Source organism: Dysidea avara, chromosome 2 (assembly GCF_963678975.1).
Source record: "Dysidea avara chromosome 2, odDysAvar1.4, whole genome shotgun sequence".
Lineage (NCBI taxonomy): Eukaryota > Metazoa > Porifera > Demospongiae > Dictyoceratida > Dysideidae > Dysidea > Dysidea avara.
This window is the reverse complement of record NC_089273.1, coordinates 12,709,120-12,997,477: the sequence shown is the minus strand read 5'-3', so window position 1 is coordinate 12,997,477 and position 288,358 is coordinate 12,709,120. Positions and strand designations below refer to the sequence as shown.

At 37.3% G+C, this 288,358-nt stretch overlaps 10 protein-coding genes and 8 long non-coding RNA genes across 29 annotated transcripts in view; 9 read left to right on the top strand and 9 right to left on the bottom strand.

Moving 5' to 3' along the window:
• The window catches only part of LOC136243293 (uncharacterized), a 5,772-nt gene extending 5,431 nt beyond the window's left edge, over positions 1-341 (bottom strand). The window contains exon 1 of the long non-coding RNA XR_010694829.1: positions 232-341. This is a non-coding gene — a long non-coding RNA (uncharacterized lncRNA). The remainder of the gene's footprint in view (positions 1-231) is intronic.
• A 29,182-nt stretch (positions 342-29,523) lies between these two features.
• On the bottom strand, positions 29,524-35,418 carry LOC136246641 (uncharacterized). The gene is made up of 4 exons (XR_010696706.1): positions 34,960-35,418; positions 33,636-34,056; positions 30,437-30,547; positions 29,524-29,709 (listed from the first exon to the last, which is right to left on the bottom strand). It is a non-coding gene; the product is annotated as an uncharacterized lncRNA (long non-coding RNA).
• A 12,639-nt stretch (positions 35,419-48,057) lies between these two features.
• Positions 48,058-57,262, bottom strand: LOC136246638 (uncharacterized). The gene is made up of 5 exons (XR_010696701.1): positions 57,156-57,262; positions 53,210-53,276; positions 49,782-49,829; positions 48,672-48,776; positions 48,058-48,076 (listed from the first exon to the last, which is right to left on the bottom strand). It is a non-coding gene; the product is annotated as an uncharacterized lncRNA (long non-coding RNA).
• A 10,959-nt stretch (positions 57,263-68,221) lies between these two features.
• LOC136246633 (fibrinogen C domain-containing protein 1-B-like) lies at positions 68,222-69,204 on the bottom strand. The gene has a single exon (XM_066038167.1). It carries the CDS (start codon positions 69,187-69,189, stop codon positions 68,413-68,415), a length of 777 nt encoding a protein of 258 aa, XP_065894239.1. The 5' UTR covers positions 69,190-69,204; the 3' UTR covers positions 68,222-68,412.
• Positions 69,205-70,111: 907 nt separating this feature from the next.
• LOC136246629 (spectrin beta chain, non-erythrocytic 1-like) lies at positions 70,112-175,333 on the top strand. Of its 4 annotated transcripts, none has more exons than XM_066038162.1 (89): positions 88,242-88,277; positions 108,062-108,161; positions 108,583-108,656; positions 109,208-109,321; positions 110,015-110,163; positions 110,370-110,485; positions 110,610-110,722; positions 112,394-112,581; positions 113,008-113,125; positions 113,213-113,277; positions 116,766-116,940; positions 117,153-117,235; positions 117,288-117,426; positions 117,790-117,937; positions 120,210-120,429; positions 121,167-121,386; positions 121,553-121,648; positions 122,176-122,292; positions 122,553-122,738; positions 123,078-123,124; positions 124,230-124,399; positions 125,075-125,178; positions 125,686-125,844; positions 125,907-126,037; positions 126,332-126,391; positions 126,443-126,569; positions 127,037-127,261; positions 127,389-127,516; positions 127,642-127,801; positions 131,385-131,462; positions 143,837-143,976; positions 144,173-144,296; positions 145,051-145,197; positions 145,328-145,722; positions 145,811-145,997; positions 146,263-146,463; positions 148,000-148,116; positions 148,208-148,321; positions 148,487-148,669; positions 148,723-148,868; positions 149,255-149,369; positions 149,430-149,543; positions 149,642-149,821; positions 150,019-150,132; positions 150,777-150,866; positions 150,992-151,141; positions 151,323-151,522; positions 151,658-151,748; positions 151,964-152,110; positions 152,368-152,559; positions 153,304-153,387; positions 153,638-153,756; positions 153,974-154,088; positions 154,140-154,253; positions 154,308-154,490; positions 154,719-154,820; positions 155,898-155,951; positions 156,103-156,237; positions 156,422-156,499; positions 160,238-160,410; positions 160,513-160,603; positions 160,716-160,862; positions 160,927-161,024; positions 161,540-161,705; positions 162,158-162,288; positions 162,686-162,872; positions 163,436-163,636; positions 163,819-163,957; positions 164,766-164,952; positions 165,112-165,199; positions 165,250-165,510; positions 165,590-165,676; positions 166,604-166,815; positions 166,900-167,095; positions 168,741-168,917; positions 169,834-169,938; positions 170,021-170,182; positions 170,251-170,331; positions 170,391-170,483; positions 170,528-170,566; positions 170,937-171,050; positions 171,402-171,488; positions 173,113-173,199; positions 173,282-173,373; positions 173,486-173,577; positions 173,763-173,801; positions 173,851-173,966; positions 174,934-174,978; positions 175,031-175,333. In XM_066038162.1, exons 1-89 carry the CDS (start codon positions 88,257-88,259, stop codon positions 175,196-175,198), a joined length of 11,823 nt encoding a protein of 3,940 aa, XP_065894234.1. In that variant the 5' UTR covers positions 88,242-88,256; the 3' UTR covers positions 175,199-175,333. The 4 variants fall into 4 exon arrangements, with proteins under 4 accessions (XP_065894235.1, XP_065894234.1, XP_065894233.1 ...); XM_066038161.1 differs by lacking the exon at positions 88,242-88,277 and adding an exon at positions 105,365-105,975 and having other exon boundaries at positions 174,937-174,978; XM_066038160.1 differs by lacking the exon at positions 88,242-88,277 and adding an exon at positions 105,366-105,975.
• On the bottom strand, positions 77,233-78,098 carry LOC136246632 (fibrinogen C domain-containing protein 1-B-like). Its single transcript, XM_066038165.1, has one exon. The coding sequence runs from the start codon at positions 78,081-78,083 to the stop codon at positions 77,307-77,309; it is 777 nt and encodes a 258-aa protein (XP_065894237.1). The 5' UTR covers positions 78,084-78,098; the 3' UTR covers positions 77,233-77,306.
• On the bottom strand, positions 81,643-83,937 carry LOC136246634 (uncharacterized). Its single transcript, XM_066038168.1, has 2 exons — positions 82,244-83,937; positions 81,643-82,132 (listed from the first exon to the last, which is right to left on the bottom strand). The coding sequence occupies exons 1-2, from the start codon at positions 82,871-82,873 to the stop codon at positions 82,028-82,030; spliced, it is 735 nt and encodes a 244-aa protein (XP_065894240.1). The 5' UTR covers positions 82,874-83,937; the 3' UTR covers positions 81,643-82,027.
• LOC136246636 (uncharacterized) lies at positions 87,480-87,955 on the bottom strand. Its single transcript, XR_010696699.1, has 2 exons — positions 87,684-87,955; positions 87,480-87,620 (listed from the first exon to the last, which is right to left on the bottom strand). It is a non-coding gene; the product is annotated as an uncharacterized lncRNA (long non-coding RNA).
• LOC136246631 (uncharacterized) lies at positions 136,408-137,802 on the top strand. The gene is made up of 2 exons (XM_066038164.1): positions 136,408-137,167; positions 137,219-137,802. The coding sequence occupies exons 1-2, from the start codon at positions 136,441-136,443 to the stop codon at positions 137,542-137,544; spliced, it is 1,053 nt and encodes a 350-aa protein (XP_065894236.1). The 5' UTR covers positions 136,408-136,440; the 3' UTR covers positions 137,545-137,802.
• On the top strand, positions 146,553-147,875 carry LOC136246637 (uncharacterized). Its single transcript, XR_010696700.1, has 2 exons — positions 146,553-146,988; positions 147,292-147,875. It is a non-coding gene; the product is annotated as an uncharacterized lncRNA (long non-coding RNA).
• A 433-nt stretch (positions 175,334-175,766) lies between the features above and the next one.
• Positions 175,767-185,354, top strand: LOC136246635 (uncharacterized). 3 transcript variants are annotated; one of them, XM_066038170.1, is made up of 10 exons: positions 175,771-176,798; positions 176,875-176,957; positions 177,630-177,713; positions 177,828-177,922; positions 178,145-178,183; positions 178,233-178,348; positions 179,434-179,526; positions 180,725-180,810; positions 184,909-184,956; positions 185,027-185,354. In XM_066038170.1, exons 4-7 carry the CDS (start codon positions 177,835-177,837, stop codon positions 179,518-179,520), a joined length of 330 nt encoding a protein of 109 aa, XP_065894242.1. In that variant the 5' UTR covers positions 175,771-176,798; positions 176,875-176,957; positions 177,630-177,713; positions 177,828-177,834; the 3' UTR covers positions 179,521-179,526; positions 180,725-180,810; positions 184,909-184,956; positions 185,027-185,354. The 3 variants fall into 3 exon arrangements, with proteins under 3 accessions (XP_065894243.1, XP_065894242.1, XP_065894241.1); XM_066038169.1 differs by having other exon boundaries at positions 175,771-176,957; XM_066038171.1 differs by lacking the exon at positions 180,725-180,810 and having other exon boundaries at positions 175,767-176,957.
• A 6,190-nt stretch (positions 185,355-191,544) lies between these two features.
• LOC136247828 (ATP-binding cassette sub-family C member 4-like) lies at positions 191,545-200,706 on the top strand. Its single transcript, XM_066039650.1, has 17 exons — positions 191,545-191,739; positions 192,052-192,141; positions 192,439-192,602; positions 192,651-192,776; positions 192,831-193,080; positions 193,187-193,390; positions 193,443-193,490; positions 193,543-193,637; positions 196,940-197,042; positions 197,185-197,267; positions 197,318-197,404; positions 197,458-197,554; positions 197,617-197,953; positions 199,864-199,943; positions 200,003-200,153; positions 200,222-200,452; positions 200,639-200,706. Exons 1-17 carry the CDS (start codon positions 191,545-191,547, stop codon positions 200,704-200,706), a joined length of 2,409 nt encoding a protein of 802 aa, XP_065895722.1.
• Positions 200,707-201,005: 299 nt separating this feature from the next.
• On the bottom strand, positions 201,006-202,933 carry LOC136246628 (uncharacterized). Its single transcript, XR_010696698.1, has 3 exons — positions 202,679-202,933; positions 201,440-201,578; positions 201,006-201,074 (listed from the first exon to the last, which is right to left on the bottom strand). It is a non-coding gene; the product is annotated as an uncharacterized lncRNA (long non-coding RNA).
• Positions 202,934-203,279: 346 nt separating this feature from the next.
• Positions 203,280-204,464, top strand: LOC136247827 (ATP-binding cassette sub-family C member 4-like). The gene is made up of 7 exons (XM_066039649.1): positions 203,280-203,291; positions 203,346-203,546; positions 203,607-203,762; positions 203,817-203,906; positions 203,953-204,125; positions 204,176-204,281; positions 204,331-204,464. Exons 1-6 carry the CDS (start codon positions 203,280-203,282, stop codon positions 204,246-204,248), a joined length of 705 nt encoding a protein of 234 aa, XP_065895721.1. The 3' UTR covers positions 204,249-204,281; positions 204,331-204,464.
• An 808-nt stretch (positions 204,465-205,272) lies between these two features.
• LOC136246626 (uncharacterized) lies at positions 205,273-211,371 on the bottom strand. The gene is made up of 2 exons (XM_066038159.1): positions 210,187-211,371; positions 205,273-206,554 (listed from the first exon to the last, which is right to left on the bottom strand). Exons 1-2 carry the CDS (start codon positions 211,240-211,242, stop codon positions 205,556-205,558), a joined length of 2,055 nt encoding a protein of 684 aa, XP_065894231.1. The 5' UTR covers positions 211,243-211,371; the 3' UTR covers positions 205,273-205,555.
• A 6,570-nt stretch (positions 211,372-217,941) lies between these two features.
• On the top strand, positions 217,942-276,451 carry LOC136246625 (uncharacterized). 2 transcript variants are annotated; one of them, XM_066038157.1, is made up of 14 exons: positions 217,942-218,233; positions 232,269-232,344; positions 236,650-236,945; positions 251,538-251,858; positions 253,669-254,264; positions 256,542-258,181; positions 263,462-263,618; positions 263,678-263,815; positions 266,938-267,265; positions 267,325-267,524; positions 268,049-268,177; positions 268,269-268,337; positions 271,371-271,439; positions 276,235-276,451. In XM_066038157.1, exons 3-14 carry the CDS (start codon positions 236,672-236,674, stop codon positions 276,298-276,300), a joined length of 3,987 nt encoding a protein of 1,328 aa, XP_065894229.1. In that variant the 5' UTR covers positions 217,942-218,233; positions 232,269-232,344; positions 236,650-236,671; the 3' UTR covers positions 276,301-276,451. The 2 variants fall into 2 exon arrangements, with proteins under 2 accessions (XP_065894229.1, XP_065894230.1); XM_066038158.1 differs by lacking the exon at positions 232,269-232,344.
• Positions 237,333-239,188, top strand: LOC136243285 (uncharacterized). The gene is made up of 2 exons (XR_010694823.1): positions 237,333-238,500; positions 238,553-239,188. It is a non-coding gene; the product is annotated as an uncharacterized lncRNA (long non-coding RNA).
• LOC136246622 (uncharacterized) lies at positions 241,640-243,218 on the top strand. Of its 6 annotated transcripts, XR_010696692.1 has the most exons (7): positions 241,644-241,832; positions 241,885-241,998; positions 242,056-242,110; positions 242,159-242,259; positions 242,309-242,548; positions 242,603-242,776; positions 242,833-243,218. It is a non-coding gene; the product is annotated as an uncharacterized lncRNA (long non-coding RNA). The 6 variants fall into 6 exon arrangements; XR_010696687.1 differs by having other exon boundaries at positions 241,640-241,832; positions 241,885-242,110; XR_010696688.1 differs by having other exon boundaries at positions 241,657-241,998.
• Positions 276,452-288,358: the final 11,907 nt, after the last annotated feature.

Below are 288,358 nucleotides of genomic sequence, written 5' to 3'. Positions count from 1 at the left end.
TATTACAGTGAAATGTACTGTATAAAAAACTAGTAAATATGAAGTGAGTATGTAAGTGTAAAATCTTCCATACAATGGAGTTGATTTGATATACTAAATATATATAATTAAAGAGACGTATATGCTATAAATGACACTTTCAAACTCTTCATTATAGTGTGTCAGTACATTTAATCATAACATTTGCACACTCACACACATACACACACATTAAACTAGAGAATAACTTACATCCTGTGTATCCATCAGTTGTGATAGTATTGCACATGAAAAGTAATTAAAACACAATCAATAATAATTAATAAACACATTCAGTCTTTTAATATAGCTACATTCTTCTTAATACATGCTCAGATTGCACACATGAACATTATTTATGTGATGTGTTCACCCAACACAATATATGTACATAAGGTGATTTTGTAGCAGGACCATGCAGACATATAACTAAACTTTAACTATCATTTGCTCATTACATTTTGATGGTAATCTTAATACTCATGTTGTTCACAAATGCAGTAAAAATTGTCAGGTTTCCTTCATGATTCACCAATAACCAGATCATTAAAAATTTAGACAGTAAGTTATTTTTAATCAGTTATGTTTTAAATATTCTGTGTACCACCACACACTTACCTCAGTAGCAGTTTTAACTGGCTTATTAGGTTTGTTATAATTGCTGCGTTGACAATTTATCTCTGCAACCTCCTTTTACTGTATACCACTACACTATAAAATTGGCATTATCTAACATTGGCATTAACTAACATCACATTCAATTAAACCTATTAAACTCAGCTGCACTTTACCTTATTCTTTTCATTTTGAAATCACAAACCATGGCAGTGGTTCATAATAGAGATTACATAATTATGTTTTTAAAATCCTACTAGAACACACACCTAAACACCACCTTAGGAAGCTCCCCAACCACACAAATAAGTTAATTTAAAGAAGTATAGGTCCACCGGAAAATATGTGGAGTCGAAATGAACCAATAAATTGGCATTCTGGCTTCAAAATTACTGAAATATGCCATTGTGTTCATCTTCTCATTATTTTATTCCACACGTATAGAGCAAAATGTGAGTACTTTTTGGGGATAAAGTCTTTCTTCAAACTACAGTCTATAGTGTAAAGATATAATTAAAACCTGGGAATAGATATCACTGAAAAAGTAAAGAAACAAGAGTCAAACAAGCCAGCATGTTAGCAAACAGAGATCTCTATTTGGACTCAAATAAACAATTATACATTCTCAGTACTTATCTACCAGCTGTTTTCGTAAAAGTTTGTGTGTGTACCTATCTATCTACTTATCTATGTTTGTCCATACGCACTGACCCACGTGAGAAAAATCGTTAAATAGCAAAAGCAGCTTTTACATAAGAAATAAAAGCAAAATGATGGCTGTACTAACTTCCGCACAGGTAAACTTTGCTCTGAAATGGTTTCTTTTCAGTGGTCTGAAATACAGGTGTAAAATTTGAAAAGTAGGCATTTTTTATGTGCCCACATGCCTTCTTTTTGCAGGTCCGGTCACAATTAGTATTGAACACAAAATTTGTTTAGCATCAACATCAGACTTCTACTAAATTGAAGCACTGACTGAATTTATATTAACAAAACTACATACTAAGCCTAAGTTATAATTTTTATATCCTACATCAAAAAACATCAATTGTTATTGCATCACTGGATATGTACGTATGTATGCAAATCACATACATACAAATGTGGGGGAGAAATTTGGTGAACAGTAATAATTATGTTGGCTAATCATAACAACTGCACATGATAGGTAATTACAATTACAAACAACTGAGCTGTAAATAAAAATGGTGGCTAAGATTTGATACCAACATGCACATTTGGTAACCATTTACCAAGGAATGGTTGCAGTGATTTAAAGGTACAATAAATTATAGTTAAAGCACCGCCACACATGTGTATGAAAAATACAGCATGAGGGGGAGAGTTGTGAGCATGAGGTGAAGCCGAGTGCTGTATTTGCCTCAAGAGCTGTATTTTTCATACACACAAGCATAGGCAGTGCTTTAACTGTTATATTGTACTACCTGGTGATCTAGCTTGGAGCAATTTTCTCTATTACTCAAACCACTGCAATTTTCGGTGATCAGGATATCAGTAAGTGTTTAACAAATCTATTTCTAGTTGTAGAACGAACTAATAGGATTATTTTGGCTGGTTTTAGCGATTTACAGTGTCATGCACATGATCAATCATGCTGTCTTAGTGGAGTTGTGTTTTAAAAGCTTCATGATCAGACGATCAGGAAGTGTTTATACAATCTATTCCTAGCCTTAGAACGAACTCGTAGGATTAGTTTGGCTGGTTTTAGTGATTTACAATGTGTTGTTTACATAACATTCTTTAAATAAATTCTCTGCATAACTGTACTGTATTTGCCCAATTAGCTGCTAGTGCATAACTGACTCATACAGTACACTTATGCACTGTATGGACAATATGATATGTGGCATTACTTTGATCCTCCCACACAAAGTGCAATATAGCTACATAAGCATAATAGCATATTATGAAAGTGTTTATATACAGTATTAATAATTGAACAAAAATGGTCACCAATTATATGTACTTCTACCCAATAATTATAAATTGAATGTACATTTGATACTACTAATAATCTATTTTGTTTTCTGCAGGTGGGACAATTAAGTGTCACTTAACTACCTCAGCTCAATAAACAAGTGAAATTTACAAAAAAAAGGTTTTCCACAATATTAGAAAGAGTATCCTAGGAATTACAAAAGCACAAATTACTGTATATCATACATATACAGGGGTACAGTATATTCACCTCATCATTGACTGTTATATCAGCACCAAGTTCTTCTACAAGTAGCTTGACAATATGTAAATGGTTTTCCATAACTGCCATATGAAGTGCAGGGCAGTGCTGTAGACAGTTTACAGTATACGCATTGTAACATTTGAGTTGTCTTGTTTGCTAATGCAACAACACATCTATCAAACAGTGTTTAAGTAGGGATTACCTCTAAAATTACGTATGCTTCCTAAAATTTCACCTTTAAAAATCATCCTAGAGACATCTTACTTGATGAATCCCACCTTCATGGAGTAATATTAGTCTATCTAACATCAAATATACTAGTATATTAAAAATTATAAATTTAAAAATGAAGTAGGAATCCAAGCAATAAAAAGTAGCGAAACAAGAGATGAACAATGGTAGCTATTACAGTATAGCTCAGTAGGAAGTCCCTACTTTGGCATGGTATAACAATTACTTTGTGTTCAATGCCAAAGTAGGATTTCCCAATGAACTATACTGTAATAGCTACCATTGTTCATCTCTTGTTTCACTACTTTTTATTGCTTGGATTCCTACTTCATTTTTAAATTTATAATTCTTAATATTATGATACTAGTTTGTTTAGTTTTTTGATAAAGTATACAGCTAGCTATAAACATGTGACTGTTCTATTAGGGTGACTGCTGTATTAGAGTATCTCGAGTCAGCCTGCAAAGATGTGTGCTTGCCCAAAAAAGAGGTGTGGTCATCTTGGTTTCGATCGAATTATATAAGAGAATCTTGAATCCGAGCTCGAATCAGCCTACCAAAATGCAATTTGAAGGTGTGTGGTCATAAATATAGCTAGTGTAAAGGGGGCGTGGTCATCGTGGTCTCGATCGATCGATAATACGTAGAATAAAGAATGGGCGTGATGTTGTGACCTATCGTGGAGTACCAGTACCTCCGTACAGTAGCGTAGTCTAAGCGCCTTAAATAATTTAGTGTGGCATCTATTATGCTGCTTATAGAAAGCGTTGATATGGAAAATTAACGCCTTGATATGGTTTCGTTGGATGAAGAAGACAAGCAGCCTGACTGAAGAGACAAGGCGCACAGGGCGTACACTCGTTGGAACCCAAAAAGGCACATCCCACCAGTGAGTTTGTTGTGGTGTAAAATGGTGACCGTGCGCTACCTCGTTTGGGCTCTAGACTTGCGACTGTGGTCGGTGAGTGAGTGAGTGAGGCAGTGAGACGAAATTTCAAGTTTTGACGATTTAAAAAAAAATCTATATCCGGCTGCCAGTAAGCATTTTCTTGTTTTTAATGCTACATTGGAAGTTTAGATGGACTAATATTATTCCATAAAGGTGATTTTCGTCACGTAAGAAGTTTCTAAGCTAGTATTAAAGATAATATTTTTGGCGGCACACGTCATTTCTGGGGATTCCTACTTAAACAGTACTACTGTACTGTTTGATATGCGACTGGATTTGTGAAAAGGGGTCTAGATCTTCCATACACATCCAATTTACTAACTGATGACTCATAACTTCAGATTACAAATGGCTATTGATTTGAAATTTGGTCAGTGGTGAGCACCAATATGGCTTACTGGACAGAGAAAATGTCAGGATAATAATATGTTTTTTAATCACTAAGTTATGGTCCTCCAAGTCCATAGAATTGGGTTGTGTGGAAGACCGCTTTTGCAAATTCAGTCACATATAGCAGTAAAACAAGGAAACAGTCATAGACAGCCGGATATAAGTTTTTTAAATTGCCGAAATTAAAATTTTCATCTGCCTGCCTGCCTGACCACATTTGCACGGCTTGAGGTTGAACAAAGCAGTAACGAACAAACTCATCTCTTGTTTCACCACTTTTTATTGCTTGGATCCCTACTTCAGTTTTAATTAACTTAATAAATTTATATTTATTTAGAATAGTAAAATGTCATTTAAGATAATGCTTATAATTGCACTGTTTGAATAATTGTCTGTGTTTATGAAAGTGGATTATATTATGTAGCATTAACAGTGCAAAGTGTAATGGAAAAATACTGACACTTTAGATGATTCACATGTAATTCATAAAATTTCTTTTAGAATTATACATTTTTTTGTAACTAAATATAACAAAATTAATATTGAAGAATTTTGTCAAAGATTTGTTTTTCAAAACACTAAATCTTCTGATTTTTCAAACCTTCCCACATGAAATGTTTGTGATATGAATGCAGTAATCCAAGTACTGCATTGGTGGCAGAGGGTTGTTATTATAGGTGTTATAAGGTTTTTCCATATTGAAACATGTAAACCCAAGCCAACCACTATTTCAACTACTCTGTTTTGTGCAGAAATGTATATTAGAAAATATATGTTAGCTGTTTTTGGAGATTTTGGAGGCTAATTATGGCACTGCAGCAGCTTCTGCTGCTGTTTTTGCAACTAATGTTTCTGTTGTTAGTCCAGTTACACATATAATCTGCTGCTATTTCTTGTTGTATTCTCTATGCAAATTCAATACTTATTTTGTGTGTTACTATGAAAAAGACATCTCAGAAAGTTACAAAAACTACATTGGCTACATATAATAGCTTAACTCACAGGTGATGTGTTATGAATGTTAGAGTTGACATCAATATTGTTATCCACCATGATACTTCTAACAATAGCTGCATTTCCCTTCTCTATGGCATCTCTAAGTCTATCCTTCTCCTCCTACATGCAACAGATATGTAGAGTTGTATGCATGGATGGATGTGTAATTGACAATGTGAATGTGGATATTTATCTCCTGAGTTTTAAGAACAAATTGAACAGTCTTCCTCTAAGTAGAGATTCAGGGAGAATGAAAATGTGCTTGCATATTTAAATAACTGCATGTATTATTTTTAAATGACATAATAAATATTATACACATGCAGTCTTACTTTTAATTTGCTTACTATTAATTAGTTATTTCAAATGCAGTATTTCAACTAAAGTTTCTAATAATACTTTAGAAATTTTATTTAGGACCTGAGAAAATGTTTTGACCACAAATATGAGGGAACTTGTTTAAGCTATACAAATTTTAACATAAATATTCTGTGAATGCTTTAGGGACCTGTGAGAAGGCTTAAGCCCATGATTACAGGTAGTCAGAAACATGTAACTAAAACGTGAAGAACACAGAAAAAATCCCAGACCTAGTAAATTCAAACCATTTTAACTTGCTAAGGATATAACAGTGAGCATGCATATAAATTTACACCAGTGATGCATCAATTTATTACTTCTCACAGCATTCCCAGAACATACCTACTTGTACTTGTCCCACCAAATAAGATTATAAAACTGATGATTTTGATAGGTGTTTTGCATAAATGGAGTGGACTTCAAAGACAGGAGCCCCAAATAAGGTCCATACATAAAATTGCAGGGCTGTGCTGGCTCCTTAGTGGCTGATACGCAGCAGGATCAACACAGAATGTGTTTAGCCAACTGTAACAGGCCATCCTCCAGTGCACCACTGATTCTCATAAACCAAGGTCCTACAAAGGCTCACGCTTGCCACACCACCTAGCTCTGAAACTCTGCTCAAACAATTTGCATTGAGGCTTGAAACCAATAGCAAGGTAGTGTAGCTGCCCACTAGTAGTGTTAGTTTGGTTTTGCCTCATGTGTAATTTGGACCAGCCTGGTCACATTTGCAATGTAAAGATTAACACACACACTTATTGTAACTAATATGCTGTTGTAATTATGAAAGCATGCCAACATAATTTTTGCCTTCAGTTCTTATATATCTATGTAGGGACTGTATAAATAAGCAAACACTGGAATTATAATAAAATTAAGTTGCAAAGTTGTAGAACACATTTTACAGGTTAACTCACTTCTGTTGGTTTCCTTCTACCATGATGCTGAGCCATAATCCATTCAAGTACGTGCCTAAAAGATAACAAGTGAAATTTTGCAAAACTATGTGTTGGGTGCACTTCAGTAGAGAAGAACAGATGACTACAGTAGCTGTTTTATATATAGTAGTTGTATATTATATTGCAAAATACCTACTGATGTATTATAATACAATAGTCTAGAAAATTATATGTGCCATTTTGGTCTTTATTCTATAAAGTACATTCATGTTGGTTGATATCTCAAAAGATATTTAATATGAATAAAAAATTACATGAAATTTGGCTCATTTGTAGTAGTACTACTTGATCCTCTGTAATATTTCAAAACCTTTTAATTTGAATATCTGACATATTTATTTATGGTTCATCAAAGTTTTCACTACTAAACTGTTGGGAATATGTGCAAAGTATGAAAAATGTGAATTTGAGTGCTTGACTCACAAACAAATTCTGCTGGCAGACAGAGATTCATTTTCGATATACTACTGTACATGTGATTATGTAATCAAACATGGTGTTTGAAATTGGTATCATTATTTTTGCCACATTCACAAGAAGTATGCATCATGAAGCCTTTGTGTTTCTTAGCTAGAAAAGCTACACAGAGTGTTGGGTGGCTGAAAGAAGGGCACTGGGAATCATAATTTATCAATGTGCATTAGAATAATTAAAATTCATACTATGTTGTTGGGGTTGAATTTTGTCACATCGCCCGAACAATGAACCCGTACTCACTGCTTGAAGGTTCTTAGTTTACTAATTTGTTAAGCTGCTTTACTGTGGTTGTACCCATAGTAAAGTATCAGTAACTTTAACTATATGGAACATAATTGTTTTACTAAGTTTTAAACTCTCAGAAAAACATCAGTGAATGCAGGTTTACTGAAAAACTACTAAAATACCAAACAATTAACTGTTCCATATACTGGGGATATACCACTCTAGTAAACAAAGAAACTTCAAGCAGTGACTATACCACTTTATATAGTTGTAATATTGCATGCATGATCATGTGTCATTAGAGATTCGATCGTGGGTTCTATGTGTGTGCATGGCTGATTCTTATCCCTCTCCCGCTCACTGATCCTGAGAGGAACCTGGTATTACTATGCAAATTTACGCATCATTTTTGGTGCTGTGACCACAGGTATGCCATTCTTCACTATATCGTCACAATTGCCACTACAAATTTGTTGAACTTTTCTTTCAAAACACATAATATTTGATGATGTGTAACTAATCCTTGTGTTGGATAAGTTTGCCAAAGCAATTTGTATTCTGTAGTTTTCATACATTATGTCCACAATCCACTTTTATAAATCAATTCCACTACCATTGTGGAATGTTCATCATAGTATCCCATTGCTAGATCCGCCATTAACTTCTTGGAAGCACAATTGTTGTCTTCACAGAAATATTACTTCCAGTATCTTAATATTTTTTTTGTAGATTTTGTACTCTACACAGAGGACCGGACAGGTGGTTGAAACTTGCTACTAGCCAGACCTTATTAGAGTTATGTAGTTAAAAAGTATGCATAGCAATAAGCAAATGATTCATCAGACTCCCTGCACAGGGCTGCTTTCTTCTTCACAAATTTCAAATTCAAGCCGCCCTACCATACAGGACAAGAGGACCAACTGTTCCTTGTAGTGTTGTGATACAGTTTGATGCATATACAGTCAAAGATTTCTCATCACCTGGGTGATGAGCCTCAAAATTCTGTGCTTTCTAGCCATTTCCAGTGCTTCTGCAGCCACAGTAGCCATCAATCGTTAAACTAGAATGATGACAAATATTTTACACCAATCATTGTCAATTATTACTTCATAGTTCATACATAACCTCCTCAAAGCTCTGAAGCATCTAAATGTTTGAAACTTGACTTCACATCACATACTCCACAGCAGGAAATCTTTACTGGATCACCCTATAGCACCATCAAGTTGCAAAATATCACACTGTCAACATTAATTGAACCATCATTAATTTATCATCATTCTAAACAAACTTAGGTGATCAGTGTTACATCAGGTTTGCTGGAAAGAACTTTGGAGTCATTTGAAGAAGTTCATAGAATGTAGCACAAAACTTTTGATGCTCTTTACCCAGCCGCAGATGGTAAGAAGTTTCAAATCCTTTCCAGACTAACAGCATAGACCAGAGGAGGGTGGAAGCACCATTATGCAAAACCCTATGGTTTGGGATGAACTAAAATGTATGGATTATGTAACAAAGTTTGGCATCATGAATATACATACTTGTCTAGTGTGAGAAACACTACAATATGCGCAAAACTGTTTCATCAGTTTTTACATAGAAAACTAAGCACTTTTGTAAAACAGATACATTATCCGAATTTAGAACTAATGATCCCCACCATTTGCTGGTTATGTATTGCGACTATTGGTGCTCGCATGATATTCCAAACATAACTATGCAATTAATGTAATCAAGAGTACATCAAGCAGCATCTAAATGCATCCACTCTCTTCTGAGCATAGATTGTCTATTCATCCAACCTCATCACATCACTGTGAGGAGGAGTAGGGCAGCTGACTTTTAAATTCATTCTTTTGATTCCTAAATTTTTAAAAAGAAAGCAGCCCTGCAAATCAATCATTTTTTAATTGCTGCACGTACTTTTAACTATGATAAGGTCTGGCTAAGTAGCAAGTTTCACCTGTCTTGAGCACGAAAATTAAAAAAAAATTGTTTGCATCCCATGCGATATACATTACTAAAAGTGATTAATTCTGTGAAGACAACAATCGTGCCTCCAGTTAACTTCATGGTTGATCTAGCAATGGGATACTATGATAAACATCTCACAATGGTATAGAGAATGATTTAGAATTTTCAGATTATGGACTCTACCATAGTAGCTACAAGAGGTGCATAGAATTATAGAGAAACTTTGCACCTTGCAGATCAGACAATTGCAGAGTGAATTCAGCATAAATTTCTGTGATTAGCTACTAAAGAGTTGCTTCACAAAAAAATTGACATCACAATAACCCACTGTATGGTATACATTTCCTATGGAAACCATAAAATCAAGACACACGGTAGTGTGTCGTGCGGCCCAAGAAGCCGGCGCGTAACACCCATGAGTATATTGACAGGAAGAAAGAAAACACAATTTTCGCACCTCCGTGCTTCCTTGATGAAACAAGACGATTTTTGCTGTGGACATTCCCCCCAACTGCAGCACTCTACATTCCAAATTTGAGCGAAATCGCTTCGCGCGTTCCCGAGATATGCGACTTCAAAAATTGGCTCAGTTTCTTCGTTTTTTTTCTTCTTATTTTTCTTTTTCTTGTCGCACACTTACAAAAACTGCTATAAAACTCGAACGCCATATCCGATTGCCTTGAAATTTGGCACACAGAAGGGGGATATAAAGGCGCATCTCGGTACCAACTTTGGCTGGAATACGATACACAGGCAAAGAGTTATGAGCGATTATTCATGAAAAATAACACCAATATGTTGTCACGCCTACAGGGTAAACCGCGTATGGGAAGAAGCTGAAAATCGGTGGGTGAATAGTTTAACTATTGAACCTCAAACCTTTTGTGGTTTGAAAGAAATCGAGTTAAAAAACAGGAAGATACAACGAAAAAACCAACAGTGTGTAACAATTACGCAATCGAGATCAGCTAATAAAAAAACGACTGCTTGCTACGCCTACCAGATAAACCGCTTGGGGTAATGCTTTGAAAATCGTTATACAGATGGAATAATCATCTTAGAAAGGCTCATCAATGGTGTAGAAGAATCAGACTTAAAGCAACGGAGTTATAACACGAAATCCAACTTGGTGCAGCAAGTGCGAGATCGAGATACTCTAATAGAGCAGTCATCCTAATAGAGCAGTCACCCTGAAGAGAATTCAAGAGATCAGCTAGAAATAAGAAACCTGTATAGAGATCAGCTACACACAAGTCACCCTGTAGAGAGATCAGCTAGAAGAAGTTACCTTGTAGGGAGTTCATGCAACTATGGAAAGAAATAGTTCAGCTAGAAAAAAAATCACCTTGTAGAGTTCAGCTACAAAGAAACCACCATGTAGAGAGTTCAGCTACAAACAAATCGCCCTGTGGAGAGATCAATAGAAGAAGTTACCTTGCAGAGAGTTCAGCTACAAAGAAATCATCATGTAGAGAGTTCAGCTACAAACAAATCTCCCTGTAGAGAGATTAGCTAGAAGAAGTTACCTTGTAGAGAGTTCAGCTACAAAGAAACCATCATGTAGAGAGTTCAGCTGCAAACAAATCTCCCTGTAGAGAGATCAGCTAGAAGAAGTTACCTTGTAGAGAGTTCAGCTTCAAACAAATCACCCTGTAGAAAGATCAACTAGAAGAGGTCACCTTGTAGAGAGCTCAGTTACAAAGAAACCACCATGTAGAGAGCTCAGCTACAATTATGGAACCAACTAGATTATCATATTATCCAAGCTCCATCTCTTGATTTATTTAACAATTATATAAATTTGTAAATAAGTAGCTAACTACATATGTACGAATATACTCATGATTGAGTTTGTACATTAACAAATATATATATATATATATAAACTAGTGACCTTGTAGAGACATCAGCTAGAAGAAGTTACCTTGTAGAGAGTTCAGCTACAAAGAAACCATTCTTTAAAGAGCTCAGCTGCAAACAAATCACCTATACAGAATTCAGATACAAATAAATCACCCTGTAGAAAGATGAGCTAGAAAAAGTTACCTTGTAGAGAGTTAAGTTACAAAGAAACCACCATGTAGAGAATTCAGCTACAAACTAGTGTCCCTGTAAAGACATCAGCTACAAACAGCCAAATCTCCCTGTAGAGAGATCAGCTAGAATGAACAGTTTATAATGGCACACATTGGAGAAGCAAAGAAATAATTTGAGAGCCTCACTAATGTATAAAATAATTAATGACATGGTAGATATTAATGTGCACCAACAGTTTAGACCAAGCAACACCTAAACTAGAGGTCACCATCAAAGATTTCTGCAGTTGCCAACAAGGGTAGATGCTTATATGAACTCCTTCTTTCCTTTTACAATAAAATTATGGAACCAACTAGATGATCATATTATCCAAGCTCCATCTCTTGATTTATTTAACAATTATATAAATTTGTAAATAAGTAGCTAACTACATATGTATGAATATACTCATGATTGAGTTTGTACATTAACAAATATATAAGAAGTTACCTTGTAGAGAGTTCAGCTACAAACAAATCACCCTGTAGAAAGATCAGCTAGAAGAAGTCACCTTGTAGAAAGTTCAGTTACAAAGAAACCACCATGTAGAGAGTTCAGCTACAAACTAGTCACCTTGTAGAGACATCAGCTAGAAAAATTACCTTTTAGAGAATTCAGCTACAAAGAAACCATTCTGTTTAGAGCTCAGCTGCAAACAAATCACCTGTACAGAATTCAGTTACAAACAAATCACCCTGTAGAGAGGTCAGCTAGAAGAAATTACCTTGTACATAGTTCAGCTACAAAGAAACCACCAAGTAGAGAGTTCAGCTGCAAAGAAATCACCCTGTAGAAAATTCAGCCACAAACAAATTGCCCTGTAGAAAGATCAGTTAGAAGAAGTTACCTTTTAGAGAGTTCAGCTACAAAGAAACCATTCTTTAAAGAGCTCAACTGCAAACAAATCATCTGTACAGAATTCAGCTACAAACAAATCACCCTGTAGAGAGATCAGCTAGAAGAAGTTAACTTGTAGAGAGTTCAGCTACAAAGAAACCATCATTTAGAAAGTTCAGCTTCAAACAAATCACCTGTAGAGAGTTCAGCTACAAACAAATCTCCCTGTAGAGAGATCAGTTAGAAGAAGTCACCTTGTAGAAAGTTCAGTTACAAAGAAACCACCGTGTAGAGAGTTCAGCTACAAAGTAGTCACCTTGTAGAGACATCAGCTAGAAAAGTTATCTTGTAGAGAGTTCAGCTACAAAGAAACCATTCTGTTTAGAGCTCAGCTGCAAACAAATCACCTGTACAGAATTCAGCTACAAACAAATCACCCTGTAGAGAGATCAGCTAGAAGAAATTACCTTGTAGATAGTTCAGCTACAAACAAATCACCCTGTAGAAAGATCAGTTAGAAGAAGTTACTTTGTAGAGAGTTCAGCTACAAAGAAACCATTTTGTAAAGGGCTCAGCTGCAAACAAATCACCTGTACAGAATTTAGCTACGAACAAATCACCCTGTAGAGAGATCAGCTAGAAGAAGTTACCTTGTAGATAGTTCAGCTACAAACAAATCTCCCTGTAGAGAGATCAGCTAGAAGAAATTACCTTGTAGAGAGTTCAGCTGCAAAGAAATCACCACTGCCCAAATTTCAAAGCAATAGCTCTTTCCAATCTGAAGTTATCAATTGTCAAAGTTGGCAAATTGGATATGTGGAAGGCCCCTTTTCGCAAATCCGGTCACATAGGTATTACATGTGACCGGATTTACGAAAAAGGGTCTTCCACACACATCCAATTCTATGAACTTGAATGACCATACCTTTATGCTCAAAGAAGATACTAACCTGAAATTTTGTTCATGTATTAACCTATGTTGTTACTCATCACTGTCCAAATTTCAAGGCAATACTATTTTCCTATCTGACATTATGAACTGCCAAAGTTCGCAAATTGGATGTGTGTGGAAGACCCCTTTTCGCAAATCCGGTCACATATATATAATTTGTACATTTCCTGATAAAATATTTAAAGTACATCTACTTCATCTTTTCTTCTTCCTGTAGTAAAGAAAAAAAACATAGGTTAAAAAAGTCCCAAAGCTGGCCATAGGCCGGCTTTGGGTTATACAAATACAAAAAGAAATGAAATCTAATCCAAAACAGCCAAGCTGTAAAAAAAATGCCATTTCTTGGCCGCCACCTTGGATTTCACATCTTTTTTCACCATAGCCTTTCTGAGGGCCGCACACTTTTTTTACAGCTTGGCTGTTTTGGATTAGATTATATAATGCTAGACTACAATAAACTTTCCTTAATGTGGCCACATAAACATGCAGACAACTGCAGCTCGGTGACGAAACTCATATTATGTGAAATGGTAATACAATAGCTACACACTACTACAACTTTGTCAACTAACGAGTGTTGTACGGACTACATTTCATTGTTAATACTGCTGATTGCACGAATCTTTAACAATTGCTTGACGCTTGCGTGTATGCACACACAAGAATTAAAATGTATTGTTTTATGGAACAAGTTCCTTATGTCGGGTTTCTTAGTCCCCGACATCAGCAACCTGTTCCGTGAAACTTTAAAATTTGTGTGCACACACACGCATACGCCACGCAATTTTTAAAGATTCATGCAATCAGCAGTACAGCGGATTTCACTTGCGTTCAAATCCTCATATTCCGTATTGTGCATTTGCCTTCACTTTCAAAGCCTGGTACGTGCACAATACGGACTACGCAAATTTGAATGCAAGAGAAATCCACTGTAGCCTTTTTCAGTGTGTGAACCGTGATTAGGCATACTGTGACACATTTTGTACTCTTCGATTGAGGTTTGCAAATTTTCAACCTTGGCTTGTACTGTTGACTTCACTTAGCATGATTTGGGTGGCGCCTGTTAGCTTCTCAGTTTATATTAAGGTGTTGCTATTGTTCCAGCAGTCACGTGAATAAAAATAATACTTAGACAAAAAAGTCTCCTCAAATGAAAAAAAACACAAAATTCTTGACCGGGAATCGAACCCGGGACCTCTAGTGTGTTAGCCCAGAGTCTTAGCCATTGTGCTACATGGCTACCAGTGGGGCAACCTACTAGACGTGTGCCCTAAAGTTGAATACTCGGGGCATAGCATACAACTAGTATGCTTGATAGTGAGAGAAATGTAGTGGACTGCCGGAACAATAGCCCTGACAAAATATTTCTGGCTGCCGGAACAATAGCAACCGGCTTCTTTTCTTAAATTTATTTATTTCTTTTTTTAACAGGGGATCCACTCAGTAACTAAATACTGATTTTCAGTGGAGCCCTGAAAAGATTACAAGTAAAATACAATATAGCTAAATACAAAACACAAACACACATACACTAAACAATTGCAATAATAAAATTAATACAACAGGCATACACACACATACAAAACAAGTTAATGAAAATTCAACTTTTTAAACAAAGACAAAGAAGCAGCCTCTACAACAGCAGACCTTAAATTGTTCCACAGAACAGACCTACGAAAATAAAAACCTCTCTTTCCATGATTGTTTAAAACTCTAGTAACGAAAAAACGAATGACATTGCGACCAACATGACCTGTAACATCTTTAGAATATTCAAAAATATCTTGCAGATATGATGGGGAATATTTACATATTGACTTAAAACTGGAATAGCTGTGTGGTATCATAGTCGCTCAGTTAAAGTAAAAACAATCTATTAGATGGTGGTAACCTCTTAACAAACTTGGAATGTACTCTTTCAATCATTGCAGTCAGCTTGGCAGTAGTAGGACACCAAACAACATCACAGTAATCAAGTAACAGCAACACAAAAGTAGTATACAAAAGACAAAGTACCGATGGTGTCAGTGACCCATAACGAATAATAGAGGCAACACAAGACCTGACTTTGGAGACCACATTGGAGATGTGCAAAGTCCAGGACAACGTATTGTCAATTAAAATTCCTAAATATCGAACAGAATTTACCTGAGCCAGTAAGGTACCTCCAATTGACACATTAAGTGATTTATTAGCAATTCTTTGCCGACTTCCTACAGGTAGACACCTCCATACTGCCAGTTGCGGCACAATACACTTGCGACCGGGATCAAGAATTTTGATCATCGAAGTTTCGCCTTGATCGCTTGATTATACTTATAAAAGTGCCTTGATTCTTGAAAGTCTACCGTAAAATTCTAGTACATTATCGTGTTGCTAAAGTTAGCTTTGAAAAGTGCTTGATCGTCACTTTTTCGGACGTCTTGATTGCTTGATTCACTGTACAAAAGCCCCTAGATCGCTTGATTAAATCTTGGATCCCGATCGTGTTTCAACAGACGGTACTGAAGTGACTACCCCCTTGTCCTATGAGCATTGAGGATTTGAGCTAGATTTAACAACTTTAAACTGAGCTTCGTTAAATTTGACTGTGGTTGCAGTTTTCTTACGGTGAGTGCATTCCTGTCAGTGTGTCACTTGACTCCACAGGTCGAGCCACACTGGTGATTAGTCTCGCGTGGCCAGACCCTTTCTTATCGATTGGAAATAAGCGCCACGTTTGTCCACGCGAACTCACTGGCGGCTAACAGTTCGCAGCTACCTTAGTACCGTGACAACACATACAATCATACAAACACCTGTAACTGGCGAAGAATATTCCAAGTGTAGACCTATGACTACAACTCTCTACTGATTAGGGCGTGACACCTGCAACGTGTTCGATTGTGGGTTACATTACACTAGCAATTAATAGGACTGTCAATTATGGTCAATCAAGGGCGGTGGAGCAGGCCAAAGAGTGAGGGGGCCAGGCCAGCTCTAAGTTGAAGACCAAAAAAAAAAAAAAAAGAAAAAGTCACAGCCTGCTGACAATAGGTTCTCTCCACCAATCATATCTCCTTATACATATGTAGCTAAGTAATTTGCTACACTGCTTCTCTGAATGCTGTGACTACTCTATCCAGATCCTGACTGTTCTATTAGAGTATCTCGATTTTTTCTTGCAAACAGTGTCCCAAAAAAAGTGGGGGGGGGGGCTTGGCTCCCCTGGCCCCCCCCCGTCTCCACCGTCTATGTGGTCAATACCCGGTAGCTATACCATCACTTATGACAAAGGATTTCTAAATTAATGGGAGTAGCTAATGGGAATTGATCAATGTATATCTGTAGGTAAATCTTAAGGATTTTGGGTTAGCGAGGATTAGTGATAGATCCTGTACAATGACCTTTGAAGAGATGATGGGTTGTACAAAGAGGACCTGAGTTGCATTCAAGTTACATTGCAACTCAGGCACTCTATAACATAATATGCATTGCATTCATATTAAGGTGTTTATTTTGTCCTGTTGTTTTGTCCTAGTAGCTAGTTTGTAATGTATTGTGTTACTGTATGTATATGTTAGTGGGAAGTGCATTTGCAGGCTAGCTTGTCCTTTTGTACAACCCATGCAGTCATTTCACAAAATTGATAATGAATAAATAAAATAAATCGTAAATTGCACCATTGGGCATTGGCGCAACTAATTATTTGCATGTTAAAAGCATTATACGGTTTAGTTGTGTGTATACTGACTTATCCTCAGCAACACTTTGTTTTAAGAAAAGGTAAATGGAGTAATTAATGTTTTTGCTGAAGTAGCTATTCCATTTACACACTCTCCCAAATATTACCTGAACTCTTACTAGCTAATAGTGTGTAGGGTTGATAGTGAATAAATTGCAACTAAGGATGGAACCTACCAAATGTGACCAAATTTGACAAAACAAGGCTTCCACACACATCCACCTTTGTGACTTGGAAGTACCATAATGCAATGTAGCAGTATGCCATTAGTCTCAAGTTTTCAACTGGTGTGGTACTATGCTATGGAAGGACTTTGTGAAAATTTTAGGTCAATAGCTTACTGAGTAGTCAAGTTACAGCTGGTTAAAGTCAGAAAATTGGATGTGTGTGGAAGCCTTGTTTTGTCAAAACGGTTTGGTAGTGAGCATATGCCTTATAGCCTTAGGTGCTCTACAAAATACACTTGCTTTAAAGGTGAATGGGTCTGCAATAAAAATCAACACACTGAAATTCACTTAACGAAGTGCAAAGTTGATTTACTAACTATCAGGCACCTTTTTGGACCTTACTAAGGAGAGCTTTATAGTGTTTAACACAAGCTGATGCTCTCCAGTTCACACACTATTATGGTTTAGAAACTCACAGCATCCGTTATACCTCAAGAATACACATCTGCTTTTAAAATATAATAGATCCAGTGGGGTTTTTGAGGTTTCCAGAAACTGATTAAGTATATTGAGGTAACATTTTGCATTTATTTTCAAAGGTTCAGATTGAAATACTCTAATAGAACAGTCACATATTGTACTATTTGAAAGTTATTTAGTTTACCTATACCAAATAGCATATCTCAGAGTGTTTAAGACTTGAGATTTCCCTGGAAGCATGCCCCCAGCCCCCCAGAATGGAATCCATGTCTGTTGTATGTTTCAAACTTTACTTAACTATATTGGCTCCATGTAGCCTGCTCCTGATACTATGCCAACTGAAGCAAACATAAGCAGCCAATATCAATCAATTTCTATATCTAACACATATTTATTTTTTGGTTTTTGGTGAAAATTGTTGCAAAATTCAATCTCAGAATTCATAATTTCAAAAATTTCCTGCATGGTGGGACATTCCCAGAGTCCTCTTAAGTGTGTATGCAACACGATAACTTGGAAATCTGTTACCAAAACTTCTAAAGCTGCACTTGATGATAGGGACCCACCAATTGCGCTGGCATAATAATGAGCATAATAGGTGCCTGAAATCATTGAGCATAATGCTAGCATAAAAGGCAGAATACTTGTGTATTACATAAATTCTTGCTTATCAAAATACACATCACAGAAAAAGATCGATATACTCTAATAGAACAGTCAAAGAACAATCAGACAGCTGATTGTTCTATTAGATTATATCTATCTTGGCTTTTCTGTGATATGCATTTTGACAAGCAAGGATTTAGAGTCTGTGCCTCAACAACTTACTGTTTTCCGATAAGTGCACAATTTACTAGGAAATATGGGAACTGAGGTATAAAATATTGAACGTAATTGAGCATAATAGGTAAATATTTGAGCATAATAGGCAAAATTGTGAGCAGTGCAGCATATATAGCATGACAGGTAAAATAATAAGCATAATTGGCGGGTCCCTACTTGATGACCACCATGTAATGTAGCTACCATTCATGGTAACATTGAAGTGTGTTAAATAACATTGCTAATGGTGTTGTCTACTTTTATTCAAAATCCTGAAAAATGCTTCATGTTAATATCATGAAGTATATGCTTCATAAATTGTGACCGGGCCTGCAAAAACAGGGCATGTGGGCACAGACTACAACCCATCACTCTACAGGTCATATTGCAGTGCTGGAAACTTATATTTCCATTCTGTCACTTGCATCTTGATGCCAGTTAAATGATTACTAAGAGCTGAAAATCACAGTGCCATAGCATAATGATACAAAAAGTTGTGAGTGATGAAAAGTAGGCTAAAGTCATGTGCCCACATGCCCTATTTTCGCAGGCCCAGTCACAATTATACTTCATGCAAACTAGTGTTTGCCACAGACTGTGGCCCTTAATGCGATATTATGCTTATTACTTTTCTGTATAGAGAGACCTGGGGTGGTTAGCTGAATGCATTAGGGATATAATATTATAATATAGAAAGGGGGATCAATTATTTCAGCTGAATATCTGGACCCCTTTTGAATGCGTGCAAATGGTGTTAATAATAAACTTATAGAGGGATAAATATTTCAGAGGGGACAACTAGATGTGTACAGAGCTTGACTGTGTCACTGACAATGTGCACAGTACATTACATAGGTACATGTGTTAAGTTTTATGTGTATCACACACATGTGTCTGTAGTGGGTGCAAATTTGGTATATGTATATCACATGTTACACCCACATAGTGTATTAATTTATTCAAACAGACCATTATGGAAAATTTTTGAGAATGTGGCAAATTTTATACATTTATTTTGGGAGGCAATATAATCCTGTTGTGGTTCCTTTGTGTGCATAGCTGAATACCAAAGAAACATGGATAACTTGGGCTCTCAAAATTGTGTGTGTGTGTGGTGGGTGGATGGGTGGGTAATGTTGTACCGATTTCCACTTTTAATAAAAAGCCAATATGCGATATTTTTTACCCTATTATACTGATAGTTAACCAATACCCAATCGTAGGTCTCTACAAGTTACACTTGTGCATACTCCACTAAAAGTACAGCTAGTACCACAATGCTTTGAGGTACACTTACCTCAACTCAAAGTTGCTAGACCAACAAGTGGGCTAGGGCTCCAACCATCACTGTTTATAACTGTGGTTACCACAAAACATAAGTAAATTACCTAAGTACATGCCGGAGCCTTTGACACCAGCTCCCCAGTGGTACTGCAGCTGCTGAAGCTGAATAGACTAATAATCTGCTGGCCACAGTCCATACAACTGATTTCCGATGATGGTAAAAACAGCTAATTATCGGCTTCTACCGATTACCAATCTGATTATCGGTATAACTCTAGTGGGTGGGTGGGTTGGGGATTTGGGTGGATGGTTGGTTGGGTGGGTGGGTGGTTGGATGGGTGGGTTGGGGATTTGGGTGGATGGGTGGGTGGGTGGTTGGATGGGTGGGTGGGTGGGTGGGTGGATGGGTGGTTGGATGGGTGGGTGGGTGGGTGGGTGGGTGGTTGGATGAATGGTTGGATGGGTGGGTGGGTGGTTGGATGTGTGGGTAGGTGGGTGGTTGGACAAGATACATCAAAGCCAAGTGTTTGGAAATTGCAACATCTCCAGTTCAATATTCACTGATGCCCAGTTTAGGCTCGAGCATTTGAAAATAGCATATTATACTTTTATACACTATAAACACTATGGCCGTATAGAAGAGTTTTATCACAGTGATGGTAGGACTCTATATGCACTTATTCCAGTATTTTCTGAGGCATAATGGTTAGGAACCCTGAAGTATGTTGCCAGAATTATTGGGATATTCTGACTCTCTGCATTTGCTGGTTTTCTTGTGTGTCCCTATATGCATACTTACTGTTGGAGATGAGATAAAAGATTGAGTACTGGACCATGAATTCGTATCAAAGATGGCAAAGCAATTGATTGTTAATTTAACATTTACGTACTGTACAGACAGGAGCATGCAAATGTACCCAAGTACAGTTAGATATGTGCAGAACTACAACAAAATTATATAGATACATACATGACTACAATCACCATCATCACAAACCAAGGGATTATAGTGATTAATTATTGGGCAATTCCACCACTGTGGGGCAACATACTTTGGTGGACAAAACTCACAAAAGTATGTGTGGAATACATTTCTGTATTATTTTCTGTAGTATTACTGTGGGTTTGCAATGTACTTCATGAACACAGCAAAAATTGTCACTGCTTGAAGTTTCTTAGTTTACTAGAGTGGTATATCCCCAGTATATGAAACAGTTAATTGTTTGTTATTTTAGTAGTTTTTCAGTAAACCCGCATTCACTGATGTTTTACTGAGAGTTTAAAACTTAGTAAAACAATTATGTTCCATATACTTAAAGTTACCGACATTTTACTATCAGCATAACTGGGTATAACTACAGTAAAGCATCTTAACAAATTAGTAAAGTAAGAACTTCCAAGCAGTGTGTGTTCCAAACTTCCAATTCTACTTATACTACTCCAATTTTTAAGATACTCTAACAGAACAGTTGAATAAAGCAATTTAGTCAAAGTTATTATGAAATTCAATATCAGAAGGTTAATTTTCAAAAAATAGTTTCTATGGGGACATGCCCCCAGATAGGCCTGAGTCAAATATGCTCAAAATTTAGCCCAAAATGCTTTAAGGAATTTATAATGTTCTGTTAGAGTATTTGATTGCAAAGTGATTGCTCTATTAGAAAGTATTGATTTAAGGAGCTACTGTATGTACAAAGTATTTGAGTACTCTATTGCAGTTTCCACTAACTGCTCTAAGGGAGTATTGATCTATTTTAGCTTGGCAATCCAACCTAGTATGCTTTCTATTATGCTGGCATTATTGATGCAGGCTTATCATCAGACCCCTTTAGAAAGTGCATACACATTCCACATATACTGAATCAGCTTTACACATTGTACAATATTAATTGTATCAATCAGTCACCACCTTTCTTAGCTCCTCTCATGTCGAATTTTGTTGCCACACCTCTGATGACACCTAAGTGTTACTACAACCCTTTTGATTCAACTGTATATCATTCCCACTGATACTGTGCATGTACAATAATTAATAATTATACCATTGTTACACTATGAACAGTCTGATTTATTGTTTAACAGACTGATTTAGACTTTTCTAAGGCTTTTGACACAGTCCCTCACAAAAGACTATTAAACAAATTAAAATTCTATGGTATACGAGGGCCTCTTCTTCAATGGATCCCTTCCTTGCTAACCAAACGATATCAAAGGGTAATTGTTGATGGAGAATCTCAACAACTGTTACGTCTGGGGTACCACAGGGTACTATACTAGGCCCCCTCATGTTTCTTGTATATCAAGACACACGGTAGTGTGTCGTGCGGCCCAAGAAGCCGGCGCGCCACACAGTGAGTATATTTACAGGAAGAAAGTAAATGCGATTTTCACACCTTTCTAGCTCTGTGATTCCTTATCCGATTGAAACCAAAGTTGCTACAGAAGTGCCGGCTAGGTAGGGGAGTACACATTCCAAATTTGAAGAAAATCACTCCAGCCATTTCCGAGATACGAGCGGCCAAAGTTTGGGGTTTTTTCTTCGTTTTTTTTCTTCTTCTACTTCTTCTTTTCGCACACTTTGCAAAATCCGCCATAAAACACGAATGCGTGCTTCAATCGGGTTGAAATTTGGCACACGTAAAGGGCTCATTAAGGCGAATCTCAGTACCAAGTTTGGAAGGCATCCAATGAACATTCACGGAGTTATGACCGATTATTTGCGTAAAATTAGGTTGTAGGTCTGTCACGCCCACAGGGTAAACCGCTTGAAGGAATGAGCTGAAAATTGCTATGTAGATGTAGTAACTATCGTAGGAGTGCCTTTTTGTGGTTTGAAAGGAATCCAATTTAAGGCCATCGAGATATGACACAAAACTCAACCTGTGTCAAAATTGCGCGATCGATTTTTATGAATATAAAAACAATTAGTTTTCACGCCTACCAGGCAAACCGCTTAGAGCAGTGAGCTGAAAATCGGTGTGTAGCTGGAATAATTATCATAGAAAGTCCTTGCAGTAGTACAGAAGAATCGGATGGAGTTATGATTTCAAAGCCAACTACGTGTAGCATATGCGAGATCGACATACTGTAATAGAACAGTCACCCTAATAGAGCATTCAGCTACGTTTATAATTTACTCCATTATAGAATTATATTACATTGCAAGTTATTCTGTAGGGACTTCAGCTACAAACAAGTCACCCTGTAGTCAGATCAGCTAGAAGAAGGTACCTAATAGAGAGTTCAGCTACAAAGAAACCATCATGTAGGGAGTTCAGCTGCAAACAAATCACCCTGTAGGGAATTCAGCTACAAACAAATTGCCCTGCAGAGAGATCAGCTAGAAGAAGTTACCTTGTAGAGAGTTCAGTTGCAAAGAAACCATCGTGTAGAGAGTTCAGCTGCAAACAAATCTCCCACTAGACGTTCCACTATGAACAGATCACCCTGTAGAGAGTTCAGTTAGAAACAAGTCATCCTGTAGAGAGATCATCTAGAAGAAGTCACCTTGTAGAGAGTTCAGCTACAAAGAAACCACCTGTAAAGAGTTCAGCTAGAAACAAGTCACCCTGTAGAGAGTTCAGCTAGAAGAATTACATTGTAGAGAGTTCAGCTACAAAGAAACTACCATGTAGAGAGTTCAGCTGCAAACAAATCACCTTGTAGAGAGATCAGCTACAAACAAATCACCCTGTAGAGAGATCAGCTAGAAACTAGACACATTGTCAATGTAAGGAGTTCAGCTACAAGCAAATCATCCTGTAGAGAGTTCAGCTAAAACAAATCAACCTGCAGAGAGATCAGCTACAAACAAATCACCTTATAGAGAGTTCAGCTACAAACAAATTACCCTGTAGAGAGATCAGCTAGAAACTAGACACATTGTCAATGTAAGGAGTTCAGCTACAAGCAAATCACCCTGTAGAGAGTTCAGCTAAAACAAACCAACCTGCAGAGAGATCAGCTACAAACAAATCACCTTATAGAGAGTTCAGCTACAAACAAATTACCCTGTAGAGAGATCAGCTAGAAACTAGACACATTGTCAATGTAAGGAGTTCAGCTACAAGCAAATCACCCTGTAGAGAGTTCAGCTAAAACAAATCAACCTGCAGAGAGATCAGCTACAAACAAATCACCTTATAGAGAGTTCAGCTACAAACAAATTACCCTGTAGAGAGATCAGCTAGAAACTAGACACAATGTAAGGAGTTCAGCTACAAGCAAATCATCCTGTACAGAGTTCAGCTACAAACAAATCAACCTGTAGAGTGATCAGCTAGAAACAAATCACCCTGAAGAGAGATCAGCTACAAAAAATCACCCTGTAGAGAGATCGGCTAGAAACAAATCACCCTGAAGAGAGGTCAGCTACAAAAAACCACATTGTAGAGAGACCAACTACAGACAATACACTTTGCAGAGAGTTCAGCTACAAACAAATCAACCTTTAGAGCGATCAACAATAAACAAATCAACTTATAGAGAGATCAGCTAGAAACAATTCAACCTGCAGAGAGATCAGCTACAAACAAATCAGCTTGTAGAGAGATCAGTTACACACAAATCAACCTGTAGAGAGATAAGCTAGAAACAAATCACACTGTAGAGAGTTCAGCTACAAAAAATCACCCTGTAGAGACATCAACTAGAAACTAGACACAATGCAAGGAGTTCAGCTATAAGCAATCACTTTTCAGCTAAAACAAATCAACCTGCAGAGAGATCACCTACAAACAAATCACATTATAGAGAGTTCAGCTAAAAACAAATTACCCTGTAGAGAGATCAGCTACAAATAAATCAACCTGCAGATCAGCTACACACAAATCAACCTGTAGAGAGATCAGCTACAAACAAATCACTATGTAGAGAGATCAGCTAGAAACTAGACACAATGCAAGGAGTTCAGCTACAAGCAAATCACCCTTTAGTGAGTTCAGCTACAAACAAATCAACCTGCAGTGAGATCACCTACAAAAACGCACCTTGTACAGAGTTCAGTTACAAACAAATTACCCTTGTAGAGAGTTCAGCAACAAAGAAACCACCATGTAGAGAGTTCAGCTGCAAACAAATCACCCTGTAGAAACTTCAGTTACAAACAAATCACCCAGTAGAAAGATCAGCTAGAAGAAGTTACCTTGTAGAGAGTTCAGCTACAAAGAAATTACCCCGTACAGAGTTCAGCTAGAAGAAGTCACCTTGTAAAGAGTTCAGCTACAAAGAAACCATCATGTAGAGAGTTTAGCTGCAAAAAATCACCTGTAGAGAGTTCAGCTGCAAACAAATCACCCTGTAGAAACTTCAGTTACAAACAAATCACCCAGTAGAAAGATCAGCTAGAAGAAGTTACCTTGTAGAGAGTTCAGCTACAAAGAAACCATCATGTAGAGAGTTCAGCTACAAAGAAATTACCCCGTACAGAGTTCAGCTAGAAGAAGTCACCTTGTAAAGAGTTCAGCTACAAAGAAACCATCATGTAGAGAGTTTAGCTGCAAAAAATGACCTGTAGAGAGTTCAGCTGCAAACAAATCACCCTGTAGAAACTTCAGTTACAAACAAATCACCCAGTAGAAAGATCAGCTAGAAGAAGTTACCTTGTAGAGAGTTCAGCTACAAAGAAACCATCATGTAGAGAGTTCAGCTACAAAGAAATTACCCCGTAGAGAGTTCAGCTAGAAGAAGTCACCTTGTAAAGAGTTCAGCTACCAAGAAACCATCATGTAGAGAGTTTAGCTGCAAAAAATCACCTGTAGAGAGTTCAGCTAGAAACAGATCACCCTGTAGAGAGATCAGCTAGAAGAGGTCACCTTGTAGAGAGTTCAGCTACAAAGAAACCACTACATAAAGAGTTCAGCTGCAAATAAATCACTTGTACAGAGTTCAGCTACAAACAAATCCCCTGTAGAGAGATCAGCTGGAAGAAGTAACCTTGTAGAGAGTTCAGCTACAATAACACCATCATAGAGAGAGTTCAGCTGCAAACAAATCACCCTGTAGAGAGTTCAACTGCAAAAAAATCACCCTGTAAAGAGTTCAGCTAGATGAAGTCATCTTATAGAGAGTTCAGCTACAAAGAAACCACCATTTAGAGAGTTTAGCTGTAAACAAATCACCTGTAGAGAGTTCAGCTAGAAACAAATCATCCTGTAGAGAGACCAGCTAGAAGAGGTCACCTTGTAGAGAGTTCAGCTACAAAGAAACCATCCTGTAGATAGTTCAGCTACATTTCAAGTCACCCAGTAGAGAGATCAGCTGCAAAAAATATATCCTGTGGGGAATAATGGGCATGTAATAAATATATGTATATAATTTGTATAATTACTAATAAAATCAAAAATAATTGAAGTATGAAAAATCTTCTTTAAGTTCTTTTCTTCTTCCTGTGATAAAGAAAAAAACACATGGGTTACAAGAGCTCCAAAGCCAGCTATAGGCCGGCTTTGCAGTATACAAATACAAAAAGAAGTGATATCTAATCAAAAACAGCCAAGCTGTAAAAAAAGGTGCGGCCCCATAAAGGCCATGGTGAAAAAAGATGTGAAATCCAAGGTGGCGGCCAAGAAATGGCTGTGATGGTAGGTTAATGGTTAAATTTTAATAACGACAATTCAGGTGAATTTGGTGCCAAGACCAAGCGGCACAAAATTCACCAGAAATATTGTTATTAAAATTTAACCATTAACCTACCATCACAGCCATTCCTTGGCCGCCACCTTGGATTTCACATCTTTTTTCACCATGGCCTTTATGGGGGCTGCACCTTTTTTTACAGCTTGGCTGTTTTTGATTAGATATTAATGACATAAATGAAAACATTACATCTTCAGTTCGATTGTTTGCTGATGACTGTGTTATTTACAAGACTGTTACAACACTGCAAGATTCAAAGCAGTTACAGGAAGACTTATATAAAATATGTAAATGGACTCACAAATGGCAAATGAAATAAATGTTGAGAAATGTGCTGTGCTGAGGTGTACTCGTTCCCTGAACCCCATACAATATACGTATACCTTATCAGGTCACAGGAGCAGGCAAAAAGTGAGGGGGCCAGGCCAGCTGTAAGTTGAAGACCAAAACAAAACAAAACAAAAAAAAAAAAGGTCACAGCCTGCTGACAATAGCTACTCTCCACCAATTACATCTCCTTATTTATAACTACATATACGTAGCTAAGGAATTTGCTACACTGCTTCTCTGAATACTGTGACTACTCTATTAGAATATCCTGATCCTGACTGTTCTATTAGAGTATCTCGATCTTTTCTTGCAACAGTGTCCCAATAAGTGGGGGGGCCATGGCCCCCCCCGTCTCCACCGCCTATGTCAGGTCATAATCTCGATATAAAGAATTGTCATACACATACTTAGGTGTAGCGATTGATAACACTATGTCATGGTCATCACATATACAAACAGTAGGTAACAGAGCAACCAAAGTGCTAAATTTTATTAAACGAAACCTAAACAACTGCCACATTATCAAAGAACTCAATTTTTTACCAGACAACATCACCCCAATCATTTCATTCTGCCACAAGCAACCTCAACACCTATAAATATAGTTTTTATCCTAGAACTGTTAAAGACTGGAATGAGTTGCCAATTAATATAATAGAATCAAGAAACTTGGATGAATTTATTTACGTACCTAACCTTCACTACTGTAATTAATTATCAAATTGTATGTATGTATGTATGTATTTGATTGTACCATTTGGGGCTTTCACCCCCTAGGCAAACTAGCTGAGCTGACTGCCCAATATCTAATCTTAAATCTTAAAGGAAGTATTTTTTAAAACAACAGCCAAGCTGAAGGGTGCGGCCTTCAAGAAATTCCTGCAATGTATTAAATGTATTAGCATATCTATTGTTGTAGTCATTTCTTGGCTGCTACCTTTGATTTCACAACATTTTTCACCCAGGCTATTGAAGGTTTTTCACAGCTTGACAGTTTTTGTGTAATTTCATTTATTTTGTGAGTACTACTACTTTTGTACTCTACACGACACAGTGATGATTATCGTTGTACTCTACATGACACAGTGATGATTATTGTTGTACTCTACATGACACAGTGATGATTATTGTTGTACTCTACATGACACAGTGATGATTATTGTTGTACACTACGTGACACAGTGATGATTATGGTTGTACTCTACTTGACACAGTGATGATTATGGTTGTACTCTACATGACACAGTGATGATTATCGTTGTACTCTACATGACACAGTGATGATTATCGTTGTACTCTACATGACACAGTGATGATTATCGTTGTACTCTACATGACACAGTGATGATTATCGTTGTACTCTACATGACACAGTGATGATTATCGTTGTACTCTACATGACACAGTGATGATTATTGTTGTACACTACGTGACACAGTGATGATTATTGTTGTACACTACGTGACGCAGTGATGATTACTGTTGTACTCTACGAATAGTTGAATAAGTGTTAACACTATATTATAGTGGTGATAGTAAAGAGAAGTTAGAAATCATGAAAGAGAATTGTATACGTAACTGTATAATTATATAATGTGTGTTTGGTTTTCTCATCCCTAGTAACATCAAAGCACTAGGACACATTATTTAACTGGAAAAGTGTTTGGTGTAAAGAGTGCATTTATTGTGAAGAGGAACATACATAAACCTTGCACAAAAGATTGAGATATTTTAATAGAACAGTCACTCACGATTATCAACAATACATTTGCTTTGGGAAGAGCAAGTGGTAATGGAGATACTTTAATAGAACAGTCACACACAATGAAACAATTAACAGTACATTCACTAAAATATTGTTGTGAGAATAGCAAGTGGCAATCAAGATAATCTAATAGAATGATCACGCATGCTAAAGCTGAATTCTTGCTTGGTAGTGGTAAGAGTAAGTAAAGATTAAGATTTCCTAATACTGCTATTCTTTCCATATTGCACTCGCGGCAGTACTTTAACTGCTTTCTGGTCGAACGTTGTTTAGAGCATCCATTTTGTAGACTCAAACTATGTTGGTTTTCAGCCTTCAGACAATCGGTAATCTATATAGTACAAGTTTGGTCATAAAATAAACAGGTAGCATTATTTTGGCTACTTACTTCTGGCAATTTAAAAATATGTTACAAATGCGATCATGATCAACAGTACTGTATTTTACATAATTATGCATTATCACTCATATGTTTGATCAAGTGCTTTAAGGTGAAATTGTAGCTCTGCACTTAGAAGTGGTGAATTAACCGAAAAAACATATATATTATAACACTGAGAAAAATAGATAATTTTTGAGCAAATCATGGAGTGCAATATGTGAACAATAAATGATTTGCTGGAAAGAAAATATGCAGAAAAGGCAAAATAGACTTGTCCTTAGCAACGTACAACATTTATGAGTTGCAGACATGTTATAGACCATACATGTGTACACCCTGTATATACCTTTATCATCTTAACAGTAATGAATATAACAATTATCAACTATAGTCTGTTCACGTTCACCCTAGCCCTTATTTCTTGATAATAGCTCTTATTACAAGGGCCAGCTTCCCAAACATTTAATAGTGCTGTGAAGCCCTTTAAATGCTGGAACTGTAAATCAAAATAGCTCTTTGATACAGGCAAGAACAAGTGAGTTATGAGGAGTATGGACAATTCAGACTCGCAAATATGTTTACAACATAAAATCATGCTCGTTCCAGTACAAAATCATTGGGAGTGAAAACATGTTTGCCTCTTTGGTATTGCTATATTTGGCGGGGGGGGGGGGGGGGGCTCAGGTGAACGCATACCAACTATAACAATATAATTATAGCAAGAGTAAATAATATTTATACTCTTGATTATAGCATATAACGTTAATTTTAAAGCACAAGTTTCAGAGTTGTTATTGTTCAGGATGAGTGCTCTCATATTCATCTACCATATCATTGATCATTCTTTGCTCAACCTGAAGGAATACATATAAGACTTACATACATGGATGTAGGTGTGTATATATGTGTGTGTGTGTGTGTGTGTGTATTGAAATGAATAGCAATTTTTATTATTCGAATAGTAGATAATTATGAACAAAACGACTGAATATTCGATTATTCTTTAAGCTTATACTTCTATTGAATAAGTACTGAAATCTTTTGTTATGGAGCAAGGTAAAGCCTAAGAGCTATTTCTATCTTTTCTAAAATAGAATTTTTACAGCATAGATACATCACTTCATTCGCAATCTTAAGTTTCAAGGCTGGCTTTCCCATCTGAATACAGTGTACAAAGTGTTTAACAATTATTTGAATAGTGTGTTAATGAATCGAATAGTATCATACCGACTGAATAGTCAAATAACCAAAATAATTGTTTGTATGTATGTATGTATACATGCACATGCATACATACTTACCTACGTACATGTACGTAACTGTACATAGTAACAAATGATTACAATGTGTCATTTTTTTGTTATCTGCTAGTAAATGGGCTACCCGATCCAACATTAATATTAATGTAACAACATGTAGCCCTTCAAATGTCACACAGAAAACAGTTTTGAAAGTGCCACAGTGGAATACGTATACTAATCTATCAAATGTAATATAATTAAGAATCAGGTGAACTTGCATTAGGCTAGAAATGAAATAATTGTGTTCCTTATATGTACATACTTATGAATTTATACATACTTGTGCAAACTGAGAAATGTCTTGATTACATATTTTCTTCAAATAATAAACTATTTCGATGTTCTTATTATCAAGAGCTCTGTGCAATGGCATTCTATCAGTCCAGCCAATCTAAACAAATAAAAGAACTTGTTTATTTATCTGTACAGTACAATTATAACCATAATTCACAGATTAATCTAGATGTGCTATAATGAACAAAACCTACATATACCAGCTGGCATCATTATAGCTGTACATGTGTCATACCCTTATAGTATAATACAGAATAGCTAGCCTGCAAAGTTTGCAAATCTGTCACAAGCATTCATGGTGCCTTCTTGAAAGGGGTCGAATAATCCTATGTGTTTGTCCTCTGGTGTAGATAAAATTCCACTTCATCCTTTTTATACTGTAAGGGATTTATTGAGAAATAAGTTGTTTTTTGTTTTGCTTTTATAGTTAATTTTTTCTGTTAATGATGTCGAGAATTATAAGGAAGCTGATCCCTTAGTTACTCCTATTAATCTGTAATTGTGAAGGTGAGACAAGTTTACATGGTTATAGTAACTTTTGTAGGGCTGCTTTCATAAACTTAGAGCTACAGTTGCTCTTACCAGTGATGTAGTGTAGTGTGTAGCTAAGAAGTTTAAGATGAATTACAGACAAAAATAATAGAATACATGAGTTAAATACCATTATAGTGCAGAGACAATTACAATTTTTTTTCAAATCCCAGTGAAAATGTCAGGCAACCTAAAGCATTACCTGACATTGATATGCTACTGTTTTACACAATTCATCATAATAGGGAAATCCTTACAATACATTGACAGAATAGAGTGACTCAACCTAGAATAACAATACAATAATTGTTGTCAAATTGTGTTTGCTATTATTGACAATGCTTCACTATTATAACTCTACAACTTCCTTCTATTTTGATCTGACATTTTGTCAGGCAGGTTCCATTATGGTCGACCATGCATGATATTTGCCTGGCAAATGGCCTATTTCAGGCAGTAATAATTGACTCTGTTATAGTGAAAAATATTTGATGAGGTAAAATTTTTGAAAGGACAAATTTGATAAAAGTCATTGTAAAGTGAATTGTCAAGTTTGCCAAAATTTTCACTCCGTTACATTTTTATGCTATATGGTAAACAGACAATATATCTGCAATCTGATCGCCCTAGCATGCCCATAACACATTAAAAGTACGTTCTAAATGTCCCTATGTTAATTTATGGCAGTACTAAAAAGCTGCAAGCATAAAATTAGCTCAAATAAAATTGTGCATAACATTGGTCATGCCATCAACACTAATGATTCAGAAGGCATTGGTCTATACCAATGCCTTCACATTGGTCTATACCAATGTCTTCAACACATTGTGAAGAACACAAAAAGCTACTGTAACAGTATTCATTTACATTAATACAGCAACACTGCCAGATTATTTGCATTTGCTGACTGTCCAACGTCCAACTGTCCAACATCTATACATTTGCTGACTAACTATGAGTTAAAAATTAATAGGGGTGTATACAAAAAAGGTAAAGGTAGAATGAAAAAATCTTAAAGTAATTTACCTCACAACTTTACGTACAACTAGTCAGGTACGTTGAACAGTTGGTCTTGTGGTTATCAATACAATGGAGCTCAAGTTTTTCTATGTTTTATGACCAACAAGTTGCAGAGAAGTAGCTGGTATCTTGCGAAAAAAAAAATCTTACGTATCTGAATGATGAGGGCCTCAGTTTAAGCATTAATCATGTCTATGCATGCAGAGACTGACAAATTTGCAGTGTGACGGACAGACCAAAAAGATGGCTTTTCAACTTTGTGTAGAGTACCATACTGTGACATGCTCAACTGGATGGCAAGTATATTACCTAACACATCTCTTTAAGTAATTGATAACAATATACTGTAATTATGGAGCCATATATGCACAAACAGCTTTTGCAAAGCCAGTTATTTTTTGTGTTGCAGATCAGGAGGAAAGTTATCCTAAAACAATGTGGGTGGGTGGTTCATTATTCATTACAATACTTCATGCACCTGACTATTTTAGCTGATAGAGTATTTAGATCTTTTATTAATCCCTATTCTGCTGATCTTGACTTATTGAGAAGTGAAATACCCTTCCCCTGATTGGCATTGGTCTTCAGCTCTATGCATATACCTATGTACATAAGTTAATTATACAATCATTAATGTTGAGATGATAATAATAACGGTAAAAGTTTGCATGATACTCAGAATAATTACCAAATATAGACATAGCAATTTGGATAGGGATCTAAACAGAAAATTAACACCAAGTGGCCTAATGTCTGACCACTACAGTACAGTCCATTAGTTTATAACTTCATACACGCGTGGCTTTTTCAGCGTGGCACTACACAGCACTAAGGCACTTGCCACGAAACATTGTTGCGTTGCCCACACCAAGTTTGCTGCATGGCACACGCCAGTGGTGTGCCTCGTATAGCCCTCACTGGCTGCCACACGTCGTCCTTACGCCACACATGACTGTCAACCACGTGTGTGTGTAAACTACAAACTCTACAGTAGTTACATGAACAGTGCTGTACTATAGGGCTGGAACGAAGCTTCGAATGTTTTGTGGGTTTGAAGGTTAAGGTAACTTCGAATTATAAAAGTATCAATGTTCGTCTCTTTGCAATCGATCTTTGTGTGCCATGCCCAGTTTTGAACCATCGAAGATTAGCTTGCTACCATAGTTGTAGCCTTAGAACACCTTATAAAGTGATAGATACTGCATGAAAAACGTCCTTTTAGCCATTAGTTGGTGTTTTCCTATGCATGATTGCAGTATAGCAGACACGCCCATTTGCAATAGATCGATCGTGTCATTCAGTACTGCTGCTATGAACTTTCCAAATGCTTACAAACTTATTAAATAGTATTAGAAAGACAAAACTTAAGAAGGGAATTGGCTAATATTCGCCATGCGTGGCAATGGTTCCAAGCGTGGTAATCAGAGGACTCCACACATTGCACTGTCATGGCGTGGCAATGACCAGTCCCATGCGTAATGTTTGCTCTTGCCACGGGAAAAGTTGCGTGGTGCCACGCATAAAATGTCATGCGTGTGTGAATTTATAAATGGACTGTACTGTATATTACATGAACAAATAGTCAGTTGCAAGAGCAAGTACTGTATGTAGGCATATAAATAAATTTAACTTACTGGCTGTATATCCATCAGATGTGGGTACGCATGAAAATAATTATATGCAAGAAGAAACATTAAATAATTATCCATGATGTATATGTATGCATACTGTATGTAATCATACATAGCATGGAGTACAATCCAACATTATGATAAAAATTATACATTCTCTCATGAACATAAACAGACATACACCCTGTATGAACTGCTACAATGGTGGACCCAGGATGGGGCAAGTGCCAACCACCCTACCCCCTACCCACACACACACTTGACTACAAATCACAATCCTTGGGTATAATGGGCTATGGCTGTGTATATTTATTAAGAATGGAATGCTTTTAAACAAGAATACTTGACAATAAAATTGTTTGCAACCGTATCCATTAATTTTATGTTATAATTTAATGACAATTGACATACAGTAACTTACTCTCTATGTATCCATCAGATGAGACAGTTGAGTATGTTTATGAAAGTACAAATAATAACAATAATAACAACGTTGGATATTGGACACAAGTAGTGCGTAATAGTACATGCACATATTTAAAGGCCTGGGCATGTGGGCACACAAAATTTGCCTACTTTTTCAAACTTTCACTAGTCATAACATTAAGCCATGACCATACAATTTTCAGCCTTGCTTCAACATTTAATTGGCCTAGTTACAGAACCCAACTATCGTATTCCAATACTGCATGAGAATTGACCCATTGTGTGACAGGGTATAGTTTGTGCCCACGTGCCCTGTTTTCGCTGGCCCGGTCACTAATCATGTAAAACACAAAGCTTGTCATGACAGCCTCTGTTGTAGTCTCCTAATCCTAATAAACAGCTCTCTATACCAGATGAAAATTTGACACTTAAATACTGCTGACCGAATGCAAAATCACCAACCCTGCAGTGACTCGGTTCTCCAGCAACATGCAATGTGTAGTAGGTAGATATGTGCTAAAGGTGTCTGTACTTTTAAGTTATGTGTGTGCTTGTTTGTACTGTACCGCATAACTTTTTTGTTGCCATTTCTAACACAAGGTGCAAGCATGTGTAGTTGTAGGCCAAACACTAAACCATGACAAGTTACCCAGATCATCGTGATCACAATGAGACAAGTCCTAATTTCACAGAGTTATAAACCACACTTAATACGTACTACGTATATGCAATAATGACATTATTGCGCATACTGATAGTAAAAGACTGTTATAGTTAGTCACAGTATACGTATATAGGAACAACAGTTCTGCATTCATATACATTCCAAACAGTTGTGTACACAATTTGACATTATACTGTATTATGTACAATTCATTGGGCCACTGTACACCCTATTCACCTTAGCCCAGACTTTTATGTCTGCACCAAGTTCAACAAGTAGTTGGACAATGTGCAGCTTGTTCTGCTCTACTGCTCCGTGTAATGCTGTGTAGTGCTGTGCACAAGAACAATTGAATACATCACTGATCCAATATAATAGTATATGTACAAACAAATAAATACAAACTGAAAGCATTACATAATACTGTACTATATCCATACACATTATGTATATGTTATGCTATTGTCGCACCTCAAATCAACATAATTGCGGAGTATACATTTGCCATGTATTCCTCTTTACAGGGATAGCTACAACTAAATCTATACTAGTGTGCATTAATTGTGATGTATCCTGAGAAAGTTGTCGCACTTCAAAAGAGATAATCATTTTCGTCAAAGCAAACCATTATTGTGATGTGGTAGTAGTACCACTGGTTTGTTTTATAAAACCTTAGGTTAAAATTAACTTTTAAAATTGTTAATTTAAAAATGAAGAAGGGATCTATGCAATGAAATGTAGTGAAACAAGAGATGAATGATGGTGTTACAGCATAGCTCAGTGGAAAGTCCCTACTTTGTTACTGAACAAAATAATAATAGCTAATGTGCCAAAGTAGGGACTTTCCCACTGAGCTATGCTGTAACACCATCATTCATCTCTTGTTTCACTACTATAATAGTAGCTAATGTGCAAAAGTAGGGATTTTCCCACTGAGCTATGCTGTAACACCATCATTCATCTCTTGTTTCACTACTTTTTATTGCATAGATCCCAACTTCATTTTAAATTAACAATTTTTCACTAGTTTGTTTAGTTTTATTGTGGCACAGCTACAAGCTACAATGTAACTTGTATTAGTCCACTTGTATTTTCCACATCTGTAGGTATGGGGAAGGCAGATATCATCACTTATAAACATCTTGCCCATTTGCTCAGTGAGAATTTGAGTTCCCCATATTATGTGGTTATGAAGCTTCCTGTAGTTCGGGGTTCTCCTTTTGCTGCGCTCTTCAATAATGTGTGTCAGGGGACTGCATTCTAGATCCAAGCATCCCTGACTCTCTATGTGCCTCCAGCTGTCACCCTTGCTGTTGCTGAGGGGCACCTGTCTCCTTTAGAACAATAATGTAGCTAATATACTGATGTGCTTACTTCTTTTTCTTATAAAAATAGCTATGTCTACCAGAACAATTTAACCTGTAAATGTTCTATCATACATGACTGTTATATTAGAATGACTGTTGTATTAGAGTATATCTCGAGTCAGCCAAGGGGTGTGTAGCTAGCTAGACCAACAAGGAGTAAGGTGATCTTGTTTACTGTTATGGAAATAACTAGATTGTTAAGAGGTGGGGTCTTCATACTCTACCACTATTAGTCCACCTATAGGTCTTTATTTCTTGGGCGTGGTCACAAACCTATTGCGAATGGGATCCCAATCGTGAAGTTTCAGATATCTAGCTAGTACGCAGATATCTTGTAGTAGACATCTGGAGATAAGTTGCAGATATCTTGTAGTAACGCTGGGGCCGAAGCGCTTCTGAAATCCAGCTCTGAAATAATTCTGTGGTGTCTATATAATTATGCTGCAGAAGGAAAGTGTTGATACGGAAAATTAACACCCGATATGATGAAGAAAAAGACAAGTAACCTGATTGAAGATAAAAGACAAGGCGCAGAGGGCCTACACTCGTCAGAACCCCAAAAGGCACATCCCACTGGTGAGTTTGTTATTGTGGCATAAAATGGTGATAGTGTGCCGCTTTGTTTGGCCTTTAGCCTTACAACTTTGATCAGGCAGTGAGGCAGTGAGACTAAAATTTAAGTTTTGGCAATTTTTAAAAATTCTATATCTGGCAACCTGTAATGTTTTGTTATATTTGATGTTGTGTTATGTATTATATGGACTAGTACTATTCCATAAAGGTGATTTACGTGGAATAAAATGTCTCTAGGATGATTTTTGAAGGTGGGATTATGGATGGCATGTGAAAATTCTGGCCCTATCCCTACTTAAACGGTACAATATTATTTATTATGGAAATTGATTAATTCTTGTACAATTATAAGCAGCTGCAGTTGACACAAGTGTTGCAAAATCATACAAAACTAGCTAGCTACATGTACCAATGTATATCCACCAAGACAGTAGAAATACCCTCATAGTACAATCATATAAGATACTCATTCGGTTTGTATCTGATTTGTAAACACTCTGTCCTTAGTCCTGAGCATCATGTTTACAAGTCAGATACAAATCTCTTACAACTGTTTCACAATAATAACGTACCATCTGTGCAATCATCATATGCAACATGAAAAGTAAAAGACAACAAAATTAATGTAAAATCTACTAATGGATGCATACATACTATTATCAATGCAAAACCATAGAAGTAGGTTTGTTTGCTATGTCACGTACACAATTGATTAATTAAAAGCCTGTAATTTATTTGCATGTTGTTGCTGTACAAATCAATATTGATTGCTGTCCCAACTGTCTCAAACTATAGCTCTAGTACTGTAGCTCTTTAGTACTATAGTCTAGTACTGTACTATAGCAAAAGGCTGAACATTGCATGGGCATAGCTTATTTACATGAAACGTTTTGCATCTTATAATGTAAATCATAATTTTGTATTTGTAACTCATTGATGTAACAATGTGACAATATTCTACTTGTACAAATCTACTCACCCCCTATGTGTCCATAAATTAATTGATAGTAGAATACATGAAAAGCAAGAATATAGTAAATGAAAACAATACTTATGTATTACCTGCATGTACTATACATGTGCTATTTGTGTATTAGTCAGTAAAACAACTTGTATAATTAAATCATATCTGTGACTGGTTAAGCAAAACGCCTTCGTGTTTTATTTTTGCAAAAATTCTATTGTGTTCTAATGAAGTGAACTGGGTAAACTATGTATGCCACATATAAAATTTATGCACTTTCTAATCGCCTTGGTATGCAGTATAACAAAGCTAAAGATTTGCCTGTTCATGAAGAGAAAGAAACTCTTCATAATGTTGTGTTTGTACACCAAATGACTTGTGAATTATGGCACTTGATTACAATGCAGTAGAAATAAATTTTACTATCAATTATCTCTTTGCTGCAAAGACCTTCTCTTCTTTGTGCATATGGAGCAAAACGTATAAGGACAGCATTATATCTTGCTGCACAATATATTTGCCATTCTGTTGCTGTATAGATCAATTATGATTGCTGTTCCAACTGTTCAGTTCAAGACTATTCATCAATAAAAGGCTAAAACTTTATATCAATCCACCTCTTTGTTACAATAGATAACTGGGAAGCAATAAAACGGAATTTGAGGAATGCACAATAACAACGACAGGTTTTTGCTCAGCTGATCACATTAACTTTATGTTTGAAATTATTCTGCAATGAAAGCTCTTCAGTGGGAGAGTCAAGAGCATTGTCAAGATGCCGTGATCTAACATTGATAATGTCCATAATTATCAATTGTCCGATTAATTATGCACAGAACAACTTCTTGAATAGCATACTATTAGCTAACACATGTGTACTGTTGTTCATTTTTAAAGAAATATTTTTTACATGCAAAGGTTATACAAAAATTTCTTACGCATTTAATTTGAAAAACTACATTCTGACTCATCGCCACCTTCTCACTGACTAGTTAATGCAAGCTTCCCATTCAGGAACACGTCCTTTCATAACAATAATATCACACACAATACAGTGCCCTAACACATAACCTTGAAGGTCTGTTGTCTTGACTTATTATTGTAACAGACCTTCATTTGACTTTGGATTACCTTCATATTCCTAAGAGTTGATTCACAGGAATTGGTAAGCGACTGACACAGGTCTGATACCAGGTTTTAATTAACAAATTGGTGGGGCATTTGGTGGTAAATCATTTCTCCTTTAGCAGCTTCAAAGGTCCTCTCACATTGAAGCTCACATGGGCTGAACCCAAAGGAATTAGTTAATTCCCAGACAAGTATGTGAATACCTTAGCCCACTCAGTCTGGTACTCAGAACAATAGGCTTTTTTATGTCTGATGGAAATGCTATTTTTTGAGCCTTGGGACTCGGGATGATACGCGAATGATTTAAAGTGTTGCACATCTTGTGTATAACTTGTTGCATCAAACCAGTCATAAAATTTGGTCCCTGGTTAGACTGCATAGAGACAAATAATCCCAAAAATGTGAATGTTTGCTTAACAAATCTACAATTTTGAGAGCCTTAAATTTTGGGTAAATAAAATCAGTAGACCCAGGGACCAGGGGACTCGCAGGGATACAATTCTTCTTGGAATTTTATATACTTCACAATATTCTATCCTTGTACTAGTTACTTATGCGACTAGTCTTACATGGCCAATCCACTTTTCCCCATCAAGGTGTCTCACGCAATGTTTAGAAATTATAAGCACCTATGAAAAGTGTCTGAACTAATTGCATTTATAGGTCATTAGCCTTCTGCACAATGAGCATACTAGTCTATTATGTCACCTAGCTACTAAAGTTTAGAAACATTGTGTAAATGCACCATGATGTATGAAGTTTGGTTGGCAAGCTGCCGGACTAAAACTTGCTTAGTTATTATTACTATAATAGTCTATTCCCCTTGAATAATTATTTGTTTGCACAATGTTTCTAAACTTTAGTACCAGGCAACATAATTGACTAGAATGCTCATTGTGCAGCAGGTGAGTAGCCTGTAAGTTCAGTCAGCTTCAAACACCTTTTCAGAGGCACTTATAATTTTAAACATTGTGTGAGACACCATGATGGGGAAAAGTAGATTGGTCGTGCAAGACTACTTGCAGAGGTAAGTGAACTATGGTTTTATATTATAACACGTGTGCATATGTTACATTCGTATTTATGTATATACTTACTGTACATGTAAACTATGTATGTGTCTAAGTACAAGCATGTATACATCAATTTCAATTATGACATCATGAGAATAAAATTAATCAGTGTACATAAGCCTACACATATAACCAAAACAAAGCTTCACAAAGTCCACCTTTAACTACAGAGCGAAAATACATGCACCTCATTGGCAGGGAATTAAGGGATACCAATTCTCTGCAATCAAACTATACTGTAACTCAACTTTCACAATATAGATGGAAAATATTTTCAACTAGCTAGCACTGAAAATAATTTATTTTACCCTTACAAAGTTTTTACAGGGGCGGATCCAGAGTTTGGAAAGAGGGGGGGCACCTTTCTGAAAAACAGTTGAAGACCAAAAAAAACTTACTGAAAACCAGTTGAAGACCAAAAAAAAAAAAAAAAAAAGGTCTCGACAATAATAGCTAGTTATCCTTACCAACTATCACGTCTGTTATGTAAAATAAAATCCTATTTATAGCTTCATAGGTAAGCTACACTGCCTCATGAACATTGTGACTGCTTTATTAGAGTAATTGACTGCTCTATTAGAGTATCTCGATCTTGTATGCAATTTCTTGAAGGGGGGGGGGGGGGGGGGGGGCATTTGCCCCAAATGCCCCATCCTGGATCCGCCACTGTTTTACACATGCCTTTTACTTTAATATCAGCATTTTGTGACAACAGGTGATAGCACATGTCTACACGTTGTGAGTAAAGTTGAGGTATAGCTTCATGGGAGTAGTCAGACAAAGCAAGTACAGTAACTAGTATTAGAGTTACCATGTGACTGCTCTATTAGAGTATTTGCAGTAGTGGCTACATCCAGTGGTAGAAAACTTAATATTATTTGCATACATTGTTGAAACATGCAATAGCTACAATATCATGGAGGTGAGTCACACAAAACAACTTTAAACCTCTAAGTAAACCAATGCATGGCTATATGCATACTGTAATAGAATGAAACAAAAAAAATTGTGCAAACAAACTCATAACAAGCTTTGCACATAAACAATTGGAAAAAAGCGAATGGTGGTATCAAGACATATGGTAGAGTGTCATGCGGCCCAAGAAGCCGGCACACCACATCATGAGCATATTGACAGGAAGAAGGAAACTGTGATTTTCACACATACATAGCTCTGTGATCCCTTCTCCAATTGGAACCAAATCTGATATAAAAGTGCCGGCCAGGTAAAGGAGCCTACATGCCAAATTTGAAGAAAATTGCTCCAGCTATTTCTGAGATACAAGCGGCCAAAATTTTGTTCCAATTTATTTGCTTCTTCTTCTTTTTGCACCCTTTACAAAATCTGCCATAAAACATCAATGCATGTTCTAATCGGGCTGAAATTTGGCACACGTAAAGGGATCATTACAGTGGATCTCAGTACCACGTTTGGTAGGAATCTGATGAAATTCACAAAGTTATGACTGTTTATTCGTGTAAAATAAGGTTGAACTTCTGTCATGCCCACAGGGTAAACTCCTTGAAGGAATGAGCTGAAAATTGCTATGTAGATGGAGTAACCATCGTAGGAGTGCATTTGCGTGGTTTGAAAGGAATCCAGATAAAGGCCATCGAGATATGACACGAAACCCAACCTGTTCCCAATTACGCGATCAAATTTTATGAATAAAAAAACTATTAGTATTCACGCCTACGGGACAGGCAACCGCTTAGAGCAATGAGCTGAAAATCGGTATGTAGCTGGAATAATTATCATAGAAAGTCCTTGCAGTAATACAGAAGAATTGGATTACAAACCACTTAGTTATGATTCAAAAATGAACTACGTGTAGCAAAAGCGAGATCGAGATACTCTAATACAAATGAAGCATTTAGCTGCCGAGATACTCTAATAATAGCAATTTAAGACCATTTTTAATAATTGTATACTTTGAATATTTTAGATTTCAGATTTGTAAAGGAACATCCACTAAGCAAAATGTGAAGAAATTTTCTTAATCTCTTTTCGTTATCGTTTTATGACTCAAAATGACTGACTGTAAAGAATTTTCTGTATGGACTTGCCCATTGAAAATATGGCACCACTACAGTAATTGACTATAACTTGAGTATACAACAACATATGTGCATGAAATGAACAAGTGTATACATTGAAAATCCAACTACAAACTATGTTTGCTCACTATAGCACTGTAATGATTGCTAATTTGTATACTGCTTTGATGCATATTGAATCCCTAGTAAGGCACCAATGTAAATTACAACAATAAAAATGCCTTTATTCATTGCTTTTGATTTCATATCAACTATTAGGTATGCCATGAATCTCATCTGTATTAAATATTGCACTTTGACCCTTGCATCTTCAGCATACCGCCAAATCACCAAATCACTATTATATCACTTTATGCACATATTGAGAACTTATTTCAGTGATCTTAGCCACCATAATCACTCCAATGCTACTTCATATAGTGTGTAAAGCACATATTGAATGGTATCACCCTTAAGCTATGGCACATAGGTCTACTAATACAGCAAAATCTGTCATTAAGTAGGCAGTGAAAAACAACCATAATTAAGCATTCCTACATGAATATATCTACCAGACACTATTTATGTAACAAAATAGAAGAGTGTATTGGTAGCAGCAATACCATAATTAGTAGCCCTAGGCTTATCACAGATACAAAACCATGTCTATAAAACTTAATACCTGTAGCAAATAACTATCAAAGTACGTCGACAGAAGGTTACACTACAACATAAAATTCATGTTACAAGAGCGTACCTCCGGATTCCAGTACAGTTTGTGTCGGAAGTCGACAAAATTGTGCTCAAATATAAAAATCACTATCATAATTATTTGGATTCAGTGCCCCAGATTACCCTATAGGGCTACTGAAACTGGCAGTAAAAGTGCTGGTATGGCCATGATTCACATAATAATAGCGGTGCCACTTCTCCCATTCAATAACCTGTATGAAATGATTCCCATTAGAAATGTATGGGGAAAATAATTATGTAAACTTTAATTTACGATATCTTTATGATGACTTCACGTAATTTTACGGGGTAAAGATTAAAACGTGCGTAAGTGACTGCAGATTGAAACCACAGGTATGGATAACAATTTCAGTAAGTTTATAATTGTTACTTGGACAGTGTAATTGACAGTATAAAATTTGGGAGGTCTGAAATCACTACTAATAGAACAATCACCACACAGCTATAAATAAACCCTGTAGAAAGCGCAGCTAGAAATAAGTCACCCCATAGAGAGATCAGCTAAAAACAAACCATCCTGTAGACAGTTCAGCTAGAAAAAAAAGTCACCTTGTAGAGAGATCAGCTACAAACAAGTCACCCTGTAAAGAGTTCAGCTACATACAAATTACCCTGTAGAGAGCTCAGCTTTAAACAAGTCATCCTGTAGAAAATCATCTAGAAATAAGTCACCATGTAGAGAGTTCAGCTACAAACATAATCATCCCGTAGTGAGTTAACTACATTTTATGTGACCACATAGAGAGTTCAGCTACATTTCAAGTCACCCAGTGGAGATCAGCTACAAACAAGTTATCCTGTAGAAAAGAAATGGCATGTAATAATTCAAAATTTGTATAATTACTGAAATAGGTACTATTAAAAAGTCTGCTTTGAATGTCTTTCTTCTTTCTCCATAGTAAAGAAAAATAACACAGGTTAAAATAACCCCAAAGCCAGCCATAAGATGGTTTTGGTGTATACAAATATAAAAAGAAGTGATATCTAATCCAAAACAGCCAAGCTGTAAAAAAGGATGTGGCCCTTAAAAAGGCTATGGTGAAAAAGATGTGAAATCTAAGGTGGTGGCCAATAAATGGCTATGATGGTAGGTTAATGGTAAATATTTTAATAACGACAATTCGGGTGAATTTGGTGCCAAAATTTAGCAGCACCAAATTCACCTGAAGTGTCTTTATTAAAATTTTTACCATTAACCTACCATCACAGCCATTTCTTGGCCGCCACTTTGAATTTCACTTTTTTTTTCACCATAGCCTTTTTGGGGGCCGCACTCTTTTTTACAGCTTAACTGTTTTGGATTAGATATCATTAAATCTGGAGCTAGTAATTTAATATAACTGAAGTAGTTGGTTTTGTTGTATATACAGTATACTCAATACAAGTACATATGTATACAGATATATGCAACAATAATATCTACACATTGCTGTAAGCAACAAATATGTAATTATACAAAAAATATCTACTTACTGCCTGTGTGTCCATAAGATATGTGTTGTAGCGCAGGTGTGTACATGAACACATAAAAATAAAAACAATAGTTGTTAACAGTTGCACAATAAAATTATTTCTCACAGTAGTTAAGTATATTGCAGCATGCACCAACCATCCCATGGGCACATTTGGCTGCTGATAACCAACTAGGAATTTTGCATATAAAATGCACATGGTTCTTTGTAGCTATAAACATATGCCACTCATGACAACTGACCTATACTTATGACAGTCACTGATCCCTATTCACAACTCTTGATCAATGCAGAACATTTACACATCATAATTTATTGCTATTATTTACATAGTTGTGCATAAAACTGCTGTAAGTACATTAAAAATTCAGTCCTGAAACATATACAGGTAAAGTACCTTTAGCTTCTGGGGGGCTGCACCCCTCCAGACCCCCCTTCATATGCCCACTAGCTTGGTGCACCTACCCTGGATCTGCCCATGCTACATACATACATGCTTTCACCAATTTTTAGTTCATCAAAGTTGATTAATTGTAAATGTGTCAAATTTTCCTTTCATCAATATTTCCTGCTGTATAATACAGTGTATCTTGGATACTATGAACACATTGGATACAATAACAGAACTGTTAATGTCCTAATTGTCTTGATTCTCCATATTGTGGCTACTAAACGGTATCTACCCTCCAAAAATATATTATCACACATTCATACATCAATGCATGTAATTGAGCAAAGCTAAGATAATCATTGCCTTTAACTTAGCTAGGTATAACGACCAAAAACATGTCACAAAACTTTAAACATCCCATAATATTATTATACACAAGTTTGACTGTTTCACATGTTCTAGTTGATATAGTTGTGGTGCACACTCCTAAAGTACTGAAGTAAAGATAATGCCAACCTTACCAGGCCCGTAGCCAGGAATTTTGAAAGGGGGGTTCTTTTTGACCAAAAGTGGACCTTTACTTGCACGATGATTAATAAAGGTACTGAGACTGGGTGTGCAAAGCACACCCAATCTATGGGGGTCTGGGGGCATGCCCCCCCCAGAAAAGTTTTTGAAAACAGATACTAAAAGGTTGAATTTAGTGGCATTTCAGTCAATAAAAATAACAATTTTTTTAGGTAAGCTGAAGACCAGCTGTATGAATGATATCTGGAAAAATATCTCTACTGCTACTGTAATTATACCATCTGCACATGTATGTGTCTAAATATAATATATTGGAATGTCACAATGAATAAGAATGGGAAAGATTGAGCACCCTGCCATGATCAACAGGGGCAGTGTAGCAGAACAAAGGGTGTCTTAAACAATGAAATTTACACATTGCATGGAGTTGAAGCATGGATGCTATTCGTGAACTCTGCATGGAGGGGCTTGTCCACCAAAATCTTATATTTTAATGAAAGCTCGGTTTAGACAATCTACATGTAAATTAAGTAGCTTTTAAAAGAAAATGTAATTGTGACTGTTCTATTAGAGTGATTGTTCTATTAGAGTGGTTGACTGCTCTATTAGAGTATCTCGATCTTGCATTGCATTTAATGCAAGCACTGAATGAGTTACTCGGAGCACTTATTTTATTTAGCCTCTTATTATAGTGGTATCTAGTAAACTGTAGCTAATGGACTTTTGCTCCTGAAAATTTGGACTTGTATACTAAAATTGTGGACCTTTTTGCTAAAATTGTGGACCTTTTACTGAAATTGTGGACCTTTTTTCCAAGAGGGCGGTTCTTCAGAACCCCCCGAACCCCCCCTGGCTACGGGCCTGCTTACACACTTTTTCAATGCTTTATTATATAACATTTTCCATTAAGTGTTATTACTGAATTCGTGGCTGTGTTGTAATACTCAGACTTGCCTGTATACACGAGGCTCCCAAATGAGAGTGGCTCCAATATATACAATAAAATGAAACTTTATTTCATCATACACAGGTAATTGAGTGGTACTTATATTTTAAGAAGTATAAGGTAAAATCAGGATTTTTAAGTTTCATTAGGGATAATAGAAATAAACACCAGGGATGTCGCCTACACCTGCAGATATACTAGGGGACATTTTAAATCCCTAATGCAATCTATATTATACCCATGACTGAATTGGGGATTGAAAGTCCTCCAGTATATCTGCAGGTGTAGGTGACCTCCCTTGTTTCCCTACTGTTTATTTCTATGATCCCTAATAGAACTTAAAATTCCTAACTATTCCTTACACTTTTGTGTTTACCTTTTTGGTGACTGGTAACCCACACATACCACATTACAAGAAAGGATGGTGCCAGAGTTAATATTTTTCTCTGAACGTACACCCCAGCTATCAATTGTTGACTCGAAGGTGAAGTGGCCATTACACTTTGCTTCACCTATTTCAGCCCATTACACAGTATTACAAATTAAGAACAGTACGAGAAGTGTCTCTGCAATCATTCCAGTTGATAAGGAAAATACGGGCAATAAGCATAATAACCAACACAGCCACAGGAAAGCTGCATCATGCTATCAAGAATCAACACCTTGTGATATTGTCAGAAAAAGAACTGGAACACAAAGGAGGACAAAGGTGATGAGTGTATTGTACGTATTGCGGTTGGCGAAAAGGCTCATCTCAGGACAAAACAACATCAAAAAGTGAAGACATCAAGCCCATGGCCTTATCCAGTTATGCTTGGTTGTAGGTAACAGTCACTTGGCATAAAATTCTGTAAAATGGAACATTTTGAAAATTCTATAGTAGGGTTGACATCTTTGGGCTTAGCTGTGTCGAACCAATGCAGCCATGCTGTGATGAAGGAAAATTGAGGCTGGTTTTAGGGTGACATTTGTAGCTGGAAATGCAGTTCTTCATTATCCCTAATATACAGTACATACTGCACTGTATGATATTCATTAAATTAATAGAGACTAAATATTAAGTACTATACAGTGTATATGGTCCATGCAAAGTTATGTCAATGTATACAAAGAGCTAGTAACTTACAATCTGTGCCATCATCAAAGGAGATGGAAGTATACATACAAAATTGAAACACAAAAACAATAACAATCAGTAGCTATCCATCTTTACAATATAAATTTCATTGAAAATACGCAACATTGAAGCAAAGACTAAATACAGGGTAGCTACACATTATGTGTATGAAATAAATTTTGCTGACGTGTATATACACAGACATTTGTGTGCAACAATCTAAATACATAACTAACTAGTTCTCTAGATGAAGAGTGCATTGTATTCAAATTAACTTTACATACATATACATGTATGTGATATGAATGCATTCCGATATCACGGGCACATTCAGACTTTTTAAATGGGGGTTCCACTCTGGAATTGCAACTTCAGCCTAGCTGTAAGTCAAAGACCAAAAAAAAAAAAAAAAGAAGAAGTCATCGCCTGCTGACAATAACTGCCCCTCACCATAGATACCCTCACCAACATTTCCTTATTTATAACTCCACATGCAGTTTGCTACACTTCTCCTCTTAAGAATACTGTGACTGCTCTATTAGGGTATCTCGAGTAAGAGAGGCTCTTTCAAAATGGGGTTCCATGGAACTCTATGAACTCCCCCCCTGGATCTGCCCCTGGATATGACATACAGGGAATCATAGCTGTTTTGTTTTATTTAATACCCATTCACATCTGCAAACACTATATGGCCAGTCAATCTAGTAAAAACATTTGCTGAATACAATTTTGAGTTGTTTATGCAAGAATATGACATGATGTGCAATTGTGAAAGCACAAGAAAGTTGATGTTCTAAGACTTGATAAATTCGGCTAGAGAGAACTGCAACCTCAAAGTATTTTACAAACATTAGTTGTATGTAGCATTGTAATTCCTAGCTACAGTCTCATTGTTACAGCATACATAGGTTCACTTATAAGTATCATGCCAAAGATTTTAAAGTTTAACTAATTTAGATGCATAACAGTTTTTATATACATATCTCCATAATATGCAACTTACAATCTGTGTATCCATTAGGTGTGATGGCAGTGATGTTCATAATTTGAAAGCAAAACAGCACATCAATATTAATGACACATATATACTAGTTAAAGTACTGCCACGAGTGCAATATGGAAAAAATAGCACAAGGGTTTAGGCGAGAGACTAATACAACACAAGGCAAAGTCAGGTACTGTACAAGAATTTTAAAAATAATAAGCACCTACTTTGCAATGAAGGAAGTGCTAACAGCAAAATCCATGGTATGTATACACATTATCATGTTCACCAAAGCAGGAGAAAGCCATTAAATTACCTTTTTTCTAAAACTGGCACTTATTGCTTTATACAATATACGTACATAATTACATAAATAATCCTACTATCTGTAATTCAAGAGCTACACTATGCATCAAGGAAATAAAAACAATGAATATGTCATTGCACTTATGCTATTGAATTTGGTTTAAAGTATGTACATTAGCTATCGACTTTACCAATAACTGTAACGGTATTAAGTAAGACAATACTAAGCACTATTACAATAGACCTACTAGCCATACACTGTATATGAAATTTCTGTTAATCACGCCCATATAATTAACTACTAACTTACTGGTGCTATGTTAGAGTTGACATCAACATTGTTGTCCACTATGATACTTCTGATAGTATTGACATCTCCCTTTTCTATAGCTTGATCTAGTAACCTCTTCTCCTCCTACAATAACCACACATACACACAAATGTATATTGCATGATTCCAATCACATGAACATTTTAAATAAAAAATCAGTATAATCACCTATATCTCTATAGACTGTAACAGTATTATCATTGTATGTGCATTATATGTAAATATAGTTATGTACTTTGTTGAGACAATACTATTAGTAATATTTGGAGAACTGTTCTACAGTAAATTAAATAAATCAATTAAAAACACACTCTTACTTGAATCCCTTATGGAGTTTAAACACACTATGAAAGTACAATTAGCACTTCTGCTATCAAGGACTAGCCATGTTTGAAATCAGAGCCTAAATTCTGTCACATGCATTTCTAGTTAAACCCATCAATGCTCACGCATCATAATATCCGTTATAATACATGTCACATTTTTGTCGGTAAAAAAATATTGGTCTATTGGATAGAACAAATTTTGTGCTTGTTGTGCTTGCACTACTGAGATATTGTATTCAGTGTGTACAAGTTGAGCTGGATCCTAAAAATATCTAAAAATGTAAAGTGGATTTTCAAGAGAACTAACATTTAGCCAACCAGATGATTGGTGGTGACAGTATAAGTGTCAGCAACAGACACATGTGGCTTGGCTCCATTACAAGTTCAGGAAAGGGTTGTAATGGATACTGCACCTTTGTGGCTTCCCCATAGGAAGTGTATGGTGAAAATGTAGATAATATTGTGTCAGGAATTTGAATGAAAAGATGTTGAAATATTTTTAGCGGGTCAAGCAGTGCTACAAATTCAAGATCATGTGTAGTTGCATTTAATAGATGTGTATGAACAGGAACAAGTACGTTGTAAGCCATTCGGCTCTAAATATATCCCATACATACATTTAGTATGTAGTGTAAACCAAATCCATTTGTTCACCACTTTGTTATTACTGTCATTGGCAGGTTCCCAAGTGAATGTGAACCAACTACAGCACTATGTTACATCTATTTCAAGAAGAGTTAAAACACAATTTGTGCCTACTAACTTCAGTTGGTTTCCTTCCCTTTGTATGTTCAGCCATCACTTACAATCACTACAGAAATAAACATAAAGGTACACCATAATAATACTACTGCAGTATCATTGTACCATTGTGGCTATGTGTGTGTGACTCTGCAGTTAGTATACTACATATTATAGTAATTATATTGCATGTTACCGAATATGACAAAACATTTAATAATTAGTTTAATACTTATTGCAGTTATTAAGATGTCACAGGTGCAACCACACAAATCTTCTGAAGATATACTCATTCAGGACTTTGACCTTATAAAGTTGGTTATAAGCATCTCGGATCAATCAGAAAATCAAATCTGGATGACACACTGGCAAAGCTATACTGGCATATGTACATAATCAACTTTGCTTCATTGTAAATGTAAGGCTAGCACACAATCAGCAATAGTTGAACAGGAAACATTGGTGGGTAAAGCCACTAAAGCAGCTACCTCAGTACTACAGACACCTTCACTTGCTACAAAACCAGTGTTTCCAGTGATGTTTGTATGTGAATTGTTGATACTCCATCATATATTGTGTTTATATATCTCATGGATGTATTAGCTAAAGTCAGTACAAGCTGTATGCACATAAGGAATAATAATATGACACTCATTCAATTATACAGCTTTGTCAGACTAAACTCTTTTAAATACATATTATAGCTATGCATATGTTACTCAGAAAACCATAACAGGTATATAAGAAATACTTAAGTACTCTGGCAGGTTGGTATACGAACAGATACTAATAACACAGGATCAGAAGCTTTGTTTGGTGTACCTGTTGTTCCAGAAGTAATTAGTTTGGTGGTTGCATTATAATAATACATTGACTGCATTGCTATCACTGTTTCCATGCTCTAATGTCTTTAACATAAGTATACAGCAGTCATCAGGAGGACACCTATAGAAATGGCTGAATCAGCACCACAAACTATTAGTGTTGCACCGATATGGAATTTTAGCCAATATTCCGATAACCGATTTATAAGAATGCATTGATGCCGATATCACTAGCCGATCCGATATGATACATAAATAATAAAAAAACACTTCAATAACTTTTGATAAACTCACAAACAATATGTGTTGTTACAGTTACTGAAAGGTATTAGACTGAATCACTGATAGTTCTTTACACAATGTAAACTACAGGGTATGTTGCTTGTAAGTAGTACCAACTAGAACAAAATTGTTTTGTATGAACAATAGCTCCTCTGATAATTCTGGCATAATCCTGTTTCGTTTTTCATCATGTAGGTCTCCTGCAGCAGAGAACAGTCGCTCAGACGGCACTGAAGTCGCAGGTGCAGACAGGAATTGTCGGGCTAGTTTTGAAAGAATTGGAAATTCTTGACAATGCTGTGACCACCACATAAAAGGGTCACCTGTTTTGAAATCTATTAAAGGCACACTTAAGTACCTATCCACTTCACTAATAGATGTGGGCAGGCCTTCACTGCTATCAGCAACAATTTCAGAAAATACATCTAACAGAATGCTACTTTTTAGTGGGCAAACTCTCTTAGGCCTTGTTGGTCCCTCCATTTCAGTGTTACCTAGCAAACCAGTGTCAAGCTTGGACATTTCTTCCAATAAAATTTCTTTAATTGTTGCTTTAACAATATTACTTGAAAAGAATTTGTCCTTAAACCTAGGGTCAAGGAAAGTAGCAAGAGATAACTGCTTGTTTTCTTCAATTCTGTTAAAACGTAGTTTAAGCGAATGAAACAGTTCTCTTTTCATAGTGCAAATGCCACTGTCATCAGTGTTTTTTTCAAGTGCTCTGGTAAGTATACGTATGTACAGTATGACGATGGAAATAGCTGCAAGGTCTGCAGATATAGACCTAGTGATCTCTTCCACAGGAGATAAAATTTCAATAACTCTTTTCATGACATCCAACTGGTGAGATGAAAGCTGTTGAACACTGCTATTTTCAGCAGCATATGCTGCTAACGCCATCTTTTGCTCTTGGACTGATGTCAACATGTAAAATGTGGAATTCCATCTTGTTTGGACATCCTGCTTCAATTTATGTTGTGGAATATTGAGGCTTTCTTGAATTCTTTTCAAATTATGAGAAGCAACAGACGAGCGGTGAAAATGCCCAACTATACTCTTGCATATTGCAATGATATCTTTCACTAATTTCTGAGATAGTAAGCCATCATTGATTGCTAACTGAAGAGAATGTGCAAAACACCCAAAATGTGGTAGAGAAGCATCACGCATGGCCTTAGCCATATTACTGGCGTTGTCAGTGATCACTAAATGCACCCTCTGCAATGTTATTTGCCATTTTTCCAGCATGCTGAGTACCTGAGCAGCGATGTACTCTCCAGTGTGGGCTTCAGTAAGGCATTGGGCATTCAAAACAGCAGAAACTCGCTTGAACTGGCTATCAATCCAATGGGCTGTAAGGCTAAGCAATGCCATATCATTCACACTTGAACTCCACGCATCCATTGTAAAGCTCAAGTAACTTTCATCACAACTGTTGATCAGCCTCACAACTTCCTCTTTCATTCCAGAGTATATTTTTGGAATAATCGTTTCAGTAAAATATTTCCTACTGGGGCACTGGTAGCGTGGTTCTAGCAACTTCAAGACTTGCCCGAATCCCACATCCTCTACCATTGAAATTGGCTGGCAGTCAATCGCTACCATCTCACCTATTTTTCGGTGTACTCGTTGTGCCCTCTGGTCGTTGATGTCCCAGCCCTTACTTCGGTCTTGCACTTCACTTAAAGAAAGTTGTCGTTGTAGTTCCCGTTTTCTTGTTTCCATTGGCTGCTTTGGCTCCTTTTCCGTTTTCCTTTCCAGGTATTTTGAGTAGATTTCCGGGTGTCTTTTTACTAAATGGTTTACAAGGTTAGTAGTAGTATAAGACTTCGTCGTAGAGCCACCTCTGGGAACTTTCGCTTCACACTCATCACAAATAGCAAACTTGCTGTCCTCATCAACAGTAAAGAATTCCCAAATAACTGATGTTTTTCTTCCCAAATCACGGCTAGAGTTTACTGCATTGCTAGGGTTGCTTGCGCTCGACCTCATGCTTTCCGCCATTTTAGGGCATTAACAATAGACAATTAATCGGTTGCGGCGCTTGCATAAATCACGTGTACTTATATCGTATCGGCTAGTGTTGAGTCTTTTGATCTGATACCGATACCGATAAGTATAATTTAAGCTGATATATGGTTTAACCGATAGCCGATCCGATTATCGGTGCAACACCACAAATTATGTGAACTTTGCACCTGGACAGGCTTTAGAGAATTTTATTTTATTTTTTTAAGAAATGGAAAGATTAACGCACTACAGTTTTATTGTGTTGTCAAATTAACATTGTACTACAAAACAACTTGGTAGAGATACTCACTCATATTTCATCCCATCTACTTACCTTGGTTCTTCACAATCCTTAGTAAAAGTTGGTATGAAACTTTAAAACTTTTGTATCCCTTCACAAACTGAAAGGTAAATTAGCAAAACTATGAGGAATATGTAACAAAGCACATATATAATATTATTATTGAGTCCATGAATACAACTCCCAATCACATAGTATAGTATCTATGGTATATGTAACTTTGTACAACATATTAACAGTATTTACTACAAGTGTAAGGAAAAATAGATTTCTTACATTTCAGTACGGATCATACAAATACAATTTATAATGGCTCTGGTGCCATTCTTTCCTTTAACATGATTCTACAGCATTGAATTATGTTATTACACAAAAAGTAAGCAAACAAGTGTAAGGAAAAACTAGAAATTCTACTTTACAGGGATCATGGAAATAACATGCAATGAATCAAGGGAGGCTACACCTGCAGCTACCACACACACTAGTGGGAATTTAATCCCTACTTTAATCATTGCTTTACAGCTAACAGGTGCATGCATGTGACCGCAAATGTCCACTAGTATAGCTAAAGGTGTAGATATCCCTCCTTGTTTCTTTGCCTTTAAGGAATTCCTGTGTTCCCAAACAATATGTAAGATTTCTAGTTTCCCTAATGCTTGTAGTAAAGCTGTTGATGTTTACTACATGGCTACACCTTAGATACAGTGCTATGAGATCGGAAGCTCTATTCATGGACTCAACTCAATAACTGATAGTTGGGATGCTTGTTTATTATTGGTCTAGTGCCATTCTTCCTTATATTATAGTATCTATAGGCATAGCAACTGGGTGGGGGGAAGGGGGATCAAGGGTGGCAGAGCGCCCCTTGCAATTTTCTGAATGTAAACTGTAAAAAGATACTCTAATAGAGCAGTCTATTACTCTAACAGAGCAGGCACAATATTCACAGAAGCTGTGTAGCAAACCACAAAGTTGTAGATATGGATGTTTTCTACTCTATAATGTATATTTGGTGGAGGGCAGTCATTCTTAGCAAGCGTCAACCTTCTTTTTTTTTTGGGGGGGGTGGGTCTTCACTGTTGTATGTATCAAACTGAGTCTAGAGCCCCCATATTTAAAAATATTTTGCTATGCCTATGTATCTTATATTCTATTGTCTTATATTATAATTATTTAGAGGTGCACCGATATGGAAATTTACCGATATCAAGACACAATAGTGTGGTGTGCGGCAAGAAAGCCGGCGACCACACCATGAGTATATTTACAGGAAAGAAAACAGCTTTTTCATGCGTGCATAGCTCCATGGCCCCTTCTCCAAAGCACACCATTTTTGCATTATACCTGTCCCCCAAGTAGGGTACACCATACAGCAAATTTGATTAAATTTGCAAAAGCCATTTGCGAGATATGGGCATTCAAAAGTTTAATTTCTTAATTTTTTTCTTCTTATGCCATACAGGGTCTTCAATTTCTTTTCGCATACTTTGCAAAAATTGCTATAAAATGCAAATGCGTAACTCGACTGCCTCGATCTTTAACAAAAATGAAGAACATGTAATGGTGGATTCAAGTACCAAGTTTGTTGTGAATCTGAGTAAAATTCAAGGAGTTATGAGCATTTATTCATGTTAAAAAAAATCAAACTTCTGTCACAGCTACAGGGTAAACCAAGCATAGAAATAAATTGAAAATTGGTGTGTAGATAGGCTGATCATCGTAGCAGTGCCTTGTGATAGTCTGAATAGCAATAGAGCGACAGTGACAAAGTTATACCAACCAAGTATAAAATCGCAGAATCGAGATACTCTAAGAGAGCAGCCACCACGGGGTAAAAAATGTGTGCGAAAAAATTGAAAAAAAACTTACCAGAGTCCGAACCAGGGACCTCCATACCTAACACCTGCATCCTTTACCACTGAACCACTGCTACCACAGTTGATCACCTCACTTAATTTCTGCTTTATAAATGAAATTTCTAGTTGAAATCTGCTTATAATCAAATGTTTGTAATTTCATAGATTTACCAATAGAAGTACTAGATTGTTCTAGAACATTCTATGTATGTTGTATTAGAAGTCCTCAAAAAAATGCGCATTCTATTACAGTATTACATAATATTATCAAATATCATGCAATGAAATACATTTATAAGTCTGTCTTCAATAACCATCAAATACATGGAAAAGAAGAAATGTGAGTAAAAACAAACCTCAAAGTCAGCCATAGGCTGGTTTTGGGGCCTTCTAAAGTACAAAAAGGAGTGAAATCTACACAAAAACAGCCAAGCTGTGAAAACATGGTATGGCCTTAAAATGCCTGGGTGAAAAAAAGTTGTGAAATCAAAGGTGGCGGCCAAGAAATGGCTGCACCCTTTGATTTCACAACTTCTTTCACCCAGGCTTTTTAAAGCCGCACCATTTTTTCCCAGCTTGGCTAGCTGTTTTTGTGTGGATACTGATAACCGATATATTGGCTACTAAGTTACCAATTCCGATACCGATATGTAGTGGTAGTGAGCTGTATCAGGTTTCCAGTGTGAAAAATATGGCAAAAAACCTTAAAAGCTGTTTGCTGAAACCTTTTTGTAAAAGAAATGAAAAAAGTGGTTGTAAAAATGTAGAAAAACTTACATAATCGGGATTTAAATCCCATGCTTTGAACGTCGGCTTGTAGCTTCAGACCGATGCTTTAACCATTGTATAACAATGCTTCAATTATATACTTCAGTGAAATATCTGCTAAAAGTCAACTTTTTACCAATTTCCAATATCAGTGATATCACGATATCGGTACGAATACCAAACCCGATATTGGTGCACCTCTAATTATATTATCTTATCTTCTATTAGCTATATTTCTGAAAAGCGAAGTAATTATTTCAAGAACATTACGAGAAGCACTTCTGCACTCAATCCAGTCACACAACAGAAATTAAAACCATGGCAAATCAACATCTATATGGTAGTGGAGAAAGAAATGGGAGGACGTAGTTAAGTCCATGCATGCATTGTATCTGCTGCATTTGGCAAAGAAACATGTCTCGGGCTGAGGTAGGGAAGAAATCAAGCCTACGTATGTAGCTATAGCCTTATTATCAAGTTATGCTTGGCTGAACACATCAGTTGGTCAGATATAGGTAGCCAGTTTTGTCAAACTGAAAAAATACATAAAGAATTGTTGGAATGGTTGAAGCCGCTTTGAAGAGATTTACATATAAATATTAAATAGTTAATGCAGCCTTAGCTGGGGCAGAACAAGGGTTTTTAGTTTAAATGATGGCTAACCATCGTCAACCAAGTTGGTGTGATTGGAGCAGATAAAAACAATAATATTAATATTGTGGCGCTATACCAGTAGCTATCAGCAGCGGATGGACTACAGATCAAGTAACAGTTAGGTTGGACTTTCTACCCCTTCTAGATGAACGTCTCATTGGGGCGATGATTACTCTGTTGTCATGGGGTGGTTAAGGTGCTGTCTATCTTTTTCTCTCTTGCGGTCCTCCATACAATGCATCCGCGGAGCCCGCTCATCCATCGGTCACTATGTTAAGACTCCCCCAATTGTGGAGCTGATTCGGGCAGAGTCTCAGTTTGCCGTGGACTAAGAAAGTCCCGGTTTGTCCAGCACAGGCCATTTATGTGCTGGGGGTGGTAGGCAAGGGCAGTCCATCAAGCCCGGGTTAAAAAAAAAGTTTTGGGCCTGGGCTAGCTATTCTTTTTCAACAGCAAAATTAATATGGAAAGATTTTTGCCAGCCCTAGTCGCAACCACCTTAGCACAGGCTCTGCCCCAGTACTTAACCTTCCAAAACCTATTGATAAACTAAGCAAACCAGCCTCAGGGCCGTAGCCTATGCATGCCGTATTGTCGAGCTATTACTGCTGAGTCATTTTCGATCGTCAGCCCGCTTTTTTCGTACATAATTGTGACACCAAATTCACTTTACAACTACAGCATTACGAGCAGTATTATACCTACAACAGAAGTTGACGCGGAAGGTGATCCACACAGAGATTCTCCCACGAAGTCTAGCTGTTGAGCTGTTGAGTAAAAATGGGTGTGACACTTTATAATTATTTCTTGATGCTCTTATATTTTCCAATCATTTTGGCGAGTCTTTAAAAATGAACATAATATTCATGGCGTCGGCCTATTTTAAATGCTAAAGCAAATTACTGATGCTGGGTGACACTTCGACAGTTATTTTAACTGTGGTTTTAGGTGAGTTTGTAATAAATTCGGGTAATATAGCTACAACTCTAATTTCATGAATTACTGATATAAATTTTGGTCTGACAAAATGTATAGTATTTCTATCAAAAGAAGTAGTGCTCTTCCACAGAGGGAGGGGAGATATTTGCCCCAAATGCTCCATCCTGGATCCTCCATTGAGTACCTGAGTATTTGCAGCACCGTTTGTTTTAGCCCTAATGATGATGTGTAGTAATAGTAACCACAATTATATCTTCGGAATGTACTGAGAAAAATCATTTATTGCACATCTTTTGGACATAAATTCTTTAATGGAACACTAAATGCTCCATTTGAATAGTTACCTTATTAATCATGTTGGTATCATCTAACACCATGATGCAGTGAGTGGTGATACAAGCTACTGTGCACGTATTATGAAGAAAGTCACAATCAATTCCTCAGTTCAGCAAAATTAACCTGTATGAACAGGTCACGGCATGGTAGGTCGACTCTCTAAACTGTTGACTGTAATAATTCCCCATTGTGTCATTACTACACATACAAAGTGACTATAATGTAGCCAGCTTCTTAATAATTATGGAAGTTTCAGCCTAAAGGTGACTGTAAGAGACAGGTTAATGTTTAAACTAAGGGGTGGAATGTTATAATGTTCAAGGATGATAGGATGTTAATGTTTAAGGCACCACCACTAGACAAAGTGAATCGACTTTGCTCATGTTTTTTCGGGTACTTTTCTTCGCAATACGGTAAATTTACTGAGTAGATTTCCAGAAGTTTAGTACAAAGGTTACTCCTTATGAAGTGGAAGTATAAAGTTTACGCCTCAGTCAGAGTTTATAACCTTGGTATAAAAGGCCTTAGTGTAAAGATTAAACTTTGAAAGTATAAAGTGTATACTTGCAAGAAGAAAGGTTGAGATATACTATAGGATTAAGCCACAACTAACCCTTTATTAACTACTGAACACTACACAAAAAATGCTGTAGTACGGTTTGAGCTTAAAGTTGAATTTCAAGGGGCCGGCCAGAGTCTGGGAAGTGTGAACACCAGAAACTGTATCATATTAAATTTGTTAGCTTAAATAATAATGTATATAAACCATTCCAACTGAATATATATTGCGACTGCTTAAAAGAGTTATGATTTCATTTTCACCAGGGAAGGTCAATTCCTCCTTTAGAATCACTTATGGTAAACACTGCATCATAGGCCATTTTAAGAGGTCTACATTGGCATATGGAAAGTTTAAAGAGATTCAGAAGAGCCTTGGGTTGCCTGAACATCAACTGAAGCAAGATAAGCAGTTATTGTAGAGCATTTCCTTTGGAGGATGCACTTTCAATTCATTGTGTAAAGGGATAAGTGGTCACATGGTGTTTGTGCTACATCAATATAGAGGTTTAGATAAACATAGCATGCAAGTAAGGGTACAGCTCTCAGATGTAGCCTACAACAGAATACCCTAGTATACACAAGTTTCTTTCATAGATTTTCAGGAATTATTGAAACAAATGTTTTATATGATTCAGCTATAAATAATTAACTTTAAGCAATTAGTATTATAGTAGGATGGTGTCGTAATAACTTTAATAGTCTATAAAGACAGCAGCAGCATACAACAACTGAACAAGTACAACTAGCACACAGTATTTATGTACACACACTTAAAACCATAAAACCACAACTACAGAACAAAGAGTAATTAAACAGTACAAAACATGCATGAGAAAATAAGTGCAATTAATTACAAAACAAAGGGAGGGAAAAACAGGTTGCACAAAAACATATGAATACAGTTAACTAAGTACAAATAAGATGAAAAGAGCCTGTACAAACAATGCATCTAATCACTAACTAAGGAATATCACTGATTACTACAGTCTGTCACATATGATTGATTGGTGAGATAGTAGTGCATAAAGGTAAGTAAGAAGAAGCTTAATTTCAGCTTATATACTGGTCTTATAGAATAGTTTTAATGATGGATGTTCTATTAGAGTAGTTGACAGCTCTATTAGAGTATTTTGATATTTAACAGCTTTAAGTTAATAAGTATTACACTTCTAAAGTGAACTTTTGAATCCCTATTTAGAAGAGATTAGTTGTTCTTCTTGCTCTTTTCATTGCCCATAAATGAGTGAAATGCAATCATCTATACTGTAACTTCTAGTAGCTTCCTAACTTGCACTCTTGTAAAAATTTCAGAGGGGGTGCTTCAGCACTCTACATGTATCCCCCCTAAATCCACCTTTGAATCTTATGCAAATCATTTGAAAATGTGGCAAAACATCATCAACTGTCTAGTTATTTTGCAAAAGCAATACCTATGACATGTCAAATCTTGGAGTATAGTGTAGCCTCTTGGTATTACGATACTGCATATAATAATAGTGTTGCAAGGCTGTACTTCCAGAATGCTTATGACTATACAGGTATTAGAGCATGACATGCCTTGATGTTACCGCTAAATATTTTTAATAAAAAGCTTGTTAATTTGACAGGCATGCAAGATATACTTTCCAACAAACCAAAGCTTATTATTATGTATATATATATATATTATGTCTAACTCAAATGTTGTATTGTACATAACTTTTGGTTACCATATTTTGTTAATCACAAGGAGGCTATCATTTTTGACACAATCTTTGTGACAAGTAATGTGATAAGATTCCAGGCAACTCAAAGCCACAATCAATTCTAGAATACAGGACTATAAACTCACAAGGGTATCATAAAAAGCTGACCAAACAAAACCTACGCTGCCAGACCTCTCAACTCTCACCGTGAGACTCAAGGTTTTGGGCCTCTTCTCAAGGTCTCATGGTTATATTAGGTGCTAATTTCTCAAGGTCACGTTCCAGATCTCAAGAATTCTCAAGGTTTTCGCCTATAAATAAAACTCAAAACCACAATCGAAAACTTTTCGTCAACTCAATATAAGAAATGGTACTCACGTGATAAATATTTAAAATTTATGGCGCTCAAATCTATAAAAGACTGGAGCCCGGCATAGATATTATCTATGCTGGAGCCAACCTGTAACCCAAGGCTGTATTACAGCATGGTAAGTTGGCTTCTCGTTTTTGTTTAGTAGTAAATAAGGTTTTCTAGTATTAATCAACTGCAATACCTACACCACGTTACCTTTTGCTTCTTAAGATGAACAGCAAATTCTTATTGCAAGGTGGGTGCAGAGGCGGATCTAGGATTTATAAAAGGGGGGGCTAACTCAAGGTACTTATCTCTTGGGTAGAGGTGTGCTTTGCATGCTGGAACTAGGGGGGTCTGGGGGCATGTGCCCCCAGGAAAATTTTGAAAAATATATGCTAAAATACTGCATTTGGGGACATTTCCACATAAAATTCATAATATTTTCTACCTGTAGATATTTTATATACTGCATTAGATTATAGGTATGGCTCTCTGAAGCATTTTGTTAATGGAAAAGTTTGGGTAGGTACAGACAATCAAGTACATGATGCATCCCTCTCACAATTGCACAGCAGTGAATAGGTGCATGTTAGAATAATAATGTTGAAAGTGGAAAATTTTGAAATTTGAACAGTACAAGATTGAATCTGAGAGCATTTTCAATGGAAATTGTGTACCTGAATTGAGTATTGCCATACATATTAACTACACAAGTAGATGAATGAAGCCTTTAAACAGACCAATACACTTTATTGTATGTATAGGTACAGACAGATTTGGAAAAATTCCATAACAGAATCAACACTATGATGTTTCCAGTGGATGTTCTATTAGAGTAGTTAGCTGACTGCTCTATTAGAGTATCTCGATCTTGTACACCTCCAGTGCTGATCCGGGTCCTTGTTGCATAAACTTTAGCATAAATCCACTGATAATACCTTGGAAAGATGTTGATAAGGTGGTTTTATGACTATTTGTATTATTAGTGATCATATAATTATGCTAAGACAAAATTTCATTATAATACTCAGCATATTGATCAAGTAAAGCCTAAATATGAAGGGGTGGGGGCTTCAGCCCCCAAAGCCCCCCTGGATCCGCCCCTGTGGTGTGCGAGTTTCTAATTCTCTTTTCTATTCTCTGTGAGGCCAAGCTAGCGGCGTCCGCTCTTCTTTTTCATACCCTGAGAGGCTTTTTTAGCATGCACATTGCTTTCTTCGACAATTATTGTACGTACACAAGGCATCCCTATAGTATTACACATGGATTCCACCCAGCAAACGCTTACACACGTGATCCCCGTAGGTTTCAAAAGCGATTTACGTGCCTGGAGTAGTGGGGTTAAATGGGGGTAGACTGGCTGAATAGACTAAATTTGAAGTGCACTGTCGAATGGTATTTTGTGAAAACTTTCGTGAACGCTTGGTTTAACTTTCAATACAAAATATATTCGCTCACGTGTGGGTGTCCAACCTCCTCTGCCTCTTGTATTCTTGACTTGTTGGTAACAAAAGCCTGTAATGAAAGACTTTTTCCAAAAATTGTTCTACCTACTAGAGAGGTAAGAGATGGTCAACTAAACTATCCAATGGTATACCCTACATCTTACCCTTAAGTTTATATACACTTGTATTGAGGAATCGATTGTGGTTTTGAGTTTCTGTATCACAAAATTATCAATGTGACACTGAAGACACATCTGGATAGGTCCCTCATCATGACATTGATCTGTGTTGAGTATCTTGAATTTTTATATACTAGCACAAAAGAAGAATTGCTGATGTGTTTGAATACAGTAGAATCACTGTAAATTCAGAAGTGTGAAGTTCATACTGGTGGTATGACTCCTGCGATTGCTTAGTGTGATCATCATACTTCAGAAGTATAAGCATCATACTAAGTGACTGCAGGACTCATACAGTCCTGCCAAGTTATGTATATGGTATCTGATGTTGATAGCAGGTAACTGGCCAGAGTGTTATGGACCATATCATGTAGTTGTTGATAGGATAGGATGGTCACAGAAAGTCCTGAGCTGTATGACTGTACAAGAGGGACTGATTAAAGCCTCATTCAGGCATCAGGGATCATCTACCATATTTACTTGGTTAAACTGATCATTCTCTTCAACATACAAATAGTTGCTGTAGAACTAGAAAGTAATTTCAACTTTAAAATGATGCACTTAAATTTCTTCTGATTTATTTCTAGCTACTCATTTAAATTACTATTCACTGCTCTTTCCAAATCTCATCTACAATCTAAGGTATCTCACGGGTTATTATGCCATTCACCAAAATGCCTGCCATTTATTTGCTACACAGTTTTAATTTGGGCCATTTTGATGCACCGCAATTTCTGTGACATAGGCTTCTAGCATCACTGTGCTCTAATAGAGACAAGTCTGTTCCATTGCTAGGGACGAAGTATAGCAAATGTTTGCAAAATTCCAATTACGTAGTACAAACATGTAATACACTTACAATAATGCATGGTTCATGCAGTACTAGTTATGTTATTATGTACTTCATTTTAATGGACCAGTGCCTTCACGTACATGATTTAGTCCATTTGATAGTTGTTACACATCATGTTTATATGCCATACCATGTTTACTTGGTTAAACACTGTGACATTTACCTTAGTTCAAAAAAGCAGGTCAGTCCCAAAAGCAGATGTTACTGTGACAAATGTACATGTGGCTAGTATGGAAAGACTATCCCAGCTAATAGCTGTAAAAAAAAGTGCACATACAAGTACTAGTGAGTTTGTTATTGTGGCTTAGCTAAAATGGTGGCCGTGTGCTGCCTTGTTTGGCTTCCAGCCTTGCAACTGTGGTCAGGAAGGAAGACGAAAATTCTTTTAAAGTAGAGTTAACTGTGACAAAAAGTAGTGACATGCCATAGTGCAGCCATGGAAAGATTAAAAATTAAATTAGCTTAGGTTCCCTGGGCTAGTGGTGAAGCACCTCGTACAGGCTCTGCCTTCTGTGTAAACCCTCCAGTGCCCAACTGGTAGACTCGATAAGAATAAATTAGTTTAAATTTATGTCAAGTTTTTTACTGTGTTTATAAATCTGGTCACAATACTTGACATTAGTCTCGTGCTTTCTGAGGGATGCGCTTATAATTTCCTATCGATAAGCGCCACCCCCGAGGAAAAGGTCTGGGCACAAGACTGTCAAAGTGCTGTGACTGCAGATTTATAAATACAGTAAAAAGCGGGGCAAGATTGAAGGACCGACGTACAATCTTCACTGGTCACAGTCGTGATGGATTTACTTCATTCTCCGCCTTTCGTCTTGTTGAATACGCGGAAGGAGTCATGGAATCCAAAGAATGACGAAGCAAAACTCAAACGGCATTACTCCAATCGCCCTACCAAACTACAATGATACCTTCCTTTGTGTCACACGTGAAAGGTTGGCAGATATTTGTTTACATTAATTATCTCGTGACATGTCCCGCCTCTTTGTTTAGTATTGTGCACGCCCTCTACAAATTACGACTTCATTTGTGGCTGGGCCTGCAAACAGGGCATGTGGGCACATGATTTTTGCCTACCTTTTTAAAAGGCGCGCGCCCACAGCCGGCCGAAGGCGAGCACCTGTTTTGCTTTTGTGAAAGTGTGTGTACCTATCTACGTGAAATGAAGTCTATTAAACTTCTGCACAGGTGAAGAGGTGGTTTCTTTTCGGCAGACTGAAATACGGGTGTGGCGACTTCTCAGGCTTTGTAAACTACCTTCCCTTTGAGGTTTTCAGGCGTTTAACAACTGAAAACAGGCCTTGTACACTACCAAGAATAGCCTATCACTTCGAGTTAAAAGAGGCGTATCCCTTACGTACGTGAACAAAGATTAAGAGCAGCTATGAGATTTTGTCGAGATGATTTGTGGGAAAAAAACTATAAAACAGTTTAGAAGATACTTCTGTGCGTAATATGTTGGTTAAAGCGGTCCTTAGCAGTGTATAGCAATGTAATTGGACGAATTACAAAAATTTCATTAATTACAAAATACAAGAATTAGCTAGTAATATTATTGTGCAACCAAAACTACCCTATTGTAAAATAGTAATACATAGTTGGTTAATTCATAGTAGCATATACTATCTATGATTAATTCCAGATGAATTAGATAGCTGCATGGCACCTGGTTTTTAGAGGTAACACAACATCAACTTGTTTCAAATTTTCTTGACTCATAAGTTGTTATACAAATATGCTATGGAGAATGAATTTTTAACACTTGGTAAGCATTTAATTGGCTTTATGATGCAAGTTACAAAATGCAAATATTCTGTTCAACTACTGAGATATGACCTTTACTGTGACGGGGTGTAGTTTGTGCCCACAAACCCTGTTTTTGCAGGCCCGGTCACATTTTAATCGTTTGACATTGTTGAGTGAAGCCAATATAGTTTTGTAGGTGATGTGTCTTTTCTAAGGCTTCACTCCCAGGAGGGGCTCATGGCAAGTTTCGAGGATGAGGAGGCATCCACCCCTCCTCCAGTAGCCACTCATACTAGCACTGCCTGGCGAAAGGCGATAGGATTTGAGAAGGGACATATTCAGCAGTTGAAGGATGAATGAGAATTGATTGAAAAGAAGACTTTTACAAAATGGATGAATTTTTTCTTAAGCAAGGTGAGGTAATTACACATTAGTGCAGGGTGATGAAGCCACACTGACTAGTGCTATGGTTGCATGTCAGGCAATACAGCAATATGTACACTGAGTAGGTCAGTGGCAGGAATAGAGCCCTGCGTATCAGGTAATTACCTGTCCACATTAAGTTCCAACTGATCTGTCACTTAGCCCAAAGAGCAGTTAGCCTAACCCTGGTATTTGTAAAAGACTGGCTGTGCCCTCAATGTAATTTATTTTCAAATTCTGTTCAATCTACATGGATATTAATAGCTTGCATCAAGACCAACCTACACGTATTTAGCTTTAGGAGACCTTCATGATGATAAGTAGCTCAGCAAATGGAATTCAACGTGTCTTTTTATAGCTCTTTCTAATTATATAACATGGAGTAAATATGAAAATTATTGTCTTTCTCGCAAGTCCAGTTTTGATCAGTTTCACTGTACAGCAGCTTGTAAATCAATAATTATGCACCTGTGTCACCATTTTTCTGTTGTTATCACTTTGTAGCACTGTAACTTCAAAAGTTGTCAGATTCTAGGACTGAAACTTTTAATTGATCGTTTAGATGTAATAAAATGGAATGTGAAAAATGCACTAACATGTGGGGATCCAGTCACAAACACTTCTGCTGACTTTTTATGAACAACTGTTAATATAAACTGTAATACTGCAAGTTGTGTATTTTGTTATGTGTCACATTACAAGTAAGCCACAGTATTAAAGTTCAAAACCACAAATATATATTTCCTGTGAGAGAATGTCCTTACAAATAACGATGTTAAGTGTTACTGGTAAATTTATTAAATAAAGAAATTTTAGAAGTTGACATGTTAGCCGTTGTACTATTTAACTTATAGAGATGTCTTAAAGTAGATGATTTGTTTATTGATCTGTGTGATGGTCGTCTACTGATCCATCTACTGGAGATCATATCAGGAGAAGAGATTGGACCAATAGGTTAGTATTTGTGTGGTATATTGTACTGGAACTATAGTTGATTTTTACTGCTCAAGTGTAAGGTCATCTTGTGAGAGTACGAGTGGTTAAAAAATAAGCTCTCTGTTATGGGTGTCACTCTCTTTAATTAGCCTGTTTTTTAGTGGTTTGTACTCTCGCGACACGACATTAAATTTGAGCGATACCGTGTACAGTACACAATATATTAGTCTCACATAGCCAGACCACTTGTTTTCTTTGTGTGGGGAAAATGCAATCAACAATGATCAACATTCACCCTGACTGTAGTGGAACGGTACACAGAATTCTTAACGTAGATGTACCAGATCATTTTTTCCTTACCCTTACACAATAAAAAAGTGATCTGGCTATGCTAGACTACGTACATACGTGTGTATGTATGCATTTACTTGGGTATGAATTGCAATTATCATGTTAAATTGTTCTATTATTATGTAAATTTAGTTCAGCTGACCTGGTATCATGTTACATGATAGTTTAAGATCCACACTGATGTGGACGCCAGGGTGAGTAGTGTTGTTTAAAGCGACTGTTCTATTAAGAGTGTTTTGTCAACTTTGTACGTATGTTCAATTAGAGTAAAATTGGACAGAACTCGGTACTATGTATGTAGTCAATTGACTTGATTATCTCTTGGCTATATAGACGCATCAGAGTCTAATGTTAAAATGATTACTATAATATATTATTAACATTGATTCTATACTTTATTATGTAGTCCACACGTATTCAAGACATCAGGGAGCTGGGTAGAGAACTATCACAAGAAAGTTATCATGATAGTCAGAGTATACAGTCTAGGTGTGTGGAACATGTAGTGTTGTAACCATCAGTGTGTGTATTATATACACAGGGTCCAGTCAATACAGAACATGTGGGATACACTGCTAGCTAAGTTGGACTCTCGTAAAATTACACTGACCAGTCAAAGAGATCTGATGACTGTTTAATGAAATGGATGAGTGTCTTACTGATATGGGAATAATACAGGTATGTGTGTATGCGTGAGCACACATGTGTGTGCGTGTGGTGGTCTGTTATCAAGGTGCATGTGTGTGTGCGTGCGTGCATGCTTGTGTGTGTGTGTTTGCATGTGTGTGTGGTGGTCTATTATCAAGGTGTGTTTGTGTGTGTGTGTGTGTGTGTGTGTGTGTGTGTGTGTGTGTGTGTGTGTGTGTGTGTGTGTGTGTGTGTGTGTGTGTGTGTGTGTGTGTGTGTGTGTGTGTGTGTGTGTGTGTGTGTGTGTGTGTGTGCATCACTGGCTTTTAAAGTCTCTTGTTTTTTAATGTACGTACATGCTGAACGTGCTTTAAATGTACGTGTATATCTTAAACATGTACACATACACACACTTACCAATACATTCCTATCACTACTACTAGATGTTACTACAGTCAGAGGACTATGGTAAACACTTATTAAGTGTACAAGACCTACTACAGAAACACAGCTTGTTGGAGGCTGATATTGTTACCATCACTGAGAGGGTGAAGGTGGTTAATGGACAATCTAGCAAGTTCATTGATCGAGGTTGGTTGAGACGTGTGCACAAAATGCAAAACCCTAAATCCCAAATTTGTACTTTCAGCATTTTCCCATAAAATTGTACACAATTCTGTGTGAAATATGCAACTGTCTCAGAAAAAACCCAACTTGTTTGCTTGCACAGCAAGCATTGAGAAATTCGAAATTAAAAAAAAAATTGTAAAGTTATGCATGTTTATTTACGATGCAGTAAACATAAGAAAGATCGTTGTCATTTCTTTGGCTAAACTGCCATCGTTCGCATATACGTAAGTAATTACAGGTTTAACACCATACCTTGACTGATTTGCTACTCCATGGTGAACAGTTTAAGCCCAATTGCAACATTGTAGACTAATGCAAATGAAAGTTATGGCTGTGAATTTCAGTGCCTGTAGTTTATTTTCAGTATAGTCACTATACAAGTTGATTATCTTGCTCTTCCTACTTTTTGGTGCTAAAATTCCACCACAGAAGGCTGAAACCTTCCTTGGATACTGCAGATAGTGCTAAGAAATTGAAAAAAAGATTTGGAAGTTGTGCAGACAAAACAGGTTTTTTCTGAGACTGCCACATATAAATGTTTGATATTTGTTTTTGAAAATGAGTTCTAATGAAACTTTAATACACAAGCTTTTGTTGCACATATGTTTCCCAATCTGTGTACTGGCCATATTAGATCATCTAGATACTTGGATTTCAGTTTCCATATTATGCTTAGTTTACCATTTAGTAGTATTATCAGATTTCAATGTTAGAGGGTGGTAATGAAATGTACACACACTACTAATAATATATAATGATACACACTGATACATCTGCATACACATTATATAATGATAATAACAAAAAAGGTTGTAATGTTATTACACTACTAATAACTACATGATAATATCAGTCAAATCACACACATCATCACTTGATGAAGTTAAATGTTGTTACAGTTCTTGGGTCTGATCTTGATTTCTATAAATGGTAGAGAATGCCACCGATAATTGAGGAGTATTGTATACTTGTTCTTGTACCCATGATTGGGACGTATATAAGAGCAGGCACTGTGCCACCATCCACCCTTGAACCCATTATCCTCATACTTAGCAGCACAATTCCTGCTCCATTGATCATTATCATTATCTCTTGTTGTAAACTTCATGTTGTTCAGTGAGTGTGTACTAAATGGATCATCAGTGACTCCATCATATCCTGATATGGTTAATGGATACTGTTCAGTGGCTGGTCCTACTCTAAAGTTACTATATGACAGATAACCATTTGTTCCATTAGGTAAGATATAGTCAATGCGTAGCTCCCATTGTCCTTGACTGGTAAGACAATGGATGGCATGTAGTCCATACCAAAATTCTCCAGTCAGGCTACCAAATCCCATCTCATATTCCCACCAAAATCTATTGAAATCTTCAGAGCCATCTTTCCTCCTCTGAATAACCAGCCATCCTCCACCATCAGTGAGAGTGTCACAATATCCTTGTACTGTAGTTCCTTGTCCACACAAGTCAATGATGGTGTATACTCCTGAGGAGTTCTTGTTGATAGTGAAGTAGTGATCTTTAACAGCAACATTACAACAGTTCTTTATAGCAGTAGATCCTTCAGTGATGATTGTATCAGTGACCAACACCAGTAGAATTGTTATAGCAACACTAGTCATGTTGTACCTCTTGTCTTTATCACTTGTGTCGATCATCTACAGGCTACACCAGTGTATTTATAGTGCTTGATGTTACCTTGTATGGACATAGTTGCAGATAAGTGAGCTTATACTGATGACCATATTTGGTGAGCCTTGCCACAGTGCAAGTGTTGTAAATCCCAGATGTATAATGCCAAGATGATAGCATACACACCACAGATATTAATGTGCAGCTGTGTACCATACTGTAAGCCTTATACTGATTTAAAGAAACCTTAAAAATGCTGGAACAGCACACCTATTCATGTGTAGCAGCTGGCTAGAAGCCATCAGCTAATACATCATGATGAAGTCATGCTACATCATGAAGTGACAATAGACTATTGATTGCACACACCTTTTCATGCCATAGGTAAACAACATATGTTCATTGTCTTCGCTCTTGTAGAAATGTTTTACATGTTCACATTATCATCAGTGGTTGTCCGAGTCATCATAAGAACACGCTACCTTCACCTTTAGCCGATCCTTCAAGGCCACGACACTCATTACCTGCACATGTACATATATATTTGCAGAAGGGTTATGGTAATGGACAAGTACTTGACAACTTCCTTACAATTTAATAGCCCATTTTCTAACCATGGCAGGACACTATGTCCTTTCAAAGTCTAAGGGGAAGCCTACTATTTGAGCTGTTTATTCTACTATCAGTTGGTTGCTGGGAAATGCCACATTCATGCAAACAAAGGGAGGGACCAGAAATAATACCAATGCCAACCCTCTGGTGTATTGAAAACTTCATAAAAAGGAGCTACACAGCAATTTTGTGGTACAATGTATTGGTGTGTCCATCCAACTACGTGATTGTCGGACCAACTGCTAGTTTGTCAGGGACTTTGTCCTGACAATTAATTCTTATCATAAGCCCTGTATGTGCATATGTGCATACTCATCACTTGCATACATTACCCAGGTCATCCGGACACTTATCAAACAAAAATAGTCTCAGGTTTGTGCTGACCTCAGCAATATGGCCACCACTTGTCACCAATGACTATAAGAATCACTAAAAGTGCTGGAAATTTATCGCCAGGCTGAGGTGGAGGAGGTATGGATGAAGGAGAAAGAACAACTTTTCTACAAGCTGATACTGGTAAAGATGTCAGAACTGTATTGAAGTGAGTGTGTGCAGTGTACAGTGTATGGGTGCCTATGTACATGGCATACTTTGAGAACATATTAAATTTATGACCAGATCTGCAAGAGTCCCGGCGATTCTAGACCTGACCTACAAGGGAGGCCATGTAGGGAACAACATGACTATTGTTGTTTGGCTGTAATATAAAAACCAATCTCAAATACATCTAAATAAAATCAAACCGGCGGCCATATAAAATACATCTAATTTAGTCTTAAAGATCAGTACATTAGGTGCAGATACAATTTCGTGGGGTAAGGTGTTCCAATCATTGACGATTCTCTGTGAAAAACTATGACCTCTAATAGCAGTGTTGAAGCGATTTTTGTAAAGTTTGAGTCCATTTGATCAGGTGGGGTTGGTATTAACAGTAAAAAAATAGTCTTTATCCGCAGATACTAAATTTTTCAGGATTTGTAAGTCATAATCAGATCCATTCTGGTTTGACGGTAAAGTAAGCTGGGTAGATTAAGTTCTTGGAGTCATAGGCCGCGGAAAGGGGTTACATATACCACCACTCGTAGGATGTGGTGGCGTTTAACTATAACACATACGCTCCTGTGATCATTTATGGGTAGTCTCATCCCCAGTTGCCCATGTGCTTGATCATGCGAAGATTTTCTGATGACTTTGGTCCACTTTAGTGCTACAAATGTGTTTCTTGCATGTTTACATTCAAATGAATAAACTTTCCAGCCAGTGTTACTTTATACAACTCGCTGGTGTGACTAATATTAATCCTTGTTGCACGAAAATCTTTTTAAATTTTCACTAATAACAATATGTGACCTGCTGAGTGAAAACCCAACTAGTTTACATTTTTATCAAACTTCTTTTTATAATTTCTTTGTTATGCAGAAGGAAAAACCAATAGGCTGTCAAAGTTTCAGCTTTATCTGGTGAATAGTTGTGGAGTTATAGTGATAGACAGCAGGAAGTGTAAAACAGTCGATTTGTAAGGTGACTATACGGAAAAAAATTGCATGCGCTCGTTTAATTGATCATAACTCACAAAGGAAACAAGCTATAGAGATGGGACTTGGCTCATTGTCTTCACAATGAATTGGGACTTTCAGAAGGGTATGGTTTTTTCCCTACATATACCCATGCATTTAGGCTTTGTAAACTTAGAAATGGCCACATTTACGTAAACAAATGCCCATAACTCATGTTTGCTTCATGACACTGAAATGAAACAAAGATATTCTTACTCACCAGCAACAGACGGATCCGATGGTTACTTAGTTATATCGATTCGAGCCTTGTTTCACTGTTTGCTGAAGTGATTAAAACGTGCATAAAATTATTTTTGTAGTACGTGTTTTTTACCTAATGTATTTCAATGCGGTTTTTCTCAAAAACAGAATTAAGTTGAGTTTTCACCCTGCAGGTCACATATAATCAAATGTTTAGAGAACTACTAAGCTAGTTTTTCAGGTATCTACTTTATTATTGCTCACTTCCAGAAGTTCAACCAAAGTCACCAGACAACCTTTGGGTGATCAAGCATGTGGGCAGCTGGGGATGAGACTAATATATGGGACCAAAAGAATGTTTTTAATAGGTAGGTATAATTTTATGGTCCAGTTATATCAGTATGGCCTTGTGTGGCCAGACCCTACTTACCACACGACACTCATTGATTAAGTACTTGCAGCAGCATTTAGAATTGTAGATAAATGTTGTGAGATAAATTATGTGACCCACTGAGCGAAAATTGGCCGTTTTTGCAAAATTCTTTTTGTTATAGAAACATATTAAAATACAAATACATGTACTGCCAAAAAAATTTACACACATTTTAATCACTTTGGTACGCACTGAAACAGCTCAAATTAATATCACCTATATACCACTTGATTCACCTGTCCACAGAGAGCAAGAAAAGCTTTGTTTTGTGTTTGTAGAGCAATACATACATGAGTTTAGGTTGCTTATTTACGATGCAGTAGAAATAACGTTTACCGTCATCATTTCTTTGTAGGAATAGCCTACTACTATGGTGGAGTACTGGGAAAGCACTATACCTTGATAATTTGCCAGTTCATGGTGCATAGATTGTCACATATTATACACATTGGGTCCATCACAGTGATCATATCAAGTACACCAGTTCATTATAGGAACTTGTGTACTTGATGTGGTCATTGTGATGTGTGTTACACGTACCCTTGTATTAAACCAATGATAATAAACATGTAGTTAATATACACTACCCTACTCCTTCAGGTGGTGGGTATGATGGTAGAGATAGAACACATGAAGGATGACTATGATGATATGATTATTAACTTGTTGGGGTGGATAGATGAGAACATAGTTCACTTGTCTGATAGGAACTTCCCCAACACATTGACTGGTATACAACAACTAATGAGTGGCTTTAAGAAATACTGGACTGTTGAGAAACCACCAAAGTTAGTATCAATGGTGTGTTTGTTTGTGTTTTCACTGTGTTGGTAGCACACAGTAAATCTTTTCTTGGCATTTTTTGTGACGTATTACACAGTGTAAGAAGCTCTGTGAAGTCAGCGTCCTAGTGAAACTGGGCCAACTCTAGCTTTCCTCGAACTCACCAAAATCTTATCTTTATGAAAGACATCATTATTTTCAGTAGACAAACCAGCATTAATGTGTTCAGCTTCGGTTACTTCTTCACCTGAATGTATAGATACTTAAGTTCTTATTGGTTAGGTACAAGTTGTTACTTTAGTAGTGGTGTAGTGTAGTGGTAGAATGGTAGCCTGACATGTAGGATGTACTGGGTTCAATCCTCCAAAGTGTTGCATTGTTTTTATTTGTTTTTTTGTTTGTTTGGCACTTAAGTTTTATTTTATCTCATGACTGCTATACGAATAACAGTAGCCTATAATGTATCAACCTCCTCACAGGTACAGTGAGAGAGGTAACCTGGAGATACAGTTGTTCAACATACAGATGAAACTACAAGCTGCTAAATAAAAGATCTGGTATCCTCCTGAAGGTAAATTGATTGCTGATATTAACAAGGTGAACTACTGATAGTGTTGCTTGACAATTTGAACATACACATATTATTGTTTTGGTACTCTATATACTGGCTACTAAATTTCTGTAATAGGCCTGGGTGAAACTTGAAGGAGCTGAACATGAACGAGAGGTAGAGAGAACTTCAAAGGTACCTAGCACTGACTACATGCTATTGTACTACTTGATTGGGAGATATGTTATGCTTAAGAATTAGATGTACAAATATTCATCATGACATCTCTATAATAACGGTCACTTTGAATTGACAGGTTTTATAATATTGTATTGAGAGTAAGTACTTAAAGTATTACTTGCATGTAGACAAGAGAAACTGGAACTCTTAGCAGAGAAGTTTGCCCGCAAGTCATCACTTAGAGAGAGCTGGTTGGCAGACATGACACAAATACTAGATGATCTGGATAATGGACGTGACATGCATTCTGTTGATGCTGTACTAAAGAGACACAAGGCTATCCATACTGATGTGGATGCCAGAGTGAGTAGCATAGTTAAATTATTCTGTTTAAAGTGACTGTTCTATTAGAGTGTTTTGTCAACTTTGTTCTGTTAGAGTAATTGAACAGAACCATCTTATCAAATTTGCTTACATGAAATTGAACCAGCACACAGTTGCTATTGTCCCTTGTATTAAAGCAACTTAATGAAGCACTATGTAGTCAATTGACTTGATAATCTCTTGGCTTTACAAAGGGAAAAGAAATGTGTATTACAGTAACATTAATACTTTATTATGTAGTCCACACGTATTCAAGACATCAGGGAGCTGGGTAGAGAACTATCACAAGAAAGTTATTATGATAGTCAGAGTATACAGTCCAGGTGTGTGGAACATGTAGTGTTGTAACCGTCAGTGTGTGTATTGTACCAGGGTCCATTCAATACAGAACATGTGGGATACACTACTAGCGTAAGATCACACTGACCAGTCAGAGAGATCTGATGGCTGTGTAATGAGATGGATGAGTGTCTCACTGATATGGGAATAATACAGGTGTGGGTGTTTGTGTAGTGTGCGCATGTTTGTAGTGCAGTGTAGTGTAGATGCTGCACCAATCAATTCCATTGACACACAACGTTGTGAGTAGGGGTCTGCGGCATTGCCAGAATATCACTGGGATACCTGTGCACCACTCAGGCACTTGAACCTTATGCAGGCAAATCCTCCTGGGGTAGAGCACATGTGATTGTCTCAGCAAAAACCCGCCTAGTTCGCACAAGAATGAGTACTGAGAAAAACAAAATTTTATAATATTGGTGAACATTACACATGTTGCAAAGAACAATATGCAAGTTTTAATTGAGCCATTACTCAGAGAAGCCAGTCTCAAATCAATTAAACCTATACACCATCTTATTCACTTGCTGATGGATATTGGATAGTTTGAATTTTTTTGTTTTGTTTCTGTAGCCTTAATGGTATGCGTGCCATGTGCTTTTACCTGCGGTGCAGTAGAGTTATTTCTTCACAAAAACCACTTTCATGCATGTATGCCTGGGGCAGATACAAGAGGGGGTCTCTGAGCTGTTTGAAGGTTAATCCCCCCAAAGTTCACACATACGACTCATGAGCACATCCCAGCCTGCAGCTGCAGTATTCATACACCTTTAGGCAAACTTAGCAAGTATGACATGTGTATCTGGCTAACTAGCTGAAAACCTTACACTGTCATGCAGCTTATTGCTGTACTATTGTAGATCTAGCTTACTGTATACACAGTTCCTGTAGCTATTATGGACAGTGAGTGGAGCTCACACTCCTTCCTGAAGAACTACTATAGTAGTAACTCCTGTATCACTCCGTAATTCATACTGCTGAGTTCTAGGACTGGAGATCAATTGAAGGGGCCAGCGGCAAAATGGGACAAGTGCCATTTGAAAATTCAGGTGACCACATAGTGGGCATTAAACAGAATTTTGGGACATAATTGAATTATTGTGATACTTGCTAAAATTAATTTGAGACTGCCATGAACTTTTAAATTATGTTGTTTGCTTAGTGACAACATTATTCATGTGGCTAAAACAAGCCATTCTAATTTTTAGAAAATGGAAAATCTGAAATGGCACGTGTATGTCCCCTTTTTCCACTGATCCCTTCAATTGGCGTCTGGGCAAGGTTTTAAGAACAGCTGAGTAATATCATGTGCCCATATAGATCAAATGTTGGGCGCATTACCACAATAGAAAAGTACTGGCAGTAGAAGAGTACCTTATGTTAAAAGATTATACAGATCAGACGCACCTACAGGGTGTGTATACAAAAATACCTGTGACTACAAATGCCATTGCTTCCTTTCATTGCCAGCTCTTCCACTCACAGCATTAAGCACATGTTTTCCACCACTTGCTGAACTTTTAACAATCCTTATCACATGCACTATCGTCATGTGATGCTATATTTATAGTCTGATTGCTATAATTATTAGAATAGTTCATGACTGCTCTATTAGAGTATATTGATCTTTTGTGTTACTGTATAGTAAAATACTTTGGCAGTAAAAAAGTTTGGCGAAAACCCACTATTGCAAAATTGCCAAAAAAAACTTTGGCGAATGGGGCTTCACCTGAAATTCTTTAAGTTACCACGTACTGTACCGCTCGAATGCAACTTGCTAATTAATGGGGTGTGGCAGCCGTTTCGATCGCGAGTCTTTATCCTTCGCATTGAGTGATGACAACTCACGATGGAAATGGCTACCACACCCCTTAATTAGCAAGTCTTTAAATCGCTTGCACTTGCACGTAGCGACGTTACATTTGAGTGGTGGCTACCCTACAAGTGTAAGCATCATTCACTGGTTCTTGTAATGTCATCGGATTTTCGTGAACCCTTGTGGGACAATGAACCTCACGACAATTGAAGGGGACGCTTGGAAATACCCACAATACCTGTCACGATACTTCAATACCCATCCTTACATTATGGATAATTTGTTCATGTGATTGCTAAAAATAATTGGCAGATAAAACTTTGGCGATTGTAATGCTATTTGCCAAAGTTTTTTTCTATACGGTATGAGGTTCAACCCAAAGGGAGGGTCTCAAGACCCCCCTGGATCCGTCCCTATATGCGCCAATGGCTGCTTTCCTACTGTCTAGCACTATAATTCCATAAAACTGCTCACCACAATAGGCTGAAACTTTGGTGATCTATTCCTTGGACACTAGAGATAATGCTGAGAGAAAAGTTGTGTGAACTAAGTTGGTTTTTGCTGAGATGGTCACATATTAAACATGTACACATTCACTCACATACAAACATGTTATTCCTATCACTACTACTAGATGTCACTACAGTCAGAGGACTATGGTAAACACTTACTAAGTGTACAAAACCTACTACAGAAACACAGCTTGTTGGAGGCTGATATTGTTACCATCACTGAGAGGGTGAAGGTGGTTAATGGACAAGCTAGCAAGTTCATTGATCAAGGTTGGTTGAGATGTGTGTGTAAATAATAATAATAATTGTCCTGTGTATGTATATGTTGCAAAGAAACTTGTGGCTGTAGTAAGGTTTATCAGTTTTGTGACATTTATGCACGAAATTACTGTAGTCCCAACTAAACCATAAACCCCAAATTTGTACTTTCAGCTAAACCCCACATTCTTCCATAACATCGTATGCAATTCTGCATAACATATAGAACATTTGAAGTTTGTTTTTCAACATGATATCTAATGAAATTTCAATGCACAAGCTGTTGTTGCACAGATGTTTTCCAATCTACACTACCAGCCATGTCAGATCATCTAGATACTTAGATTTCAGTTTCCATATTATTACCATTTAGTAGTATATCAGATTTCAATGTTAGAGGTGATAATGAAACACACACTATAATTATAATGATTATTACAAAAATATTGTAATGTTATTACACTACTAATAACTACATGATAATATCAGTCAAATCACACACATCATCACTTGATGAAGTTAAATGTTGTTACAGTTCTTGGGTCTGATCTTGATTTCTATAAATGTTAGAGAATGCCACCGATAATTGAGGAGTATTGTATACTTGTTGTTGTACCCATGGTTCAGACGTATGTGGGAGCAAGAATTGTACCACCATCCACCCCTGAACCCAGTATCCTCATAGTTAACAGCACAATTTCTGCTCCATCGGTCATTATCGTTATCTCTAGTTGTAAATTTCATACTGCTCAGTGGGAATGTGTTAAATGGATCAGTAGTAACTCCATCATATCCTGATATGGTTAATGTATACTGTTCAGTGGCTGGTCCTACACTAAAGTTACTATATGACAGATAACCATTTGTTCCATTAGGTAAGATATAGTCAATACGTAGCTCCCATTGTCCTTGACTGGTAAGACAATGGATGGCATGTAGTCCATACCAAAATTCTCCAGTCAGGCTACCAAATCCCATCTCATATTCCCACCAAAATCTATTGAAATCTTCAGAGCCATCTTTCCTCCTCTGAATAACCAGCCATCCTCCACCATCAGTGAGAGTGTCACAATATCCTTGTACTGTAGTTCCTTGTCCACACAAGTCAATGATGGTGTATACTCCTGAGGAGTTCTTGTTGATAGTGAAGTAGTGATCTTTAACAGCAACATTACAACAGTTCTTTATAGCAGTAGATCCTTCAGTGATGATTGTATCAGTGACCAACACCAGTAGAATTGTTATAACAACACTAGTCATGTTGTACCTCTTGTCTTTATCACTTGTGTCGATCATCTACAGGCTACACCAGTGTATTTATAGTGCTTGATGTTACCTTATATGGAATAGTTACAGATAAGTAAGCTTATACTGATGACCATATTTGGTGAGCCTTGCCACAGTGCAAGTGTTGTAAATCCCAGATGTATAATGCCAAGATGATAGCATACACACCACAGATATTAATGTGCAGCTGTGTACCATACTGTAAGCCTTATACTGATTTAAAGAAACCTTAAAAATGCTGGAACAGCACACCTATTCATGTGTAGCAGCTGGCTAGAAGCCATCAGCCAATACATCATAATGAAGTCATGCTACATCATGAAGTGACAATAGACTATTGATTGCACACACCTTTTCATGCCATAGGTAAACAACATATGTTCATTGTCTTCGCTTTTGTAGAAATGTTTTACATGTTCACATTATCATCAGTGGTTGTCCGAGTCATCATAAGAACACGCTACCTTCACCTTTAGCCGATCCTTCAAGGCCACGACACTCATTACCTGCACATGTACATATATATTTGCAGAAGGGTTATGGTAACGGACAACTACTTGACAACTTCCTTACAATTTAATAGCCCATTTTCTAACCATGGCAGGACACTATGTCCCTTCAAAGTCTAATGGGAAGCCTACTATTTGAGCTGTTTATTCTACTATCAGTTGGTTGCTGGGAAATGCCACATTCATGCAAACAAAGGGAGGGACCAGAAATAATACCAATGCCAACCCTCTGGTGTATTGAAAACCTCATAAAAAGGAGCTACACAGCAATTTTGTGGTACAATGTATTGGTGTGTCCATCCAACTACGTGATTGTCGGACCAACTGCTAGTTTGTCAGGGACTTTGTCCTGACAATTAATTCTTATCATAAGCCCTGTATGTGCATATGTGCATACTCATCACTTGCATACATTACCCAGGTCATCCAGACACTTATCAAACAAAAATAGTCTCAGGTTTGTGCTGACCTCAGCAATATGGCCACCACTTGTCACCAATGACTATAAGAATCACTAAAAGTGCTGGAAATTTATCGTCAGGCTGAGGAGGAGGAGGTGTGGGTGAAGGAGAAAGAACAACTTTTCTACAAGCTGATACTGGTAAAGATGTCAGAACTGTATTGAAGTGAGTGTGTGCAGTGTACAGTGTATGGGTGCCTATGTACATGGCATACTTTGAGAACATATTAAATTTATGACCAGATCTGCAAGAGTCCCGGCGATTCTAGACCTGACCTACAAGGGAGGCCATGTAGGGAACAACATGACTATTGTTGTTTGGCTGTAATATAAAGTAAGGGGTCTGGGTGTTGATGCAGCATTTTTGCAATTTGAAGGCTTGAAAACAGATGCTAAAAACATGAAAAGAAAAAAAAAAGAAAAACAATGCCAATTTTATGTTGTGACAGGAGAACCATGAGACATTTCAGCCATGTAATTATTGTCTAGTTTATTATATTCATGTGAGAGTAATTAGCTTGTGGACTGGTCTACTTTTAGCACTGTAGAGAGAAACAAAAACAAAAACAATGCCAATTTTACAAACATTGCTGTTTGATCCTCAAAGTCCGTAAAGGCACCAAAGCATTCATTACATATTGCACAACAAGAGTGAACGCCTCAGCGCAAACATTCATATCAGCCACATCAAATATCCCAGACCAAGATTCATCCAAAAGCACTTTGTCAAGCATGTCAGTATCAATTTTGTGATACTGTCTCACAGAAATAACATTATGCTTCAAACACTGACTGATTCCTCGAGCACAAAAATGAGTTATCACAACATGATGGTCACTTGCATTACATGGTATGGCAGCAGTGGTATGGAAATATGATGGACAGTTCGTAAGGATAAGGTCAAGTTGAGAACTGGTTGTAGCTGTAACTCTAGTAGGAGACTGTACCAACTCATGTAAGTCAAATTGCCGTATAAAAGAATTCAAAAACTTGGTCTGCTGGGAAGTAGATAGTGTAGGGTCTGCATTGAAGTCACCAAGAATAAGTAGCTTTTGATTACAATTCAGTAACACATTCTCACACTCCACTGTCATGTTATTAAAAAAGTGATAATCAGATGGTGACCTGTATACACAACACAGCAACACTCCGCTTGCTACCAGGAAATAGGTTGACCCACAGAGATTCAACCCTTCCTTCAGATAATTCAGGGCACAAGCAGAAAGGCACTACCTTTGAAATTAAAATGGCAACACCACCACCTCGTCTATTTCTATCTCTTCTAACAATAGCATAATAATCATCTAAATATATTTCCAAATCTGAAACTGTTTCATCTAGCCATGTTTCAGACAATGTCATAATGTCCACACTATAAGTTCTCATAAACAAGTACACCTCCTCCAAACTTGACAAAAGACTTCTACAATTAAGATGAGCAACCTTAAGAAAAGAATGCTTTGAAAATGGTGGTGCAGGCAAATCGTAAGTAAACTGAAAATCATCATAACTACTATCAGAGGAACAGTTCAAATCAGAGCAACTTAAAAATGAACAGTCATTAAAAGGTAGAGCCTTACCCAAACAAAATGGACAAATCCAGGAGAAATCGACTTGTAATTGAAAGTAATTATATTGAGCCACATCCACACCACAACATCTGCAATGGCACCACAGGCCACAATCATCACACAAAAGGGCACGTTGATTTGACCTCACGGAAACTCCCCAAACAGAACACGGATACCGAAATGATGGACCAGGATTAGGATGCACATCACCAGATACAAGCAATAAAATACAGCACAAAGTCTTCTGCGAACCTTGGTTGAAACTCCACGCCAAAGAAGGGTGAACAAATCTCACTCCGCTGGCACGGTCAAAGTGACAAATTTTCCACCAAAGCGCCCGTCCACACATTTCTCACCAGAAACACTGTACACTTCCATTACATGTTCTAGCAGAGTCACCAGCAGTGTGAAACTCCAAATGGACAAGCAACAAAGTCAACCAAAGAAAGACACCATCTTTTTTTTTTTCTGTGTTGAGTAGGGTCTGGTGAATTAGCAGCTAATGACTTCAGATAGAAACCTTCATTGAGTAAAGGTGTTAACAGTGGTGATTATGTATTATTAATAGGTGCTAAGTACTTAGCAATCATTGTTTATTTGTATGGATACCATACAGGGTTAAAAAGGAAAACTGCCAAGGAAAGCTGGATGAGTACTGAGCTTGCAACAGTACTCTTCAAAATGGATAAAGAAGCAGACGAAAGATGGGAAGAAAGGGAAAGAAGGCATTTAATGATTGAAAAAGAAGAGGAAAGAAAACGGCTACAACTAGAAGCAGAGCTAGAAGAAAAGAGAAGGGAGCAGGAGAGAAGACATGAATTGCAAATGCAGTCCATGATGCTAAGCTTTTTTCAGCAGATGCATTATGGAAGCAATCCTACTTCACATAACCCATCGCTATATGGGTCATCTACTCACCCAGTTCCTTACTACCCTGAGTACAATTACATTCCGCCTTCCAGTGTACATAACAGTGATGACGATCAGTAAATTTTTTATAATTTGTTATTAACACATGTACACATTATTCAACATAACGTTTCAAATCCATATTAAAATATAATTGTTTGATAAACACTGTAATTTTTATATTAGCAGAATACACAATTCCAAAAAACATTTTTCAAATCAATGTTGAAATATTAATTGTTTGATAAATACTGTGTAAGCGCATTATGAATTGTGTTTGCTGCCGGACTTCGATTCACTTGTGACATGTGAGTTTGTGTATCATCTTGTTGTTCGGGTACTTCCCATACAGACTCAAAGTGGTCCCCATATATTTCACATATGTTGTGCAGGGTCACACAGGTGGTCATAACATTTGGCACATTCTCTACTTGAAAGTCCATCCGTTTAAGCATACACCTCCACCATCCTTTCAGCCTACCAAAGGCATTTTCAACAACCATCCTAGCCCTGCTCTGACGGTAATTGAATCGTCTTTGCAAGGGGGGTGTCTGTGAAGTTACAGCATATGGCTTCATTAACCATGGCAACAGTGGGTATGCTGGGTCCCTAAGAATCAAACAGAGGTACCTAATAATACATGTTTCTTACATACATTATTACTAACAAATGTTTCTTACATATGTACATGAACACGCACTATTTATGTACAAGCTTTACCTGCACTCCATTAATCAGTTTGTTCCAGCTTGGTAACAAAGTTCCCTCCATCCCCTTGCGATAAATAGAAGAGTTGGAAAATACCCTGGCATCATGTACTTTACCCGGCCACCCAACATAAACATCCATGAACAATCCTCGAAAGTCCACAAGGCCTTGCATTATAATAGAGTAAAAACCTTTTCTGTTGTAATAATCTGAAGGGTTTTCTACAGGACAAATAATAGGGATATGTGTTCCATCAATGGCACCAGCTACTTGTGGAAAGCCCCACCGAACTTCAAAACCATCAACCACTTCACGAAGCCTACTGTTCTGCGGAATACTAACATACCGTGATAATAGCTGTTTAGTGACTACTTCACAAGTTTCCAGCACAATTTCCCCAATTGTAGATCTTCCTAATCCAAAAAGTGATGCAAGTGTACGATATTCCACATTAGTTGCTAGTTTCCATACGGTAACAGCCACCCTCTCTTCTACACTCACTGGAGACCTCATATTTGTGGTTTGTTTTTGTAGGTGAGGTCGAAGTTCATTGCATAGAATAGTGAAAGTGTCCCTAGTCATTCTTAAATTTTCCTTCCACCAATGACGTCCGAGTCTGCCAGACAGAGCATCATGAAACATATCTCTGCCTCTTGGTAAACACCAGAAACTTTGCTGGACTCGTCCATACTGACTTGAAAGGAACTGTAAAATTATTTTCCTACAGTACGTAAAAGGCCGGCTAACTACATGCCCATCTAAAAACGTATGTGCTTACCGTCTTCTTCTTTGATAACAACGCTTTGCCAGTTCCCTTTCTCTCCTGCTAACAACAAGTGTTCTCGCAACGGCCACCAACTTCCTCTCACGCTCTTTCTGGTGCCTTCGACGCTCCCTCCGAAATCTGCGCATCTTAACATAACTTGTCCACACAAGAATAAATGCTATTAGTAAGAACCACTCCATCATCAAGTCGCTATCACTAAGGTTATTACCCTCAGTTTATTGGCACAAATGACTACTAATAGCCGTTTAATTATCTGTACACTATGTCCGGAAATTCTTTTGATCTGATACAAAGCGCATTACGTGTTGATGCGTGTGGACGTGTTTAATTCAAATAGAATGCAAATCTCCTCAATGCGCTTTGAATGCAGTTTTTAATCCGATCATTTTTTCTTTACCACAGGAAGAACAAGATGAAGCAGATTTTAAATACTTTAACTAATTCAGATTTTATCAGTAAATGTACAAATTATATATATAATACAAATACATACATTTATTACTTGTCAGTTATTTCCTATGGATAACTTGTTTGCAGCTTATCTCTGAACTGGGTGACTTGAAATGTAGCTGAACTCTGTACAGGGTGATTTTGTTTGTAGCTGAACTCTCTACAAGGTGATTTGTTTCTTACTGATATCTCTACAGGGTTACTTTTGTCTGGCTTATCTCTCTAAAGGGTGATTTGTTTTTGTAGCTGAACTCTCTAAAGGGTGATCCTTCTAGCTGATCTCTCTACAGGATGACTTGTTTCAGTTGAACTCTTTACAGGGTGATTTGTTTGTAGCTGAACTCTCTACAAGGTGACTTCTTCTAGCTGATCTTTCTACAGGGCGATTTGTTTGTAGCTGAATTCTCTAAAAGGGTGATTTGTTTGTAGCTGAACTCTCTACATGGTAGTTTCTTTGTAGCTGAACTCTCTACAATGTAACTTCTTCTAGCTACACTCTCTACAGCACTGTTATAAATAAAGAGTAACCAACACTCTGAGAGTTCCCAGTGTAGGGAGAATTTAACGCCCCATGGAGAGTAACCAACACTCTGAAGAGAATAACCATTACTCTGAAGAGTAAGTGACACCACCTTCAGAGCATGGGTTACTCCCCAGTTACTCCTTTGGAGTAATGGTTACTCTCCAGGGGTGTTAAATCCTCCCTACACTGGGAACTCCTTGAGAGTTGTGGTTACTCTTCATTTTAACAGTGAGGGTGACTTGTTTCTAGCTGAGCTCTCTACAGGTGATTTGTTTGCAGCTGAACTCTTGTACATGGTGATTCTTTGTAGCTGAACTCTCTACAAGGTGACTTCTTCTAGCTGATCTCCTTACAGGATGACTTGTTTCTAACTGAACTCTCTACAGGGTGATCTGTTTATAGCTGAACTTTCTACTGGGCGATTTGTTTGCAGCTGAACTCTCTACATGATGGCTTGTTTGTAACTGAACTATCTACAAGGTAACTTGATCTCTCTACAGGGCAATTTGTTTGTAGCTGAATTCTCTACAGGGTGATCTGTTTGCAGCTGAACTCTCTACATGGTGGTTTCTTAGTAGCTGAACTCTCTACAACGTGACTTCTTTTAGATGAGCTCTCTACAGACGACCTTTTCGTAGCTGAACTCTCTACAGGATGATTTGTTTGCAGCTGAACTCTCTACATGATGCTTTCTTTGTAGCTGAACTCTCTATTAGGTACCTTCTTCTAGCTGATCTGACTACAGGGTGACTTGATTGCAGCTGAATTCCCTACAGAATAACTCGCAATGTAATATAATTGAGTAAATTATAATCGCAGCTGAATGCTCTATCAGGGTGACTGTTCTGTTAGAGTATCTCGATCTCGCATTTGCTACACGTAGTTGCTTTTCGAATCATAACTCAGTGTTTTGTAAACCGATTCTTCTGCACTACTGCAAGGACTTTCTATGATGATTATTCCAGCCACATACTGATTTTCAGCTCATTGCTCTAAGCGGTTTGCCTGGTACACACGAAAACTTATAGTTTTTTTATTCATAAAAACCGATCGCGTAATTTTGACACAGGTTGGGTTTAGTTTCATACCTCCATGGTCTTTATCCCGATTCCTTTCAAACTACAAAAAGGTACTCCTATGATGCTCACTCCTATGATGCTTACTCCTATGGCGTGACAGATCTTCGACCTTATTTTACGCAAATAATCGGTCATACCTCCGTGAATGTTCATCGGATTCCTACCAACGTTGGTGCTGAGATCCGCTTTAATGAGCCCTTTACGTGTGCCAAATTTCTGCCCGATCCGAACACGCATTCGTGTTTTATGGCGGATTTTGCGAAATGTGCGAAATGAAGATGAAGGAAAAAACGAAGAAATTGAAACGAAATTTTGTTCGCTCGTATCTCGGAAATGGTTGGAGCGATTTTTTTTCAAATTTTGGTACGTAGACCCCCCTAACTGGCCGGCACTTCTCTAGCAAATTTGGTTCTAATCGGATTAGGGATCACAGCGCTACGTAGGTGTGAAAAATGCGTTTTCTTTCTTCCTGTTAAAACACTCACGGTGTGGCGCGCCGGCTTCTTGGGCCGCACGACACTACCGTGTGTCGTGATAAGCCTCTTAACCATCAGCGTATTCTTAACTTGTTGGTAACAAAAGCCTGTTGTGGAAGACTTTTGCCAAAAATTGCTCTACCTACTAGAGAGGTAAGAGATGGTCAACTCAATTATCCAATGGTATAAAATAAATCCACCTATCCTTTGGTTTATATATACTAGTATGGAGGAACTGATTGTGGGTTTGAGTTTCTGTGTCACAAAATCAGTTATCAGTGTAACATTACTAATTACTGTGGGTGGATCCCTCATCATGATATTGATCAGCAATATTTGTTGAGTGTCTTAAAATTGTACTACTGAGTACAAGAATTGGCTTGTGTGTTTGAGTACAGCACAACCTATAATATGTGTGTAATAGCTACTGGTTTTTGTGCAGTCCTGTACATGTGACTGCACCAGTTATGTGTTAATAGCAGGTAACCTTAGTCAGAGTATTATGGATCATGTAACACTTGTTAATAACTCGGCAGCAGTGGATCCATCCCCCCCTCCCCAAACAAAAAACTGTTAAGCAAGATTGAGGTACTTTAATACAGCATAGGAAGTCACACAATTGCTGACTACATATGAGAGCTGGAATCTGCATCACCACCCCATGGACACTAATACCCAACTAGATAAAACACATGATCCTTTGTATGTCACTCTATATTATGACAATTGGCTAGAACTGAACTACTTATGACTGTCACTGATCCCTACAACTTTTAACCACTTAGCATTTATTACTTGAATAATATGGTTCAGCGGCATCAACTCTACCTGATTAAATGATTACAGACTGAAGATATTTTCAGTATCCTTGGAGAATGACCATTGAGATTTCAGTTTAGATGGTGTCTATGTGATCACGTCAGTAAACTCATCCAGGAGACTGGAGGCATACAAGTCCTCATAGTTTCTATTTATGGAAATAAAATATCAAAAGTAATTCAAGATGTGTAAAGACACTTAGAATTCCGGTAGATTCTGACAATGGCATTGCCAATAGTTAGGTAACCAAAAACTCTATTAGCGCCACTAATATAAGAGGGGAACTAGAAAGTTTGGTCGACAAATGTCGTGATTCAAGGCAGGTCTACTTACTTAAAATAGGGTCTTGATCATCTCAACAACTGCAAAACACATCTTAAGCTACATGGTAACCCCGCAGCAAGTATTTTCACAGATCCATACTTAATAACCATTATAAAAGGGGACTCCTCAATAGACAAATGGTTTTCCATCTAACAACACCAGACTTAACTAATCCAATGGGAATTAGACCCATAGTTAGGTGTTGTGACAGTCCTATAGAAAACCTATCATAATTAATTTTATGGGCAGGTACCCATGCGGCCATAAAGTACATAACAACTCTTAACCACTTAGCATTTGTTACTTGATATACTTAGTTCCTGACAAAAATTCCAGCATGCATATTCAACACAATTTCTTTTGAATAATTAAACCATTTAAAATGAAATTATGGTGTACTGCTTAGCTGATGTCTGTTTGGTAAATTTCTGGGTGTGATACGTGTAGAGCCACTCTCTGTGAGCAGTGATATAGAAGCCCAATTCACAGAAATTGTGGTGTATCAAAATAGCCTAAGCTAAAACTATGTAATCATACATACATTAATTTTTGTATTGGGAATTTTGGTGCTGGCATGATAACCTGTAACAGAAACCTTTAGATTCCAGGAAAGAACAGTGAATGGAAAATTAACTGAGCTAGCTATAGCAAAAGGAAATCACAAGTACATCATTTTAAGGTTGAAAATCACTTTCAATTCTATGGAAAGTTGTATATGAATATTTTGATTGACACCCAATAACCCTCACTACATTTAGTGTTAGCTACACCGAAGTGTTGTAACTAGATCTGCAGTTTACTTTGATATTAATAGGTACACGTGATTAAGTACATAGTAACATTCTTCATGACACCTAAACTGATGGTTTAGTAAAGGAAAAAGTTTCCCCTTTGTGTGTTGGTGGGGGTAGCCAGCTAGATTCATAGTCACCTACGAGTGTAAATTAAATTAGTTTCAAAATATTTGTGTAGTGTAACACGGCAGTAGACTAACCAGATTTATAAATACAAGTAAAAAAGTGGGACAAAGATGGAAGGACTAACGATCTTCATTGGTCACAGCGTGATGGATTTACTTCATTCGCCACCTTTTATCTTGTTCAGTATGCGCAGAAGGAGAAGGTAGATGACATCAGAGTTGTCCTAGAATCCAAAGAAGGATAAAGTAAAACTCAATCGGCATCAATCCAATCACCCTATGGCACTTTCTTTGTTTCTCACGTGTAAAAGGTCGGCAACTATTTTGTTTACATTATTGCGTGACTTGTCCCGCCCCTATGTTTAGTGTTGTGCACGCCCTCTACAAATTGCGAGTTCCTGTAAAGCCAATTAACATAGTTAATCGATTTGTGTAAAGTGAGAAGTCTTTTCTAAGGCTTCACTTCCAAGGAGGGGCTCGTGGCAAGCTTCGAGGACGAGGAAGCGTCCACACCGCCTCCTCCAGTAGCCACTGACACTAGTGCTGCCCGTAAAGGATGGCGGAAGGCAATGCAAGCAACTCGCGTTGTGCAAGGATTTGAGAGGGGACGTATTCAGCAGTCGAAGGAAGAAGACTTTTACAAAATGGATGAATTCTTTCTTAAGCAAGGTGAGGTCTTATGCAATTGTGCAAGGTGTTTGCCAGTGCCACCCCCCTTAACAACTACCAGGGCTAACCACAATCAAAAGTTTATGCAACGGTATGCCAGAACGAATCAATATCTTTATTCATTTCTGTCATGGACAATCCCTGACTGAAATAACTTGAATATTGAGAATTTATGTAATTGTAATCTAGATTTTTTTAAAGATTATTTATCTAGTTATAGCTAGTTAATCACTTACATGACCGTTTTTTTTACATTAGCGTTATACCCTTGATGGGTTGTGCTAATCAATAATAAAAATTTAAAAACACACACCGGTGCTGCTGAAATATTACATTATGCTCCATCAGTATGTCAGTAGTCAATGGCAGGATTAGAGCCCTAGTAATTACAGTACCTATCCACAGAAGTTCTGATGATCTTTCAGCCCAAAGAACAGGTAGGCCACATAAACTTAATTAGTTCTCATCCTCCTGCACTCAAAATAGCAGTGTGGGAGGGCAGGTTTTTATTTTATTTTTCTCTAAGGGTGCATCCCCAAACTGATTTTGGTACGCTTAACGTCATAATGACGTTAAAGGAGGAGGGGGTTCAGCCCATGACGTTATTAATTTTTATTAAAGCAGTTATAGTGTAAACAGCTATAGAACAGAGAAAGTGACGTGATTAAACAGCTATACTGTTTGTAGACTATGTTTTCAGGTAAAGAATATAACGTTTTGTGTTTCTATTGCCAATGCATTGTTTTCATAGTGTGACGTCAAGGAGGGGGGGGGGGGGGTCTGAAGTTAGCGTCATTGTGACAGCGTCATTGTGACGATAAGCGTACCAAATCCGTTTGGAGATGCCTCCTGACTAGATAGCTGGATTAGCTAGTTAAAATGACTCCGAATGCAGTTTTCTTAAACTGCTCTAGCAAGGTACCAACTTTAAAAGGTGCTGGATGGCTGCACTAAGCAACCAGTGGTGCAAAAAATCCTTGATGAGGTAAGAAGAACAGCAATGTAGGTGGGGATGAGAAACTAATAATTAAGTATATGTGGCCTTAACCCTGGTTTTTTATGAAAGGCTGGCTATGCTTTTAAAATAAGCAATGCATTTTTTTTTCAAATTCTGTCATAATCTGCTTGGATATTACTATCTAATCCAAAACAGCCAAGCTGTAAAAAAAGAGTGCGGCCCCAAAAAGACCAAGGTAAAAAAAGATGTGAAATCCAAAGTGGCAGCCAAGAAATGGCTGTGATGGTAGGTTAATGGCAAAATTTTTAATTACGACAATTCAGGTGAATTTGTGTTGCCTCCTCCACTAGGATTCGGCACCAAATTTACCAGAATTGTCGTAATTAAAATTTTTGCCATTAACCTATCATCACAGGCATTTCTTGACCGCCACTTTGGATTTCACATCTTTTTTCACCTTGGCCTTTTTGGGGTCCCATTCTTTTTTTACAGCTTAGCTGTTTTGGTTTAGATATCACTTCTTTTTGTATTGCAAGCTACAAAGCTGGCCATATGGTTTTGATGCTTCCTTTTACCTTGGTTTTTTTTTTCTTTACTGCAGGAATTGTGGAACAAAGGAAGTAATCGTGTGTATAGCTTTTGTCTGATGAAATATTTGTATATTTAACATTGAATGATGATTATTGTATACTGTTGTTAATAAGGTGACTTCTTACATAACTGAACTGTAGCTGAAACTCTCATTGTTTGTAGCTGAACCCTAGCTGTATACAGGGTGACTTGTTTCTAGCTGATCTCTGGATGATTTGTTTCTAGCTGATCTCTCTATAGGGTTATCTGCTTGTAATTGAACTCTCTACAGGATGGTTTCTTTGTAGCTGATCTCTCTACAGGGTGACTTATTTCTAGCTCATCTCTCTACAGGGTGAACGTGTTTCTGGCTGAATTCTCTACAGATGATTTGTTTGCAGCTGAACTCTCTACATGGTGGTTTCTTTGTAGCTGAACTCTCTACAAGGTGATTTCTTCTTGCTGATCTCTGTACAGGGTGATCTGTTTGTAGCTGAACTCTCTACTAGGTGACTTGTTCATAGCTGATCTCTCTACATGGTGAAGCTGAACTCTCTATAGGGTTTTCTGTTTGCAATTGAACTCTCCACAGGATGTTTCTTTGTAGCTGATCTCTCTACAGGGTGACTTGTTTCTAGCTGATCTCTCTACAGGGTTACTTGTTTCTAGCTGATCTCTCTACAGGGCGACTTGTTTCTAGCTGATCTCTGGATGACTTGTTTCTAGCTGATCTCTCTACACGTTGACTTGTTTCTAGCTGAACTCTCTATAGGGTTATCTGTTTGTAATTGAACTCTCTACAGGATGGTTTCTTTGTAGCTGATCTCTCTACAGGGTGACTTATTTCTAGCTGATCTCTCTACAGGGCGAACTTGTTTCTGGCTGAATTCTCTACAGACGATTTGTTTGCAGCTGAACTCACTACATGGTGGTTTCTTTGTAGCTGAACTCTCTACAAGGTGATTTCTTCTAGCTGATCTCTGTACAGGGTGATCTGTTTTTAGTTGAACTCTCTACAGGTGACTTGCTTGTAGCTGAATTGTCTATAAGATTAACTGTTTGTAGCTGAACTCCCTACAGAATAACTTGCAATGTAATATAATTCTATAATGGAGTATGTTATAAACGTAGCTGAATGCTCTATTAGGGTGACTGTTCTATTAGAGTATCTCAATCTCGCATATGCTACACGTATTATATTATTGTTATATTTTATAATTGTAAGACTCATATGCATGAGCATAGTACAATGATTAGTTACAAATTAAATTAGAATGTAAGTAAATAAGTAAGTAAATTAATTAAGTATAAGTAATTAAGTAAGTAAATTAATTAAGGATAAGTAATTAAGTAATTGAAGAGATCACTAGTGTACAAGTGTAGAGAATCGTAGTTGGCTTTGAAATCATAACTGAGTGGTTTGTAATCCGATTCTACAGTTTATATACAGGCAGATAGCTTACTCTTTGCCAATTAATAAAATCTGTTTTTCGAAGCGACCAGATGAATGCTTCATGAGATATGCTTGTTTGTAACCGCCTATGTAGATTGGCAAAAATATTGTGCATTTTCAATTTATTTTTTATCAAATCCAGTTTTCTGGATTATGCGGGTTTAAGGATTAAAGATATAGAACTCCAGTAATTTATCACTCGGACATGTAAATGAATCCATACTATGCATATTTGTAGTTATATTGTTTTGATTGTAATTCATGACATTTGTATCGGTGGATTCATGGTTCTTATACCAGTGAAATACGTAACTATCACTAACAGATGTCAATATGTGTCTCTATGTGTTATGCTGTCTGTTTCCACTATGCATAATGTAGTACTAGCTTCATCCCAGGGACACTTATATGCATTATAGAAATTAATATGCTATTTTTATAAAATATAGCAATTTGCTGAGTTTTATTCATTAAAAATATTGAAATTCTCTCAGCATCTGATGACTGTGCCCACAGACCCCTGCTTCTGGTAACTCAATACTGCTGTTGAAACTCCCCTATTAAAAAATCCTGGTTATGCCCCTTCACAAAACTACAGTACCAAATTTCATTATCAAAACCAGCAGGTTTGAGTGGTCTGCTTTTCCCAAGCCCATACGAGCTTTCTGGGCTCTTGATGGGAACTCTGGGGATAACTATATGTGGCTGTACAACTCCATGGTGTACACATAGCTTCAACACACTGAGGGCTTAAAGCCTGCAATTCTCTACTTTAAATAGGCAAAAAAATGTTTTCCCAGAGATAGTCACATATTGTACTTATGTTGTCACAGACTCATTGCTTGTTAGTTGTATAGTGTTCAAGACTTCTGGAGGACTTGTGATGTTGTGATGAGACCAAAGTATGGATTAATGAGAAGGATATTGTTTCTTTTGTAAGGATTGTGGTGAAGGCCTCGCCAGTGTCCAGCTACTGCAGAGAAACTGCATGCAGATATAATAGTTTCTTCCAAGTTGCTACTTTTTTTACTTAGACTACCCTAATTATTTCTTTTCTCTACTATGTACTGATTGATGTGGCATTCGTCATTGCAATAAGCATTGAGAAAGTTGCAGTGAAGAAGCCATGTTACATTGTCGTTTATATTGTTTGGTTACTTGGTACTTATACCAGAGCCATATAACAGAGCTGAAAGAAAGGATTGAAAGCTAAGGTCACAAAGGCATCACCTTACAGTATTACAAATGCTGGATGCCATTGTGGTTTTGGTTATCAAACCACTGTACTTGGTGATGGGAAGTGGCATATTCTATGACATTCTCATTTTCTGTTACAAGATACACACTTTAGGCAAAGTCTGCACAATAAGCTTTGGCCTATTCTCTCATGGTTCAGTAGAAAAAGGTCATGCCACTTCTACAAAAAATTGTAAACATGCATATGTAACAGTAAACTAGGAAGTGTTACATAACAGTTGCTAACATGGTTGTACTTGAGATTTGCTCAATATGTGCGACAGTTGGTCAAATTGCAAATTATTTTAGGAGTGAGGTTTAATATGGTTGAAAATCAAAATACTTTTTAGAACATCCAAACAGAACTCCTCTAAACATTATGTATTATAGAACAATGACCACTGTGTGCTTCATCTTGACCTGTATACTGCTTAACATCATATAGAAAATGTCAAACATCCTGCTGCATTCCTGCCATACCAATAGCTCAAATTCTATAACATTTTAATTACACTGAACCATAAAAATCTGATGTTTCAAATTTTTAATTACTATTCCAAAGAATACGATAATACCTTCTTGCTTTCAGCTATGTATCTTCAGGTTTTTAGTTGCAAATATGCTGCTTTAGTTTAAAATACTGTAGTACTTCTTAATATTAAGTAAATATTTAGCTTTTCTAAAATTAACAAGGCTTTAACACCTATGTTAGAACAAAATACCTGGTATTATGACACTAAGTGGTATATCAAACTACTCCAAGCTTTGATGTTCTTGTTGGCATGAATCATGCAATTACAAAAGAGATAGCATTTGTCAGGTCATACTTTTGATTATTTGAAAGAAACTTGTTGCAGAGGATTTAATACTGTATAATTTGCACCTTCATTCATAAAAAGGACAAAATTAATAATATTATGCACATTTAGCATTATACACAAACATGAGGTGATAATGTTCACAGCTCTAAACTGTGTCTCCCAGATCCTCCACTATCAGACACACTCCATATACAATCAAGCTCTACACATTATTCTTACTTCAAACTTTATTATGTAGTCCACACAATATGTGACCACTACAAATATCACTTCTACTATTACATTGGAAGTACTACAGTAAAGAATTTAACATTATAAAGCAGGAGAGGGTAGGGCTAATGTCCTTTCACTTTTAGTTTAGAGGTAGTAATTTATTATTATTATTATTGTGATTTTGCTGCTGAAAGACATGGATACAAACTGGGGGGTTGGTATAAAACTAAACTAGACTATAAAATACAGCAGCTGGTGTGCTGATAAGAGCTATCAGCACCCAATTATAAGTTAAGATTACAAGGGAGCAACTAAAAATTACAAGTAAACTAATTTATCCCCTACTCTTTTAATATCTATTAGAGCAGTCAACTAACAGACATATACTGTAAATAAACAGTCAGTTTTATCTGAGGGTGTGTATATACATAGCAGTATTGGAACTTGTGAGAAGGCAAATGGTAAATGCACAGACTATGTGAAGTTATTTGTCAACATACAACTAAACTGCAACATATTTCAAACTTACAAAGGAAATACTTTAACAGACACAATAGAAATGAGTAGATTGGAAAGGTGGGTGACTTGTCCCCCCAGCTAGGATAATAAGAATCTTTCACAGCATTTTGTAGATCAACATTATTGATGGCTGTTGGTGAAACATAAGTAAAGCTTTCTTTTACTACATAGCTAGCACACAAAACCTAGTTAGTTATCACCTTGACTTAAGTGTGTAACAAACAACACTGGTACCACTCATTCCTTGACCATATCAGGTAGAGTCTAGTGCTCATGCATGTAAGAGTCATGTAGAGGATTGAATGCTAAGGTAACAAAGGCATCACTTTACAACACCTGATGCCATTGTGGTTTTGGTTATCAAACCACTGTAGCTACTTGGTAAAAAGATGACTAAAATGGAATGTGTAGAGTGACGGGAAAAAGAATGCTGTTAAAAACTTGTATATATGTACATAATATTGTACATATACATGTACAGCTCATTATAGTTAGACTTGCCAATTATGCTAGCATAATTTCATGTACGCTATAGGCTACAAAATGCATCAAGCATTTCATATTTTAAAAATCATCCAAACAGGGTTATTAAATGTGTATGCCCAAAGAAAGCAAATAATGGACACTGTAGACATTATTATTGCAAGTGATAATTCCTGTCTGAATACTAATTTTTATACTTTGAAGAAAAAATATAGATATATTCTCTAATAGAGCAGTCACTCTAATACAGCAATCAGGAAATGTTGTTAATAAACAGTCAGCTATCAGGAAGAAGTGCATAATAGGCTTTTGCTCAAAAATATAATACAGTGTGTTTAAAGCATAATTGGTTCAAGTCTAATGATAGTTTTACAACACAACTATTACACATACAAAAACTTTAAATATTAGCTGAACACCTTGATAACAAGCTGGTATGGTATACTCCATGCCACTGTGGTATAGTCAAGAATACTATAATGTGTACATGAAGTATACAGCTGTGTATAGTAGTGCTGAAACAATTATTTGGTTATTTGACTATTCGGTCGGTACAATACTATTCAATTCGTTAACACTATTCAAATATTCGTTAGCACATTGTACACTGTATTCAGATGGAAAAGCCAACCTCGAAACTTACGTAAGATTGTGAATGAAGTGATGTATCTAAAAATTCTATTTTAGAAAAGATAGAAATAGCTCTCAGGCTTTACCTTGCTCCCTAACAAAAGGTTTCAGTACTTACTCAATAGAAGTATAAGCTTAAAGAATAATCGAATATTCAGTCATTTTGTTCACAATTATTCGAATAGTAAAAATTGCTATTTGTTTCAGCACTAGTATATAGTGCACATAATGTAGTGTACATACTTCGTCCCATCACTCTCTCATCAGTAGCATCCCATGAAACAGACTTTAAACCGAACAACTGCAGCTTTAGTGTTTTTATTATCAATAACATGCATATCAGTTTTTGTTACTATTGTTATTGGAGTTATTTTACTAAGACAATGAATAATAAAGAAACTACGTCTAGCTATTTATCTCCACAACTTTGTGGTTGATTGACACATGTGAGCCATCATTAATTAATCAACAAGACCCTCCAGGGGCAGCTAAAATGCAGATGTGCCAGTACAACTTACAATCAATCAAAAACAGATAACAATTACATTGGTTCATAATAGTGATCTAAACTGTACAATAATTATAACCTTAACACCACCTATAACTATAGAAAAAACACCATAAGCCATTTCTAAGTAGTTAGTTGGTAAGAGGTCAAAAATAAATAATAATATTTAAACAACTAAACAATGACGCTTTAATTATCACTAGTGTATGAATAGTTGTTTATTACGTGTAATAGAGATTGCTAGGAAAAAAAAGAAACAAGAGTCAAACAAGTCAGCATGTCAAACTATTTAATAGAACTAAAATAGAGCAAATCAAATCCTTCAATGCCTAGCATTTGAAATTGCGCATGCATATTTGTCACACAGATCTCTATTCAGACTTTATGGCCTTATCCTCTCTGATAGTGAGTAGCTGTCTTTGCCATGTCTAAAAGTTGTAAAAGTGCCATACACTTGTACAGAAACATTTTAATTTATTTATTAAGGTTTTATAGCACAAGTGCTGAAGGCCTGTAGGACACCTGGTCCTATAGCCTGTCTAAAGTTGTTAGAAAGGTATGTATTGAAAAGGTGGAGAAAGGAGAAAAAAATGGAGAAAAAAGTCCATGACTGGATCTGGGAAGCCTCGAACCTGCAGCCATCCGAATAACACTCGAATGCTTACAGGAGTTTGCCAGGCAGTCAGGATGTTTTCTCCTTGTCAATTTCACGTATATGTATCCATAGGAACTCTAGAGAGTGACTTATTATCTCAAAGTACCCCATGTGGAACCAATGGATATTAGTTCATTTATTAAGGCTTTACAGCACATGTGCTGAAAATCTGTAGGACACCTGGTCCTACAGCCTGTTTAAAGTTGTTACAGAAGGTGTGTTTGAAAAGGTGGAGAAGCATTAATTCAGTACTACCTGCTTCTGATTTATGGAACCTTAATTTGTTTTTTGTTTCTCCAACTTAGTTCACAGAGATTTTGTTGTGACAATTTCAAGCACTACGTTTTACTATATACGTATTGATGTCAAATGTACAGAGTCTCATGTAAGACTGTGAGTGCCAGTGGCACAACACAAGTAAAGTTGTGTACCTGCTTACACATTTAAATCTGTTTACCAATGATCCTATAATTACATGCAATTGTATAAAGCTAGTTAATAGCTCCATATTAGGTGGTAGAGGTGTATGTGTAGGGTAGGGTGGTTTGTGATGTCGTATGGTTGTACATCTGTTGTCAATTGACTCCATACCAATTATAATCAGTTTTGGTATAAATTCATGGACACTACCAGATCAACCTTACAAACAAATATTACATTCATTATTGGCTTGTATGCTATTAATAGTGCAATGTTCACCAAATGTGACTGGGCCTGCGAAAACAGGGCATGTGGGCACATAAAAATTCCTTACTTTTTCAAAGTTTGATGTGTCACAACTTTGTATTCCATTACTGATTGGCCATGAAATTTTCAGCACTTATTAAAAAATTATAATTAGTTGGCTTTATAGTAATAGTTGCAGAATAAACATATTCCATCTCAAAACTGAGATATGAGATGTTGTGTGTCAGGGTGTAGTTTGTTCCCACATGCCATATTTTTGCAGGCCAGGTCACAAATATGGAAATGTTTACAATGATTTCCAGGGTCCTATAAAAGACCTGACCTGATGAACACTTCAATTATAATTCAGTTAAGATATCAAAGAAGACTTGATCAAGACTACAATGACTCCTGCTATGGTGATTATAACAATTACTCTACTATCGATGATGATGGTTGATGGTTTTCCTGTTGTGACATCTGTTAATGGAAGTTGTCGGGAAACGGTTTCAGGTTCTCTCATTTCTCATTACTCAGATCTCGTGTGTGTATACGTATATACAACATTACAAATTTCTTTGGAGATTGTGAACTGGTAGCTGAAGGATATTGTGATGCTGTCACTAATGGAGGAGGATGGTTATTTGTTCAAAAAACACAAGATGGAAGTGTTGACTTTAACAGAGACTGGGTAGATTATGAAGATGGATTTGGTAGCCTGACTGGAGAATTTTGGTATGGCTTACGTGCCATCCATTGTCTTACCAGTCAAAGACAGTGGGAGCTACGTATTGACTTTACGTTGACTAATGGAACAAAAGGTTACCTGTCATACAGGGAATTTAGAGTAGGGTCAGCTACAGAAGACTACAAGTTAACCACATCAGGATTTAGTTGTGTAATCACAACTGTAACGGGATGAAATTGACAATGAAGGATAATGATGATGATCTGAAGAGTGATGGAAATTGTGCAGTGGATCAAGTGGGTAATGCTGGAAGGTGGTACAGAAGTTGCTCTCATACATATATGACTCAACCAACAACACAAAGGCCGTGGTGCATTGAAGGACTGTTCCCTGAGCTTTGTAGAAATGAAAATTAGACCAATTAAATGTAACTGACAAACATTTTAACTGGTAATTAAGCACATAGCATAATAAGAGATTAGAAGTTTTGTAGTGATACTCACATACAACTTTTGTGTGATATATATTTAGTTCATACAAACACTTTAGTATAGCTACTTACAGCTGTACTGGTATTTTACATTTGCATATGTTTGAGAATAATATTAACATGTGAATACGCACGTCATATAATTATGGTCATCATGATCAGATATCCTAAAAGCTAAAAGAGTATAATAGGGTAGTCCATTTGAAGTTATAACACTGCAACCATTGCAAAATGATCACTAATAGAGGACATGTGCATGACCTACATAAGTATGTACTTATAAATTATAGTAGTAAGGCCTATATCTACAAGTACTTTAAATATATTATAAGAATAATTTATTTGATAAGGATCATAGAGTTAAAAGTAGTGAAACAAGGGAGGTCGCCTACACCTAAAGATATATACTAGTGGGAATTAGATCACTATACCCATGACTGAATTAGGGATTAAATGTCCAATATTGTTAATATTATAAGCAGTGTCAACGAGTTTTCAAAGTGCAATAATTTTTACAAGAACCCGTGACACACATGTGTGACACAAATTCAATTTTAAATTTTAGTGTTTACTATAATTGCATAGAGCTTGAGATTTAGTAGATATGCTCATAATCTGAAGTAATGGTAACATTTTGTATTTATACTGTACATAGCTCTTAAGGTAAATCATCATAAGGATTTCCAGCAGGCCAATAACATTCCTATTTTTCTTCACAAATAACATTCTACTTATCTGAGTAAACTAGCTGTATTCTGTGGTGGCACATATTTATTATAATTACTATATTATTCAGTGAAATGTACTGATTGTTGATTGAGTGTATATGTTGTTTGTTTTGAGCGATGAGGTCATATCGAAAAAATTCCATTTTTCCTCCACAAAGTGTCTGACATAGAGATGGATGACAACAGTTTACTGGATCACCAAGAGGTTACACTGGTACCAAACAACCTGGAACCTCCCAATGCCTTTGGCTGTAACCTTATTAGGAGATTGGGAATAGGTCCTAGCAATGATGGGGCTGAAGCTGCCAGCTCTTCATCCACTATTAATAAAGTTACAGCTAACTAGTTCTTAACCATTTATATATAGGTATATAAACCGGACAGGCAAATGTAAGATGCATGAAATGTCTTTTTCAACAAACCTAGCCGGTAAGCTTCTATCATTGAATACATGGCTCACACATATTGTAAATAGTCTACATTGTATAGATGTTGATGGGGAATTCTTTAATTATTTGACACACTCTTTGTGACAAGTGATGTGATAAGACTAAGGTATTCTAAGAAACTCAAACCCACAGTCGATTCTACAATACAGGATTATGTAAGTCACAAGGGCATCATAGAAAGATGACCAAACAATAATACCTGTACTGTTTGTTGTTCTCTTCTAGTGGATATTAATTTTTAGCAAAAAAAAATCTTTCTTGTAACTTCCTTAATCATCTCAGTGAATAATTCACAACTTTTCAACTGCAGTAATAATACTATATTCAGTATAAGCGTTTGCCTGAGCCCCCACCAATATAGCAATATCAAAGAGGTGAGCATGTGTTCACTCTCAATGGTTTGTGTACTGGAACAAGCATGTCTTCATGTATGGGATATTTTATAGCCTCATAACTCACTTGTTCTTGCCCATATCAAAGTGCTTTTTTAACTATTAGTTTCAGTATTTAAAAGGCATCACAGCACTACTAAATGTTTGGGCAGCTGGCCCATGTAACAAGAGTTATTGAGAGCTCAGGTGAATGCTATACCATAGTGATAGCAGTACAAGAATGGCTAATGACACAATGAATGTACTTATTATGGTATTAGGTTAGGCAGTCCAAAGGCTGCCGTACAAGTTGCTGACAGACTTTCAGTGCTGGCTAATGTTAAGTACTAATAATACTACAGTAGCTCTCACATAATGACTTACATGACTCAGTAAGGAGGCCATCATTATTTTATTGACATGTAATAGTCTAGGCAGCTTACTCAGCAGCTTACTCAGCAGCTGTCATGCATTCTCAATCAGTGGCAGAGGAAGTAGTTGATATAAGGGGGTGGGCGGATGCAGACTTATAGAAAGGGGGGGGGGGGGGGTCAAAATGAACTCAGGCACTACATTGTGTCTGGTTTGGTAAGGTGAGTCAAAAAAAAAAAAAAGTTACAGCCAGTTGACAATAGGTGCCCACCTTGCCAGTTACGCATTTGTAGCTGATAAACTACATAAAAATCCTTACATAGCTCACTACACACTGCTCTAATACTGTGACTGCTTTATTAGAGAATAAAGTGACTGTTCTATTAGAGTATCCCAATCCTTATCACGGTTTTCAGCCCCACTAGGATAATTTTGGCGTGATATCATTATAAGGTGAGGGGGAAGGGGGGGTGGCGCCCCCCCTCAGCAGACCAAGGGGGGACCTCAGCCACCCCCCCTCCGCCGCTTATGTTCTCAATGTATCAAAAATTACATGGATTTTATTTATTTATTATTTGCTTTACAGCATACATACAACAAGATACGTACAGTATAAACACTAGTCCTTAAAATCTAGTGTATGCTGAAGGTCCACTGGCATCCAGTGCCAGTGGCCAGGAGTAAGTAGTTATTAAGATTAGTTATAGTTACTTATATTATCTAAAACTCATTTAAAGCAAGGGTTACAGGTGATCAAAGTTGGGAGGTTTGGGGGACTTATTACAATTACAACAGGTACAAGCAAAAGAAAAAGTGCATGCATTGTCAGGATCAAAATTTAGTTCAAAATGATTCCATAGAAAGTGTGTAAGTTTGTACTAGTAATAGGCTAAGAGGTAGGTTAAGATTGTGATCTATTATTGGTAAAACATTCCATATACGAGGGAGTCTGTTGAAATAGAAGTTGCTGCTGGAAACATTAGTATTTCTTATGTGTTGCAGTTTATAGCTAGATCCTGATTGTGTGGTTTCTGAAGTGAATTTAATATAGTCAGTGATATTAAATGCATTTGTAGGGGCTTTAAGGCTTTTGATAAAAAACATTATGTCACAGATGTCCAAAACATACATTAAAGGTAAAATTTGGAGCTCAAGTAATCGAAATTTATAGTTGCTGGTACAGTCATTCAATATGTACTTTGTTGTGCAACGCTGAAGCTGTTCTAGTTGTCTGATATCTTTTAATAAATATGGTTTCCAACTTTCCATAGTGTTGAACAAAACATTAATTGGGATCTGAATAGCAATATATATAGATGTTTATGTTTGTTGAAAAGGAACGTCGTAATAAGCCTAACATCCGATAAGCATTTGATTTTGTGTTGGTGGTGGGGTCCCCAGTCTAAATCTGATGAGATAATGATACCTAGCTATAGATCTCTATGAGTAGTGACTTCGGATATAACATTGCTGCCTATAGAGTAGGATGTTTGCAGGTGAGGTTTAAAAGAAAAGAATAAAATTTTGGATAGACTGAACAGTATAGATCAGAGTTGATACTCCGTCCATCTAGATTATCTACATCCTTTTGCAGATCTAGACTGTCATTTGTATCAGTTATAGTCTTAAAGCACTTTGTGTCGTCTACAAATAGTAACAATACATGGTCTGGTAGATCGTTAATGTAGACAGGAAACATGCAGTAGAGGGCCCAAGATGCTGTCCTGGGGAATGCCTGATAAGACTGGTAGGGAATCAGAAAATTGATTATTTAGCTTTACGCACTGTTGACGGTGTAGGAGATAGGATTTAAACCATAGCCATAGGTTGCCAGATATACCATGTCTATTTAGTTCTAGCAATAGTTGATTATGAAGCACACTGTCAAATGCTTTACGAAAGTCCAAATAGATAACGTCAGTTTGATGGTTACTATTTATTATTTGGTTGAAGAGGATAAGCAATTGTTGAATTACAGGTCTATTTTTGAGGAATCCAAATTGTGCAGGTGAAATAAATTTGTTGAGATAGTCAATAATTTTATCATATATCATTTTGAGGTGTTACATAACAATGATATAGGACAGTAATTTGTAACTGATCCTCTGTCACCAGACTTAATATGGGAATTACGGTGTGAGTGCACCATTCTAGTGGAATAACATGTTTGCGAAATGAAAGGATGAACAAATAGTGTAGTGGTCTATAGAGAAATGAAGCACAACTGTTCAGAAATTTTGGCCCAATTCCATCAATACCAACTGCCTTATGTGGGTCCAACGAGTTAAGAGCGTTAAAAGTATCTTCTTCAGAAATATCAATTGAAACTAAATGTTGTTGGGTGCTAGAGTCTAGAGGTTCACTAGGAGGGGGTTGGTTAATATTAGTAGTAGAGAACACAGAGTAAAAGTAATTATTAAACAATGATGCCTTTTGTTTATCATTGGTTGTGTTGTTATCATTATAATACACAGTGTGTGGGATAGGATCAGATTTAGTCAAACTTCTGATGTAGCTAAATATCTTGGGTTGATTGGTAATAACGAAGTCATTAATAAGCTTAGATTCATATGCAGATCGAGCAGCTGAGGCTTCCTCTGCAGCTTCAAACTCAGCAGCCTCCAATCGATCTTTGATATGAGGTGTGGGAGATTTTGAGTACCGCTTTCTAAGTGAACGAAGACATTTGATTTTATGCTTTAAGCTTGGGGTAAACCAGTTTGGAAAATCATAGAGTTTTATCTTGATTTGTGGAACAAACTGGTGAATTGCATCAAGTAGAATTTCTTTAATTAAAGTCCATACAAATTCTATGTCAGACAAATTAAAGCAGGGAGAAAAGTCAACATGTGAAAGATATTCATTTATTGAATCAAATTAGAGTAATCATATAAATTAATAGAATCACTTACTGTTGTGGCATTACAATTATGAAGATTAAATGTAACAGGGCAGTGGTCTGATTTAAGCAATGGGTTATCTGGATGATCAATATAAGCCTCTTAACTGTCAGTGTATTGACTTGTTGGTAACAAAAGTCTGTTATGGAAGACTTTTGCCAAAAATTGTTCTACCTACTAGAGAGGTAATGGCCAACTGAGTGTATCCAGTGGTAATCAGTACCCTACATTCTACCATTTGGTTTATATATATATACTAGTATTGAGGAATTAATTGTGGGTTTGAGTTTCTGTATCACAAAATCATCAATGTGACATTACATTATTACTGAAGGCACATCTGGATGGGTCCCTGATCATGACATTGATCAGTAATATACTCTGTTGAGTATCTTGAAATTGTACTAGCACAAGAAATGACTACTGTGTTTGAATACAGTATAACCAAGAGTTCATAATATAAAGACAGGAGAGTGTCCTACTACAGTATAGCCTGTATAAATACACATCTCGAAATTATGATGCAATACCTATAGTCACTTTTAATGTGTTAGTTGGTCAGGAATGCACTCAGCATTAAGTTTCAATAACGGTCATAGTTATGGCTTCAATAAGCAGTTCACTGATGGCATTGTCAACACTATTTAACACTTCACGTGTTGACATGATATCCTAAAGAAATCAAAGTTCTACTGTATTACTTCGAGATTCGCGTTTATACAGGCTATACTGTAGTAGGACACTCTCCTCTCTTTTTATATTATGAACTCTTGGTATAACCTATGGTCTGTACAGTCCTGTACATGTGACTGCACCATCCAGTTATGTATGGGGAATCTGGTGTTGATAGCAGGTAACCGTAATATGGATCATGTAACAGTTGTTAGAAAACTTTTAGCAAGATTGAGGTACTTTAATACAGCATAGGAAGTTACACAATTGCTGAGTACATATGAGAACTGGAATCTGCATCACCACCCCATGGACACTAATACCCAACTAGATAAAACACATGATCCTTTGTATGTCACTCTATATTATGACAATTGGCTAGAACTGAACTACTTATGACTGTCACTGATCCCTAGAACTTTTAACCACTTAGCATTTATTACTTGAATAATATGGTTCAGCGGCATCAACTCTACCTGATTAAATGGTTACAGACTGAAGATATTTTCAGTATCCTTGGAGAATGACCGTCAAGATTTCAGTTTAGATGGTGTCTATGTGATCACGTCAGTAAACTCATTCAGGAGACTGGAAGCATACAAGTCCTCGTAGTTTCTACTCATGGAAATAAAATAATAATTTTGTTTATGCAGACAAAAAAAGAACTCTAGATCTGTAAAGACACTTCGAATTCCAGTAGACTCTGACAGTAATAAAAAAAAAAAAAGTATTGTTTATAGTTAGGTAACCAAGAACTTTATTAGCGCCACTAATATAATAGGGGAACTGAAAATTTGGTCGACAAATGTCATGATTCAAGACAGGTCTACTTACTTAAAAGAGGGACTTGATCATCTCAATGACTGCGAAACATATTTTAAGCTACATAGTAACCCCACGGCAAGTGCTTGCATAGAGATAAACTCCATACTTAATAACTATTGCAAAAGAGGACTCCTCACTAGACAAATGGTCTAGGCTTGTTCCCAAACTAACAACGCCAGATTAACCAGACTTTATTTATTACTTGATATACTTAGTTCCTGGCAAAAACGCCAGCATGCATGTTTTTTTTGAATAATGAAACCATTTAAAATGAAATTATGGTGTACTGCCTAGCTTGTGTCTGTTTGGTAACTTTCTGGGTGCAATACGTGTAGAGCCACTCTCTGTTAGCAGTGATGCTAGAAGCCCAATTCACAGAAATTGTGGTGTATCAAAATAGCCCAAACTAAAACAATGTAGCCATACATACATTTTGCATTGGGAACTTTGGTGCTGGCATAATAGCTAACCTTTATCAGAAACCTTTAGATTCCAGGAAAGAACAGTGAATGGCGACTTAACTGAACTATAGCAAAAGGAAATCACAAGAAATTTACGTACGACATTTTAAGGTTGAAAATCACTTTCATTTCTATGGAAAGGTATGTGGATATTTTGAAGAGAACAATCTAATGGCTCTTGACCTCACTACATTTCAGTAGTGTTAGCTACACAGAAGTGTTGTAACTAGCTCTGTAGTTTATATGCGCTATTTTCAGATATACGTGATTAAGCACAACAACGTCCATAGCGAAATTCTTCATAACACCTTTTCCCCTGGGGGTAGCCAGCTAGACTCATAGTCACTACGAGTGTAAATTAAATTAGTCTAAATATTTGTGTAGTATAACAGTAGACTAACCAGATTTATAAATACAAGTAAAAAAGCGGGACAAAGATGGAAGGACGAACGATTTTTACTGGTCGCAGTCGTGATGGATTTACTTCATTCGCCACATTTATCTTGTTCAGTACGCGGCAGGAGAAGGTAGATGACATCATGCAGAGTTCTCTCAGTCAAGGTCCTGGAATCCAAAGAAGGATGAAGTAAAACTCAATCGGCATCCGTGAATCCAACCGCCTTATGGCACTTTCTTTGTTTGTCACGTGGTAAAACTATTTGTTTACATTATCGCGTGACTTGTCCCGCCCCTTTGTTTAATGTTGTGCACGCCCTATACAAATTGCGAATTCTTTTTCATCGCCATTGTGAAGCCAATATAGTTAATCGATTTGAAAGTGAGAGGTCTTTTCTAAGGCTTCACTTCCAAGGAGGGGCTCATGGCAAGTTTCGAGGACGAGGAGGCTTCCACCCCGCCTCCTCCAGTAGCCACTGACACTAGTACTGCCCGTAAAGGATGGCGGAAGGCAATACAAGCAACTCGTGTGGTGCAAGGATTTGAGAAGGGACGTATTCAGCAGTTAAAGGATGAACGAGAATCAATTCAAAAGAAGACTTTTACAAAATGGATGAATTCTTTCTTGAGCAAGGTGAGGTCATATGGATTTGTGCAGGGTGATAGAAAGCACACCAGTGCTGCTGAAATATTACATTGCGTCTGACAATACAGCAATGTATACTATCAGTGTATCATGAGTCAGTGGCAGGACTAGAGCCCTAGTAATTACAGTACCTGTCCACAGAAGTTCTGATGATCTTTCAGCCCAAAGGACAGTTAGGCCACACTATTAGTTTCTCATCCTCCTACACTCAAAATAGCAGTGCAAAAGGATGGATTTTTATTTTATTTTTTACCAACTAGATAGCTGGATTAGCTAGTTAAAATGACTCGGAATACAGTTTTCTTAGACTGCTCTAGCAAGTTACCAACTTTAAAAGGTGCTGGATGGCTACACTAAGTCACCAGTGCTGGATGGCTGCACTAAGTCACCAGTGGTGCAAAAATGTCCTTGATGAGGTAAGAAAAATGGCGATGCAGGTGGGGATGAGAAACTAATAATTAAGTATATGTGGCTTTAACCCTGGGTTTTTTTGAACGAAGTTGTTATTGTTCCGGCAGCCAGAAAAAATATTTGTCAGGGCTATTGTTCCGGCAGTCCACTAGATTTCTCACCATCAAGCACACTAGTTGTATGCTATGCCCCGAGTGTTCAACTTTAGGGCACGCGTCTAGTAGGTTACCCCAAGTATTTGACTTTAGGGAACGCGTCTAGTAGGTTGTCCCAAGCATTCAGCTTTAGAGGACGCGAAAAGTAGCTTTAGTGTTAGGGTAGGGTCGGGTTCAGCTTTGGTTTAGCTTTGGTTTCTTCTTCACCTTCAATATTATATCACTCGGAGAAATATAATGTAGAAACTAAAGGAGTTAGGTAGTTGGGAGCCATGTAGCGCAATGGTTAAGATGCAGGGCTCAAGCGCTGGAGGTCCTGGGTTCAATTCCACCTGAAGGCATATTTTGTGTTTTTATTTTCATTTGAGGACCTTTTTGTCTAAGGTTTATTTTTATTCATGTGACTGCTGGAACAATTGCAACAGCCTTTTTTGAAAGGCTGGCTATGCTCTTTAAATAAGTATTTTTGTTTTCAAATTCTGTTATAATCTCATATTACTATCCTGCATGTAATTTTAGACCAACCTACACGTATTTAGCATTAAGAGACCTTAAGTAGCTAACAAATGGAATTCAACGTGTCTTTTACAGCCCTTTTTTATTGTAAGTGTATGCAACATGGAGTGAAAGTGAATTGTCTTTCTTGCAAGTCCAGTTTTTGATCAGTTTCACTAAGAAGCTTTGTTGTTTGTGGTTTGCAAATCTCTATGTGACCAGATCTACAAGAATCCCACATGTTTGCACAAGCCTGATTTTCAGTAGAATACAATAAATGTAATGGGTGAAATATTTACACAAATTATAGCATTTGTTACGTGATGAAGGAAGGTGCCAACAGCATAAACCTTAGTAGCATCATTATGTCCCAAAGTAGGAGGAGTACAAAAATTTTAGCTCCATCTTATTATTGTCGCGGAGACGCTATTGGACAAACAATTCACCCTCACTTTTCCTCAAGTTTTCCTGGTTGTAGGAGTTTTAGGTAGGACCTGGAAGACTTGGCTTACCTAGCAATGGATTCATCTGTTCATGGAAAATATTATGGTGTAAGCTGGTAGAGAACTGCGTTTTGTAAGTTATGACCGCTTAATTAAGTGCCTGTAGTTTATTTTCCGTAATGTCACTGTAGAATCGATTATTTTGTTGCTACCACTTTGTACTGGTGTAACTTCGAAAGTTTATGACTTCTAGAGCTGAAACTTCAGTTGACCACATGTGGATTCTTGCAGATCCAGTCACGTGTTCCTGTAACCCTGGCATAGAGAGTTATGTTAGCACTCAATGATCCACTGGCTTGTCTAAAATAATGATCAATTCCTATAAGTTGCCTGTTTGGTTGTGCAATCACGTCACCCTCAAAGGTTTACAATATTAAAGCTCAACACCATAAGTAATATCCTGTGAGAGAGAGTGTCTCACAATGAGTGACTTATGTAACATTATGTGTCACTAATAGTATTTTACATCAGGAAATGTCATGCTAATCATTATTTATTATTAACTTGTAGAGAGGTCTTAAAGTAGATGATTTGTTTATTGATTTGTGTGACGGTCGTCTACTGATCCATTTACTGGAGATCATATCAGGAGAAAAGATTGGAACAATAGGTTAGTATTTGTGTGGTGTATAGTAGTGGAACTATACTGTATTTACCACTCAAATGCAACATCATCTTCTTGCGTGTGAGTGATTTAAAACTTACTAATTGTAGAGCAGGGCACACATTTTGCTCACAAATATTCATCCCGTTTCATGGATGAATACTCACATGCCATGGCCTTAAATTAGCAAATTTTTAATCTCTCGCACTTGTGTGAAACAATGTTGCATTTGAGTTGATTTTTTAAAATTAAAGTATGTATATATACAGTATGAACATAATGTGTGTATGTATGCATTTGTTAGTATGAATAACAATTGAATTGTTAACAAGTCATTCTATTCTTAAATTTAGTTAAGCTGACCTGGTATTATGTTATGTGATAGTTGAACACATTATTAATAGTGATGTATTATATTCTACTACAGGACGTGGTCGTCTAAGGATAAACAAGATTGAGAATGTTGGAAAGGCACTGAACTTTTTAACACATCAGAAGAAGGTTGGTGTTAATATTGTGAAGATTTAGAAAATCTGTACATTGACCTGTAAGGTGTGTCACAGGCGTACACAATAATGTGGTTAATTGGGAATGTTTAATTGGCCTACTTCATTCCCCAATCTGAGAAGGATACTGGTAAGTCCATGAAGAATGCATTGTACGTACTGCGGTATGCCAAAAGGCACCTCTCAGGCCAATGTGACGTTGAACAATGAAATAATCAAGCTTGTAGCATTAGCCATTATCAAGTTACGCTTGTCTGAAGGCGTCAGTCAGCTACTCAGTCAGTCACTAGAAAATTCTGTTAAATAACTTTATTTTATAATTCCGTAGCAACTTGTTGAAGGCATTTCGGGTCAATCTGAAGGCTTGTTTGGGCTTAGTTTTGCCTAACCAATACTGCCTCATCGTCATCTGGGAAAAGTGAGGCTGTGATGTTTTTTCATGGGCCACGCCTACACCTTTGTGGTTCCTACTTTACAGTACTATCGTACTGTATGATAAAGTAGTTCCTTTAACCTGATATCATTAACATATTCACACTTGTACAGGTTCATGTGGAGAGTATAGGTGCTGAGGATATTGTTGATGGTATACCAAGACTGATAATGGGACTGATGTGGACCATCATCCTGAGATTTGAGATTGAGGACATACAAGAAGAGGTGATGTCTGTGTAATACTGTGTGTATCTTCATTTATGAAGTTACAATTGCAGTGTGTTATTGACATAACTCATAGTTTTATCATATGTTATACTGATCTCTCTACCAGATGCGATTCAAAGTAGGAAAGGTCCATTAGAAAAAATGAAATTTCATGCTATACTCAGTACTAAATACAGCTGCTTACTCATATATTTTCGGCTTTTCTGTGTTGGCTGACCCCACACAAAATTAATATTTGTGGACATTTCACATTCTTGTAGCTAGCTAAGATCACTCCAAATAAATTCTCTGTTTTCTGTTCACTGCCCACATCTGGTTACTGTCAGCTCTAAACATTCCATTATTCCATATTCTTCCATTATTTTTTATTATTCTTGCATTCTGTACAGGATCAGTAAAACAGAGTTATAGCTCAGGTGCCAGCAGTGTTATTAAGTCGGCATAAATTCATGTTTGTGTTATTTTTGCAACTTAAAAACAAAGGTACGTACAAGCTTAAGCATGATTTTATGCAGCATTTTATGGTTGTACCAAGCAAATAATGGCTTGAAAAGTTGCCAATCTTATAATGGAATAATAAAAATGGACCGCCTGCCTGCATGAAATATACCTGAGTCTAGGACAGGAAACGGAGAATTTATTTGGAGTGGTCTAACCTTACATCTAGTTGGCTATTTAAAATTGAATTAGGATGAGTCTATGGAGAAGAGGTCAGCCAAAGAGGCACTGTTGTTATGGTGTCAGAGGAAGACAGCTGGATACCCCGGTGTACGTGTGGAGAACTTCAGTACTAGTTGGAGAGATGGACTAGCCTTTAATGCTCTCATACACAAACACAGGTGTGTAGTATGTGTGTGTTCTGTATATGTTATGTAAAGAAACATTGTTTACAAGAATGTAAAAAGAAAACAAAAAAACGTCCTATTATTGAATAATACTGTGTGTGCACATCAGTTATATACAATGTAAACACTTTCACTAGGATTGTTATTGTGATTGTATCAACACATGTATTGTTTTATTAAAATGTCATTGACGAATACAGGCCTGACCTGATCAATTATGATGAACTGAAGGCAACACAACCACTGGCTAATCTCAACAATGCTTTTGATGTAGCAGAAAAAGAACTGGGAATAGCTCGTCTGTTAGATGCTGAAGGTGTGTTTGTGTGCGTGCGTGTTTGTGTGTGTGTGTGTATAGATGCTTGCAGGTGTCAGTTAGTGCGTGCATATGAGTAAGATGTTAATATGGACACAATTATAATGCATCATGTTCTTGTTAGATGTCAGTGTTCCCAGACCAGATGACAAGTCCATCATGACCTACCTGGTAGCTTATTATCACTACTTCACTAAACTAAAACATGAAGTGACTGGTGGAAAGAGATTAAACAAGGTACAATGTTTTCTGTTATGATAGTTAAGGTCATTGTTTGTTTATCTCAATTAGTATGCTTGGATAGTTAAAATATTTTTTATCTAGTGATAAACAATCCTCCCCCACTAATCACTCCACCCAGGGTCATGGGTTATCACACAAACCTTAGTGTAGACAAGATGACTGTGTGGTTGTTGTGATGGTTAATTTGTTACTGAACTGTAAACCACATTGGTATACACCCACACTATGGCTAAGTCTGTGATGCAATATATACAAGCTAATAGAACTTCTATCCCACTAAAGCATCAAAGTAAAAAAAACAACAACTGGTAGTTAACTCCAGTAGGTATAAGTATCAATAATATCAAAGACAAGTTGATATACATATTCAGCTAGATCAAAGGCAACATGAATCATCCTAAAACATCCTAAAACTAAAAGCACAGTAAAAGTTATTATCACTGTAATTAACACCTCTATTTCAGCAATTGTCACATTGTTTGATAATAATGTGTTTCATAGTGTGGGATAGAAGCCAGTTAACCCACACCTGCACTCGTAGGATGTGGTGGTGTTTAACTATAACACATACACTCCAGGACCTTGTCTGATCATCTATGGGTAGTCTTGTCCCCAGTTGCTCACGTGCTTGATTACGCGAAGGTCATCTGGTGACTTTGGTCAACTTTCTTGGCTCTAGTGTTACAAATGTGTTTCTCGCATGTTTAAATTCAAATGAATAACCTATCCAGCCACCTCAAGGGGTGTTACAATACTTTATAAAACTCACTGGTGTGACTAATAAAACAATGATTAACCCTTGTTGCATGAAACCTTTCCTAAATTTCATTTATATATCAATAATCAATGGCTATGAAAATGTTTAGAGAACCACTTAGTTAGTTTTTCAGGTACAGTATCTACTATATTATTGTTCACTTCCAAAAGTTCAACCGAAGTCCTCAAACGACCTTCACGTGATCAAGCATGTGGGTGGCTGGGGATAATATATGGGACCAAAAGAATGTTTTTAATGTGTACATATAATTTTATAGTCCAGTTATATCAGTATGGACTACTAGCCTTGTGTGGCCAGACCCTACTTACCACATGACACTGATTGATTAAATGTTTGCAGCAGCACTTAGAGTTGTTGATAAATGCTGTGTGATAAATTATATGACAAAAACTGGTCGTTTTCACAAAATTTTGCTTTACTATGAACATATTGAAATACAAATACACATACTACTAAATAAATTTACGCACGTTTTAATCGTTATGGTACGCAATGAAACAAAGCTTAAATCCCCAAAACCTATATATCACTTGATTGACCTGTCCACATAGAGCAAGACAAGCTTTGTTTTGTGTTCGTGTAGCAGTGCATACATGAGTTATGACCGCTTATTTACGATGCAGTAGAAATAGTGTTTACCGTCATCATTTGTTTTGTAGGAATAGCCTCTTACTATGGTGGAGTGCAGGGAAAGCACTATACTTAGATCATTTGCCAGTTCATGGTGCACAGATTGTCACATATTATACACATTGGGTCCATCACGGTGGCCATATTAAGTACACCAGTTCATTATAGGAACTTGTGTACTTGATATGATGTGTATTACGCATACCCTTGTAGTAACCGATGATATGTAGTTAATATACACTACCCTACTCCTTCAGGTGGTAGGTATGATGGTAGAGATAGAACACATGAAGGATGACTATGATGATATGATTACTAACTTGTTGGGGTGGATAGAGGAGAAGATAGTTCACTTGTCTGATAGGAACTTCCCCAACACATTGACTGGTATGCAACAGCTGATGAGTGGCTTTAAGAAATACCGGACTGTTGAGAAACCACCAAAGTTAGTATCAGTGGTGTGTTTACTTGTGTTTTCACTGTGTTGGTAGTACAAGTTAAATCTCTTCTGTGACGTACGTATTATACAATGTAAGATGCTCTGATATGTAAGTGTCCTGATAAAGCTTGGCCACCTCTTAGCTTCATACAGACAGTGAAAGACATCATTATAATGTGTCCAACTTTGGTTACAAATGCATAGATACATAGGTTCTTACAGGTTATGGTACAAATTAAGGGAGATGGGTAGCTAATAGTGGTGTAGCGTAGTAGGCTGACATGTGGATAAATGTGGTTCAATTCCCCAAAGTTACTGTTTTTTTTTTTGTTTTTTTTGGGACCATTACTTATTTTTTGTCTTAGTTTAAGTTTTGATCTCATGACTGCCATACTTGTAACAACGGTCTGTGTTGTATCAACATCCTCACAGGTACAACGAGAGAGGTAACCTGGAGATACAGTTGTTCAACATACAGATGAAACTACAAGCTGCTAAACAAAGGATCTGGTATCCTCCTGAAGGTAAACTGATTGCTGATATTAACAAGGTAATCTACTGCTAGTGTTTCTTGGCAACTGTTCTAGAATTGTGTGCTGTATATACGTGTATTACCAACTATCTTTTTCTGTTGTAGGCCTGGGTGAAACTTGAAGGAGCTGAACATGAACGAGAGGTAGCGTTAAGGAGAGAGCTCCAAAGGTACATAGCATTGACTACAATTATGGTATTAAGTAGTATGATAGTATTGTTTATTAGGGGTTATGATGGGTACCACCCAAATTGATGTGGTTAAAAACCCATCTCAGAATCATCATACATGACATAATCTTAGTACATTTATCTTCAAATCTAGCGTTAAACACTCAAAAGATGGCCATATATCATACAGTACTACCCTGTATATCAGAGAACTGGGCTTTTCCAGCCAAACGTATCACCCTCAATTTCCCTTCATGACAACTTGGCAGTATTAGTTAGGCACAGCCAAGCCCAAAATTGTCTTCAGACCAACCCCAAACCCTTCCAAAAAATTTCTATGGAATTTTTATCAATTTTTGTTCTAACTAACTGATATCTTCAGTCAAGCATAACTCAACAATGGATATAGCTACAGGCTTGATATCTTCACTAATCAACATTGCTTTGTCCCGAGATGTGTCTTTTTACCAACCACAATATGTACAATACATGCATCATGGACTTACCTTTGTCCTCCTTTGTGTCCCAGTTCTTTTCGCTGGCAATGTAAGGTGTCAATTTGCGATGATGCGATGTGGCTTCCCTGTGGCTTTGTTCCCATGTTTTTTGTAGCAACCGGATTAATTGCAGAGACACTTCTCGTACATACTGTTCTTAGTTTGTAATGCTGTGTAATGGACTAAAATAGATGAAAGCGAAGCATAATGGCCACTGTTCAATCTCGAGTAGTTGGGGCTCGTGAATCGTCTGTATTTTTCGTGGTGACTGGATTGACTACAAAGGTGCTTTCCCTACTGTTCTTCATTTATAGCGCCTGCTTGCCTTACACAGTCTCAAGGATAGGGACCAAATGAAGAAGTGTGTAGCCACCATTTTGTGCTGCAGTAAAAAATATAACCTTACTGGAGACAATCAGGGAGATATAGATACTTAAATAAAGCAGTCACAACTATACATAATTATGCACTGTCACTGAAAAGAAATAGGACACAAAGGAGAGCAAACATAAGTTAATGATGCATGCATTCTACGTACTGTGGTATGCCAAAAGACAGCTGTCAGGCTGATGAAACATCTGATTGTGAAAAAATCAAGCCAGTGGCCAATATTGAGTTATGCTTGTCTGAAGACATCAGTCAGTCAATCAAGGGAAAGTACGTAGATTTAGCTGAATAGCAGCAGAATTGGCGGAAACAACAGAATCGTCATTTACAGATTATGGACAGCCTTAAACCACCCACTACCAGTTAGCTGCTCACTGTTACATATATAAATACAGCTACATAGATCTCACCACAATTGAAGCACATGGTCTTTGTAGTGCCAATTTTCTGTCTTCTTGCAGCTTACCATCATCTGTGGCAATCAATTCTTAGTCTGTAGTCTTGTCTCAAGCCTCATTGATCATCAACACACTGTATTTTAAAGTGCATGTTACTAGAAGTGCTTTATAGCTAGGTACCAAACATGTGATAGAAGTATTCTAGAATGTTCTTAAACTTATGTGACTGATTACTATGTTTTGAATTGCAAAACAATTGATGTTGAATGGTTGAGCTTACAGCCTGTTTACACTATCCATCTAGTTTGAACTAACTTGAATCAGAGCAATTTCCAAGTTAGTGTAAGCGCGTACCGTATCGAACCGAACAGTGTTGAACTGCTCTGAAATGGACCTGCTAGGGATGTGGGTTTGGTTCGAACTAGTTCGCTCTGCTCACCTAGTATAAACAGTCGCGAACCTGTGGTTTGATTTGGCTCTAATAAGCAGGATAAAGATATGGAGAACTACAGCTAAAATTGCGACTGTAAAGACAAAATAAAGCAACAGCAAAATATTTAGAGGATGATACAGAAGGACAGCCTCAAGAACAACAAAAGGACTCAAAAACAAACAGGTACACGTGCGAATGAGCAGTTAACCAACTCCATAGAATTGAGAGGTTGTCTCCAACACTGAAAACTTCATCATGCCTACTGACCTTACGAAAACAGAGCACACAAATCCTTTAACTCCATCAACAATCTCTACTTCGATGAAAATTATGATTGTGGGTTTAAGGTTTTTTTGGTTATTGGAGCGGGTTTGGCCTTCCTAGTATAAACAGTGCTAAAAAATCGTTCTTGAGCGAACTGAAGCGATCTCATCCAGAGCGACCTGTAGTGTAAACAGACTGTTAGTCTCATTTGGCCGGACTCTATTTTCTCGGGTTGACATTTACAGATTTTCAAATATAAAAGGCTCCCCTTGAGGCACTTCTAGTAACATGTGCTTCAAAATACAGTGTGTTGATATTTTTGGTGATCGATGAGGCTCAAGACAAGACTACACTCTAAGAATTAATTGCCATGCTGCAAGAAAACAGAAAATTGGTACTACAAAGACCATGTGCTTCAATCATGGTGAGTTCTATCATGGTTCTATGTAGCTGTGTAACAGTGAGTAGCTAACTGGTAGTGGGCATTCTAAGGCTGTCCATAATCTATAAATGATGATTCTGCTGTTTCTGCCATTCCGCTAAATCTCCTATCCCGTCATTCAATCAGTCAGCAGAAAACTCCTATAAAATTATTATATAATTTAAGGATTCACAGTAACTAATCGAAAGCACTTGTGGTCACACGGAAAGCAATTGTGACCGGCAGAGCAAAAACTGGCTGTTTTCGCATACTCTTCAAATTCCATTTCATTGCATCTTTGTTATCTATAGTAACAAAAGAGTGCACCGCCAAAGTTTCAACCTATTAAAACATTAAATGGTGTTGGGAGTTATAGTGCTTGACAGTTGGAACAGTGATAGACTCTCGATTGGTACAGCAACAATACGGGAAATAAATTACAGGATCAGTCGTAACGTATGATTGAAACAAGCTATGAAGATGGGACTTGGCTCAACCTGTGCACCATGAACTGGCAAATCAATCAAGGCATAGTGCTTTCTCTGTACTCTTCTGTGTTGACAAGGAAGAAGGCCATTCCAACTAAGAAATGATGACGGTAACATTGTTTTTGCCGCATCATAAATAAATACCCATAACTCACGTTACCTTTGCTGTGCAAACATGAAGCAAAGATTTTCTTACTCTCCATAAACAGGCAAATCCAGTGGTATAATAGAGTTTATTGATTTGAGCTTAAGTTCAGTGTGTACGAATGCGATTAAAGTCTGTGGAAATTTTTTCATGTAGCATACATTTTACCCAGTGTATTTCAATGTGGTTTTAACTTTTTGCAAAAACGGCTGGTTTTTGCTCAGCAGGTCACTTCATTGTACCTAACCAATACTGTCAATATGCCATGAGACTGGTTTTTGTTCAATACTGAAACAATACTCTGATATGTAAAATTTTTTTGTGGTTTAGAGGTAGTTTCATAAAAATGGACCAAGTATTTATAGAATCCCTAATTCTGCTAACTGAGGTTTATAGTCATGATAATTTGTATTGAGAGTAACTACTTAAAATATTCCTGATGTACTTGCATGTAGACAAGAGAAATTGAAACACCTAGCAGAGAAGTTTGCCCGCAAGTCATCACTTAGAGAGAGCTGGTTGGCAGACATGACACAAATACTTGATGAACTGGATAATGGACGTGACATGCATTCTGTTGATGCTGCACTAAAGAGACATGAGGCTATTCACACTGATGTGGATGCTAGAGTGAGTAGTGTTGTTTAAAGTGACTGTTCTATTAAGAGTGTTTTGTCAACTTTGTACGTATGTTCAATTAGAGTAAAATTGGACAGAACTCGGTACTACGTATGTAGTCAATTGACTTGATTATCTCTTGGCTATATAGACGCATCAGGGTCTAATGTTAAAATGATTACTATAGTATATTATTAACATTAATTCTGTACTTTATTATCTAGTCCACACGTATTCATGACATCAGGGAGCTTGGTAGAGAACTATCACAAGAAAGTTATTATGATAGTCAGAGTATACAGTCCAGGTGTGTGGAACATGTAGTGTTGTAACCATCAGTGTGTGTATTATATACACAGGGTCCAGTCAATACAGAACATGTGGGATACACTACTAGCTAAGTTGGACTCTCGTAAAATTACACTGACCAGTCAAAGAGATCTGATGACTGTGTTTAATGAAATGGATGAGTGTCTTACTGATATGGGAATAATACAGGTATGTGTGTATGCGTGAGCACACGTGTGTGTGCGTGTGGTGGTCTGTTATCAAGGTGTGCGTGCGTACATGCGTGTGTGTGTTTGCATGTGTGTGTGGTGGTCTATTATCAAGGTGTGTGTGTGTGTGTGTGTGTATGTGTGTGTGTGTGTATGTGTGTGTGATCGTCTACTATCAGGGTTGTGTGTGTAGTATAGTGTGTGGTGGTCTGCTATCAAAGTGTGTGTGTGTGTGCATCACTGGCTTTTAAAATCTCTTGTTTTTTAATGTATGTACATGCTGAACGTGCTTTAAATGTATGTGTATATCTTAAACATGTACACATACACACACTTACCAACACATTCCTATCACTACTACTAGATGTCACTACAGTCAGAGGACTATGGTAAACACTTATTAAGTGTACAAGACCTACTACAGAAGCACAGCTTGTTGGAGGCTGATATTGTTACCATCACTGAGAGGGTGAAGGTGGTTAATGGACAAGCTAGCAAGTTCATTGATCAAGGTTGGTTGAGACGTGTGCACAAAATGCAAAATCCTAAATCCCAAATTTGTACTTTCAGCATTTTCCCATACAATTGTACACAATTTTGTGTGAAATATGCAACTGTCTCAGAAAAAACCCAACTTGTTTGCGCAAGCAATGTGTATTGAGAAATTCGAAATTTTAAAAAAAATTGTAAAGTTATGCATGTTTATTTACGATGCAGTAAATATAAGAAAGATCGTTGTCATTTCTTTGGCTAACCTGCCTTCGTTCGCATATACGTAAGTAATTACAGGTTTAACACCATACCTTGACTGATTTGCTACTCCATGGTGAACAGTTTAAGCCAAACTGCAACATTGTAGACTAATGCAAATGAAAGTTATGGCTGTGAATGTGAGTGCCTGTAGTTTATTTTCAGTATAGTCACTATACAAGTTGATTATCTTGCTCTTCCTACTTTTTGGTGCTAAAATTCCACCACAGAAGGCTGAAACCTTCCTTGGATACTGCAGATAGTGCTAAGAAATCGAAAAAAAAATTTGGAAGTTGTGCAGACAAGACAGGTTTTTTCTGAGACTGCCACATATAAATGTTTTATATTTGTTTTTGAAAATGAGTTCTAATGAAACTTTAATACACAAGCTTTTGTTGCACATATGTTTCCCAATCTGTGTACTGGCCATATTAGATCATCTAGATACGTACTTAGATTTCAGTTTCCATATTATGCTTAGTTTACCATTTAGTAGTATTATCAGATTTCAATGTTAGAGGGTGATAATGAAGCAAACACTAGCTATGCAATGATGTTAACAAAAAAATTGTAATGTTATTACACTACTAATAACTACATGATAATATCAGTCAAATCACACACATCATCACTTGATGAAGTTAAATGTTGTTACAGTTCTTGGGTCTGATCTTGATTTCTATAAATGGTAGAGAATGCAACTGATAATTGAGGAATATTGTATTCTTGTTGTTGTACCCATGGTTGGGATATATGTCGGAGCAAGCATTGTGCCACCATCCACCAATGAACCCATTATCCTGATAATGAGCAGCACAATTACCACTGCTCCATTTATCGTTATCTCTATCTCGTGATGAAAACTTTGCATCATTCAGTGGGACTGTACTAAGTGGATCAATAGTAACTCCATCATATCCTGATATGGTTAATGGATACTGTTCAGTGGCTGGTCCTACTCTAAAGTTACTATATGACAGATAACCATTTGTTCCATTAGGAAAGATATAGTCAATACGTAGCTCCCATTGTCCTTGACTGGTAAGACAATGGATGGCATGTAGTCCATACCAAAATTCTCCAGTCAGGCTACCAAATCCCATCTCATATTCCCACCAAAATCTATTGAAATCTTCAGAGCCATCTTTCCTCCTCTGAATAACCATCCATCCTCCACCATCAGTGACAGTGTCACAATATCCTTGTACTGTAGTTCCTTGTCCACACAAGTCAATGATGGTGTATACTCCTGAGGAGTTCTTGTTGATAGTGAAGTAGTGATCTTTAACAGCAACATTACAACAGTTCTTTATAGCAGTAGATCCTTCAGTGATGATTGTAACAGTGACCAACACCAGTAGAATTGTTATAAGAACAGTAGTCATGTTGTATCTCTTGTCTTTGTCACTTAATTGTGTTATCTACATGTTACACCAGTGTATTTATAGTACTCGGTGTTGCCTTGTATGGATGTATTTTCAAATAGCTGATCTTGTACTTATGACAATATTTGGTAATCTTAATTTAATGTTTCTTTCACAATTACTAAACACTGTTGTAATTTGATAAATTACTGGACAGGCTGATTTGTTTATTCACCATATAAGGTCGTGTTGCAAATTTGTGCTGTCTCTATAATCGCATTATAAATTATCGATAGACTGCTGCTGCTGCTTTCCATATTAGACCTTTGCCTTGCTACAGTGCAAGTGTTGTAAACAAATTTTGTTTATACCAAACTGATGGCATTATACCACAGATTTTGATCTGTAGCTTTATACCATATTGTATTTCTCACACCGGGGCAACAAGACCTTAAAACTATGCAATCTTAAATGATCGTAATGGAACAGTACACTTGTTTAACATACATACGTACATACATACATACATACATACATACATACATACATACGTACGTACGTACATACATACATACATACATACATACATATGTAGTGTACTCATCAGTTGAAATATTTATTTTAAAATATTTACATGAAAAATGTACGTACATACTTATACATTCCCCAGGTCATCCAGATAGTTCACTTATCAAACAAAGACAGTCTCAGATGGACAAGGCTTGTGCTGACCTCAGTAATATGGCCACCACTCGTCACCAACGACTACAAGAATCACTCAAAGTGCAGGAGTTTTATCGTAAAGCTGAGGATGAGGAGGTGTGGATGAAGGAGAAAGAACAACTGTGTTTACAAGCTGATACTGGCAAAGATGTCAGAACTGTTTTGAAGTAAGTTTATATGCGTGTGTGTGCACGTGGGTAAGTGTGTGGGTGTGAGTGTGTTTGTGTGTGTGTGTGTATGGGTGCCTACATACATGACATATTTTGAGAGCAAGCTAAACGTGTGACCAGATATGCAAGGATCCCACATGTTTGTGCAACCCTAATTTTGCAGTAGGATACATAATGGGCTGCAATAATAAAAAAAGACTTCTAAAAATTTTTTGAGCACTTGTTTTGTACTGAAAGAAGGTGATAATAGTGAAAATCTTCATATCACCGTATTCCCCAAAGCAGAAAGAATTAAAAAATCATTGTTTTGTCTCAGGAGACGGAAGATATGAGTGTCAGATTTTAGACATGTGGTTTACTCTCATCATTTTCTCACAGTTTTCGTCTCTGCCCTAGTTGTAGGAAGGACCTGTAAAAAATACGTAACTTACCCAGCAATGGATTTTCTTGTTGTGATGATGAAAGTTACATCTCCAGCATTTGTAAGTTCAGCCAATTCGTTAAGCACCTGTAGTTTTATTTTCTGTATTATCACGGCATGGATTGATCTTTATGTTGTTACCACTCTGTAGTGCTGTAGCTTCTAAAGCTCTTGGCTTCTAGGACTGAAACTTTGGTTGGCTAAGTAGATAAAGGAAATTTTACTAAAGTGGAATTCCAAAAATGTGCAAACATGTGGGGTTTCTTCATGTATAACAATGTACGTACCATGAATTATATCAATAACTGATTAGCTTACAACAAAAACATCAAGTTGTTGAGAGAGAGATAGAAGGACGTCGACAACATTTTCAGACTGTCTGTCAGAATGGAGAGAAGGTCAAGTCAGAGGCAGTCCATGCCAGTAAGGCTATTGGTCTGAGGATAATCACTCTACAAGAGAGGTGGAAGAAATTGAATGAATTGTGTGCTAATAGGAAGCAAAGACTAGAAGAAGGTATCCAACAACAACAGGTATGTGTGTATGTACATCATTTATGCACTCGTGACATGAATATGTGTGTGCGTGCGTGTGTGCATGCATGGGTGTGTGTGGGTGTATCAGTCTGTGTTTTGGATGTTGACATACATATTACATTGCATATTAATAAGTACCACTATTATTGTATTACTAACACAGTACTATGCTGATGCTAATGAGGCAGAGTCATGGATGAAGGAGAAAGATCCATTAGTGTCCAGTGTGGACTATGGCCGGGATGGAACTACTGCTAAAGTGAGACCTTCCATCATTGTTTCTGTTGTTTGTATAAGGGTGGTAGATTTATGCAAATAGTATATAACCATTATGTACACATAACCATTATGTACACACATACGAACATGTAGTAACTATGTATACTGTACCACCCAAATGCAATGTTGCAAGCACTAATTGTGAGTGATTAAAAAAAAAACTTGCTTGAAAAAGGGACATGGCAGCCATTTCGTTCGTTAGTCTTTATCCTTCCAGTCAAGGAATGAAAAGTTGCAAATAAAATGGCTCTTTTCGATCAAGTTTTTTAATCACACGCAATTGTTGCTTGCGACGTTGCATCTGGGTGGTACTGTACCTTGTGTGGATACATACAGGGTAGATATGTGATATGTGTTTCTGTGTTTTCTGTGATTTCGTGTATGGAAATTGTGTAAATTAAAGTGTCCCTTCACTATTTTTAAACACAGTAGTAAAGTACTTACACACATGGTTGTATTGATGTACTAAAATGATATAACATCATGTACATCACATGTTTCATACAGACTCTACTGGACAATCATGAGAAGTTAGAAAATGAGATCAAAGTGTATAGTTCTGAGATTGATCGACTGAAAGAACTTAGCAGACAAATATTTGAGTTCCTCATGTCTGGATCAGTGGTACGTACAGACATGCTTGTTTATGGTATCTACTGCATGTTTAAGAAAATTTTAAAATATATGCATGTTTATTCAAATAAACTTATGATCTGTTTACACCATACGTGTAATATGCATAACTAAAGTGACACCATTTGAGATACATACTCTAATAGAACAGCCATAGAAAATAATCTGGTTGGCTTTAATGTTAGGATAGCTAAAGTTCCCCACTATATAGAATGGAGTGGTACATCTTGTATCTTTACTATTACTCATAGGATCGTCAAGACTGGTCAGCTGATGATCAGGTGATAGAGGAAGAGGTCCCAGTTGAGGTGGAGTATGAGGAGGAGGTTACTGAAGATCGTGAGGTCGAGGAAGATGTGGTACAAGAGATCAGAGTACCACAAGTGAAGGCTTTGTACAGGTTTAAGGGACAAGGACTAGGTATTGAGAAGGGAGAGGTAAGGAACAAGTGTGTACTGTATGTATATCAGCCCACAAGCTTGCTGTACATACTGCATGGGCTGCTAGTACAGTACTGCCTGTAGCGTTATTTCACGAGCATGCGAGTGATTAAAAAACTCACTAATTAAAGGGGCGTGACACCCATTTTGTTTGTGAGTATTAATCCCGTTTCATTTAGGATAAATACTCGGGGATGAAACGGGTGCCACACCTTTTAATTAGTGAGATTTTCATCGCTTGTACACTTGCAAATAACGTTACATCTAAGCGGTACTGTATGTGCATATGTCCATATTGTGAGCATTAAAATATTATGTTACAATTTGTTCCATTAGGTGTTCTATTTAGTGAAGAAGGCTAATCCAGAATGGTGGTGTGTGAGGTATGTAGATTATGTATAAGTGTAACATAGTACTGCTGTAGTGCATAGTATATCATATCATTTGTACTTTTAGTTTATACACATGAGTGACCATTTACGTATCATACAGTATAGTATTACTGTATATTAGGGATCATGAGTTTGGGCTTTTCTGGCCAAATTATCGTCCTAAACCAGCCTCAATACCTTCATGATGTCTTGGTGGCAGTATTGGTAAGGTATACTGAGCCCAAAAGTGCCTTCAGTATAGGTTGCTATGAAGTTGTTTTTGTTCAGTGGAATTTTCTACTGACAGATTGACTTTTGCCTTCAGACATGCGTAACTCAATAGTGGCTAAGACTACTGGCTTGATCTTTTCACTGTTTGGTGTTGTTTCAACTTGACAGGTGCCTGTTGGCATACCGCAGTACATACAATGCATTCTTCATGGACTTACCAGTGTCCTCCTTTGTGTCCCATTTATCTTTGCTGACAGCGCAAAGTGTTACTTGTGCATGATGGCTTCCTGGCTAAGGTTTGTAATGTTCATATTTTCCATGGAGGCTACTTTGAATGCAGAGGAGCTTTCTTGAACAGCTCTTCATTTGTAATGGGCCGAGCACACAGTGGCTGACAACAATGCATAATGGCTACTTCACTTTTCAGTCCGTATTGAAAGTTGGTGCATACATTTGCACAACATTAAGTATGGTTCTGTCTTTCTTTTGATGCAGTGTGTGTGGGTTCACCAGTCATAATGATATCAAAACAACATGAATTTTAAGTTCGATTATGGATCATAGAAATAAAGTAATGAAACAAAGAACCTGCACATATACTGGTGGACAATTAATCCCTAATATACCTCGCATGACTGAATTAGGGATTAAATGTCCACTGTATATCTGCAGGTGTAGGTGACCTGTTTTTCCCTACTTTTTATCAAACTTAAAATTCCTTGTATAGGATACACATTATAGTATTTATTTATTTTGATGCACATTTTCATCTTATATTTGTACGTACAAATGTATGCAGTATTATGAACACACACAATATGTGCAGTGCGCGTACTGTAACAATGTGTTACATAGATTACATTGTGTGGACAATTCCTCTACACAGGAGACCTAATGGACAGGAAGGGTTTGTACCAGTCAACTATGTCAAGGAGGTGGAGCCAGCAGTGATCAGGAACATCACCAAGAAGAAGGTGACCAGACCAGTCAAGGTGAAGTTGAGGAAGAAGAAAACAGAACAGAGGAAAGTGTCTAAGAGGAGATCAGCAGCACTAAGTACGTATATAAGATATGTATATAAATTATAGTACGTAACTGATTTCCAGATCTGTGAAATCAGACATATGTACGTAATAGTGCATTTTCTATTTATTTATCATTGTACATAGTCAAATGTTCAGTAAAGTTTCACTGAGAACGTTTAGAGTTACAGCTCTACAATGTAGTAACAACAAAAAGATCAATTTGTACAGCAAGTGTAGAAATCATATATAAGTGTTTACTAAAGTGGTAAATCTTACTAATGCAATAATATACTTACACCATCGTGTTCCTCGTGAATCCATTGCTTGGTAAGTTTTTTTTGGTATTTGTTTAATTAAAAAGAAAGATTAACCGCATGCTATCTCTTTGGCATAGCATAATCATGACTTACATTTCCATTGACCTACTGCTACATAACAGATTTTTGAACTCCGCTTGAGTACGTGGGTGAAAAAGATGATATCCAGTTTTTAACAAAATTAGAACTTTCTCCAACAACAAGAAAGCATTTCTACAATTTTTTTAATACCTTACCTATCATAAAATTTAAGCTTGCACATATCATGCTGGGTTTTTACAGATCTTATCACGTATTTCCCTGCTTCTTCAAATATGTACATAGTAATATGCTTTGAATACGTGATGTGTATACACATTACATGTTGTATGATCTCACTCTCTCCCCAGTCCCATCCAGGATATTCCCCAGTCGTGGTGATACCTCAGGTGCTGTGGTCAGTAGACAACAAGTTATTAATAATAGTTATGACAAGTTGGTGAAGGCAGCTGAGGTGAGTGCTTAAAGTACAGAGTACCATGTAATACTGGCTACGGACTTACTACAGTAAGTCAAAATTATGCTTATGGTACCGCCCAAATACAATGTTGCACTAGCCCATGGCTCAAGAGTGTGAGGCACCTGTTTCACGTACGAGTCTTTCTCCCTCGAATTAAAAGATAAAAACTCATATGCGAAACGGGTGTCACGCTCTTGAATTAGTGAGTTTTTTTATCCCTTGCACTCCAGAAGCGTGGGCGAGTGTGACGTTGTGGTACTGTATATTTATAAACTATTGGGTTTGTATAATGGCAGTATTGATTGAGAGAATATGTAGCTATTGGGAGTTGTGAATAGGAGCACAACCCATTTGAGGAATTCTCAAAATGAAGGAAGCTTTTGTGTGCCATATTCAATGAAGAAAAGCTTGAACCATCTGTGAAACTACATATTTAGTAGCAAACTGTATGCTTTCTAAGTGATTACTTTTTGCTATATTATATGCATATTTCAATTACAGCAACGTCACAGAAATCTTGAAGAGACAATCAGATTGTTCAATCTGATGAGAGATTGTGATGAGATGGAGTCATGGATAGTTCAGAAGGAAGCCATTGTAAGGACGGAAGAGAAAGGTGCTAACAAGGACAGAGTGGAGTCCATGCAAAAGAAATTTGATGTGAGCAAAATTGCATGAACAAACTTGTACACTATGGTAATGTTATTGTGCTCTGTCCGTAGAACTTTGTCACTGATCTGGTAGCTAACAGTAAGAGGATGTCTGAGATCAACAGCCAATGTGATCAACTGATCAAATCCAACCACATGCAGTCAATGGTGATCAAGAGACGTCAAAACCAATTAAATGAACTGTAAGTATTACCAGTACAAAGTGTGTAACATCTTTCTGTGACAATAAGACAATGAAAGATTGAACATCTTCGAAGTACACACTTATAAACCACCTAAGTGTTACAGTGATGCAGTATAAACCCCTACTCTGCTTCAGCTTCTATTGCGTCATTCTGACATCTCCTTTGGAGTTGTTTATACTCTGTACTTCAAAGATGCTAAGTTCTATTGCTGCTGTTACTAAGTATGTATGCACACAGTATACAGTTCAACTCGTATTACAGTTGGGTTATTGGTCCTATTTTATTGTTTAGGTGGACTAGACTACAGAGCTTAAAGTTGTCACGTGAGAAGTCTCTTGGAATTCTCCAAAGGTTAGTCCCATTTAATAACTATCAACCCCTCATTATTTGTTGATTGTGTAGTGTTCAAGACTTTTGGAGGACTTGTGATGAGACCAAAGCATGGATTAATGAGAAAGATATTGTATTCTCTAGTGAGGATTGTGGTAAAGACCTTGCCAGTGTCCAGCTACTGCAGAGAAAGCAGCAGGTAACTTGTGATAACCTTCTTATAGATTACTAAGTACACATACCATACATAGGTATGTATGTATGTTTGGGACAACACTGAAATGGCAAGGTTATGATGTACCTCACGTATCTATGTGCTTGTATGTTGGGAACTTACTTGGTGTTGTCGCAATAATGTGATGGTCTTAGTGAGGTGGTCTTAATTAAGAAGTGACCACTAATGGAGTTTTTGTTGTATTATATATGTACAAACATAATATGCACCTTAGTACAGTAGCCCCACCATTGATTATCTGAATGTTATGGTATCTTAACTTTGGAAGTGACTGTTCTATTAGGGTATTTTAATTTGAGCTGTAAAAATAAATGTTTGAGCTCCGTTTATCCCATTATCTGAACATACTTTCAACCCAATCATATTGGATAATGGAAGGACCATTGTAATTTAAATTTTTGTGAGTGTTATGTATGTGAATTTATTGTTAGGCTTTAGAACGGGAGCTAGCTCCAGTAGAAGAGAAGTTAGCTCGTCTCAATGTAATGGCTCAACAAGTGATAGAGGCACACCCACAAGACTCCAGTAATGTCCAGTCTCAGCTAACAGACATCTCAGCAACATGGCAGCAGTTGAAACAGAAAGCTGCTAACAGGAGGTACCAGCTAGAAGAGGCCTATATGTTACAGTCCTTCATGAGTGACTCCAGAGATCTGGTAAGAATGGAATGTGTGTGTGTGTGTGTGTGTGTGTGTGTGTGTGTGCGTGCGTGCGTGTGTGTGTGTGTGTTGTGTAGCATTTACATAATCTGTATGGATCTTGTGTTCTTCTAAAACACCACAGTTGTCATGGGCTGGGGAGACAAAGGCTCTGCTGTCATCAGATGAGCTTGGTAAAGATGTCAGGTCTGCTGAAGAAATGAGTGAGAGACACCAAGAACTGAAAATAGAAATTGACAATAACGAAGAGAAGTATGTCGATCACTCTATTGTAGACTAAAATCCACCATGCTTTATTATTTATGTTAAAAATGAACATGCTCAAACAATTTCATGCATGTAGCCATTGCTTATTTGGTATTGTTTCATCCCTGCAGGTTTGAGTCCCTGCTATCACTGGGTAAGAGGCTAGTCCCCAGTTCTCCTTCATCACCAGAGGTCAAGGAGAGGATGAAGCAGTTATCTCAAGAGAGAGCTGCAGTGAAGGAGGCCTGGGAGAACAGGAATGAGATATTGAAACAGTGTACTAACCTGCAGGTGATATACTTTATAAGTTGCTTTTTGAACAGAAGTAAAGAATGTACATATCTACATTATATGTTATGCTTTTGTATTGAGCATATCTGCAAAAAAAATAAAAAAATAAATAAATAAAAAACAACTGCCAAACAGTGTAGAAAGGGTGCAGCCTTCAAGACATAGCTGCAATGGTATTAATGCCAATAAATGTATTAGCATTTACATTGTTGAAGCCATTTCTTGGCTGCCAGCTTTGATTTCATAACTTTTTCACCCATGCTATTGAAGACCACATCTTTTTTCACAACTTGGCTGTTTTTGTATGCATTTCATTTCTTTTGGTAATTACTACTTTCTGTACTCTGTATGGTCCCAAAACCAACCTATAGCTGCCTTTGAGGTTTACATTTCTTCTTATTTGCAGACATAGTGCTGATTATTGAAGACAGAAGTTATTTGGTAATACTTGCATATTTTTGAGGAATTGTAATAGAACTCACATTGAATTTTATTGTAGGCGTGGCCCACGAAATAGTATCATCCAAAAAACAGCCTCAATTTTTCCAGACGACGATGAGGCAGTATTGGTTAGGTAAAACTAAGCCCAAACAAACTTTCAGATTGGCCTGAAATGCTTTTAACAAGTTGCTACAGAATCTTTTAAATAATTTATTTACGGAATTTTCTACTGACAGACTGACTGAGTAACTGACTGATGCCTTCAGGCAAGCGTAACTCGATAATGGCTAAGGCTACGGGCTTGATTTTTTCACTGTTCATACCGCAGTACATACAATGCATTCTTCACGGACTTACCAGTGTCCTCCTTTGTGTCCCATTCATCTTTGCTGACAGCTAAAAGTGTTGATTTGGTGATAGCACGTGGTGGCTTCCCTTCATAACAGAAATCGTCCATATATGTCACAATGGCTATTTTGATAGCAGAGGTGCTTTTCAAACAGTTCTTGATTCGTACTGCTGTGTAACGGGTTGAACATAGCCAACAAAGAAGCGTAATGGATACTTCACATTTCAGACAATAATATAACTGGGGCGTGCGGCACCATTTCTGTATGCGTGGATTGAAGAGGTGCGCATGCGATTCGAAATGCTGCATAACGGGTTGAACATAGCTGACAACGAAGCGTAATAGATACTTCACTTTTCAGACAATAATTGGGGCGTGCGGTGCCATTTCAGATGTGGTATGCATGGGTTCACCAGTCATAATAATTTATTTGCAAAAAAAGTTAGCAAACAAGTATACAGAAAAATTTAGAATTTTCAACTAGAGTAGGGACCATAACACATCGATAAAAAGTACTGAAACAAACTGGAGTAGTGCACGATATTAAATTACAGTAAAACAATAAAAAGTGTTATATCCCTACTGTGCTCAAGATACCATAATGGAAATGCACAATAGGGATATAACACTTCTTATTGTTTTACTGTGATTTAATATCGTGCACTACTCCAGCTTGTTTCAGTACTTTTTATCGATATGTTATGGTCCCTACTCTAGTTGAAAATTCCAAATTTTTCTTTGTACTTGTTTATTAAGGCTTTAGACTACAACAAGTTTGATGCTGAAATTTGATTGGCTGAAAACATGGTCTCTAAATCTCGTAGAGCCACGGTCATGTCCAATAGAGACCACGCTCTGAGGCGATACGAAACACGATAATTACGCGCCTGTAACATTGGCAACGCACGGGCGTTTAAATGGCTAGTAACAGCCGTACTGAATTAGAGGGAGGTATAATGGGCTTGTTTGTACTAATCAACACTACATTACTTGCTTACAAGCAGCTGTCGAGGCACAACAACAGCAACAATGAGTTGTAGTCCAGTCGCTGAGTCCAGTACTTCGATGCATAGCACGCGCCTGTAACATTGGCAACGCATGGGCGTTTAAACAGGTAGCAACAGCCACGCTGAGGTCCCGCCATGTCGGGAGGTGTAGAGGGCTTGTTTCTAGTAATTAGCCATACATTTCCCATTTTACAAGCAGCTGTCAACTCAAGGTACAATAACGAGTTGTAGTCTAAATAATTTAGACGTCAAGAACCACTGGGTTCTACGGGATTTAGAAAACCCTCAGGCCCTTAGTAGCGCCCTCGCTGCGCTTGGGCGCTACAGCCCAGGGCCTTCAAGTTTTCTAAATCCCGTAAAACCCTGGTTCTTGACGTCTAACTATTATTTATAGCACAAGTGCTGAAGGTCTGTAGGACACCTGGTCTGAATGTTCTAGAATAATCTACGTAGGATTTCCATTGGTATAGATCTATGAAATTATGATTTTTCACTATTAAGCTATTAGGCCACATAGACTTAATTATTAGTTTCTCATCACCGCTCGCATTGCCATTTTTCTTACCTCATCAAGGATTTTTTGCATTACTGGTGGCTTAGTGCAGCCATCCAGCACCTTTTAAAGTTGGTACCTTGCTAGAGCAGTCTAAGATAACTACATTCTGAGTCATTTTAGCTACCTAATTCAGCTGTCTAGTTAGTAAAAAATTAAATAAAATCTGCCCTCCTGCACTGGTATTTTGAAAGCAGGGGGATGAGAAACTAATAATTAAGTTTATGTGGCCTTAAGTAGATTTTAGCTAGAATTTTCGTGATTAACTGAGGTGATCAGCTGTCCAGTGGTTATGGATTTATGGTGTACTGATTCAAGCTGAACTCTGGTAATGTTTTTATGCAATTTTACCCCATGGTGACTTTTCTCATAGCCCGCAATTTTTACTGCTATTTGGTTTTTGCTTTGTAACTCCATACTAGTCCATATCTGTTACTTCTTTCATCTTCAAACCACCAAAAGGCACTGCTACGATGGTTAGCCTATGTACACACCAAATTATACGCAAGTTATTCCCATTAGCAGTTTACCCTGTAGCCATGACAAAACTTTTTTTTTTTTTGTCATAAATAAACGTTCATAGTACCGTGGACGCTTATCAGATTCCTTGCAAACTTAGTACATGAATTTACTACCTGCACTAGATTTCGAGGTATTCAAATATTATATGTTTGTGTTTTATGACAAGTTTTGCAAAGTGTGCAGAAAGAAGAAAAATACAAAACTTTGGGTGCTAATATCTCATGAATGGTTTAAAAAAATTTGCTATGTAGCCTACCCTACAGCTATAAAGCAAAAGTGGTGTACTTTGGAGAAGGGACCACGGAGCTATGTAGGCAACAAAATGATCTTTTTTTTCTTCCTGTCAATGTACTCATAGTGTGATGTGCCAGCTTTCTTGGCCACATGACACACTTCTGTGTGTCTTGATTATAATTATGTGACCGGATTTGCAAAAAGGTACCTTTTCACACACAAAATTTGACTTATTTTTTTCAACTTTACAACTTCATAACTTTTTGATCATTACATATGATCATCTGAAATTTTCTATGTATAAAACTGCAGTATCTGGCTACAAATCAGTATAAGAAGTTTACGTGCTGGTATGTAAATGTGCTTTTCACAAATCTGGTCACATACATAATACTCTCCAACATGTTTACATACTTGCAAAAATATGTCCAAAATAACTATGAAATGTGTATAGCGTATTATATTTTGTTGTTTTAGTTGTTTCAACGAGATGCAGAACAGGTTGATGTAGTGACTAGATCACAAGAGACGTTCTTGTCAAATGATGACCTTGGGGTGAGCTGTGTACACACACGTACAATTTTCACTTGTGATGATAGTGGTAACCAGGATCCCATAAGCGCTGCATGCACCTTTCGGTGCTTATGGGCTCCTGGTAGTACATGAGTCAACTCTAAAGTTAGCCAATCAACTATGGTAATCAAGCTATGCTCATAAGTAGGCATCTAAAACCAGATTAACTGGCCATACTGGTACACTGCAAGTATACAAGGTCCCAGAGTTTTCTGTGTTAACTTTTAACTTGATCATATCAATGCTTATAATTATGCATGCACTAAAATTAATGGTAAAGCTTTAAAGAGTCCTACAGTAAACAAGTTGGAAGGTTCACTTTACAAATTTTCCTTAACTGATTGAAAGGAAAAAAAACATATGCAATTCAAATATACATTATTTCCTACACACCCATACTGAACTTATTGGTGGGGCTTGTGCACATAAAAAGATATAAGAAAACTAAGAAATGACATTCAACAAGTGACCGGATCTGTAAGAACCCCACGTTAGTGTATTTTTCGAATTCAAGAACTTTCAAAGCTACAATGCTACAAAGTGGCAAAAACAGAAAACTCAATTTGTACAATGACAATACAGAAAATATACTACACATGCTTACTTAAATGGTCATAACTTACAAATGCAGTCCTCTACCAAGATGCAACTTACACTATCAGATTCTCCATCAACAAATGAATCCATTGCTGGGTACATTTTGTCTTCCAGGTCCTTCCTATGATCAGGGCGAAGGCAAAAACATGAGAAAGAAAAAGTGATAGTGAACTCCTTGTCCAAAGCAAGGCAGACTAACCCTCATATCTTCCGTCTCCTTGGGAGTACTGACATGAAACAAAGATTTTGAAGTCCCTCTTGCTTTGGAGATCATGAAGCTATCAAGATTTTTGCTGTTACCACCTTCCTTCACTGTGAAACAAGTGCTTAAGGGTGCTCACGGATATTTGAAGCCATACAATGCATGATTTTATACTGTCTCTTATAACCAGATAACGTGTAAAATGAATCCATATGGTACTAATATTGGTAGTGGTTCCCTTTCTCTTCAACACAAAACCAAACAGAGCCTCTACCATTCTATAGCTACGTGAGATTCTTTCAATAGCGTTTAATAGTCCTTCATCTTTACCACTAGCGTGCTGGAAATCGTGCTAAATATACTTAAGGTTATAGCTCACATATCTATGAAAAGTAGTAATCCATAGCTTACATGGATAATAAATAAATGCTGAAAGTGTGTTTCACTAACCAAACCCTCGCGTTTCCATCGCCATTACTTGCAAAGCCATAATGCTATGGACAAAATCTTTTCATAGTCCTGTAGAGCATTTATCTGCCTATCTCCATGCAAAATTTGAAGCTTTTACGGCTATCACTCAAAAATTAGTTGTTTTTTTAGTAAACATGTGCAAAGATTACATGCGCCCAACATTATTGATATAAACCACACAAATTCCTAAATGCCGATTATGATGCAACAGCCGCATGTGGTTTCTGGGTTGGCACTTAAATGGCTTCAAATATCAGTGAGCACCCTTAAAAATTTACAGAATTTTTTAGCTTTTAAAAATATTTTGCTCATTGCGTTTATTGAATTCTACTGTAAAATTAGGCTTATGTGAACATATGGGATTTATGCAGATCTGGTCACATAAAGTTTGTTCTGTAACTTGAATCTAAGGTCACTGCAGTTGAAAAATTATTTTCTCTGTTGCTCTCTTGGGATGCTGTGATGACAACATGCTGGCGCTGGTAGAGTGGATGCTACTTCTAAACACGACTGTGGTGTTGAGATGAAAATTGTTACTGTTATTATTGTTATGTATTTACTTCTTCTATGCAAGACCTTTCTTTTACTCAAGTCCTTGTAGCACAACCATGTCATGCCTCATGTTACATGGTCAGTTTACTAACTAACATCCAGAATTTCAATTATGTGACGGCCGTTTAAGTTAACCAGGACTATCACATACAGCTCAGTCTCTTCCGTGGTACAGCACACCTGAAGGTAATCTAGCAGATATATTGCAAATATCTCCTTTAATAAGCTGTAGCTAATAATGTATCTGTAAAACACAATAAGAACAGTCTAAATGTCATAAAAGACCTTTTATAATCGTGGAGAAGATGATCCCAGACCCCAGAATGGCATCCAAATCTGCTGTATTATTCACACTTCACTGTGTAATGTCATTTCCAAAGTTACCCATCCCCCACACTGCATGATAAGAGTATAGGGATAAGGTAAGCAACACTTTCTTTGGTTTCTCTTAAGTTGTTTATTCAGTGGATTGAATTGTCCATGTGGTTATTTCAGAGCTTATGATCCCCTATTCAAACTAGTTTCTACTAAGCATTGTATCACAATGATCTATTCTAAAGTGGTGGTGGCTCTGTGGCACTTAATATGCCACATAGTAGTAATACAGCATGCAGACAGGAAAGGTCTGCAGACCAATGCAAAGCAAATGCTTGAAAAGTCATATTGTAGTATAGTGCATCTAATTACAAAGCTTTTATAGCCATTTGTGACTCAAAAATTGATATAAATTATAGGTGCTGGTGCTGAACACATTCTCTAAAATATTAAGGCAATTTTGAAAAAGCCTATATGTGACTGTCTCAGCAAAAAACCCGACTTGTTTGCACAAGCATGCATATTGAGAAAAACGAAATTTAAAAAATATTTCGTAAAATTATGCATGCTACAAAGAAAAATATGCAAGTTTTTATCGGGCCAGTATTCGAAGAAGGAAGACTCAAATCAAATCAATTAAAACTATATACCACCTTATTCACCTGCTCATGGAGAGTTCGAAAATCGTTGTTTCGTTTCTGTAGCTTCAATGGTATGCGTGTCACGTACGTTTGTTTACGATGCAGTAGACGTAAACAAGATGGTCATTGTTTCTTTTACCAAACTGCTTTCATATCCATATGCGCAAATGTCTACAGAGCTAACACTATACCTTGGCTGATGTGCTGATCCATTGATATACTGTGAATGTACTATATTGGGGCTACTTGATGGCCATTTATTTTTTGTTTCCAGCCCACACATAATTAGGTTGGTGGGCACCCCTTCTAATATTTATAAGTACACCATAAATAACTTGTATACCAAAAATGATGCTTTTATCCACTCTCTAACAAAACTTTTGCTAAGCTAACCTAATATGGTGTTCAGCACATACATGGTAGTATTCCCAGCCATGCATGATAGTATTCCTTGCCATGTGTGGCAGAGCCACGTTGATGCATGGCAACTCTCATGGTAATGTGAAGTTGTAAGTGGACTGTGCTGTATTTGTAGACAGCTAGTGAAAGTTGTGCAGCAGCCAGAGGAGGTATTGGAGCCCAATATGACTTAAAATATTCTCATTATATTATTTGTAGCGCACGAAATAAAAAACAAATTAAGTTTTATTTTCTCAATATGCATGCTTGTGTGAACAAGTAAGGTTTTTGCTGAGAAAGTCACATATATGAGCAATCAGGGGGTCATTTATCTTTCACCTTGCGATTGTCTCCATTATGTAAGAGCCAAAAATACAGGTTGCCAATAAAAATTTCCTTGATATCAACTTATCGACTTTAAAACACACTTCTACATGTAAAAGGTATTAATAATTACCTGCTTCTGTGCTTACCCACCAGTACATTTGCTACAAAAGCATATACTCTACTGGTGAGCACGAGTAAATTAAAAACAGAATGCATCCGAAAATACCATAGTAAATTCTGAGGTTTGTTCTCCATCTCTGCTGAAGATAATGATATCATTTTGATACACTCATTGATAGCTAATGATCGTACAAGCTTTGAAGAGATGCTGTTATGTACTTGGATTTGTGTTCAGGTTAATTGCAGCAATTCTTTTCGTGGCTGCATCTTAATCAATAGGTGATGGGCTGTAATGAGTGTCAAACCATGTTATATTTCATCGGCTGGCAAAGGCCTGGCTGTTACGGTACAGCTCAAATGTAACGTATAGTCCAAGTGATTTAATAACTTGCTAATTAAAGGGTGTGGCACCTGTTTCGCTTGTGAGTATTCGTCCAATTTTGTTTGGGATAAAATACTTGCAAGCAAAATGGATGCCATGCACTTTAGTTAACAAGTTTTTTTAACCCTCGCGAGACGACGTCACATTTAAGCAGTACTGTACAATAGAAATTATGTTATGTTGTTTATATTATATAGGATGATTTTAACCTTTTATATAACTCTATTATGCTGATTGTGTATTCTTTAATGAAGGTTCAGTGTGCAGTGTAGCATCACCACAAAGAACTTTGGGTTAAATATTTTATTTTCTGACGTATTTATGGATAAGGCTCATTATAAATGTTTATAAGATACTCCATTATAGAGTGCAAGTACTTTTACAATGCATACAGCATGTAGTCAACGATGTAGCTAACTTATCGGTGAGTCTTAGTGTTCGCAATATTAGTTTTCGCAATATTAGTTTGTGCATGCTCATAACTTTTTTAGTTCATATCTTTAAAATACATTACATTGGTAAACTATATCAAGTGTATGGTGAGGTGAAGTATGCTAAAAGAGCTGACTTCAAAAGAAATGCTACTTATTTATTTACTTAAGGGGAGAGTATTATTTATTTGGATGTATGTAACTTTTAAACATTCATTCCATCATTCCAGTGGTCCATTCCACTGTTTATGCACTCTCACTTCATTACACAAATGTAACTTCACACCTAAGTGACAAATGATCAGGTGACATTCTTTTCTACCCATTTGTTTAAATATGCCTGTGTTTGTTTATGTATGTGTCTGGGAATGCATGGAATGCATGTGTTCACTCGGCAATATGTACACATAGCATTATTTGTTAGTAGGTGGTGTTATTATATATATTACGTAGGCACGCAGTATTTGAAACATTCATGCAATAGCAATCAACAACGAGGGCTATCGTGGTGTACTGACTCTTTATGGCATCAATAAAATTGCTTTGTTGGAACAGGGGTACTAAAAAGTTGGAAATTTCACAGGCAGCATGGGATAAATATTGGGGGAGGATTGATTCAAAGCCTACAATTATCTTCCTTCAAGAAGAAGTATGTACAAACTATGGATTGCTTTACAATAAACGTGGATTTGTATCATGTTTCAGTGGACGGGAAGCAGGTGTTGTAGTGAACCATGGACAAGCAATAACACGTGGAGAATTCAATTTCTCTCGCTTTGTTTCTTATTCATATGTTAATAGAAACCAAACTAAAACAAAGGATGATATTAGAATTATAATGCAGGACTTATTTTATTTCTTTCCAATGCGTGATAAAACCATAACAGATGGACTAAGTGTAGAGAGATACAATAATGAGTTTATAGTTAATAAGACCAGTATTAACACTGATGTCATTAATGATTTATCAAATCGAATGAGCGTAGTACCCTTGAATATTAGTGTAGGACACCAACAATGCCATATTATAGCTGTTTCAGTGCATGCTAGAAGCAAAAAGATTAATAAGAAAATAAATGCAGCTAATTTATTTAAGTTGCTAGACAAGGTAGGACAATTAACTACTGGCTGCAATGCAGTTGTTGTGGGGGGAGATTTCAACGTCGACATTATTGAAATACTGACTGTTGATGAGCTGTGCGGTTTTACTGTACCATCATATGACCCAACAATACATCGAGCAATTCATGGTAAAGACTATATGTGCATTGACTTCTTTGCTTACAAGAGCTATCCTACAGATTCAGACTTGCATATACAAATGGAAGATGTTCATTCAGACATGATTATTGAGTGTCCTGATTTGGTCACGAAAAGGACAACAGACACTGGTCAATTTCATCTTAACTTGTCACATTTCAATGACTCTTTTCAACGATTGCGACTAGTATCAAATCACGATCCACTTCGAGCTACATTGCAGCTGAATATTGGTCCTCCACCAACCCCACCTAGTATTTCACCGCTACAGAATTATGGTGGTAGCTCTAAAGAACAGAAATCACCTAGGCCAATAAACCATGTCAGTGCTTCTGAGACTCAAGCACAAGGCGTGATTTATAGATAAATGGTGGATTGCAAGAAATCCGAGAGTGACTACACAAGAAAAACAAGTAGCAAAACACATTGTAGAACAGTTGCTAAACAATGTACTTAAAAGTCTGAACTTTAGTGATGTATATGAATAAAAGCCTATATATAAATTACTCAGTGTAGTAGCATACGACTGTACCCTGTAACTGGATGTGGCATAAATACTACTACATATGAAATGAACTGGAAATGCAAATTTAAAGTTTTATTGTGAGCTAAACATATTTATGCAATTTTAATGAATTAAGTCATGTCTGGTCTAGAAAATTAAGTAGTCTTTAATAATACTAAGTGCCACATGCTCATGTTAATGCTGCAACCGTTCATTAAAATGTCAGTACACAGACTAATACCCACAGAATAGAACCAGTTCATTACTTGTGCTGCATCACTAATAATGTTACTAGAATTAGCAATTTTACTACAAAGATGCTCTTGTAAAATACTGTAGATTCTTGAACTTGTAAGTAAGTTAAGGTTTTTATTTTTAAAGCACACTATTTTTTTGGCAGCTGGAACTCACATGATCTCCCTGGATCTCTTTAGTAACCGCAGTCCAAACTTCCTTATAAATGTGATACTGACATTGTCCGCTGTTGGGTTGTGCAATACTCCAGTGCGTGAGTCCTGCTAGCACAGCATTCTATCATGTGCAGTTGTACAATTTCATTTGTGGATATCGATTATTTCTCAATGCTTGTACAGAACAGACATACACAATAGCCTATTGGCTGTGGTGTAAGGTGTATGTCCTGGGTAATGACTTCTTGTAGTAGTGATGTGCTTGATTCCAACTGATGAGTGGCAGGTGCATCAGCGTTCCTGTGTGCTGTGCTTGCAGCAAGAAATTCTGCAAGTAAGCAATAGTTGACACCGAACTAACTGTAATAATAGCAACCAACATAGCAATGAAGCATGCAAGTTACATCAAGGATACATCCCTAAAAATTTGATTAGGCACCAGTTGTACATATTTCCTCCTAATCATTCAGCTAGACACAAATCAAATTACTTTTTCTGCCAATTTGTTTAGAGAATCTATGGCATCAGCAATTGTGTTGCCATGAAGCAAATTAATACTTTATTTTCACGGTTTAACCCTTAGTATTGACATATGTAGGTCAGTCAGCAGCATACAAGTGACTTGAGTTGGTTGAATGCAGTGATCAGTTGCCAAATATTTTTGTTTTGTTGTAGCAGATCAACAGATGCATAAGTTATGGGTATTTGTTTACGTCATGTCATAATAATAGTATGTGATCAGTCTTTCTTCACTGATTTCATCATTGTACGTAGTAAACAAAGGTGATACAAAGAAAAATTTATCAAGCAATGGACTTCCCTATTTAGGGTGAACACCATCCGTTCACATTTTGTGATGGCTTCGATGACAATCCTTAAGCCTGTGCTGGATAAATCGAAGCCTGTAAACATAACCTTGAACCTGCACTTATCCTTGTTCTAGTGATATGTTCCAGTCCTGGAGCAGTAGAATGATTAGTAATGTTATTGTCCTACGTTACTATGTTGCCTACTATTCTTCTATATCCTTCAAGAGCTTCTGCCATGTGGTGATTGTAATGCTCAACAATGGATGACAGACTATAGGGTGCATGGAGGTATCTGAATTGGTCAAAAGTGTGATGAAGTTTGTCGAAGACTGGTAGCCAACTCAAGATGGCACTGCTGATATCCCTACATGACATCTAGCTCAGAAAATATTTCTGTTTCTGCTACAATGTCTGCTACAGTTTCAGCCAGTGTTGGTGACTGATTTCACTCGAGATCTGCAAACATACCAGTTTAGTTGCGACAAATCCACACACATACTGTAAAACATATATTTTTATGTCAGTTCCCTTCCCATTGGTGCACACCATTCAGTTACAGTACCACTCAAATGTAACATGGTATTGCAAGAGTTCGAGCGATTAAAAAACAAGCTAAGAAAAGGGGTGGTACCTGTTTCACTTGTGAGTATTCATCCCGTTTTGTTTCGGATGAATACTCGTGAGTGACCTCATTGCTGGATACTGTAAAGTACTAATAGGAATAAGAGTGAAATGAGTGCCACACCCTATAATATAACTAGCTTGTTTTTTAATCACTCGTACTTGCATGAGGCATCGTTACATTTGAGCGTACTATACTTCTGTGACTGGTGCTATGATACCCTGTTGTTGATTTAAGTCCAGATATTCATTTAGTTTATTGCAGTATGAAAATGGCACAGGTTGTGGTGTTTTAACACAATAATTTTGCTCCTTCTTACTAGCACCAGAAAATCTACACTGTTCATACAGGGTGTCACTCATACAGACGTATGTATGGTGTTTATCTCAACATCTTACAAATTCTAAGCAAAGATTATGTATTCCCTATAATTATATGCTTAAACCAAGGATCATATGTTGCCCTATAACCAAAGCCAGTATTTTGGCTGCAACTAACAGTCTTACTTCTAGCTCTTGGATACTGGAGTTTGGTGGATAGTAATAGACAACAGGCTACATCTATAACAGCAGAGTATCCATGCACTTTACTTGACTGTTTTATTGGAATTTATGTATGACTGTTCTATTAGAGTCAATCGATCTGGGACCAGGTCATGTATTCTTATTACATTCACTGTTGGGAAAGTTTGAGATAGCTCTCACCTTTTGATATGTGATATTAGCTGCAGAAAATACTTTTAAACTGCAGCAACTTGTGAAGCACTAGCTAACAAGGTATCAAGACACACGGTAGTGTGTCGTGCGACCCAAGAAGCCGGCACGCCACACCGTGAGTATATTTACAGAAAGAAAGAAAACGTCATTTTCACACTTTTGTATCTCAGTGATAGCTTATCCAATTGAAACCAAATTTGCTGCAGAGTTGCCCGCCAGCTAGGGGAGTCTACATTCCAAATTTGAAGGAAATCACTCAAGCCATTTCTGAGATATGAGCGGCCAAATTTTCATTATTTTCTTCATTTTTTTTTTCTTCTTCGTCTTTTCGCACACTTGCAAAAATTGCTATAAAACGCAAACACGTACTCCGATCGCCTTGAAATTTGGCACACAGAAAGGGAGTCCAAAGGCGAATCCTAGCATCACATTTGGTGCAAATCCGATGAATGGTTCATGAGTTATGACCGATTATTCGCATAAAACAAGATCGAATTGTTGTCACGCCTACAGGGTAAACCGCTTCATGGAATGAGTTGAAAATTGCTATGTAGATGGAGTAACCGTCGTAGGAGTGCCTTTTGGTGGTTTGAAAGGAATCGAGATTAAGACCACGGAGATATGACACAAAACCCAACCTGTGTCACAATTACGCGTTCGATTTTTAGTAATAAAAAAGTATTAGTTTTTACACCTACTAGGCAAACCGCTTAGAGCAATGAGCTAAAAATCGGTGTATAGCTGGAATAATCTTCATAGAAAGTCCTTGCAGTAGTACAGAAGAATCGGATTACAAACCACTGAGTTATGATTCGAAAGCCAACTCCGTGTAGCAAATGCGAGATCGAGATACTCTAATAGAACAGTCACCCTAATAGAGCATTCAGCTAATTTATTTACTCCATTATAGAATTCTATTACATTACAAGTTATTCTGTAGGGACTTCAGCTGCAAACAGTTAGTCTTATAGACAGTTCAGCAAGAAGCAAGTCACCCTGTGGAGAGTTAAGCTACAATTATATCACTGTAGAGATTCAGAACATTACAAGTCACACTGAAGAGAGTTCAGCTATAAACAAGTCATGCACCCTGTAGAGAATTCACCTACAATTAAATCACTCTCTAGAGAATTCAGCTACACACAAGTCACTGTGCAGAGAGTTCAGCTACAAACAAATTACCCTGTAGAGAGATCAGCTACAAACAAAACACTTTGCAGAGAGTTCAGCTACGAACAAATCAATCTTTAGAGTGATCACCAACAAACAAATCAACTTGTAGAGAGATCAGCTAGAAACAAATCATCCTGCAGAGAGATCAGCTACAAACAAATCAGCTTGTAGAGAGATCAGTTACACACAAATCAACCTGTAGAGAGATAAGCTAGAAACAAATCACCCTGTAGAGAGTTCAGCTAAAACAAATCAACCTGCAGAGAGATCAGCTACAAACAAATCACCTTATAGACCGTTCAGCTACAAACAAATTACCCTGTAGAGAGATCGACTACAAACAAATCAACTTGCAGAGAGATCAGCTACACACAAATCAACTTGTAGAGAGATCAGCTAGAAACAAATCATCCTGTAGAGAGTTCAGCTACAAACATATCACCCTGTAGAGAGATCATCTAGAAACTAGACACAATGTAAGAAGTTCAGCTACAAGCAATCACCCTGTTGAGATTTCAGCTACAAACAAATCAACCTGTAGAGAGGTTAGCTACAAAAAATCACCCTGTAGAGAGATCAGCTAGAAACAAATCACTCTGCAGAGAGATCAGCTACAAACAAATCACCCTATAGAGAGTTCAGCTACAAACAAATCAACCTGCAGAGAGATCAGCTACAAACAAATCACCCTGTAGAGAATTCAGCTACAAAGAAACCATCATGTAGAGAGTTCAGCTGCAAACAAATCACTCTGTATAGAGTTCAGTTAGAAAAAGTCACCTTGTAGAGAGTTCAGCTACAAAGAAACCACCATGTAGAGAGTTCAGCCTGAAACAAATTACCTGTAGAGAGTTCAGCTAGAAACAAATCACCCTGTAGAGAGATCAGCTAGAAGAGGTCACCTTGTAGAGAGTTCAGCTACAAAGAAACCATCCTGTATATAGTTCAGCTGCAAACAAATCACTCTGTATAGAGTTCAGTTAGAAAAAGTCACCTTGTAGAGAGTTCAGCTACAAAGAAACCACCATGTAGAGAGTTCAGCCTGAAACAAATTACCGTGTAGAGAATTTAACAACAAACAAATCGCTCTGTAGAGGGACCAGCTAGAAGAAGTTACCTTGTAGAGAGTTCAGCTACAAAGAAAGCACCATGTAGAGAGTTTAGCTGCAAACAAATCACCTGTAGAGAGTTCAGCTAGAAACAAATCACCCTGTAGAGAGATCAGCTAGAAGAGGTCACCTTGGAGAGAGTTCAGCTACAAAGACATCACCACCTAAAGAGTTCAGCTGCAAACAAATCACCCTGTAGAGGGATCAGCTAAAAGAAGTCACCTTGTAGAGAGTTCAGCTACAAAGAAACCATCATGTAGAGAGTTCAGCTACAAAGAAATCACCCTGTAGAGAGTTCAGCTAGAAGAAGTCACCTTGTAGAGAGTTCAGCTACAAAGAAACCACGTAGAGAGTTTAGCTGCAAATAAATAACCTGTAGAGAGTTCAGCTAGAAACAAATCACCCTGTTGAGAAATCAGCTAGAAGATGTCACCTTGTAGAGAGTTCAGCTACAAAGAAACCATCCTGTATATAGTTCAGCTATATTTCAAGTCACCTAGTAGAGAGATCAGTTGCTAAAAAATATCCTGTGGGGAATAATTGGCATGTAATAAATATATGTATATAATTTGTATAATTACTAATAAAATCAAAAATAATTGAAGTATTAACAATCTTCTACAAGTTCTTTTCTTCTTCCTGTGGTAAATAAAAAAACACATGGGTTAAAAAAGCCCCAAAGCCAGCCATAGGCCGGCTTTGCAGTATACAAATACAAAAAGAAGTGATATCTAATCAAAAACAGCCAAGCTGTAAAAAATGGTGCGGCCCCCAAAAAGGCCATGGTGAAAAAAGATGTGAAATCCAAGGTGGCGGCCAAGAAATGGCTGTGATGGTAGGTTAATGGTAAAAATTTTAACAACGAAAATTCAGGTGAATTTGGTGCCACTTGGTCTTGGCACAGAATTCACCTGAATTGTCGTTATTAAAATTTTTACCATTAACCTACCATCACAGCCATTTCTTGGCCACGACCTTGGATTTCACACCTTTTTTCACCATAGCCTTTTTGGGGTCACACCTTTTTTTACAGCTTGGCTGTTTTTGATTAGATACTAATTACTGGAAAAAATTTAACAAGAAGTATACCCTAAATTCGAGCTTAAGAGTGCATGTACATTTTCATCCCTTTAATCAAAGCAAATTACCAATGGGATACTTAATGATGGTCCTAAAGTGTCTAGAGTATAACATGTATGATGTAGCAATATGCATGGCAACCATGTTGCTGTTTTTTTTTGTGTTAATCTGTATGACTACGAGCATATGTACATATATACTTGTAACATACCACACACTTGTTCATGAAATACAGACTTCAGTTGATGGAGTTGAAGAGCTGTTGAAGAAACATGAAGAGTTTGAGAAGACAGCAATGGCCCATGATGAGAAGATCAGAGCTCTACAGGAACAAGCTAACAGGTTGATGCAGGCTGGACATTATGACTCTGAGGGGTAAGGAATATGATAGGAAAGTTGTAGCTTACCAGCTCCATCAATTCTTAATGCAAGGTGTCACAAATTTATTGTGTATGTAACTGTTGGCTATTTCAATGTGCGGTTGCTACTATTTCATATGGTTATACTTTGTGTGTTTCACTTATTATGCATGTAACCACATTAATTTTCCCACTTCTGTTGCTTATTCTAGGATTGCTAGTTCTAGAGATGCAGTAGTGTCAAGGAGACAGAAAGTTAAACAAATGTCAGCAGAGAGGAAGGCACAAATACAAGCATCAGTAGCCTGGCAACAGTTCTGTAGAGATGCTGATGAGGTAAGTTAAGATAGAGAAACAATGTGTGCGTGTGTGTGTGTATGAGTATGTGTGGTAGACATGCATGTGTGTATGTGAGCACTACTCATTTACACTGTATGTATACTACTTGCCATATGTGACCAGATTTTACAAAACCGTTCCAAATCGCACATCAGGCAAAATCAAACTAACACCACCAGTGGATAGCTACACTATCGTACTAGTAGTTTTGACCCTCAGTGCTACTCAAACTACACGAGGCTGGTTTTAATAGACGTCTTTTCTGGTTGGTGTAGGGAGTTCTAATGGCGGTTTCAGGCCTTGTGAAGGGTCTAGCTTGGCAAGAATCAGTGGTTTACTGGTGGATGGACTGATGATGTTGGCCAAACAATACTTCTGTTGATTTTGCTGCACACTAAGATGCTAGCACAGCCCTGTAATCTCATGTCTGGACTTCAGTCGTGGTCTGCCTCCATTTTTAAGTCTATTTCTTACCCACCCTATCCTCCACCCTCCTCTCCTTTGTGAACACTCGTGATACTACTTTGCTTATCCAACTGCTCAGGTTTTCTATTTGGTGGGAAACTCCACGTACAGCTACAAGTGGTCAGAAAGATGATAGGTACACCTCTTGTGTAAATTTCATACGCATGCTAGTTATTCTTGGCAAGTTATGCTGACTTGAATTCTTTAAAACCGTTTATCTCAAAACTTCTAATGTGCAATTTAGAACTTAAATTCTGTCATATATACTATGTGTATTCATCAACAGGTAACAGCGTGGATAGCAGAGAAAATGACGGTGGCATCAGACGAATCCTACAGAGACCCAACTAACTTACAAGGTAAATTACAGAAACATCAAGCTTTTGAGGCTGAATTGACTGCTAACACTGAAAGAGTGGATGCAGTAGAAAAGGTCAGTAGTGTTAAGTTTTCCTGTACACAAATGTTATGAAATGCATATATAGGTATGTTAACAGTGTCCATACTTTAGCATAACGTTGTTCATGCACACAATATCTTACTTATTATGTGGTGTATTACAGTTTGGTAAAGAGTTGGTTACTGGGGGTCACTACAAGTCATCAGAGATAGCTGACAAGGTAGCCAGCCTGTCTAAACAATGGGAGACACTTACAGCTAACAGTACTGATAAAGGCTTCAAACTCAATGAGGCAAATGAACTACAACTCTTCCTCAGAGCAGTGGAAGACGTTACAATGTGGCTGAGCTTGGCAGAAGCTTTGCTAGCTGCCGAAGACTTTGGTAAAGACTTACAAAGTGTCAAATTCCTGTTGAAGAAACATCAAGAATTAGAAGCTGATAAAACTGTATATGAGGAGAAGGTGAAGTCCATCGAGGACCAATCTAGTAAAATGATTGATAGTGGACATTTTGAGTCTGCCAAGATCATGAAAACTGTGAAATCATTTTCAACAAGGTTGGCTAAACTAATGCAGTAATATGAATGCTTGGTACTTTATATGCATCATTCAACCCAAAACTATTATCTCCTGTGATGTATTCAGGTTTAGTGACTTGGAGGAACCGATGGCTACACGACGTACTCAGTTGGAGGACTCACTGAAGCTATACCAGTTCTTACGAGATGCTGAGGTGGAGGCTGCATGGATTAAGGAACATAAACCACAAGCTGCCTCCAGTGACTACGGCAACAGTTTTGAAGCAGTTCAGAACCTTCAAAAGAAACATAATGTAAGTTCACAACTTTCTGGTACACATTAGATCTCACTTAGCGACAACAATGATACAGTATTAGTGCTCACTGCATGTAGCTATGATCACCGTTTGTTAACCTTGTTATAATGACAGTGTCATATTGTTTCTGGCTCAAGTATACTTCATGACCTCCATGATATAACACTGTATTAATGTTTAGTCCTTTCTCGCAGTACTAAATAACTTGATTTTTGTAAATTATTATTGTTATATATATGTATACTGTATTTCCATATTACAGGCTCTAGAGAATGATCTGGTAGCACATGAAGCTACAGTGTTAGCAGTCAGTAAGGATGCTAAGGAGCTGATATCAATGGGACATTTTGCCAGTCACAAGATTCATGATAGGAACACTGCTCTACAGTCAGCATGGAGGGAACTCAAGAACCTAGCCAGTAACAGGAAACAAAAACTAGTTGATGCTTTAGAAGCTCAAAAAGTAAGTGTAGCCTTATCCATACACACTATATGGTGTATATGTGTGTATGTGAAATTCCGCAATGCATATTAAGTTATTTAGGGGTCATCCATAATTTTCAGCATTTTCGCAAGCGTACAGAGCGTACGCTGGGGGGGAGGGGGTAAATCCAATGCGTACGCTTTTTAATAATGTTGATATTAGTAGCACTATATAAAAATAATTCTAAATAATTTAGCATGCGCATACAATTTCAGTATTAAGATGGCGAAATGTGAGTTGCAGCTCGAGGCAAGGCAGTTTCTTCTTGAACTCGCTAGGCATCCAGATAGTGTACACAAGTCACCAACTAATCATTACCAGCATTTCGTGAACGCCTTTGTTGTGACGAACGATACGAAATAAAGAGGGCAGATGCTGTGAAGCGCGCAAGTAGAGTGGAAGGAGGGAGTTGTTTACAGCAAAGAGCACTATATGGCAGCACTGAAAAAAGCTGCGCAACACTTGAAGTGGAGCGGGACAAGGCGTATTGATTCATTTTTCAAGGTACAATATATAAACAGGCTATAAAACCACGTAGCTAGCTGTACATTAGGTATGCAGGTAGCCATGACTAGGCCATGTTAGGTAATAGCCAGGATCACTTTCAGTAAAAAACTGTTTTCACTGTACTAAAAGCACGTAGCTGTACAGTACTAAATGGCTAGATTGATAGGTTTAGCACTATTTCATACATGCAGGATTGTAGCTTGCCAGATAGCTGGTTTAATTTATAGAAGTAGTGTTTACAAATAGGTGACTTGCACAATGTATTGAACGACAGCTACCTATAACTTGTTTTCTTTGCAGACAAGCACAGTGAATGAAGAAACTGTAGCAGTAGAAGACAACGTCAGTAGTGGTGCTGAAGCTCATGATAATGTACAAAGTGTTGTAACTCAGCAAGTTAGTACAGGTGTTTCAAGCTGTAGTACTGATGATAATTTGATGCATTATATTGAAGACAGCCAATAGATAGCCATTTCTGTGATGTGCACATTTCCGTTATGTTTTTACCAGTGAAGCTGACAAGGAGCGCCACACATGCCTGATACACAGTGGAACTAGGTCACGAGAGGAATCAGAATCTACTTCACAGTCAAAGAAGTCCAAAGTTGAGATAAAATGTCTTGTTTATGGTGAAATTTATCCCACCAAATACCAGCTTCAGAAACACCAGACTGAGCAAAATTACAAAATGGGAAGGGGAAGACCTAAAAAGAAATAAGTATAATGACTGTCACACAAATTCACACATGTAAATAACTTCTTGTGTGATTGATCTGTCTGCATTTCCTACAGTGTAAAAACAGCAACATTAACTCTTAAAAACAATTTCATATGTGACATACACACATACATACATACAACAATTCATGATCGATATCAACATTTTTAATAGTACGCTTTTAGGTGGGGGGGAGGGGGTTATGGAAAAGAGTACTCTCTGTACTCTTGTGAAAATGCTGAAAATTATGGATGACCCCTTATATACATACGTGTTACATTTTGTTGTAGTATTATGCTGAGGCTAATGAGGCTGATGCATGGATGAATGAGAAGGCTGGGATAGCATCCAGTCAGGATTATGGTAAAGATGAAGATGCTGCCACAAAGGCTTTAACAAAGCACAAAGTAAGTTGGATGTGTATAGTGCATAGTGATCTTGGCAAGCACACATATTGCACATTACAAAGTATTGTCTTTGTATTGTACACACTTACAGGCATTTGAACATGATGTTGAGGCATTTGTCAGCGAGGTACAAAGACTTGAGAAGATAGCTCATCAGTTAGTGTCGCAAAGTCACTTTGATTTAGCTAACATCAATGCCAGACAGGTACGTGATTTTTAAATTTACTTTTGGTCATGCTTGGAAACAATTTCACGTGCTTATGCACAGTTGTACAAATGTACATTAACATCTTGCTATTCATCTGTGCACATGTCTTCACACCCATACGTATTACATGCATATAGTGGTCCCATGTTCCTACACATACAGGCTCAACTTGATGAGCAGCTAGTTGGTCTACAAACACTGACTGCTGCGCGACGATCAAAACTTCAGGAGAGCATAAAACTGCACCAATATATAAGGGATGTTGATGAAGTTCTATCATGGTTATCAGAAAAACAAACCATTGCTGCTTCAGATGATTATGGGAAGGACTTTGAACATTTACTGGTGAGAATTCTACTTGCTTGTATCACTTTTAAACTTATTGTATTTGATCACAGGTGTTGCAGAAGAAATTTGAAGATTTCAAGAGTGATACAGCTGCCAGTTCTGAGCTCTATTCTGCTGCTAATAATTTAGCAAGGAAGTTGGTAGCAGAGGGTCACTCTGATACTGTCTTTATCAAAGAGAAGCAAGATACAATGAGGTCAGTCAAGTGTTATTTGAATAGTACACACACACACACACACACACACACACACACACACACACACACACACACACACACACACACACACACACACACACACACACACACACACAGACACAGACAGACACACACACAGACACACACACAGACACACACACAGACACAGACACACACACACACACACACACACAGACACACACACACACACACACACACACACACACACACACACACACACACACACACACACACACACACACACACACACACACACACACACACACAGACACACAGACACACACACACTGATGTTACATTGTACAGGAGCCTAAATAGTCACCATACATCACACTTACACATTCCAAACACCATCTCCCTCACAGACAATCATGGGGTACTCTACAAGAACTTATTGCACTGAGGAGCAAAAATTTAGAAGGAGCGTATGAAATTCACAAGTTCAACAATGATGCCAGGGAACTGCTTGCCCGTATACAGGTGAGTAGTAGCAAGGGTTAACCTTTTGTACATTACCTTCAAATGTGTACATATTATTAGGAAAAAGAGAATTCTATAAGACATGAAGATCTTGGAAGGGACATCACAACCGTTCAAACTCTACAGAGAAAACATGAAGCATTTGAGCATGAATTGGAGGCACTTGGTAATCAGGTATGTAGCAAATATGTGTTGTGTGTGCATGTTTGCATGCATGCGTGTGAGTTCACAGGCATTAAATGTATATGTAATAATGAGTTCTAACTATACAGGTCAGAGATCTTGGTACAGAAGCAATCAGACTGGCAGCATCATATCCCGGTAATAATGCTCAAGCCATCACAGCCCAGCAGGATGAGGTCAACGCAGCATGGGAGAGTATGCAGAACTCTACTTTGATGAGGAAGAAGAAACTAAGAGCTGCTCTTGAACTGCAGAAATTTCTTAGTACTGTAAGATTTCTGATTCATACTGTATATACACATTTCTGTGTACCACAAAAAAGTTAGCTGTTTTTCAGTCAATTTTTACATGCAAATTATAGGCACAACCCCCTGACAGATAAATATGGCTATCCTTCTTGGCTGTGCACACTTTTCAACACCACTGCACATCTTATCACAGTCTCATCATGCACTTCATGTTACAGGTCAGGGACCTGGTGTCCTGGATGCATGACATGGTCATGTTGTTCACAGTGGATGAACAAGCTAAGAGTGTGTCCCAGGCTGAGGGGATGATTGGTAAACACAATGAACACAAAGTGAGTAGTAGTAGTATGTTTCAATTGATACCTGTGTTGAAATAAATACATAAAATTTACTCTTGTTAAATGTTCTATGTACATGTAAAAAATATTAATATTAATTTTTAACTTGACTGCACTATTAGAGTATTGGCCTCCATTACTTGTTCATAGATATTATTATGATAAAAAAATCTGTTGTCCTGCACAATTCCCTGACAAATCAGAATCTGTGGACAGTTTCCTACTGCAGATTTACCTCTTTCTAAAAATTGTGTGACTCATGCATGTATTCACACACAACATTTAAAAACATTCCATTTCACAGAGCAAGTTGCTTACGTAAGAGATCAATATTACTGATGTTAGCAACTTGCTCCATGAAAACATTTTAAGCCTCGTGTACATGTGCCATACAAGTGCAATTAGCAGTATTGGACTGGACATTGTGTGCAGCTGTTAGGGAATGGTCACAATACACCAGTACACCAGTACACCAGAGGGATGGTAATGGTACATTTGTGGTCACTCCCTTGGGTTGTAAGAATGTAAATTATCTCCTAGCAACCAAGTGACAGCTCAGCCCTTAGGCTGTCTCATTGCTCCTTGATATGACACTTTGTCTGGTTTCTGTACTTTATGTTAAATGGTTTTAAATTTAGGCAGAAATTGATGCCAGAGAGGGCAGTATTACCAGTGTAACTAAAAGTGGAAAGAAGCTCATTCAACAGCTTCACTATGCTTCAGTAGAAGTGAGTAGTTACATGTAATGATTTCCTCTTTCTGTGTATGTGAATTAGACTGTCGTCTTCCATGTACACACACGCATATACGTATGTATGTACACAAAATTAATTGTATTCTACTTTTTTTACAGATCAAGGATTCCTTGGCTGGTCTCAAGTCAGAGCAGACTAAACTAGTTGATGCCTGGGACAGTCAACAGACCCACTTGTCCAATATGTTACAATACCAGATATTCCTCAGGGATACTGAGGCCATTGATGCCATGAGCAGTGCTCACGAGGTATGTAAGTAATATCAACTGAAACCTCATTAGTAACACTAAAAGAATGTATCCTTATGAGGTCATCGTGCTGTACATTTTGTATGGGACCTATTGGGAATGTTGTAAAGAATATTGATTTTTGTATGTGTGGTATTCATGCGTACTTGCATAAAAACAGTTGTAATTTGGATGCTTGTAGGTTTACTTGTCTGGTGATGAACTGGGTAATTCAGTGGATGAAGTTGATGGTCTACTGAAGAAACATGAGACGTTTGAGAAGTTACTGGTTACTCAGGAGGAGAAAGTGTTGGCAATGAATGAACTAGCCAACCAGTTGATAACCTCTGAACACTTTGCTGTTGAGGATATCAAGCAGAAACAACAAGCTGTCATTAACAGGTACAGCTGTATGTAATGTATGATTTTTGAAATGGAATGCACACACCCGTTCTTACATTTGTCTATCCATACGTACAGTCATGCACTTATCACTTACATTAATGCTTGCAAATTCAATGAGATGTATTGTTACAGGCGAAGAAGAGTGAAATCAGGTTCTGTTAGTAGAAGAAAGAGATTAGAGGATTGTCGTTTGTTGATGCAGTTTATTCAAGACATTGTTGATGTACGTATTTTGAGTGTCCATGTGTATACAGCTCCTGTGACACCATGTGAGCTTAGATCACTTGGTTGAGCTTTACGATTTCCTTATGTAGTTTCACATGCATGCACTGTATGTATTGTACTACTGTATAATGTGTAGTTTTGCTATGTTTTAGTTGTACTGTGCTGTGGTTTGTTTTTAGCTAGTATTTGTTGTATTTTTTATCCATCACCCAGGCTGAGGCGTGGATAGCAGAGAAGGTCACAGTAGCTACTGATGAGAGCTACAAGGACCCAACCAATTTGAAGGCAAAGCTACAGAAACATCAAGCCTTTGATGCTGAGATTATTGCCAATGAAGAGAGAATACAAACAATTGCCAAAGTAAGTGGATCATAATATGACTGTAAAGCTAATGGTATTTGTGTTTTCATAAACTTATACTACACACACTGTTTTCATACACTTAAACTACACACGCACAGTGTACATGTTTGTGCTCACGCACAAGTGTGCTCACGCACAAGTGTGCTCACATACACTGTAGGTACGCATGCACACCCACAACAAATGCATACAAGGTTGTTGTAAACTTTTTAAGATACGTAGCCACTGCAGTTAAATTGTTGTTACATCCACAGAATGGAGAGGAGCTAATTGAAAATGGCCACTACGCTCAAGATGACATAGAGGCCAGAGTGGAGTCATTGTTCACATTATGGGACCAACTCACTGAGGCCACTAAGGCTAAGGGTAGAGGACTGGCTGAGGCATTGTCCTTGATGAGCTTCAACAGACAAGTGGACACTGTACATGCCATGATCACCGACAGGGTGTGTTGTATGTGGTGTACTGTATAGAATTTTTCAAGGTTTCGTTAATGAGTGTAGGTTTAAAATTTTGTACTCTTGATTTCAAGCATGACCTTTTTGCTCAAAAACTGCCCTATTGTATAATGTACATATATAACTGTACAGTTACATCCTGGTGATCATAAAATTCAAAGATGAAAGAAACTACATAGTCTATTGAAATTTGAGCACTGTGTACAGTGGGGCCTCCATTATCCCAACAACTGTGTGCCAGTACAATCATAATAGTGTTCGAGTGAGTGAATCAGTTTGGATAAATGAAGCCCATTCATTTATATGCAGAGTTGTGTTCAACTACTCTAATAGAACATACAGCTGGTGACAAAATACTCTAATAGAACAGTCACCACTGTTCAGATAATTGAGGTCCTACTGTATCACATTGAAATTAGTATTAAATTATGGACAATGTACAATCATTACAGGTAACTTGATAATAGGCCAAGGGCCTTTTAGTCTGTCCATAGTGAAACTCAATGCTCAATTTGGTGTTTATGTATGTACTATTAGAGTATTTGTACAGGGACTCTTAAATAAGCTTTATGGTAATAGATGATGGCTTTAGACTGATAGTTGAGAACGTATTGGTTAAGCATGTATGTGTACAGAACACTAACCAATGGAGATTTACATCTTTGTACAAGACCAGCACAGTTAAACATGATCTACATATATTCGTATACTGTATTGTTATCATACGCACAGGAAGCAGTTGCTAGTTCTAAGGAAACTGGTCGTGATCTGGAACATTGTAAAACCTTGATGAGGAGGTTCAGTGATTTTGAAAAGGTACACTCTCAACAATGTGTGTAATGTTCTTATACGCAATTAATATCTGAGATGTTTTGTCACTATGAAATTAAATACAGCATTCTGTCTACATTGTTCACTTTTATGGAAGTTTGTAAAGGATTCTGTCCACTATTTTAAAATTTATTCATTTAGTTTTATATTAATATCAGTACTAGCACCGATGTATTGAAATATTCAAATACAATATTATTAGGTGTAGTTGAAATGTGGTTACAATACGTTACAGGAATTATCAGTGGACAAGATTAAACTAGATGGGGTAAACATGTTAGCTCAGAAATTGATCAGTCAGGATCACTCTGGATCTACTAACATACAACAATCCTTGTCTAAACTGAACCAAAGGTATGTATTTACATGTGATTGCACGCATGCATATACTCCACACACACGTTGTTGGGTACATGTAACACATTGTAACACGCCACTGGGTGGTAGAATCTTTTTGTTCTCCTATGTATAATATTCGTGGTAGATACACTTATGTGTGCTCTGTAAACTTCACTGCATACTATGGTGTCCTTATATGCACCATTACTTTATTGGTATGTTCACTCACCAGATGGGAGGGGTTACTGACAGTCACAGAGGAGAGGAAGGTTCTACTAGAAGGAGCTGAACATGTTCACCAGTTTGTGAGGGATGTAGATGAAACTAGTGACAGGATGAATGATAAGGTGTGTATGGAGATGTGTTTTAGTTTATGAGTTTAATATCTCTTTTAACAGGAGAAGGCTTTGCAGTCTGATGATTATGGTAAAGATTTAGCTGGTGTTGAGGCTCTACAGAGAAAACACAAAGAATTAGAACATGACTTGACAGCGCTTGAAAAGAAACTTGAGGTACGTAATATTATTATTTGTGTGAATGTATTCACCTTGTTAATCACACTACAGCTGTTATCGATGGAGGCAGATAGTTTGATAGAGGAACAACCAGCCAGTGCCTCACTAATAGCTGATAAACAGAATGAGATCATTGACCACTGGGAACAATTGATGGAGAAGGCAGACCAGAGGAAACAAAAACTAGAGGATTCTCGACAATTCCAACGATTTCTTAGCGACCATCGTGATCTGGTATATGTGTGTGTATTGTTTTAGTAGAAGTGTTCATACTTAAAATAATATATAGCTACGCTGTATGTGCATGCGTACATGATGCTTATGACTTGGTTATAATCAACGAATATGTGATCTCAGAAAAATGATAGCCTTTGGCTGTTCCCATTATTTTGCTCTAGTAAATATTACAATCTTATATCCATTTCCTATGAAAGTTTTTGTTTACTTGTAATCATTTCCCAGCTGCTATGGATGGACAGCATGTCAAACAGTATCAGTACTGTAGAACTAGCTAAGGATGTTGATGGAGCTGACCAGATGATTGAGGAACATAATGAGAGGAAGGTGGGTTGTGAACTCTATGTAATATGGGTCCTTGAAGATGTATTGTATTGTATGTACATCTATAATCTGCTCCTAATTCCTCCAATATCACAAAACATGGTACGTAGTACTGTATAGTCAAGGTTTGGGCATTTCTTCATGATGACTTGGCAGTATCAAACCCAGTGCTAGCTTTTAAGAGTGACCCAGCCAAAATTCATCTCGTGAACCTGTCTACTTATCCATTTTCTAAATAACTGCCCTGATGCCTTCAGTCAAGCGTAAGTAAGGCTAAACATTTCCCTTTTTATCTACCAACTGGTGTTTGTCCTCCTACTAGTGTATAGCTGTTGATTTGTGTTAAGGCTGGCTATGTGGTTATCTCATGGTGAGACACAATAGATGTTGTGTCTGTTACTGTCCTTGATTTCATTAAATGTGGTATAAACAGGTGCTGACTGTTAGAATGATGATATCATAACTTGTTTGTATTACATCATTCAGGTACAGTTGGCTGATGCAATACAGTGGTTGACTGGTTGAATAACAAAGCCCTCTAATAAAGAATAACATCTGCTTATAATAATAAACATCACTGCATGTACATAGTACGATCCTAAAGGGTTTTATCAGTTGTGTACTTACTTATGGAGAACTGCAGTTACACTTCACAACTTCACACCCAGTGTATTGGTTTATGATGGAACATGTTAATTTTCCATCTTGGGAACAAATGTACATAGTATAAGCCGGACTTCATTGAAGCCTCAAATATAAGCATTATGACACACACACACACACACACACACACACACACACACACACACACACACACACACACACACACACACACACACACACACACACACACACACACACACACACACACACACACACACACACACACACACACACACACACACACACACACACACACACACACACACACACACACACACACACACACACACACACACACACACACACACACACACACACACACACACACACACACACACACACACACACACACACACACAGGCCAAGCCTCAATTTGTTCAGAGCAGTTACATAAAAGTCTCTTCTTGGATTTTGTAGGATGAAATTCAAGCATGGAATGGAAAATTCACTGCAATAAAAGAGTTTGGAGAGGTATGGATATAATTACGTTGCATAGGATTACGTATATTGAAAGATACATAATATTATGTGATATTAATCTGTCGGAATATAATAATATAGAATTTTGGCCTACATTTCTATACTAAGAGACACCATTATTATCACCACATTCACCACACAGTCACTGATAACTAATAGTCATTATGCTGAGGAGGAGATCAAGTCTAAACTAGACAGCTTATCACTAGAACATCAAAAACTAATAGAATTGTGGGAAGAACGTCATAACATCTTCAACCAGTGTTATCAACTACAGGTGAGTATGTGTTGTACTATTAACATAACAGTGGCTTGTAACTATGGTAGAACTGTATGTAAGTAAGTGTGTCCATTCTGTTTATAATACTTAATCTATTATATGGACAAGAGTTAATAACAGAGAGGCTATTCTATTGCGGACTTGTGATATGGATTAAGCAGGTATTTCTATTCTCTTACAGCTGTTTTTGAGAGATGCGGAACAGTGTGAGGTGTGGATTGGAGCACAAGAGGCATTCCTTATGAATGAAGATCTTGGGGTATGAGCGTACAGTGTTAATTGTATAGTTTTAGTATCTACGTATGCAGAGATGGGGAAGTTACCTTTTCAAAGTAATATATTACATATTACATAATGCTTTCTACACAATGAAATATATTACAGTTACATATTACTTAAAATGAAATGTAACTTAATAATATTACATATTAAGTTACTTGTGAAATGTAACTTAACATTATTAGCTGTAAATATTAAAGTTACTGAATGCTAGTAACTTCACAATGTTATGAATTTGGTCTAAGTTGCTTTAATATTATGAATTTAATTAACACTATGCATGCAAACCACATGTTTTCACACAGACAGTGGGCATTAATAGCAATAGTCTACGTATGTAGTCATGTGGTACGCATCAGTCTAATGGACCAGGCTGTGTCTTTTAATAGGTGAAAGGTTAATGGATTGAGGTAATGTAGTCATGTGGTACGCATCAGTCTAATGGACTGGGTTGTGTCTTTTGATAGGTGAAAGGTTAATGGATTGAGGTAATGGATTACTGAGTAGTTTAATGGATAGTAAATAGCAGTATAAAAGCCATTTATAATGCATTACTGGCTCATTGTTATATAGTACTAGCATTGGTACCTGCCTATGTGCAGGACCATCTCCACATTAAACATTTTAATGCCACGAAGAGGGACTAAGCATTAAACACCAGCACTGCTAATGTAGCTATGTAGGGTACATGGTGATGTCACATTTTTTAAAGAGCATGAGGTTTTCTTATGTCATTAATGATGCAAAACACTAAAGTTTATTGTTTGTGGTTTTGACAGGAATGTAGTTTAATTATTCAGTGCATCTTCCCTACCAGTGACTTCAACGTGCTGTATAGAACAAACGAAATCTTTGCTGCTTTACATGAGAACTAATGCAACAATAATTAATATATTGGGAACCAAGCATAAATATTAGTGTCCTATATTTGCTGTGTAGCATGCATGTCGATAGTGCTTTAAAGTACGTGATCCTTATGCAGTACATAATAATTTATAGTGAAACATGCATGCAAGGCTAGCTAATTAGTTAAACTGCATGCGAGCTAAGGCAATTGTATACAGTATACCCTACATTACATACAGGTTGTGTACACATGGTACAGTTTCAGTTTCTACATTTTGATGTTTACCTTACCGGCTGTCACAAAGAGAAATGAACTTGAGCATAATTTAAAGTCAACACAATTTGCAGTTATAGTTACTGCATGGCAAGCAAAAGTTCAGAACTTGTCCTATGCACTTTCAGTTCTGATGTTGCAGTGACACATATACCTCTTGCCATACAAAAACCCAGTTTTGAAACACCTGCAGTGTAATTGACCAATAAGGTAATGTATGAATCTTTAGTGAAAGCATGTAAGCAGGATAGTGAAACAGTTGTGCCAGGTCAGATGCAGTTCCTCGGTGTAAACTATGGATCTGCATGGTTCCAGTATTATCATTTTTCAGATGCACAGTAGTATTTGTTCAATCATGCAAGCTACCTATTACTACAGCAGTATTCAGGTAAGTCTGAACAAACAGTTTTTCATGTCAGTGCACACCTATGTGCTTAAAACAAAGATGTAGATATTCTGGATACTGGTGAAAGAAGCTTTTACCTACTCTAATACAACACACTGGACCAACACACAGATGGACAAATATGTTGGCAATTTGTCTGCCCTGTCCCAAAAGTGCTATAAGAGTCCCTATTATGTGAGGTAATTCAGCGCCAGTGCTGAAAAACTGGGCATAACAGGCCCGTAGCCAGGGATTTTGAAAGGGGGGTTCTTTTTGACCAAAAGTGGACCTTTACTTACATGATGATTAATAAAGGTACTGAGACTGGGTGTGCGAAGCACACCCAATCTAGGGGGGTCTGGGGGCATGCCCCCCCAGGAAATTTCTTGAAAATATACACTAAAAGGTTGAATTTAGTGGCATTTCAGTCAATAAAAATAACAATTTTTAGGTAGGCTCAAGACCAGCTATTTGGATGACATCTGGGAAATATCTCTACTACTACTGTAATTATACCATCTGTGATTATACCATCTGTGTCTATAATATATTGGAATGTCACAGTGAATAAGAATGGGAAAGACTGAGCGCTTTGAAGCATGGATGCTATTTATGGGCTCTGCATGGGAGGAGCATGCCCACCAAACTTTTTATATTATGAAAGTTCTAGTTTAGACAACAAACATGGTTTTGTAAATAAATTAAGTAATTACATACAGATTTTATAAGAAAACGTAATTGTGACTGTTCTATTAGAGTGATTGTTTTATTAGAGTGATTGTTCTATTAGGGTGGTTGACTGCTCTATTAGAGTATCTCGATCTTGCATTGCATTACAAGTACTGAATGAGCCAGCTACTGGGAGCACTTAATTTAGCTTCTTATCAGTGGTGTTTATTAAACTGGAGCTAATGGACTTTTGCTACTGAAAATTTGGACTTGTATACTAAAATTGTGGACCTTTTTGCTAAAATTGTGGACCTTTTTACTGAAATTGTGGACCTTTTTCCCAAGAGGGCGGTTCTTCCGAACCCCCCGAACCCCCCCTGGCTACGGGCCTGCATAAGAGTTTGTAGATGAAGACTTGCATGGAACAGATACAGCAAAAAGGTGCATCAAAAAGGTCCCAAAAGTGAAAAAAAAAGTTATGACCTAGGCGGGGATTGAACCCTGGCTGGTTATAATAACTTGGGGTTAAGGGAGGTGCACAAATCGCCACAGTTGTTTATCAGTGGTTTTGACAGGAATGTAGCTCAACTTTTCAGTGATCCTTCCCTACACCAGTGCCTTCATCGCCCTATAAAGAGCGAACAAAAGCACGTATTGATTTGCTACAACAACACTCGAGTTGCCAGATGATGGGCGTTTAATTTCGCTAAAGTCCCGCCTCGATACGTACTTGGCATGCCAAGATATGATGAGCTAAAAGTCGTGTTTTAAAAAGGTGTTCACAAAAAGGTACTGAGTAGAAAGAAAAAAATCTGTCAACACGTGGATTTGAACCCACTACCTCTTACACGCTAGTCAGGCGTTCTACCACTTGAACAGCATGTGCTGTGGTTTTCAAAGGAATGTTGCTCAAGTTTTCTCTACACCTTGGCCTTCTACGCGCTGTAGAGACCGAACGGAAGCACGTGTGAACTCGTGATAACAATCTTAGAGTAGGCGGATGATGAGCGCTTCATTATCAGTACAGATTATGTCGATTCGCGCCAAGTCTGGTGAGTAAGCAGCGTGACCGTCAGACAGACAGACAGCTTTTCAGCTTTATATATATAGATTACTCGTTACATCTCGCTGCTCGTTACGTAATATTATTACTTTGTTCGTTACTAGTAACGAGTTAATAGTTTCCAAAAGTAACTTAAGTTATATTACTGCATTTCGCAAAGTAACGCGTTATATTACTTCAACTCGTAAATTGTAATATATATTACGTAACGCGTTATATTACGTAACACGTTACCCCATCTCTGTAGTATGGCATAGTCTTCCATTGTCTACTGCTGTTACTACGTATGCTCTTTTGAAAGCAAAGAGTGATGCTCTTGTATACGCATACATACGTAGACGTGCAAGCTCCCAATTCTAAAACTTTACGTACGTACTTGTTTGACAGTGAACTACATACCTTGTGCATACTCAGACATTTAACTCAGACATATTTGTGTTTCTCTACATACATATGTGTTTTAACATAATCCACCACACAGAACAATCTGGACAGTGTTGAGGCACTGATCAGGAAACATGGCGACTTTGAGAAGTCACTGGATGCTCAAGAGGAAAAAATTAGTGCACTAGAGGAGTCAGCTACTAAACTAGTATTGGCTGATCATTATGATGTAAAGAAGATCACCAAACGAAAAGACACTGTCATTGAAAGGTTGTGACATAACGTACTAATGTGCTACATACACTGTGTCACCGCATCACCTGCAGACATAATGTATTGTGTGCGCTCATACGTTGATTATTCTATTTATAGGCATATGAATTTAAAGACACTGTTAGCTGCAAGAAGGAAGAAATTGCAAGACTCTAGAAAATTGCAACAGTTTTTAAGAGATGTCCATGAAGTTAGTAAACAGATAGATTTTTGTGTTGCATGTATATATGTTCTATGAAATGAATGAAAAGTCAATGAAATAATGTACATATATACACTGTATCACTGTGTGCTGTTTCCAGGCAGAGACATGGATAGCAGAGAAGATGACAGTGGCATTAGATGAGTCCTACAGAGACCCAACTAACCTACAGGGTAAACTACAGAAACATCAAGCGTTTGAGGCTGAATTGACTGCTAATACTGGTAGGGTGGATAGTGTAGAAAAGGTATGTACCTGTATATGAATATGAATAGTTTTGATCGTGTAATATAAACTTCGATCACACTCAGGCTGGATTAGCATTGATAGATGAAGCACATTATGCTATCGCTGAGATTGAGTCTAAAATGGCATCTCTGGCAGCAAATTGGCAACGATTAATGGCAAAGTAATTGTGTATGTGTGTTCATCAGTATAGTTTCATTTTTACGTTTGGTCTATTGCGGATACCATACCTAATTTAATATGTACGTAGGTGATTACCTATAGAATGCAGGGCATGTGGCACAAACTACACCCCGCCACAAAACTAATCATATCTCAGTATTGGAATAAACTATTTACATTCTGTAACTTGTATCATTATGTTTAATAACGACTGAAAATTGCATAGCTACAGCATAATGCTGTAAAAAGTTAGAAAACGTAGATAAATTTTATGTGTCCACATGCCCTGTTTTTGCAGGCCCGGTCACCAATGTGTAAAGATTACAATCCATTTTAAGTTTACTCAATACGTTTTTCTTCATGGCTACACGTACTCGTATGTTCCGTCATTTTGCTTCATAGACAGCCTTTGATCCATTAGCTTGTAGTAGTTGTTGGAAAGGTTAATGGCTTGATTTCTTGTACACTGCATACTTCCTTGTGATTTCAGTGAGTGCTGTGTGCTCCATGTTACAGGACTAAAGATAAAGGACAGAAACTGGTTGAGGTCAGACAGCAGGAGCAGTTCATCAGAGCAGTAGAGGACATTGAACAATGGATAAGAGAAGTTGAAGTGCAACTGTCTTCAGAAGATTTGGGCAAGGATTTAACCAGTGTCAATAACTTAATAAAGAAGCATGCTGTAAGTTGCTGCGTACCTACAGCTCACTACAAGAAACTTTATTACACCATAACAGTATTACCTTGAATTACAGCTGCTTCGCTATAGTTGCCAAACAAATATAAATGCCAGGTCTTAATTGAACTCCCAATGCAGCCATAATTTGCAGTGGTTTAGCATTGAAACAAAATGTTTTATTTTCTAAACTTGAATTTGGTAAGTAATCAAGTACGTAGGCTTAGGAAAACATCAAAAAGAGAATACAACACAGAGATTGGTGTTGATTACAAAAGAATTATGTGTACAGTATAAATGCCAGCCTTGTATTGTCATACCGTAGATCTCACCACTGAGGTGAAAAGTTGCTTGAAAGAAATAAACTAATTCAAGGCAATATGATTCATGATTTCAAGTGTATCATAGTGATTATCTGGTAGAAATTAAATGTAAACCTGAACATTGTTTATTAATAGTTGTTGGAGAGTGAGATAGCAGCCAATAGGGTCAGAACTGATGAGATTATGGATCAAGTTAGGAACTTCAAGAAAGCAAACCATTTTCAGATTGAGCAGATTGAAGATCAAGGACAAGACCTTGTTGCCCAGTAAGTCTCGTCTTAACACTGTATAATATGTATATGAGTAGGTCTCCAGGAATTTCTCCAAAAGTTCACATTATGCTCTCAAATTATTATTCCAAAGTTGTTTTTTTCCGATTTCACGATTAAAATTTGTATAATATTTGGAGGAAACATTTTTGACCAATATAAATGCTGTTCTATTAGACAGGAAAGCTATATTTTTGTTAGCAGGATACTTACATGTAGGCACTGTTGCAATAGAGTAAAAAATTAATTTGCTGAATGTTCTATTATTAGAGTATCTACATGAACTAAACATACACATACTGTACATACGTAAGTATACATTCATCTGTGTACCACTTATTTCCCATGTTGTATAATGGTTGTCACTTTAACGTTGTTGTCCTATCCATTCCAGGTATTGTGAACTAGAGGAGCCAGCGTCATATAGGAAGGAACAACTGAATGAGTCATTGAGGCTACACAAGTTTTATCATAATGTGGAGGATGAGCTATCATGGATAAAAGATAGGGAACCACTTGCAGCATCTGAAGAACTGGGTAATAACCTGACTGAGGTGCAAAACCTCCTTCATAAGCATCAGGTAAGCCAAACAACTTTAGTCTGGATAAAGGTTTGCAAATTGTGTTCTGAAATTGTTTACATATGAACATGGTTTAGTTCATGCTTGATAGCTATGTACATAGGTTGTAGCAGTGTTTGACTTGGTAGTCATAGTTTTACACCAGAAAAATAAAGTAGAGCAGTAAAGGTGTCAATTTACTACCAACATCAAAGTCATATTGTTAATTACATACATTCCTTTTATCACATCAAAATAATTTTGAAGTAGTGCAGCACCACTCTACCACTCTTTAGTGGCTATTTAAGAAAACTGACTATTTAAGGCAGCTCTAGTTAAGATGCAAAAGTGTGCCACACAGCCTTTGTATATATACTGTATTAGACTACAGTGCTTGCTATGGAGGCCCATTAAATTACCCTGGTATGTGTTTACAATAATATTACTGGAAACTACATGAGGATTCTGTCATGGTAGAAGTAAAAAATGATGGTTACTCAGTCACAGCATCATACTCTAAAGTCACTATTACAATTTTAGATGCTAACTTTCGATGTCTTACTATTTCGATATGTTCTCCACAGTTACTGGAGTCAGAGTTGTTAAATCACGAGTCACAGTTTGAGCTAGTGTGTGCTAGAGCTCAGGAGCTGATCAGTAGTAGTCACTTTGGATCAGAAGAGGCCGTACTAAAGAAGAGAGCTCTACAACACAAATGGGAACAACTTAAAGCAGTGTCGAGTGAAAGAAATGAAAAACTGAATGACAGTCTACAAGCTCATCAGGTAACCACAAGTTATGTTGTTATAGCAACATAGAATCATTTCTCATTTGAGAATATGGTACATGTCTATTTTTCAACCATAACATTACTACAGCATATTCCCATGCACGTGACGTAAAATGGACTAGTCTTTGGTAACCACTTTATTTGACTTTCAATTATTTGTTTTGCTGTACATTACAGTTCTATGCTTCAGTGTCAGAGGCAGAGTCATGGATGCATGATAAGAAGCCATTAGTGTCCAGTGAGGATTATGGTAAAGACGAGGACACTGCTGAGACACTTATCAAGAAACATGAAGTGATTGAGAAAGACATCATAGGTTTGTGTGTGTGTGCGTGCATGTGTGTGTGTGCGTGTGCGTGTGTGTGTGGGTGCATGCGTACGTGTCTGCGTGCGTGCGTGTGTGCTTGCATATGCAATCATGCCAGTTCCAGGTTTGATACTCACTAACACCTAGTTGTTGTTTTTCATTGAGCAAGAAATTGTACCACATAATTGCATCAGTCTACTGAGCTGTGTCAATAATGGATATGGGTTAGGTTCAGATGGAACTTTTGGTGTGACATTTTTTTTCATGAGACATGTTACACCCTCCTGTGCAGTACCAGTCCCACATTAGGAGGATTTGCTTTTATTCCTAATACCTGAGTATTGCATGGATGTCCAAGTGTTTCTGGATAGGTATGACCTAGCTAAAGGTTTTGTATGGAATGACACATGTCTAGTATGCACACATGTATGTATTGTCCAGTGTTAGTCCACTCATAATCCAGCTGAAAAATCTTGTTGCACCTTATTAGCTGCTGTTGACATACGTACTATTGACAAGTCATGGGTTTTATTACTTGTAGTAAGCCTTATTCTACAATTTAAGCTATTGTAATCTTGTACCACCCTTTGTATTAAGGTAGTGCCCACTAACCTTCATTATAGGACCTGACTTGCATTTGAGCATGGCTTTAATACGGATAAATAAGGACATATACGGCATGTTCCTGTGTGTATGTATTTGTGCGTTATGTGCATTTGAGTATGTGTAGATACAGCGCATATTTATTATACAGGTGTACATCCTAATGTATGTACGTACGTATGTATGTGTAAATAAACTAATGCACCTCCTGCAGGTTATCAGAGTAGAATTGATAAGTTTGAGAAGGAGAGTCAGAGGTTGTTATCCAAACAACATCATGATAGTACAGTGATCACTGAGAAGATGTCAACTGTGGAACAACATTACAAGGAGCTGACACAACTAGCTGCATCAAGGAGACACCGACTAAACGAGTCTAAGCAACTACATGAATTTAACAGGTGTGTGTGTGTGTGTGTGTGTGTGTGTGCGTGTGCGTGTGCGTGCGTGTGTGACTAGCTAGCTATGTGTATGGACGTGTACTAATGAAAAAAAAAACTGTTATGTTTTGTATTATGTGTGTGGGTGTTTTATTCCTTTGTATGTTATAATTAAAACAGGGAGGCATCTGAACTTGAAGCATGGATTAGGGAGAAAGAAACTGTTGCTTCATCTGAAGATACTGGAAAAGATTTAGAGCATGTGGAAGTATGTTTGTATGTTGGATAATACTAAATATACATGTAATTTTATTGTAGTTGTTACAAAAGAAGTTTGAGGAGTTCAAGACGGACCTGAACAGATCAAAGGAGAGAGTGTCCATGTTAAATGAGATGGGTCAACAACTGTTAGCTGCTGATCATTCATCATCCACAGCTATCAATAAGCAGCTCAGACTGACCAACAAGTTGTGGGAGATCTTGGAAAGTAAAACTTTTACAAGAGATAAGATATTGGCTGCTGCTAAGGAAATACACGAGTTTAACAGAGATGCCTTTGAGGCTAAAGGAAGAATAATGGTATGTGTTTTGATGTAATATCACTCTAACATAGCAGTCACTTTATTATGTTGTTATGTTCCTACTGTTTTCTTTAAAGGAGAAAGAAGTATCTTTATCATCTGATGATTATGGTAAAGACCTGGCTGGTATACAAGCATTACAACGTAATCACAAAGGATTTGAGGTATGAATGTGTGTGTGTGCTTGCCTTGTCAGAATTTCTGATCTCTATAATGTATACCAGGAAGCAATGCAATGCATTGTGACATAATATAGAATTTTAACAGAGTGTGGATTGTAGATACTAGGTATGTCATACCGTAAAGTCGGGTTGTTAAGCACATGCACTTATAATTTTTGGAGAAAAGTTTTTGTAAAAATCATACTATCTGTTAGGCGCATATGCCTAATAAATAATTATGGTGAGTGTAACAATCACTACGTTGTAATAGAGTAGTTAATAGTTTGTACCGGTCACCACGTCAGTATGTAAGGATATTTGACTCCATTTTAGGGTGAATTCCTTCGTGATGAACGAAATTATCACTATCCAGATAACTGATTTGCTGTATATATAGCGAAGAGAGACCTCAAGGGAGACGCAAGCGCTTGAGGAGACATTAATTTTTCAGTACTTTCAGCTTTTCTTGCCGTTTCTTGTTGTGTGTAGCTCTATCGTCACATTTTGCCATGTGTGCTTATCATCCATGGTTAATTACAAGAAATGTGTATGCGCTTAACAAATAATATGCACTTAACAAATAATATGCGCTTAACAGATATATGCGCTTAACAACCCGACTCTACGGTATGTAATTGGCCTACAACCGGAAGACAGGGAATCAAAGCGAACTGAATGAAATTGTTAATATTTTAGATCAGGAGCCATACCATTGTTAGCCTACAGTAGGAGTATAAGTGAAATTTTTCAAAACAACAGGATGGTCATAGATATAACTGCATTACATTGGAGTGATTAGTTTATTGCAATGGTCTATGCACAGTATGGTGTTGATCTGTATTGGTGTACCTGCCCGTAACAGTTGTTTAATTTTATTGAACCTTTGTGTGTGTGTGATATACAGTATTGTGTCTTTACCACTCCTCATAGAGAGATCTCAAGGCACTGGGAAAGTCGGTTGAGGTGTTATCACAAGAAGCTTCAAGACTTAGTGGGTTATACCCTGAGTCAGCAGAACTGGTTATTGCTATAGAGAGAGATATCAATGATGTGTGGAATGGGTTGATGTCTCGTACTGAGTCTCGTAAGAGGAAACTGACACAAGCAGAGCAACTACAACTGTTCTTGAACGAATTCAGGGACTTAAGGCAAGTTGAAAATACTGTGTTTATACTACATTCAAGTTTCTTACAGTATTTAGTAGTTATATTTATCCTGATTTCTACCCACAGTTCATGGATTAGTGACATGCGTGCTCAGATAGTTAGTGATGAAACAGCTAAAGATGTTGCTGCAGCAGAGTCCCAGCTAGCCAGACATGCTGATCTTAAGGCAGAGGTTGATGCCAGGGAAGATCGGTTTGTTAACATCAAGTCCACCAGTGACACATTGATTAAACAAGGACACTTTGCTAAGCAAGAAGTATGTAGTGTATTTAGTGTTTTGCAGTTTAGTTGTTTATTTGTAAATCTTATATTAGTGTTTAAGTAAAACATCGGATGCTCAGAATAATTTTTTCGCCTATTTTGAATGGTCTCAGTTGGTCAAACAGTACCCAATATCTATCACAACATTCTGTAGCAATATATCAGATCTGTACCAAAACAGCCAAGCTGTAAAAAAAATATGCAGTTCACAAAAATGCCACAGCAAAGCCGTCTCCTTTGATTTCACTGTGTACTTTTTTCACTCTGGTTTCTTCTTGAGGTCTGCACCCTTTTTTTGCGGCTTGGCTGTTTTACTATAGATATGAATTATTGGGATGCTGTATAAAAGTAGGGTGTAAATGTACATTAGACCACAGCAAGGTGAAATACTGGAAATTCATTGGCTACTTACAGGTATCTAAATCCTTGTTCATATCTCAATAGATCCCTGTCTTTAGGGTGATACAAAACATGGCAATTACGTGCCTGTAACATTGGCAATGCATGGTTGTTTAACTGGATAACAAGCACCGTTACAAGTTGACAGGGGCTTGTTCTACTCATGAACGCTACATTTCTCATGTTACAAGCAGCAGCGAAGGTACAACAACAAACTGTGGTCTAACTTAGTTAGACATCGAAACACAGGATTCTACAGAATTTAGAAACCCTCAGGCCCTGTAGCAGCACTCACACTTCGCTCATGCACCACAATCCAGGGCCTATTGGGTTTCTAAATTCCATAGAACCCTGTGTTTTGATGTCTAACTATTATTTAGTATAGTTGGAGGTGTAGATGACCTCCCTTGTTTCATTGCATTTTATTTCTATGATACCTAATCAAGTGTAAAATTTCTATATTATTTTTATCAAATAATTAAACTGTTAATTCATTTGTGACCTAATTTTAGAAAACCGTCGATCTACACACAATAGTACTTTTGTAATAAAACAAATTCAAAAACAATGGGTAAGAAACGCAAGCTTCAGAAAAAAATTATGCAAGTTTTTATTGCCTTGCTTGTCGGTGAATTGATACTCCAGTGGATATATCCTGGACATCAACGTGTTCCCCTATTCATAGGGAGTTCACAAAGCCTTGTTTCATCTTTATACACAGGTGGGTTTCTGAGTTGCGGACATTTATTTACGTTGCGGTTGCAAAAGAATTTAGAACAATTTTTCTTCAATGAATTTGCCTTCCTTCCGGATCACAGAAGAATATCTTTGGCAAAACCTATACCTTGGTGGATTCACCAATTCATGGCGAATACAATGAACAACGATTCAACTCTGTACGCCATTGTATCAGTAAGTTATGATGCACCTGTAGATTATTTTCTTGATGTCTTCTATACATATTGATTTATTCGCTCATCCGGACGTCTACTACTGTATTTCCCACACTGCTTATCTTATGAAGCTGAAACTTAGCCAATCCATTCCTCTGTCCCGTAGATAACAAAGAACTAATAAAGTGAATTTTAATAAATGTGCGTATATCGACGGTTTTCTAAAATTAGGTCACATTTTACAATTAAGGACTCTAGAAAAAGAAGTAGTTGATACATAATAGTTAATATTAGTTTATATATACACCTTGTATAGTGAAGGTTGATTGCATAATTCTATCAATACAGATATCAACTAAAATGTCGGAGTTGAGTAGTCGACATGCTGAACTACATGAGACACTGAAGCAACGCAAGAAGCAAATAAATCATTGTCTGGACATGCAGCATTTCAAGAGGGAAGCTGAACAAGCAGAACAATGGATAGCTATGAGAGACCAACTGTTGAATACTGAAGACTTAGGGGTAATATCACTTTATTGTGTTGTTACTGATTAAACCACATGTAGTCTTTCTATGTTATTCTAGTGAGAGATTTGTGAAAACCTGGCATAATCAAACATTTTTTTGAATTCTTTGTTATTAAATAATTATAATCTACTTAACCAAATGTACTATTTGGTGAAGTTTCATCCTTGTATGCTGAGAAATTTTGGAGATACGCCCCTGCAAATTAGCAAAAACAGAAAAATCGATTTGTACAGCAAATAAAATTAATTATAAGCACTTACTAAAATAGTTGTAAATGCAACGATATACGTAAAGAGTTAAGACTTGCACCATCGTGCTTTCTTTGAACTCCTCTTGAGTAGGCAAATAAGATAATATCCAGTTTATAGTTTTACTTTGAACACAAAGAACAAAGTGTTTAAGAAAATTACAGATTACCAACGATTACCATACAATGAGGAACTCGCTACAAAAGGTTAAATAATTTCGCTTCCTTTCACCTTCATACGTATCATCACTGCATGTGCTCTACAGCCATTTAATAAATCATGTGATATTTATGTCATGATGAGCAACACGATGTCAAGAGAAGATTGACAAGATGAAGCACGACCAAGTTATGACCTTTTATCTGTCGTTGTGTGAAGAAGGGAGACAAATAGATGATACTTTTGTATTTTCAAGGTACAGCATGCTTGGAAGGATGCAACGAAGAATGGAACCATATTTAACGATGATTAAAAGATTGTTTGTAGTTTTTAGTTAGTTTTATGCTCATGACGCAAAAAGTCTCCAGTTTACTGGACAATGCTTGTGTTTTTTAAAAGCAGCTGCAGGTTTAAGGGTTAAAGTACACATGCACCTGAAAATTCAATGTATATGTTATGTGTTACACTGTGCTGAATTTTTTATATGTACTTTGCATTTGCAGGATTCACTGGATGCAGTAGAAGAATTATTAAAGAAACATGAAGACTTTGAAAAACTGTTATTAGCACAAGAGGAACGCTTCACACAACTTAACAGAGAAACACAGGTGAAGCTCATGCATATACATAGTTTTTAAAACTAACTTTAGTATAATTATGTCAAATTTATAAATTTTTATGCCTGCATAGTTGGAGGCTGAAGAGCGGATGACCAGAGAAGAAGAGGAAAAACGTAGACAGTTAGAAGAGCAAGAAAAAATACTAGAATTACAGCGTCAACACCAACTGCAAGAGGAGGAGAGAAAGAAAAAGTTGAGAGAAGAAATGATCAGAAAAGAAAACAAAAGAATGGTAAGTTGAAAATGTACATAGCACACATAGATGTACTTTATTTATTTGTGTTACTTTACGTTTTGAAGGCTGAAGAACAAAAATTAAAGATGCAGAAAGATGCTGAAATTCTGAAACAAAAACTTTTAGAGGAACAAAAACGTAGAGAGGTACAGTAGAGTTAATGCTAGTTAGAACATACAAATTATACAACATATTTCCATATCAGGAGCAGGAGCAGTTAGCTGCTGAAGCAAAAATAGCTAGACAAGAGGAAGATAAACACCATGAACTAGAAATGGAGAAAGATGTAATGGAACTAGTGAGTAACGTTGTGTTGGTAAATTAAGTTATACAGTATTTTAGACGGAGACAGAAATGTTGTTTGCTGTCCAAGGCAATGAGGTAACTTGTGTAATGTATGTTGGTAAACTGAACTAGATACAAAATAGTGATTGCACTTACCTTGAAACTTGCAGAGGACTCATATTTGATAATATGAGAGACAAGGAAGTCATGACTGCCTGAAGATCTGGGAATATTGTATTCTGCCCACTTATAGGATTTAGTATAGATGTAGATGTATGTATGTATTGAGATCTAGCTTTTTCATTCTGCAAGATACTCTAATAGAGCAGTCATATTTCACAGAAGTTGTATACTTTCATTTGTGTATTACTTCTAACACATTCAAAATCCTTCATCTTTAATTTATGTCTACAATAAACAAGAGCAAAATGTCTTCATCAAATAGCTCAATACACATTCTCTGTAGCTACCAGAAGAGGAAGATATCACAGATACTGATGGTCCACAACAGTCAGACTTCATACCTCCACCACCAATGGATATATTGTCCTTCCCTTCATCACCTCCTGAATTTGTTGAGGTAAACAAGTTAGTGTGTCTATGTCCAAGCTCAATCCTCAGTACTGCTCAATTGTTGTTATTACTATGAGCAAGAAAGTCTACCCACATTAATTCGGTCTACTCAGATGTTTAAATAAGTACCTGGTGAGGTAGCCTTGCTTATCAATGGACAGGTGTGACCATATTTACAGCATTCAAAAGTATTTGAGTTTTTTTTGTTTTTTATTTACATTTGCGTGTGCTGATGCATGTCTGTGTGTGCAAGACAGAGACAGAATGATAGAATTACATAGGTGGACATTGTATGGCCTGTATGGAAAGCACCATATAAATACACTGCTTTATACACTACTGGTATTTTTCATTGTAGGATGCAATGGATCTGTATCCTGGTGGTGATTGTGATAAGGAAGGAATGTTACAGAGAAAGAATGACCTTGATGAAGGAGGAAGGAAGGTATGTTTTGTAATATATACACAATTTATGTCAACTGCAAAGTTTACAGTTTGTTACCAAGCATAAAAGCTATCGGCTTGTATTTGTGACCAGCTAAGCAAAATCCTGTTGTTTGTACAAATTCCATTTTATTGCTTCTCTGTTAAGTTATGTATAGTAACAAAGTATTGGACTGCCAAAGTTTCAGACTATTATGAATACATAGTATTCAAGGTTTAGAGTTAGATAGTTGGAACAGCAATATTTTGTTTGACAGCAATTACGGATGCTTGATAACTTTATCATCATACAGTACGATAGTACTGTTATCGTACTGTATAGTAAGGACCACAAAGGAGTAGGCATGGCTCATGAAATAAACCAGCCTCAATTTGCGCAGACAACAATGAGACAGTATTGGTTAGGTAAAACTAAGCCCAAACAAGCTTCAGATCGACCCGAAATGCTTTCAACAATTTGCTACGGAATTGTTTTAAAAGTTTATTTAATGGAATTTTCTAATAACTGACTGACTGATTCCTTCAGACAACCGTAACTCAATAACGGCTACTGCTACGAGCTTGATTTTTTCACTGTTCGACATCGCTTCAGCCCAAGAGGTGCCTTTTGGCATACCGCAGTGCATACAATGCATTCTCTATGGACTTACCAGTGTCCTCCTTTGTGTCCCATTCATCTTTGCTGACAGCAAAAAGTGTTGATTTGGCGGTGGAATGTGATGGCTTCCCTCCGTAACGGAACTTGTCCGTATTTTTCATAGTGGCTACGTACTTTGATTGTAGAGATGCTTTTCGAACATTTCTTGATTTGTACTGCTGAGTAACGGGTTGAACATAGTCGACAACGAAGCGTAATGGATATTTCACTTTTCAGATGATAATTGATATAACTTGGGCGCACAGCACCATTTCTTTATTTCAGTATGTATGGATTACAGAGGTGCTTTTCAAACAGTTCTTGATTTGAAATACTGTCTAACTGGTTGAACATCGCTGAAACGAAGCATAGTAAATACTTCACTTTTCAGACAATAATTGATATAGCTGGGGCGCACAGCACCATTTCAGACGCGGTACGCATGGGTTCACCAGTCATATACACTGTATAATAATTATTCACAAAAAATGTTTACGAACAAGTACATGAAAAATTTGGAATTTTCAACTAGAGTAGGGACCATAGCACACCGATAAAAAGTACTGAAACAAGTTGGAGTAGTGCACAATATTAAATCACAGTAAAGCAATAAAAAGTGTCATATCCCTACCGTGCTCAAGATACCATAATGGAAATGCACAGTAGGGATATAACACTTCTTATCATTTTATTGTGATTTATTATCATGCACTACTCCAGTTTGTTTCAGTATTTTTTATCGATGTGCTATGGTCCCTACTCTAGTAGTTGAAACTTCCAATTTTTTTGTGTACTTGTAACTTAGATTGAAGATAGGTACGAAGATGGGGTTGTTCACCATGAAGGTATGATCACCATGAAGTTAGGCTGGTTTTTGGGTGATATTCTTGGGAAAGAATGTCCACAATCCCTACTATACAGTACTACTGCCGTACTGTATTATAACAAAATAGAATAAAATCTACAAGTGTTATGTTTTACCATACAGGCTGCAATGAGATCATGGAGACAGTACTATGCTGTATTGTCTGGTCAACAACTTTATTTCTACAAAGACAGGAAAGATTACCAACAGGTGTGTACAAGTTATTCTCCATTTCTATAACAGTTTTCATATACAAATTTCGTGTACCTATTATCATGTAATTTGTCATCAGGAATTACCAGCAGCTCCATCACTCAGTCTAACTCAAGGACAATGTGAGCTAGCCACTGATTATGTGAAGAAAAAGAACACCCTTCGGCTAAGGTGAACACATGTTACTATCATGTAGACATTTTTGCAAAGTCATGTCATTGTACTATGTGTAGTGGATAAGACGATTCTTTTTTGGTTGATGTTTCTTGTGTACACATTTTAGGCTTTTCAATGGAGCTGAGTACTTGTTCACTGCCAGAGATGAAGCAGATTGTATATCATGGATCAACCACATCAACACTGCCATACAGAAACGTGAGTCTATGGTACACGCAACACATCATAATGTAGATATGATGGAGTTATGTATTCCAAGTGACATGAAAATCTGTTGTATATACTGTGTTTGTCACCATCACTTTATTCATCATATATTACCATGCTTATTGACAAGCTTGTAGCAGCAAAGTATTGTATTGTGTCTCTTATATCTTATACAGCTGGAGGATCACATATGCCAACTGACCACTTTAGTAGAGGTATGGTCCTTAGTTACAAGTAATTATATTTCACTTCACTTTTTATTAGGACCACCCCTTACTCAGAAGCTTAGTGGTGGTGGAGACACACCCCCTGATCTACCATTATCACCTCCACCACCGATAGGCTTTACTGGACAAGATGTGGTAGAAACTGAACCATCTGTAAGTGTTGTTACCTGTGCAATAGATTGTGTGATACATATGTTAGCTTCACATATGAGGCTGCTGGACTATGTTCATGGTTATTTGTGACCAGATCCACGAAAACCCAACACAATCGTGCATTTTTTCTAATTCCTGTTTATTAAATATTTATAATCTACCTAGCCAAGTGTACCCTCTGGCAAAGTTTCAGCCTCATATGCCAATAACTTTGGGAGGTACAGCCCTACAAAGTAGCGACAACAGAATAATAAATTTGTACAGCAAGTGTAGGGAAAATTAATTACAAGTGCTTACACAAATGGTTGTAACTTACCAATGGATTGAGGTACAGAGCTGGACTTTTCAGCATCGTGTTCGCCATGAATAGAGGAATCAATTACTGGGTGATTTTGTCCTTTACTCGCCTTTCTTCACTGCATACAGGCGAAGTTCATGAAGAAAAATTGATCACATACGATCGCTTCGACGTGACGTAAACAAACACTCATAACATGGGTCCTTGGGTCTACTACAACAAAACAGATTTTTCAACTCCTCTTGAGCAGGCAAATAACATGATATCCAGGTTTTTATTGTTAGTCCCTTCCTTCACTAAGACAGAGGGGTTCAAAAAATTTACGGAATTTTTTCAATAGTATGCAAGCATTACACCCATTGCATTCAATGCTTCATACTGTAAATTTAGGCTTGTGTGATTGTGTAAGGTTTTCACATTTGTCTGTGCTGTGGGTGAATAGTTATCATTTTTGAGATACTTAAAATTACTCTTAGTTAATAGATAACCACATCTATAGTACCTGAAATTGAAAGTGACCACTCTTTCAAAACAGGATGTTGCTTGTGTGCAGTGTCATGCATGCGCATGTGTGCAGTGCTTGTGTGTACGTGTGTACATGTGTCCTTATATGTAGGTTTGTACTTGTGTCATTGCTGCAATAAATACTCTCTTGAAATTGTTTTCTAGAAGTCAATGAATGTTAGTGGAGACCACCAGGAGTCAGTAGATCAGGTAGACAACAATATAATATTATTAGTAACATGTTTATTATCCTGATGTTTAGTCTGATGAGCCACCAGCTACTCTAGCACTACCTAAAGAACCCCCTCCACCTGAACTACCATCCAGTCAACCTCCAGAACTGACCAGTGATCACTCCATGACACATTTTGGTAAAGAAAAGGAGAAGAAGAAAGGACGATTTAAACTATTTCAAAGAGGCAGACAGTGATTTGTAACGTAGTCATTACACACGTATATTTTGTGAACGTATATACTTACGTATAACTTTGCTATTGTGCATTTTAACCATGTACTATAAGTCTTGTGTTCTAATATGTAGTCTATAGCTTATTGCTACAAGTGAGACTGTAAGATTCACATATGGGCTGCATACAGAACACTACATCATCAGTGATTGTGCTGGGTGAATATTGTGGATAGCAGCATGCAGAGAAAGTACAGTTTCCATTATTATTCATTAACTAAGAATCGATATTACAGTCAATATGGTGAGGAACATTATGCTACATATAATAGCTGAGAAAATAGTTAAAATGTATGTGATTATTGAGACAGCAGGAAAGTTGTCCACTGCAGTTAATTCTGGTTACTGAATTTGTTAGGTGAACTGATACCACGAGCTATTGCAATGTAGGATGTAATTGTACTTACATAATCAACTTGGCCCTTAGATAAGATACTGTACAGTAGTAATGAAATAATTATTTACAGGTGTTGTACGCATGTATAATTGAATTTTTTGTTAACAATTCAAAAGCCTATTATTAGACTTTTTTCCAAAAATTGCCTTTAATCAGGCTTTTTAGTTGATAAGTTTGATATTCTAATCTTGTATCTTTTACATCTGTTGTGACTTATATAGACCAGTATTGAAGAATTAATTGTGGGTTTGAATTGTTTTCATGGACATAATAGCAAAACATGTAATACCACTAGCTTGATAACTTTGGCAAATTTTTAGCATTAAAAATATTATATATGCATATATTAAGGAGATAGGCAACTACACTTCCATGATTAAGATTGTGACCACATTTTGGAGCATCACTCTTTTTGGTACATTGGTCAATTTCTGTTTTATTACTACAGTGAGGGGTCGAGTGTTATCTATACCTTGTATAATTATAATATTAATCCTGTGTTCTACCATACGGAATTACCAGAACCTCCAAAGTCTCACTCAAGTGTAGTGTGAGTTAACCACAGATTATGTGACAAAAGAACACCCTCATATTAAGGTCACTATTGCATACATACAAGGACACAATACTGCACTAGCACATACAAATCAGTTGGCTGTCATTGTTGCAAATCACCTGCAAATTGGTGTACAATTGTTGTAGCACTATTGTGTGCACTGTTACAAGTTAACCACAAACTGTATGGTACGTAATCACCATAGTAACCAGTTATCAGAAAGATTACTCTCTGTTCGGCAACAGTTGTTGACTATTTGCTCTTAAATTCCTAAGCGATCACAGAGTTATATTGACATCAGCATGCCACACAAAGCTACTATATTTTATCAACATAGCAATGCATGGCCATCCCTAGTGCATGTATTTACTGACAAAGCCTTATATACAACTACTAAACTGACATACCTTGACACTATTTGTATCTGCGCAAGCACTAAACTACTGTAATGCATTTTTAGTGCATTTTGTAGACCTTGATGAAGGAGGAAGGAAGGTGTGCTTTGTAATACAATATACACAATTTAATGTGGCCATATCAACTTCTAAGTTTCGTGTTTGTTTACAAAACATATCAGTTCATTTGTATCATGAAGTTATCAGCATTATTTGGTACGTATTATATACTAAGAGTGTAAAATAGTTATATACCTATAAAGCATACAGTTATTTTAATGCTGTTATACAGGCTGTGATGAAATCATGATCATGGAGACAGTACTATGCTGTATTGTCTTTATTTCTACAAAAGACAGGAAGGATTATCAACAGGTGTGTAAAGTTCTTAATTGTGTCCAGTTAAAGCAAACACTGGCTGATTTGGCAAATCTATTTTGCTGTAGAAATGTATTGAAACATGTACAAGCGCCGCTTAAAAAATTTTACTCATGTGTTAATCGCTTCGGTACGCAGTATCGAATCAATAAAGCTTATACTCCATTGGATTTGCCTGTTCATGGTAAATAAGAAAATCTTTGTTTAGTGTTTGTATGCCAAAAGGTACTCTAGACATTATGGTACTTATTTACAATTTGGTAGAAATAAAATTCACTGTCCGCATTCCAATGCTGAAATGGCCTTCTTTGTGCATATGGAGGAAATACTATGACTTGATGAATTTGCCAGTTCATGGTGAACAGATTCAGTCATGTTCCATCTTCATAGCTTGTTTTTATATTTGATTAATTAAGCGCATGTAATTTTTTTGCCATATTGTTGCTGTACAAATCAATTCACTCCTGTTCCAACTGTCTGGTACTGTAACTCCAAGATTATTCATCACAATAGGATAAAACTTTGGCTGTCCACTCCTTTGTTACTCTGTATATATAGCAGAGAAGCAGTAAAATGGAACTTGCAGAATGTGCAAAACCAACCAGTTTTCGCTCAGCCAGATGCAATTATTTTTGTACATATGTATGTGTTTTGTAATGTCCTCATCAGGAATTATCAGCAGCTCAGTCTATCTCAAGGACAATGTGAACTAGCCACTGATTATGTGAAGAAAAAGAACACCCTCAGATTGAGGTCCACATGATGTGTGTAGTGTCACTAGCATAGATTTTTGATAACATTTACTGTGTGTACCGTACTGCAATATTTTCTTACTTCAACTCTCTAATTCTTGTGTACACATTTTAGCTATTCAATGGAGCTGAGTACGTACTTGTTCACTGCCAGAGATGAAGCAGATTGTATATCATGGATCAACCACATCAACACTGCCATACAGAAACGTGAGTCTATGTTGCATACTGCAACACTACATACATATTATGTATTGTGGAGTTAAGCTGTCACCATCGTTGCCATTTATCACACCCTACTAACATGCAATTTATTTATGTTACCATGCTTATGGAAAACTTGTACGCATGTTTTGGACTTGTGGTATACATCCATCATATAATATATATACATGTTATGTTTCCAAATCATCTCTCTTATTTCTTATGCAGCTGGAGGATCACATGTTTCAACTGAGCACTTGAGTAGAGGTATGGTCAATGTTTACAAGTATCATTATTTCACTGCACTCTATATTAGGACCACCCCTTACTCAGCAGCTCAGTGGTGATGGTAACACACCTCCTGATCTACCATTATCACCTCCACCACCGATAGGCTTTACTGGACAAGATGTGGAAGAAACTGAACCATCTGTAAGTGTTGATAATAGTGGGGACTGATTTAATCGGTTTACTGGTATGTGATACATTATTGCTTTACATGTGAGACTGCTGGACTATGTTCATGGTTGTTTGTTTATGATGTGGATGAATATGTAGTTATCATTTTTGAGATACCTGTGGTTTGAATGCATTCACATAAAATTACCCTTAGCTACATAATGACTCTGAAATTGAAAGTGACCACTGTTTCAAAACAGGATGCTGCTTTGTATAGCGTGTGCGTGCGTGCATGCATACATGTGTGTGTATGTGTGTACATGTGTCCACATGTGTAGTTTATGTTTGTTTAACCATTGCAATAAATACTGTTTTGGAAGAAGCCAAGATAGCCCATATCTAGATAGGTAACATTCAGTGATTTGATTCCACTATTATCGTCATTAATTTATAGATTATACTTACGTAGTCAACTTATCCCTCACTGCGTGTATAGTACAAACATAATTGTTTACAAGTGCTGTATGCACTATTACAATTCAAAAGCCCTTTTTATTAGACTTTTGCCAAAAATTCTACTATGCGAGGTTTACTGATAACTTGTGATAATCCTGTATTTTCACAAATATGATCCGGTCTGGGTCTTATAGCCTTTCCAAATTGTCAAGTTTGACTAATCATAACTCCTCATGTTTTCAACCTATCCCCTTCATATAGCACCAAGTCATAGTGATATGTTAGGGGTATAAGGGGACTAAATTTCAGGGTGATACCACATTGACAAGTCAAGTTACAGGTTGCCAAGTACATGTAATTGAAAAGGTTATAAGACCCATTTTCGCAGACTGGGTCACAAATGGTGTTGACTTATATAGACCAATAGATTGTGGGTTTGAATTACATAGACATTAGTAGCATTATTAATTGACACCTACGTAGCCTGATAATGTTGTAATTATAATATGCAAATATTAGGGGGCAGACAAATTGTCATCCAATTTTTGAAACCATCATTTTTGGCCATAGCACACCAGTCAAACTTGTTTTTTTTTGTTTTGTTTTTGCCACAATGAGTTTATCTACCTGTGTATTACTCCTGTGTTCTATTATACCATCAGGAATTACCAGCAGCTCCATTACTCTGTCTAACTCAAGGACAATGTGAGCTAGCCACTGGTTATGTGAAGAAAAAGAACATCTTTTAGATTAAGGTAGAGTCACGATATTGCATCATACAGCTACACTACGACACAAATTGAAACCGTAATATTAAAGGCTGTCATCACTATTATTGTTGCAAATTATTTGCAAATTGGTTTACAATGGTTGTAGCACTGTTACTTCCATAGTTAACTTATCCCTCACTGTACAGTACTAATTTAATTATTTACAAGTGCTGTATGTTATAGTTAAAGCACTGCTGCATGTGTGTATGGAAAGTACAGTATGAGGAGACATGTCGAGAGGCTAATACAGCATGAGGTGAAGCTGAGTGCTTTATTTGCCTCAAGACACCCCCCGAGTGCTGTATTTTTCATACACACAAGTATAGGCAGTGCTTTACTGTTATACAGGGGTATTGTACTTCCTGGTTGTCCAGCTTGGAGCAATTTTCTCTAATACTCAAACCGCTGCAATTTTTGGTGATCAAGATATCAGGAAGTGTTTATATAATCTATTTCTAGTTGTAGAATGAACTAGTAGGATTAGTTTGGCTAGTTGTAGTGATTTACAATGTCACACACGTGATCAATCGCGCTGTCTTATTGGAGTCGTGTTTAAATAGCTTCATGATCAGACAATCAGTAAGTGTTTATACAATCTATTTCTAGCCGTAGAATGTACTGATAGGATTAGTTTGGCTGGTTTTAGTGATTTACAGTGTGTTGTTTTCGTAACATTCCGTAAATAAATTCTCCACATAACTGTACTGTATTTGTCCAATTAGCTGCATAACTGTTCTGTATGACTCATACAGTACAGTTATGCAGCTAATAAGTACTGTATGGACAATACACTACACGGGCTTTGATCCTCCCACGTAAAGTACAATATACACTAATAACTACAATTCAAAAGCCTTTTTTGTTAGACTTTTGCCAAAAATTCAGTTTTTACCTACTATGTGAGGTTTACTGATCACCTATGATAGTCGAGTACCTTTTACAAATGCTATGACTTATATAGCCCAGTATTGAAGAATTGATTGTGGGTTTGAATTGTTTACATAGACATTACAGTATAACATGCATTATCAGTTGACACCTAATGTTGTCATGAGTTTGAGTGTAATTATAATAGTAAGGGGGCAGGCAACTACTATTCCATGAATAAAATTGGAATCTCTGTTTTATTGCTACAATGAGGTGTTGGGTGTTTACCTACCTTAATCCTGTTTTCTACCATCAGGAATTTCCAGCAGCTCTATCCATCACTCAAGGACAATGTGAACTAGCCACCGATTATGTGAAGAAAAAGAACATCTTTAGATTAAGGTAGACAGGGGTGTAGGGAGGGGGGGCTCTGGGGGGTTCCCTGTAAAAAATTCTGACTCAGGCTTCTGGGTTTACAGCAGGACTCCGCACCATTTAGTACATGCAATGCATCAAAATGAGTGAGTAATAGTGTATGGCACAGCACAACAATTGATAAAGCTTGCAATGGAAGGATTTACTGGGCCCTCTTGGAAACGTTTTGAAAAGATCGATATACTCTAATAGAGCAGTCAGGTAAATACTCTAATAGAACAGTCACCTTTACTCTAACTGTAATATCCATGTTAAAAGGCTTCATTTGTGGAGTTTCTAAGACATTCTGTTAAATGCAAAACTGAGCATGACCTTATACTTTGGTTAAAAGATATAGAACTCCATCACTTGGGCATGCAGAATGCCGGAATCCATGCTATGCATGTTTGTAGTTATAATGTTTTGATTGTAAGTCATTCTATTTGTATCAGTTGGTTCTTGGTTCCAATCCTATACTTTAGTGGGGAAATTATCTATATGTGTCTCTAAGCTTATAGTTATGCGTTATGCTGTCTGTTTCCATGCACGTGGTATTATAGCTTTACCTAGTATTACTTGAGCTCTACCCCAGGGGCACTTATATGCATTATAATTAATGTACTCCAGCTTTTTTGCATAAAATATAGTAATTTGCTGAGTTTTGATTTATTAAAATATGGAAAGTCTCTCAGCGGCTGGGGGCTGTGCCCCCATACCCCTGCTTCTGGTAACTCAATACTGTTGTTGGAACCCCTCTTCAAGAAATCATGGCTACGTCCCTGGTAGAGTTACTATTACATACATGTTTACAAACTGGTTTTAAATGGTTGTAGCACTGTTACATGTGTACCATTACAAGTTAACTCAATCTGGTTTGTACTAGTGATGTGTGATATGTGATATATCATGATCAAATTTTTTATATCGTGATATGATATAGAATCTTGTGATATAAGGTATAGATTTTATCTATAATTAGAGAAAAATGTACCCAAGATGTCATTGTACACTTTACTAATTTTTTTGATAAAAGAGCTTGCAATGTTGTATGCTAGTCATGTACCATGTTGTCTTCTAGTACATCAGTGCTACAAATGTCATCAGTGTAAATACACTAGCTGAGTGATGAGTTGTATATCGTGATATATATTGTATCGTAATAATTCTGTTGTGCGCAATAATCGTGATAGAAAAATATCCTATATTGCACACCACTAGTTTGTACAGTAATCACCAAAGTAACCAGACATTGTATCATTACATGATGGCTGCTAATTGTATCAGCCAGCTTTGCCAACCGATGAACTACAACAAAGCGTGACCTCAAATCCTGCCCATCACTAGCTGTCACCTGTTAAACTGAGAAGCAGTTGTAAAACTAGTTGCAGCAATTAACCTGAGTACAATTCCAAGTAACAGTGTCTCTTCAATAAGCTAGTCTTGAAGCTTGTATCTTGGCTTGTGTACAGTTTTGTGCAGTTTTAATTGAGAAGGAAAGAAACTAAACTAGCTAGTTTTGTGTTTACAGCTTAACATTTGGCTTGCGCACTCTTCAAAATGGTGTTCAGAGGTTTATTCACTGTCACTGTAGCATTTAGTGTTGTTTTCAAGCAGCAAATGGTGATTTATTATCATTTTAAAGAAATGTATCTTTGTAGTCTAATGTCTTCATATCATTAAAGTACGGTTGTACACTATAGTAGGGATCTTGCAGAACTGAGTTTTTCCAGCCCAAAATATCATCTAAAACCAGCCTCAATTTCCCTTCATTAGAACTAGGCGGTATTGGCTAGGCACACCCAAGTCAAAAAATGTCTTCAGATTAACCTCAAATCCTTCCAAAACAATTCTGTGGAATTTAAAAAATTTTCTATTTAACAGGATTTTATTCTGACTAACTGATGCCTTCAACCAAGCATAACTCGACAATGGATATAGCTATGGGCTTGATTTCTTCACTGTTCGATGTCGCTTCATCCCGAGATCTGCCTTTGCTCCAACCACAGTACAATGCACTTTCCTTTGTACCAGTTCTTTTTGCTGACAACACAAGGTGTTCATATTAGGGCTCAAATGAATAGTGGTTTTTACTATTCGAATAATCTTTATTCACAACTACCGAATATTCGAATATTCTTTTCCAGTACGTGTGATTGGGATGTCAATAATCCTATTATACAATATGCCTTCTTAATACAATACAGAATCAAAATGATTTGATTACTTACAGAGAGCTGTATGTGAAATCAAGAATTTTCATGTACTGTACACCTGATGTTATATATTCCCTTTGAAACAAATATTCGAATACCCAAAATGGTATTCGAATATTTGAATAGTCACTGAATATTTGAATAATAGAATATTCGTTTGAGCCCTAGTTCATTTATTCGCGATAGCAAATTAGCGCTAATAATTTTTTTAGTATGCGCTGCTGGACTTTCTGTGCAGGCCGGTCATTTGTGTTTGAGTTCATCTGATTGTTCCAGACGACGGGTGGTGGATAAGAACTCACTCTTAGCAAAGTAGAACAGGCAGGTGCTGATTAGTTGGCACGGTTAAATCGCTTGCGTTTCTAAATGCACTGCAAGTTCTTTGTACTAAGGTATTTCATCCTATGGACACTGTTAATTGTTTGTTTCTTGTGTGTTTGAGTTCAACTGACTGTTCCAAATGACGGGTGGATAATAACTCATTCTTAGCTGAGTAGAACAGGCATGTACTGATTAGTCTTGTGTGTCTGAATTCAACTCTAACTGTTCCAGATGATACCGGGGTGGATAAAGCACGTCTCTGTTCTTAGCAAAGTAGAACAGAGACATACTGATTAGTTGGCACCATTTCGTGCTGCTTGACTGTGTATGTTCTTTGTACTAAGCTATTTTATTCTATGAACACTGATGTACTGGCCTGTATGCCCAGCTTGTTACAATTGAGATTGGTTGCTCAGGGCATACACCTGCAACACTGACCAACCTATCTTGTGCATGAAAGTTACCATTAAGCCATTGTTTGGTCAAGCTGCCAGAATTGCAATATCCTCCTGCTCATACTGACAGAATTTTCAGTGCTTGCTCCTTAGATCTGTGGGATCTGTCAGATCTAATTAATTTAACGTAATAATTGATGTACATGTGTGTTTTATTTCTTTTGTGTGTTTGTGTGTGTGGTGTGTGTGTGTGTGTGTGTGTGTGTGTGTGTGTGTGTGTGTGTGTGTGTGTGTGTGTGTGTGTGTGTGTGTGTGTGTGTGTGTGTGTGTGTGTGTGTGTGTGTGTGTGTGTGATTGTGTTTGCCTTGCCAGGGCTCCAGCTGCTTTAAAGCTTGGTACCCCTGCGTCTAGGTCACTTATTTATTTTCTGTACACTTGTCTTAAACCATATAAGATGTATAAATCAATCAATTAAATCAATTGTTGTAGAATATCAGTACACCAATCTATGTGCAAAATTACAATTTATGTTTAACAAAAAAAAATTGATGGCATCTTCTTTGATTAACTTCCCATAGCTACATTAAATCGTCTTTATGAAACAAACTAGTTATGTAAGTAGATTGATCACCAGTTCTATAAAAAGAACAGAAACAAGTATAAGAAAAGAATAGGAATTTTAAACTAGAGTATAGGGATCAACTAGAATATAGTGCACCAATAAAAAGTATTGAAACAAATTTGAGTTGGTGTATTACGACAGCAAATTACTGTAACACAAAATGAAGTGAATATCCATACTGTGCATTTCATATACGGAAACTCCACAGCACAGTATGGATATTCACTTCTTTTTGTTTTGCTGTCATAATACACCAACTCAAACTTGTTTCAATACTTTTTATTGGTGTACTATATTCCCTACTCTAGTTTAAAATTCCTAATTTTTCTTATACTTGTAAATTTACCTATGGCTACAGAAGCTGAAATAATAAATCGTAGTCTAATTATCTGACAAAACTTTATTTGAATTAATGCACAAAGTGAACATGAACTGAAATAAAACATGTGGTTATTTGAAACAGGATGTTGCATGCTTGTGTAAGTTTATACAATTAGCTGATAATCATTCTCTGATGTGGTGCATTGTTTTCCAGAAGTCTACGTCGAATATCAGTGGACACCATCAAGAGTCAATTGATTAGGTAACCAACATGCATAAATACCACCTGTCTGGTACATGACATGTCTTATGATTTTTGTAATATTGTGTAGTCTGATGATTATAGTACCACTTAAAGAACCTCCTCTTCTTGAATTACCGACCATGCAGTTAACCTCCAGAACTGACCAGTAACCATTCCATGACACTGGAATTTAGGTAAAGAGAAGGAGAAGAAAGGAATATTTAAACTTTTTTGGCGAGGCAGACACTGATTTATTAACAATACAAAGTCATACATGTGTATATTTTTGTGAGAAAAGTTTTGTTACTTGTGTAGCTACAGTGTGTGGATATATTTAGTCATATACGTATATTAATTATGTAGCTAGTATGTATATCTAGGTACTTAGTATAGCTATACGTATGTGCCTCATCATCTGTATAATATATATATAAATATTTTATTAGCAAGTACAATGATAATATAATTTATGTGATGCACTGACTACTGCTTGTGAGGTTAATTACATGTAGCAGAGCACTACATATTCAGAGGCTGTGCCTGGATCAGGGTAGGATGATTAATGTGCCTAGCAAGTAATATCACATAATAATTTATTAATAAATAACCATTGTATTTAATCAATCATTTAATTTAGCTAAGTGGTCAAAGCACACACCTCCTAAATGCAAGGTCTGAGTTCAATTCCAGGTGGTGACCTTTTACAGGATTTGGATTTTTTTTAAGTTTATTTATATTAATGCTTTACAGCACAAGTGCTGAAGGTCTGTAGGACACCTGGGCTGTACAGCCTGCTCAAAGACTTTAGCTACATAAGGTGTGTTTGAAAAGTTGAAGAAAGGAGAAAAAATCCATGACTGGACCTAGGTGGCCTCGAGCCTGCAGCCGTCTGATTTACGCTCAAACGCTTACAGGAGTCTACCAGGTGGTCAGGATGTTTTATTCTTGTTATTTTCATGTAATTATATCCATAGGAATTCTAGAGAGTAACTTATTATCTCTAAGTAGCTACCCCAATTAGAACCAAATGGACACAAATTTATTTATTAATGCTTTACAGCACAAGTGCTGAAGGTCTGTAGGACACAGGATATGGACAAACACCTAGTGCCTAAACCTCTATCAGTATGTTTGTATATCCATTAAACTAATAATAATTTTAATAATCAGCTTTATGGTAAAGATCACAAGGAAAATCATGTAATGATAAAGCTGAGATGGTATGTACATGTGACGTGATCACTAACAGCTAGGAAGTTACCCACCAGGCATAATTTCTTGTTAGTATACTGTTCTGCTTGTGTTAGTTATACATTCAGCAAAATTATTGTTTCAGCCATTAGACCGTGTAGGATAGAATTGCTTACCAAGTCAATTTGTCTCACAGAAGAAGGATTTAGTACAGGCATTTTACCAAGAATATTGAGTCAACCTCACACTAATTGCAACAAAAGCAAACTCAACAGATTTTGTTTCCTTATTATGTCCTCAATGACAGAAAAACGTCCTGAGGAATCCTGACAGGGGAAAAGTGTGAAAATCACTGAAATACAAATCCACTTTTTTGCACCTTTATGGTTTGATGCTTTTACAGTACGTGTTTATGGTCATATCTTAGTTAGGATACTTATTATATCAAAGCTTTTTATACCATTAAAATGCTCTCATAAAAACATCTTTTGGTACAAAAATTATCACCTTACGAAAATGTGTTAACGAGTTATAATCAAATATATCCTCAATTTTGTTTATTCTTTGTACCAAGAGTACATAATATATATATAAATATATATATTATGGACTCTTGCTTTGTGCATGTTTTGCAACTGTAACTACTGTAGTAATGCCTTTGTGCATATTTTTGCATGCATACAGGGTAGTAGAGTGAGCTTGAGAGCTTTCAACCAGCAGGAGAAAAGTTATGTTGTAGAAGGGTGAAATATTGCATCTACCAATGAGAATAATCAGGCCCAACATTGCATGGTTGTATGGTATATATGGCAGAGTAGTTGTAGTGTTTTTTAATGCTGGTGATAACAAGAGAAGAGTACTTACTAACTATCTGAACAAGGCTTGAACCAGGGCAAACTTTTTCAATCTTGACATTAGGTGCTGAAACCCAGGAATGAACTAGGGACCTTTAGATAAAGGAAAGTTGATCATTCAGTGTTCCAGCTCACTTAAATATTCTCAATTCTTCTTTCAACAATGGATGTACGATCTGTATTGTGTGCCATTTGCAAGACTTCTGCAGACACAGGTATCCCATCTTCTACTCTAACAGCAAAGGGTAGTTCAACCATCAATGAGGTCAGTATTGCCAGGAACAATAGCATTCATACTATGCCTGGAGATGTAGTACATCAGCAATGTCACCACAAATACTGTAACCCACAGCAAATAGCAAGACAACAACCAAGAGGAGCCAATGTTAAGCACATCAAGCAATGGCAGACCTGTACTTCGGTCATCTGAGGAGGAAAATTTTTGGTTATCTTTGGTCATCTTTGGAGGGATTCGGATTGATTTACTGCTCCTCTTTTGGAGACTTACTACTGTCATGCAATCATCAGATGATCTGGAGTTAGCCTTCAAGCATGAGCTGTGCAGCTATCCACCTGCTCTCATTGATTACTTTCTTTTGCTCCATGAAGCAGACAAGCCAGCACTTGCTGATGCAATATAGAAGATTTGTGAAAGTGGTGTCCTAGCAGATATCCCAGATGATGGCATTCAGTATGTCCTGGATGGTGGGGTACTTCTACAATGCATCCCATGCATGGTCTGGTGGTTCTACACATGGAGATATCTGCCACCAGTACACAGAATATGTAGCAAGAAAGTACAAGGATGCCATAATTGTATTTGATGGCTATGAAAATATGAACACAAAAGATATGACACATCAGAGGCGGCCAAAAGGAAAGGCTGGTGCAACTGTGATGGTTGCTGCTAACATGACCACCAGAATGAAGAAGGACTAGTTTTTGGCCAACCAAAAGAATAAGCAGCAAATTATTTTCATGCTGATTGGAGAAGAGCAGCTGCAAAACTTACCATGCACCAGGAGATACTGATCTGTTGATTGATCAGAAGGCTGTTCAATCTGCCATCACCAGTACCACTGTACTAGTTAGTGAAGAGACTGACCTCATTGCTCTGCTCTGTAACCATGCAGTCTTGACCTCTTCTTTCATCCTGAGCCAAAGAAAATGCAAAAAAGCTTTGCATCTAGAGCATCAGAGCCACAAAAGAAAAGCTTGGTCAAGACATCTGCAACAGCATCCTCTTCATCCATGCTATTCTTGGGTGTGACACAACATCACATCTCTGTGGGATTGGAAAGGAGACATCCCTTAGCAATTTTGCAAGTTCAAAGCAAGCAGTATGTTCCATGAGCAGGCAAAGGTGTTCCATTCTGATTCAGCCTCCACACATGATGTGATAGATGCAGGAGAGAAAGCTCTATACTAGTCTACAATGGAATGTTAACTGACACACTAGATTCCGTCTGACATAAACGGTTCTGTGAAAAGGTGGCTTTAAAAACATTCCAAATAAACCATAATCATTACCACCAACAGATAGATGCAGGAGAGAAGAAGGAGAGAAATCTCACACAGATGCAGGAGAGAAAGCTCTAGTACTATTCTACAATTCTACAATGGAATGTTAACTGATACACTATAGATTCCCTCCGGTTCTGTGAAAAGGAGGTTTTAAAAACATCCCACGTAAAACCACAATCCTTACCACCAACTTCAGCAGCAGCAAAGTACCACAGCCTTCGCGTGTACCTTCAAGTTCAAAAATGGAAGGATCAGCTGCAGAACTTTATCTCAGAGACTGGGGTTGGCAGAAGTGTGAAGAGGGGCTTGTGCCACTTCAAACATTGCTACCTCGAAGCTCCTGCTCCTGAACATCTGCTACAGGTGATCAGATGCAACTGCCAGACTGACTGCAGTATACTAAGGTGCTCATGCAAGAAGCACAACACTGAGTACACTCCCACTTGTGGTAACTGCAAGGGAACTGAGTAGTCATACAAAGGCATTTGCTCTGCAATCTTTTTGATATCACCTGTATATTATTGATTATAACTTGTTAACACATTCCTAACACAGCAAAAATAGTGACCGTACCAATTAAGTGTCTAAAGGCTGTTTTGTACTGCTTATAAATGTTGTATGTTTATTAACTTTGTAATGAACAGCTAAATCCTTTGCCAAAAGAGTTTTTTATTAACTGCAAACATCCTGTTTTAAGTACTTTTGAGTAAAATGTTGGTGTTTTAGTTGAAATGTTTCAAAAAATCAATTCTGGTGAACTTTGAGACATCATGAAACCTAAAATAGTAACAGCTTCTGGGGGCCACAGCCCCTGCTGCCAGAGATTCTATATTCTGGTCATCCCACCTCACATCAACTTCTTTGATAATTCTTCTGTCACTGCATGGTTTCCAATAAACCCACCTAGACCCACCACTGGCACTTGTGGGCTCAATATCACCAAAAGTGTGTAAAGTATAATTTGAAAATCTTGGTCATTGTACATGTATTCTATTACTAATGTATAAACTGAAATGATATAGTAACACTATCTCAGTATAGGCATTAATGTAGTACCCGTACTGGTCTCTTACATGCATACAGTAAATTATGGGAATAGAGTTTATTATATAATTATATATATATAATAATAAGATGACAAGGCAAAATGTTTGCACTCAGCTACTCTATGTTGTTTATTTTGATGGATATGAAGTTGATGTTTGATATTTCAGTTTTAGACTGCATAAATGTGACCCAGTCTTGCAAAAGAAGTCTTATCTTATAGTCCATCAAGTTTGTGGTCTAGTAACATTCCCTCTGAACATGATAACTATAAGTAATATTTTTACTACTTATGTGAATTTTACAGCTTTTACAGAAAAGGAGATACACCAATGTATGTATTTTCAGGCTGTAAGACTGGTTTTGTCAGACTTGGTCACTTATAGTGTTGTGGCATAATATATGGGTATGACCAAGAGTGTATGACTACTTATAGTCAATAACAGTAGCTGAATAGATCACTTTCCCTATAGTTACAGGCATTGGATTTATGAACTGAAACACACAAAAAAACGGCCATGAGCCTCGTCTTTGGCTCGCTATTTTTCACTGTGTCCGGTGGATGTTTGTATTTCAAGGTGTGATGTATGGTGCAGCGGTGAGTTGGTTAACACCTGTACATGCAATTATTCTACAGTGTATGTCACATGTTTACACTAATGCAGTTTACGTCATTGTTGTATGATTATACCATGTTGGTCAGTATTACTCCTGTGCTTAGTGTACTGCATGATGACTTGAAATGTTTTATTGCTTAATAAAGGCTTGTTTTACCTAATGCACTATATTGCCTGTATTTATGTCAGTATTGGAACTAGATACTACCTACATTTAGACTGAGACAAAAAACAGACCACAGGTCCCAGTATTGGGATCATTTGTGACTGGGCCTGCGAAAATAGGGGCCTACGTTTTCAAAGTTTCATCACTCATAACTTTTTATACCATTATGCTATGGAAATGCACTTTTCAGCTCTTAGTAAGTGGTTAATTGGCTTTATGATGCAAGTTACAGAATGCAAATATGCTGTTCCAGTACAGAGATATTACCTGTAAAGTGATGGACTGTAGTTTGTGCCCACATGCCCTATTTTCGCAGGCCCGGTCACATTTATAGATTTGTGGTCCATTTTTGTCTTGGTCTTGGGGAGTATTTGGAACTAGTAGTTTCAATGCTGACTAAATATGGAGTTGGTATTTTCAAGAGTTATGGGGGGGGGGGGGGGGGGGGGGGGTGTGTGTCTACAACTGAAGTACATTCAACAAACTCACTGCTGTAAGTAACACCTCAGGTTTCTCTTAGAACAAAAGCTTGACCTTATCACCACCGATCATCACCTACTGTATCATCAGTAGAGAGGTGTTATGATCAAAGGTGAACTTGTAGAAGTGTTTTTAGACACTCTCCCCACCAATTTAATAATCACATGTGTAAATGCATCATTTGTTTTGTTATGAAGGTAGACATTCAAGTTACTTAGGTACTTAATATAACTCTGATTTGTACCTGCAAGCAAAGCAGTTCACACCAGACCAACTGTATTTTCATGTTAATGCAAACAGGGAACAATGATTATTCTCTCCAGCTGAAACCATACTGTGATATGAAGAAATTCTATGTTATGGCATATGGTTGTAATTATTTCAAAAGAAACTATTTAAATTCTGCCCGCTCGGCTATCTAGTACTCATCACCTCAGCCTCTCATTCTGTTGTTGATCAATTACTACAATAATAGATAGTATGCATGCTAAACAGAATGTTTGTAAGATGTATCTATTATAATCTCTTCAACTCATTGTCTCATCCAAATGTACATATTATCCTACTGCATTTAAACTCAGTTTGAGGTACTGGGTAAAGTTGATTAAAATTTTTGCATTGATATTTACAGCTTAGCTGTCTAATCGGTCAAAGCATTCTTGTGGGATACTTGTCACAGTACTTTTGTATGAAGAGATTGCTGGAAGATGAACTGACTTTACTTAGAAATATGAACAGTGAAAATGATATGATTACATCCAAACAGGAGGAAATCGAAGATACTACCAGAGATGCTTATTTGTATGCTGTTGGATTAATCCTCGCAATGATTTGTGCAATTGTGACACATGCATGGGGCTACCATACAGCCTTAAACTATGGTATGCAAGTGAGAATTATTGCTACAGATGCTATTTATCATAAGGTATGTTGTGCATATATGTAACTGGGCCTGCAAAAATAGAGCATGTGGGCACATAAAAATTGCTTACTTTTTAAATGTTCATGACTATTAACATTTCATGGCAACATGCTATGGCCGTGCAATTTCAGACCTTATTAAACATTTAATTGGCTATATGATACAAGTTACAGAATCCAAATGTGTCATTTCAGTAGTGAGATATGACTGAAAGTGTGGCATGGTGTAGTTTGTGCCCAAATGCCCTATTTTTGCAGGCCTGGTCACATTATTATGTCATCTTATTGTAAATGTGGAGCTACATTTTCATCACAGATTTTGAAGCTCAGCCATTCCACCATTGGACAGTTATCCATTGGACATATTGTAAATCTCACTTCTAATGATGTCCATCGCTTTGAAGTGGTAAACAACATAATGGGTGTTGCTATAGCATCTTGATCCAAACATAATCAGTAAACCTTAGACTTAAAAATGTAGTATGTGTCACATGTATCAATACTATGTAATTATCATTTACTACATGCCCCACAAAGTACACATTGTGCATGTAATCATGGGTATAATGGTGAAATTATTAGGCCAGTTTATGTACATATTTTAACCACAGCTACATTATGTAGAAAGTTGATGTAGCAATGATTTTTATGGCTGTATAAAGCTATGCAGAATGTGACTATGCAATTTATTCTTTCCATACAGGCTTTCTACCACATTCATGAATTTTGGATTATTCCAGTGTTCCTGCCCATTGTTATATACTTGCTATGGAGAGAAGTGGGACCAAGTTCTTTGGTTGCTATGGTATTGTTGCTACTTCAGGCTCTACTCCAGTATGCTTTAACACAATTATATGCCAGATGGAGGTGTGTTTGTTCAAATGATGTAAATTGTGCCACTGTAATTTGTCATAGATTGGAGTCAGCTAAAGTGACAGACAAGAGAGTGAGAGTGATGAATGAGATCATCAGTGGTATGAGATTGATCAAGATGTATGCCTGGGAGTGGGCATTTCATGAATATGTAAAGAAGATCAGAAAGTTAGTACTTTAGCTTGTGTATGTACTGTACGATAGTAAATTTTCCTTTTTAAGGAAAGAAAGCAAGTTAATCACAAAAGCCAGCATGGTGCGAGCATGTAACATAGCAGTCTATTTTGTCTCCATCAATATTCTCAACTTTACAACATTTTCCACATATGCTGGTGCTGGAAATATCCTAACTGCAAAGAAAGTTTTCACGTTTATTTCACTGATGACATTTTCAAGTCAGTACTTTGTAAATTACTTTTTAGATTTCTTGTTAAGTTTATCAGAAATGAAAGTAGCTATACAACGGATACAGGTCAGTAACATGATACGTAATTACATCTGTTCAACATTTAGTAGTATTCATCCAAATTAGATGGCGTAGTTTTTAAGAGTCTTTACTACTGCTTGTGATATTACAGAAACTACTATTACTACCAGAGCTTGGTGATACAATATCTGGTCATACAGATAGTGGCCCAGTAAAGACAACTAGTAGAGCAGGTTCCCTTAATGTGATGCCTCCTCTTAAGTTAGTCAATGAAGAAGTCACTGTGCATGGATTATTGTCCATTGGAGTACCTCCCAGGATCATAGTCAATAATCTAACAGCATCCTGGACACATGTTAGCTAACATAATACAATATCTTCATGTGTGCATATATGTATGTTTGTAGGATAAAAAGAAAGTTGTTTTAAAAGACATCAAATTTAGTGTAGACCAGGTGAGGTGTTTTGTTGGTTAACAAAGTGAGACTAAAAAATGTGATGATATAGTCAATCAGGTTACTGGCAGTAGTTGGTCCAGTAGGATCAGGAAAGGTGTGTTGTCTGCTAATAGTCTTGCGTAGCCAGATCAGTGCCTTTCTTTTGTGCGTCCTGCCCACACACAAAAGAAAAGGTAATGTTCTAGTTATGAAAGATTATATTATACATAGCTAAATACTAGTTGACTACTCTAAATGATCCGTATATCAAGACACACGGTAGTGTGTCGTGCGGCCCAAGAAGCCGGCGCGCAACACCCGTGAGTATATTGACAGGAAGAAAGAAAACGCAATTTTCGCACCTCCGTAGCTCTGTGATGCCTTGATGAAACAAGACGAGTTTTGCTGTGGACATTCCCTCCACCTTCAGTACTCCACATTCCAAATTTGAGCGAAATCGCTTCAAGCGTTCCCGAGATATGCGACTTCGAAAATTGGCTTAGTTTCTTCGTTGTTGTTTTTTTCTTATTTTTCTTCCTCTTTTCGCACACTTACAAAAACTGCTATAAAACGCGAACGCAATATCCGATTGCCTTGAAATTTGGCACACTGAAGGGGGGTAAAACGGCGCATCACTGTACCAACTTTGGCTGGAATACGATAAACAGCAAAAGAGTTATGAGCGATTATTTACGAAAAATAACACCAATATGTTGTCACGCCTACAGGGTAAACCGCGTATGGGAAGAAGCTGCAAATTGGTGGGTGGATAGGTTAACTATTGAACCTCAAACCTTTTGTGGTTTGAAAGAAATCGAGCTACAAACCAGGAAGATACAACGAAAAAACCAACAGTGTGTAACAATTACGCAATCGAGATTAGCTAATAAAAACTACTATACTTGCCACGCCTACCAGATAAACCGCTTGGGGTAATGCTTTGAAAATCGCTGTATAGATGGAGCAATCATCTTAGAAAGGCTCTTCAATGGCGTAGAAGAATCAGACTTAAAGCCACAGAGTTATAACACGAAATCCAACTTGGTGCAGCAAGTGCGAGATCGAGATACTCTAATAGAGCAGTCACCCTAATAGAGCAGTCATCCTGAAGAGAATTCAAGAGATCAGCAAGAAACAAGTAACCTGTATAGAGATCAGCTACAAACAAGTCACCCTGTAGAGAGATCAGCTACAAACAATTCACACTGTAGAGAGATCAGCTAAAAGAAGTTACCTTGTAGGGAGTTCATGCAACTATATGAAAAGAGATAGTTCAGCTAGAAGAAATCACCTTGTAGAGTTCAGCTACAAAGAAACTACCATGTAGAGAGTTCAGTTACAAACAAATCGCCCTGTAGAGAGATCAATAGAAGAAATTACCTTGTATATAGTTCAGCTACAAAGAAACCATCATGTAGAGAGTTCAGCTACAAACAAATCTCCCTGTAGAGAGATCAGCTAGAAGAAGTTTCCTTGTAGAGAGTTCAGCTACAAACAAATCACCCTCTAGAAAAATCAGCTAGAAGAAGTCACCTTGTAGAGACTTCAGTTACAAAGAAACCATCATGTAGAGAGTTCAGCTACAAACTAGTGACCTTGTAGAGACATCAGCTAAAAGAAGTTACCTTATAGAGAGATCAGCTACAGAGAAACCATCATGTAGAGAGTTCAGCTACAAACAAAACTCCCTGTAGAGAGATCAGCTAGAAGAAATTACCTTGTAGAGAGTTCAGCTACAAAGAAACCACCATGTAGAGAGTTCAGCTGCAAAGCAATCACCTGTAGAGAGTTTGGCTACAAACAAATCTCTTTGTAGAGAGATCAGCTAGAAGAAGTTTCCTTGTAGAGAGTTCAGCTACAAACAAATCACCATGTAGAAAGATCAGCTAGAAGAAGTTACCTTGTGGATAGTTCAGCTACAAAGAAACCATCATGTAGAGAGTTCAGCTGCAAACAAATCACCTGTAGAGAGTTCAGCTACAAACAAATTTCCCTGTAGAAAGATCAGCTAGAAGAAGTCACCTTGTAGAGAGTTCAGCTACAAAGAAACCATCATGTAGAGAGTTCAGCTGCAAACAATCACCTGTAGAGAGTTCAGCTACAAACAAATCTCCCTGTAGAAAGATCAGCTCGAAGAAGTTTCCTTGTAGAGAGTTCAGCTACAAACAAATCACCCAGTAGAAAGATCAGCTAGAAGAAGTTACCTTGTGGAGAGTTCAGCTACAAAGAATCCATCATGTAGAGAGTTCAGCTGCAAACAAATCACCTGTAGAGAGTTCAGCTACAAAGAAACCACCATGTAGAGAATTCAGCTGCAAAGAAATCACCTGTAGAGAGTTTTGCTACAAACAAATCTCTCTGTAGAGAGATCAGCTAGAAGAAGTTACCTTGTGGAGAGTTCAGCTACAAAGAAACCATCATGTAGAGAGTTCAGCTGCAAACAAATCACCTGTAGAGAGTTCAGCTACAAACAAATCTCCCTGTAGAGAGATCAGCTAGAAGAAATTACCTTGTAGAGAGTTCAGTTACAAAGAAACCACCATGTAGAGAGTTCAGCTTCAAAGAAATCACCCTGTAGAAAATTCAGCCACAAACAAATTGCCCTGTAGAAAGACCAGTTAGAAGAAGTTACCTTGTAGAGAGTTCAGCTACAAAGAAACCATTCTGTAAAGAGCTCAGCTGCAAACACATCACCTGCACAGAATTCAGCTACAAACAAATTACCCTGTAGAGAGATCATCTAGAAGAAGTTACCTTGTAGATAGTTCAGCTACAAACAAATCACCCTATAGAGAGATCAGCTAGAAAAAGTTACCTTGTAGATTATTCAGCTACAAACAATTCACCCTGTAGAGAGAGCAGCAAGAAGAAGTCACCTTGTAGAGTGTTCAGTTACAAAGAAACCACCATGGAGAGTTCTGTAATAAATATATGTATTATAAATATATATAATTTGTACATTTACTGATAAAATCAGAAATATTTAAAGTACGTCTGCTTCATCTTTTCTTCTTCCTGTGGTAAAGAAAAAAAGTCAGGTTAAATAAGTCCCAAAGCCACTATGGCCGGCTTTGGGGTATAGAAATACAAAAAGAAATGAAATCTAATCCAAAACAGCCAAGCTGTAAAAAAACAGTGCGGCCCTCAAAAAGGCTATGGTGAAAAAAGATGTGAAATCCAAGGTGGCGGCCAAGAAATGGCTGTGATGGTAGATTAATGGTAAAAATTTTAATAACGGCAATTTAGGTGAATTTTTTTGCCAAGACCAAGCGGCACAAAAATTCACCTGAATTGTCGTTATTAAAATTTTTACCATTAATCTACCATCACAGCCATTTTTTGGCCGCCACCTTGGATTTCACATCTTTTTTCACCATAGCCTTTTTGAGGGCCGCACTGTTTTTTTTACAGCTTGGCTGTTTTGGATTAGATATACTTTACTACTACTATAGTCATCAATACTGCAGTATCTACACTGTACTGAGAGAACTAGAGGCATTGGATGGATCAGTAGACATTGAGGGTAGTATATCTTATGCTAGTCAGGACCCATGGATATTTTCTGGAACAGTAAAAGGAAATATTTTGTTTGGGCAAAGTTATGATGAAGCTTGGTATAGCAGAGTAGTGGAGTGCTGTTGCCTTGTTAAGTATGTATGAATGTATTTCATCTCATGTAGAAATATAACATCAACTTTAGGACATTGATTAGATGCCATTTGGTGATGAGACTTTAATAGGAGAACGAGGAGTGAACCTTAGTGGCGGTCAAAAGGCTAGAGTGAACCTTGCCAGGTGTGTGTAGACCATGTGAGAAGCAGAGATAGTATATGTGTTGTGTGTAGGGCTGTGTATAGAGACAGTGATATCATGTTGTTGGATGATCCTCTGAGTGCAGTAGATGCTGCAGTGAGTAGACACCTGTTTGATAGGTATATAATGCATGTCTATAGATTGTAGATGTTGTGGTGTTATGATTATTAAGGTGTATATGTGGAGCATTAGCTGATACGTTGGTGATTTTAGTGACCCATCAGTTAAAATATACTGAACATGCAGATCGTATTCTAGTTCTGAAGGAGGTTTGTGTGTTGAGTTAGACATTGTAAAGATATTGTTATTAACTTGTTATTTGGTTAAGCAGGGCTGTGTACAAGGATATGGAAATTATGAGGAGTTAACTTCAAGTGGTGTTGACCCTACTAAACTATATTTTGATGATGTAGAGGATAAAAGAAAATCAGCAGATTTAGTATTGCCAGATATTGTAGTAGAGGAGTGTGATGATGTAACAGAAGAAACAGATGAAGAACCCGAGAGAAAGTCAAATCATGCACAACTGTTACCAGTGGAGAAGACAAGAAGATGTGTTAGATCAAAATACTTACAGTATGATCACCAGTTTAATCCAGTGATAGATGTGGTGTCACTATGCTCAATACCTTCCATTTTCTCTTTGATGTCCATACCTGATGATGTTAGTACTAAACACTCTAAAGTGGTGCATATATATATGATTGCAAAACACTGCACAGTATCTTCTTATGCTGTAGAACAAACTTAACATTCTACCGGAGGAAGAGAGAGCTTGTGGAACCATTTCTAACAAAACATATTATATGTATCTACGAGAAGGAGCAGGAAATCTGTTTCTGCTTACTTTTGTATTTATTTTCTTAATAGCTGAGGTACGTATTACGATGAAAGCTCCTTGTAGGTTGTAAAGTTGCTATAGGTTAATACAGTAGTAGCAGACTGGTTAATACAGTAGTAGCAGACTGGTTAATACAGTAGTAGCAGACTGGTAGTTGTCCAACTGGTAAGGCAATAGTGACAGGTTTAGGGTTTGTGGCTCCCAAGAATTTTATTGACATTTTGCTCATTGTAACTTAAATATGTATGCTGCAGCTAGTAGCTGGTCGGCTAGCTATGTGGGCATTTTGAGTGGAACCCACCCTTTTTAATGTCTACTGTATATCCACCACTTGACAATGGTTGGTTGTTACTGTATTAGGACTGGTGGAGGTGATTCATGTGCTGTAGACAGTGACAATTCATCAGAGAGAGATTCATATGATTTGTCTATTAACCAAAGGATTGGTATCTACGTATGGTGGAATTGTACTAGGATCATTTTCTCTTGTCATGACAAGATCAGTGCTTTGTTTTCTGATTTGTATTGCTACATCACGTCACTTACATAAGAAGATGTTTAGAGCTATCTTGAGGGCACCAGTATTATTTTTTGACACTAACCCAGTTGGTAGGTTGCTGGCCGGTATAATGGCAATGAAGTTTGTTTATGAACTGTGTGCACCATATATACATACCAACGTGAGTCTATGATTGTCTACAACTTGAAATTAAAATATAACGGATTGTTCATTCTGATTAGCAATGAGAATGGTTTACTGTTATTTTAACACTGTTCTTTTTCCTACATTTGTTGACTTTGATACTGTATATATACCACTCTGGTGGTGGTTCCTGATTTGCAGGCCTAGAATCTGTGTAAGTCTGTATATGTAAAACAGATATTGGGACTCTTTGGCAGATGAATGAATGGTTATGGGCCTTAGAATGTGGTATGGCTGCATTGTGCATGACTACTTCACGTGTGTCCTGCTTTTTTTTTTTTTTTTTTTTTTTTTGCCTTTTGGGTTTGCCACCAATTGCAAGAGATCATAATACTTGTATTATAGACTTTATATGCCACAAGTGAGCTGGTCTTGATGTGTGGCTGTGTGATCATAGTAATGTTTTGCTCCAGCATAACAGTTGTATTCTGTGTGCAACAATATTGTAATGCATTACCAGGCTAGATGACATGGTGGTTGGAATGCAAGTTTGACTGTATTTTGTATGAAAATCTCTGAACTAATATGTATACAGAGAGTGATATCAAGACCAGTTACAGACATAGCAGCAGTGAATATCGACTCAAGTCCCTTTGGTAAAAGTTATTTATCATGCTTTTTGGTTAACTTGACTACCTCTGTGCACCAAATGGCTTGTTGTCAATTGCTAAACAATTAATCATAAAAATAATCTCTTCAAAGCAGTAGGTTCAGTATCTCAACCCTAAAAGTAATGGAAAGACAGTATATTCAGAGATACCAATAAATTATGTGCATGCAGCATGACTTAAAAACCCTTACTATATTATATCCCTGCCACAAAACAATTTAGGAAATATGGAATCTTGAGGGCATAGATTTAAGTCTACATTGCTGCAGTACTAAAAAAAGCTTGTTTTAAGGTCCTCCTGTTTGTTTTAGCTAGTTTCCTGATGCACAGGCCATACAGTTCCTAACTTTTCAATGTGTGGCCTTGGTGAGATTATATTGTCATGTAATTTTATTACATTTTCTATGAATATTTTCTCTATTAGGACGTGTGCTAAACAGATTTTCTAAAGACATTGGATTTATGGATGATTTACTGCCAGTTCGATTTCTTCAAGTACTCACTGTTAGTTAACTCATTATGGAGTGGCATATAACATGTAATTTGTTAATTTTCTCTTGCAGTTGTTTTTAAGGTTCTTTGCCATCACAATAGCAGCATGTGTAGCCAACTGTTGGTTGTTTATCCCTGCTACCATCATTGTTGTGATGCTGTTTGTGTTTCGATGGTTCTTCTTACACACCTCAAGACACATAAAAAGACTGGAGACACTTGGTAATCAATTGTAACAATTGCATGTATTCTTGTACATTTAACTGTAAACTACTTTTATTCCATTACAGCTCGTAGTCCACTATACTCACACATTTCATCCACTATTCAAGGCCTCTCTACTATTAGGGCTTACAAGGAGGAAGAGAAGTTTTCTAAAGACCTCCACTGTTACCTTGATGAACATACCAAGGGATGGTACTTGTATATTGCTACAAATCGATGGTTTGGGATGAGGATTGACCTCATCAGTGCAATATTTCTTGCTATAGTAACATTCAGTGCTATTCCTTTAGCTGACAGTAAGCAGCTGTATCATAATATAATAGTAGTTACTAGTATAGAAACGTTACACTTTTCCTCGAAAATATATAGACCAGGTACCATAGTTACAATACTTCACAGTGCCTTGGCAGTATTGGTCAAGCTGAAATGTGCTTCATTGTGACCTGAAACGCTTCCAATAATTTGCTACATACAAAATATAGATTTTCTACTTGGTGACTGGCTGATTGACTCGCTGACTGACTCACTACCTGCAGCTGATCATGACTGACTCACTACCTGACTGACACCTAAACATAACCCAATAATGGCTAAGGTTACATAATATATATTTATGGGTTTGATTTTTCACTGTTACTACAGCCTGCAGCTGACAGAGGTGCCTTTTAGCATACCTCAGTATTGTACTATTAACAGCATCATGGACTTACCTTTCGCCTCCTTTGTGTCCTATTTATTTTCACTGACAACACAATAATGTAAATTCATGGTAGCTAGTGCACCAATGGCTACTGGTTTCTAATATGACAGAAACTGATAATCCTTACACTATACATGTATGTCTCCTACCTTCAACAGTCAAAGTAGCAAATTGGTTATAGGATAGCTTCACATAATTATCGTTCTCCATGTGTAGGGCTGTGCAACAGGCAAAAAATGGTTGAAAACCACAAGAAATGGCTTTGTATGCTGGTTATTAGTAACGATAGTAATTAATATTGGGTTGTGTGTTTTGTTGTACAATTCTAGTCTCATATGTTTGCAGTAAGTTCACTGCGAAAAGGGGTCTTCCACACACATCCAATTCTATGAACTTGGAGACTATAACTTGGTGTTCAAGGATGATACAAACCTGAAAATTTCTCCATCCATTAACCTATATTGGTGCTCACAGTGAACCAAATTTCAAGTCAATAACTTTTTTCACTCTCAAATTATGAATCGTCAAAGTTCATAAATTGGATGTGTGTGGAAGACCCCTTTTTACAAATCCGGTCACATACTGTATATTGTAGTGATGAATTATCCTCCTGGAGGAGACTGAGTGTGGCACCTGACCAGACATTGGGTGACTTGCAGTTCAAATCCTGTGGTAGTAGTGAGTCTGTCTTTGACCCATTTTCTGTTTCACCTTATTAATACCTATAGGATAAGTAATAATTAAAGTCTCCAGTTCTGGTTATTAGGTTAGGTAACTTGATCAGCACAACACAAGTTGCTGTCAGACCTTCAGAGCTGGTCTGTAAAGCAGAAATAACAAGGAAACAGTAGAAATTTTACAAGCTAACAGAGATCATTACAACAAAAAGTGTGTGATTAGTTGAAGCCCGAACTTGACCCCACTTTAATAGATATGCTGGTTACATATATGGGCTAAAGAATTAGACTTGTATTTCGATCCTCCTTGTTTAAGCACTTCTTATTATTCCTACTTGCATTACTTCATTTTGCTGGTGTTATTATTATTATGATTTTATCTAGGACCGCGTCACATACAACCAAGTACATACACCAACGTGACAGCCCCCGGTGAGGCTATTAGGTGGTGAATGCATTATCCCCAAATCAACTCAATATGTCACAGTAGTGACAGATACAACACAATAGTGGCATTGTAACTAAAGACCACCAGTAGCTAAGTGCCAGTACATCATTGGTGTGTATGGTAATGGCACAGTGATGTGTACACAGTATATGTAATTATGTATACAAAACATACAGGAGAGAACTATACATTATTGCAGTATTGTATGCAGCAATACATTATAGGCAAAATCACCATGCAGATAAAAATTATTAACCAATATACAGCAATGCACATCAACATCAACTAGAGCTAAGTAAGGTTTATCAGTGATGTAGCAATGGCACAGTGATGGGTGACACACTATAGTTATGCATACACAACTTTCAGGAGATAGCTACACAATGCTGTAGGCGTATGCAAGCCAGATGAACCAGATAAAGGAAGACAGCCAAGCCACTAGAGCCTAGTAGCTACGCCAGGTGAAGGCAAAAAAGATTAAGCACGTATTGAATTGCCTGACACCAACACAAAGAAAGTTCGCCATGCCAGCTGCACAAGACAAAATTGTTTACTTGTATTTTATATGTAACTGTAAGCTTATTGTAAAGAGCGTGGCATATGTCAGTTTAATGTTTTCTTGTATTGTTTATTTACGTGAATGAATCCACTGGCAGATGGCATGGAGACTTGAGATGTTACAAACATAAAAACTTACTTGTAATCTTCTTGTTTACACAAGTGGCTTCTGGCTCTCCTGCACGGGCATCACTAATCTTCTTCGCGCAATATGTAAGTAATTAAGCAAGGGTGTGGTACTGGGCGTTATATAGAATTACACGTATGGTCAAGTCATCAGCACAAACAGGAGCGACGATTATACGTTTGTGCCTTCATTCACAGGCGAATCTATCCCCGGTTAGTTCATGTCTCTAGGCCTCGTAGTTTTCTCAAACATTAATTATTAATTATTTAATTATTTATGACGTAATTTTAACCGCGTTTCGTATTATTCCTAGTACTTGGTTGTATAATTATCTTGCATGGTTTAAATTATATAGTACACACTTTAAAAACACTAAATTTCTTATAGTTTAGCTTTGCTGTTTGTAAAACTACCTAACAACATTAAGTTTCTTATTCATATTAAAATTATTATTATTATGGTTATTATACAGTAATTTTAATCTAGGTGCATGTTATTCCATTTTTAATATTCTATTTACATAGGTCTTGATCCAGGCCTTGTTGGTCTTACACTAGTATATTCAATTACTTTAGCTAGCATGTTTCAATTTGGAGTCCGCATTAGTGCTGATATGGAGAGTCTAGTGAGATTGTCCTGCATAATTAAACATCATCAAAATAAGTATTTTATACTATAGATGGTGTCAGTGGAGAGAGTCATGGCTTATAGTAAACTAGAAAGTGAAGCGGAACTGGAAACTATTCCACATGACAAAACTCCTCCTCTTGAATGGCCAGACAAAGGAGTTATTGAACTTCACAACACTAAATTTAAATATGTCACTGACTATCCCTATGTGCTGAAATCAATATCTATCAGAATTGAATCATGTGAAAAGGTTGGCAACCTTTAATATTATTACTGTTACAAGTTCTGTGTATATATACATTATTATTAGGTTGGTATTGTGGGTAGGACTGGAGCTGGCAAGTCTTCATTGTTGTCAGCATTGCTCAGATTAGCAGAACCAGAAGGAGTGTTTGAAATTGATGGAATACAAATAACAGACATAGGACTACATGATCTTCGTAAAAAGATATCAATTATTCCTCAGGTGATGTGTTATGTATATTGTAGTGAGATTTAGACTAATGTGTGTAGTATACAGGACCCAGTACTGTTCAGTGGATCTGTGAGGTATAACTTGGACCCATTTAACGAACTAGAAGATCACCAACTATGGGATGCACTTGAAGAGGTTTGACAAGATGATATAAAAAGTTGTAATTAATTACTGCATTCAGGTACGACTGAAGGAAGTGATAAATAATTTGGAGAATGGATTAGAATCACAAGTGTCTGAAGGTGGTTCTAACTTTAGTATGGGTCAGCGACAGTTGATGTGTCTAGCAAGAGCACTATTGAGGAGGAACAAGATCCTTGTGATTGATGAAGCAACTGCAAATGTTGACCTAATGTGAGTTACTCAAGTGAGAGCTGTATGATGGTGATATGTATTAAGTGCAGAACAGATGGTATAATTCAGGAGATGATTCACGTGAAGTTCAACCATTGTACTATCCTTACTATTGCTCACTGACTGGAAACAATAATGGACTCTGATAGAGTACTGGTGGGTTAGGATGATAGTGAATATTAGTGTAGATGTTGTTGATTTGTAGGTTTTATTTTCTGGTAAAGTGGTAGAGTTTGTGATATACCTATCAATCTTCTACAGAAGCAGCAGTCATTGTTTCATAGTATGGTAAAGAGTGTGTACAGAGTCAGAAAGACTTAGGAAATTACTGCAACCATGGAACAATTAAGATTTGGTACCACTGTACCAGAAATTAAAACAGAGTAAATAGTTTAGCTAAGTGAAATTCTTAAATTACTTTTGTACATGTGGTTGAATGTGCTCTTACAATTTTCCATGTAGACTATTCTAACTTGCAGACTAGTGGTGGTATAGTACATAGGGATGATAGCATACATGTGATCGTGACCAATGTGTTGGATCTCCTTTTTGCTAATAAATATATGTGTCCGGATCTGCAAAAACAGGACATAATCGCACAAGCCTAAATTTACAGTATAAAGCATTTAATACATTGGGTGAAATACTTGCGTATATTATTGAAAAATTCCGTAAATTTTTTGAACGCAGTGAAGTAAGGGACCAACAATAAAACCCTGGATATCATCTTATTCGCCTGCTCAAGAGGAGTTGGAAAATCTTTGTTTTGTTGCAGTATACCCAAGGATACGGAAGGTATGAGCGTTTGTTTACTTCACGTCGAAGCGATTGTATGCGATCAATTTTTCTTCACGAATTTCGCCTTTGTATACAGTGAAGAAGAGTGAGTAAAGGAAAAACTTACCCAGTAATTGATTCCCCTGTTCATGGCGAACACGATGGTGAAATTGTAGCTGCGTACCTCAATCTGTTGGTAACTTACAACCGTTTTTGTAAGCGCCTTATACTTGCTGTACAAATCGATTTTTCTGTTGTTGCTACTTTGTAGGGCTGTCACGAAAAATATGGACCCCCCTATTTTCACAGATCCGGTCACATATACTCCAGCTACATTTTGATACTTAAGTTAATTGATATTAAAGTACAGAAATTTGTGAAATTATCATATGAAAGTGTGTACAACCATAGATCTGACATAAAAGATTATGTTTAAACTATGTGTATTAAATCTACGTATATGCACTTGCATACAAACAATATGGCATGAAAGGTACACCATTCAAATACTACAACTAGCATGCACACTAATGATAAAATAATTAAAAGGTAAAATCTTAAGGGTTTTTCTTGTTACATGTACGTGGGGAAGGGGGCATCTGTGCGTGTGCGCTATGTGCGTATTTGTGATCAAGTGACTACACAGCTGCAGGTTACTGTGATGTGATATTCAATACTGTACATGTGGTCAATATGTCATCATCATTGAAATCATGTACACCAGTGAGACCACCTACAAAGAGAATTTTGTCCTCATTTATATGAACTGATTTACCCAAGTAGTATCCATGTGGTGTATCGTCAACATAGTCCCAGGACTTGGTATCAGGATTATAGAGATAGACTGATGGAGATAGTTGAAGTACTGACTTATCATTGTCTGGTTGTTCCACTCTATGGTCACCAGTAAATGTGATCAGACGACCTTGATAATGATTGATGGCAAATGAACAATATGGCATGTCAGGTAGTTTGTTCCACACTTGACCACTGCTAGTGTTGTTATTACTCTGTAATAATTGTGGTAGAGATGCAGACACTATGCTACATGTACTGGTACCACCACCATCGTATCCTCCAGCAATGTACAAGTGGTCATTAACAGTTAGGGGAACTGCTTCATGTGTAACATGTGGTAACTGATCAACTACACTCCACTGTGTGCCAGTGTCAGTGAATCGAAGAACCTCCACAGCTCTTGTCATAGTCCGAGGATTCAAACTTGATACTCCACCAGCTACTATCACTGCGGATCCATAGGAAACACAAGAAGAACTGTGCCGTGCAGTGGGCATGTCAGGATATGGAGTGAGCCATTTCCCATATTTCTCATCCCACAGGAACATTTTATTGGTCACCTCAACAATATTATCACTCATAATGACTCCTCCAATAGCAAAAAGTTGTTTCCTGCTAGATACAGATACTAGACTAAAATGCTGACTGGGAAGTTCTGGTAGTACGCTCCATTTTTTCTTGTCGACATCATACACAAAGGGATAAGGCCAACCACCTTTATTATCATACACCACTGCATACACTTTTCCATCAAGTTCAGCAATAGATGTAGTCCACAATTTTCCAGGAAGATCAGTACATTGCTGCCACATTAACTTGAGATTTTTCCAAAAGTCAATACTGCTTTTGTTGCTCTGTATAAAGTTACAAATACCAGTAATGGTAGCAACAAACCCAATATAAAACTTATGGTATAGTCACATGATTGTGATGAGCGATTAATATAGCTGTGAACAATTGCGTAATTGTAACCGGCTGAGCATAACCTGCCATGTTCTCACATTCTTTGAATTTCTTTTATTGCATCTCTGTTTATCATACAGTACAATAGTACTCTATTGTAGGGACCACCAAGGAGTAGGCGTGGCTCACGAAATAACATCACCAAAACAAGCCTCAATTTTCCCAGACGATGATGAGGAATTATTGGTTAGGTAAAACTAAGCCCAAACAAGCTTACAGATCGACCCAAAATGCTTTCAACAAGTTGCTATTGAATTTAAAAAAAAAATTATTTAGCAGAATGTTCTACTGGCTGACTGATGCCTTCAGGCAAGCGTAACTTGATAATTGCTAAGGCTGCAGGCTTGATCTTTTCACTATTCGACATCGCTTCAGTCTGAGAGGTGCTTTTTGGCATCCTGCAGTATGTACAATGGATTCTTCATGGACTTACCAGTGCCCTCCTTTGTGTCCCATTATCTTTGCTGATAGTGAAAAGTGTCGATTTGGCGGTGGGACGTGATGTCTTCCCTTCGAAACGGAAATCATCCGTATTTTTCATTGTGGCTATTTTGATTGCAGAGGTGCTTTTCGAACAGTTCTTGATTCGTACTGCTGTGTAATGGGTTGAACACAGCAGACAACAAAGTGCAATGGATACTTCACTTTTCAGATGATAATTGATATAACTGGGGTGCACAGCACCATTTCTTTCTTTCGGTATGCGTGGATTGCAGAGGTGCTTTTCGAACAGTTCTTGATTCATAATGCTGTGTAACGGGTTGAACATAGCTAAGAACAAAGAGTATTCACTTTTGAGATGATAATTAATAATAGCTGGGGCGCACAGCGCCATTTCAGATGCGGTACGCGTGGGTTCACCAATCATAATAATTATTTACAAAAAAGTTAACAAACAAGTACATTAAAAAATTTGGAATTTTGACTATATATAGAGTAGGGACCATAGCACATCGATAAAAAGTACTGAAACAAGCTGGAGAAGTGCACAATATTAAATCACAGTACAACAATAAGAAGTGTTTATCCCTACTGTGCCATAATAAAAATGCACAGTAGGGATAAACACTTCTTATTGGTTTACTGTAATGCAATATTGTGCACTACTCCAGCTTGTTTCAGTACTTTTTATCGGTGTGCTATGGCCCCTACTCTAGTTGAAAATTCTAAATTTTTTGTGTACTTCTACATGTAAGGATGAAACAAATATTAAAATGGGATATTCTTTGCACAAAATGTGCATTAGCAATAAAAGAGTCAACGGGGAAGTCCAAACTAATAGCTACGATTTCAATGTAAAAATTCGAGTTTCAAAATAATTTGCAAACTGCTGTTACATGTTTGGACTAACTGTTGCACTCTCACTTGCAGTGGCAGTAAATTTTGTTGGGGTATCTATTTGCAAATTACGAGATTACCAGCTGTAACTAGCTACCTGCAGCAAAAGGAGTCCTACTTCAACCTGTCAATAATACAGGCAGTACTGAAGTTACATAACAGTGCAATGGTTGGTAATATTTTATCAGCCACCCACACATTTAATTAGACTTTAAGGTTCATTGTGTCACACAACTCATAGATATGTACAAATGCATACATTCAGGCATATCGTGACTGGAGTTCTTGAGATCAACTGTCAGCCTTAAAACAAAACTTAAGACAGGGGATGAGGCAAGGTATAGGCTGCAGAGGGGAAGGTATGTGTGTGTGTGTGTGTGTGTGGGGGGGGGGGGGGGGGGGGGGGGGGAGGCCTAGCCCCCCCTTGGAATAATATCTTGCCAAAATTCTTCTTTTTGGAGTTAGGCTGAAAATCATGAAAAAGATCGATATACTCTAATAGAACACACATATAACGTGTTCCTAAAAGTAGTTTAAAGATGAAATGTTTTTTTGCCTACAGCAGAAATCAAACTACTTGCCTCCTCCTTGAGAGTTGGTGTATTACCACTGCACCAAATGTTTCCAGGTGTCTAAAGGCTATTTTGTACTGCCTATAAATGCTATATGTTTATATTAACCCTGTTCAAATTGTACCATTAAATCAATTCTGGTAAATTTAGAGATAGTGTTAAAATGGCTATGGCTTCTGGGGTCTGTCCCTCCCACCCCCTCTGCCAGAGATTCTATACGCTGGTCAGCTCCCCCCCTCACATCAACTACACTGAGGCAAAAAAAACATGAGCACTTGTATGTACACTGAATTGTATTAATTTATAAGTGCTGAGGTAAAGTACAAGCAATATGGTTGGCTGAAATCAAATAGTACATAGGTAAGGTACACTTTACAAAAGTACTTGAGTAATACAAGTGTATATGCTCACTGTTGTGTATCTTATACCTACCTAACAATAAGGTAGTATACTATATAACAATGCATTTGACTGTTTTTAAATGTCATAATCTCAGTTTGACTATTTTTAAATGTCATCTCAGTTCTTCCCACAACTACCATAATATGTTTTAGCATAGTATTGTATGTTAACCCTCTCACCACCACATGGCAGTTTTGATATATAAACAACCATAGCATCACATTCTAAGTGCTCTGTAACTTCAGTCGAGCATTTTAGTATTCCTTGCACTTATCCTGTAGTGGGCACACCCTTAAGTGAATGAGAACAGGGAAAACTGGTCTCTTGCTCACTATCTGGTGGCTAGATGATGCAATCACGTACTTTTGGAATGTCGATAATAACTATTATAGACGATCCTTCGAAGTGATAATGGCACTACTAATCAAGAGAAACAGTAAGGAGAGGGGGTTGGAGTGGCATGTTGCTACTTTTGTTTGCCTCGAAACAGTGACCTTGTGCCTGTATGCGCATGCGTATTTGCTCAAATGCCAGAAAACCAGACTTAGAGATAATGGCTTCAACTAAGGCTGCGGCACATGTTGCTATCAGACCTTCAGTGTTGGTCACTGTAAAGTGTAATAATAATAAGGTTAGGAATGTTTATTGTATTATTATTATTATAAACGGGGCTAGCCTGTAAGGTTGTGAAATTTCATGTTTGGTTTTACTTAGATCGATTTTGCACTATAAAATTATACAATGGCTTTGTGATTACTCTTGTGTAAACAGCAACTCAATAATCAAATTCCTTGTTTTATAGTGAGTAAATTGATAGTTTTATAGGATTATATGGTATGGTGTGTAAGCTATAGCAGTTTAGAAGCAGTAGATTGGAGCCTCTACAAATTGGTGGTGAGGTTTTTTTAAACCAAACAATTGAACTGTGAAATAAGGGTGCAGCCTCTAAAATATCCAGCATGAAAAATGTTGCATGCACCTTTAATTTCATGCCATCAAGCAATATCATATGTGACATTACAGGTACTAGCATACTTGGAAGCCAAATAAATACTTTCTTTTTACCTTTGATACAGGGAGAACAAAAATACAGGTATCTAAACTACAGTTTTTAACACTTTGTGCTGTATTGGCCTCTCAACACACGCTGTATCTTCCATATACACACACGCGGCACTGTTTTAACTATAACATACATAGTTAAACTCCACCTTTTTAGATGATTGGTGAGAAACTGCAGTCTGTGATATAGATCTCAGTGATTCTATCTCTGATTCTTTCTCACGGATAATACTAGCTTGACTCTCTAGTTGGCATTTAGCATCGTGTAACATCATTTGTGCCTGCAGTAAGTTATCTGGTAAAGTATGGTCACTGTTGCTTTCTAGAGTCTCTAGCTGGTTACACACTTTATCAGCAGTGGGACGGTCAAAGGGAAGATTTTCCAGACAGCTCCCAATCAGTGGGACCATCACATCCTCAACCTCCTTGGGGACCGCACTAAAGTATCGGGCACGTCTCTCCTTTTCCGATTGAATACTCTCAGAGCTGCTGTTGTCTTTGATCGGCAGTAGTGGCTTGGGCCACTGATGGGAAAATGTATGTAACATAATGCATCCGAAAGAAAATATGTCAGATTCTTTTCCGTATTTGATGTTTGGGTTATTTACCAGTATTTCAGGAGCCATGAAATCTTGATTAGCAGATGCCCCAATTGCTCGAACAAGATCGAAAAATCGGATAGTTCCCAGGTCAGCGATCTTAGCTTCCATTCCCTTTGAAATTAAGATGTTCTTACTCGTTAAGTTTCCACGGACAACGGCAGGTACACGTGAGTGCAAATAACGAAGCCCTAGCCCTATCTGGTGAAGAATTGACGTTTTCACCTCGAGAGGAACACGAAGGGAATTTTGCTCTAACAAACTGTTAAGGGTACAGTGGAGGCGCTCCATCACCACACTTGGTATTGTTGCCTGAGAAGATAGGTAAACTATTCCCAAAAATCGTACGACGTTGGAGTGACGCATTCGATTACTTCGATCACATTCAATCAAAAATTTGCTTCGCGTTATTTCTTGCTCTTGCTCGCTTAGATAACTGAAATGAACCTGTTTAACAGCGACCACTGTGCCCTCCCACTTTCCCTCCAGGACGGTGCTGTTAATTCCTTTGCTGATTTGGCTCCCGGCAAGTTGAACATTTTCGATAATGCAACTTCTTAACAAAGACGGTATCTCAGAAAGTATACTGCTGCAATAGCCTGCCATTGGTCATGAGGAGGGTGGTATACTCGGTAACCTATCGTGGCCAGACCACTTGGTTCATTCCTACGACTACATCTGCCATCACTGAGTGTGTTCACCCTCCAGTGCCTAAGACAAACACAAGTAGCAAGCTCAGTAATACAAATAATTTATATTATTATGAGGTGTTTACATATAGGTGGTTTTACGGAAGTTTCTAGGGTTTCTGGAACTCCTTTTTTGGATTGAGACTCAACAATATCTAGTTGACCACTCTGCTCTCACTACACAGTAATTCTGTGGCACATAGTGAACGTCAAATACTCAATGGACATTCTTAGTGATGGTCACTAAAATGTACAGTGACGTGCACTATTTGTCAAAGTAGGTATTCACTACTTATTTTTGTGCATATACCCAATGTCTTGCGTATCATTCAGGTATTCAGTTACAGCTAATTAGCTACTTATAAGTTGAATGTGTTATCATCCTATGTGACTGGGCCTGCAAAAAATAGGGCATGTGGGCAAACAAATTTTGCCTGCTTTTTCAAACTTCCTTGACTCATAACTCTTTATACCAATAGGCTATGGCAATGAATTTTTAGAACTTAGCAAGCATTTAATTGGCGGTATGATGCAAGTTACAGAATGCAAATATCATGTTCCAGTACTGAGATATGACCTGTAGTGTGATGGGGTGTAGTTTGTGCCCACATGCCCTGTTTTTGCAGGCTTGGTCACCTATAGTTATCATGTAAAACTATCCATCCAACAATTCAATAGTTGTAGTAAAGCAGGGGTGGATCCAGACTGTTAAAAAGGGGGGTTCCACTTTGGAATTGCAACTTCAGCCTAGCTGAAAGTTGAAGACCAAAAAAAAAAGGTCATCGCCTACTGACAATAGCTGCCCCTCACCATAGATGCCCTCGCCAACTACATTTCCTATTTATAACTGTATACATAGCTTGCTACACTGCTCCTCAAAAGACTACTGTGACTGCTCTATTAGAGTATCTCGAGTAAGAGAAGCTCTTTCAAAAGGGGATTCCATGGAACCCCCCCCTGGATCAACCCCTGTAAAGTAGCTAGAAAGTGTCCTCAAAATTAGTTAATGGACTGGCATAGTGATAGAGCTAACGTAATCTTATTTTAGTGAATTCATTAAAACAAGATACAGTATATATTTATAGGTATTAACTTACACTTGAAGGTGATTAGCTACAAAATTACTAGAGGTATATGGTTTATTGTAGGGTGAGATTTGAGAACACAACTAAGGGATTTAACTTTAGCATGCATTATGCTTTATCAAAATCATGGTTGTATGACTTAAATTCCTCTAGCCATAACTAGTGTCCATTTGGTTCTACTTGGGGTACTTAGAGATAATGAGTTACTCTCTAGAATTCCTATGGATATAATTACATGAAAATAACAAGGAGAAAGCATCCTGACCACCTGGTAGACTCCTGTAAGCGTTCGAGCGTAAATCGGATGGCTGCAGGTTCGAGGCTACCTAGGTCCAGTCATGGGTTTTTTCTCCTTTCTCCAACTTTTCAAACACACCTTAAGTAGCTAAAGTCTTTGAGCAGGCTGTAGAACCAGGTGTCCTACAGACCTTCAGCACTTGTGCTGTAAAGCATTAATAAATAAATAAATAAATAAATATATTATTGAGCTAGCTATATACATACATCCTGGCCATCATTGTTTCTGCACTTGAAGATTGAGCAGCCTTTTCCAATGTTGGTGTTAAATATCATTATCTTAGTCATCACCTTTTCAGTGTAAATCTGTAGTGCCCACATTGGAAATTCCCTCAAGGACAGCCCCTGGAAGGAGTCTGACCAACACACCCAGAATCCCAGACTGGTGTAATAATAGATGGTACATAAATTTGAATACTTTCACCTGTCAGTATCTATGCACTTAATTGTACAATAAATCTATTTGTTTCTGAAATAACTATATATTTAGCTATTATAGCTACAATTGGCTGTGGCCATGCAGCAGTAGCAAGAAATATTGGTAGTAAAAACAAATTAGCTAACTATTAGCTTAACCGTATTATCACTCAAACATATAAACCCAATATACGATGGACCATTTCCAGTAATACCACCTGTAGAACTTTCGCATACAATTCTACTGCTGTAGCTGTAAAATGTTTAGCTACATCAACTAGTCAACCACAGGTGATTTTAAGGTGGTGGTGGTGAAAGGGAATTGATCCATACACAAGTCATAAGCTTTTCAGTACTAGAACAGGTGCAGTCTCTGCATAACCAGCAAACACATAAATTAACACTCACAAAAGACCAACTGCAATGATGTGGACCTATGAAAGTATCATGGCACTTTCATATCACCAACCAGCTGTAAGTCTAGCTTTGTATGACTCAGAGAATTAAAATCAAGAGCCTAATTGCTGGTATTGTGGTGTGCAGGGAAGACTAGTACTCCAATACAGGCATAAGTTACCATCAACACACAGTGTTAAAGCTTTAATTTCATGCATACATGCAGTCAAAGGTTATAGCTACTATGTGAGCATTACATGCATCAGGTAACATCATTGTCTACATACCATCTCAATCCTTTATTGATGGTTCTCCTACCAACTCATGAAATTGAATTGAAGATATGAAGATGCTTAAAATGAATAATTGACCTTATGCTAAAGTCACACCAAATACCTCTTACTTATAGTCCTTTGTGATAATTGCAGTATAGTAGCAGACTCAGATTGGACTCAGGAGGTATAATACAGGGGTGGATCCAGGAGTTTGCAAGGGGGGTGCACAAACAGGCTAAGTTGTAGGTGGTTGGGAGAGCAGATTCTGCTGTATTATTTTTTTAAGCAGCAATGATCACTTCTTAGTAGGTTGATTTTTGTCGTTATGTCCTTTGTAGATGGTTGTGAAGTCTTAAAGCTGTTAAAAGGCTATGTAAGTCTTATATACCAGCCACATGGTAATTATTTTAAAGGCGTTTAGTAAGTCCAAAGGTGCTGAATGACAATTTGACAGCTATTTTAACTTTAGTTTCAGGTGACTTTGCAATAAATGATGATAATATGCAGTTGTATGCAAATTAATTTTGGTCTGACAACTATGACAAGGTGTATAGTATTTCTATGAAAAGAAGTATGGCTCTTCCACTGAGGTGAGTGTGTGTGTGTGTGGGGGGGGGGGGGGGGGGGGGGAAGGGGCATTTGCCCCAAATGCCCCATCCCGGATCCGCCATTGTAATACTCCCTTACACTTCAGAGCAGGCTGAAATACTCTAATAGAACAGTAAAATTTACTAATAGAAAAGTCACTGCATGGCACATAGTGAGAATTCTCAAAGACTGAAGTGCTGTAATATCAATTACTAAGAATGTCTATTACATGGTACTGCAAATGCTGGTTTCCATACTAAGCTGAGGTATTTATTTAGGTATCTGCTAAAACACAAACAGATGTGCTCTGCACACAAATCTACAAAAATATCAGTCTCATTGACTGAAAAACAAAATTAAAATGTCAGTACTATGATTTTTTCTTGAAGAGTTTATGGAAAAATTGATGCAAATATTATAATAATGTAATTAAGTAAAGATGAGGTAAATGGATGCTTGCTTTTCTGAGCCTTATAATACATATACTTCTGTGACACCAGCTACAAAATTGGCCATCAGCACCAAGAGATGTGACCAAATTAAAGTTTACCATGATTAGATGTTTGGTGACCCAGCCTAGATGCAGCCAGATTAGACAAGTGTGTTATTTGAAATGTACATTGATGAGAAAGGGAGTTGTATGTGAGCCACTTTAAAGATCAGATAATGGTCTTTGAAGTGTTGTGAATGGTGCACGCCAGATACTTATGGGTTGAGATTTAGATGTCAAAAAGGAATTAGAAAGGCCACTGCAAGTTGGGTAAATGAACTGATTCTGATTGTAAACATGGCCATTACACTGTGTCAGTAGGTGGTAAAAGTAATATCATAATACAGTAACATTGATGACAACATGATACTTGTGACACATTCCCTTGAATTCTTGCCACTATGAACCTTCGTTTACATTATATTTGTACATACTAGCTAAATTATTTTATGTAAATTATAAGATGCACTTGGAAATTCTTAGGGCTGTATCGCAGTCATAGGCGGCGGAAAGGGGGGGGGGGGGGGCTAGGGGGCTAAAGCCCCCCCTAGGTCTGCTGAGGGGGGGCTTAGCCCCCCCTCAGAATGATATCACACCGAAATTATCTTTCTTGGAGTGGGGCTGAAAACCGTGATAAAGATCGAGATACTCTAATAGAGCAGTCACTCTAATAAAGTAGTCAGTGTGTAGCAAGCTATGTAAGGATTTTTATGTAGTTTATCAGCTAGAAATGGTAGCTGGTGAGGTGGAAAGCTCTTGTGAGTTGGTTGTGACCTTTTTTTTTTTTTTTTTTTTTTGGTCTCACCTTACCAAACTATAGAAATAAGTCTGGGTCAGCAGCGGAGCCCCCCCTCATATCAACTACTTCCTCCGCCGCTGATCGCAGTCTTTGTCTGCAATGTAATGCCATGTGTTATTGCAGGTTTTGCTCTATTGTTGTGCATGTTGTGCATTCCTCATGATCTCCTTGAATTAATATTATTGAATAACAATATGTATATCATTTCCCATGCCTGCATGTTGACGAGGAACAATATGTGCTATGTTATGTGACAGTATGTTAAGTGTTATTGTCTGCTATTAAAACACCATAGTACATAACACATATGGCTATTAGCTTCTTTTGTCCTGCATTGCATCTTTGAATGAGGTTTTGATCCCACATTAGTCACAATGTTTGTGGCAGATATGAAAAAGTTTACTCTTGTCTAGGAAAATGTATACTATATATAAGAATTCTATACAAAAATGTTAACAGACTGCTTTATTAGAGTGTTTGAAAATCTTTCTACCATATAATAGGATAGCTTTACTGAGAGCTGATTGGTGTATCCAGACATCTTTAGTTGTTGATCAGTTGCCTAGCTAATCAATGAAATCCATACAAATGCAAACTATATTCATATGGTAAGATAGATGTGAGAGTAAGCATTTTCTATGTCACATTTGATTTAACATGATTATTATTGAAGGAAATTCATTAGTACATACAGTGCACATGTTGTCTTAAACGTAAATCCTTCAATTATTCTTCAAGCAATTATTGTTCACTGTTGAAAATACAATCAAAACATGGCCTGGTTGACTGCTTTATTAGAGTGTTTCAAAATAATTGTTATAATTATACCAGAAACAATGGTACTTAAAGTATATTTACAAATGAGATAGGGATGACATTTGGTTTCTTAAATATAATGTTATTCATTTCATTTGTCCATATGATGTATATAGTACTTTCATTGGTGATGTGCCTATACATATATACAAGCATTCTGAAGGTGTTCTATATATCAGTGAGACTGTGTTTACTTACTGTACTCTAATGGACCATTCACTGAAGTCACAAAATTCTTCACTAATGCTGTAATTAGTTTTTGTTAAATTACTAAATATACCTGGGAGGTACTTAGTTACCTGGTTACAACATTATAGATTAGCATTGCTGGTTGTGAGCTTTTTGTTAAATTACATATACTGTACGTCTCTTGAAATCATGCTGCTTGCTGTGTCCCATTGCATGTTATGCAGATTCATTATTGTAGAAACTGATATTGAATAATGAACTTTCTTTTAACACGTAATCACTTATTGTTACCAATTAGCTACAATCTCTCAGGAGGCTAAAACTATCAAACTTTTCCTGGGGGCGCTTTGCCCTCTGCATGTGAGCTTTTAAAATTACCACTGTTAAACATGGATCAATTAATAATGTGTCTCTTTCAACATATGGTATAATTCATATAGCTAGTGTTTATTCAGTCAAAATCATTACTAAATTCAATATCAGAAGGCAAATCCCTCGTATTATTTTCTTGTGGAATGAGCTATAACAATATGGTACTCTGATACTGTTGTCATCACTCCAGCATAGGCCACTTCAGTTCCTCCATACACTGTATATAGTCATCGCTGCTCTTACTCCACTTGAATATAGCAAAGTCACATCTGTACTTGGTCTATCAAGCAGTTCTACGCTGAACAGTTATTGTTCTTGGTGGTATATGGAGAACAGTCATAGAATCTTACTAGAGCCTTGTATGCCACAGAATGATTATTTTTTCAGCATCAGTAGCTACACACCACAATGAAGCTTTCTAACCAAATTTCTGACAGTGATCTGTCCATTTTAATTTGGAGTTGATTACAACACCCAAGTATATTCACCTTGGAGACCTAGCTAATTGATTGCTAACCAAGTAAAGTAAACTAGTCTGTGTGAAAATCTCCAGAAACAACAAAATGAAGCACCTTCCTATTTTGAGTGGAAACGTGACCCTACTACAGAATGCCTCGTGTGCAAATATTTCTTTACGTTATCATAGCCAACAAACTTCCGGTTAAAAAATACCCCTGGCCTCTCCCTTGACGTCATGACTGCGTGGGTCGGTATTGTGGTCGTGTTTAGTCATAAAAGTGTATAAGCCATCGGGATGCCTGATAATACCGCATATTATAGCCTGATAATAACATTGCCAGCTTTGCAAATTAAAGAAATATACCCCCCCCCCCCACACACACACACAAGCGATCAGACGGTTCGATAATAACGAAATTAAGCCTTTCTGTGACATTCCTACAAAAAAAATATGGCATTCCAAAAATTATACCAGAGCTTCCCGCTAGTTGCAGCTTGCGTTCACTAGTGAAGTCGCCACGTACGTTTGCTTGTGACCGGACTGTTAGAATCTACAGCTATTCTGCCGGGAAGTGACTGAAGCCGATCATATAGTTTAATAGTGGAACTTTCTCTTCAGCACGGTGTGTTTTGGTGCTACCTAACTACCCGGCTCAGTCCAGTAATATTTCGTCAGCTGTTTCGTTTACGGAGGGCATCCACTACTAAGTTCATTCTTATTCGAGGTGAGTGAGTGGTGTATGCTGCTACAAGGTTCAGTATTCAGTGCAGTGCGTATTAAACATTTCACTATATAGCCACGCCCTAAAATTTGGTGAAATATCGGCCAGTACTAGTGCTGTACCGGTCTTATGTGTTTATAACACAACAGGCATTATTAATTTCATTAGTGTCCATCATGTCAATACTTACTGCTGGGGTGGTATGCAAGTAAGGAGAAATATCTAGATCCTGTGGAACACATTACAGTTATACAATCACTTGATTGATTGATTGATTGCTTTTTAGTTTAACCTCACGGTAGTTGGCAAAGCCATTCTTCCTTACCAGAGCACACACCCAAACTGTGTGACCCATCCATGTTACAAGCGAAAAGGGGTCTTCCACACACATCCAATCTACACAATTTGACAGTAATTTAAGATTGGAAAATGCTGTTGATTTGAAACTTCGTCAGTAGTGAATACCAACATACATAGCTTAATTGAGGGAGGTTTATATGTTAGCTGAGCAGCAAGTTATGGCCTCCCAAGGTCATAGAATTGTATGTCTGTGGAAGACTCCTTTTCGCAAATCCGCGGTCACCAATATAAAATATTACACACAAGCTTATTTACTTCTGCCTATGTATACATACTCAGTTAATTTCTCGGTATCACTATAGGTAGCTATAGCTTGTGTTATGAATCTGCACGCGTATGATGTCGCGGTTGGTTGTGTATTTTGCGTTGTATTTTCTCGTCCTTGTGAGGACGCTATCTGGAGAAGCAAGATACCGTGGATGTTATCTTAAGAGAGATGCTGTTTTTCGCATTGAAGAAGATCCTTTGGGCTTGTTGGGAGAGACGGTGTTTTTGTATCGATCGACGGGACCACCTGCCGTAGTGAGCATTACAGAATGGAAATGCACTTGGCGTCGCTATCTCATCATGATATTACTGCTATGTGGAGACATTTCCGTTAATCCAGGTCCATCTAGTGTTGATTTCCTGTGTGGAGTTTGTAACTGTGAAGTATCGGACTCGGACCCAGCTGTCTGCTGTGATTTTTGTGATTTGTGGATTCATGTCTCTTGTGACCGGAAGATTACACATTCAGAATATCAGGATATGGTGAATCAACCGTCTGAAGATTTGTGGATATGCTCAGTTTGTGAATCCAGTATTGACTGATTGTCTAAAGTTAGTAGTTCAACACCTTGTAATTACTTATCGTGCATTTGTTTTAATGCTCGAAGTATTTTGCCAAAACACTTTGATCTTATTGCGTGTTTGTGCACGCATTACTTAGATATAGTGGCAGTTACTGAGACTTTTCTTGACTCATCAATTCCTGATGCTCATATTATTCCATCTGGTTATACTATTTTTCGTCGTGATCGTAATCGACATGGTGGCAGTGTCTTGGTTTTGATTCGCAATTCAATCGCTGCAGTTCATTGTAAGGACTTAGAAAGTGATTGTGAGATGTTGTGGCTAGAGTTGCACACTTCTCGAGGCATTATTAATTTTGTGACTTATTATCGACCACCTACAGCTACAACAGACTCGCTACGATCACTGCACTCTGCGCTTGGTGCTACTTCCACTTCCTTACCACTTATTGTTTGTGGAGATTTTAATACTCCTGATGTTGACTGGTTAACCACATCACCAAAAGTTAAATCTCCAGTTGCTGATACTTTATGTGAATTTGTTTGTGATAACTTCTTCAGTCAACTTGTATCTCATCCTACCAGAGGTGACAATATTCTTGATTTGCTACTCACCACCAACCCAGATCTGATTTCATCAGTGAGGGTTACTGATAGCCTTCCTGGTTGTGACCATGATGCTATTCACTTTATGTTATCCGCCAGTATACCACACCAGTCCACCATTAAACGTGTGTTATATAATTATAAAGCAGCTAATATTGATTATTTTAAAGAAGTTTTGTCCCATGTTTCCTGGGAAGTTATTGACTTTGAGAATGGTGATATTGAGTTACCATGGTCTCAATGGAAAGATTTATTTTTCTCTGCTGTGGATTATGTGTTTCCATCAGTTCGTTGGAATAAGCGGAAAATGAAGCATTGGTTTTCAGAATCTACAATAAAATTAATCCACATGAAAAAGCATTTATATCGTGAGTACAAGCGTTCAGGTAATCCAGCCACTCTGAGAAAGTATAAATCTATCAGTAACCTGGTCCGTTCAAAGTGTCGCCAAGAGACTGCTAGTCATTCTAATTTAGTGTGTCAGCAGAGCCATACCAACCCAAAGCAATTCTGGAGGTGGATTAATACAGTGAAAGGCTATCGTAATCCCATCCCTCCACTCCATGACTCTGGTAATACAATCACCAAAGACTCTGACAAGGTATCATTGTTTAATAGATATTTCTGCTCAGTTTTCACCAAGGAAAATACCTTTAATCTTGACTCACTAACTCCTGAATCCTCACATCCTACTATCATCGACTCAATCTCTATAACACCTGAAGAAGTTCATGCTGAACTGTGCCACTTGAGTGTTAACAAAGCCTGTGGCCCTGATAATATTACTTCATTTCTACTGAAAAATGCTGCAGATTATATTTCCATTCCTCTTTGTCACTTATTCAACAAATCACTATCAACAGGTACTCTTCCCTTTGACTGGGTTTCAGGAAATATTGTTCTGATACACAAGCGTAATGACAAGCATAATCCTAGTAACTACAGACCAATCAGTCTCACTTCTATTGTAATCAAAGTTTTTGAGCGTATTTTGCACCGACACTTAGTTTCTGCTTTGGAGCGTCACCAACTGCTTAGTCCTTCTCAATCTGACTTCAGAAATAAAAGATCTACTGTAACTCTTCTAACTGAGGCTGTTGATGATTGGTCTCAATGTTTAGAACAACGAAGCACTGTACATTGTCTACTGCTTGACTTTGCGAAGGCTTTTGATTCTGTACCACATGAACGCCTTCTGCTTAAGTTAAGCTCTCTAGGAATTCATGATAAAGTACTGTCATGGCTTAGATTTTTTCTAACTAAAAGAAAACAAAGAGTGGTACTTTTTCAGATTGGGCCATTGTTACTTCTGGGGTTCCACAGGGAACTGTCTTGGGTCTAGAGACCCGTCGATTTAGCCGGCAAAAATTTTGGCATAATGGGTGGGTAAAAGCAATGAGCAAAATGCTGGCATAATAGGTGCACTTTTTGTGAAGTGGACAACAAAAGATCGAGATACTCTAATAGAACAGTCAGATGCACTAAAATATCGACAATGCATAGCTAATTGTTACAGGAACAACAAGTGACAATCGAGATACCCTAATAAAACAGTCACACATGTTAAGCAATATTAGCTAACTTCTTGCTTTACATGTTAGAAGTAATTGCTGATCGAGATACTCTAATAGAACAGTCAATTTAAGGCGAAACTGTAGCTTTGCAGTTGGAAATATTCAATTAACAAAGATCAATGCTGAGCAAAATTTATAATTCTTGAGCAAAATATGGAGCATAATAGGTGATAAATAAAAGAATTGCTGGAAAGAAAAATAGGTGGGGAAAAAAGCAAAATAGACTGGTCCCTACTTGGGTCCACTTTTGTTTTTGATTTACGTTAATGATTTGGCTTCTGTTGTAAAACACTCCACTGTTAAAATGTTTGCTGATGATGTTTTACTTTATGCTCCAGCTAACACTCTCAAGGAATGTTCTTCCCTACAAAATGACCTCGCTGCCATTTCTTCTTGGGCTAGTCGCCGGCAATTAAAGTTAAATCCCACCAAATGTGAAGCTTTTATGATTACTAACAAACGCAAACCAATTCCGTTTACATACTCCATTAACCATCAACCTATTTCATGGAGTAATCCTGTGAAGTATCTTGGTGTGCAGGTAGATTCCAAGTTAAACTGGTCTAAGCATTGCAAGTATGTTGTCAGTAAAGGCACCAAGTCTTTGAACTATTTACGTAGATCAAAGTTTGGTTGCAGCCGTGCAGCTGAGTGTGCCGCATACAAAGCTATCATCCGGCCAACGCTAGAGTATGCTGCAGTCGTATGGAATCCCCATAATTTGGGAGATATCCAACTACTAGAGTCCCTACAAAAGCGGGCAGCTCGATGGATCTGTGGGAGTCGCTGGAGTCCATCTACCAGCTCTTGGACCATTTCTTCGAATGATTGTTGCTCCCAACTTCACCTTCCTTCTCTCCAGTCAAGACGAAGTTTCCTTTCGGTCAGTTTCCTCAATGACATATATCACCAGCAAACATCTATTACATTTAATAGTCACTGTTCATTTAATTCCATAGCATCTACCAGAAGTCACCATCTTTCACTAGTCCCTCCACAGTCCACCATTAATTCTAGGAGATATTCTTTTTTGTCAACACAACTTTCTTCTGGAACACTGTGCCATTACATATCCTTGAAGACAGTAATCGAAAGTCTTTCCGGCATCACCTTTATAATTACTTATGTGTCAAGTAACTTCTTAATCACTGTTTTGTGTTTTGTTGTGTACTGTTTAGTTTGTAGTGTACTGTAGGTATGTATGTTTGATTTTTGTAGGCGGACACCTTGTACAGGCTTTGCCTTTTGTGTATGCCTTCCTTTTTGGTAAATTGATAATAAAAATAATAATAATAACTTCTAGGGCTGAGCAATAGTATCGATAGTGCGATATATCGCGACAGTAAATCACTATCGTTATCGCGATAGTAGGGATATCACTATCGTGATAGTTATGATAAGCTCAGATCTGCATTAAAATGGTATTAACAACCCTTCTATACTGTTTTACAGTTGGTATTACCAGCTTTCTTACAAAGGAGTGGCCTGTAAAAGCTTTACCAAAAGTCCATATTCCATCGGCCGCCCACGCAGTTAATTAACAAATGTCCTGTGCATGCAAAATAACTTTCTATATGACTGCAAATCATAGCTATACAACTAAGACTTTGTTAAGAGCAAAGTGTTTCATAAACTATCGGGATAGTATTCACTATCGCGATATTTAATGAGTAACTATCGTGATAGTAAAATTTTACTATCGCTCAGCACTATTACCTTCATTGCATTTTGTGACCAGGTTTGCAAAAACCAGCTATGCATGTGGCTATGTGGGCACAAACTACACTCATCACTTAAGGCAGGTCATATCTAATACAATTAGCATTGGAAATAAATAAATATATGCATCCTACATAATTATGTAGCTATGCTCAGCGTTACAAAGACACAAACTAATCATGAAAATTTGAAAAAATATGCAAATAATTAGTTTTGTGCTTACATGTCCTATTTTCACAGAGCTGGCCACAATAGGATAGAAACTGAAAGCGGTATAGCTAATTGCATGTTTATAAAACATGTTCTCAATATAATTTAACTTGCTTGGGGTTTTATATGTTTTGTAGAATAACATGCTTATTCTGGTCAGACATGCACTCTCACATTTGGTCTCATTTGTGCAATACGTAACTGGATCCTTTGCATCATAATTATTGCCTTGGTGGAAAGTTAGCTATGTTATACTGCTAACCTTTCTGCTTATTATTTGAATAGGGTAGTTTTCCTCATCTTCAAGTTATAATTTTCAACTTCAATGGATGGGCTAAGTGATTATTCACAATATTCAGAAATACATGCTATAGTTGTGTGCATTGTAGCTACACATGTGTAATACTGAATTAGTGGAAAAGAGGTTATGTAAGGTAATGTCATGGATTGTAATGCATGTTTGTAGCTAGGATTGTAATTCACTTATGCAAATGGCTAGTTGTGGCTAACTACTTCAGTACAGTGGAACCTCTCCTATCTGGGCAGTCTGGTACATACTACCCTTTGTATCTCAGAAACTAAGAATAGCATGCATGCTATTATGCTAAAGTGACTAACTTATATACAAGTAATGTTGTTATATATAATGCTATAATACTACACCTGTGGTTGAGATCAAAAGCACCGCGCTGTAGTATATAACTGATATACCATGCTTTGTGGCTACGCTTACCATATATGGTGTAACTTCACACATTCCGTGAAATCCTTATCTAAACGGTAAACAGGTCTCTAATAACAAATGCCTAAATCAACCAACAGTTATTCACCTGAGCAATTTTTCGATGAACTCTTGTCTCCTTCACCCAAAATGAAAAGATTAAAGAAGTACCTCATGCTAAATACCTAGGAGTTACTGTAGACCAACACCTAACGTGGAATGAGCATGTAAGACAGATTACAGCAAAGGCTAACAATGTTAAGAGCTTTCTCCAGCGAAATCTAAAATTATGCCCCGTCAACATCAAAGTCACCTGTTACCAAAACATGGTAAGGTCAATTCTTGATTACGCATCGGCCATTTGGTCACCATACACGCAGAAAAACATTCAAACCCTAGAGTCTGTGCAAAGGAGGTCTGCTAGATTTGTATTCAACGACTACTCACCTTATAACAGTGTATCCAACATGCTTACTAATCTTGGCTGGAGTCCTCTTGCTGATAGGCGAAATGAACATAGATTAATAATGCTATTCAAAATAATTCATCACATTGTAGACATTAACGCTGATGTTTTACTCCCAGCTTGCCCTTGTACCCACTCTACATGTGGACACTCGAAGAGATTCTTACAGTTACCAGCAAGAACTAATGCCTACTCAAACTCTTTTCTTCCAAGCAGTATTAAGTTGTGGAACTCTTTACGAGATGATGTTGTAATTGTTTCAGACCTCAATCATTTCAAACAAGGAATAACAGGACTGTTATCTTAATTCTTAATTTTTGTAATGTACCTACTTTGTACATACATGCTCTCCTGGGAGGCTTGCACAGTAATAAAAATTAATTAATTAACTCTTGTCTCCTTCACTAATCGCGAGTAGGTGGGCATGGCACTGCAAAAGAATCTAAAATGTCTGATCCATCAAAGATGTCTACTCAACAGGTGCTGCATGTGTTTCACTACACCTTACTATCTCTCATCGTTTCATCTACTGGGGTGTAGAATATAACAGTTATAACACGATTACTCGGGATATGACTAAATGTACGCACAAACGCCACAGGTGCGAGTGTGTATATTTTTGTCATATCCCTTGTAAGTGTGTTATAACTATAAAATGCAGCTTAGTGGACATAGGAGGAAGTCACTACAAAGCATTCATGGTCACTCCCCTAGGCTGTAAAAATGCATTGTCACCTAGTAACCAAGTGGTAGTTAGAATAAACAAGCCACCAAAAGGTAAACAGCAACCTTTAGGCTCCCTCAGACATCATTACGGTCAATACACTACAAGCCACATGACTACTTTGGGCTGTCTGGACAATAAAGGTGCCTATCCGGATAAGAGAGGTGCCTGTCTGGATAAGAGAGGTGCCCGTCCGGATAAGAGAGGTGCCCGTCTGGATAAGACAGGTGCTCATCCGGATAAGAGAGGTTCCGCTGTAAGCTGATTTTATTGTATATTGTGGTTTATTGCACTATAATGTTTTGTGGTTTAAAGGTATATATATATGTAGTTTAAGTGACAGATTATCAACTAAGTTTTTACCTCAAAATGTAACTCAACGCAGGACCAGCCTATTAGCACCCGGTTTGGCTGTTCTGCATGTGATCTTTTTATATCTGATTGTTGTTTATAACTTTTAAATAGCATGCAATAATGTAATGGCATGTGAGGTACGTATTATCAACCATCAGTAAAAAATGGCCACTATGAATTACCAAACAGTGCCGTAGTTCTAATGCTTGCAAACATGCCACTACAACACACAGCCCACACAATACAGTTGGTTATGCAGCGTTATGACAAAAAACCCAGAGCAATCGCATATATATATATATATGCAGCATGAAATATGCACATTACACAGTACAAATTTATCAATACAAAGTGTACAAATTTTCTGTTGTCCATTGCTGTAAAATACTTTCTCATCCTTCATGCACCAATACATCACATTTATAGTTGTGCCTTGGCACCTTTCATCAGCTGGAGTTCGCGCATACAATGTATATTGGGACCAAACTCCACCATCATCATCTCAAACGTTGCAGCTGTAGTGAACAGATGCAGTATACCTGTGTTACACTATTTCACAATGTAGGACATGGCTCCAGTATCAGTAACAGCAATGGGTGGAGCAGATGGAGTTGCAGCTGTGCATGTTAGTAGCTTCAATGGTAAGTCTCTGTACTAGCGACAAATAGCTGGTTTGCGTAGTACACAGTTGTCTTACTGCGTCTTAGAGCTAAATAAAATACTCTTGTCAAAATTACTTGGTCAGTGACACTATGACATGCAACAACAGTAACCTACCAGTTGGTTATTCTTTTGTCCAATTTTGGCATACTATTAGATTATTTGGATCTATAAATGTTGTCTATGATATGTTTGCCTCAGTGAGATAGCTATTCACTCCAATCCATTATTTTCTGATAATATATTTACTGTCTTGTCATGGACAACATCCAAGAACATTGCTGTATTGCACCTTGCCTTCTCGCCCTAATAGGAACCTTTTCCTGTCACCTCGGCTCATCCGACCCAAACTTTCAGGGTCTTTAGTATTGTTCTAATTCCTTTAGTTTCTTGCGAAAGATTGAATGTAATACCATCCCCATTACTTATGAACTACTCCATACCCACTGAAATAATGGTTTCATTCAATCATCAAACTGTGCCTCCAGTGGCTACCAGTTCCCACTCCTCCCTGGCCACCCTGTATCCACTTCTCTCTTCCACTTGACTTTATGTAGGTTAATGTTTTAGAGTATTGTTATGTATGTACTCTGTAAGAAATATTAAGAATTTTTGTCCTTTGATCTGAGGTATGAAAGTGTCTTGAAGAGTTCAGCTGCATTACAAGTCACCCAGTACAGCGTTCAATTACATTACAAGTCACACTTCAGCTGCATCAAGTTATAACTCTATAGAGAGTTCAGCTGCATTACTTGCAACTCAGTAAAGACTTTATAGCTACAGTATATGTGCATGTGTTCCTGTTAATAGTTCAGCTACATTACAAATTTCCCATTAAAAAGTTCAGCTACATTACAAGTCACCCATTACAGCGAGTTCATTATGAAACACAAACAAGTCACCTGTAGCTGTATAGAGTGCTTTATTCTGTAAATCAGCAATGCAGGCAATTTTCCAACACTGTACAGTATGTTACTGCTGCTATATTATTTAAAAAATGCTTTTTCATTGTAGTATGGTCTAGTGAAACTAGCATACCAAAGGCATTTGAGCTGGTAAAGTCACCAAAAAGGACAGGGTGAAAAAGTTATGAAATCAATGGTGGCGGCCAAGAAAATTACTGCAACGATGCTAATGTCAATCATCTATTAGGAGCGTTCATTACAAATGATTGACATTAGTATCATTGCAACCATTTCTTGTCTGTATACTTTAATTTCACAACTATTTTCATCCTAGCCAATTGGGATGCCGCACCCTTTTTTCATAGCTCAGTTGGTTTGGTATTGATTTTTGGAATTATAAGTCCCAAAACTTTTCACTTTCCTCTTTGCTATAACAAAAAGAAAATTATTTCTGAATTTGAACTATTTAATGTCTAATAATAAATATTACAGACTGTACAAAAGGGCAAACTTGTAATAAAACCCCTTTACACCAAAGGTTCTAAATTTAATAAATGTGCCACATCTGAAACCATGAAGGTAAGGATGAACAGTTTCCAGGATATATAGTGCTGGTGTTCAACGAATGTCTTGTGGGAAATGTCCTGTGACAAGCAAGTATGGAAATATTACAATCATGGTTTATATGAGGACTATACTTAGGAGCATTCATCTAATCTAACAAGTCTGTTTTCTAAATCTGATGGTTGATCATGAACTAAAACTTGCTGGAAACTCAAAACACTATTAATTAATATGTACTGTACGTTGCACAGAATTGAATATCATACAAGCAATTATAGTGTTGCTTATATAATATCAGGACACACGATGGTCTTGTGTGGCCGAGTACAGCTATGCGGACGCATGACAGACAAGTGTGTATTTTGCAGGAACCAAGAAAATGCTGTTTTCACGCATTCATAACTCAATACTGCCTGAATGGAAATTAACCAGTTTTGGTGCGGAAACTCCCTTGGGGTAGTGTACTGCCTGTTCCAGGTTTGAGTTGAATTTTCCCAGCCATCACTGAGATATTTGCCTTCAAAGTTCGTCTTATTTTCTTAGTGTTTTTCTTCATCTGTTTCTTTTTGCTCCACTCACTATAACTCGTGCATGCTTTAGTCAATTGACCTCAAATTTGGAGGGCATTAAGAACATAATGCAGCACATGTAAAGCCCAATTTCCATACAGATCAAACTAAGAACAACGGAAAGTTTGAAAATTACAAAAGTGACTTATTGTCACGGGTTAGAATGTGTGCAATAACAGCAATATACATGCAGGATGGAAAATTAATAGCAATAACCAAGCATACGTACAGTGTAATGATGATGAATAATTAGCTAATATATATTTTTTCCACTATCTCTTAAATTCAACAGGGTAATCCTCTTGATGGAATAACTTGACAATCAGTCTGTGCATGAAGTTACTATCGTACTGCAAACTTTTGTGGGTTGAAAGTGCTGAGAATATTACTAAGGAGATATAACATAAAATCAAACATGTGAAAAGTGCAATTGAGATACTCTAATAGAACAGTCACTGAGATGTGAAAAAAAATGTCGAAAAAATTTCTCCAGGATTTGAACCACAGACCTCCACACCTATATTCCCAGGCCCTTACCATTCTGCCACCGCTGTCGGTTGCTCACCTCTCTTAATTCCTACCTTATAAATGAAAGTTCCAGTTTATACACAACCCGTAGACCTGTCAGTGGGAATTCTATAACATTCTATATGTGTTGCATTGAAGTGCTCAGAAAAAAATGTGTGCTCTATTAGAGTACTACAAAAATTATGAAAATAGCGTGTGTTGTACAGCCAAGTATAGCCGGTGCGGGCGGGTGGGCGATATATTCATTTAACAGAACCAAGAAAATGCCGTTTTCATGTATCCGTAGCTTGATAGTGCTTGAATGGTAATAAATTATTTCTAGGACATCTCCTGTGAGTTGAACACCTCCTATTAGTCAAATCTGCTATTCTATCTTTGCGCCTTCAAAATTCAGTTCTTTGCAGTCTTCAACGATTCTTGTAGTAAAGGGACAAAGGTGAGTTAAAAGGAAATGTCAAGGCCAACTATGTATAGGCTGGCTTTGGAACTTGGAATTACAAAAAGAAGTAATATCCGCACAAAAACAGCTAACCTGTGAAAAAAGCTGCGGTCTAAATTCTGGCTAAAAAAAGTTGTGAAATCAAGAGTGGTTGCCAAGAAATGACTGCCAAGAAATGACTGCCAAGAAATGGCTGCAGTGATGTTAATATTTTAATAATGGCTGTGTGCATTGTTAAAATTTATTAGCATTAACATCATCGCAGCCATTTCTTGGCTGCTACTTTTGATTTCACAACTTTTTTACCTAGGCTTTTTAGTCCGCACCTTTTTCACAGCTTGGCTGTTTTGTGTGGATCACTACATTTCTAAGCCAACTAATTAGCCCTATTGTGGACCCATTAAGTAATTATGTGCATTTTAAGTAATGGCCACAAGTGATTTGCCTGCCGAAGCCCAAGGGTGTTGGTATATATACTGTAATCAAGTGAATCTCTCCTGGCTATGGTATTAGTAATATATACCACTCACGCATGCTCACCTAATAGTTGAAAAAACAAACCCCACTGGTTTATACAAAGGTATCTAAACATTGATTGTGGGTTTAAAATGTGGACCATAATACTTGCAAAATGCTCTTTATATGCTATAAATAATGCATTTCTAAAGAAGCAATTGTGGGTTTCGCTGTTATCATTGCTAGTAGGGCTAGGTGTTATTATGGAAATACTGCAGTATTCTAGTACAACGATGCCTGTAAATTATCTAGATTTAAGTGAAATATGATGTCGACATTACCACAGTTGTACGTGTCACCAATGATCAGTGTTTGTGGTAGCTCTTTTGAGTCAAAAAGATTTTTTATAGCAATAGTACCACAAACAAACATGTGATGCTATTGGAGACAAGTGCCTAGTACTTTCCATAGTAGAACAGTCAACCACTCTAACATAACAGCCATCTAATGATAAAATTGTAATATTACTATATGGTATACCAGGTTCTAAAGGTCTAATACTTCCCATCCCTAATATCTAGCCATATAACATCACCTAAGTAAGGTAAGTAATTAATATTAGGGTAATTGGAAACAGTGGAAATGGAAACTGGAAACGGAAAGTGGAAATGGAAGACGGAAATGGCCAAATCGTCATACATATGTACCCTAGAGTAAACCATTGTTTAGTGGCCACCTCTTAAAGACCATCTTCTTACAAAGATCACCTCCACACAAAGACCACTTTGTAATTAGATCTCAAAGATGGGTGAGGCATACTGACCTTATACCTTCATGGTCACCTTTTATAAGACCACTCTCTTTACAAAGACCACCTCTCACATTGTAATAATACCTAGGTTCCAAACATCTATTTTATGACTTATCAAAATAGCTAGGTCAGCTACACTCTTGAGGTCATCGTCTCTTTATGAGACCTCATTTTTTGTTGATACAGTCAGTTGTAGTTGACTAGTCACATTTCACTTGCATGGACTAAGGACTCGACACATTCTGGTACAAACTAAGCGATAATGGTAAGTGAAGTTTAGACCAAAATATGGGAGATGACAATGACCTCTTTCTATGAGTCATGAAATACATGTTTGAAGCTTATCAAATATTACCATGTAAAGAGATGGTCTTTATAAAAGGTGACCATGAAGTGGCCTTACCTATCTTTAGAATCTAATTACAATGTAGTCTTTGTATAGAAGAGGTATTTGTGCAGAGGTGGTCTCAGGGCCGCCCAGAGAAATCAGGGGACCCAGGGCAAAGAGTTAAAGAGGTGCCCAGGGGCAAGGAGGGTTCCACTCTGAATCACAACTTCAGCCTAAGTCAAAGACCAAAACAAAAAAGTCATTACATTCTGACAATGACAACAGCGGCCCCTCACCAACCATATCTCCTTATTTATAACTACACACATAGCTTGCTACACTGCTCCTCTGAAAAATACTATGACTGCTCTATTAGAGTATCTAGATCCTGACTGCTCTATTAGAGTATATCGATCTTTTAAACAGGTATTCAAGGGGCCCTGCATGGGGCCTCCTGGGGCCCAGGGAAAAATGCCCCAGTTGCCCACCCCTGTGGGTGGCACTGGGTGGTCTTTAAAGTGACACTAAGTGAGGTTTTACCCTAGGACCGTAAGAGCCTAGCTGTTTTGATAAAGTCATGGAATAGTCCGTTTTCCAGGTTCTGTTTCCACTGTTTCCAATAGCCCTTAATAATATGTTAATGATGTTGAAAATGTCTGAGCCATCTTGTTTTGTGGTTGGTGTAGTAAAGCAATCCCCACATCACAAAAATGATTATTTATCTACTTTCTGAACTATATACACAATACCAAGAGTTAATTAACTCTTGACAATGATAAGTCATACAACATCTTTCCTTGAGAGAACACTTATAAGGTAATATATCAACCACAATGTAAAAATTTTAGATGAAGGTGACTATTACTTTGTGCTACCTCAGCTTCAGTATAATAATAATAATATCATTTTTAATTTAATCACAGGGTGATATCATGACAATATTAAATTTTAATTTTATTGCCCTGTGATTAGGGTGATATGATAGCAAACCCTGTGGCTTCTTTTGATCTTAGGTGTCAAAGTGGCATATATTTATAAGCATTGCTCCTGTGATAAAGGCCAAACATGCCATACTATGGTGCATAACTTTATTATATTTGAGTAAGGAAACAAGTAGGTCATCTACACCTGCAGCTACATTTGATCACTGCTTCAGTCATGGCTATAATTTATACTCTATACCTTGATTCCTTGCTTTTTATTTCTATGATCCCTACTCAAATAATTATATTAATTTTCAAATTTTTCCTTAGTGGTCAAGACTCAGAGTCACGCGGCCCAGAAACTACAAAGTGCACACCCACAATTAAAAGATACACAGCCACTACGGTGAGTTATATGTGTAGGGATGGTTTTGCAATATTAGCCCTGGCTTATGCAAAATTTTACTATAGATTTGCATTGCATTATGTAATAACAAAATCTTTAGTTGTTGTCATCATTATAGTTTTCTTACGACTCTTCTAAAATAAAAATCAGAAAATAAGAGCTAGTGTATTTAGAGATATTTCACTTTATTCTTTATTTCTCTCCTTTGTGTTAGACCTATGGTCACCTACCATCACATCATACCAGTGAACATATCCATGTTAATTATGGTTTGCTCCTATGTAAATTTTCTTTGATAAAATGACACAGGCCCTAGTATCTTATAAACAAGTTGTGAAAGTGTCAAGAACGTACGTTTTCCCTAGGGAAGGTATTTCAACTTGTAGACTCTATTTAGTACCACTTGGTGTATTACAATCATTATAACCTTTGTGACTTGTCACTATATATGAATGTGGAAATTTCTGGTAGTCTTCAACAAGCTGTGCATTCTTGTTACATATACCCATCCCATGGACAAACAGTCAGTCACACCGTAGCTTTCATCATGCATGTTAATTAATACACATATAACATAGTAAGCATTGCATTAATTGTTTCTGGTACTAATTAACTTCGTGGAATAGTATAATGCAACCTAGAAATTTGAGATAAATACAATATTCCTAAGCATGTAATCTGACCTGGAAGTTCACGACACTCTTGATGTCATAGAAAGATTGAGCTCAAAAGAACGAAAGGTCAAAGAAAGATCAACACTCTTGATGAGAAAGATCAAGCTTCTGTCACAGCTACAGTACATGGTAAACCACCACTTGAAATTTGGTGTGTACATAGACTAGCCATCATAGCTGCACCTTTTGATGGTTAGAAAAATGAAGAAGTGACAGTTACGCATATATAGAGCTACGAAGCAATAGGCAAAATTAACTGTAAATCACATGGTTGAGATACTCTAATAGAACAGTCATCGCAGGGTAAATGTGCACTAAAAACGTTTAAAACTTGACCTACATACCGATTACCCAGACTCTTAACCCGCTGAGCCACTGCTGTCACAGCTAATCACCTCACCTAATTTCTACTTTATAGTGAAAATTCTAGCTAAAGTCTACTAGTAGTAAAAGTTAATAATTTCATAGATCTGCCAACGGAAATTCTAGATTGTTCTAGAACATTCTATGTACGTTCTATTAGAATTCTTTAAAAAATATGCACATTGTTGGAGTACTACAGTACAAATAATATTCCAAAACAGTTAACTAGATGCCAGACTCAATGAGTCAAACACGAATCCTGGAATGTGTCCGTGTAAGCTATGCATTATAAAGGATGGGATTGTGGGCCTGATATTGGTGCTCCGTAAATAGAATCAACTGACACCCGAGCCTGCAGGACATTACCCTTGGGCAATTGTCTATCAGCATATTAGCAAGCATGTCTGTCCTCTTATTGTTTCAGGTTCGAGTGCTTCCTGAAATAACACATCAGTTAGTTTTCCTCTGCACTTTGGGGATAACCCACCCAACTTCCTCTGAGACAAAAAGGGCACCGCCCATGTCACATTAACTATTTTGTAGTTAATGGAAGAAGAGATAGAGGAAGTGGGTGGGAGGGAAGATAACAACAACTTGCTATATTGCAAATGTGCTGGAATGTCAGACTGGTCCTCCTTATAGACCTCTTGAAGTGCGCACCTAAATTATTGGAAAGTGCTAGGGGGATTGGGTCAAAACCTGTATGACTGGTCTGGGTATAGTGACAATCCAGGCAAGCTCGTCCTGCTAGTTAACCCTGTTTAACCTGCTGTTAAACTTGTATCGAATAAAACAATAAAATCATTATTTCTGTCTATAATCATTATTGTGTCTATAGACAAGAAGAAAATTAGTTAAAAATAAACCCTATAGGCTGGATTTGGGGCCATATAGAGTACAAAAAGTGAAATTAATCCACACAAAATAGTAAAGCTGTGATAAAGGGTGTAGCCTTCAACAACCTGGGTGAAAAAGTTATGAAATCAAAGGTGGCAGCCAATTCGATGCTAGTGAAAATTATTTTTAATAATCCACAGCCACTATTAATTTGATTAAGTAATAAATTAAATTAAAAATTAAATTAAATAATCACCAGATTTTGGATTGAGCACATGCAAAAGCTGTGGGAAAACTCAATTAAAAAGTTTCAGAAATTAATTTCTTTGTATATTTTGATGAACTGTCTTGCTGTGAAGTTTTACACACCAAAGCTTCTTTTTGCTAGAAGATATGGATGATTATATCAGACCATGTGGTAATTTCACATGTGTGAGACACCCATTAAATTAGAAATTAGGTGATTGAGTGGCTAAAACTAAGTCTTTAGACCATTATATTTTGTGACTGGATTTTGGAAAGTCATCTTAATAGGTGCATTGTTGATTCAGAGAAAAACGTATTTTAATAATTTAAAGTATTGTTACTCACCAGCCTTTGTAGCTACATGTATGGATTTTTCACCAAAGATGGAGCAATTCACAACCTTTAAGAGAACCTGGTGGCCAAGGTAATCCCTGTAGAGTTTCCAGCCATTTTATATAAGTTTTTTCACTAGTGTTGCTGTATCATGCGTACGAGTCTTCAAAAAGGGGCTGAGGGTTGGGGGTGGTGGGGTGGGCAATAGATAGACTACAAAATGAAAGAGGATGGTGATAGAAGGCATCAGTAGGGATGCGGTGATTATGCCAATATAATTTCGAGCATAATAGGTATGTGTGGGAATCAGGAACTATGCTAGCATTTTGAAATGATTACAAAGCTTTAACTGTAGGAAAATCTGCAGATTGCACAATTCCGGTAAAAAATCGAGATACTCTAATAGAGCAGTCAGAAACTCTAATAGAGCAGTCACTGAATATTATTTACTCTAATAAAGCAGTTACATTGAAATGAAATACTCTAATTCAGCAACTGGCTAAAGAATTCAAGGCTATTTGAAGCTTAAACATCAATGAAAATGGTCTGATACAGAAATAAACTGGCATTATTAGCCAATTATGGTGGCAGAATTTTCGGAATAATGGGCAATTCTCAAAAAGCATAATAGTTTTTTTTAGCACTGCTCAAAAGCATAATGATCAATTTTTGGAGCATAATAGCCTCATGCCTAGGCACCAGACCACAAAATAGCACGTCAGAGGCAGGAAATTGACTGAAATCTCACAAAACAGACATAAATCACACATTCAGCTCCCTGCCCATCTGTCCAGAGTGTATGAACCCCCCAATGCACTTCCCTTTTGTTCACAGACCTGTACAGATGTCTGGTGTGGTTATACAGGCCACCAGAGAACAGTCCACCAAAATCAGACCTGACAAGTTGAAGGTAAGAGTGATATGGAAATTGTTAGCCTGATAATGCAGCAACTTCATGCTGGTGTTATCTCACTTTTGGCTCTTGCACGCATATGGTTGATTTTGCTAAATCCGGTCACATTATATTATTATGTTATTTAATATAAGAAAAATACTAAGTACACTTGATTTGACTATTAGAACTCTCTTTTATACATTTAAGATTGTAAGATTAAAGAATGGAATTATTTGTCAACGAAGTGATTTGTCACTATAATTACTCAATGCATTACTATAAAAAGTTAGTTTGTAATATATTAGATAGTAAATTGGCTGGTCACTAATATCATTGCAGCCATTTTTTGGTGACCATCTTTGATTTCACAACTTTCTACCCTGGCTACTGGAGGCCGCAACCTTTTCATGACTTGGCTGTTTTATGCAGAAGTGCTGAAGGTGAAAATCATTTGCAGTACAGAAGTCATTTCAATTTGAGAAGGGAGCACAGAGCTACCTATGCATGAAAATGCATTTTCTTCCTGTAAATATACTTATGGTATAGCACTCCAGTTTTGTCATGGTGCATCAGCTTTCTTAGCCGTACAACACACTACCAGGTGTCTTGATATGGCACTACCAACCAAGGTTTGTCACACACTTTAGTTTGCCTGTTAAATTCTTTTTTGCCTATTAAATTATGCCAATTTTTGCCATACATTCATCAAATTAATGTTTATTTCAAAATGCTATTTAAAGTGTTTAACATTGCAGCCTTAATTCTGTCATTTGGAAAGTGTAGTATTCAGTCCTCATGGTGGAATTGTGGTGCATATATACATAGTACCATGGTCATAAATAAATGCTGGTTGGTATGCCTCTCTGGCTGGTTGTGTTAAAGATGCCATTCAAAGGTAAACACCTGCTATATATTTATAGAAAATTACACATATAACACTTGGTTATTTTTCTGTAGGTTCTCATAGTGCTGAGTAAGAATGGCTACACATAGGAACACTCAAATAGTTTACAATGCTATACAACAACAACAACAACATCAACCACAACAACAGCAGCAGCAACAACAACAGCAGCAGCAACAACAGCAGCAGCAGCAACAACAACAACAACCACATCAACAACAACAACAACAAAGCGATTCAAGGGCTCAAATGGCAGTTGATGGTTGTAAAAACAACAACGTGACTGACTTATCAAACAGATTTGTCAATGCCGTTGACAATAATAACTACCTGTCTCCAGGAGAAAACAGTAAGTATATTTTTTATGTGGATTCGTATATGACATTTACACATTGTATGATCATTTTGACATTAATGCCAATTACCTGAGTGACATAGTGAAAATCTATAGTTGATAGATTTATAACTGTGGTATTATTATGTACTCTCATGAAGAATGTGCTAAAATACATACGAAAGATACGTAGTTAACTGAGGTGCACTAAAGAGCACTATTCTTTTCTTTGTATTATGTAAGCATGTATACATACAATAGTAACCATAAATGCAGCAAGTGTGCATGTCTGTCATATGATGTAAACAGGTAGATCATAATGTACAGACAAATGTCATGATCATCAGGTAACCAACAATAATGTACACTAGTGCGAGCAGTATATGTTTGAGTATGTATGACTGGCTGACTGTCATTTTCACGCATTCCTCAAATTCCATTTTATTGCTCTTCTGTTATCTATGATAAGGGTTGACAGCAACCTTTTATGAAGAATAATCATTGAGTTACGGTATAGCACTAGACAGTTGGAACAGCAGTAAATTTGATACTTAATTGACCATAACTCATGACTGAAGCAATGAAGCTGTGAAAATGGGACTTTGCACAATCTGTTCACTATGAACTGACAAATCCATCAAGGTGTAGTACTTCCCCTGTATGACAAGAAAGTAGATCATTCCAACAAAGAATTGATGATGATAAACTTTAATTCTACTGCATTCACAAATATCCATACCTCACCTGCCTTTTCATACAAAGATTTTCTTATTTATTACCATGAGCAGGCAAATCCAATGGTGTATAGGTTTTATTGATTTAAATTTTGTTTTATGTAATATGTATACTGAAGAAACTAAAATGTGCATAACTTTTTTATGTGGCACATGTACATTAGAAGAGTATGAAAATGATTGTTATTTTCGCTCAGCTGGTCACATATTATACTTGTCATTAAAGAGGTGTTTATCTGTGCCTGTTGCTGCAAAACCATAAAATATTTTGTTTAAGTAAGCAAAGTACAATTGCAATTGGCTCCCTGCTATAGTGGTATGTAACTTTTAACATAACATACTTGCATCTTTGATTTGGGAAAGATTAATCTCAGTATGGTAGGTAATGGAAATCAGAGATTGCACTTTCTCAAAAAAATATTACAACAACTTTAGTTGAAATGGGTTATTTTAATGTCTCACATTTAAACTGGGCTACTTTAACTGGGTCAACTACAATACGTACCTCTCAAATGTAACGTCATCTCGTGAGAGTGCGAGCAATTTAAAAACTTGCTAATTCAAGGGAATGGCTATTTGTGAGTAATGAGATGGGATGAATACTTACAAGCAAAATGGATGCCATGCCCTTAATTAGTGAGTTTTTTAATTGCTCACACTTTTGTGAGACTACGTTGCATTTGAGCGGCACTGTAGTTTTTCACCATTTGCAAATGTGTAATTTCGTATTTCAGTCTAATTTGTTGCAGAGAATTGATTTCCCCACACATATCCAGGGAAATGAACTTGACCAACTGTAACAGTACCATCAATGGCGCTTTTGCAAAATGAATATGGTAAGGGGGCATTGCTATGATACCGTATTACTGATGAACGTTCCTACTACAGTTACTCTGCGAGTTATTCAAGAAGAATGGAGAAGGATATGTATAGCAGGTGTATTGCTTAACGGAAGAGATCCTGCTGAATTGAAGATACCAGAATTGAAGTGTTGGCTACAATGTAGAATGGTGTCTGTGCGATGGAATAGAAAGGGCTTAATTCAGCGGTAACTCGAGTGCTAGTAACTAAGCTGGTTTTAGTGGAGGAAGGGCTTTATTAAGAAAAGATTTATTACACCTATCAGGATATTACCTAATAGAGTAGTCAGTGATTCTTATATATGGAGCATTCATTTTTTACCAAACATGTAACTCTAATATAGCACTCAACCCAGCAGGATCTTTGAACCTAACTCCAGTAACATAATTCTTTGTCATATATCCTTAATTACATCATTGTGTGAATTGTAATTATTACTATACAATGCTATTACAGGGTCAAGGTGAGTCCTCTTGGTGTGACTATTGTGATTGGACCCCAAGAGATATTGCCGTGGAGAGAATAACGTCCAGTTCTAAGGATAATCTACCTCTCCTTCAAGACTTCTTTCATAAGTGTATTTACCCAAACTTTCTCCCAAGTTATACATTTTGTATTATCCTTTTATGTACACATGTACACATAAAAATTTGGAATTTTCAACTAGAGTATGGACCATAACACATCAATAAAAAGTACTAAAACAAGCTGGAGTAGTGCATGATATTAAATCACAGTAAAACAATAAGAAATGTTATATCCCTACTGTGCATTTCCATTATGGTATCTTGGGCACAGTAGGGATAGCTAACACTTCTTATTGTTTTACTGTGATTTAATATCGTGCACTACTCCAGCTTGTTTCAGTACTTTTTATCGATGTGCTATGGTCCCTACTCTAGTTGAAAATTTCATATTTTTCTGTGTATTTGTTAACTTTTTTGTAAATAATTATTATGACTGGTGAACCTATGCATACCGCATCTGAAATGGTGCCGCGCGCCCTAATTATTGTCTGAAAAGTAAAGTATCCGTTACGCTTTATTGTGAGCTATGTTCAACCCGTTAAGCAGCATTTTCGAATCAAGAACTGTTCGAAAAGCACCTCTGCAATCCATGCCATAGATCATATATTCTTGTGTCGCGCGCCACAGTTATCAAGACACACAGTAGTGTGTCGTGCGGTAAGTATATTGACAGGAAGAAAACGCAATTTTGGCAGCTTCGTAACTCTGCGCTGCCTGCAGCCTTGATGAAACAAGACGATTTTTGTTGTGGACACGGCCGCCGGCTTCAGCACTCCACATACCAATTTTGAGTGAAATCGCTTCAAGCGTTGCCGAGATATGCGACTTCAAACATTAGTTTAGTTTCTTCGTTTTCTTCTTATTTAAAAAAAATTTTCCCGGGCTGGATGTACTGCCCTTGCCTACCACCCCCAGCACCTAGGAGCAAGTGTACTGGACAACTGAAAGGGGGACAACTAGAAGTCCCTAGGGCCAGCAATATGGCCCATTTCCGGGGAAGCCTGGTTGGAACGATGAAGGATGGATCGTGTTCCCTGGGTTGCACATTGTAGCAGAACGAAGTAATGAAAATGACAATGTGCAGCGAATCCACGCCAGAGTACCACTATAAGATGTTGAGCTGCGGCGAGAAAGCATGTCGGCCATACAACGATAGAATGTTAGTGCTTCTCCTCCCATTCTTCTTATTTTTCTTCCTCTTTTCGCACACTTACAAAAGCTGCCATAAGACTCGAACGCCATATCCGATTACCTTGAAATTTGGCAAACAGAAGGGGGGTATAATGGTAGGGTCCGCAACGTGAAATTTCGACCTCCGAGAATCAACTACCAAACCACCCACAAATGCTAGGTTAGGTACCACTTAGAAAATGCCAGATTGGTGTTATTTTTCATTAACGTCTTGTCGTGCAAATCGGCGAATATGCTTAAAAATTAGGCAGGTTATATAGAGCCAGTACCGGTTACACTGTTTTGCCGGCTATTTTTCCGGCAGTGGAGGGTATAATGTTACGTGCATTAAAAAAAAACTTGCACAAAAAACCTAAGAAAGCGAAAAAAAAAGTTGTCTAAGCGAGGGTTCGAACCCGGGCATCCGTACTCATAAGCAATGTTTGTAACGATTATACCACCGGTGCTGCAGTTAGTCATATTATTTAGTTTCTACGTTATAAACATCCGACTGAAGTGACTTCTATATATAACAAGAGTGAAGAAGAAACCAAAGCTGAACCCTAGCCTACCCCTAACGCTAAGGAACTACTTTTCGCATCCCCTAAAGTTGAATGCTCGGGGCAACTTACTAGACGCGTGCCCTAAAATTGAATGCTCGGGGCAACCTACTAGTGCCGGCACAATAGCCGTTAGTGTTTGCAAACCTGTACCGGCTAAATATACACTTCGTAAAAGACACGTAAAAATTACGAGTTTTTTTTGCTATATCTTCAAGTAAATGTCTTTTAAAGCTATAATATGCACTCTCAACCTTTCTTACTACTGTACTCTAAACTAAAACCATCAGTGACTGCATTGTCTGGAGCGATTTCCAGCCGCATTATCGCGAAAATGAAATTTCGGACTCGAAAAAAGTTTCGATGCCACTGAAGCACACAATAGCGATGCCAAAGTAACCCTCCCAGGTCAAACTGGTCTGGCATGGGTCCAACTACTACCACACTGTTAAAAATGAAGTGCTATTATAGCACCTAAAAATGCTATGGTAGCACCTAAAAGTACTATATTTTGACTGCTCCAGTCAAAAAATAGCACCTAGAGGTGCTACCATAGCACTTCATTTTTAACAGTGCACACCAAATATCATGGAATTCCAAAATTGTTTGCCATCTAGCTGAGCTCGACGGCTGTCAAAAATGCCGATTTTATTCACTGACGGGAACCTTTGCTAGCCAGATGTGCTAGTTTACTTCTGAAAAGCTTACTAGACCCATAGCCAGTAGCTTTCATTCATAGGGTTGGTCTGGCAGCTCTTCTATAGTACGTTCACGTTGAGCTGAATCCTGAGTTGTTGATTAAGAAGCCATACAAGATCAAAGGCTTTAAACATAATGTTTATGACGCATTTATTCGTAAGCCCATGTTACGGGCGCGCACTTAATTGTTGAGAATATGGCGTCCAGTGTACCGTCAGCGAGTGCGGAGCGAAACCCTTTTGGGAAGACGTTAAGCAGCCAAACGAAGTAAACTATGGGAGTACTTTAAGCAAGAAGCGAAGAAATGTAAAATTTCTATCAACATCACGGAGAGAATCTCGAAGGCCACCGGTATTGTATCATGCCTTCTTTGCTGGGTTTTGTCATACATTACGCCACGCAGGGATTTCAAGGACATCCATTAGAATGGAGCACCGCAAGAAAGGCGATTTATTTACGCCAAGAAAAAGATACAAAATGCACTTTGCACAAGCCCGCTCAATTCTGTAATCGTCAGGTACAAATGTTCACGAGTCCTTGTTGATACAGACAGTTTTAACCCAGATACTATCAGACAAGATCCATTCATTGTACGGAAGGGAGGAAATCTATCGCTCTCAAAGGTTTTGGTAAGTTAAATTTTGAAACCTGGAACTTTGTCACTTACTCCGTCTTAGGCCAAACTTAAGAATGATGGTGTTTTCTCTGGGGGTAGAACATTGCTTTAAAGAGTGTTGAGTGATATGGGATTTAAGTACAAGACGATTAATGACAAGAGGTTAGCATTGAAACTGTTTGTGCTTTAATTTCACTACACGTATATGCAGGGTATGCTATGAGCAGCCCTGCACAGTCCATCAGTATCATAAATATTAAAGACGAACGAGGTGCAACAGAACTGAAGGAAGACCAGTTGTGTATTTGGATGAGACTTGGGTAATGAAGAACTTCTAGAGCAATTCCTCATCCAAATCGGCAGTGATAGTGAAGATGGTGATGGTGGTATTAATGAATTGTCCACTAGCAGCAGCGGGTCCAAGTCTTCTTTTGGGCTTACTTAATCTGATGTAAGATTGTTTGATATTTGCAGCATTGGTGTTATAACTTGATTTTGTTCCCAGGAGTCATCAGGTAGCTGGGATTAAACTCTGTGAAGTACATAAAAATACAGATGAAGTACGTGTAAGTGTGTGCACTTTAATAAAAAATATCATTGCTTTATTGTGCTATCCGAAGTTGAACATACCATCCCTTGTATATTTAATCAGTGCAGGAGTGTTTGGAAGTCACTACAGGTACTATCAGCCCAATTTCATACAAACAGTATTATTTCATTTGTTCAAACTTTCAGAGTTTTTTGGGAATGTAATTTCAAAAACAAAATTCTGGCTGGAAAAACTGTGTACATGTGTGGCGAAGTGATGAGAAAAGTATTAAAATGACAAATTGACTAAATGGAAACAGAAGACGATAGTCAGCTGTGGTGAATGTGAAGTAAAATACACGTTGTTTGGCTCACTTGCAGGAACACCAATGCTACATAACGGATTTTGAGCTGTTATATGGTTTTTTTCTCTTTTGAGGCTGAAGAAGTTTTTACCTGAATATAAGCAGGCCACTTATCTTCTAATTACAGTGCAACAGTGGCCCCAGCTCTTCTACTTATGCAACTCTGTTTTACACACACAAAATCTGTTTTATTTTTCTTGTAAAAGTGTATTACAGCCTCTTACATAAGGGATGGTGAAATCATGCGTGTTGAGGGCGGGTATGTGACGTCTGGCTTCGCCACAAACATGTGTCAACATGACCATCAAAGGACCGCGCTTTAGAGACTTCCCCATTGAAAATGTATGGCGAAACTTTACAGTGCCATAACGGGAGTGTCTTGCATTCGAATGAAGCGCTTTTAATATATTTTTAGCGGATCGAGAAGCGCTACGTATCGAGCTATACAGGAGCCCCATGCGATGTAGCAATCGTAAGTTATTAATCGTTTTTGAGGGTTCAGCTCAACGCGAACGTACTATAGCGACCTCAAAAACCACCAAATGCCGATATCCACGAATTTTGCCGATATCGACCAATTTACAATGCGTTAAAGAAATTTTGCACATCAAACGTGATGCTTTGCCTCTCTAAAGTCATGCTGCATCCTTGTTTAGTTATATTCGTCCATAGGGTGGCACTGACGGCTCTCTTATCGAGGCCAAAATCCATCAAAACGCCCATCTCACCATTTGTCATCAGTTTTAGGAAGTTTTACAAGTCAAACATGCTGGTTTGCCTCCCTAAATCTCTACCGGACATTTCAATCACCATCGTCTGTGTAGGCACCTTTCTTCAGTTTCTTGAAAATGCCACTTGGGAGCAACCATCAACACCACTTACTGCTTATTTTGTTTCATTGATTCCACGAAAATCCAGCAGAAATATTACAACCCAACTGGAGTTAGTCTAGTTTTTAAATATCCACCCTTCGGTACTCTACACGAATGGAAATTTCGATTGTGGTTTTTGATAATCGGAATGTTCATTTCGGTAATCATTTGTATAAACCTGTAGAGTACAATATTTAGAGCTAGACTAACTCCATTTTCGCTCTATTACATTTCTGCTGGTTTTCCTGTCATTTTTGCGTGGAACCAATGAAACAAAATAAGCATTAACTGGTATTGGTGGTTGCGCCAAATTGGCGTGCTCTGACATTTTCAAGAGACTAAAGAAACCTGCCTATACAGACGAAGGTGATTGAATGGTCCAGCAAGGATGCAGAGAGGTAAACCAGCATGTTTGACTTGCAAAACTTCCTAAAACTGATGACAAATGGTGAGATGGGCGTTTTGATGGATTTTGGCCTTGATAAGAGAGCCGCCAGTGCCACCCTATGGACGAATATAACTAAACAAGGATGCAGCATGACTTTAGAGAGGCAAAGCATCACGTTTGATGTGCAAAATTTCTTTAACGCATTGTAAATTGGTCGATATCGGCAAAATTCGTGGATATCGGCATTTGGCGGTTTTTGAGGTCGCTAGAAGAGCTGCCAGAACAACCCTATGAATGAAAGCTACTGGCTATGGGTCTAGTAAGCTTTTCAGAAGTAAACTAGCACATCTGGCTAGCAAAGGTTCCCGTCAGTGAATAAAATCGGCATTTTTGACAGCCGTCGAGCTCAGCCAGATGGCAAACAATATTGGAATTCCATGATATTTGGTGTGGTAGTAGTTGGACCCATGCCAGGCCAGTTTGACCTGGGAGGGTTACTTTGGCATCGCTATTGTGTGCTTCAGTGGCATCGAAACTTTTTTCGAGTCCGAAATTTCATTTTCGCGATAATGCGGCTGGAAATCGCTCCAGACAATGCAGCCAATGATGGTTTTAGTTTAGAGTACAGTTAGTAAGAAAGGTTGAGAGTGCATATTATAGCTTTAAAAGACATTTACTTGAAGATATAGCAAAATATCTCGTAAGGCCCCTATTTGGTGATTATTAGTTTCTCATCCACCGTCCGCATCCTTCATAAGCTACCGCATGGTAAGCCACTATTTACTCTGCGCATGCTCAGAAGAACACGTGATACCAAACTGTTGTAATTTTTGTTGATGAACGCTACAATGCGCTATATATCACCAGGAGAACTGTTGTTTTCCTTAGCAAATTGCTACAGTGCCAGTTGCAATCGTGCTCTATCGACTTCATCAAAGTAGGCTTTCAGTTGACTGTTGAAAAACAGTTGGCGATCACGAAAATTAGAATCAGCTGGTGAAGGAAATGTTTGTAGTAAGAAAGATAGACAATTTGGACAAGGTCTGTACATCAGTGGGTTAATATTATAAAATAATGGCATAATGGTATTACCCTCCCGCCCGCATCATAATAATTAGAAAGGCTGGATGAGAAACTAGTAATCACCGAATAGGGTCCTAATTTGTAAGCATATTCGCCGATTTGCACAAGACGTTAATGAAAAATAACACCAATCTGGCATTTTCTAAGTGGTACCTAGCCTAGCATTTGTGGGTGGTTTAGTAGTTGATTCTCGGAGGTCATTATTTCACGTTGCGGACCCTAATGGCGCATCTTGGTACCACGTTTGGCTGAAACACGATAAATAAGCAAAGAATTATTATCGATTATTCACGAAAAACAACACCAATATGTCACGCCTACAGGGTAAACCGCTTATGGGAAGACGCTGAAAATCGGTGGATGAATAGATTAACTATTGAACCTCAAACCTTTTGTGGTTTGAAAGAAATCGAGCTATAAACCAGGAAGATACAACGAAAAAACCAATAGTGTGTAACAATTACGCAATCGAGATTAGGTAATAAAAAACGACTACTTGCCACACCTACCAGAAAAACCACTTGAAGTACTGCTTTGAAAATCGCTGTACAGATGGAGTAATCATCTTAGAAAGGCTCTTCAATGGTGTAGAAGAATCAGACTTAAAGCCACGGAGTTATAACACGAAATCCAACTGGGTGTAGCAAGTGCGAGATCGAGATACTCTAATAGAGCAGTCATACTAACAGAGCAATCACCCTGAAGAGATCAGCTAAAAACAAGTAACCCGTATAGAGATCAGCTACAAAGAAACCATCTTGTAGAGAGTTCAGCTACAAACAATTCACCCTGTAGAGAGATCAGCTAGAAGAAGTTACCTTGTCTCTACAAAGAAATCATCATGTAGAGAGTTCAGCTGCAAAAAAAAATCACCCCATAACAACGTTGAAACCGGGTCACTACTGCTGACCCGGATGACCCACTGACCGGGATAGCAATCCGGGTCAGACCCGGATGTGACCCGGATAAATTAAAGCCGAGACGTGTTTCAGCTAGTCTCGAGTGAGCGAACGATTCTACATTTTGAGCGTTCCATTCGTGTTGAGTGAATATTGCAACTTCAGCCTAGCTGTAGGTTGAAGACCAAAAAAAAAAAAGGTCTTCACCTACTGACAATAGCTACCCCTCACCATAGATACCCTCAGTTTCGTGCTACATACTACACTTACTAACGAATGGGCGTGGCTGAGCGTATGTTGATAATGCGATAAGTGGGCGTGGCTCACGAAAGAGCTACGCGATAGCGTTTATAAGTTTCCACGTCAAACGAACAATTTCGTTTCTTACGTGATCCAATCCGGGTCAGACCAAGATGACCCGGATGACCCGACCCGGTTTCAACGCTGCCCCTTAACGAGTTCAGCTACGAAAAGATCACCCTGTAGAGAGTTCAGCTAGAAGAAGTCACCTTGTAGAGAGTTCAGCTACAAAGAAACCATCATGTAGAGAGTACAACTGCAAAAATATCACCCTGTATAGAGTTCAGTTACAAAAAGATTACCCTGTAAAGAGTTCAGCTAGAAGAAATCACCTTGTAGAGAGTTCAGCTGCAAACAAATCACCCTGTAGAAAGATCAGCTAGCAGAAGTTACCTTGTAGAGAGTTCAGCTACAAACAAACCACCCTGTAGAGAGATCAGCTAGAAGAAGTCACCTTGTAGAGTGTTCAGTTACAAAGAATCCACCATGTAGAGAATTCTGTAATAAATATATGTATTATATATAATATAATTTGTACATTTCCTGTGGTAAGGAAAAAAAGTTTGGTTAAAAAAGCCCCAAAGCTGGCCATAGGCTGGCTTTGGGTATATATAAATACAAAAAGAAGTGATATCTAATCCAAAACAGCCAAGCTGTAAAAAAGAGTGTGGCCCTTAAAAAGGCAATGGTGAAAAAAGATGTGAAATCCAAGGTGGCGGCCAAGAAATTGCTGTGATGGGTAAAATTTTTAATAACAATTCAGGTGAATTTGGTGCTGCTTGGTCTTGGCACAAACTTCACCTGAGTTGTCGTTATTAAATTTTTTACCATTAACCTACCATCACAGTCATTCCTTGGCCGCCACCTTGGATTTCACATCTTTATTCACCATGACAACCTTTTTGAGGGCTGCACTCTTTTTTTACAGTTTGGCTGTTTTGGATTACATGTAGATATCAATTAAAATGTCTGAGTGTGAACTGTTGCAGTTTGAGAAGTGTCAGTAAGAAAGCAAAATTTCTAGCTCTAATAGATGAACACAAGCCTGACATTATATGTAACTAGATTTTACAAAACCGACCCAAATCGCACATCAGGCAAAGTCAAATTAACACCTCCAGTAGATAGCTACACTATTGTACTAGTAATTTTGACACTACTCAGTACCACTCAAACTACTCAAGGCTGGTTTCAACAGATGTCTTTTCTGAGTGGTGTGTAGAGCTCGAGTGGTGGTTTTAGGCCTTGTGAAGGACCTGGCTTGCCAATAACCAGTGGTTTACTGGTGGACAGCCTGATAATGTTGGGGAGAAGTTTTCTATGGACTTTGCTACATATCAGCCACTAAGGAGCCAGCACAGCCCTGTAATCTCGTCTCTGGACTCTAATCGTGGTCTGCCTCCATTTTGAGGTCTAACCCTTGCCCACCCCGCCACCTGCCACCCTGTTACCCCATCACCCCTTGCTCCCCACCCCGCCACCCTCCACCCCTTACCCCCACCCCGCCACCCTCCACCCTCCACCCCCACCCTCCGCCCCTTACCCCTACCCTCCGCCCCTTACCCCTAACCTCCACCCCTTTGTGAGCACTTGTGATACTACTTCGCTCGTCCAACTGCTCAGATTTTCTGTCTTATTTGGCAGGAAACTCTACAAGCAGCTACAAGTACTGGAAGTGGCCTGAAAGGTAATAGATTGATGCATCTTATGTGTAAATTTCATATGCGTGCTTGCTATCCTTGGAGTGTTATGGTGGCTTGAATTCTTTAAAACCGTTTATCTCGAAACGTCTAATGTGCGATTTGGATCATTTTTCCAAAATCCAGTCACATATGTGGATGCAAGTCCCACCTCAATAACTCATATTTTTAATGCTGAAATCTTTCCCCCTATTTACACTGTACTTAGGAAAGGTCGAGTCGAAGGTGCTGGAGGAGTCTTCATTTGTGTTGAAAAAAACCTGGACATGTCTGAGATGCCAGAACTGAATACAAATGCTGAATTAATTTGGAGCTCTTCCTAAAAAAAAAAAATTTACCTATGTTCATATTATCGTCCACCCAGTACATCTGTTGACTCTATCCTACAAATTGAAAGACTCATTAAACAAACTATCTAATAACTCAAAAAAGTTTCTCAACATCATCATGATGGGTGATTTTAACCTCCCAAGCATATCCTGGACTGACGTTGGTGGTCAGGTTACCTCACCACTAACATATGGATTGGAAGTAAATAACACTTTTTTAGATATAGTAAACGACCTTGGTATTGAACAATTTGTCAATTCACCAACTTGACAAAGCAATACACTTGATCTTGTCTTCTTGACTTACCAAAATATTACAGATGTTATTGTCACTCCAGGAATGTCGGATCATGAAACTATAACATTCTGCATCAATTCAGCTTGCAAATTTACACAGAATAAAACAGAGTACAAATCACCCTTGTACAATAAGGCAAACATCTTAAACATTAAAAGTGATTTAATGGAATTTCAAAACACCTTCATAACGAGTGACCCCCTATCAAGATCTGTCAAGCAGAACTGGTTGAGGTTTAAAGCTGCAATCAGTGAGACAATTTCTAAACATGTACCACACAAAACTGTATAGTCAAGTAATCACTTACCCTGGATAAACAAGTAAATTAAGAAGGACATGAAAGTTCGCAAGCATTTATATAAAAGCCAAAAGATCTAATTCTAACACTGACTGGAATAACTATCGGCAAATGAAAAGTCTAATCAATAATAAACTAAAAGCAGCACACAATAACTATTTTAGTAGAATATTTGATGCATCCTTTGGCGGTAACCATTGCCAATTTTGGAAATATATCAGAGCAAAATGCAAAGACAACAATGAAATTTCTACCTTAACAGTGCATGGTCAATGTATATCGGATACTAAAAGTAAAGCCACCATCCTGAATAACTACTTCAAATCAGTCTTTACCAAAGTAAACCTTATGCATATTTCTCATATGGTCACCTCTGGTAGTTCATTACCTTGTATTCTTAATATTACATTTACAGTTTCTGGTATACAACATCTGCTGTCTACACTTGATACCAACAAAGCCAGTGGCCTGGACCATATATCTCCATAATTTATATATTAAAGCATTGTGCAAAAGAAATATCACCAGTTTTACAAATCATTTATTCTCAATCTCTTGACTCTGGATTTCTACCAACTGATTGGTTAGCTTCCAATGTATGTCCAATCCACAAAAAAGCAAGTCACACAAAGCCTTCAAACTACTGGCCTATTTTTCTAACCTCTGTCTGTTCCAAAGTAATGGAACACATAATATATATCACACCATCATAGAACATCTAAATTCAATCAACATCTTAATTAATAATCAACATGGTTTTAGATCCCAACATTTTTGTGTAACACAGCTAATTGACTTGATGGAGGACCTATCCTTTGCTATGAACCATCAGAGGCAGGTTGATGTTATCCTGCTAGACTTTTCCCAGACATTTGACAGTGTGCCTCACCAAAGACTTCTCAAGAAACTTAAACATTATGGAATAAGCACCAACATCTACGTATAATTGGATAGAAACATGGCTTACTAGAAGATCTCAATGTGTAGTCCTGAATGGTATTTCCTCACATCCAGTTCCAATTCAATCTGGTGTACCACAGGGAACTGTACTTGGTCCTTTAATTATTTTTCTGTACATAAATGATATTTCCAAGAATATTCACTCACAATTACGTCTTTTTGCTGATGACTGTCTTCTCTATATACAGTTGGTTAACTATTGAACCCCAACCCTCTTTGATTTGAAAGAAATTGAGTTAAAGACAAAAAAGATACAGTGCAAAAACCACTTTTCCCCTTGGATCTGCTCCTACTACATGACCTACTATAATACTCCTTTTCAAAAAATCTGGGCTACACTCTTGAGCATACTTCCTCACTTGCGGTATCAGGTGAGGTCCAGATGTGCCCATGTCAGTACCTTTAAGTAATCTTACAGCTCTTCTGCTGGGTAACCAGATTTTCCTAATTTCACAAAATTTCCTAGTTTCAAAAATGTGTGTTATGTGTGCATGAATGTGATCACACTGTATTTATAGGACTGTGTAACTTGTTTGTGTGTATGAGAAATGTGGCACAACTGTAACTCAATTTTCCAGACTCAGGTTTGTTAACACAAGCACTAGTACTGATTTTCTATAATTACTCTGCAATTTGATAGTTAACTTTGTGCTCTGACAGATTCTGGAGCTTTGTTTGCTTCCCAGGGCTGTTTTTGCGTGTATGAAGTTATTGAATGTGTGAATGGTGATCTAAAACTTCTCCCAGCTCTGAATTATGTCAAGAAGAGCTTTCCTCAGCTATAAATTATGTTAGGAAGATCACAATAGTGCTGGATGGCTTCAGGACTTCTGTTTTGTGTGTTACAATGCCAATGTGTTGTTCTTATATTTCTGATTACTATTAATTGCCAACACACTGTCTGCATCTTTCTAAGGGTACTTGTATGCGACAGAAATAATTATCCAAAATGGTGGGAAATCAACAGGCAACTTTACCTTCACAGCTACTTTAACACAAGTAATATAGCATTAAGTAGTGGTTGCAAGCCCATTACACCTTATATAATTACTCCAAATAGAACACAATTAAATACCCATGAATTACCACTGGTTTATAGATGTGTAAGTCCCATGTTTTAAATTGCCACCATGAAAGGGATACATATAATCTATTGAGATGGCAAAATAAGGGATCTACAGGATCATTATAAGTAGCCAATGATATCTGTAAGTAGCTAATATAGTGTGAGTGTTTTATCAAGCTGTGGTCCAATAACAGTAAACCTTAACACCTTAACCCATCTCAAGTTACGACTGGTTGAATATTGTACTTTAATTAGTGACATTTGACAACCCCTTGTGTACAAAAGTAGTGTTCTTATAGATGCAGTCATAAATTATTATTGTAGATAGATTTATTATTGTGTTTCTTTTTGTAGATAAGTGTGATGATAGGAAGCAAACAGTAGATCTTGGTAAAGGGGTTAACTTGCAATTGCACATTGAGCCATTGTGCATATATCGTCCAGTTACCTGCAATAAAACTGAATTGGAAACCGACAGTGTTTCTAAAACAGTGGAAAAAATTAATAAATGCAGTATTTGCAATATTACTTCTGAAGTTGAAGTTCCCGAACTGTTGGAAGTAATGGAAAAAGAAGATTATGTATCACAAGATAATGTAGAACCACAGAGTTTGAAAATCTGGCAAATCAGCACATCCATTGATTACATTGAAAATGAAGAATATGAAACTCCAGGTTAGATTCATAATATATTATATGCATTCACCAATGAACATGCATAAGTATAATACCTATTATTATTATTATTGCACACCACCGTATAGAATGTTGTTATGTACTACTATCTATCAGTTTACTTATACATGCATGATTATTCTGGCATTTTGAAGTGATTAAAGACCATTATTGGCATACCATACAATTTCACGCAATTTGAGATCGAGATACTCTAATAGAGCAGTCACTTACTCTAATAGAATGGTCAGCGGAATAATTTTTACTCTTGCAACAGTAATTAAGCATCTTGCCAGCTAAAACATAGCTTTCCTGTCTAATAGAACAGAATGCTTACTATACTCCAAAATCTTTCTAAACATTACAAATTGAAAAAGTCAAATATTTTTTATAAATATTAGGAAAAAAATAAAAGCATAATAATAACTTTTTTGGAGAAATTTGGAATAGAATAATGATAAAAATTTGGAGCATAATTCTCTGAGGCCTAGTCCCATTTATTTTTGCTGACAGCCCAAGGTGTTGATTGGCGGTACCACGATGGCTTCCCTATGTTTGTAAACGGGAATTGTCTGTATTTCCATGGTGACTGTAGAAACACTTCTCCTACTCCTCTTGTTTGTAACACTGTGAAACAGGCTGAAAATAAATGAAAGTGAAGCGTAATGGCCACTCCGAGTCAGTTGGGGTGTGCAATTCAGCCATATTTTTTGTGGAGACCGGATTGATTGCAGAGGGGCTTCTCCTTCATTCATAGTACTGTGTGACAGGCTGATCACAGCTGAAAGCGAAGTGTAATGGCTACTTCATTTTTAAGTCAGGAATTGTTAGCTGGGGCAAGTGTTCAGATGAAACATTAACCCTGGTACTCTCCATCTTTATATGCAGTATGCATGGGCTCACTAGTTCAATTAAACAAACAGGTATAAGGAATTTAAGTTTGATTAAGGATCATAGAAAAGAAGTAGGGAAACAAGGAAGGTTGCCTACACCTGCAGATACACTAGAGGACATTTAATCCCTAATTTAGTCATGGGCATAGACTGAAGTACAAATTAAATATCCTATGTGCAGGTGTAGGTGACCTTCCTTGTTTCCCTACTTTTTCTATGATCCCTAATCAAACTTAAAATTCATACTTGCTAATATACTGTATTGCCTTGAATTATGGCCAGTCTCATATAAATGCCTGGTCCCATTTAGTCACCGGGGGTATACAGCATCATAACAAAATAAATGCTGGGCTTTGAATAAACACTGGGTCTCAAATAAATGTCTAGTGCAATAATCATTTTTAACATTTCCATGTGGTATTACAAACAATGAAGTCAAGAACGTTTTATAGAGTCTCTTTTAAGATGAATATGCTGAGAAAACATCAAGGAGAGTCCAGGAGAGTACAACACCAAGGCATGAATGCTGGTCTCGTATAGTCATTGATTTAATAAATGGCTCTAAAATTCAATCAATTTATTGATTTAATTTTAGGCCCATTTATTAAATCAAAGTTGCTTGAAAGAAATAAACGCCCAGGCTGTAATTCGAGGCAATACAGTATACTTGTATGTAGACTGGCTTCCACACAAGTGCGTTTGATACAACAATAGCATATTAATATAACTAATGTATTATTATTATGTTTGACAGTACAAATAAAGGTACCGAGAATCACTGGCAAGTGCTGCCAGGGACTCAAGCTAAAGAAAGGGGGAAATACAAAACTAAAATAATTAATTAAGTTCTCTGTGTAAGGGTGTCATTGATGGATATACACAATGTAAGTGCATTTGTTTTTTTTTTTGCACTTCAGAAATGGCACTGGATGAACATTGGCAGCTACCTGATTTTTCCTGCGAAATATGTTCTGCTGAAAATAACTTGCTTTATGACTATACAAGTCAAATATTATCAGAAATCTATTATTTTACTTCTTTTATTCCACACAACACTTTTACAGTGCTCTGGACAATGCCACACAAATATTCAAAACGGCTAGACCATGACAGTTGGAAACATATATTTCAATACTGGCTTGAAGGGAACTTTGACAACCACTGCATACCACTGGTCCACAGGGCCTTCTTGGTGTTTCTGCATTCCAAAGTCTTTAGAAAGTTTGTTTACTATTCAATTGATTTTGGTGAAATAGCAACAGAAATATTCAAGTCTGGTGTTAAAGGCAAACATAATGATTGGTTGTTCTTATTACAGATTACCAGATCCTTTGGTTTTGTTGGCATTAGGTGCAATGCCTCACATACAAATAGATTATTGCAAAAACAGTTTAGCTATACAATCAAGACCATTATTTACATGGAAGAAAGAGAAAGTGTTCTCACACTTTGCATAAAGCTTAACATTGCATTCTTACAAACTGATGATTTTGGAAAATTCATTGATGACAAGGTAAGGTTATTTATGGTAGGTTTTTTACCATAACAATTGTTCTGTTGAATTGGTATAACCAGAGACATTTCTTAACAAAAATGAATGGAAAATTATATCAAATAGTATGGTAGCACTGTTTGGTATAATTCCCTCTAAAGTGACATGTGCTGTTTAAATTGCTGCCAGAAATAACCTTAGTGTATCTTATTTTGGTCACCTGCTTTACTGCCCGACTACAGTTACAAGGCTAGAGGCTAAACAAAGCAGCACATGGCCACTATTTCATGCCACAATAATAAACTCAATGGTGGCATGTGCCCTCCGTCGATAATATACCTTCTGCACTTTGCCTTTCCTTTTATCTTTGATTACATGATCGTTTTCTTCTTCATGCAAGGAGACAATACTGAGGTGCTAAAATATCATTAATGGGTGTGGTCTGAATCCTATTGTGAAGGTAAAGGCACATATCTACTTGGTGTCAAATGCCTCTTATAGTAGAGTGGCTAAGTGAAAAAATCGTTCACTTTTTGATAAAAGCACCAAACTTGGTACATCAGCTTAATTCATACTTTTCATATTAGATATGGTACCACTAAAATTACCAATCATATCATGCTCAAAGAACCCAACAAGTAAAATAGAAAATGTATTGGAGAAGCCATAAAATGCTTTGTAGTACATACAGTGTATACTGAGATTTTGCATCTGCATAGACAAGCAAGAGATTGTCATATCCAAAAACTGTTCAATGGAGGTGTCCATCCAGGTGATTAGCTTGCCACATTAAGAAGCATGGTATATGAAGCCGTGTATGCACAGTGCATTATTTTTCTTGGATTGTTCCTGTACTTTTAACACTGGCTCCATTAGATTAGAAATGTTTAACAACAGTTTATTTTACCACAGTTTGAAGATTTTCTCTATAAATCTGAAATACTTCCATGTGATTTAAGCTAAAATGAAGATTTGAATACACTTGTGTGGCTTCCTGACCAGCTAGAAATGAGCTTATAACCTATTATATACCACTTTAGCGTGGGCGTTCAAAGGCGCCGCTCGGTGTTTAACTCGCATATTGCCCGGGCAATATCATGGGAAAGCGGTTTGCCAATGACTTTGATACCCAGCCAGTTCAAAGAATCGATGCGCTTTGACTCGTTATATTGAGCGACATAGAGCTTTGTATTGTGGGACTCGGTTTTGTAGAGGTTGCTAAGCTTAGTACATAGGCTAAGATAGAGTAGTTGGTTGTTACTAAAGGATAATGAAGGCACAAAATAATTGTTTGGGCGATTGTGGATGCGTATTTCTACCCACCGCGTATCAGCCTTTGAACAGACCACGGAACAGCAAAGCTACTACTGCTACGTTGAAATAGGTTAGTAACTTACAGTTCTAAGTACTTAACTTAATATAATAACTTACTTACTGTCCCAATAGCGAAGTTAGTTGGCTTAACTTAGTACAAAAATGATAACAATATAAACTCCATCCCACAATCGCAAGTTTTCTAACATTGCGTGTTGAAGCATAGTAACGTATTAATGACGTTTTAACGTATGGATAACGTTTTGATGGCTATTAGCCCACTCTATTAAACCACAATCGATCTTCAGATGCTACTGTATAAAACAAATGGGATGAGTTCTCATTAGTTCTTTCACCTATTAGGTGAGTGCGCCCCAAGTGATATATATCACTTGTACCATGGCTGCTTGGGATTTTGCTGACATATACACCTGCAGCCCTCGGGCCTGCGGCCCTCGTGCTTTGGGTGTATATATCAGCAAAATCCCTCTCAGCCATGGTATAACTATTACTTAAAAGTTTCAAAGCATGCCCTAAGGCAATGATTTTGATGTGGCAAGCACTGTATCTCAAATGATTTAGTAACCTTACTCAACTTCCACAGAAAATTTGGTGCTTTTATCACAAAGTGAACATTTGTGATGAATACATCCCAATTTTCAGTTTGCTTGGTAGGCGTGGCAAGTAATTGTTATTATTGACAAACTTGGCTGCACAGTTGTCTTGGTAAAGTTGCATTTTCTTTCTTCCTGTCAATGTACCCTGCACCAGCTTATTGGGCTGCACAACATGCTACTGTGTATATTAGTAGACTATATACCGTACTTGCTATTGCTGTGATTTTGGATAACCGCTTAGTAATATACAGTGATAATGATTTTAAAAAGACCTAAAAGAAAAGTAATCCTTGATTTTGACTTTGTGTAGTATAATTATGTTTTAAGGTTAAGGCCTTGATTCAGTAATTAGATAATTCTTTTGCAGACATCACTACATTCACTGGATGCTGAAATAGTGATCATGCATCTGGCCTGCTACCCACAACTGCATGTATCAATTTTTAGAAAATCAATCCACTATTCAGCTGATTTTGGTGAAATAGAAACGGAATTGTTCAAATCTAGTATTAAAGGTCCTCCAGACCTTTTTAAAAGATGGATAGTGAAGTTTATAAAGTTTGAAAATTACCTGTGCTTTATAAAAATTAGCTGGAAATCCAGCACATTGTGCAAACACATTAAAACAAAGCTATTATGGATTTTACACTGGAACACTGTTGCAATATCTCTGAAAGAAAGAGAACAATTTGTTAAACCAAATGCAGAAAAATTCATGACTTTATTATTATTTCTAGCTGATATGAAAAGGCCCACAGCATTTGATAATCTATACATTAGTGAGGCAGTTTGTTACCAAATCTCCTTGAAAGAACATGCATTACTTTTAACATTTGTTCATCACATAAAAGAGATTAATGATTTTCAACATGTTGCTTGTCAGAAATACTATTCAAACTGCAATATTGCACATCATTGTTCATTTTGTGGTGGCAACACATTTCAAACTAGCAGATATTTTAACACTATCTTAAAGTACTATTGGCAGTATTTCAAAAATAAGGAATTGGCTTTTTGCACTGACAATGAATATGAAACCACAACAGTTAATTCAAGTGTGTCATTTTACCTGACAAAATTTACTAGAGTAAGGTGCTTACCATATCATATTTTCAGTGATGTGTCAAGACCCATTGGTAAAGGAGCAGACCCTGTGGTTGCAGATGGCATGCCACCAAAGAAGTTTACAAGCAGCAGAGATACAGCAGATTTACAACCCCGACATACTGATCATCTTGCTTTATCATCAAATGTAACTGATACTTCTCTCCCACCTGGTATATCATCATCAGGGGCAGGTTATAATAGCCTGCGTCTACCATCACAACTGCTTCCTGACTGTGGCAACAGGAGAACCATCACAGGAACAAGTACTTCAGGATACTTTTCAGAAAATTTATCTCATGTAATGGAAAAAGACCGTGCAATAGCACCTGCACAAACACATTTTGCTAATACACAGCCACCTGTACCACAAGCTAACTTATTAGGTTCACATTCGCATGCCATAAAAAATAATGATGTGAGCAAGGGAACGTTTAACTTAGGTGCACAAATAATTAAGGATGTCCCTAAGGAAACAGAACAGCTACCTGGAGCATGTCCTCAATATGATTATCTCTATGATACTAAATTTGATGATGAGGCACTTGCAGCACACCAAGAAGCGAAGCATAAATCACATACTACAGCAACAACACTCAAAGACGAGCCAGATAACAGCACACATGAGACCTTGAAACCTCCTGAAGTTAATTACTTGCATAACAAGCCTAGAACACAAGAGAAAAAGCACACCCCAGGAGCAAGCAGCTCTACTAAAACAGGATCTAAACAAGCTCCATTTCCCAAGAGAAGTTGTGTGGTTGTAGGTAACAAGCAGTTCACACTGACCCCTAGCTTGCTAGCTCATCCTCACATGGATCATTATTTTGTGAAGGAGAGGACTGAGACAAGACCAGGTCACTTTCTAGCTAGACTTGTCCTTCATCACGAATACTTGAATAAGTAAGTCAAACTTTGTGTACATGTAATTGTAAGAACTACATGCTATCTCATAAGGGTACTTATATGTTCCCTTTTTTATATCACAGTAACCGTATCTGTACGAACCCCACATGTTTATGCAAACTCTTCTTTTAGTACATTTCCTTTATCTAGAAAGCTACCCTAGAAGCTGACATATTTACAGGCTACAGCTCTACAAAGTAGTAGACCAATTTTTATAGTGAAAAATATGTAGGCTCTTAATTAATTGGGCATAACTTGTGAATGTAGTTTTGTATCAAGATTTACACCCACGACATCTCCATAAGCAAGTAGATTCTTTTTTCAGTCACTTAAAAACTAATACCAGTTTCCACTGTTATTTTAAACAATGAAGCTGTGGTCAGATCTTAGTACATGTATAGTAGTACTGCATAACAAGCATCATAAAAGTTAGGCTTTACTGTCCAAAATATCCCTTGGCAGTATTAGGTAAGCATAATCAAACCCAAATGTGCTTTCAGACCATCTCCAAACTTGACTAGCTGATGCTTTCAACTTGACTATGGTTAATGTTACCAGCTTGATTTTGTCCCTGTTTGACTCCATTTTATCCATAAATTGGTTTATATGTGGATCATTGTGTACATTCTGAAGAAGAAAAGAAAAGAAGGAGAGCATTGAAGTAGTTTCAAATTGGACATGGCTGCTATTAGTGCATAAAGTGTTCAGTTACAGTATTTTAATCGTTGGGTGCTTGGATAATGGCCAACTCTGCAAATATCACTAATGCGTCATGAAAAATGCTATTAGTCATCTGGTTGATGCCATGCCTAAGTTTGTGTGTGGAATACATATGAATAAAGCTTATCTGTGTTATTGTTTGATGTTTAAATGAATGTTAGACCCTTTTGTGGTAGATTTTGGTAGTGTCTAAGTTATTTAGACCCTTTTCATGTTTATCTAGACTAGTGCTGAAATGATATTCAGCTATTTGACTATTCGGTTGGTACAACACTATTCGATTTGTTAACATATTATTCAAATAATCGTTGGAACTTTGTACATTGCATTAAGATAGAAAAAGCCTTGGAACTTAAGATTATGAATGAAGTGATGTATCTATGCTGTAAAAATTCTTTTATAGAAAAGATAGAAATATCTCTTAGGCTCTACCTTCCTCCCTAACAAAGGTTTCAATAGAAGTATAAACTTGAAATATTCGATTTGAATCATAAAAAATGCTATTCATTTAATTTCAGCACTAACTTTGACCCTTTTCATGTTTGTTACACACACCTTCACTGGTATTGCTGGCAACGTACAATCTCCACCTGAAAATTATTTTTAAACCCATAAATGTTGTTTCGGGTGGAGTGATGGGTTGTTTTCTAATAATGAATGCTACATTTCTCTGTAACAAGCAGCTGTCAACAGTGTAAAGGTACATGCAGCAACTACATAAAGGGAAGGGCCTAAATAAGTTAGGCTTTTCAGGCTACAGATAATTTATATAACTAGTAGCCCTCAGTCCCTGTAATAGTGCCTTCACTTTGCTCAGGTGTCACGACACAGGGCCATCGGGCTACTAAATTACTTATACCCCTGTGGTCTGAAGTCATTAGAATTGAAGATTGAAGAAAAACTGTGAATAATCAAAACCCACAATTACAGAAAAGTTCAGATTATTTTCTATTTAAGGAATAAACACTTATTGCTGTTGTTAGCATTCTATGCACAGCATAATGAGGTAAACAATAGATATTTATGTTTCTGTAAATAACTTTAAACCTGTTGTGTGTTGTGCATCTGGCTGCATGTGTACCTGACTGTAGTGGAGTACAAGTTTTTCCTACCTGGCTTGTGTAGTGTTCTGTAATACTTTCAGCTGCATGTGCACCTAAGATGATGGGTGCCCACTGAGAAGATTAAAATATTTGATTTTACATTAGAAACTAATTCCAGTGCATTTATGCACGCACCAGTTAATATAATGTTGTTGCATACATCTACTCATATACCTTTTGCTCTTGAGAAATCTTGTAAATATTATCCGCACAAAAACAGCCAAGCTGTGAAAAAATGGTGCGGTCTTAAAAAGCTTGGGTGATAAAAGTTGTGAAATCAAAGATTGTGGCCAAGAAATGGCTGCAATGATGGTAATACTAATAAATTTTAACAATGCACACAGCCATTATTAAAATTTTTAGCATTAACATCATTGCAGCCATTTCTTGGCTACCACCATTGATTTCACAACGTTTTTCATCCAAGCTTTTTAAGTCCACACCATTTTTTCACAGCTTGGCTGTTGTGTGGATTTCACCTTTTTTTGTACTTTACAAGGCTCCAAAACCAGCCTATGGCTGACTTTGAGGTTTGTTTTTACTCACATTTCTTCTTTTCTGTGTAGATACAATGATGATTATTGAAGACAGACTTATAAATGTATTTCATTGCATGATCGGTTTAATTCAATATTTGAATAGAGTGCACATTTTTTTGAGGACTTCTAATAGAACATACATAGAATGTTGTAGAACAATGTCGTACTTCTATTGGTAGATCTATGAAATTGCAAACGTTATGATTATAAGCAGATTTCAACTAGAAATTTCATTTATAAAACAGAAATTAAGTGAGGTGATCAGCCAAGATAGCAGTGGTTCAGTGGATAAGGATGCAGATGTTAGGTGTGGAGGTCCCTGCTGATAAGTTTTTTTTTCAACAAATTTGCTACTTTTTTTTACACTGCGGTAACTGCTCTATTAGTCTAAGAGTATCTCGATATCATGATTTTACACTTGCTTGGATTTTGCTTTATAACTTTGTCGCTGTAACTCTATTGCTATGCAAACTATCAAAGGCACTGCTATGATGATCAGCCTATGTACATACCAATTTTCAAGTTATTTCTATACTCAGTTTACCCTGTAGTTTGATCTTTTTTTTAATGTGAATAAACGTTCACAACTCCTTGATTATTCCTCAGATTCACAACAAACTTGGTACGTGAATCCACCATTACATGCTATTCATTTGTGCCAAAGATCGAGGCAATTGAGATACACATTTGCATCTTATAGCAATTTTTGCAAGTGTGCGAAAAGAAATCGAAGCCCCCACAGCCCCAGTGTGGCATAAGTCATGATAAGAAGAAAAAAAAACAAAGAAATTAAAACAAAATTTTGAACGCCAATATCTTGCAAATGGCTGTTGCAAATTTAATCGAATTTGCCGTGTGGCATTCCCTACCTGGGGGACAGCTATAATGCAAAAATAGTGTGCTTTGGAGAAGAGGCCATGGAGCTATGCATGCATGAAAAAGCTGTTTTCTTTCTTCCTGTTAATATCACGGTGTGGTCGCCGACTTTCTTGGCTGCCTGACACACTACCATGTGTCTTGATCATGGTGTGGTCACTGGCTTTCTTGGCCGCACAACACACTACCATGTGTCTTGATAACACAGAACCAATTAATATTTTTTTTAAATGTGAATACAATGTGTGTTTTAGGACATCCCTTTAATTTAAAAGGGTCACATTTGGGTCAGATCCGAGTCTTACTCAGATTACTATCTGATTTTAACTCCAACACTTAGGTAAAGCTGTTATTCCTTGCAGAGACATAACAATACATAAACCTTCAATATAACTACAAAACCAGACAGCAATAAATAGACTACATGAGAATACAGTAATAAATAACTAGTACAATTTGGTACCAAAAAGTTCAAAAATTACAAACATGACAATAAACATTAATTATGAAAGCAATTTAAATGTGACTGGATTTTGTAAAACGATCCAAATTGCACATTAGAAGTGTCAAGATAAATGCTTTAAAGAATTTATGTCAGCATAACTTGCCAAGGATGGCAAGCACACGTATGAAATTTACACAAGATATGCATCAATCTATTAGCTTTCATTCAGACTACTTCCAGTACTTGTAGCTGCTTGTAGAGTTTCCCGCCAAATGAGATAGAAAATCTGAGAAGTTGGATGAGTGAAGTAGTATCACAAGTGCTCACAAAGGGGAGGAGTGTGGGCAAGAGATATAGACTTCACAATATGGAGACAGACCACGATTGGAGTCCAGATACGAGATTATAGGGCTGTGCTGGCTTCCTAGTGGCTGATATGTGGCAAAAGCAACAGAAAAATCATTTGGCCAACATTATCAGACCATCCACCACTAAACCACTGGTTCTTGCCAAGCCAGACCATTCACAAGGCCATAAACTGCTTGAGCTCTCCACACTACCCAGAAAAGATGTCTGTTAAACCAGCCTCGAGTAGTTTGAACAGTACTGAAGGTCAAAACTAGTAGTACAATAATGTAGCTAGCTATCCACTGGTGGTGTTAGTTTGATTTTGCCTGATGTGCGATTTGGATTGGTTTTGTAAAGTGTCATGAAGGGAAGCTGGTGCACTGTTCCACTATGTAAAAGATACACTGTGAGAATTTATAAGATTGTACTGACGTGGAGACACAAAAAATGGCTTAATACTAGCCTGTGATAATGCATTTAAGTACTACTAGTGGGATACATTTAGTATGAAGCATGACAGAAGCAAAACAAATTTGGGTGAGTTATTGAGTGGCAGCAACCAAACACTGATAATACGTACTTCAATAGATGATCATGATCTTGGGGATTTAAATTCATAATCAGACAAACAGCTCTTTACTAGCAGACATTGTGAAACATTTTGAGTCAGAAAGGGACCCCACACAGGTAGAGCGTAATACAGGTGAGAAAAGACAAGACAATTTAAGAAATTGAGTGTTCATGGCCTGCTGGATCACTGACACTGACCCAGATTCAACCCTGTACCATATGCTTAAGTGAAACAATGGCATTTGCAGGCCACCATGACTACAGTAGGTCTTAAGTACAATCTAAAGACCATTGTATATTAGTTTTCAATGTTCATTATATTGTCTCTAGTGTATAGTGCAAATATTAGTTTTGTTGAGAGAAATTTTGACAAATCAAATGATTGAACTTTTTTATGAGTGTAGTTTTGATGAAATGTTTCAACATTGTATAAGCGAATACACTAAATGAGAAATCTTGAGAGAAAATTTTTCACAAAATTACATTGCAAATCATTACATTCATCAAAATTGTTCTCAACTTTTGTACTACAAAGATGTATTACTACATAAGTTATTTATGTAGATACCTGGTACATAGCAGATTTCTTATAATGAAATAACCTCATTAATAATCAAAAGATAAAGTATACTATGCATGTTAAATTAATATCTACTGACAAAATATTATGCCACAGAAAACATGGCAGCATAGAGGAACCTCTTACAGCTGCTCAACAATCAAAAGCTGCTAGCATTGCGGCAGATAAAGTGACTGAAAAAGATGGAGGAGCAGTAACTGAAAGAAAGCACTTTCCATTAAATGTGAATCGGCTTGGATACATTGTGTTCTCTGTAAGTTATCCTCCTTAAAGTACTAAAATACGTAATAAATAACCTTGAAATTTTTTCAGAGTGATCTAACTAGATTTTCTGGGAGTATCAAATATCCGCTACCCAGCAAGAAAGCAGTAGCATTGAAAGTGGGCAAGGGAGGAAATGGCATAGTTTTCCTGATATTTCATAGTGGAAAAGAATATGCCGTGAAGAAGGTCAGAATGTATAAATTATGATGTGGTCTTGGTTTTAATTAAAAAGTCACCGCACTGTCAAAGCAATGCAAGTGGTTGATGTATGTATGTGTACAGTATGAATGTGCTGCTTTTAATGTTAAGGATTAAACACCTGTATTGCCTTACTTTTGTACATAACTTTACAGCACATAATACAGGTTTTTGAAACATAGCACATTATATGGAAATCTCATGTTCAAGATGTTGTATTTCACATCATTAAAATTTACAACATTTTCCATTGTGTGTAGCCTTCTTTTGTTTTTCATTACTGAAGCTGTTCACTAGCTAGCACATCAGGTACTTGTTCAAATACTTGTTTATTGTTTACCAATAACAGCTTGGTCAGCTACCTAACACCTGGGTATACACTTGTTAGAAAGGGTAATAACTTTTTAAGGACATGCCCTTTTTACAGCTTGGCTGTTTTACATGTGTATTTTACTTTTGTATATTATATACCCAAACACTGCAGCTTTAAAGTTTGTTTTCTCCCCACATACGTACATGCATGGGAAAGACAGATGTTACAATTGAACTGTATTGCATAAATTATTTAATTGGTTAATATTTTTGTAATAATCTCATAGAGTGCACTTTTCTGATTACCTCCAATGCAATATGCATAGAATGCTGTAGAATAGTGTGTATATGTAGATTCCAAAGATACATTTATGAAATGACAAACTTGTTATATACTAGAGCATTAATATATGTTACTGAATTTGACAAAACAAGGCTTCGACGCACAAAGCTTCGTTAGGAGATATGGCGATTTTAAGTAATCATTGTGTAATAACTTCCCAGTGCCTACAGCTGTGCAAGCAAAATTTGCACCAATTATTCATCTATTTACTAGCTATCAGTGAGTGGGTGTATTAATTTCTGATACCCAAGATTTGCCCTGTTTTGGGAAACTTTTTTTGAGCGGGTTATAGTATCACAGGTAGCAGTAATAGGGTGGGAGGGTGGGGGTGGTGGGTGGGCTTAATATAGGGGTATAAAATGAAGTAAAAAGACGAATGGAATTCAGAGGCCAAGTTTGGGCCCTCCATGGCCCCCCATGGCTCTCAAATCTCTCCAAATTGACTGAGAACACTATTGGCGAGCTCTCTGTGAAGTCCCAGCTCACCACACACCATTATCACAAAGCCATGACCATTTAATGGCGCCTCGTGGCTTTGACAAGGTCGGAAGAAAGCTGCTACAGAAACCAGACTTGCCAGTCCTGAAGGAATTACAGTGTGGAATATGATAGTGTGTTAGACCAGCAATCCATTTCTGGTAAAAACGTAAGTTTGATTTTGTGTGTGTGGAAGCCTTGTTATATGAAAACCGGTCACATATTGTATAATGTAAAGTAAGCTGAGCAGCTGATAAACAGTGGTTACAGGGGCATGTCCATGTTTCCAGATTTGGTAATGAGTTATAAGTGCAGGGTTTTCCCCAGATGTGACAGATTTTTAACATTAAAATGCTTTAAAATTTACTACATTCATGGTTTCATAGGTAGTATATAAGCTATTTTTAAGACATCGTTTGTTCGCTTCAAGTCACAAATGTTAATATGGTACATGGCTGGTCAGATATCGTAGTCACCCAACTGTACATATCATTTCAATGAAAACAATTTAGCTGCTAACTTGTTTAAGTTACTCTTATAATTATTTATATTATTCTTTAATATATGGCATTCTCTAATGACTGTTTTATTACAGTAGTTTTGACTGCTCTATTAGAATACAGCTTACAGCTCTATTAGAGTATCTCGACCTTTTTAAAGGCATACCCTTGGCCTTGCTCTCCATTAATATGCATTTTGAGGAATCAATGTGATTCCTAATGCACTGGAGCTATGCTACCATGCCTTGTTCCCATTTACCCTGTACATTTGTACTGCCAAACTAAGATAGTTTGGTGTTCCTGCTGCAAAACCACAAGATACTGCAAAATTTCAGAGGGGGGCTCCCCTCCCTGTAATTCTGTAACTGTCACTGCAATTTCTTTTGAACCACAGGAGGTTTGAGGTATAATGTTTAACCTATATGTACTGATATTCCTATTAGCAGTTTGAAATTTGCTGTGCATTTTAAGAGCATATTAATTTTAGGTAAAAATTAGGTGCAAATTCAATAGACAATTGTTTGTATAAAAGGGCAATTGAGTTTTAAGTATATTTTTGTACATTGTGCAAAAAGAAGATAAGTGTGGGTTCTGGAACAAACAAATTAATAAGGAAGGAATTCAGGGAACTTAGGAGGTTCATATATGACAGGGTCTGGGAAAACCGGCCTTATCGCCCATGAAAGCAGATTTAATTTTTCACAAAGAACACAAAGCTACATTAATAAACTATCAAATTTCATAATCAAGACTTGAGTGGTCTGCTTTTGCTGGCTGCTTTTGCCAAGCACAGTGGTGATCTGTATGAGCAGTCTGGGACCCTAATGGAGCTCTGGCCATGGCTGTGTGTGGCTGTACAGCTCCATGGTGTTGAATAAAGACCAGTGTTGTAAATTTTCTTTCATTTTAGCCAGTTTTGAGACATGAATGGCTCTTAGCATGGCCTAATTGCCTTCCTCTTTAATTTTTTAAACAGTCCCTTACCTGCCTCTGGTCCTCTTCCTCCCACCCTTTTTGGAGCTCACTTGGTAGAGTCAACATTAAGTTAAAACCTGTCTAAAATGGTGGTAAACATAGGGTTGGCTACTTCTACTGTGGATTCTTGTGAAAGTAAGCAATTGGTGCAAAACATGTGGAAATTTGGTACACGTAGCTTCTGCCATTGACGAGCTACAACATGCTGAATACTTTAAACCGACATTTCTCAATACTTTTAATAGGCAATAAGACTGGTTTTCCCAGACTGGGTCATATACTTGAATGCACACAAGATGTCTGCTTGAATGTGGTATGTGAGATGCCAATGGTAGAGAGTGTTTGCAGTGTAAAAACAACATTTTCATTTGTAGAAGGCTCTTGAAACAATGTTGCACGAAAATCAACCCTTTCTTTCTTCCTGTTAATACTCATGCTGGCTTTCCTGGTCACATGACACTACCATCTGTCTTGACCATGATTGTGTTTATATACACTTCTAGACTGTGTACAGGGCAAATGAGATAAGAATACATTCCCAACTTGATCATCCCAATTTGGTCAACCTTGACGCTGTTCTAGTTGGAGAGGAACATGAACGACATAGAGGAAAGTTTTATGCTTTCTGCTTCATGACAAAATGTGACATGGATCTACGAAGTGTGATCTCCACCAAACAACATGGCTGCCTTAAGCACCTCAAGATGCAACTTGTTGAACAACGTAACCTTTGGGAGGTGGTTGTTGTTAATATAAAGTACATTCTGAGGTCCCTTTTGAAAGCATTGGAATATATGCACAATTTAGGACTGGTTCATAGGGATGTCAAAGGTATGACAAGACCAGTGCCATATTGTGGATATTTTATAAACAGTATCTATATCTTCTAGCCAGTAACATACTATTGAAGATGCAGTGTCCATGTACCAAACCATTGATGTGCTCATGCCCTCAGAAGTATTTAGTCAAGTTGAGTGATTTTGATTCTTCCACCATTGTCCCCGGTTTTGGACTAAAGATTGAGCCACATCAGATGATTCGATATGCCAGTGTGCTCCCATTAGGAACAATGGGATACCGAGCACCTGAAGTATGCTAAACTAGGATCTGACTTATGTATATAAATCTTAGCTATTCTGTTTTGTAATCAGAGGCTTGTAAACTATATGCTTACTTATTGTGTTTAGCATGGTGGCAATTATGCCAGCAGTGTTAAGGGCAAGCTTATATATATAATTATATAGATTACTTTGGAAAAAAACATTTTGATGATGCATGAATATGTTACAGGATTTGCAAAAAGGGGTCTTCCACACACATCAAATTTACCAACTTTGACAATCCTAGACAGGAAAAAGCTAATGTCTTGAAATTCAGTCAGCAGTGAGTACCAACATAGCTTAATGTATAAAGAAAATTTCAGGTTTATATATGTTGCTTGAACACTAAGTTATGGTCTTTGAAGTTCATAGAATTGGATGTGTATGGAAGACCCCTTTTTGCAAATCCAGTCACATAATAGTGTTGTACTGCAACTTCATCCCATGTTGCCATATACGAGTCTTTAAATTTAACTTTCTAAAAAATTTATGGACTGTATTTGCTACACTCTAGGTATCCATGCATCTAGTAATATCTGGACCATATGAAGTTCTGTATACCACTGCCGTGGATATATGGTCTTTTGGATGTTTGCTGCTCAACATGTTGATTGGTAAAAATGGTCCACTGAAGCAAAGAGGGGTAAGTGTCTATGTATTTGTGATAAAGCAGTTTGTAATAGCTTTGTCAACATTGTGTGTACTTCTTTAAATAACTCTGTGTTTACTTGTAGGAAGCTTCATTATTACTTTCTGCACAAGAGCAGCCATACTCCAAGGAACTTTTCCATAAAATCATTAAGGTGAAACATTCTATAATGTTTACCTTAAGTGATGTATAACATATGCATAATGATAATAAATTCTCATATGTATGTACATGTGGAAAAGGGAAAGAAAAATAATATATTCTAAAACGAACTAGGGGAAATCTACATATTCAGTACCATGAAACGACAAATGCAAACTATAACTAACCATGACTACAGCAAAGAAAGTACTGTAACAACTACTATATGAGGAAAAGGTAAAGTCACCATTATCACCTTACAGAGCCCTATATCATAAAATCATCCTGTGGTTTTGTCTGTCCATAAACATACAGAAAAATGTTAAATAATAGTTAGATGTCAAGAACCAGGGTTCTACAGGATTTAAAAACTCAAAGGTCCTGAGCAAGCACAGCGAGGGCACTACTAAGGGCCTGAGGGTTTTCTAAATCCTGTAGAACACAGTGGTTCTTGATGTCTAACTTATTTAGACTACAACTTGTTAATGTAACACTTTCACACCTCAGATCAAAGGAATTCTTTATGCTACAAATGTGATGTGGCACACCTAGCAGTGCAACATCCAGATGTTGTACTGCAAAGTGTGCTGACAACTCGTTACTTCATTCCACAAACTGTACAGTTTTAATGCTTCTTACTATTGAATACTGTAGTAAAAAGGATATAAAACCTATATGAGCAAGATGCACTTTACATTGTGGGTTTTAGTGATCTCCTGTGGCTTACAATTGAGCCTCCTGTGGCTCTCAATTGAGACCAACTGAATCCCACAATCAAAACTGTCTCTTGGTGATAATATAAATTACTTTTGAAAACCTTACATAGTAAGTACTAGTGTTATAGTAAGAGCTGATATGAAACTTTGATATAGTAACCACAATGATATACTCAACCACCTCAAAGATTCTTGGACAAATACCAGGCCACATTAAAGGCACCCTCAACCACATCAAAGGCATTTAACTTTAAAAAAATTGAATTTAGCAGCACAAAACTACTTTAAAAGTAACTTCAAACTACTTTAAAAAGTACCTTCAAAGGTTTAAAAGCTACTTTGAAGTGTAACATATTAGTTGCAACACTGGAAGTCGTGCATTGCCTTGATATGTATGTACTAGCCCTTGGGCGCGCAATGCACTCCCAGCATTACAGCACTCCAAGCATTACTTGTACCTTGAGTTGACAGCTGCTTGTAAAAGAGTAATGTATCGCTAATTACTACAAACAAGCCCTCTACACCTCCCTACATGGTGGTACCTCCAAGGGCCTCAACATGGCCGCTGCTACCCATTTAAGCACCCATGAGTTGCCAATGTTACAGGTGCGTGCTATGTTTCGAAGTACTGGACTACAACTCATTGTTGCTGTTGTTGTGGTTTGACAGCTGCTTTTAAACAAGAAATGTAGTGTTGATTAGTGCAAACAAGCCCATTACACCTCCCTCTAATTCAGTACCACATTTAAATGCATTTAAACGTTTTAATACCATGCATTGCCAATGTTACAGGCATGTAATTATCATGTTTCGTATCGCCTCAGATCTATTGGACATGAGCGTGGCTCTACAGGATTTAGAGACCACATTTTCAGCCAATCAAATTTCAGTATCAAACTTGTTGTAGTCTAAGTTCTCCTAGGCTATAATGCAACTACGTGTGCATATTGCATTTCCCTGCTAATAATACAACAATTCAAATTGACCATTGATGCTTTATATCATGATTTCATTGGATGATATTATGTAGAGCCTCTGTAGGCTGTAGTTGTTAGTAGGTAGAAGAAGGAAAATAAATGCTTCAGACATTTCAAATCAATACATTCCACTGTTTTATTAATAATTAATTGTTAATGATTACTTGATCCCAAGTCATCCAGTGGCGTAGCCAGACCCGGGCAAGCCAAGGCATTGCCCTGGCATCAAGTCACTTTGCCCTACCATCAGCTACCCACAGTAATTAAGGAGGTGGGCTGAATCACTATCACTTAACAAGAATAACTAACACAAATTACTGTGTGTCCACTTCGCCAATGCTTTCTTTTTGGCTGGCCACCAGTACCAGGTTTCCCCCTGGGATTTTACTATTCAATTGCGGTATTATATTAATGGCTAATAAAATAGAAACGAGACCACATGATTAAAACGCGGGTCAGCATTGTGACAAAGGACTAAAGACAGAATTTTTCTATACAGATAGGGGCAGTGTGTCTTCATGTTTGTAGTGAAGTGTGGACTGTGTGTTGAAAACCTTCATGATGAAAACTAGAATTGATGTGAAGTTATTAAATGTGGGAACCAGTTCAAGCTGTGTGCATGGATACTGTGGCTTAGTCTGATAGTTCAGATGGTATGGAGTACTTGTTTATAGTCAGCATTTACCTCTTTTTCCTGTTTGTAGACTGGTTATCTCCAGTTTAAAATCGTCACATGATGCGGCCTATAAGCGCTCCGTGCTTTCATTCAAATTCCCTGCTAGTCTGGTATTAAGACGCCATTGTATGTATGTGATAAGAGGATAGCTAGCTAGCGGTCGCAATTAGTAAGGTTATTATCTTGTAGGTAGAGTATATACGTAGGTAGTGGTGCACAACACATTTTAAAATATCTATTGATGTCCATATGAAGATGGACATGTGTATGTGTGTTGCACAAAGTTGAATGTCTTGCCCACCCAGTGCCTGGGCATGGCAAAAAATCTGACTATGACATTGATGTCATCTGCTGCTTATATGCCAACTAAACAAAGATCTTTGGTACACTGTGCCTTAGTTAATGCACACAAAACACGCTATACTTGTATTTTTCCATCAATTTTTTTTCTGGACAGCCACAGTATATCTAGTCATAATATATTGTGTCTGTCTCTATTGCTGCCGTCCACTTCATTTCTGTGTGTTAAAGTCTTGCATAGGCTTCAGAAGTAATATTGCATAAATGAAACATTATCAAAGAGAGTAGCTATCAATGGCATACTGAATAATCTTTTGTGTAATGTGCTGGTAATGTGTAATGAGTTTGTGTGTTCTGTTCTGTGTAATGTTCTGTAGGTTAATGAAGTACAGAAGTACTACAGTGACTTGCCAGAATTTGTTGATCTTGTTTACAAATGTCTGCAGGTAAGAAAGCTGCATATGCACATGCTATAGAAGATAAGCATTATTTGTATTAAATTTAAAAAATAACAACCATCAAGCAACTATTATTCAAATGTTCCAACACTCTGACACACAGCATACAACTGCTCAGTTCACTCTACTCTACTTGCAAACTTACAACTCCTTTTATACTTACAAAACTACATAAGGCTTCTGTACATGTCTAGAGAGTCATTACAAATACAACTATATGATTATCAGGCTTTAATTAATGTGCGGTCAACAAACAAAATCTGCACAAATAACACAATGTCTGCACATAATGAGTTTTGGGTGGACACATATGTCCTTGCAAAACCAATAGTGGTACCATAAAAGCTGATGTGTACATGTTTGTTTGTAGTGCTAACAATAACTGTCACTTAGTTGCTAGGAGATACTACATTTTCCCAATCCAAGGGTTTACCAATGCCACCTCCCCTTTGTGTACTGCTATCACCTGCAGCTGTAATGACCACAGCCTGGTGATATGTTGCAGCTACAGTAGGCCTCATAAAAAAACTTTACGTATCGTTATCGTATTATGCAGTAAATTAGTGTTAAGCAATGCGTAATTTATAGTAATAGTATTAAGTGATACGTAACAAAATTACGATTTATACAGTGGCGGATCCAGGATGTGGGATTTGGGACAAATCCCCCCCCCCCCCTCCCCCCCCACCTCACTTTATGGAAGAGCCATACTTCTAAAATACTAAACTTTATGTCAGGCCAAAATAAGCTTATAAAATTCACAGAAATATGCACAATTTACTAGCATTATTACAAATTCACCTAAAACCAAAGTGAACCGAAGCTAAACTAAACTAGCTATGAAATTGTCACCCAGCACCCTCGTGCGTACTAAGCGCCTCTAAAAATAATCATCGTGTTGCTGTTTAAGACATCCAGAGCTTTTTAAACAGCTTTTAAGACTTCACAACCATCTGAAGAGATATTTGCTGCTTCAAAATGCAGCAACTAACAAGAGAATCTGGGTCTCCCCAACCTTGGGCCTGTTTGTGCCCCTCCCCTTGCCAGGTCCTGGATTCGCCCCTGTTATACGTAAGGAGTTTACGGCAAGCTGCCGCTGATCTCAGTAGCAGAATTCGCCATTTTCGCTTATTCTACTGCAAAACCCATAGCCAATCTTTGTTACCGCCCTTGTAGTTACTGTCAAGAACACTCATTTCTTCATCGCTGCAAAGCATGTCAATTGTCACACTTATCACTGAGGTCTATTCTAATTGGTCTGCTTATTTTCGTCGCTGTGTCAGCCAGCTCAGCTGCAGAAGCCTTTTATTCGTTGCCACTCCTTCGTCATTGTTTTCCTGAAGTGCACAAGTAGCCAACCGTCTTCTACAGTTAGCATCACAGGAATCCGTTGTTCCTTTTGTATGAATACCTTAGGCCAATGAAACTTGATTAGCAGTTTTGCGTCATCGCCCGAATGCTTTTGAGACACCCGCATGGAATTTCATTATTGGTATTTCAGATCGAAATACTCTAATAGAACAGTCACTTTTACTCTAATAGAGCAATCAGCTATACTCTAATGGAAAAATCACTTGTTATAGATTAGTAACGTACTTTAGCTATTTAATGCAAGAGTAATCAGTGTAGATCTCACTGTTTTTTTTTGGCAGAAATCTTCATGTTTGGATGTGTGTTGTGCTTTTGGAAAAATAATGAATAATGAATAATAACCGCCCGCCCGCATCAAATTTTCAAAAATCTGAGCGAGAAACTGGTAATCAAGTTTCATTGGCCTTAAGTAACGGATCAAGGTAAATAATATTGTTTATTATGGTGATTATATTATTGTACGAATTTACTAGATTGTAACACTGTGGGTGGCGCTTTCAAATCTCCTGCTAGCTAGCTACGTGCAACACTTATTACTATCACTATGACAATGAACATTTTTTTAAATGTGTGGTGCACGCCCTTTTCAGCCGGCTTTACTTGATTGATCCATCTTGGGGAATGATCATTCCTGCAAGGAAAGAAACAACATGCATGGATTAGCATAAGATCTACAGTTGCATACGAGCCTTAGTATAGTGTGAACGATTAAATTTTTCTAATAAAAGGGTGTGACACCCATTTTGCTCACGAATATTCATCCCAAACGAACACCCTTGAGCAAAATGGATGCCACGCCCTTAAATTGATAGTTTTTATCGCTTGAATTCGCTCGAGACGACATTGCATTGGAGCAGTATGGTATGTATTTTTGCACTCACCATGCACTGCATCATTCAGGGCAGATCTAGGATTTATAAAGGGGGGGGCTAACTCAAGCAACTAATCTCTTGGGTAGAGGTAGCGAAGCATGCTGGAACTAGGGGGTCTGGGGGCATGCCCCCCCCAGGAAATTTTTGAAAAATAGATGCTAAAATACAGCAATTTTGAGACATTTCCACACAAAATTCATAATATTTTCTGCCTGTAGATATTTTATATACTGCCTTTAGATTATAAGTATGGCTCTCTGAAGCATTTTGTTAATGGAAAAGTTTGGGTAGGTTCAGACAACCAAGTACATGATGCACCCCCCTCACAATTGTACAACACTGAATAGGTGCATGTTAGAATAATAATGTTAAAAGTGAAAATTTTGAAATTTAACAATACAAGATTGAATCTGAGAGCATTTTCAATGGAAATTGCGTAGCTGAATTAAGTATTGCCATACATATTAACTACACAAGTAGATGAAGGAAGCCCTTTAAACAGACCAATGCACTTCATTGTATGTATAGGTGCAGGCAGATTTGGAAAAATTCTATAACAGAACCAACTATATGCTTCCAGTGAATGTTCTATTAGAGTAGTTAGCTGACTGCTCTATTAGAGTATCTCGATCTTGTACACCTCCAATGCTGATCCGGGTCCTTGTTGCATAAACTTTAGCATAAATCCACTGATAATACCTTGGAAAGATGTTTATAAGGTGGATTTATGAGTATTTGTATTATTAGTGATCATATAATTATGCTAAGACAAGATTTCATTATAATACTCAGCATATTGATCAAGTAAAGCCTAATAGTGAAGGGGGGGGCTTCAGCCCCCAAAGCACCCCCCCCCCTGGATCCGCCCCTGTCATTGTAATTTATGTTGTGCACTCACACTTTTTAGGGGTTTTGCACACTATTTAATAATAATAATAATAGTAATAATATTATTATTATGCAACGTACGCGTAATAGCTCGTGACACGATTCGTAATTAATAGTAATTTGACTTCCGTAATACGCATCGTGATACGATAGTAATATGATCTGAAACGTAAAGTTTTCAAATACTTATTAAATTGATGTATTGTGCATTTGTGTCTATGTTTCTATGCACACTGAGTTTAGATATGTATTCCAATAATGCACCTATCAATGTTAAGCCCCACTACCCCCCTCCCGGGCTTACTAGGGGATTAGTTGGGGATTTTGACCTGATTTGATCTGAAACTCTGCCCCACTAGTGGGGCATTTGACCGCTCGAAATTTTAGGCGTTTGTTTTAACTTGCAAGCTAAAGGTAGGCATTCCAGCCTGATTTTAAAATTTTGGAAAAATGGACTTTTTATATGCTCAATAGATAGAGTATTGATTGCCGATCTCAGAAATAATTATATAGTTTGTTGGGTTGGAATTAGCTACTTTGGCATGCACAGTGCTTTAAAACTGAAAATAGGTACATTTTTTTCTCCGAGTTTCCCCATGCATTTTAAAGGGAAAATGGCACAAATGAATCAGGAAGCCACCTAGATATCTGGACTATTTTGAAACTGCAGTTGCTTCTAGCTGCAAGTTTGTACATGCAATGAGAGTAACTTCAGGTCTTATCGGATTTCAGCGATCTTTGTATGCTTTGTGGTGAGCAAATATGTTTCACCTACTGCACACTTCTCAATACAATGGTGTATACCCATAAGCAAGTGGCTATCTCAAGTAAGCAAAAACATCAAGTTAACAGTTTATAAAGGTAAACAACTAAAGTGGAGGTGCCACAATGATGCAACAATACCTAAGGTGGGGTTGTGGTTTCAATTATGGCATTGCCACGGTTATGCTGACGTGACATTAAAGTGGTTTATACTTTGGAGCTGATGACACAGCCATCAGAAAATTGCTCTGGAGCTGAAAATTGCTAACCCGAGCGAAATAACTACGCACTTTAAAGTAAGCAACAGTGACTACCTTCCACCAAACAGTACGTTTTTTTAAGTTTTAAAGTATTCTACATACATTACAAGGCTTGAAAAGATTACAAAACAACACAAAACTTACTTGTATGTAACACGTACGACAAAACTGAGATTTTCATGATTATCAGCGTGTGGACAAAACCCACAGCGATTTCCATTCTCATTGGAGCTCGGACGACGGAGCAATCCCAAGTTAAACACGAGTTGTTATTTTGTGCCAGGGTTCTATTGGGGAATACATGGAAAAATTTTTAATAAAAAAAACTCGGATACTGGAATGCCTACTAAAGGAATTGACCTGTTTCCTAAAGTACCTAACAGCCATACTACATGGAGATTTGACCACTAGTCGTTCCCCCATGGGAGGAGAATTTGATTTTTCAAAAGCCAAATCCCCACCATTTCCCCCACTACGCCCGGGAGGGGGTAGGGGGGGGGGGGGGGGGGGGGGGGGATAACATTGATAGGTGCATAAATGCTAAGATAGTGTTAACAATTCATTTATTTATTACATATTAATTATTAGCATTGTACTAAATTGATGATTTGTTTGGATATGCTGCTGTAGGTAGATGTCCATTGCCGTCCTAGTGCAAGACAGCTGCTGCAATTAGATATTATGCAAAGCAAATAACATCTGTATAACATCTGTAGTTATATATACTTATAGGTACTGTTTAAGTAGTTTTCTAAGAAATACCACATGCACCATTACTTTGATATGCTGTTTTTGCAACTTTATTTAGCTATTTAGAAATATTTTTGGTAAAGATGTGAGTGGTGGTTTTCAGCAAAGTGTAAATACTCCCAGATATAGTGTGAAGTCAATGATACATGTATGTATATATTTTGTGTTGCAAGTCATTGTGTACAGGTACAAGCTGCTATCCATTTTGTGGCTTTAATGTCTTGTTTGAGCTTGAATGTGTTAGCAACTGCACAATTTATTAAATCCTGTTTAGATTTAAGGTCAATAAACAATGTTGGCCAATCAAATATTTCCACACGTACACACGCATGCTTATTGTAATGCAATAGAATACATGTATTATGGAGGAATTAGAGTTTAATGCAAGGAATAATTGGGTATGCGAAACATATGGAGGAACAATTGCTGCAATTGAAATTACCACTGACTGTTGGATCCTACTCTTTCTTCAGGTCTTTGAAAAAAATGTATCAGCATTAGCATTGCTTTAAAGCAAGAAAAACGTCATTGATTCCTTGTCAAGCAACATGCACTACACGTATCTATTCCTTTATCTGCACTGGAATTACATGAATGAAAATGAAGTTATAATTAATATAAAAATGTGCATTTCCACAAGTGATGATGGAATTTTTGAAATAAAATGCATACAGAATTTAAAAAAAAAACTGGAAGTGATATCAGCAACTACCAAGGTGCATTGACATCATCAATTGTTTTATATCCTTGAAGATGCCATATTAAGAGTGTCAAAGTGTTTTAGACAATGGCATACAAGCAGTTAGTTGGTATACAGAGAGAGTTCTTATCGTAAAAACTACAGGTATTTAAGTGAGCTCTTATGCTAAAGATGTGAGAGGTCATGGCAATCCATAGAATGTGACAATGGTTTGTAGCTGAATGCGTGATAAAGGCTTCATAGATTGATGTTTGGGAGTGGCAGTGACAGTGAAGAGCCAATGCCAGCTTGGCTGTCTTGGTCTACAGATCTACAGTGTTGTATACTGTGGCAAAAGCTACAAAGACAGCAATGGGCTTTTTTAAGTACTCAGCCAGATAAGATGATGATTAATCCCCATTTGTATAGTTACAGGAAACATGCGTAAAGGATTACCTGGCTGCATTTTTCCCCACAAACCAAGAAATTTGATTTGTACAGCAACTATACAACAAATAAAATACAGCTTAATTGATTAATCACAAAACAAGCTGCAATGATGGGAACTGGCTCAATCTGTTCACCATGAACTGGCTAATCCATAAAGGTATAATGGTTTCTCCGTGTGCACGAGAATAAGGCCATTCTAACAAAGAAATTTTGGCAGTAAACATAATTTCATAAGTAAATGCCCAATAGTCATGTATCTTTTACATATGAACCAACGTTGAAACCGGGTCACTACTGCTGACCCGGATGACCCACTGACCCGGATTTGACCCGGATTAAATTAAGCCGAGGCGCGCGATAAGAGCTATGTTTCGGGTTTTCTCGAGCGACTCAAGCGGCGAGACTACGTTTTGAGCGTTCGATTCGTGTTGAGTAAACGAGTAGTTATGTGATAACTAAGCCGGTAAGTTTATAATTTAAAATCAGTCAGTGGGTTTGGTTCCACGTAGCTACTGTGAGTTTACAGACAGTAATTGGGTGTGGCTTCGTACATACTTAGTATTGCAATTTCCCAATATATTAAAATGGGTGTGGCTCACAAAAGTACTTATCCTGCTGCAAGACTAGACCTAGACTATATACAACTCATACATTAATCGATTAGTGGGCGTGGCCCCACGTAAGCTTGTAGACAGAAACGGACACAGTTTCATGATACAGACTGTACTTACTAATAAATGGGCGTGGCTGAGCGTATGTTTGTAACGCGATAAGTGGGCGTGGCTCACGAAAGAGCTACGCGACTAGCGTTTATAGGTTCCACGTCGTCAAACGATCAATTTCGTTTCTCACGTGATCCAATCCGGGTCAGACCCGGATAATTTGTAAACCGGGTCAGACCCGGATGACCCGGAGAAAATGTGACCCAGTTGACCCGGATGACCGGGATGACCCGACCCGGTTTCAACGCTGATATGAACATAAGCAAAGATTTTCTTACTCTTTTTGAACCAGTGAGTCTAATAATGTGACCAAATTTTGGAAAATCACCCAAATGGGCACATTTCACACGTAAAATATTTAATGTTCAAATCACAAACTTTATAGTGCAAATCTACTTGTTAATAGTTGTAACCCATTCTCAATACCTTATTACAAGAAAATTCTTGAAATATTTTTTAAAACTGTGCCCTGTTTTTATTATAGCAACCCACTGAACATGAAAATTCTAATTATTTCATGTGCACCCATAAGGGTGATTTTCCAAGATTTAGTCACTATTATAGATTTAATTGATTTCAGGTTTGTTTTACTGTGTACTGAAGTAGTTAAATTATGTACAAAACTTTTATGTGGTACATATACTGACAGTTTCTTTCAATACGTTTCATAGTAAATAGAATTTTGCAGTTTTTGCTTAGCTGATCCAGTCAGGATGGTTTTGCACAACTACATTGCACATTTGCAGTGATAGCCAATGAAATCGACTATTTGTAGAATTCATATTTGTAGCTCACATTCCATTAGTACTTGTGTAATAAAGTCGCGAACTACCAATACCTCTGTATGTTTGGGACCCACCTGATAAGGTTAGTATATAATGAGGTGGTCAAATGAGATCATGAAGTATACTTTAGCTACAGTATATATGTTTAGGACCTACATGACATGGCCACTATAATGAGGTGGTTTTACTAATGAGGTTATAAAGTACACCTTAAGTTACATTTGGGACCTACTAGACATAGTCACTATAGTAAAGAGATGTCATTAAAGAGGACCCATTAATGGAATAAAGATAACATACATACCTTGGCAGTGGTATGCATGTCAACGATATCATTTTCACTTCTGCCTATAAATTGTCAACCACACTTCATCATTCCATGATTACTGGTATTGTCCATCGAGAGGCATTCTTTAACACTAAGAATCAGTTTCATGCTATAATGAATAGTTCTCATATGAAAGTAAAAAGTAAGACAAACTAATGAACTGCTATATAAACAGTGAAGTGAATGATGTGCTTACAATGGGCATGGAAGTAGAATCAGAGCAATATGCATGCCTTGGGATCAAACAATGGTGCTGTCAAGGTGTTCATGTTCTAGTTTCACGGGACTAAATATGTGTCTAATACAAATACAAATGAGACCATGGATAAGCATGAGATATGTGTACCAGTGGTTAAAAGTTACAATTAGCTAGAAAAATTACTGTACATGTACACGTGGCAAGATTGAATCTGGGAAATAACAAACAAACTTAATATATAATGTATGTACAAGACAATTCTTTAGATCAAGTACCTTGGGGAAAACCCTTCAAACATACAAGTACAGCTGATTCATCAACAACTAAAGAAGAAGATTATAGAGAAGAGCAAGTAGATACAGGATAATGCAGAAGCAACTCTTGACATGCCAATTGCTTAATCATCACTCTAGTCAGCCCTCACCAGTAGATAGGCCTGAGTCAAACTGATGAGCTCAAAATTTTGGCCAAAATGCTTTCAGGAAATTCTCAAAATTTTTACCCATTATGCTCTTCAGGTTTTCCCATTATGCTTGCCTCCTATATAGTCCTAGGTTAGCAACATTTCTTGTAATCAGTGAATGCTTAAAGTTTCCTAGTTCACTAGAGTGGTGTATCCCCAGTATATGGAACAGTTAATAATAATATTATTTGTGACCGGATTTGCGAAAAGGTACCTTTTCCACACATTTGACATACCAGCAAACAAAATAATGTAATACTTGACTCCTTATACCAATTAACTTGCTCTTAGTATCCAAATGTAGCCAAATACTGTGGCTACATTCATTGAAAATTTCAAGCAATTATATGCAATGATCAAAAAGTTATGAAGCTTTGAAATCCAAAAAATGGGTCAAATTTTGTGTGTGAAAAAGGTACCTTTTCGCAAATCTGGTCACATTTATTATTTTAGTAACTTTTCAGTAAATGCGGATTCACTGATGTTTTACTGAGAGCTTAAAACTTAATAAAACAATATGTTCAATATACTTAGAGTTACTGATATTATACTACCAATATAAGGTATCCTGCAACTACAGTAAAGCAGCTTAACAAATTAGAACCTTTAAGCAGTGAGTATATGCATTTCACTACAAATTGACTGTTCTATTAGAGAATATCAATCTAATGAACTATGTACAATGCATTTGGTGATGCTCTATTGCAGTTTGCAATTTCCTCTGACTGCTCTATTAGGGAGTATCAATCTATTTTCATGGAATTAGGTGCTATAGTGTGAAATATCCACCTACTATGCTAGCATTATGCTGGCATAGCACTCCAGCCTATTATGCTACCAGTAGAAGTAAGTAACAGCATGGCATTTCTGTACCTAACTTTCATGCACCTAGTAAGAAACATTGATAACCGTGATAGGAATGACAAACATGAAGATCATCTTGGCATCTTGCAATGCTTTCCAAAGGGTGGACAAACTATTATTTTGTTGAGACCAAAAATGTAGGCTTTCTAACAAAATTGGTGAGACAATTTACAGTAATTATCACATATAATATGCATGTGCACACACACTGACTCACACCTGCTCAGCCTAGGCCTGTTGTAAAACAATGGCAGGGTACAAAGAAATGGCTATGGCCAGACAAGGCACCAGCTAATTTATGGTGAACAGTACAATCGTTGGTGACAAGTAAAGTTATTTCTGCTACTCCCATAGTTGAAAGGGAAAACCATGAGCACACTATTAAAATAATTGTTGCCCAACAATATTTAAAATTCTTTATGACTCTAATAAGTGACCAATAGAAGCTTTGAACTTAGTAAGGCCAAGTGTAATGATTGTCATGGGAGTGGATAGATACTTGGTTAATACCAACAACGAACAAACAGTTAGAGTTATTTAAGGCATTTAGTTTGTACCAATAGTGGACTGTATAAAAGACTGTAACTATAAGTTAATTGCAAGGTGATTTTAGTGGACCACAAATTGGAAACTTTTGAAAATGGCTATCTCATGATCAACATTGGTTGTTGGTTAATTAAATCCTTGTAGTAGACCAAACAGAGTTATGGGTGCTTTGTACAGTTCATGTACGGCTCCCATGAAATTACCATAACTCACAAATGGTTTGGGAAAATATACTGTACTTTCTTACTGGATATAAGCTTTCACTAGAGTACACTATTCCAAACCCAACTACTAATTTTCTGTAGAATGTGAGTTATAATTTTGTCCTTTAAACTAGAACTATACAGTTTACACACTAGAGCCTTGATACTTCATGATACACTATATAAACAATACAAACTATTGTGCATTTTTATCTTTGTCTTTTAGCTTTTCATTCATCAGATACTCAACTTCCAGTTAACTTCTGGTTTGATACTGCCACCAATCTTTCTTTTTACTCCCATGCTATTTGTCACCTGAAGTTGCTATCAAAAACTGCAAGCACTCCTTTTTAGCAAAATTACTACAGTAACTCATCCAAAATTTTCATGCCTTTTTGGTGAAAAATGACAGACTAGTTCTATTTTAAACATAAGAGTGTAGAATAGCAAGGGGCGTGCCTGTTGCCTAACACACAGGTGCTAAATATTTAGTAATAAGCCACAGACTAATTAACAACCATAATATTTCCATCAACATAAAAGATAATTTGTTTTGTCATGTGACTTGGGAAGCCTTATGCAACCTGTACAGAGCACCCTTAACATGCACAGCATATAATAGTGTAATTTTGACTTTATTCCTTTCTGTGGTTCAGCTTGCTATTTTAGTCTGACTTTTATAACTAGCCCAAGCACCCATTTACAACTAGCCAAAGTCATTTATTACTAGCCTTTTGGCCACAACTAGTCCTTTTTTTAGCTACTCATGTGTGCTGATTTCTAGGTCCAAAATCTTTATGTCAAACAGGGCCATTCACTCTTTGTCCGCAAATGAACAGTTGTTTCATTAGACAATTGTTTCATAAGTTCCCTCTTGTTAGATGCCTATATCAAAGTTTAATTTCACAATCTCAGGCTCCTCAAGCATAGCTGGATGGTCATTTCTTAAAATGACGATCCAGCTACTTCAGTTTCAGTAAAATCAGTTTCAGTTTCAGTGCATTCAGCTATTTCAGTTTCAGTAAAATCTCCATAAATCTTTACATAAGATCACATAAACTTAATTATTAGTTTCTCATCCCCGCCCGCATCACCATTTTTCTTACTGTACCTCATCAAGGATTTTTTTGCATCACTGGTGGCTTAGTGTGGCCATCCAGCACCTTTTAAAGTTGGTACCTTGGTAGAGCAGTTTACGAAAACTGCATTCTGAGTCATTTTAAGTAAAAAATAAAATAAAAATCCATCCTCCTCAATGGCGGATCCAGGATGGGGCATTTGGGGCAAATGCCCCCCTCCCAGTGACTTCTCATACTATTACAACTTTATGTCAAGCCAACATCAGCTTATATAACTCATGAAAATATGTACATTTATTAGCATTTATTACAAATTCACCTGAAACCAAAGCGAACCAAACTCAAACTAGCTATGAAATTGTCACCCTGCACCTTCGTGCGTACTAAGCGCCTCTAAAAATAATTATCGTGTTGCTGTTGTTTAAGACATTCAGAGCTATTTAAACAATTTTTAAGACTTCACAAAGGCCAAAATGGTAAAAATCAACAGTGAAATACTACTAAGAGGTGTATTATTTGCTGCACCAAAATGCAGCAACTAACAACAGAATCTGACTCTCCCTAACCACCTACAACTTGGCCTGTCTGTGCCCCTCCCCTTGCCAGGTCCTGGATCCGCCCCTGCTCCTGCACTGCTATTTTGAGGGCAGGAGGATGAGAAACTAATAATTAAGTTTACTTGGCCTAAGCAATGAAAAATTAAAATAGTTATCATGTGCACAGAAAAAGTTATAAAATTTCAAACTTTGAAATTATGGAGAAAAAATTGATGTGCTATTATAAGCCTCATTTTGTATTATATAGGTAGCCAAATACATTTGCTTACCTATAGCTGTCACCTGTTTGTTAAGGTTGTTAAGGTGTTAATAGACTGCTATTGACACCTATTTGTCCACCCTGAAGCTGATGATAGATCTGTTATTCGTCACACCAGTGGGCACCAATACCATCTGCAACACTTAACAATGCACTTGCAATTCATATCAACATTCATTTTTTCCCTCAGGAATTAGATTGTGGGACTTATTTTTAGATATACACCTGTAGCTAGTTACATGTAACAGAAACTGCAGATCTAGAATTACTTGATCAATCCGTAATCAATATAATTATGCACTATACTCTATAATAATATATTATTAAAGTTTGCATACTAAATAAAATAATAATTGAAACCTTACCAGTGTATATATATATATATTGTATGTATGACACCTTGAATTTGATCAAAAATAAGAAATAACCACCAACCTTTTGGACAAAGTGTGGGATGTCTTAACACAATTTTTTTTTATAAATAAAACATGTAGTTATAATATAGGTGGCTTAGTAAAAGAATGTGGACACAACTGACAAAAGTACCAATTTTTTTCTGTGAAATCCTTACCACATTAGATTAAAATTTTTGATAGGATCCACCTCAGGCATGCATGCTGGGAAGCCATCCAAAGCTCGGAAATATGCCTATTTGCAAATTTGGTATTTTAAATAGTAATTTGAAACTTTAGAATAACCTAGAGTATTTCAAGTGACACTAAATTATAAAGGATGTCATTAAATTATAAATTATGTCATTAAATTTATCAACACGTGTCTATTTTTTGTGTTTTATTCACAATTACTCTATTAGAGCAGTCGGGCAGTCCTATAACAAAGATAAGCACATCTCCACTCTGCGTTTTACATTCACTTGAACCACAATCACTTAAAGCATGCAATAATCCACCAGACCACCACCACAAGTATCCCTAGGCTGTTCTGTGTTGTGCAGTGCATATGCACTCTCCTCAAGCATGTACGTATTTAGACAGATGGAATCTTTAGATTAGCTCGCTCTGAAGTATACAATTTCCGACGTAGGGGCCCAGATCTAGGAGTGTTTACCCCCTCAGAAATTTAACCATGTACTTACTTATAGGAAAAGCTAGTAGAGTACATTTCATCAATTGTTTACTTATGATACAACAAGCGTACCATAACAAAATAAGAAAAGAACTAAGCTCTTCTGAAAACTAATCAGTGCTGCATGGTCAAAATTATATTTGCTGGACCGATTTATTGAATGTGGGGATTTGAAAGAATAATACTGCTAGAACAGTCATCTATAAAGTTCTGCTACACAGTAATAAAATTACCATGACCACTGTGTTAGTTGAACTCTTCTTTGCATGTGATTTCAGCACAGTTATCTTACCCAATATTGTATGCCTACAATTGTGCCAAACATGTCATTGTTGAAATTCTACACTTTTGATTAACTGATCAATGACATATTGCAATTCTGTGTTCTTTACATCCTAACCTAGCATGTCAAAGCTAACTATGTGTAATCTTTGGTTGCTAAGTTTCATGGTAATGGTGAATGTAAACATGCAATACTAAAAGTTATTTTTTACTTCATCAGATTGCATCATATGTCTGAAACATCTTTATAAACTATAGCATTTGAGATATACATACCTGCATGTCCAGTCAAGTTCTGGTAGCAAGGCAATTATATTTACATGTACGTAGTTTAGTTAGTCATTTATACTCTACCATTGCATAATGAAAGCTGTTTGGAAATTCATGAGAAAAATCCTGTATCCCACAGTTATAATTTATTGTGTCCGAAATATACGCACTTGCACCCAGGCTGCGCCCTCGTGCTCATGTGTATATTTCAGGCAAACCCTGGTGAAATCCTACACATTATATCCACTACTACAAATATGCATTTTTAGCATTAATTCAGCTTGAGACTTGAGTACAGGAATTTTATCTTACATGGTATATGGCTGTACTGCTGGGTTAATGGTATGAAGAACCTTATTGTTGTGGTCATGCATGTGATTTCAGCATAAGCACAAAATCATGCATGTAGCACTAACACATATTTTGATACTAAATAACAAGAGCTGGTGTAGTATAAGCTGGTAGGTTATCAAGCTATAGCTACTTTGCAAACAAGCATAAAATGAATTCTGTATAAGATGTGACATCTGCATGACTACAGTATTTATTTATTTATTTATTTATTAAGGTTTTACAGCACAAGTGCTGAAGGTCTGTAGGATACCTGGTCCTACAGCCTTGTTACATAAAGTGTGTTTGAAAAAGTGAAGAAAGGAGAAAAAATCTATGACTGGACCTGGGCAGCCTCTAACCTGCATGCAGCCATCCGATTATAACGCTTGAACAGGCTGTAGGACCAGGTGTCCTACAGACCTTCAGCACTTGTGCTGTAAAGCCTTAATAAATAAATAAATAAAATAAAACATATTATGTAAGAGATATCTAATCCAAAACAGCCAGCTGTAAAAAAAGTGTGCGGCCATCAAAAGGCTATGGTGAAAAAAGATGTGAAATCCAAGGTGGCGGCCAAGAAATGGCTGTGATGGTAGGTTAATGGTAAAAATTTTAATAACGGCAATTTAGATGAATTTTTTGCCAAGACCAAGCGGCACAAAAATTCACCTGAATTGCTGTTATTAAAATTTTTACCATTAACCTACCATCACAGCCATTTCTTGGCCGCCACCTTGGATTTCACATCTTTTTTCACCATAGCCTTTTGAGGGCCGCACACTTTTTTTACAGCTGGCTGTTTTGGATTAGATTTCACTTCTTTTTGTATTTGTATACCCCAAAGCCGGCCTATCCGGCCATAGGCCGGCTTTGGGACTTTTTTAACCTGTCTTTTTTTCTTTTCCACAGGAAGAAGAAAAGATGAAGCAGATGTACTTTAAATATTTCTGATTTTATCAGTAAATGTACAAATTATATATATAATACACATATTTATTACAGAACTCTCCATTGGGGTTTATTTGTAACTGAACACTCTACAAAGTGACTTCTTCTTGCTGCTCTCTCTATAGGGTGAATTGTTTGTAGCTGAACAATATACAAGTAACTTCTTCTAGCTGATCTCTCTACAGGGTGGTTTGTTTGTTTGTAGCTGAATTCTGTGCAGGTGATTTGTTTGCAGCTGAGCTCTTTACAGAATGGTTTCTTTGTAGCTGAACTCTCTACAAGGTAACTTCTTCTAACTGATCTTTCTACAGGGCAATTTGTTTGTGGCTGAATTTTTTACAGGGTGATTTCTTTGCAGCTGAACTCTCTACATGGTGGTTTCTTTGTAACTGAACTCTACAAGGTAATTTCTTCTAGTTGATCTCTCTACAGGGAGATTTGTTTGTAGCTGAACTCTCTACAGGTGATTTGTTTGCAGCTGAACTCTCTACATGATGGTTTCTTTGTAGCTGAACTCTCCACAAGGTAACTTCTTCTAGCTGATCTTTCTAAAGGGTGATTTGTTGTAGCTGAACTCTCTACAAGGAAACTTCTTCTAGCTGATCTCTCTACAGGGAGATTTGTTTGTAGCTGAACTCTATACAGGTGATTTGTTTGCAGCTGAACTCTCTACATGATGGTTCTTTGTAGCTGAACTCTCTACAAGGTGACTTCTTCTAGCTGACCTTTCTACAGGGAGATTTGTTTGTAGCTGAACTCTCTACAGGTGATTTGTTTGCAGCTGAACTCTCTACATGATGGTTTCTTTGTTGCTGAACTCTCTACAAGGTAACTTCTTCTAGCTGATCTTTCTACAGGGTGATTTGTTTGTAGCTGAACTCTCTACAAGGAAACTTCTTCTAGCTGATCTCTCTACAGGGAGATTTGTTTGTAGCTGAACTCTATACAGGTGATTTGTTTGCAGCTGAACTCTCTACATGATGGTTTCTTTGTTGCTGAACTCTCCACAAGGTAACTTCTTCTAGCTGATCTTTCTAAAGGGTGATTTGTTGTAGCTGAACTCTCTACAAGGAAACTTCTTCTAGCTGATCTCTCTACAGAGAGATTTGTTTGTAGCTGAACTCTCTACAGGTGATTTGTTTGCAGCCGAACTCTCTACATGATGGTTTCTTTGTAGCTGAACTCTCCACAAGGTAACTTCTTCTAGCTGATCTTTCTACAGGGTGATTTGTTTGTAGCTGAACTCTCTACAAGGAAACTTCTTCTAGCTGATCTCTCTACAGGGAGATTTGTTTGTAGCTGAACTCTATACAGGTGATTTGTTTGCAGCTGAACTCTCTACATGATGGTTCTTTGTAGCTGAACTCTCTACAAGGTGACTTCTTCTAGCTGACCTTTCTACAGGGAGATTTGTTTGTAGCTGAACTCTCTACAGGTGATTTGTTTGCAGCTGAACTCTCTACATGATGGTTTCTTTGTAGCTGAACTCTCCACAAGGTAACTTCTTCTAGCTGATCTTTCTACAGGGTGATTTGTTTGTAGCTGAACTCTCTACAAGGAAACTTCTTCTAGCTGATCTCTCTACAGGGAGATTTGTTTGTAGCTGAACTCTATACAGGTGATTTGTTTGCAGCTGAACTCTCTACATGATGGTTCTTTGTAGCTGAACTCTCTACAAGGTGACTTCTTCTAGCTGACCTTTCTACAGGGAGATTTGTTTGTAGCTGAACTCTCTACAAGTGATTTGTTTGCAGCTGAACTCTCTACATGATGGTTTCTTTGTAGCTGAACTCTCCACAAGGTAACTTCTTCTAGCTGATCTTTCTACAGGGTGATTTGTTTGTAGCTGAACTCTCTACAAGGAAACTTCTTCTAGCTGATCTCTCTACAGGGAGATTTGTTTGTAGCTGAACTCTATACAGGTGATTTGTTTGCAGCTGAACTCTCTACA

Bases quoted from the DNA above. Each gene is read 5' to 3' on its own strand.
- LOC136246633 (XM_066038167.1), bottom strand. From the start codon at position 69,189: ATGATCGACACAAGTGATAAAGACAAGAGGTACAACATGACTAGTGTT.
- LOC136246632 (XM_066038165.1), bottom strand. From the start codon at position 78,083: ATGATCGACACAAGTGATAAAGACAAGAGGTACAACATGACTAGTGTT.
- LOC136246634 (XM_066038168.1), bottom strand. From the start codon at position 82,873: ATGTTTCATGATGCTCTGTCTGGCAGACTCGGACGTCATTGGTGGAAG. The intron at 82,133-82,243 runs GTAAAGCTTGTA...TTTGATTCTTAG, and splicing joins AACTGATTAATGGAGTGCAG to GGACCCAGCATACCCACTGT.
- LOC136246629 (XM_066038160.1), top strand. From the start codon at position 105,766: ATGGCAAGTTTCGAGGACGAGGAGGCTTCCACCCCGCCTCCTCCAGTA. The intron at 105,976-108,061 runs GTGAGGTCATAT...ATTAACTTGTAG, and splicing joins TGAATTCTTTCTTGAGCAAG to AGAGGTCTTAAAGTAGATGA. The intron at 110,723-112,393 runs GTACAATGTTTT...CTACTCCTTCAG, and splicing joins GTGGAAAGAGATTAAACAAG to GTGGTAGGTATGATGGTAGA.
- LOC136246631 (XM_066038164.1), top strand. From the start codon at position 136,441: ATGGCATCAATAAAATTGCTTTGTTGGAACAGGGGTACTAAAAAGTTG. The intron at 137,168-137,218 runs GTAAAGACTATA...GCTATCCTACAG, and splicing joins AATACATCGAGCAATTCATG to ATTCAGACTTGCATATACAA.
- LOC136246635 (XM_066038171.1), top strand. From the start codon at position 177,835: ATGGAGCTGAGTACGTACTTGTTCACTGCCAGAGATGAAGCAGATTGT. The intron at 178,184-178,232 runs GTATGGTCAATG...ACTCTATATTAG, and splicing joins AACTGAGCACTTGAGTAGAG to GACCACCCCTTACTCAGCAG. The intron at 178,349-179,433 runs GTAAGTGTTGAT...TTATACCATCAG, and splicing joins TGGAAGAAACTGAACCATCT to GAATTACCAGCAGCTCCATT.
- LOC136247828 (XM_066039650.1), top strand. From the start codon at position 191,545: ATGAACAGTGAAAATGATATGATTACATCCAAACAGGAGGAAATCGAA. The intron at 192,142-192,438 runs GTAAACAACATA...CTTTCCATACAG, and splicing joins ATGTCCATCGCTTTGAAGTG to GCTTTCTACCACATTCATGA. The intron at 192,777-192,830 runs GTTAGTACTTTA...TTCCTTTTTAAG, and splicing joins TATGTAAAGAAGATCAGAAA to GAAAGAAAGCAAGTTAATCA.
- LOC136247827 (XM_066039649.1), top strand. The intron at 203,763-203,816 runs GTGATGTGTTAT...TGTAGTATACAG, and splicing joins AGATATCAATTATTCCTCAG to GACCCAGTACTGTTCAGTGG. The intron at 203,907-203,952 runs GTTTGACAAGAT...TACTGCATTCAG, and splicing joins TATGGGATGCACTTGAAGAG to GTACGACTGAAGGAAGTGAT.
- LOC136246626 (XM_066038159.1), bottom strand. From the start codon at position 211,242: ATGGCAGGCTATTGCAGCAGTATACTTTCTGAGATACCGTCTTTGTTA. The intron at 206,555-210,186 runs GTGGAGTTTAAC...AACTTTATACAG, and splicing joins CTCACCAATCATCTAAAAAG to AGCAACAAAAGCAGTATTGA.
- LOC136246625 (XM_066038158.1), top strand. From the start codon at position 236,672: ATGGCTACACATAGGAACACTCAAATAGTTTACAATGCTATACAACAA. The intron at 258,182-263,461 runs GTAAGTCAAACT...ATTATGCCACAG, and splicing joins CATCACGAATACTTGAATAA to AAAACATGGCAGCATAGAGG. The intron at 268,178-268,268 runs GTAAGTGTCTAT...GTTTACTTGTAG, and splicing joins GTCCACTGAAGCAAAGAGGG to GAAGCTTCATTATTACTTTC.